This window comes from Lithobates pipiens, unplaced genomic scaffold, assembly GCF_037356315.1.
Source record: "Lithobates pipiens isolate NorthernLeopardFrog02 unplaced genomic scaffold, aLitPip1_a1.2 Scaffold_18, whole genome shotgun sequence".
NCBI lineage: Eukaryota > Metazoa > Chordata > Amphibia > Anura > Ranidae > Lithobates > Lithobates pipiens.
Window position 1 is genome coordinate 200,328,482 of NW_027507758.1, and position 288,358 is coordinate 200,616,839.

General features: G+C 44.5%; 1 protein-coding gene and 1 non-coding gene across 3 annotated transcripts; both read left to right on the forward strand.

The window, feature by feature from the left end:
• Positions 1-9,915: 9,915 nt before the first annotated feature.
• GGPS1 (geranylgeranyl diphosphate synthase 1) lies at positions 9,916-204,667 on the forward strand. 2 transcript variants are annotated; one of them, XM_077486528.1, is made up of 4 exons: positions 9,916-10,089; positions 68,860-68,967; positions 112,130-112,200; positions 203,824-204,667. In XM_077486528.1, the coding sequence occupies exons 2-4, from the start codon at positions 68,898-68,900 to the stop codon at positions 204,577-204,579; spliced, it is 897 nt and encodes a 298-aa protein (XP_077342654.1). In that variant the 5' UTR covers positions 9,916-10,089; positions 68,860-68,897; the 3' UTR covers positions 204,580-204,667. The 2 variants fall into 2 exon arrangements, with proteins under 2 accessions (XP_077342654.1, XP_077342655.1); XM_077486529.1 differs by lacking the exons at positions 9,916-10,089; positions 112,130-112,200 and having other exon boundaries at positions 68,864-68,967.
• A 79,188-nt stretch (positions 204,668-283,855) lies between these two features.
• On the forward strand, positions 283,856-283,937 carry TRNAS-GGA (transfer RNA serine (anticodon GGA)). The gene has a single exon. It is a non-coding gene; the product is annotated as a tRNA-Ser (tRNA).
• The last annotated feature ends 4,421 nt before the right edge of the window (positions 283,938-288,358 follow it).

Consider the following 288,358-nt stretch of genomic DNA (forward strand, 5'->3'; position numbering starts at 1 on the left):
ACAAGTTGCAGGAATATTACAATTTTTCTTTTTTTTTGCACAAAGTTGTCACTAAATGATATATTGCTCACACATGCTATGGGCATAAGTCAAATTACACCCCAAAATAAATTCTGCTGCTTCTCCCGAGTACGGGGATACCACATGTGGGGGACTTTTTGGGAGCCTAGCCACGTACGGGATCCCGAAAACCAAGCACTGCCTTCTGGATTTAAATAAAAAAAGCTACCAAAAAAAACTGTTAGCAATCACAGGGATCAGGCCTGACTCTGCGAATGCTGCAGTTATGTGTTTAGTGTTTTGTAAGTGACAGTGATCGATCGATACTGCACTTGGGTGGGCTAGGCGGAGGGGCAAAACGCTGGTGCTAGCAGGTATCTGGGCTGATCCTGCTAACAATGCGTTTTTTTGGAACCCTAAACTGCTGGGGACGCTAGTATAGATCTGGTCAGATCAGATATTGTTCTGTTCAGATTCTATACCACTACGGGAGGTTTATGCTGTGCGCGTGGGTGTTAGCGGTACTGGCACTAACCTAGCGCTGCCTGGGGCGACGCAGACCCTGACCCTAAAACCTAATTGATATCACCCGCCGGGTGATCAGGGGGTTAAACCTATATTGGGTAATAAATGGCGGGTGCCCTGATGCTATAAAAAGCAAACTAACTAACCAGAGTCACCTGTAACACTTATACAGTGATCACTGGTGAAAGGGTTAACTAGGGGCAATCAGGGGGTTCAAATTTTTATTAGGTAGTATATGGGGGTCCCTGACGCTATATAAAAACCTGACGGGGAACCTAAAAAATTAACTAGCTACCTAGCGACACTAGTGACACTAATGCAGCGATCAGAAAAATGATCGCTTAGTGACACTGGCAAAAGGGAGTGAAAGGGTTAACTAGGGGCAATCAGGGGGTTAAAATCATCATTGGGTAGTATATCGGGGTACCTAGCGCTATAAAAACCTGGCGGTGAACCTAAAAAAATAACTAGCGGCATCAGTGACACTAATGCAGTGATCAGAAAAACGATCGCTTAGTGATACTGGCAAAAGGGGGTGAAAGGGTTAACTAGGGGCAAAAGGGAGTGAAAGGGTTAACTAGGGGCAATCAGGGGGTTAAAACCGTTATTGGGTAGTATATGGGGGTACCTAGCGCTATAAAAACCTGGCGGTGAACCTAAAAAAATAACTAGCTACTTAGCGGCACCAGTGACACTAATGCAGCGATCAGAAAAATGATCGCTTAGTGACACTGGCAAAAGGGGGTGAAAGGGTTAACTAGGGGCAATCAGGGGGTTAAAACCATTATTGGGTAGTATATCGGGGTACCTAGCGCTATAAAAACCTGGCGGTGAACCTAAAAAAATAACTAGCTACCTAGCGACACTAATGCAGCGTTCAGAAAAACGATTGCTTAGTGACACTGGCAAAAGGGGGTGAAAGGGTTAACTCTAGGGGCAATCAGGGGGTTAAACCTTTATTGGGGGGTAGGGGGCTACCCTGGATCTAACACTAACTGCCCTGACAGTAAATGATCACTGCAATCAGTGACACTGTGACTGGGGGGGGGGGCGGGGGGCGATCGGGGGGGGGGTTGTGTGCCTATGTGTTAGTGTAGTGTTGGTGCACACTTACTGTGTCCTCTCCTCGTAGTCCGGTCAATAAGACCGCCCCGAGGAGAATGACATCACTTCCTCCCTGCCTGTGTTTACTATGCACAGTGGGAGGAAGCTTCTCATTCGCCAGGAGCTATCGAGAGGGGATGGCCAGAAACCAACGGCCATCCCCTCATCCCGGATCGCTCCTGCAGCGAAACGGACCGCCGCATCCAGCGGGAGGGGGTCCGATCGGACCCCCAACCCGCTGGAAGGCGAGCACGTAAATGTACGTGCTTGTGCCTGTCGGTGCCATTGCACCGACGTACATTGCCATGCGGCGGTCCTTAAGTGGATAATGTATGGGACACTGAATACAAGATAACCAAAAACATATGCAGTAAATGTATTTAGAAAGAGACACTTTATTTTGTCTGCTTGTGCTGTAAACATTTACATAAAACAATGTATTGAGATGTGACCTATAAAGAAAAAACATTAGTCAAAGATATTGTGAGTTTTAACCACTACAGACCCGTTCTATAGCCGAAAGACGGCTACAGTGCGGACCTTAACTGCTGGGAGAGCATCCCAGGACGTCCTCGCGCGCTCAAGCGGGCCTGCGCACCCCCTGCAGGGCGCACTCTGTGATCAGTGAGTCAATGCTCTTCTGTGCCACCTGCCATTTCACAACAGTGCTGCCTACCAGTGACCACCAGCACCATCCATCAGTGCCCACAGTGCCACCCATCAGAGCCCACAGTGCCACCTATCGGTGTCACCTACCAGTGCCGCCCATCAGTGTCCACTAACAGTGCTTATACGTGTCACCTACCAGTGCCCATCAGATCCACCTTATCTGTGCCCATCAGTGCCTCCTTATCTGTGCCTATCAGTACCCACTAGTGTCGTCTCATAAGCGCATATCAATGAAGGAGAAAAATTACCTGTTTGCAAAATTTTATAACTATGAATTTTAAAACTATGAAACAATATTTCTTTATTTTTTTCAAAATTTTCCATTTTTTTTGTTTGTTTAGCAAAAAACAAAACAAAACCCCAGCTGTGATTAAATACCACAAAAAGAAAGCTCTATTTGTGTGAAAAAATTGATAAAAATTTCATTTGAGTACAGTGTTGTATGACCACGCAATTGTCATTCAAAGTGCGTCAGCGCTGAAAGCTAAAAATTGGTCTGGGCAGGAGGGGGGTTTAAGTGCCCAGTAAGGAAGTGGTTAAAAAAGGATAAAGATAGAAAAGAGAAAGATAATAAAAAAATTAACACTTGTGCTGTAAACGTTTTAATTAGGGATGCACCGAATGGGTCTTTTGGTGCTGAAACCGATACCGAAAATAAATCTTCCTTGATTCCGAAAACCAAAATTGACTGTTTTTAACCACTTCCCGACCAGCGCACGACGATGTACGTCGACAGAATGGCACGGGCAGGCATATTGGCGTACAGGTAGGTCCAATATTCAATGCCGCCCTGCCATCGGGAGCGCGGCGCGCTCCCGCGCTGGTCGGGACCCCCGTGAGTCCGGTCGCGGGACCCGCGGACTCGATCGCCGCGGGCATCCCCGCGATCGTCTCACGGAGCGACCGAATAGAGGAAATGCCGAGTAAACAGCATTTCTCCATTCTGCCTAGCAACTAGTGACGCTGATCTCTGCTCCATGTGATTGGAGCAGAGATCAGTGTTCACTAAATGAAAGCCCAACCCCCCCACAGTTAGTAACACACCCCTAGGAACACTTAACCCCTACACTGCCACCCACTGGTTAACCCCTTCACTGCCAGTGTCATTTACACAGGAATCACTGCATTTATATAGCAGTGATTACTGTATAAATGACAATGGTCCCAAAAATGTGTCAAAAATGTCCGATGGGTCCCCCACAATGTCGCAGTCACAATAAAAAATCGCTGATCGCCGCCATTACTAGTAAAAAAATAAATAATAAAAAATTATTAATAAAAATGCTATAAAACTATCCCTATTTTGTAAACGCTATAACTTTTGCGCAAACCAATCAAAAATATGTAGAAGAATACGTATCGGCCTAAACTGAGGGGAAAATATGTTTTTTTATATATTTTTGGGGGATATTTATTATTTTTTTCAAAATTGTCGCTCTATTTTTGTTTATAGCGCAAAAAATAAAAACCGCAGGGGTGATCAAATACCACCAAAAGAAAGCTGTATTTGTGGGAAAAAAAGGACGTCAATTTTGTTTGGGAGCCCCGTCGCACGACCGCGCAATTGTCAGTTAAAGCGACGCAGTGCCGAATTGCAAAAAGTGGTCTGGTCTTTGACCAGCAAATTGGTCCGGTCTGAAAGTGGTTAAAAAATATTTTCATACAGGAGATGGTCAGAGACCGGGGACATGGTACAGGAGATGGTCAGAGACTGGGGACATGGTACAGGAGATGGTCAGAGACTGGGGACAAGGTACAGGAGATGTCCAGAGACTGGGGTCAAGGTACAGGAGATGGTAAGAGACTGGGGACGTGGTACAGGAGATGGTCAGAGACTGGGAACGTGGTACAGGAGATGGTCAGAGACTGGGAACGTGGTACAGGAGATGGTCAGAGACTGGGGACGTGGTACAGGAGATGGTCAGAGACTGGGGACGTGGTACAGGAGATGGTCAGAGACTGGGGACGTGGTACAGGAGATGGTCAGAGAGTGCAGACACGATACAGGAGATCAATGCAGCCTCACCAGTGCCCATCATATGCAGCCTCACTGTGCCCAGCAGCTTACCAGTGCCCGTCATGTAGCCTGCCTGTGCCTCACCAGTGCATATAAACATACACATATAAAAACACACACACACACATATAATACACATAAACATACATATAAACATGCACACATATAACACATACACACATATATAACACACACATGCACACACAGAGGCATACAAACATATATATAGACAGTCTTTTTAAAAATTGGCAGCTGCAGCTCCTGTACCTTATAGCGGAGGTCCAGCCTAAAGTGGACCTTCCGCTCATCGGAACCCTCCCCCCCTCCGGCGCCACAATTAGCACCTTTCAGAGGGGAGGGGGGTGCAAATACCTGTACAGTACAGGTATTCTGCACCCACTTCCGGGATAGCTCTCTGCGGAAAGGGGCGTAGATTACGCCCCTTTCTGCAAGTGCCCGCCCCTTTCCGCAAGTGCCCCGCTGCCTGCTGGGAAACACACAGATCCCAGAGGCAGCGGGGACCGTCCTTATTGCACAGCGCGACTCGCGCATGCGCAGTAGGGAACTGGGAAATGCTCCATTTCCTGATTCCCATACCCAAGATGGTGGCGGCAGCACTCGAGACGATCTAGAGATCGGCTTCGGGTGCCGACATCGCGGGTGCGCTGGACAGGTAAGTGTCACTATTTTAAAAGTCAGCAGCTGCAGTATTTGTAGCTGCTGGCTTTAAAAAAAAAAAAAAAAACGCGGAGTCCCGGTGGACTCCCGCTTTATTCTCCATGCTGGGTACTGCACTCTAGGGGGAGGCAGAGAGCACAGCACACACTGCTAGACGCCTCTCCCTTGCTTTCACTTTCATAGTAAACAGCGTGCACGAGCTCCTGCACAACAGATTTACACATCGGCTGAGGGGCCATATGCAGCCCCCGCTGGGGATAGGGGGACTTTATAGCGAGACCCCACGGGCGCCTGCAGCATGGGTGAGGAAGGAGGGGAGGAGGACAGACTAAAGATGGAATGACACCCCCGTGATGGCGGGGCCAATCCCAGCAGACCCCGTCCCATTTTCTATGCCAGTATCTGTGATAATTTTCTTTCGGCTTTTTGCCAAAAAAAATATGTTAGATATGTTTCGGCGGCCGACATTTCGGTGCATCCCTAGTTTTCAGAAAACAATGAAAAAGAGAGAAATAAAGATTGAAAGAGAGAGAGTGAGAGAGTGAAAGAGAAAAAAGAAAGAAAGAGAGAAAGAAAAAATAAAGAATGAAAGCAAGAGAGCGGGAAAGAAATAATAAGAATAATTAAGAATTCAAGAGAAAGAGAGAGCGAGAGAGAAATAAAGAAAGTCAAATATATGGGCAACTCAAGCACCCTGAAAGTGAGTTCTCTCTCTGCTGTTACTGAAATTACCGCAGGGGCGTACCTAGAGCATTTGGCACCCGGGGCGGATCCTATATCTGACACCCCCCACCTTGAAATGTAAAAACATCACATTGTGCCCCCTGCATCCTTCAATATCTTTTTGTCACTACTGTGTACGCCCTTTCTACAACTGCACCTTTGGACCCCTTTACATTATATGGCACCCTGCACCTCTGGACCCCTTCACATTACACCGCACTCTGGACCCCTTCACATTACACAGCACCCTGCACCTCTGGACCCCTTTACATTACACAGCCCTTGTACCTCTGGACCCCTTTGTATTACACTGCACCCTGCACCTCTTGACCCCTTTACATTACATAGCCCTTGTACCTCTGGACCCCTTTACATTATATGGCACCCTGCACCTCTGGACCCCTTCACATAACACAGCACCCTGCACCTCTTGACCCCTTTACATTACACAGCCCTTTTCCCTTTGGATCCCTTTACATTATATGGCACCCTGCACCTCTTCACATAACACAGCACCCTGCACCTCTTGACCCCTTTACATTACACAGCCTTTGTACCTCTGGACCCCTTTACATTATATGGCACCCTGCACCTCTGGGCCCCTTCACATTACACAGCACCCTACACTTCTGGACCCCTTTACATTACACAGCCCTTGTACCTCTGGACCCCTTTACATTATATGGCACCCTGCACCTCTGGACCCCTTTACATTACACAGCCCTTGTACCTCTGGACCCCTCTGCATTACACTGCACCTCTTGACCCCTTTACATTATATGGCACCCTGCACCTCTGGACCCCTTCACATTACACAGCACCCTGCACCTCTGGACCACTTTACATTACACAGCCCTTGTACCTCTGGACCCCTTTACATTATATGGGACCCTGCACCTCTGGACCCCTTTACATTACACAGCCCTTGTACCTCTGGACCCCTCTGCATTACACTGCACCTCTTGACCCCTTTAAATTACACAGCCCTTGTACCTCTGGACCCCTTTACATTATACGGCACCCTGCACGTTACACAGCACCCTACACCTCTGAACCCCTTTACATTACACAGCCCTTGTACCTCTGGACCCCTTTGCATTACACTGCACCTCTTGACCCCTTTACATTACACAGAATCCTGCACCTCTGAACCCCTTTACGTTACACAGCCCCCTGCTGAACCTCTGAACCCCCCTTACAGACACCCCCCTAACAGTTCTGGCAGACCCTCTCCTTATAGTAAAAAACCCCCCTAAAGTGCAGACCCCCCGCTACAGTGTAGACCTCCCGCTACAGTATAAACCCCCGCCACAGTACAGACCCCCGCTACAGTGCAGAGCCCCCACTACAGTACAGACCCCGCTACAGTGCAGATCCCCCACTTACATTATACGGCACCCTGCACCCCTTCACGTTACACAGCACCCTACACCTCTGAACCCCTTTACATTACACAGCCCTTGTACCTCTGGACCCCTTTGCATTACACTGCACCCTGCACCTCTTGACCCCTTTACATTACACAGAATCCTGCACCTCTGAACCTCTTTACGTTACACAGCCCCCTGCTGAACCTCTGAACCCCCCTTACAGTTCTGGCAGACCCTCTCCCTATAGTAAAACCCCCCCCTAAAGTGCAGACCCCCGCTACAGTGCAGACCCCCCGCTACAGTGTAGACCTCCCGCTACAGTACAGACCCCCGCTACAGTACAGAGCCCCCACTACAGTACAGACCCCCGCTACAGTGCAGACCCCCCACTACAGTGCAGACCCCCCTAACACAATACAGCCCCCGTTCAGAACACACACGGAGAGCCCAGGTAATGGCTTCGCATTCAAGCCAGTTGGCACACCCGGGACCCGGTGTCCTATCATATTGTGTCCCCCATCGGATAGTGTCCTCTGTGTACTGCGCATGCGCAGTACACAGCACACACAGATTCTGAAAATAGCCGAAGATGAGTCCAGGTTCTAGCCCCACCATCCAAGTGGACATAGAGTTAGAATATAAAAGAGCCGAGCACAGCGAGGCCGTGCCCGAAGTGTGGCAAGGGAAGCGAACCCGCGAGGGGCACTCTAATCGGCAGCCCTATGTCCACTTGGATGGTGGGGCTAGCATCTCCACTCACGGAGCAGGTGGCGTTCATCTTCAGAGATTTTCCGAAGATCCTTCTGCTCCATACTGTGCAAGCGCTGTGCCTGCGCAGTATCCGATGGCCGGTGTCCTATCATCAGGGGCGTAACTATAGGGGGTGCAGCAGTCGCGACCGCAACCGGGCCCTGTGATGCAGGGGGCCCATGCAGCCCCCTCTACATATGGCCGGCAGCAGCATAGGCAGCTAGGGGTACCAGTGCACCATGCACACGGGTGGCTGGAGGTGGAGGGTGACTAGCAGAGCTCCATGCTCGACTATCGCACTGGCTGCTCTTTAGTTGTGCATTCCCCGCATGACCTCTGTCCTCGGCTGGCTCCTCAGAGTACCCCTCTCCAGCTCCATGCATTGCTGCTCAGTCCAATGTCTGTTCTCCCGGGTAAACAAACTTTAAGCACACAGATGCAGTGCAGCCCTATGAGAGCCGGCTCGCGGAGGACACTGCAGGCTTGTCTGCCAGCCCTCCTCCTCCCCCATCATACACAGATGATGAAAGGTCTTTCTGGGAGATATGCTGCTCGCCCGTCCAGCACACTGGATGGAGCCCAGGCCAACATGGATGAGTGAGCGGCCTACAGCTTGGTCATGGTGAGTGAGAGGACCCCATCCCCCACACACCATTACATACCCCCTCCATCTCCCCCTGGAGACAGGAACCCCTTCTCACGTGGGGACAAGGACCCCCACCTCCCCTGGGGACAGGGACTCCTTCTCACCTGCGGGCAGTAACTTCATCTGTCCTGGAGAAAAGGACCTCATCTCTTCTGGGGACGGGGACCCCATCCTGCCTAGGGACAGTCCCCCAATGGGGCACCTAAAAATAAAAAATAATAATAATAAAAAAAAATATTGATGCCAGTGGTGGAACTACAGGGCTCACAAAGGTCATACCTGTGACCACGCCCTGGAGTTCCACCGCTGGACTCGGAGGGAAGGGCACTGGCTGGGGTTCAGGGGGGCCCTTCATGGTTCCTTGCATCGGGGCCCTGAAGGTTCTAGTTACGCCACTGCCTATCATATATGGTCCCCTATCGGATAGTGTCCGCTGTGTGCTGCGCATGCACAGTACGGGGCAGAAGAAACTTCTGAAAATCTCTGAAGATGAACGGCGCCTGCGCTGTGAGTGGAGGTGGTAGCCCCACCATTCAAGCGGACATAGAGTTAGAATAAAAAGAGCCGAGCGCAGCGAGGCCGAGCCCGAAGCTTGACAAGCGAAGCTTGGCGAGCAAAGCTCGCCCGCGAGGGGCCCTCTAATTTGCATACACCGTACACAGCGGACACTATACGATGGGGGACCATATATGATAGGACACTGGCACAACGATCCTGCATGCAGGAGGGGCGGCTTCACTCTGCTTGGCTGTGACAGCTAAGGGGTTGTGCGAGACTGATCAGAGCCGCGAAGGGGTTGTGCCGACTGGCCTCTCAGCCCCACCCCCCAAACTCGGGCGGGCTGTGTGTGTGTGTGTATTTTGTCACTACCGTACTCATCGTAATGGGCGCACACACCTTTTTTTCGGTGGCTGTCTAGACCGTGCATTTGCAAACCACGGCTGGCTTGACCGCAGTGCTCCCATGTAATGGTATCACGACACACTCACACGGTCACTTTAATCTGTCGTTGTGCCAGGATGTTAACAGCTGCCGTCTCCTTTTAGTTCTAGCACCGTAACACCTGTCAGGGATGCTACTAGTTCCATAGCTCCAAACAAGTCCTCCATCTAATTTCACCGGCAACCTTCCACTTGTTTTTCTCTATGAATTCTGCCTGAGCCCGGCCCAGAACGTAGGGTCAGCAAAGTCTACAGACAGACCCGGCTATTCCTTCTCAGTCTAAATCCTACTCTCCTACCACAGACCGAAACATACCATCATTCACAACCGCTTAGTTACACGCGCTGTGTGCTGTAACTGTCAGCCTTAGGGTCCACCTCCCAGTCTCCTCATTGGTTAGGAACTATCGCCTCCCCTTCTTTTTGGCCAATCATCAGTGGATTGCACGTGTTCCACGGGGTTGACGGGAAATGTAGTTAGTAATGGCCACAAAGTAACAGAGTCTCTGCTCTACAGTGTCTCTTTAAACTACAGGTTCCAGATATAGACAAACGCTGTTTTTTTTTTTTTTTTTTAATACACGTATCCTTCGCCTTACGGATGTGAGAGGATTTGGGGGAAGAATTGGTTCTTTAGAGGAGTCGTAGTTTGATGTTCTGTGGGAGGTAAGGCTAAAACCATACAGTGAGGATTTATTCATTACTTTCCAAAGAACTTTCTAGATGTCTCTTGAGACATGCTACTGCTGAAGTATTTGCATTGTAAAGATTGAATTTACTTGCAATGGGAACGGATAGTGAAAGGTGAAAAGCTGTTTGGAATTGATGTTTTTAACCTCAAACTAAAGTATAAGTAAATTCTGAAAATATATTTATTTTATTTGTGACGTTAAAATGGTGTTGTACCCAAAAACAAAAATGTTATATATCGTGTGTATATTCTAAAGCAGCCTTTCCCAACCTTGTTAGCACAGGGGGAACCCTTGAAAAAGATGTTGTGGTATCGAAACACCTTAGTCAATCAGGGGTCATTTTGACAAAGGGGCCTTATGTTGGTAGTAGTGAGAGCGAAGAATGCCATCCTTAAAATCATGCTGCTGGCTCTGCCAAATGGCATTGGTTCCAGAACTATGCAGGCACTGACAGATGGGAGGTAAGTAAATCACAGCTCAAGCAACACAAGAGTTTCATGGAACCCTGGTTGAGAATGGCTGTTCTATAGGCAATTACATAGTAACATAGTTAGTATGGTTGAATAAAGACACCAGTCCAACCTGAGTGAGTGTCTACAATTGTTCCTATCCCTGTACACTGCACATTCACATGGGTCCCTACCCTTAAGGAGCCCACAACCCAAGGTCCCCATTCATATATGAAGGCCAATTTTGGACAGAAGCCAATTAACCTACCTGCAGGTCTTTGGAGTGTTGGAGGAAACCGGAGTACCCAGAGGAAACCCACACAGGCACAGGGAGAACATGCAAACTCCAGGCAGGTAGTGTCATGGTTGGGATTTGGAACCAGCGACCTTTCTTGCTGCTAGGCAAGAGTGATCACCACTACACGACTGTGCTGCCAATGATACCTTGCTTCCAGCATAAGTGATTCCTGTATAGGTTCTGTATCCTGAAACGCCACATTTCAGAAAGCAGGCTCTGTGAATTCTGTGATACAGTAGTGTTTACCCACAGGGAGTAGTGAACAGGTTTCAGAGATATCAAGGAAATAAACTCTTTAAAAAGTAAGTTTACTTGCAACTTTCAGCATCGTTCAAAACGATTTGAATAGGTTAGACATATTTGAAATGCAACGTGCAAAAGAATAATGATTTTATATTTTGACCATAGGTACACGTTAAAGCGGAGTTCCACTCGTTTGTAAATCTATTAAAAGTCAGCAGCTACAAAAAGTGTAGCTGCTGATGCTTACTAAACAGACGCTCACCTGTCCTATGGTCCAGCGATGCAGGTCCGAAGCCTCGCTCCCCTCCCCCGCCTCTCCGTGGTGCTGGCATTGTAAGTGTGGGCACCAGGCTGTGACAGGTTGGCATCTCTCTTAGTGGCCAGGGAATCTTCTGGGGCCTGTGACGTGTCCCAGAAGATTGCAGAGAGGGAGGGGGAGAGGAGGAGTCACCTAGGCAGCAATGTGACAAGAGCAGGAAGTGGGAGCTGGGTACCTGTAAAAACTAGGTACCCACCCCAAAAAAAAAATGACGTGCCAAATGTGGCATGTCAGGAGGCGAGAGTGCTTTACCACTCGCCGGCCGCATATATACGTCGGCAGAATGGCATGGCTGGGCAAAGTAATGTACCTGTATGTGACAGGTTACGCTGGGATACCTGCAATCGTGTCACGGAGCTGAAGAATGGGGAGATGACAGTGTAAACAGCATCTCCCCGTTCTGCCTAGTGACAGGACACTGATCGTCTGCTCCCTGTCATTGGGAGCAGCGATCAGTGTTGTGTCACTGCTAGCCCATCCCCCAGACAGTTAGAAACACTCCCCCAGGACACACTTAACCCCTCCCTGCCCCCTAGTGGTTAACCCCTTCACTACTAGTGGCATTTTTACAGTAATCAATGCAATTTTATAGCATTGATCGCTGTATTAAAGCGAGATTCCACTGTCTGCAAGTATTTATTTTTGTTGGCAATATGACAATCAATAATAGTATTAAATATAGCACTCACTTCTTTTGTATTCGACTTGATTATCTGTCCGTTTTGTCCGATTTGGATAACTTATAAAATTTCATCACGATCGTTTCCATTTTGCCTGTGGGCATGTGAAGCCCACAGGCATCCTCTTCCGGGATACGGGCATGCTGATGGACCAGCATGCACCACCCGTTAGAGCGCCGATCTCGCGCATGTGCAGTATCGCCGCCATCAATTGCACAGGTTGTCATCACAACAGGCGGCGTCGTAGGAAGTCCCGCCCCGTTGTGATGGCAACAAAGATAACTCTCATATAACCGGCGTCCTCCTTCCGAAATCTCACGAGATTTCGCAATTACTATGTCCCCCATGGATTCTTGGGAAATAGCTTAGAAATTTCCCAGGGACCATTGCGAGGCTGATAACCACGCCTACTCCCACGGGAGGACAGCCCGGAAGTCAGCACAAACATCTGAAATATAAGGTAAGTACTGAATAATATTTTTTTTTCAGGGTTCATTACTGTAAGTATGTTATCGTGCTTTAAATAACGAGAAGAAATTTTTTTAGGTACAAAACAGCTTTAATGCCAATGGTCCCAAAAATGTGTCAAAATTGTCCGATGTGCCCACAGTAATGTCGCAGTCACGATAAAAATCGCTGATCGTCGCCATTACTAGTAAATAGGGATGAGCTTCGTGTTCGAGTCGAATGACGGAGTGATCACTTGTAAACTTGTATCACTTGTAAACAAACCGGCGTCATGTTATGACGCCGGTTCCTCCCTCCCCTCTCTGTACCGATCGGTACAGCGGAGGGGAAAGAGATCGGTGTCAGCAGCGATGTGGGCTGCATCTGCAGTGCCCACATTGCTGCTCACCGAATTTAACCCCTCAATTCCCTGCCAATACTCTGCAATACCAGTGCATACTCTGCAGTACCCTGCCATTACTCTGCAGTACCCCGCCATTACTCTGCAGTACCCCGCCATTACTCTGCAGTACCCCGCCATTACTCTGCAGTACCCTGCCATTACTCTGCAGTACCCTGCCATTACTCTGCAGTACCCTGCCATTACTCTGCAGTACCCTGCCATTACTCTGCAGTACCCTGCCATTACTCTGCAGTACCCTGCCATTACTCTGCAGTACCCCGCCATTACTCTGCAGTACCCCGCCATTACTCTGCAGTACCCCGCCATTACTCTGCAGTACCCCGCCATTACTCTGCAGTGCAGTACCCTGCCATTACTCTGGAGTACCCTGCCATTACTCTGCAGTACCCCCCAATACTCTGCAGTACCCCCCAATACTCTGCAGTACCCCCCAATACTCTGCAGTACCCCGCCATTACTCTGCAGTGCAGTACCCTGCCATTACTCTGGAGTACCCTGCCATTACTCTGCAGTAACCCCCATTACTCTGGAGTACCCCCCAATACTCTGCAGTACCCTGCTATTACTCTGTAGTACCCCGCCAATACTCTGCAATACCCTGCCATAAATTGCCATACCCAGCCATACTCGGTGATACCCTGAAATACCCAGCCATAGACGCCCCCCACCCCTCACCGCCCTCCGGTGCTTCTACCAACTCGCCAGTACGATCAAAGCCAGAATCTTTTTTTTATTTTTTATTTCAGGCTTCCCAGCCTAGAGGTGAGATGTGGGGTCATATTGACCCCCAGATTTCACTGTAAAGAGGACCTGTCACCCCATATTCCTATTACAAGGGATGTTTACATTCCTTGTAATAGGAATAAAAGTGATCAAAAATATATTTTTGGGGAAAAAAATGTCAAACTAAAATAAAGTAAAATGAACAATAAAAAATAAAATTTTTTTTTTAAAGCGCCCATGTCCCCATGTGCTCGCATGCAGAAGCGAATGCATGCGTAAGCCCCGCCCACATATGAAAACGGTGTTCAAACCACACATGTGAGGTATCGCCGAGAACGTTAGAGCGAGAGCAATAATTCTAGTCCTAGACCTCCTCTGCAACTCAAAACATGTAACCAGTAAAAAAAATTGTAAGCGTCGCCTATGGGGATTTTTTAAGTAGCGACGTTTGGCGCCATTCCACGGGCATGTGCAATTTTGAAGAGTGACATGTTTGATATCTATTTACTCAGCATAACTTCATCTTTCACTTTATGCAAACATTGGGCTAACTTTACTGTTTTTTTTGTTTGTTTTTTAAGCACAAAACATTTTTTTTCCCCCCAAAAAACGCGTTTGAAAAATTGCTGTGCAAATACCGAGATAAAAATTTGCAACGACCACCATTGTATTCTCCAGGGTCTTTTGGTATGCATATGCTGTGTGTGTGAAATAACCTGATAATATGACAATTTTGTGGAAAAAAAAAAAAAAAAAAGGAAATAGGCCGTCAGTACTTCAGGTGTGATCAATTTTCAGATATTGGCACCATAGCTTGTGGACTCTATAACTTTCACAAAGACCAAATAATATCCACCAATTTGTACTTATTTTTACCAAAGATATGTAGTAGTATGAATTTTGCCCAAAATTTATGAAGAAAAAATTACTAATCTGCTAAATTTTATAACAGAAACGAAGAAAAATTCATTTTTTTGCAGAATTTTCGGTCTTTTTTCTTTTATAGCACAAAAAATAAAAAACTGAGAGGTGATTAAATACCACCAAAAGAAAGCTCTATTTGTGTGAAAAAAAGGACAAACATTTCCTTTAGGTCCAGTGTTGCATGACTGAGTAATTGTCATTCAAAATGTGAGGGCACCGAAAGCTGAAAATTGGTCTGGTTATTAAGGGTGTTTAAGTGCCCAGTGGTCAAGTGGTTAATAATAGAGCTTGCAGTCAGTAGTGTTAGGAGATAGTGCGTGCTGTCTGCGTGCTCTGTACCCAGTACATACCGCTATAATATAGGGCAGGCCCCAACTTACAAACATCTCCTACTTGCAAACGCAAGGAGATAGCAGCAAGTGAGATGAAAAAAGATGGACGACAAAACAAATTATCCAGGGGTGATAACCCTTCCCTATGTTTTCCAAAAAGCTTAAAAATAGTTTGTTTGACTGGAGCTACACTTTAAAAATGTACCGGTTGAAAATTACAAACAGATTCAACTTAACACAACAAACCTACACAGTCCCTGTCTTGTTTGCACCGCCTGTATACTGCTGTTCTGAGTATATAGGGCCTGGGGGCCACACGCATTTCCTTTTTTTAATATGGGAACGGGGTTCCCCTTAATATGCGTACAAGACCCAAATAGGCTGGTAATGGGCAGGGAGGGCTACCCATGCCATTTTTCTGAATGATTTTCAACCATATTGCAGGAACCAGATATAACATTAAAACCGCAAGCAGTTTTAAATGGTGTTATTTCCGTTTAATGTCATTTTTGTGCAGGGACTGTTCCAAACACGGGAAACACGTGGCACTTCACAGGCATACTACAGACACCCCCCAGGCACCATATTTAAAGGAATATTTCACCTTTTTTTTTCACTTTAATCGTCATTAAAATCAGTGCTCCCGCCAAAACGGCAGTTTTTAAAACTTTTTTTTTGCAGTGACCCATGTCCCCTGAGGCAGGAGGCAGGTCCCCAAACCCTTTTTAGGACACTATCTTGCATATTAGCCGTTAAAATTAGCACTTTCCATTTCGAACGTTCGAGTCCCATAGACTTCAATGGGGTTCTAACGTTCGTTTCGAACGCGGGGGTCGTTCGCACGTTCTGGTGCGAACCGAACCGGGGGGTGTTCGGCTCATCCCTACTAGTAAACAAAAAAATATATAAAAATGCCATAAAACTAGCCCCTATTTTGTAGACGCTATAACTTTTGCACAAACCAATCAACGCTTATTGCAATTTTTTTTTTTTTTACCAAAAATATGTAGAATACGTATCGGCCTAAACTGAGAAAAAAATGTTTTTATATGTTTTTGGGGGGTATTTATTATAGCAAAAAGTAAAAAATAATGCCTGTGTTTTTTTTTTTTTAAATTGTCGCTTTTTTTATTTAGAGCACAAAAAATAAAAACCGCAGAGGTGATCAAATACCACCAAAAGAAAGCTCTACTTATGGGAAAAAAAGGACATCAATTTTGTTTGGGAGCCACGTCACACGACCGCGCAATTGTCAGTTAAAGCGACGCAGTGGCGAATTGCCAAAAGTGCTCTGGTCAGGAAGGGGGTAAATCCTTACAGGGCTGAAGTGGTTAAAGCGGAAGCTCCACTTGTGGGTGGAACTCCGCTTTAACTGTTGTTGACTTGGCTTCCAAATTTACTAGATCTCAGGCCCCACCTCATAATTTACAGTATTTAAAGGATCTGCTACTGACTGCATGGTCATCGTTAGTTGTCATGACATTATAGTTGAGCAATGTATGTTTACATGAAACTATCTAAGATGGGAATTTTCTCCCAATTTCTGCTGTCTCGAAGACAAATGGCAATCTCCCCAGAAAACATAGACAAAAAAAAAAGCTTTTGTCCTTCCCTACTCTATCCAGACTTGAAAAAGTAATTTATCTATACAGTACTGTGCAAAAGTTTTTGGGGCAGGTTTAACCGAATGCCAACCAGCCGCCACAGTTGTACTTCAGCAGCATGGCTCGGCTGCACAAATCGCCGCTATGCTACGTCGGTAGCATAAACGGCCACTAGGGGGTGCACGCTCATGCCCCCTGCTTGCTCCCCGAGCTGCTGCGAGTACCCGGCGGTCTCGCGCGTTTGCTTGGGGGATAGGAGATGGGAGCTATGTGTGTAAACCAGGGGTTGACAAATTTGCTTGGAATCTAGGAGCCAGCTAAAAAAGTTAGGAGCCAGGTCCGTGACGGCGATCTGGACCTGTCCCTGGCCTGACATGGAGACGAGTGAGGGGAAGATAGCCCCCAGCCCCCCACCTGTCTCCAAGTCATTGCCCATAGCTCTTAGAGGGACATTTTTAAATTGCATTTTAGTGTAAATATGAAATGTGAGGTCTCTCTGACCCCAGATCTCATATATAAAAGAGGACCTGTCATGCTTTTTTCTATCACAAGGGATTTTTACATTCCTTGTAATAGGAATAAAAGTGACACACATTTTTTTTTTTTTAAAAGAACAGTGAAAAAAATAAAAATAAAAGTTAAAATAAGAAAAAAAAATAGTTTTAAATGTGCCCTGTCTTGCCAAGCTTGCGTGCAGAAGCGAACGCATATATGAAAGCGGTGTTCAAACCACACATGTGAGGTATCGCTAAGTAGAGTAGAGTAAGAGTAATAATTCTAGCCTCAGACCTCCTCTGTAACTCAAAACGTGCAACCTGAAGAATTTTTTAAACGTCGCCTATGGAGATTTTAAAGGGTAAAAGTTTGTCGCCATTCCATGAGCGGGCGCAATTTTGAAGCGTGACATGTTGGGTATCGATTTACTCGGCGTAACATTATCTTTCACAATATAAAAAAAAAAAAAAATTGGGCTAACTTTACTGTTGTCTTTTTTTTTTTTTATTAAATAAAAAAATTTTCCCCAAAAAAAGTGCGTTTGTAAGTCCGCTGTGCAAATATGGTGTGACAGACAGTATTGCAACGACCACCATTTTACTCTCTAGGGTGTTAGAATAAATAATAATAAAAAAAAAAATATATATATATAATATAATATAATATATATATATATATATTTGTTTTGTTTTGTTTTGTTTAGGGGTTCTAAGTAAAGGGATGGAGAAAGACTGGCCCATTAGCATTGTTGGTTGTAATTCCAACGGCCACCACAAGAGGGCGCCAGATTCCAGAAGGGACCATAGGATCACAGAAGGCCTCAAAGCCGGGGGCTCAATTACCGGCCGCCTGCGGCGCGGCCCGACGCAATCGCGCGGGGGGGGGTCCACGGAGACGGGATACCCCCAGCTATGCTGCCCCAGGCGCAAGGTCGCTGATTTTAGTCGCCAATGCGACCTGGCGACCGGGTTTTGTCGAGCACTGGTTTAAACACAGTTTCCAGTTCTCTGAGCAGTGAACTGACAGATCGTCTGTTCATACAGAGTATGAACAGCGATCTGTTAGTTTGCCTGCACAGTCCCACCCCCCCTTCAGTTAGAACACTCTATAGGATACATATTAACCCCTTCACTGCTCCCTAGTGTTAACCTCTTCACTGTCAATGACATTTTACAGCAATCAATGCAATTTGATCGCACTGATTGCTATATTAATGCCAATGGTCCCAAAAATGTGTCAAAATTGTCTGACGTGTCCGCCATAATGTTGCAGTCACGATAAAAATCGCTGATTGCCACCATTACTAGTAAAAAAATTTTTATAAAAATGCCATAAATCTATCCCCTATTTTGTAGACTATAACTTTTGCAAAAAAACTTTTGCAATTTATTTTTTTAACAAAAATATGTAGGAGAATACGTATCGGCCTAAACTGAGGAAAAAATATTTTTTTTTAGATATTTTTTGGGGATATTTATTAAAATGCTTTTTTTTTTTTTTTTTTAATTATAGTGCAAAAATAAAAATCGCAGAGGTGGTCAAATACCACCAAAAGAAAACTCTATTTGAGGGACAAAAAGGACTTTAATTTTGTTGGGGAGCCATGTCGCACGACCCCACAATTGTCAGTTAACCACTTAAGGACCAGGCCTCTTTTTCAGATTTTGGTGTTTACATGTTTAAAACATTTTTTTGCTAGAAAATTACTTAGACCCCTTTCACACCACACCGCCTATTGCGTCAGCGGTAAAACCGCCGGATTTGCGGCACATTTTGGGCGCTAGCGAGGCGCTTTTACGTCCCGCTGGTGGCCGCGAAAGGGTTAAAACCGCCGGCAATACGCCGCAATAGCGGCGTTTTGCCGGCGGTATTACAGCGCTGCCCCATTGATTTCAATGGGGAGCAGCGGTGGAGGAGCGGTAAACACACCGCTCCAAAGAAGCTGCTGGCAGGACTTTTTTCTGACGACCTGCCAGCGCATCGCTGTAGTGTGAAAGCCCTCGGGCATTCACACTACATACAATGGTGCAGCTTCTTTAGATTGCAGATGCTATTTCTAACGCTATAGTGCCTGCAAAACGCCCTGGTGTGAAAGTGGTCTTAGAACCCCCAAACATTATTATATATATTGTTTTTTTTCTAACACCCTAGAGAATAAAATGGCGGTCATTGAAATACTTTTTTTCACACGGTATTTGCGCAGCGGTCTTACAAGCGCACTTTTTTTGGCAAAAATATATATATATTGTGAAAGATAATGGTACGCCGAGTAAATTGATACCCAACATGTCATGCTTCAAAATTGCACCCGCTCGTGGAATGGCGTCAAACTTTTAGCCTCAAAAATCTCCATAAGCGACATTTAAATAATTTTACAGGTTGCATTTTTTGCGTTACAGAGGAGGTCTAGGGCTAGAATTATTGCTCTCGCTCTACCAATCGCGGCAATACCTCACATGTGTGGTTTGACCACCGTTTACATATGCGGGCGCTACTCACTTATGCGCTCGCTTCTGTGCGCAAGCTCGTCGTGACGGGATGTTTTTAAAAACCTTTATTTTTTTTATTTTTTTTTACACTGTTTAAAAAAAAAATGGATCACTTTTATTCCTATTACAAGGGATGTAAACATCCCTTGTAATAGAAAAAAGCATGACGGGTCCTCTTAAATATGAGATCTGGGGTCAAAAAGTCCTCAGATCTCATATTTGACCTAAAATGCAAAAAAAAAAAAAAATATTAAAAAAAAAATATACCTTTATAAGAGGTATGGGCGGAAGTGACTTTTTTACGTCGCTTCCGCCCTCCTATGGTATAGAGACAAGTGGGGGCCATCTTAGTCTCACTCGTCTCCATACCCAGCTAGGAAAAGGACCCGATCGCCTCTGCCGCTACCGATGGCTCCGGTAATCGGCGGGAGGGGGGGTGGCACCTCTCCCGCCGCCGATAGCCGTGATCTCGCGGCGAATCTGCCGCGGAGACTACTGTTATTGTACAGACGACCGGCGCCTGAAGAGATGGATATCTCGGTTGTGGCAGCAGCTGCTGCCGTTACCGAGATATCCCACTTGAAAAATAGGACGTACATCGGCGTGCGCTGGTCGTTAAGTGGTTAAAGCGACGCAGTGCCGAATCGCAAACAGCGGTCTGGTCTTTGGCCAGCCAAATGGTCCGGGGCTTAAAGTGGTTGTAAACCCTCCCCCACAACTTTGTCCCATGTAAATCAGCATAAAGAACACTGCTTGTAGATATCGCCTTACTTGCTTAGTATTGTTGTAATCCTTTTTGTTCTTTAGAATGAGGTCACTGAGCATGCCCAGATCTCCCCTGATTTACGGCACACTCTCTATGTCTTCTCTATCTGTTATCAGGACTTCCTACGGCACAACACTGAACTCCCAGGAGACTGCAGAATCATTCAGAGCTTCCTCCTACACATCATGTGACCATGTGACATGACATACAATGTAAACCTGGCCATTACTGCAGTCTTATCAGCTGAAGCTGATAAGACTGACAAAGGGAAACATTAGACATCTGCAGAAGTAAATACTATGAAATAAAACAAGTCAGCTATGAACAGGGAAGCAGGGTTGTCATAGAAATGTTGGATTGAGAAGGGGGCTTGGTTAACAGTACAGGAAGTGCTCAATGTAAGGGTGGAAATACACTCCACTGTGGACTCAGAAAACAATACTTAAGATGGTGCTGCCTAACCCCTGGAAACAAGATTTTTAAAGTTTCTTTAAACAGTAAGTAATAATATGCGATTTGGGCTGGATTACAATGGCTATAGTCTGATAATTACTTATTATAATTGACTAAATGAGGAGAAGCATCAGAGTGGGAGAGTTTACTTCCTCTTTAAGTGGTTAAAAAAAATGCTATAAATTAAGAATGCTTTCAGAAAGAGAGTGAAAAATTGTTGATGTATTTTTTTCAATTAACAAAATGGAGCGCAAATGTAGAGAAGAGTAAGCCAAAACGGAAAATTGTATACTCGCCTTTCTGTAATTTTCCTTTCATGGTGCATCTCCATGGCGGCACACACTGGGTTGTGACTCCGCCTCCACAAACTGACAGGATTGATCAGCTATAAATTTGAAGGAGAGGCACCCCACTTCTTTCTCTGTAACTATCATCCTAAAGAAGGGGTGGGATGCTGTGTGCTGCCATGGAGATGCGTCAGGAAAAAAAAATTACGGAAAGTTGAGTGTATCATTTTCAGTTTTTGTGACGCATCATGGCAGCTCACACTGGGAAATAACTCGCCAGTTGGGTGGGTGCAAGTTAAAGTAATAGTATTTATTATATAGCTGAAGAATTGTCTCGAACAACGGCTCTTTCAAAATCTACCGTTGTTAACTGAGCCAAGTCCACTCTATAGTGGGACATGAAAGTATGCCTGGAGGACCAGGTTGCCGCCCTGAAAATTATCTCGGGAGACACTCTGCAATACGCTGCCCTAGAAGTTGCCACTGCTCTTGTTGAATGAGCCCTAATGCCTCCAGGTACTAGCAGATTCTGAATATCGTAAGCTTTCTTGATTTGTCTTAACCAGCAAAGATGCGCTGGTGCGGGATGATGCCATGTGGCCTTTTCTCCCTCCATGGGGAATTGCTAATAGATTTTCGGTCTTCCTGAAAGAGACTGTGGCTGATAGATCATTTCTAATAGTAGTTTTAACATCCAAAGCGTGTGGTTGATCTTGATAATCTGTAAATGATGGAAGATTGATTGTAATGAAAGGATGATGACACCTTCGAAGTGAATTTGTCTGAGGGTTTCAGAACCACCCTGTCTGGTTAAAAGACCATGTAGGGCTCTGAAATCATTAACGCCTGTATTTCCAAAACTCTTTTAGCAGAAGTGATAACTTTAAAATTAATCTTCCTTATAGCTAAGTTCTATAGTGTAATTGAATCAGCTGGGGGGAAAGGAGAATCTGATAGGATTTTCAAGACTATCGATAAATCCCATACTGGAAAAGTCAGTCTTCTTGGAGGCCTATTCTGTGACTTTGAAGCCAGTCAGAAGGAATCGGTCTGGACTTTCCACCTGTTACTTTGGAGATTGCCGAATCCAACTTCGATCCAAAGAGGTTAACTCCATCATAAGGGATCTTGCACCAATTGGACTTTGATGCTGCATCCGCCACCCATGGCTTGAGCCATAGAGCTCTTCTGGCTGTAACTGATGTCAGCATAGCCCTGACAGAGGAACAAATTACATCTACTGCAGCAGGGCTCGACAAACCCCAGGCGCCAGGTTGCCATGGCGACCAGAAATTGCACCCTGGCACCTAGGCTGCCACCAGCCCACTATGGGATGCCCCAGACATGCAGTGCATTACCACTGACCACCGTCGTCCTCCCTCCTCCACACTCAGTGCGGCGCTTGATGCTTGCCAGAGCCGCTGAGTGTGTGAAACTGACAAGCAACTGAGAGAGGAGGATCTGTCAGATTTGAGCTTGATGTCGGGGGTAGGCGGGACTCGGCTGGGGTGGGTGGGACCCAGCAGCTATCAAACACCAGCCAGTGGGATCTGGGAGGGCCGCTACGTGCATTTGGCCCGCCCCTTTTCTTAAGCAGCCCAATCATTGGCTGGTGCTTGATAGCTGCTGGGTCCCACCCACCCTGACATCGAGCTCAAATCTGACAGATCCCCCCTCTCTGTTACTTGTCAGTTTCACACCCCAGCCGCCGGCCAGGTCCCACCCACCCCCGACATTAAGCTCAATTCTGACAGCTCCTCTCTCCTTTGTTACTTGTACTTGTCAGTTTCACACAGTCACTGAGTGCTCAGTGTGAAACCTGCCAGTGCCACCGCCAACCAGTGCCATCCAGTGCCACCACCAGCCGGTGCTACAGTCAATTGGTGCCACCGCCAATCTGTGCCACCACAAACCAGTGCCACCTGTCCGTGACAACCAGTGCCTCCGCCAATTAGTGCCACCAGTGCCAATTAGTGCCACCTGCCAGTGCCACCGCTAATCAGTGCCACATGCCACAGCCAATCAGTGCTACGTGCCATCACCAACCATTGCCACCTGCCAGTGCCTGCCAGTGTCACCTGCCAGTGGTAATCAATGCAACCTGCCAGTGCCATCTGTCAGTGCCACCCAGTACTAGAGGTCGACCGATATATCGGCCGATATTTGGCGTTTTTTAATTGGCATCGGCCGATTGTGCTGTTATAAAAGGCCAATGATATATTCAGCACGACTTACAAATGACTCGGTTCACACAGGGGCGACTTGTCCAGGCGACTTAGCCGCCTGACAAGTCGCGCTCCGTTCCGTACTATGGAACCGTTCTAATAGGAGCGACTCAAGTCGCTCCGACTTAGAAAAAAGGTTCCTGTACTACTTTTGGGGCGACTTCAGGCGACTTGCATTGACTTCAATACAGAAGTCGTTTTGCAAGTCACCGCTGAAGTCGTTTGCAGGTCGCGTCTGTGAGTCGCGCTGCGAGTCGTGCCGCCCCTGTGTGAACCGAGCCTAATAGAAGTCTGTGCAAGTTGCCTGGAGACTTGAGTGAAGCGACTTCTCTCCTCTCTGGGCAGTCTGCCAAGAAAAGAGCAAAAAGATACAATGTTTAAACTTGAATGAATGAATTCAACTCAGTGTGTAGAAGTTCTCAGTTTAACCATTTAAAGACTAAATCTTTTTTGACACTTGATGCTTACAAATAAAAATCCTGTATTTTCTGCTAGAAATTCACTTAGAACCCCCAAAACTTATATATATATTTTTAGCAGAGATCCTAGGGAATAAAATAGCGGTTGTTGCAATATTTTATGTCACACGGTATTTGCGCAGCCGTCTTTCAAACTCAAATTTTTTTGGAAAAAATACACAGATTAAAAAAAACAAACAAACAGTAAAGTTAGCACATTTTTTTCATCCAAAAGTTTTGATTACCTGTTTTTGTGTAATATATATAAAAATAAAAAAATTATATTCTAAATTATACATACAAGTGAACTGTTTGGATGTTTGTTTTGTTTAACCACTTACAGACCGGACCATTTTGCTGGTCAAAGACCAGACCACTTTTTGCGATTCGGCACTGCGTCGCTTTAACTGACAATTGCGCGGTCGTGCGATGTGGCTCCCAAACAAAATTGACGTCCTTTTTTTTCCCACAAATAGAGCTTTCTTTTGGTGGTATTTGATCACCCCTGCGGTTTTTATTTTTTGTGCTATAAACAAAAATAGAGCGACAATTTTGAAAAAAACGCATTATTTTTTACTTTTTGTTATAATAAATATCCCCCAAAAATATATATAAAAAAAACATTTTTTTCCCTCAGTTTAGGCCGATACGTATTCTTCTACATATTTTTGGTAAAAAAAATCGCAATAAGCGATTATTGATTGGTTTGCGCAAAAGTTATAGCGTTTACAAAATAGGGATAGTTTTATAGCATTTTTATTAATAATTTTTTATTATTTATTTTTTTACTAGTTATGGCGGCGATCCGCGATTTTTATTGTGACTGCGACATTGTGGGGGACCCATCGTACATTTTTGACACATTTTTGGGACCATTGTCATTTATACAGTAATCACTGCTATATAAATGCAGTGATTCCTGTGTAAATGACACTGGCAGTGAAGGGGTTAACCAGTGGGTGGCATTGTAGGGGTTAAGTGTTCCTAGGGGTGTGTTACTAACTGTGGGGGGTTGGGCTTTCATTTAGTGAACACTGATCTCTGCTCCAATCACATGGAGCAGAGATCAGCGTCACTAGTTGCTAGGCAGAATGGAGAAATGCTGTTTACACGGCATTTCCTCCATTCAGCCGTCCCGTGAGACGATCGCGGGTATGCCCGCGGCGATCGAGTCCGCGGGTCCCGTGACCGGACTCACGGGGGTGCCGGCGGCACGCTCCCAATGGCAGGGTGGCATTGAATATTGGACGTACCTGTACGCCAATATGCCTGCCCGTGCCATTCTGTCGACGTACATCGTCGTGCGCTGGTCAGGAACCGGTTAATAAATGTAAGAAATTTTCTGTATCACTTAAGGCTGCTTTCATCCAAAAGTTTTGGGTACCTGTTTTTGTGTATTTAATATTTAGGTTGTTTTTATCTAAATTATACATACAATGAACTGATTGGAGGTTTGTTTTGTTTAATAAATGTTTAAATGTAAGAAATTTTCTGTATTACTGAAGGCTGGTTTCACACTGGAGCGAGCAGGCGTTGACGGTAAAACGCTGCCAGTTTTAGCGGCGCTTTACCGTCATTTTAGCGGGTGATAATTACTGCCCTTACCCCGAGAGCTGACAATCCATACCACTCTAAAAAAAAAACTGTCTCCTAACTTTTTTAACTGGCTCCTAGATTCAAAGCAAATTTGTCAACTCCTGCACTGCAGCCTCTGCCATGAAATTGCCTGCCAGTTTCAATTCCTGAAAATAACTGATTATCTTCCCCTGGTCAGCCCCCTCACAAACGGATTTCTCTATATTGGCAGACCAACCAGAAATCACTTTTCCTACTGCGGCTGATGCTATTGCAGGTTTACATGCTTCACCTGCTGTGCAGTATGCTTTCTTCATGTCTTGATACATTTTTCAATCCAACACGTCCCGGAAAGTTACTGCATCCTCTATGGGTAAAGTAACGTGTCTTGTAAGTCGCATCAAGGAAGCATCAACCACCGGAGGGTGGGATAGCGAATTCACCTTCTGTCCTTTTCAAAGTATACAGGTTTTAGTAAATCTATTATTCAGATTAGATCTCTTAGGCCGCGTACACACGGGCGGACTGTTCGCCCAACCTTGTCCGCTGAACAGTGTTTGGGCGGACAGTCCGCCCGTGTGTGGGCTTTCAGCGGACAGTTTCAGCGGACAGTTGGACGGACAAAGTCTTTCGGAAATTCCGAAAAACTGTCCGCTGAAACTGTGTTTGAGCGAACAGTCCGCCCGTGTGTAGGCTACTTTCGAAATGAGCAAACTGTTCCCGCTCGGAAAGTCCGCCCATTTCGAGCGCGTGTACAGGTAGGCGGGGCCCGCGACGGAGACGTCGCGGGCTCCGCCGCCTGGAATGGGCTTAAAGGGGAACCCCAACGCCGAAAAAAATCGGCGTGGGGGCTCCCCCAAAGTCCACACCAGACCCTTGTCCGAGCACGCTACCCGGCCGGCCAGGAAAGGGGGGCGAGCGAGCGCGCCCCCCCTCCTGAGCCTTACCAGGCCGCGTGCCCTCAACATGGGGGGTGCCTTGGGGAAGGGGGGGCCGCGCGGCCCCCCCACCCCAAAGCACCTTGTCCCCATGTTGATGAGGACAAGGGCCTCTTCCCGACAACCCTAGCCATTGGTTGTCGGGGTCTGCGGGCGGGGGGCTTATCGGAATCCGGGAGCCCCCTTTAAGAAGGGGGCCCCCGGATACCGGCCCCCCACCCTATGTGAATGAGTATGGGGTACAATGTACCCCTACCCATTCACCTGTGAAATAAAGTACCAAAAAAAACACAACACAGGGAAAAAATATTTTATTGCACAGCTCCGGGGGTCTTCCGTCTTCGGGGGTCTTCTCGCCGGACTCCTCCGCTATCTGTGTGTAGCTCTTTTGCTAGCGGAGGAGTCCGGCTTTCTTCCTCCCCGCCGCCGGCCTCTTCTCCTGACTTCGGGGGTCTTGTCCCCCTCTTCGGTTCTTCTGCCGGGCCACCGCGCCTTCTTGTAGCTCTTTTGCAGGCGGTGGCCCGGTCTTCTGTCGCCGCTGCCTTCCGTTCTTCTGTCGCCGCCTTCGGTTCTTCTGCCGGGCCACCGCGCCTTCTTGTAGCTCTTTTACAGGCGGTGGCCCGGTCTTCTGTCGCCGCTGCCTTCCGTTCTTCTGTCGCCGCCTTCGGTTCTTCTGCCGGGCCACCGCGCCTTCTTGTAGCTCTTTTACAGGCGGTGGCCCGGTCTTCTGTCGCCGCTGTCGTCGCCGCCGCCGCCGCCTTCCGTTCTTGTTCTTCTTCTTGTTGTTCTTCTTCTTCTCCTGGAGATGTTGACTCGACGAGCTCTCCGGCCGGAATGCCAGGGACACGCTCCGCTGCCACTTATATAGTGACAATGGGGCGGTGTCACATGGTATATGTCACATGGGTTGGTCACATGGGTTGATGTCACATGGGGACTATGACATCGTAAGGGGGCGGGGTCACCATGTGACCAACCCATGTGACATATACCATGTGACACCGCCCCATTGTCACTATATAAGTGGCAGCGGAGCGTGTCCCTGGCATTCCGGCCGGAGAGCTCGTCAAGTCAACATCTCCAGGAGAAGAAGAAGAAGAACAAGAACGGAAGGCGGCGGCGGCGGCGGCGGCGGCGGCGGCGACGACAGCGGCGACAGAAGACCGGGCCACCGCCTGTAAAAGAGCTACAAGAAGGCGCGGTGGCCCGGCAGAAGAACCGAAGGCGGCGACAGAAGAACGGAAGGCAGCGGCGACAGAAGACCGGGCCACCGCCTGCAAAAGAGCTACAAGAAGGCGCGGTGGCCCGGCAGAAGAACCGAAGAGGGGGACAAGACCCCCGAAGTCGGGAGAAGAGGCCGGCGGCGGGGAGGAAGAAAGCCGGATTCCTCCGCTAGCAAAAGAGCTACACACAGATAGCGGAGGAGTCCGGCGAGAAGACCCCCGAAGACGGAAGACCCCCGGAGCTGTGCAATAAAATATTTTTTCCCTGTGTTGTGTTTTTTTTGGTACTTTATTTCACAGGTGAATGGGTAGGGGTACATTGTACCCCATACTCATTCACATAGGGTGGGGGGCCGGTATCCGGGGGCCCCCTTCTTAAAGGGGGCTCCCGGATTCCGATAAGCCCCCCGCCCGCAGACCCCGACAACCAACGGCCAGGGTTGTCGGGAAGAGGCCCTTGTCCTCATCAACATGGGGACAAGGTGCTTTGGGGTGGGGGGGCCGCGCGGCCCCCCCTTCCCCAAGGCACCCCCCATGTTGAGGGCACGCGGCCTGGTACGGCTCAGGAGGGGGGGCGCGCTCGCTCGCCCCCCCTTTCCTGGCCGGCCGGGTAGCGTGCTCGGACAAGGGTCTGGTGTGGACTTTGGGGGAACCCCCACGCCGATTTTTTTCGGCGTTGGGGTTCCCCTTTAAGCCCATTCCAGGCGGCGGAGCCCGCGACGTCTCCTTCGCGGGCCCCGCCTACCTGTACACGCGCTCGAAATGGGCGGATTTGCCTCCTCCTTACGTGGGCGAGTCCGTTCATTTCAAAAGTTGAGCGAACTGTTTGGCAAACAGTTCGCTGAAACAGTCCGCTCGTGTGTGGGCAAGTCCGCTCATGCAAATTTTGAGCGGACTGTTTGCCGAAACTGTTTGACGAACAAGGTTGGGCAAACAGTCCGCGCGTGTGTACGCGGCCTTATCCGTTCTCTCCCACTCATCCTTGATGAGATCTTCCAGTTGCTCGATAAAGGGGAAGGATTCTGGTTCCCTTTTTAGATTAGGGAAGTACTTCTGGTTTCTTTCACCGTCTCCCATCCTATGGCTTCCTTCACTGACCTTATGAAGGGCTCCAATAGAGTGAAGTCAAATCCAGCAGCAGTCTCTGAATCAACATTATCGGAATCTGGATCCGAATCTATAGGTGGATTCTGAGCTACGCACAGACTCTGAGGGCAGTCACCTCTATTACATCGGACTCCTTTTCTTTGGTTGCTTCATTGAAGCATGCCTGGCAGGCCAATTTGTCTGGCAAAGGTGGAGCTCCGCACACCCAGAAAGCATTTGCTGCAGAGCCGGTGTGATGGCTCCTTTTGTGACGGGGAAAAGGTGACCTTCTATATGAGCGACTCCGGTGTGAGCGACTATAATGCGAGTGGCTGTGACTAGAGTGATGAATGGTGGCGAGATGAAGATCTTGAGCAACTAGATCTCCCGTAGCTCAGAGTATGACTGGAGTGTCCGTGATGCTTGGAGTTGGCAGATTTAGACCTGCAAGGGCTACCAGAAATCGCATTATTAGCGAATATGCACTCTTTTTTTTTTTTTTTTATTCTCCTTCATACCTACCATATATCCTGGCACTTCTTGCCTCATATGATGAGTATGGTCTGCTTTGGCAGTGGCTTCCATGAAGACAGTGCAACAGGAAAATCATATCTAAAAAGGCATACAATATAGGATTGCATAAATAGTCACACAAATAAAAAGATCACATATTAACACAAGAAAAAGAGATGTGAACTTACCTGAGACTGAGGGCAGCAAAAACACCAAGGAAAATCCTTTTGTAATATTCCTATATAACCATCAGCAAAAACTGACAGGTTACAAGGCTTTTTAAATTCAAATGACGCCACCACGCATGCACAGTAACGATGTGTAGTCCTGGGCGCCATCTTGGAGAAGGGCAAAAGGGCAGAATGTTACCTCGCTTCTCCTATCGCCTGCGCAGAGTGCGGAGGAGGACATGGCCGCCATATTAGAAAATACCCTGTCTGTGGCACTATGGAGCCTAGCAGACCTTGATGGAAGGAATGAAATACAAAAAAGAAATGGAGACAGGTAGGAAGCCACTGCGGTTTTTTTTTTTTTTTTTTTGTTTGGTTTTTTTTCTTCCTTTTTAAAGCTTGTATTTGCCAGAAATACTTGCCCCGGAGACCCCCAGAGTGGGGCTCTCTCCATAAAGACTCCTTTAGAGGCTGAACAGGAGAGACTTCCAGCCAGGAGAGGCTAACCTGGTGGGGCGAATATGGTAAGGGTGCGGAATCCTGTTCCAATGTTGTCAGATGAGATAAAAAAAAGAGAATGAAGTGGGGTGTCTCTCCTTCAAATTTATAGCTAACTAATCCTGTCAGGTTGTGGGGGCGGAGTCGCAACCCAGTCTGTGCTGCCATGATGCGTCAGAAAATCAATATGTGGTGTAACCATTCTTTGCATCAACTCTTCTAGGTCGTTGTAAACAGCATCTCCCCGCTCTGCCTAGCAACAAGTGACGCTGATCTCTGCTCCATATGATTGGAGCAGAGATCAGTGTTCACTAACACAAAGCCCAGCCCCCCACAGTTAGTAACACGCCCCTAGGAACACTTAACCTCTACACTGCCACCCCCTGGTTAACCCCTTCACTGCCAGTGTCATTTACACAGGAATCGCTGCATTTGTATAGCACTGATTGCTGTATAAATGGTCCCAAAAATGTCCGATGTGTCCGCCATAATGTCGTAGTCACGATAAAAATCGCTGATCGCCGCCATTACTAGTAAAAAAAAAAAAAAAAAAATTATTAATAAAAATGCCATAAAACTATACCCTATTTTGTAAACGCTATAACTTTTGCACAAACCAATCACTTATTGCGATTTTTTATTTTATTTATTTATTTTTACCAAAAATATGTAGAAGAATGCGTATCGGCCTAAACTGAGGTGAAAATTATATTTTTGGGGGAATATTATAACAAAAAGTAAAAATGTGTTGTTGTTTTTTTCCAAATTGTCGCTCCAGTTTTGTTTATAGCGCAAAAAATAAAAACCGCAGGGGTGATCAAAAGCCACCAAAATAAGGCTCCAGGACGTCAATTTTGTTTGGGAGCCAAGTCGCACGACTGCCCAATTGTCAGTTAAAGCGACGCAGTGCCGAATCGCAAAATGTCCGGTCTGAAAGTGGATAATATAACACTCAAAGGTTAGAGTGTACATAAAAATTGCATCAAAAGAAAAACAAGTGAGTGTATAAATAAAAAGCGACTATATAAGCAATATAAAATCGCATATAGTCATATAAACCTATATGTAATATAACACTCAAGGCTAGAGTGTATATATAGAAATTGCAGCAATAAAGAGAACAAGTGAGTGTGCAAATCAAAAAGCGACTATATAAGTGATAACATTTGCATATAATCACATAAACCTGTATGTAATTAAAGGAATATGGTACAATGCATCACAGAAGTATATATGAAAATTCCAAACCACTCTTTCATGTCTTATATACAGTACTACACTTTTATATATATCGCAATACAGTTAGTTTGTTGTGTTTGGCTGCTTGCATTTGAGGTTGGCGCAGTATTTCTACCACTTTACAGATTGCTGGTTTCGTTGTCCCTTTATAACCAAACTGACGTTTGCTACAGCCCAATATTTCTAATTTTGACTCATCAGTCCAGAGCACCTGCTGCCATTTTCCTGCACCAGAATTTCCTATGTTTTTGTGCATAGGACATTGGAACAAAGCTAAGTGGCTCACCTATGCACAAAAACATAGAAACTGGGGTGCATAAAAGTGGCAGCAGCTGTTCTGGACCGATGAGTCAAAATCTGAAATATTTGGGTGTAGAATGAGGCAGTTTGTGACGGGCTGGAGGCAGTACAATAATGAGTGTTTTCAGGCAACATTGAAGCATGGTGGAGGTTCCTTGCACATTTTGGGGCAGCATTTCTGCAAATGGAAATGGTTGTAGATTTGGTCAGGAGCAACAGTGTCCTTAAATTAAAGTGGAAGTAAACCCTTCTATCGTTTTCAGTCAAGGAAGCCGCCATCTTGGCCTCTAATAATTCTTCAACTGCCATAATGCTGCACATGTGATCAGTTATGACACCAGCCATTGGATGGTTTTGAAAGTTTGGTTGAGAGCACAACCAATGTGAACGTTGGCATTTCCGGCATGCCGGGAATGTAAGTGTTTTTTGAAACTCCCGGTTTAATGCTGAGAAATTCAGGCAGATACTTCTCCATCATGTTATACAATCAGGGAGGCGTGTGACTTGCAACTAATGTCATCTTCAGTGTAAAGTAAAACAAGTCCTGGAAGTGATTGGCTTCCACAGAGTCATGATCTCAACACCATAGAGTTATTACATGAAGAGACATAAGGATTTGAGGTAGCTTACATCCACAGAAGATCTGTGGTTAGTAAACCAAGATGTTTGGAACAATCTACCTGCTGAGTTCCTTCAAAATCCATTTGCAAGTGTACCTAGAATTGTTGCTGTTTTGAAGGCAAAGGATGATCATACCGTATATTGATTGATATATAAACTATTAACTCTTACTGCCAGGTCCAAGAACTGCCTGCAGGTGGCCAGGTCTGTATGGCGTACAGACTTAATTTCACCCTCTCCATAAGCTCATGGTCACTTCAATTGCCATACACTTATAACAGAATTGTTCAGCAGACTCTGTAGGTATAATTGTGCAAGAGGAGGATACAACCACTTTAATGCTTTTAGTGTATTTTATTGAAAATGGTGATATGAAGAACATTTGCATAATTATTAAGGGGCCCCAAAAATCAGCACTTTTATTTATTTTTATTCTACAGGTTGTGTGCTTTCAGAAAATGTCTAGTTTGAGGGGTCTTTTCAAATTCTGAAAGCTGTAAGTGAAAAATGGTAACCTGGATTTTTAGAGTTAATTGTATTACTGTTTTGCGTACCTTCAGTTTTCACCATTTCACAAAAAGGTGCAATTTAACCGCTTCATAACCGCCTCACGCAGATATACTGTGGCAGAAGGGCACATACAGGCAGATTAAAATACCTGTACGTTGCCCTTTAAGAGGAGGTGTGCAGGCGTGTGCCCGCCAGGAGCTCCGTGATCATGGTTCCCGCGGACCCGATGTCCATGGGGATACCCGTGATTGTCTCGGTGAGTTCTGCCTAGTGACACTGTCACTGATCAGCGTGTCACACACAGCCCCCCCCCCAACAGTTAGAATCACTCCCTAGGACACAACCCCTACAGCGCCACCTAGTGCTTAACCGTTTCACTGCCAGTGATATTTTTACAGTAATCCAATGCAATTTTTTAGCATTGACTGCTGTATTAATGCCAGTGGTCCCAAAAAATGTATCAACATTGTCTAATGTGTCCGCCATAATGTCACAGTCACGATAAAAATCGCTGATCACTGTCATTACTAGTAAAATAAAAATTATCGCTAAAAATGCCATAAAACTATATCCTATTTTGTAGACACTATAACTTTTTTTTTTAACCAAAAATATGTAGAAGAATACGTATCGGCCTAAACTGAGGAAAAAAATGTTTGTTTATATATTTTTGGCAGATATTTATTATAGCAAAAAGTAAAAAAAAAAAAAACCACAGAGGTGATCAAATGCCACCAAAAGAAAGCTGTGTTTGTGGGGGGAAAAAAAAGGATGTAAATTTTGTTTGGAAATCGTGTCGCACAACCGCGCAATTGTCAATTAAAGCGACGCAGTGCCGAATCACAAAAAGTGTTCTGGTCAGGAAGGGGGTAAATTCTGCTGGGGTTGAAGGGGTTAGAATGTACAAATGTTTGTTATTTATTAACTCATTAGTTTGAATTGAGCAGTAATTTTGTAAAATGTGCTGTATTTATATGTTGTGCTAAAAATGATTTTAGAGCACTTTTAGTGAATATATTGATTTGATAAACATTTGCGCAAATATCGTGGGGCCTTAAAAATCAGTAGCACCTTCTTTTTATTCTGCTGGTCCTATGCTCTCAGTAAATATATGGTTTGGTGTGTCTTTAACAAACTCTGAAAGCTGTAATAGAACAATGAAAACCTGTAGATTTTTAGAAAAATGTGTGTGACGGAACCGATCCCACATTCCGTCAGTATATCCCGCTTCCTCCAATCAGGTATTCCAACCGCTTACAAGCCCAAAACAAGACAACACTTGCTTAGCTGCTCAACATGGACTGATGTATTAGAACCAAAATGCCAAGTATTTATAATACAGTAGAAGACTAAAACGTAACCTAATTAGCATGAGCTAATTTTCTAAATCAACACTAGTTGACTGAGGGATAAGACTTTTCGGCTCCTAGCTCACTAACAATTCAATTGCAGGTTAATTAGCACAAACAACAATAGGTGAAATACTCTTTAGAATCTGTGTCAATCCAGACTAGACCCATTTACATTATACAAGACACAGACCGGTGGCTGGAGGTTCTGATATTGGCATCTAAGAGTTTGTGTCCCAATAGTGTGATTCAGTATATTGCTAACGTGGCATTTACATATGTAACAGAGTCTGTGTGTCTTGGGGGTGGGGGGGGGGCACGGACCTGAATCCAAGTAATACCACCTCAGAGTTAAGCTTTTATATCTAGTAAGAATTTTGTAAAATGTGCTGTGTTTTTATCTGCTAATAACGAATACAGATGTTTTGTTATTAACTCAATAGTTTGAATTGAGCAGTAATTTTGTAAAATGTGCTGTATTTATATGTTGTGCTAAAAATGATTTTAGTGTATCTTTAACGAAAATATTGTTTTCATTAGGGATACACTGAAATTTCGGCCGCCGAAAAACTTATCGGCCAAAAATGGCCCTTTCGGCAAAAAGCCGAAAGAGAATTTTCGCCGATACTTGTGCTCGAAAATGGGGCAGGGCCTGCTGGGCTTGGCCCCGCCCCCGGTGCCGCCCATCACGGGGGTGTCATTCCATTTTTACTCTCTCCTCCTCCTCCCCTCCCTTCCCTTCTCACCCATGCTGTAGTCAGCCCATGGGGTCTTGCTGTAAAGTTCCCCTCTCTACAGCAGTGGCTGCATATGGCTCCTCAGCCGATGTGTAAATCGGCTGTTCAGGCCCTCGGGCACTCTGTTTACTGTGAAAGTGAAAGCAAAGGAGAGAGATGTCTAACAGTGCATGCCCACAGTCTCTGACCAGCTCCTGTAGCATGCCCGCAGTCTCTGACCAGCTCCTGTAGCATGCCCGCAGTCTCTGACCAGCTCCTGTAGCATGCCCGCAGTCTCTGGCCAGCTCCTGTATAAAAATATTTTTTAAAAATAGTCAATTTCGGTATCGGTTTTGGTTTTCGGGGTCAAGCAAGATTTATTTTCGGTATCGGTTTCGGCACCAAAAAACCCATTCGGTGCATCCCTAATTTTAATAAACATTTGCACAAATATCATTGTGCCCTAAAAATCAGTAGCACCTTTATTTGTACTCTACTGGTCATGTGCTATGGTTTGGGTTGGGGAGTCTTTAACCACTTCAATACCGGGCCATAGTCAAATGACGGCCACAGATGGGATCTCCCATCCCCGGGGGCCCGCAGCGCCGCGATCGTGGATGAGGTGTGTCCCTCGGACACAGCCCATCCCCGATCTGTGGGATTTTCCTCCCCATCGACCCCCCTCCCCGATACATGTGACCGGCCGTGTCCAATCACAGCCGGTCACATGTACTGCACCGTTACAGTGCTCGTGCACGCGCCTAAGGTGCATGCAGAGCGGCGATCGGGGATGCTGCTTGTCACCCTGACACAGCCCAACTCCGATCGCAGTAAAGAGCCAATGAAATTGGCTCTTTACCACGTGACCGGCTGTGTCCAATCACAGCCGGTCACAGAATGTAAACAAACCGCGGTAACGAGATGTTACTGGGTTCTCCTTCTCACACACTGATCGTGTGTGAGGAGGAGATTGCGGTAACATGTCGTTACCGCTCAGTGTACACACCCACCACACTGATTACCCCCCCCCCCCCCCCCAACAAAGAGGACCTGTCATCACCCATCACAGCCCGTCTGAGTACCCGAGTACCTGTCACCAGCCCGTTGGAGTATCCGAGTACCTATTTTCAGCCCATGCCTCATAGAATACACATTGGGGTGTTTGCTTTCCAAAATGAGGTCATTTTGTGGCTAAATCTATTGTCCTGGTGCTCCAGGACCTTCAAAATTGTGATAGGTAGGAACGAAATGAGATGTGTAATTTATGCTCCTAGAACGCCTGAAGGTACCACTTCCATGTTGGAAATCTGTATGTGGCCAGGCTGTGTAAAAGTCTCACACGTGGTATCGCAATACTCAGGAGGAGTAGCAGAATGTGTTTTTGGGTGTAATTTTTGCTATGTACATGCTTTGAGTTAGAAATATCTTATAAACTGACCATTTTGTGTAAAAAAAATAAAAATAAAAAAATAAAAAAAATTATAAAATAAAAATAAGTTTTCATTTTCTTTCCACGTTTTCCGAAGACTTGTGGAAAAAAATTAACTGTTCAAAAGACTCATTATGCCTCATAGAATATATGTTGGGGTGTTTTACCCACAAAATGACCCCATTTTGGAAAGCATTCTACTATCCTGGTGCTCCAGGGCCTTCACAAATGTAATAGGTCATTAGGAAATTAGAGGTGTCATTTATGCTCCTAGAACCCCTTACGGTGCTCCCTGCATTTTGGACTTCTCTGTGTGGCCAGCCTGTGTAAAAGTCCCACACATGTGGTATCGCCATACTCTGGAAGAGTTGCAGAATGTATTTTGGGGTGTAATTGGAAGTATGCATATGCTGTGTATGAGAAATAACTTATTTTGACAATTTTGTAAAAAAAACAAACAAAAGAAAACATTCTTCTTTTTCCCAAGAATTGTGGGAAAAAATTACAACTTCAAAAAACTCACCATGCCTCTTACTAAATACCTTGGACTGTCTACTTTTCAAAAAGGGGTCATTTGGGGGGCCATCAGGTGTGATCAGATGTGATCAATTTTCAATGATTTGCACCATAGAGACTAAATAATATCCACTAATTTGGTTTATTTCTACCAAAGAGATGTAGCCGTATAAATTTTGGCCCAAATTTATGAACAAAAATGACTTATTTGCAAAATGTTATCATAGAAACTAAAAAAAAGTGTGTTTTTTTTTTTTTTTTTTTTTTCAAAAATTTTCGCTCTTTTTTTCACTTATGCTGCAAAAAATAAAAAACCGCTGTGGTGATTAAATACCACCAAAAGAAAGCTCTATTTGTATGAAAAAAATTATAAAAATTTTGTTTGGGTACAGTGTTGCATGACTGAGTAACTGGCATTCAAAGTGTGAGAGTGCTGAAAGCTAAAAATTGGTCTGGTAAGGAAGCTGTATAAATGCCCTGTATTGAAGTGGTTAACAAACTATAACTTTAATAAATTATAAGCCCACGTACACACGGTCAGAGATTTTGCCAACCAAATCCGTCGGATTTTGCCCGTCGGATTTAGTCCGACGGATCGTGTCCGAAACTGTTGCATACACACGGTCAGGCCAAGTTGGCGAAAAATACGATCTTTCAGAACGTGATGACGTAATTTCGTTACGATGGGACTACATTCAGGCTAGTAGCCAATAGCTTTGATGTAGGAATTTGATCTGAGCATGCGTGGCACTTGGTCTGATGAAAATGCTCTACATGTGATCGGATTAGGTCCGTCCGGCCCAGTTGGTCGGGAAATATTTCCAACATGTTGGAAAATTGGGTCGGACGGAGATTCGGACGGAATCAGTCCGATGCATACCACACACAGTCGGATTATCTGACGACACGGTCCGATAAGACTCATTCCGACAGATTCTCCGACCGTGTGTACAAGGGCTAAAAGCTGTGGGGGAAAAAAAAGAAATGGGAAAAATTGTAAAAATGGAACACAGGGCCTGGCAGCGAAAGGGTTAACGCTTCTATTTCTGAAAGCATGCTTGGTTTACTTAATTTTTTCACACCTGCCTAAGGTACATACAGTTTAAAGTATATCTAAAAAACAATATGTTTTATGTTAATTTTGAATAAAGTAGGAGAGGGTTAAAAAAAATAAGAGTAATACCCTCCTGGACCGTTGTCCCCATTGGAATATACATACATTTGCTCTCTGTTCCTGTTCTGGGAACAATTTAACTACTTCAGCCCCGGACCATTTTGCTGGTCAAAGACCAGGCCACTTTTTACGATTCGGCACTGCGTCGCTTTAACTGACAATTGCGTGGTCGTGCGACGTGGCTCCCAAACAAAATTGACGTCCTTTTTTTTTTTTTCCACGAATAGAGCTCTCTTTTTGGTGGTATTTGATCACCCCTGCGGTTTTTATTTTTTGCGCTATAAACAAAAATAGAGCGACAATTTTGAAAAAAACGCATTATTTTTTACTTTTTGTTATAATATCCCCCAAAAATATATAAAAATTTAATTTTTTTTCCCCTCAGTTTAGGCCGATACGTATTCTTCTACATATTTTTGGTAAAAAAAATCGCAAAAAGCGATTGGTTTGCGCAAAAGTTATAGCGTTTACAAAATAGGGGATAGTTTTATGGCATTTTTATGAATAATTTTTTTTTTTTTAATGGCGGCGAGCAGCTTTTTTATTTATTTATTTTTTTTTTTATTGTGACTGCGACATTATGGCGGACACATCGGACATTTTTGACACATTTTTGGGACCATTATCATTTATACAGCAATCACTGCTATATAAATGCAGCGATTCCTGTGTAAATGACACTGGCAGTGAAGGGGTTAACCAGTGGGTGGCAGTGTAGGGGTTAAGAGTTCCTAGGGGTGTGTTACTAACTGTTGGGGGCTTGACTTTAATTTAGTGAACACTGATCTCTGCTCCAATCACATGGAGCATAGATCAGTGTCACTAGTTGCTAGGCAGAACGGGGAAATGCTGTTTACAACGGCATTTCCTCGTTCAGTTGCCCCGTGAGACAATCGCGAGTATACCCGCGGCAATCGAGTCCGCGGGACCCACGACCGGACTCACGAGGGTCCTGACCAGCATGCGAGCGCGCCGCTGACAGGGTGCCAAATTTAAAGGGACATACAGATGCGCCCATTTGCCTGCCCGTGCCATTCTGCCGACGTACATCGGCGTGCGCTGGTCGGGAACCGGTTAAAGTGTTTTTTTTTTTACCTTCATGCATTCTATGCATGAAGGTAAAAAAAAACTTCTGTGTGCAGCAGCCTTCCCTAATGCTCTCTTTTAATCCAGCAATGTGCATGAGAGCATTGGCTCTTTGGGGACTCTCCCTCCTCATTGGCTGAAACAGCAACGGGAGCAGATGGCTCCTGCTGCTGTCAAATAAAACCAGTGAGCTTATGAATAAAGAGAGGGGGCAGAGCTAAACCATGGCTCAGTGTCTAAATTAAGCAGAGCAGCAGCTCAAGGGCGTGCCTGCTGGGTGCCCCCATTACAAGTTGCTTGCTCTGGGGACACGCAACAGGAGGGAGGAGCACCAGCGAGGGACCTGAGAAGAGGATGCTCTGTGCAAAACTGCTGCACAGAGCAGGTAAGTATATGTTTTTATTTTTCTTTAATTTTACCTTTTTAATATAACTTAAACTTTTTGGATTTGCCCATACTTTCTCTAGTTGCCTCAATTACAAATGTCACCTGGATTGAAAGTAAATCTCCCAAACAGGCACATGGACCGCAATAAAAAATCCAACAAAAAAAGTTTACTTTTTTAGTTATCCTTTAACCACCTCAATACAGGGCACTTACACCCCCTTCCTGCCCATGCCATTTTTCAGTTTTCAACACTGTCGCACTTTGATAATTGCACAGTCATGCTACACTGTAACCATTTGAATTTTGTATCATTTTCTTCACGCTTTTTTTTTTTTTTCCTGGAACAAACCCCCGAAAAATGTTGGGAAAAAAAAAATTTCTTAGTTTGTCAGTAATTTTGTAAATAAGTAACTTTTCTCCTACACTGATGGGCGCTGATGAGGAGGCACTGATGGGCTGCACTTATGAGGAGGCACGAATATGCCACACTTATGGGAACTGATGGGTGGCACAGGTTGCACAGGCGGCACTGAAGGGCATTGATGGGTGGCATTGGGCAGCAGTGATGGGCATTGATGGGGATCAGTGATAGCTAGCACTGACTGCCATCACTAATGGCCACTGGCAATTGTGGGCACTGATTGCTGGTAGTGGTGATCACTCATTGCTGGCACTGGTGTCACTTAATTGTAATCAGGGCACTGATAATACCTATATATCCCCCTGTGAGAAGATGCCGTTGATCGGCTCTCCTCTACTCACACTGTCGGTGTGAGGCGAAGAGCGCCGATTACCGTAATCTCTGTGTTTTACATGTGACATCCGATCACATGGTTAAAGAGCCACGGCTGTGGCTCTTTACAGAGATTGGGGTCGCACTGTGTCCCAGCAACATGGCGTGGCCGAGATCGCCAAACTGCCCATGGGCACGCAATAATGGTTGTTCTGGGAAGGCGACATATGACATCCACCCAGAATGAAAGCCTCACAGCCCAGCCCTCATTTGACAGCGGACGTGTGGCAAGTGGTTAAAAGAGAGGAATTTTCCCCCTAATCTTCTTCCAGGACAGCCACTTGAGAAACCTTGGCTCCTCCCCTCTGTAGGAAACCACGGCAGTTCTCTTTAAATTTCCTCCTTCCCCGCTGGCTCCTCAGTTATTTTTGTTTTCTCCAGAGGGGAGAACCCACAGGGTCCAGCAATCTCATTCCCCCAGATCTCTGAGGGTGGGAGAAAAGCAGGGGGGGGCCCGTTTTTTCAGCAGTGTAAGGAGGTGCAGGCCCCGCACAAGCAATCTCAGAGCCCGCAGGCATCTGGCATGGAGAAAGTAGAGATAGCCGCACCAGGCTTGGCGGGGGACGTAATTTCCGAAGGAGGGGGTGGGCGGCTCCGACTGATCCACAGCTTCCGATTCCGGCCACGGGACATTGAAGGGGGGCCAGGCGCAGGCTGACTCAGACACAGCACAGGCTCCAGTAGCAGCAACTGAGAAGGTTGGAAGCAGAGGGAAACCAGGCTGCTCCATCAGAAGCCAGCTCCAGCCACTCCAAGGTAAGGGGGACCTAGGGTAGGGGTGGGGGTGGGGAGCAAGAAAGGAGTACCTATTTGGTGCCAGAGTAGAGGAACATGGGACCCCTGGGGAGGAAAGACCACATCTTAAGGCTGCTCCCCTGCAGTTAACTGGCAGGGAGGTGGTTTGCTGGGAAATTGCATTTTATGTCTTTCAGAGCAAAATAACAGACAAACCCAGACCCCCTCATAGTTCAAAGAGGAGGTGCCCCTTGTGTAAATCTACACTTGGGGACTCCTGGGGGAAAACTGTATGCAAGGAATGAATTGACAAATTGGTACAGGAGCATTCGACTGAACAGGGTAGTGAGTTAGCAGATTAAGTTTAACCACTTCAGCCCCGGAAGAATTTACCCCCAGAGCACTTTTTACAATTTGGCAATGCGTTGCTTTAACTGGCAATTGTGCGGTCATGCAATTCTGTATCCAAACGAAATTTGCGTGTTTTTTTCCCCCCTACAAACAGAGCTTTCTTTTGATGGTATTTGATTGCCTCTGCCATTTTTATTTTTTGCGATAAATGGAAAAAAGTCCAAAAATGTTGAAGAAAAAATTCATACTTTCTACTTTTTATTATCGGAAGAATCCAATAAACTAAATTTTAGTCATACATTTAGGCCAAAATGTATTCAGTCACATGTCTTTGGTAAAAAAAAAAAAGTCAATAAACGTATATTTATTGGTTTGCGCAAAAGTTATAGCGTCTACAAACTGGGGTACATTTTCTGGAATTTGCACAGCTTTTAGTTTAATTTCTTGATGTGCTAAAATGCACTAGGCCCCCCTCTGTCACCCAGGACCCTCGGAGTGAGGAACTCTGGGATAAAGGAGGATCAGGATCAGAGGATCGGGAGTAAACTGATTCCACTTCTGAGGAATCTAGTTGAGAAGGGCCCTCTTCAGCTTCTCAGGATGAGAAAATGTTCAAATTCCTCTTCACACACACAAGTCAGGTGTTGGTCTACTCCCTTACTTAACCCTTTTGTTGCCTGCCACAGGCTCTTGAGGTATCACCTGGGAGTCCATTCAACATGGTGTCCTATGGAACAAGTTCTGTAGTCCAAATCTGCAAGATGCAAAAAGCACTAAAAGTGCATAGCTATGTATTCTGAATGGGAACATTTTTCTGAAAGAAATGGGGGGGCGGCTTCCAGCTATTAATGCTGCAATCACCTCAGTGAGCGGAGTCTCACATGTCCAGTGGATAACGCACTGATGGTAAAGGATCCAGCAAGTTAAGGTTGGATTTTCCTTTTAAAGACAAGATGTCTTTTGCAGTTCTGGCTGCAATTGAAGTAGTTCAGTCCATTAACCCCTTAATGTCTGCTCCACTATTGTGGTGGAGCACATTTTGAGTCAAGCCAATGCATTGGAATGTGGACTCCAAGGGGTTAAGGAAAAGGTGTGAGGTACCTGAAAGTTCTGCCTTATCAGCAGACCTGGCATGGGGCTGGTGTATTTGATGCACAGTGTCTCACAGATGCTATGAAGAGCTCGATCATTTAAGCCCTATGGCTTATACTTGGACTAGTGCATTTTTGCAGAGGTCCATAGCTGAGATATTGGTCAGCCGAAGCACCAGGTCAAAACGCTTAGCTAGTCTGTGTCCCTTAATCATGCAATCTCGGCGGTCTCAATCGTCAGGTTCAGGAGAAAGTTCCCAGGGGCAGCACTAGGATCTTGGGGGCAGAAAGCCCATCAAGCAGAATGCTAAGGCCTTCTCATGAAGAAGCACCCCCATTTGTTTGAGTGAGGGGAAAGGTCCTGCTATTCTCAGTCTGGCAGGAACAATGTTAAGAGCAGAGTGATTTCTGTGATTTATTTTTTATTTTTTCTTCTTTAGGTTACATCTAGAGTTTCAAGAGCCCGGGTGACTCAGTCGGCTTTCGATCCGAGGGTTTGGGTCCTGTTTGGATGCTGCCTGTGGGGTCCTTGGGGCTGCTGATGTGGCAGTCTTATGCAAGAGTGTCCATCTCCTCAAAGAATGCTCTTAAGGTTCCAGAGAAAAGAAAAAAAAGAGAAAGAACAGAAGTGTCTCTGGTTTCTGGATCAGCTGTTATCCCAGTCAGTGATATCAGAGTTTGCCTTAGTGGAACTGGGGTTTTTGGCTCAAACCTTTTAAGGTCCCAGAGCCAAGCAGAGAGGTAAGACCCATTCTAGATCTGGGAGATCTGAACTTGCACTTAAACATCTGATCCTTTCATAAGTTGATCGGCTGTGTTCACCCTGCAAGGAGGAGAGTTTCATATCTCCATGTGCCAAAGTTTCCCGCTTACCAGAAATCTCTGCTATATAAAGTGTGTGTGTGTATATCTCTAATTATTTTTATCAATCGTGGCACTGCCATTCGGCTTAGCCACAGCACTGAGTGTTCTGAAGGATTCTGGCACCTCCTTTAGCCAGGTTAAAGGCTCAAGGCATAGCAGTCCTAGTCTAGTAGAAGATCTACTTTGAATAGATCATTCAGACTCAGGTCTAAAACCAGAGTCTGATTTCAGCTGTGAAAGGTTGGATTCTTAGCCTAGGAAGATTCTCCTTAAAATCAAGGAGGTTACTTGGGGGCTGGTTATAAAGACCATACAGAAGAAGGTATTCTTACCCCAGACGTGAATCGGTTCCATAGTAGGACTAATTCAACTTATCAGGAAGAAAAATTCCTTCATTTTGGCTGCAGGAGATTTTTAGGGGAAATGGTGGCCTCCTTCAAGGCCATCCCTTACGCGCAGTTTTATTCAAAGACTGCCTTAAGACACCATCCTGTTTGTCTGGAATAAAGAGGATTCAGACCTTGTGTGTTTCCAATACGCTTCCTCACTTATTGTGTTTCCTCCGGCCCGGAGGGAACATCTTTTTGGGAGGGAGTCAAGGCCTCTTGGGTGCTCCTGCGGAACGAGGCTTCCTTCCCTTTTTTTTCCTCCTGACCTACCCAAGCCTCGGCAGTGGTAGCAAGCGGGCTCCTCTTCCCCTCCCTAGTGCTCGGAGAGAGCCGAAGATTTGGTGGCCCGCACGTGCATCGGCGCTGCCATGTTCTTTCGGCGGTCGCGCAGGAGACGACAAAGCGGGTCACTGAGTCGATGAAAACGTTGTTTATGCCGTGGACGCAGGGGGGAGGAGGGAGGACAGGAGCTGGTGCCTATTTCTGCTTCCGGTCCGGTGCAGATGCATTATGGGATTTTGGAGGCGGCATGTGAAGCCACAAGTGGAATACTGCACACCTGCTATGGAGGAGTCAGTGTCTGCAGCAGTGGGGACAGGCACCAGCAAAGTCCAGGTAGGAGGCAGCGGTTAAAGTCTGCGCCTTCTCCTATTTCTGGCTTTTGGTCTCTCTTTTTTTTCCTTCCCCTCTGGTGGCAAGGGGCCTGTCTGGGCACTAGAGGCTGACTGGTTTCTTCTTAGTGAACCTGTGTGGTGCTCTTCATCAAAGCGGAGACTAGGTCTCACTAAGGGTTCCCTGTGTGTGTTTTTTTATTTTTATTTTTTTTTGTCTATTTCTTTTTTTTTTTTTTGTCTATTTCTTTATTTTTTTTTTATAGGCTAAAAGCTCTGACCCAAAGAAGGAGAAAGTTGGAAGAAAACCCTATGCAGTGCCTGCATTACTTCTTTAGTTAAAGAGGAATCGGCCTCTGTATGTGAGGATCTGGTTGCCTCTGTAAAGGAGCTATACGCCACGATTCAGACTTTTCGTGACTCACTAGTGAACCCAGCTGCTAGTCAGCCTTCCACTTCAGAGTCCTCCCAGGGTTCGTTCTCTATCCCAGTGTCGGAATCTCTGCCTGAAGACCCTTCAGATCGGGAAAAGCAGTCCCCTGCTCTCCGATAAAGATTCGGAAGAGGAGATTGAAGAGACTGAGGTAGTCCCCTCTAAATTCAAACTGTCCCTTGAAGAGGTAGATGGGCTCCTTAAGGCTATTCATGCTACGCTTGACTTAAGTGAGGAAAGAAAGGAATTATCACTCCATGACCGCATATATGCTGGATTGGACGAGCCAAAGGGGCGAACGTTCCCAGTTCATCCGGTCATCTCTGAGGCCATTAAGAAAGAATGACAAGATCCAGAGAGAGAGCCCTTTTTTTCCAAAGCCCACAAGAGGCGTTTTCCTTTCGTGGAGGACCCTGCTGCGGTGTGGAACAAGGTGCCCAAGCTGGATGCCGCCTTCTCTCAGGTCTCAAGGTCCACGGACCTGTCTTTTGAAGACATGGGAGTTTTGAAGGATCCAATGGACAAACGCATGGATCTTTTGCTCAAGTGATTATGGCAATCAGTTATGAGCAATTTAAAGCCAGCAATGGCCACAACGTGTAGCCACGAATTTGGAATACTGGGTTAACCAGCTAAAGTCGCATATAGCGGCAGATTCCCCTAAACAGGAAATCTTAGATTCTTTTCCTACCCTGATTGCTGCAGTTGCTTTATATTGCAGACGCCTCAGCTGAGGCAATTAAGATGTCAGCCAGGTCAGCAGCTTTAACTAATGCTGCAAGAAGAGCCTTATGGCTTAAAACCTGGCCAGGTGATTCAGCATCAAAGAGCAAGCTGTGTGGGATTCCCTTTTCTGGTGACCTTCTTTTCGGCCCTGACCTCAATAATATTCTTGATAGGACAGCCGATAAAGAGATCCTTCCTGGTCAAAAATAAAAAGCAAGTGCCAAAACGTCTTTTTCGACCTCAAAAAACTTAGGATCAAGACATCAAATTTCAGGGGAGAAGGAAAAATTGGTCAGCCCTGAAACCAAAAGATAGAGGGGGAATTCTCTTCTGTCCTCCTACACAGGCCGAGAAATCTCAATGACTCGTCCCTGTGGGTGGGCGGAAGACTGCAAGAATTTCTTCCACAGTGGTCAAAGATAACCTCAAATCAGTTTATTCTGACCATTCTCTCGCAGCGTTACACACTTGAGTTTACCAAAAACCCCCCAAAAAGGTTGTTAATTACAAACACCCCACGGGACTTGTTAAGGGCCCTGGCCATGAAATCCTCTCTCGAGGAACTGATGCAGCAGGGTGTAGTAGTCCAAGTACCGCTACAAGAACAGCAGGAGGGGTTTTATTTGCATTTCTTCCTAGTAAAAAAGCCGACAGGAAAATTTCGGTTGATTCTCAACCTAAAGCCTTTAAACGAGTCCAAGTACAGAAGGTTCAAGATGGACTAGATTTTCTCAGTCAGGAATCTTCTGACGCCAGGTTGTTTCATGGCGTCAGTGGATTTAAAGGATGCATACCTGCATATCCTGATCTCGCCCCAGTCTGAGGTTCCTCAGGCTGGTGGTGAGGTTGGGGGGGCGTGGTTCATCATCTCCAGTTCAGAGCCTTACCCTTCGGGCTGTCATCGTCACCCCGAATTTTTACCAAAGTGTTGGCAGAAGCGGTAGCTCCACTGCGTCTTCAGGGAATCGCAGTTATTCCTTATATAGAGGATCTGCTATTTTTCGCCCCATCCAGTGAAGAATTGCAGATCAATTTAGGCAAAGCACGCAACCATTTGGAGGCTCTGGGGTGGATTTTGAACCTCCAAAAGTCTTCCCTAAACCCATCCCAGGAGATTCGGTTTTTGGGGTATCTAATCAATTCTGTGGATCAAAGGATCTTTCTTCCCTTAGACAAGAAGGACAGGATTCACGGTGCAGTGTCTATGCTGCAGACCAGTCAATGTCTGACGGTAAGACAGGTTATGTCAGCTTTGGGGGTTCTAACCTCAACAATGCCGGCTGTCCAGTGGGCAAGGCTGCATTTCAGGTGTCTGCAAGCTTTTCTTCTGAAATCTTGGGATCACACAGTGGCATCCCTAGAGACAGAGGTAAGAGTGCCAACCCAGGTGAAAAGGTCTCTATGGTGGTGGAAGAGACAGGATGTCCTATCGGAGGGGTTAGTCTGGGCTTTTCCAGTTGAGCAAAGACTAACAACCGACGCCAGTTCCTGGGGGTGGGGAGCCCACCTAGGAACGTTCTTTTTACTCGGGGAACCTGGTCCAAAGAAGAGGCAGTAAGGTCCTCCAACTGGAGGGAGCTCAAGGCGATTGCCTTAGCTATGGTGTCGTTTGCTCAGGATCTTCAGTCCCAGCATGTTCAGGTCCTAACAGACAATGCCACGGTGGTAGCCTATTTAAACAGGCAGGGGGGTACAAGGAGCAGGTTGCTCCAAGTACTGGCCCTGGAAATCCTTCGGTGGGCAGAAAGGCATTTGTTGTCGCTATCATGATTGCCGGGAAATGGGGGCTACCAGAGGTAGACTTGTACGCCTCAAAAGAGAACACCCAGGTTCCCCAGTTCTTCTCCCTGAACAGTCGCGACTGGTCGCTGGGGACAGATGCGCTAGCATATCCATGGGAATTCCATCTTTGCTACGCTTTCCCCCCATTTCAGTTAATTCCGTTAATTTTAAGGAATATTCAGAAGGCAAATGTACCAGTCATACTAATTGCGCCCTTTTGGCCAAAAAGGACCTGGTTTTCGACCGTTATAGGACTGACAATCGAGCCTTGTTGGCATTTGCCCCTCAGGCAAGATCTGTTACAGGGCCCAGTAAATAATCTAGGAGTGGCCAGCTTGGCACTCACAGCCTAGTTTCTGAGAAGTAGCTCCTTAGGAGCAAGGGTTTTTCCAGCCGTTTTGATCTCAACTCTTTTGTCAAGTAGAAAAAGGGTTACAAGGGTCATTTCCTATAAGGTTTGGAAGGTTTATAATACATGGTGTATTTCATCCACCCAGGTCCCAGGGAGCCTTGTTTCCATCCTGGAGTTTGCAGGTGGCAGGTGGCGGCGCTAACTGTGTTTTTAGAAAGATCTGTGGCCTCAGATCCGCTGGTGATCAGATTCTTTAAAGCTCTCAAGAGGTCTAGACCAGCACCTCTTAAGGTTTTTCCTAGATGGGATCTGTCGGTAGTCCTGCATTCTCTAACAAAGGGTCCTTTTGAGCCTCTGGATGAGGCGCCCCTTAGGTTTCTCACGTTAAAGACCATTTTTCTGATTGCCATTGTCTCTGCACACAGGATCAGTGAGCTTGATGCTCTATCTATTAAAGAACCGTATCTGTCTATTTTTCCTGATGGAGTCATTCTTGGAACAGATGCAAAATTCTTACCGAAGGTAGCTTCAGTTCAGAACCGTACTCAGGACATAGTACTTCCAACCTTCTGCATCAACCCAGAAGGAGAGAAGGAGACCCTTTTCCACGTTGGATGTCAGGAGGACTCTGTTGTGTTACTTAGAAAGGACAAAGCCTTTCAGACGTTCAGATTTACTGTTTGTACTCTTTTCAGGTAATAAAAAGGGTTTCCAGGCTTCTAAAGTTTCTTTAGCAAGATGGCTGAAGTTATCTATCTCAGAGGCATATTCCCAGGCAGGGTTATCCCTGCCAGCAGGGATTTGTGCACACTCAACCAGGGCTCTGGTGTGTACATGGGCAGAGAGAGCTGGTGCCACCCCTGAACAGATCTGCAAGGCGGCGACATGGTCAAGTTTTCACAACACGTTTGTGAAACATAGGCTGGACCTCACATCTGCCAGCGATCAAGCGTTTGGCAGGAAGGTCCTGCAAGCTGTTGTCCCGCCCTAAGGGGTAAGTCTCAGTTATCCTATCAGGTGCTGTCCTGAAAGACGCTTTGGGAAAAACCAAGTTAGACTTACCGGTAACTTGTTTTCCAGAAGTGTTTCAGGACAGCAACATCCCGCCCTATTGTATTTTATTATGCAACGCTGTGACTAACGTATATGTTTGTGTTCCAGCCGGGGCCAGAGGTTCTCTTCTACAACTGAGGTTTGATAGGGAGGTGCCTCGCTTTAAAGTTTGGAGGAAGAAGGCCTTTCCTAAGGAAGAGGCAGGAGTCACTATCTCTCAGGTGCTGTCCTGAAAGACTTCTGGAAAACAAGTTACCGGTAAGTCTCATTTTTTTTATTTTTTTTTTGACCATCGGACAACATACAGATCACTCTCCCTGGCATTCCCCACGTACTATGCCTGCACATCGTAATGACTCCACGTGCAGTTGCGTCACTGCCGGTCCCCCTCATGTTTACATCCAGAGACCAGCGGGCGCCATGGAGACCTGACGTGGGAAGTGGCACCTCCCCCTGGACTGTTCCCAGAGAAAAGAAGCATACAACACAGCTGCGCATTCTCACAAGAGGGGCTGTAACGTAAAGGCCCCAGTGGAGATCGCATATGAGGCCTTTCCCTGTTGGGTGTTGCCATGGTGATTCAGGGCTATGTGACAATGCACAAAAGAGGAAAACACTTTGGCCATCACATTTATAATACATTTAGTTAATTTGCACATATAAAGAATTTTGAAATACTAAAAAAAAAAATTATATATCAAAAAACACAATACCATAGTACAGGAACTGTTAACCCAACAAGTTTTTAATCCTACCTTTTAAGGTAGTATTTTCAAGGGTGCTCTTGCAGAAAAAAAAAAAAGATATGTATGGGAGCAAACTCCTAGCACTCAGGACCTGCGGATTACTCAAGTCCGTGTGTGACATTGGTCTAAATTTTCTTGCCTAAGCTAAGGCCGTCAAAGGGCCTAAAACTCTCCTGCCTCTTATAGTCCTGGTGTAGACGTGGCATGAAGACACCTAATCCAGTGCATCTCGCGCTGGAGTAGGGTCTTATTCCAGTCTGCACCCCTAACTGGAATATGTATTCTGTCCAGGACAGTGACGTTGACCCTGGGCATCTTGTATTTGAGTTTTGGCTACATGCCTACCCAGAGCTAAGTTAAGGTTTCCTATTCTCATACTATACATATGTTTTTTCCAAGTCATCTTCCAGGATGGATTACAGAGAGAGAGACTCCTCCCACCTAACGCAGGAAACACATGATCCACATTATAAAAAAGGCTACTCACCAGCAGTACCTCAGTATATGTGTTTCCTCCGGCCAGACAAACTCTGAAGAAGTGTTTTTTTATTTTTATCTGGCCTTCGTGCTAGGTGGCATCCCACAACAGGGCCAGTAGACCTGGGGGCCATGTAGCTCGGGCTGCCCTGGAAGGGAGTCTGGAATTCTTTTACTTCAGTGGATCCCCTCTCCCTCGAAAGGCACGGTGCTGATCGGACTCTTGTTTATGGTCAGGTACCTTGCAAAATTATTCACCCCCTTGGCATTTTTCGTGTTTTGTTGCCTCACAACCTGGAATTAACATGGATTGTTTGAGGATTTGCATCATTTAATTTACAGAACTTTTCCACAACTTTGAAGAGGTGTGTGTTTGTTTGTTTTCTTCTTTTAATTTTTTTTATTTTATTTTTTTTGTGAAGCAAATAGGACAAAGTAACAGAAAAAGTCAATGTGCAGAACTATTCACCCCCCCCCCCCCCAAAGTCAGTACTTTGTAGAGCCACCTTTTGCGGATATCACAGCTCCAAGTCACTTTGGATAAGTCTCTATGAGCTTGCCGTATCTCACCACTGGGATTTTTGCCCATTCCTCCTTCAAGTTGGATGGTTTGCACTTGTGAACAGCAATCTTTAAAGTGGTTGTATACTCTTTTTTTTTTTTTAACTTTTACCTACAGGAAAGCCTATAATAAGGCTTACCTGTAGGTAAAAAAAATATCTCCTAAACCTGTACGGTTTAGGAGATATTCCCCTCGGTATGCGCCGCTGACTGCAGCGGCGCATGCGCACAAGGGGATTCTCGGCCTGAAAATCCGGCAGTGTCCGGCCGGCCGGAATGAAATCTCCCGCGCGGCTCCGGCCACTCACAGCGCCGGAGCCGCGATACCCGGAAGAAACGCAGAGGGAGCATGTCAGCTCCCTCGGCGTGGATCGTGCCAGATGTCGGGGCCTCGTTCTAAGGTAAGTATTTCATAATGAGCTAGTATGCGGTGCATACTAGCTCATTATGCCTTTTGCTTTGCAGGTGTTAAAAAAAAATAAAAATAGCGGGTTTACTACCGCTTTAAGTCTGACCACAGATTTTCTATTGGATTGAGGCCTGGGCTTTGACTAGGCCATTCCAATGCATTTACATATTTCCCCTTAACACTCAAGTGTTGCTTTAGCAGTGTGTTTGGGTTCATTGTTCTGCTGGAAGGTGAACCTCCATCCTAGCCTTAAATCACACACAGAGTGGTACAGGTTTTTCTCAAGAATATCTCTGTATTTAGCACCATCCATCTTTCCTTCAACTCTGACCAGTTTTCCAGTCCGACTGCTGAAAAACATGGTGTTATTTGGGTAATGTGATGTGTTGGGTTTGTGCTAGACATAGCATATTCTTTCATGGCCAAAAGGTTCAATTTTAGTCTCTTCCGACCAGAGCACCTTTCTCAATACAACACATGCCTTTTCACAAACTCAAAATGTGCCATTTCATTTTTTGCTAAAAGTAATGGCTTTCTTCTGGCCACTCTGCCATAAAGTCCAACTCTATGGAGCATACGGCTTATTGACGTCCTATGTACAGATACTCCAGTCTCTGCTTTGAAACGCTGCAGCTCCTCCAGGGTTACCTTAGGTCTCTGTGCTGCCTCTGATTAATGCCCTTCTTGCCCGGTCCATGAGTTTTGGTGTGCGCCCATCTCTTGGCAGGTTTATTGTTGTGCCATATTCTTTCCATTTGGTTATGATAGATTTGATGGTGCTCCTAGGGATCATCAACGATTTGGGTATTTTTTTATAACTTAATCCTGACAACATTGTCCCTTACTTTCTTTTGGGGGTATTCCTTGGATCTTTGTTGCAGTATTTGGTTATGGTGATGCCTCTTGCTTAGCTGTTGCAGCTTCCGGGGCCTTTCAAAAAGGTGTGTGTATATGTAATAACAGAGCATGTGACACTTAGATTGCACACAGGTGGACATCATTTCACTAATTATCTGACTTTTGAAGGTAATTGGTTGCACCAGAGCTTTTTATGGGCTTCATAACAAAGGAGATGAACACATATGCACATGCCAATTATCAGTTTTTTTATTTCTGAAAAATTTGTTTTATGTATATATGTTTCTAATTTTACTTGACCAACTTAGACTATTGTATTCTGATCCATCACATATAATTTAGATAAAAAACAAGGCTACACTGTAATGTAACAAAATAGGTAAAAATCCGTGGGGGGGGGGGGGGGGGATACTTTTGCAAGACACTGTGCACTGGCAGTGTGGGATTTAGACTAACTTGAGACTTGCGTGGGACAGTGCAGACTTGTGGTGTCCTGATGCTTGCACAGCAGCCATTCCATGCGGCCCAGTGTCCTGGCGTCTCGAGCACTGCGGACGTGGGTCAATGACGTCACTCCCGGTTGGTAGAAAATGGCTCAGCGGCCATGTTTCTGGTAGCAAGTACCGACCTAGTGATCGGGGCTGCAAGCTCCATGGCACTGTTCCAGGGGTGGTGTCCGAACCACAGCGCCAGCCCAGGATCCTCACTGCCCGGCTTTTCAGGGCTACAGAGAAGATGTTGGAAGCCATTTTGTCCCTTCCCTGTGCTGGTAAGTCACCAGGGAGGAGACTGTAAGCAGGTCTGGGGCACCTGCAGACTCTGGCCCTGAGGTAAGAAAGAGGCAAATGGGGGGTCCTCTTTTCTTACTCCCTGGTGAAGGGGGCACCAGGGAGTTTTGGTTTGATTCTCTGTACTATCCATAGATCAGCAGGGCTGGTCTGGGGAGTCTGGCTGTTTGTGTATCCATTTTACCCACTGGTGGTGGGGCTTCATTTGGGTCTTCCTAGGTGGCTGAGTGCTGGTCATAGAGTGATTGTCTGCACCCTGTTTCTCCTTGTAAAAGGCTCAAATCACCTTGTGTCCTCTCCCTAGGACAAAAGACGGGTGCAAAAGGGGAACCGCCTATGGGAGAGATGCACAGCCTACAAGTACAGGTTATCTACTACCTGGACACCAGCTCCAGTGCTGCAACACTCTTTAAAAGGAGAGAGAGCATGGAAGAAGAAATTACAAACTTTTTTTTTTTTTTTTGGTTTTCACAAAGGTTCCCTCGCCGGGGGAGAAGCGGCTATCCTCACGGGCGCCAAGGCTCTAGGGGAGCCCTCCGTTACTAACCTCTGGTCAAGCACCATATCCTTAGTTGCTGACTTAGTTTCTGATGTTGGCTGCTGATTAATATGGATAGATCACGTCTGCTGGCTTCCCCAAATCTTTAAGAGGGAGTACTGCGTGGCTGGAGCGGAGACATCCAGAGTCCCCGACTGCTTCATTCAATGCTGCAGGTCCCCCTGAATGGACAGCTATATGGTGGTTTGGGGAGTATTCCCTGGTACCATCATCCACAGACATCAGGGAGGGAGCACAGACAGGTGGAGGATAAAGCAGTAGGTGGACCTTTTTATCTTCCCAAGAGTATTACAGCAGACTTCATCTGGTCAGCAAAGCTAAACCACGTAGTCTGCTTCCACCATGACACCTGCTATAATTTTGCCAGATGGCCACAAGATGGTTACCCTTAGAAGGATGTCCTCTGTGAGTATTGGTTGCTGTGGATGCTTGCATGCCTCCTACAAACACAGGGTTAATGTGCTTTGTGTTCCTGTCGACCATTAGCCTTGTAATTTGGAGGCAGATGCCCTAATACCTGCAGTCTGCAGAGCTGGTGATGGCAAACTCTGAGATGAGCAGAAGCTGCAACCTGTTAGCTACTTCCTACACTTAGGTTACACTTGTGCATGTGCAGGGCTCCTGGGGTCTGCTTACTCCATGTCTACCATCAGTTACTCTCTCCTTGTTTCCAGCAAGGGGAGATGATGGCCCAGTGGGGTCTGCTGTGGTTTAATCGGGACTTTCTGTACTTGGATTTGGGCAATAACCCACCCCTTGATTGAACTAGAAACATAAAATGTGGATCCTGTAACATTTAAATGACAGGCTCCTGGGCGTAACCTCCAGGCAATGGTTGCATGGACAAACCCTTGTTTAACCGTTTCCCAACCGCCTCACGCAGATATACTGCGGCAGAAGGGCACGTACAGGCAGATTAACGTACCTGTACGTTGCTCTGTGACTGTGGATCCTGCAGACTCGATGTCCTCGGGGTTACCTGTGATCGTCTCACGGTGAGGAAGAACGGGAGATGCTAATGTAAACAAGCATCTCCCCGTTGTGCCTAGTAACACTGTCACTCATCAGCTCTCCCTGTAATCGGGAGCGCTGATCAGTGACGGGTCACACACAGCCCCTCCCCTCCCACAGTTAGATTCACTCCCTAGGACACACTTGACCCCTACAGCGCCACCTAGTGGTTAACTCCTTCCCTGCCAGTGACATTTCTCTTTCGTTGATGAACACGGCACTCTTAGTCTTGACCTTAAGATTATATCGCTACCTTTTATGAGTAGGACTAGGCAGAACATTCAAAAAAAGCACAGCACCGCCCAGGGGTGGTTTTTACTGGCAGTAACCCCCCACTCTACTCCCAGCAGCTCCAGGTTTTTTCTGCCTAATCTAGGAGAAGGACCTGGCTTCCTTCTGGGACCAGTGGTTCTCTGAATTTTTTTTTCTTTAATAACCTGTGATCTGCAGTTAACAGCCGGGCTGGGTGACAGGCTGGAAAATATAGATCCTGGTAATCTCCCCAGCCTGGCCGCTGAGTGCGAGCAGACCTTAGCTCCGCGCTTGGTCAGCCGCGGCGGGCCCCATTCTGGACCGGGGCGGCCAACGAGGTACAGTCTCGCAGGGACACATATGACCGGGCTACTGCTGTCCGAGTCAGTGTTGCCATGGCGGACAGCCACTCCGTCTAGGCGGGAGATGGTTCTGTCTGGAGTGTGTACAGCAGTCCCTGCAGGAGGGGTAAGTATGGGCTCCATGTGTTTAGGCATGGTGGTGAAGCTGGGCACTCCCCTGGGGGGGGTCGATTAGGGGAACCATCCTCTCCCTTTCCTCCCTCTCTTCCTTTTTTCCCTCCTCCCCCTCCCGAGGGTCGCCGCTGTTTGTTGGGCGCAGGAGGTGTGTGGCACCTACCTGGCCCAAGGGTCTCCTCCAGGTGGGCTCTGTGTGCCTTGGCATGGGGTAGCTTGCATTCTGTCTGCATGTTTGGCCGCCATTGAAGGGGGAATGGTTGCTGCGAGAGCCACGGACATTTTCTGGGAGCCGCGGCCATGTTCTCTGAGCACGGCGGCCGTTTTCCCGGTGTTTTCAGGCACTTTGTCTGAGGCGGCTGGTGGCCATTTTCTTGTAGCCGCAGGGGAGATATTCTGTTGGGCCTCTAGGGTTGGACGGCAGTTACAGCCAGGAACAGTGCAAAAGACACAAGGAATGCCTTGTGGCTAGGCGCTCCTGCAGCGGGAAGAATGGCACAGCACAACTCCTTGGTCAGGGTGGTGAGTCCTTTGGGGGTGCCCTTCAGTCTGTGGCAGCGGTGGTCTTTTTTTTTTTTTCTGTCTCTTGCCTTGAGGTCCCGGGTAGTGACAGACGAGAGTGGGTCAGGCATGGCGTCTGAAGCTAGTGCCTCTCCCCCAGACACCCCTGTGATGGCAGCCGGTTGGGTGCTCTGTCGACGGTCCTGGAATTATTTGTTTCCAGGGTGGAGGTGGCACGCGGGCGTAAGCTGGGTAAAAAAATGCCCCTGCCCCCTCCATTTTCAGGGGAAGGCTCGGATTCAGACTCCGGCCCCGCTGTGGCAGGCATCCCCTGTTCTGACTGTTCAGATGTTGTGGGCCATGACCTTTTCGGACAGTGAGGAGGAATCTTCCGCGTCCGTTTCAGCGCAGGAAAAAAAATGCTAGTAGGGGCGCTTATCACGTTGGGATACCTTAAAGTTAGGGGCATCAGCAGACCCCTTTTGGGTCCCACAAGCTAGTCCGCACCTGACTTCTTCTTTTGGTTTATTTACAAAGATTGGGAATGCCGCAGCATTCCTTTTCAGTCCTGAGGTGTTTTGCGGTGCGTTACCCCTTTTGAGGAGAGTTTCTTGAAGAAATGGACATCTCCTTTGGTTGTTCCAGGTTCCCCTCTTTCAAGGATCATGCCAACAGAAGGGCCGAGGCGGTTGCTTGGTCTATGTTTACAGTGGTGGGGTCTGCGCTTCGTCCAGTGTTAGCCACAGTTCTGGTATCACAAACACTTCCTGAATGGGCTAAGTTGTTACACCGTGAGTTGGGGAATGAGCAGATTTCCCAAGTCTGTGTGGAACTGGCAGACCAATTGGTGCACGGGCTTAAGTACAGCCCCGTTGCTTTTAAGGTCCTCTGTGTCAGCTGTGGTTCTGTGATGGCTGGTTTGGCTCAAGTGTTGATCAGCTGACCAGACCTCTAAGAAGGCCCTGGCGACGTTGCCCTTCCAAGGTGGGGGGCTATTTGGTACCTCAATGGATGGCATTATTAAGGACATTACTGGGGGGGGGGAGAGTACTTCTATCCCACAGTCCAGAAAGGTTAAGGAGCCCCATCATAGGCAGGGGCCCTATTTTTACACTCAAATGCTTTTTTCATTCGGCAGGTAAGCATTCCCAGGCCAACAAGGTTCCTGCAGAGGGATGAAGGCGTCCCTGGCATCGCAAGCCTGTGGTCAAATCCGCCGCCACATGAAGGTTCACCTTCAGGAATTTGCAAACCGGTGGACTTCGCTTCTTTCCAACTAGTGGATCTGCGAACTGGTTTCGTCAGACTACAAGATAGGGTTTTTTTTTTTTTGTCCACCAGACAGGTTTTTTTCCCTCCTAATCTTCATCTTCACCTGTCTCGTTGGGATGCCCTGTTTGGGGCGGTACAAGACTTGCTACTGCGGGGGGTGATGGTGCCTGTGCCGACTTCGGAAGGTTTTGGGAATTCTACTCAAATCTCTTGGTATTGGTAGAAAGAAGCAAGAAATTGTTTTGTGAGGGTTCAGGATGGAATTCGTTCCCTGGTGGCATTCGTTTTCTGGTGGCTGCGCTTCATCGGGGGGTTTCCTGTCATCCTTGGACATCAAGGACACATACTTGCATGTCCCCATATGTGTCAGGCACCAGAGGTTTCTACTTCCGGTCGGGTCTGGCGTTGGCACCCAGATTCTAGCATTGCTGAGATGAGGGATCACGATCGTGGGTTACTGGACGATCTCCTCCTGCGAGCAGCTTCAGCCTCAGAACTGAGGGAGGATGTGGTGATCACCATACAGACCCTACAGGAGTTTGGCTGGTTGTTGAATCTTCAGAAGTCTGTGCTCCCGACCCAGTACCTGGAGTACTTGGGTTTGATTCTGGACTTCTCAAGAGTCTTTCTTCCATCAAGCAAGCTACAGACTCTCCACTCTGCGGCGCGTTTACTGTTGTCCCAAAAGTGGTCATCGCTGCATTTTTGCATGCGAGTTCTGGGCCTCAGGGTAGCCACTTTCGAGGCGGTACCGTATCAATTCCACACTCTGGCCTTGCAGTGGGAGATCCTGTCCAAGTGGGACAAATCTGACATCCCTGGATTGTCGAATCTGAGTGAGCCATCTAGCCAGGGCTTCGCTTCTCTGGTGGCGGAGGTCCCTGGCCCTTTGGTCCGGGAAGTCGTTTCTTCTTCTCCATTGGGCAGTAATCACGACAGGTGCCAGCCTGACTGGCTGGGGAGTAATTTTGGGCATCCAGGCGGCCCAGGGCCGCTGGACGTCGGAGGAATCCTGCCTGTCGATCAAAGGTCTGGAGCTGCGGTAGATCAGGGTGTGCCTTTCCACATGGTCGCAGCGACTGCAGGGTCGTCCGGTCAGGATCCAGTCGGACAATGCCACGGCGAGGGCTTATGCCAGGGAGGGACAAGGAGCTCAGCAGCGGCGCTGTAGGTCTCTTGCATCCTGCAGTGGGCACAGTGGTGCGTGCCGGCTCTGTCAGCCATGTACATTCTGGGCATAGTAAACTGGCAGGCAGATTACCTCAGCCGTCAGTTGCTGGACCGGGGGAGTGGACGCTGCATCCGGAAGTGTTTTGACTCATTTGCCTGTGGTGCGGCACGCTGGATGTGGACCTTCTGGCCTCTTGTCTCAATCAGAAAGTGCAGAGGTTTGTGGCCAGGTCAAGGGATCCCTGGGTGGACATTTCGGATGCGCTGGTGGCTCCATGATGGTGTTATCAGCTCGTTTATGCCTTTCCTCCTCTGACTCCTCCCTCGTCTGCTGCGCAGGGTAGAGGCCGAGGGGATTCCACTAATTCTGATTGCTTGAGACTGGCCTCAGCGTCCTTGGTACGCTGACATAGTACGAATGGTGGTGGATGTTCCTTGGCGACTTCAGTTGCAGGAGGACCTTCTATCTCAAGGCCCGATATTCCACCCTGCTTTACCGTCTCTGGGTTTAACGGCATGGCTGTTGAAAGCCAGGTGCTGAGGGACCGAGGGCTGTCGACTTCTGTGATTTCCACAATGTTAAGGGTGCGCAAGTCCGCTTCCCGGAAGATTTATCATCACACCTGGGCGGCCTACATATATCCTTGTGTGAGGATGTGGGGTGGTATCCGTGTTCATATTCGGTTTCTAGGATCCTTCTATTTCTGCAGCGGGGAGTTGATCAGAAGCTTGCGCTAAGCACCATCAAGTGGCAGATATCAGCTCTGGCTATCTTTTTTTCCTCTGCCCCTGGCGGGGCACTCATTGGTGCATACGTTTTTGTTCAGGAGGTTCGGCGCGTGGCTCCTCCAGTACACCCGCCACTGCCCCTGTGGGATCTGAATCTGGTGCTCTCGGTGCTCCAGAAACCACGGTTCGAGAACATTAGGGAGATCCCCTTACTTGCGCTCTCTGTTGTCTTTCTTGCAGCTATTACGTCCGCGAGGTGGGTTTCTGAGTTGGCGACCTTGTCATGCAAGTCTCCCTATTTGATTCTCCACAAGGATAAGGCGGTGCTGCGTCTGCAGCCCTCTTTTCTTCCTAAGGTATTATCTGCCTTTCCTCTAAATGAGGACATTGTGCTACCGTCCTTGTGTTCTCGAACATTGCATCCCAAGGAGATCGTCTTACATTCTTTGTCTGTGATGATGGACTGGCCAAGCATGTCTCCAGACCTAAACCCTATTAAGCATCTGTTGGGCATCCTCAAATGGAAGGTGGAGGAGCACAAGGTCTCTTACATCCACCAGCTCCAGGGAGGAGTGGAGGAGGACTCCAGTGGCAACCTGTGTAGCGCTGGTGAACTCCATACGTAAGAGGGTTAAGACAGTGCTGGAAAATAATGGTGACCACACAAAATATTGACACTTAAGCCCTAATTTGGACATTTACACTTTTTTGTTGCCTGTGGTTTTCACGTTAATGGCTGTGTGTAGAGTTATTTTGAAGGGACAGCAAATTTACAGTGTTATGCAAGCTGTACACTCTCGATCGCTCCTGGCGAATGAGAAGCTTCCCCCGCCTGTGTAGTGTAAACACAGGCAGGGAGGGAGTGATGTCATTCTCCTCGGGGCGGTCTTTTTGACCGGACTGCGAGGAGAACACAATAGTAAGTGCACCAACACTACACTGACATGTAGGCACACAAATCCTCCCAGTCACAGTGTCACTGATTGCAGTGATCATTTGTTTACTGATCACTGCATTTAGTGTCAGTTGTGACAGTAAAAACTGTCAGGGCAGTTAGTGTTAGGTCCAGGGTAGCCCCCCTACCCCCCCCAATAAAGGTTTAACCCCCTGATTGCCCCTAGAGTTAACCCTTTCACCCCCTTTTGCCAGTGTCACTAAGCGATTGTTTTTCAGATCGCTGCATTAGTGTCACTGTTGCCGCTAGGTAGCTAGTTATTTTTTTAGGTTCACCGCCAGGTTTTTATAGCGCTAGGTACCCCCATATACTACCCAATAATGGTTTTAACCCCCTGATTGCCCCTAGTTAACCCTTTCACCAGCGATCACCGTATAAGTGCCACTGATGACACTGGTTAGCCAGTTAGTTATTTAGGTTTCTCGTCAGCTTTTTATATAGCGTCAGGGACCCCCATATACTACCTAATAAAGATTTTAACCCCCTGATTGCCCCTAGTTAACCCTGTCACCAGTGATCACCGTATAAGTGTTACGGGTGACTCTGGTTAGTTTTTTTGCTTTTTATAGCATCAGGGCACCCACCATTTATTACCGAATAAAGGTTTAACCCCCTGATCACCCGGCGGGTGATATCAATTAGGTTTTAGGGTCAGGGTCTGCATCACCCCAGGCAGCGCTAGGTTAGTGCCAGTACCGCTAACACCCACGCACAAAGCATACACCTCCCGTAGTGGTATAGTAGCGTCTCCAGCAGTTTAGGGTTCCAAAAAAACGCATTTTTTTTAGGGGGATCAGCCCAGATACCTGCTAGCACCTGCGTTTTGCCCCTCCGTCCAGCCCACCCAAGTGCAGTATCGATCGATCGATCACTGTCACTTACAAAACACTAAACGCATAATTGCAGCGTTCGCAGAGTCAGGCCTGATCCCTGCGATTGCTAACAGTTTTTTTTTTTTTTGGTAGCGTTTTATATTTAAATCCTGAAGGTAGTGCTTGGTTTTCGGGGTCCCGTACGTGGCTAGGCTCCCAAAAAGTCCCCCACGTGTGGTATCCCCGTACTCGGGAGAAGCAGCAGAATTTATTTTGGGGTGTAATTTGACTTATGCCCATAGCATGTGTGAGCAATATATAATTTAGTGACAACTTTGTGCAAAAAAAATTTTTTTTTTAATATTCCTGCAACTTGTGGCAAAATATAAAATATTTCATGGACTCAACATGCCTCTCAGCAAATAGCTTGGGGTGTTTACTTTCCAAAATGGGGTCATGGGGGGGGGGGGGGGGTTGTGCTATTTTGGCATTTTATGTCCTTCAAACTGTGATAGGTAGTGAGGAGTGAAATCAAAAATTTGCACCCTTAGAAATCCTGAAGGCAGTGATTGGTTTTCGGGGTGCCGTACATGGCTAGACTCCCAAAAAGTCCCACATATGTGGTATCCCCGTACTCAGGAGAAGCAGCAGAATATATTTTGGGGTGCAATTCCACATATAACTATGGCATGTGTGAGCAATATATCATTTAGTGACAACTTTTTGTAAACTTTTTTTTTTTTTTTGTGTGTCACTATTCAATCACTTGGGACAAAAAAAAATATTCAATGGGCTCAACATTCCCCTCAGCAATTTCCTTGGGGTGTCTACTTTCCAAAATGGGGTCATTTGGGGGGGGGGGGGTTGTACTGCCCTGCCATTTTAGCACCTCAAGAAATGAGATAGGTGAGTCATAAATTAAAAGCTGTGTAAATTCCAGAAAATGTACGCTAGTTTGTAGACGCTATAACTTTTGCGCAAACCAATAAATATACGCTTATTGACATTTTTTTTACTAAAGACATGTGGCTGAATAAATTTTGGCCTAAATGTATGACTAAAATTCATTCGATTTTTCTTCTAACAGAAAGTAGAAAATATAATTTTTTTTTTTTTTTTAATTTTCAGTCTTTTTCCTTTTATATCGTAAAAAGTAAATATTGCAGAGGCAATCAAATACCATCAAAAGAAAGCTCTATTTGTGGGAAGAAAAGGACGCAAATTTTGTTTGGGTACAACATTGCATGACCGCGCAATTACCAGTTAAAGCAGTGCAGTGCGAAATTGTAAAAAGACCTCTGGTCCTTAGGATGACAATTAGTCCGGGGCTGAAGTGGTTCAAAGAAATACATTTTATAAATACGCCTGGAGCATTTTACCGGGAGGGGCGGGGCATGTTGGGATGACGCCACCCACAAATCGATTTTCCGTCTCTTATGCATCGATGCCACATTGGGGACACCCCAATCGCGATGCAACGATTAATTTCAGTACCCCTACTATCCACCTTGTTTTTGCCCTGGCAATAGAGTCTCTAGTGTAGCATATAAGGGATCAAGGTGGACTGCAAGTTTGCCACTAAATGTTTGTATCCTGTATTGTACTGCAAGATAAATTACAGGTAAGTCAAAATTCCTATTTTTCTTATTGTACATCATGGGACACAGAGCCATAGTAGTTACTAAACTGGCCTCCAGGGTCATATACTATAGAGTCTGGAAGGCATATGTCCAGGAAATATGTCATAGGTAGGATCCTTGAATTCCTATAGATGGGACTAGAAATGAAGCTGGCCCTGATTACTATCAAAGGCCAGGTATCGGCCTTATCGGTGTTTTTTCAATGACCACTTGCTTCTCACTCTCTGGTTCATAACTTTATTCAGGGGTAACATAAATTAATCCTCCAGATACATTAGAAGGCATTACAGAAACAACCTTTTGAGCGTATACGGACTATTCCCTACGAGGAAAATTATTTTTTTGTTTGCCAAATCCTCTGCTAGAAGATTATCGGCGTTGGCAGCCCTTTCTTACAGATATTTGATTATTCATAAGGATAAGGTGGTATTGCGGCCTCATCCTAAATTTCATCTGAAGGTAGTGACAGGTTTTCATTTAAAGTGGTTGTAAACCCTTACAACACACTTTGACTTGCAGGTAAGCCTGGATTAAGGCTTACCTGTAGGTCCAAGAAATATCTCCTAAACCTACACGGTTTAGGAGATATTTGCCAAAAGACAGGCACTGCTGTCTACAGCGCAGGCGCACTGAGCGTGGCACCGTCAACGGCGAAGATGCTGCGCATGGTGGCTCCCGCGCGCATGCGCGGGAGTGACGTCATTGCGGCTTCGCTGAATGACAGTGGCGGAGCAGCGAGACCCACCGAGAAGATGGATGCGCCGGACTAGAGGGGACAGCGGTGACATCGCTGGCTCCTGTGTCAGGTAAGTGACACATAATGGACTACTATGCGATGCATAGTAATCCATTATGCTTTGCCTTTGCAGGGAATGAAAGAGGAAGTAAACTCATCAGGATTTACTTCCTCTTTAAACTAGGATATGTTCTGCCTTCATTTTTAACATAACCTCGATCTGTGGAAGAGAGACCACTACATTCTCTTGATGTAGTGAGTGCGGTCAGGGTCTATTTAAAGATGACCGCTCAGATTCGCAAAACAGATGTTTTATTTGTATTGCCAGGAGGAGGTCTTAAAAGGGGACAGGCAGCATCAAAATCTACCATTTCCAAATGGATTCATCAAGTGATTGTTCAGGTTTATGGTTTAAAGAGGAAAATTCCTCCTTTTCATGTTAAAGCACACTCCAACAGGGCCGTTGGCGCTTCTTGGGCAGTGCATCAACAGGCCTCCAGATCTGCAAGGCCGCAACTTGGTCTTCAGTCCATACATTTACCAGATTCTACCAAATTGATGTAAATGGTCATGAGGATATCGCCTTCGGGCGCAGTGTACTGCAGGCTGCAGTATGACTCCTCTTGTCTCTTGGTGTCCTACTTTTGTTGTGTCTCCCTCCCTTCAGTTGCCATTGCTATGGGACAGAAAAAAGGGGGGTAAACTGCGCTATTGGAAAAACCCTCCCTCTAAGCAGCAACTCAAATCGTAATACTCTGATAATATGCACACTAAAAAAGAAAAAGCTGCGCTCAAAACCAAAAAAAAAAAATTTTTGTGCTAAATACAAACTATATGCAATTAAATAACGTGAGTAATTAAATGTATATAAAACGTGAATATCAGATAATAAATAATTTGCTTAAACACATAAACCATATGATAAAAAGTTATTATCTTACAAGAATAATCCCCTATACCATAAAAATCTCGTGCGGTCAAACTAATCGAAAATCTGCAAATGCAGAAAAGTGAAGGACACCAAAATTGATATGTGTGCCCTCATATAATTACACTTCTGAAATCATAATCTCCAAAAAAACTAAAATTGAAGGTGAATGCAATATAAAGTGAAACAAAAAAGGAAGGAAAAAAATAGTCCCATTAAATCCCAAAGATTGATGTTAATCAGCAAGTGATATAAGTTCATGTAGAAAAAATGACATCCACATCCCTTCGTGTAAAAGATAATCCAAAGAAAACACCTCCACCGATAGGAAGAGAAGGGGGGGGGCGCTTACCGGAACTTAGGATCTCAGTGTTACCTGAGATCAAAAGAGCACATGGATCAGAGATCTGACTGAACCATCACAGGAGCCGCAGCGGGATGTCCTCAATGCAGATACCAGTTGGTAAAACGAAGATGCCAAAATTCATATGAATAAAACAGAGAGAGCTCCCATAGCGCAAAAACCCTTATTTATTTAAATAAAAGCTAAATCGATACACTCACATGCATGCAGAGAATAAAACGTTTTTCAATACCGTTTTATTCTCTTCATGCATGTTGAGTGTATTGATTTAGCTTTTATTTAACCACTTCAGCCCCGGACCAATAAACACCTTAAGGACCAGAGGTCTTTTTCCAATTTCGCACTGCGCTGCTTTAACTGGTAATTGCGCGGTCATGCAATATTGCACCCAAACAAAATTTGCGTCCTTTTCTTCCCACAAATAGAGCTTTCTTTTGATGGTATTTGATTGCCTCTGCGATTTTTATTTTTTGCGATATAAATGGAAAAAGAGCGAAAATTTAGAAAAAAAAAAAAGATATTTTCTTCTTTTTGTTATAAGAAAAATCGAATAAACTAAATTTTAGTCATACATTGAGGGCAAAATTTATTTAGCCACATGTCTTTAGTAAAAAAAATGTCAATAAGCGTATATTTTTTGGTTTGCGCAAAAGTTATAGCGTCTACAAACTAGAGTACATTTTCTGGAATTTACACAGCTTTTAATTTATGACTGCCTATCTCATTTCTTGAGGTGCTAAAATGGCAGGGCAGTACAAACCCCCCCCAAATGACCCCATTTTGGAAAGTAGACACCCCAAGGAAATTGCTGATGGGTATGTTGAGCCCATTGAATATTTTTATTTTTTTGTCCCAAGGGATTGAATAATGACAAAAAAAAAAAAAGACCATAAAATGCCAAAATAGCACAAAACCCCCCAAAATGACCCCATTTTGGAAAGTAGACACCCCATGCTATTTACTGAGAGGCATGTTGAGTCCATGGAATATTTTATATTTTGCCACAAGTTGCGGGAATATTACAAACTTTTTTTTTTTTTTGGGGGGGCGGCACAGTGGTGTAGTGGTTAGCACTCTCACCTAGCAGTAAGAAGGGTCGCTGGTTCGAATCCCAACCACGACACTGCCTGCCTGGAGTTTGCATGTTCTCCCCGTGCCTGCGTGGGTTTCCTCCTACAAACCAAAGACATGCAGGTAGGTTAATTGGCGTCTGTCCAAAATTGGCCCTAGTATATGAATGGGGATCTTGGATTGTGGGTAGGGACCAATGTGAGTGTGTAAAGTACAGGGATAGGGACAATTGTAGACACTCAGGTTGAACTAGATGGACTGGTGTCTTTATTCAACCTTACTAACTATGAAAAAGTTGTCACTAAATGATATATTGCTCACACATGCCATGGGCATATGTGAAATGACACCCCAAAATACATTCTGCTGCTTCTCCTGAGTACAGGGATACCACATGTGTGGGACTTTTTGGGAGCCTAGCCACGTACGGGACCCCGAAATCCAAGCACCGCCTTCAGGATTTCTAAGGGCATACATTTTTTTAGTTTACTCCTCACTACCTATCACAGTTTTGAAGGCCATAAAATGCCAAGATGGCACAAAACCCCCCCAAATGACCCCATTTTGGAAAGTAGACACCCCAAGCTATTTGCTGAGGGCCATGTTGAGACCATTGAATATTTATTTTTTTGTCCCAAGGGATTGAATAATGACAAAAAATAAAAATTTTTTTTTTTTACAAAAAGTTGTCACTAAATGATATATTGCTCACACATGCCATGGTTATATGTGGAATTGCACCCCAAAATATATTTCGCTACTTCTCCCGAGTATGGGGATACCACATGTGTGGGACTTTTTGGGAGTCTAGTCGCGCACGGCACCCCGAAAACCAATTACCACCTTCAGGATTTCTAAGGGTGTAAATTTTTGATTTTACTCCTCACTACCTATCACAGTTTCGAAGACCATAAAATGCCAAAATAGCACAAAACCCCCCCAAATGACCCCATTTTGGAAAGTAGACACCCCAAGCTATTTACTGAGAGGCATGTTGAGTCCATGGAATATTTTATATTTTGCCACAAGTTGCGGGAATATTACAAAGTTTTTTTTTTTTTGCACAAAGTTGTCACTAAATGATATATTGCTCACACATGCTATGGGCATAAGTCAAATTACACAACAAAATAAATTCTGCTGCTTCTCCCGAGTACGGGGATACCACATGTGGGGGACTTTTTGGGAGCCTAGCCACGTACGGGCCCCTGATAACCAAGCACTGCCTTCCGGATTTAAATATAAAATGCTACCAAAAAACCTGTTAGCGATGGCAGGGATCAGGCCTGACTCTGCGATCGCTGCAGTTATGTGTTTAGTGTTTTGTAAGTGACAGTGATCGATCGATACTGCACTTGGGTGGGCTGGGCAGAGGGGCAAAACGCAGGTGCTAGCAGGTATCTGGGCTGATTCCGCTAACAATGCGTTTTTTTGGAACCCTAAACTGCTGGGGACGCTAGTATAGATCTGATCAGATCAGATATTGATCTGTTCAGATTCTATACCACTACGGGAGGTTTATGCTTTGCGCGTGGGTGTTAGCGGTACTGGCACTAACCTAGCGCTGCCTGGGGCGACGCAGACCCTGACCCTAAAACCTAATTGATATCACCCGCCGGGTGATCAGGGGGTTAAACCTTTATTGGGTAATAAATGGTGGGTGCCCTGATGCTATAAAAAACAAACTAACCAGAGTCACCCGTAACACTTATACGGTGATCAGTGGTGAAAGGGTTAACTAGGGGCAATCAGGGGGTTCAAATTTTTATTGGGTAGTATATGGGGGTCCCTGGCGCTATATAAAAACCTGACGGGGAACCTAAATAACTAACTGGCTAACCAGCGTCACCAGTGACACTTATACTGTGATCGCTGGTGAAAGGGTTAACTAGGGGCAATTGGGTAGTATATGGGGGTACCTGGCGGTGAACCTAAAAAAATAACTAGCTACCTAGCGACACTGATGCAGCGATCAGAAAAATGATCGCTTCGTGACACTGGCAAAAGGGGGTGAAAGGGTTAACTAGCAGCAATCAGGGGGTTAAAACCATTATTGGGTAGTATATCGGTGGGTACCTAGTGCTATAAAAACCTGGCGGTGAACCTAAAAAAATAACTAGCTACCTAGCGACAGTAGCGACACTGATGCAGCGATCAGATAAATGATCGCTTAGTGACACTGGCAAAAGGGGGTGAAAGGGTTAACTCTAGGGGCAATCAGGGGGTTAAATCTTTATTGGGGGGTGATAGGGGGCTACCCTGGACCTAACACTAACTGTCCTGACAGTTTTTACTGTCACAACTGACACTGAATGCAGTGATCAGTAAAGAAATGATCAATGCAATCAGTGACACTGTGACTGGGGGGGCGGGGGGGATCGGGGGCGGGATCGGGGGGGGGGGGGGGGTTGTGTGCCTGTGTGTACCTACATGTCAGTGTAGTGTTGGTGCACACTTACTTTGTGTCTTCTCCTCGTAGTCCGGTCAAAAAGACCGCCCCGAGGAGAATGACATCACTTCCTCCTTCCTGTGTAAACAATACACAGTGGGAGGAAGCTTCTCATTGGCCAGGAGCGATCCAGAGGGGGTGGCCGAAAACCAACGGCCATCCCCTCATCACGGAACGCTCCTGGAGCGAACCGGACCGTCGTATCCAGCGGGAGGGGGTCCGATCGGACCCCCCACCCGCTGGAAGGCAGGCACGTACATGTACGTGCTTGTGCCTGCCTGTGCCATTGTGTTGACGTACATTGGCAATACGGCGGTCCTTAAGTGGTTAAAAAAATAAGGGTTTTTGCGCTATGGGAGCTCTCTCTGTTTTATTCATATGAATTTTGGCACCTTAGTTTTACCAACTGGTATCTGCATTGAGGACATCCCGCTGCGGCTCCTGTGATGGTTCAGTCAGATCTCTGATCTATGTGCTCTTTTGATCTCAGGTAACACTGAGATCCTAAGTTCCGGTAAGCGGCCCCCATTCTCTTCCTATCAGTGGAGGTGTTTTCTTTGGATTATCTTTTACACGAAGGGATGTGGATGTCATTTTTTCTACATGAACTTATATCACTTGCTGATTAATATCAATCTTTGGGATTTAATGGGACACATTTTTTCTTTCCTTTTTTGTTTCACTTTATATTGCATTCACCTTCAATTTTAGTTTTTTTTGGAGATTATGATTTCAGAAGTGTAATTATATGAGGGCACACATATCAATTTTGGTGTCCTTCACTTTTCTGCATTTGCAGATTTTCGATTAGTTTGACCGCACAAGATTTTTATGGTATAGGGCAGTGATGGCGAACCTTGACACCCCAGATGTTTTGGAACTACATTTCCCATGATGCTCTGGCACTCTGCGGTGTAGTGGAGCATCATGGGAAATGTAGTTCCAAAACATCTGGGGTGCCAAGGTTCGCCATCACTGGTACAGGGGATTATTCTTGTAAGATATTTGCTTAAACACATAAACCATATGATAAAAAGTTATTATCTTACAAGAATAATCCCCTATACCAGTGATGGCGAACCTTGGCACCCCAGATGTTTTGGAACTACATTTCCCATGATGCTCCACTACACCGCAGAGTGCCAGAGCAGCATGGGAAATGTAGTTCCAAAACATCTGGGGTGTCAAGGTTCGCCATCACTGGTATAGGGGATTATTCTTGTAAGATAATAACTTTTTATCATATGGTTTATGTGTTTAAGCAAATGATTTATTATCTGATATTCGCGTTTTATATATATTTAATTACTCACGTTATTAATTGCATATAGTTTGTATTTAGCACAAAAAAATTTTTTGGGGGGTTTTGAGCGCAGCTTTTTCTTTTTTAGATTGCTATGGGACAACCCACATAACTACTATGGCTCTGTGTCCCGTGATGTACGATAAGAAAACAGGATTTTTACAGCCTACCTTTAAAATCTTTTTCTTTGAAATCTATCACGGGACACAGGCCCTTCTTTGGTATTCACGTGTATTGCTTTGCTACAAAACTGAGGTACTCCCTGTAGTGGGAGGGGTTATGGGTGTTCCAGTGTCCATCCCCTGAAGGTGGCCTATAAACCACATAGTAACTACTAGTGTGTCCTGTGATGTACTTCAAAGAAAAGTATTTTACAGGTAAGCTATTAAGAAAAAATAAATAAAAAAAACAGGATTTTTATATGTTCTAATATCTAACACATGTCTATGAACCATATTGCTTTCCTTTTGCAGAAATGTATACCTGCTTGCATGTTAAATGTTACTTTGTGGCTTCAGGTTAAGTAATTGTTTTATTCATTATAATTCTAGCACATTTTTAAATTGACAGAAGATTTACAAAATTGGAAATGGCCACCTCCAGGGAGACATCAGAGAGGATATTACTGGAACCGTATAAGTATTTACTTCAACTTCCAGGTACAGTTTTTATTATTATTTCAGAATTTATATGCACCAACAGTATTACAATTAAATCCAAAAAGCCTTTTAGAGTCAAATATGTTTTTTTTATGTTTAACAAATTAGAAGGACATAGATAGTGACCAAATATTCATTACAGAAAATAGTACAATGTAAATCAAGTAATCAGTGTGTGTTAAAATATAATACTTAGTGAAATACCATCATGCAGATATCTTTTGAATCAAAAGGCTAAAACCTTTACGTATTGAAGTGAGACTTATTAGAGTTGGGGGAATAAAACATTCGGGTGTGGGGTGAGGAGACACACAAGTAGAAGAAAAAAGAAAGAGGAGGCGAAAGGGGGAGAAGAAAGAAAGGAGGAAGAGGGGAAAGTTTAGGTATAGTGTAGGAGGGGAGAGGGTCAGAAGGAATCGGGAGTGTTTCCGACTCGGCCATGGGGTGTCGGCATAGTTTTCATAGAGTCGGAGGTAGAAAAGTCACTGCAAAGGAGCCATAGGGCCTTACATTTTTAATAGGTGTCATTGTCTAGGACTAGCATCTCTTCCATACGCATGATGTCATTGACCATTGAGAATAACCCAACGAAGACAAAGAGGGGGATGGTAGTTTTCAAAAATAGGGGATAAGCTGTCTGACGGTTGACAAGAACAAGCGCAGGAAAGTGCGTTTTTGGGAGGCTATGGAGCCTGGAAGGATAGATAACAAAACTATCTCTGGGGTGGGTGGCAGTGGCTGATCATATAGGCTGCTATATATGGTAAAAACCTGTGACCAGAGAGGTTGTATTCCTGTACAGTTCTATCATATGTATAACTAGCTTCCCTCTGCCGAGCCGCATCTCCAACACGTGGGAGGTACCAATGGAAATATTTTATGTAAAGATTGGGAGTCCCTGTACCATCCGGAGAGGAGTTTAACGTTTTTTTTCCCTGGGTATAGCATGATATAGAAGATTTGTGCGTGAATTGGAATGACTTTTGCCAGTCAATTAAAGAGAGCTCCCTTCCCAGTTCCGTGGACCGCTTCCTGGTGTAAGAGGGGGGATGATCGTGCAACAGTGGAGGGGAGAGGGAACCATTCCAGTATCCTAGACAATAGTTCTGCCCTATGCTATGTTTCAAAATCTGGAAGGCCCACCCCCCCTTGGATTTTGGGGTATGTGAGCAATGTGTGACGGATGCAGCATAGACCTTGGTACCAAATGAAACATACTGACATAAAGCGCAGGGAACTGAAGAAGCATTTGGGGACAGTAATAGGTACCGTCAGGAATAATTAAAGTAGCATAGGGAGGGTGTGCATTAGAGGTTGACCGATATGGGTTTTTCTCTTGCCGATAGCGATATTTAGAAATTGGGCCACCCTATATAAGATGCCGATTTTTACGGCCAATATTTTAAGCCGACTTTTCTTTTTTGGGCAGGTGCCACTGGTTGCCACTGATTGGCACTGGCAGTTGACATTGGTTGGCACTGACAGGTTTCACACTGAGCCGATTTGTCAGTTTCAGTTACACTATATGTAACTGAATGCAGAGACCAGCTGTCAGAATTCAGCTTGATGTCGGGGGTGGGCAGCTCTCAAACATCAGCCAATGATTGGGCTGCTTAAGAAAGTGGGCAGGCCACATACACATAGCAGCCCACTCAGATTCCATCCCATTGGCTGGTGTTTGATATCTGGGTCCTGCCCACCCCCGACATCACACTGAATTCTGACAGCTCCTCTCTCTGCATTAATTTGTAAATCAGTTTCACACACTGAGCACAGAGCCACTCAGTGTGTGGGGAAGGGAGGTAAATGGCAGGTTTTTGCACAAAAATCAGTCGATGCCAATTTCTTAAAGGCCAAATATCGGCCGACCTCTAGTTTCCATTTTTATGTGTATTGATGCGACCAAACCAGGGTTGTAAAGATGAGTTCCAAGTATCTAATTCTTTCCTAAGACGGGTCAGTAAGGGGAGATAATTAAGGGTATAGACTTCTGATAAGTTGGAGGAAATCATTATCCCTAAATAAGAGATGCCTCTGGAACCCCATTGGAATGAAATGTTAGTCCGTACTTGAGCGAGAGTATTGGGCGGTAAAGAGATATTAAGGGCTTCTGTCTTAGACGTGTTTAATTTGAAGTTAGTAAATTCCCCGAACCTGCGGAATTCATGCATCAATGAGGGTAGGGACTTGTGTGGTTGCTGGATGTAGATCGGGAGGTAATCCGCATAAAGCAAAAGTTTGTGGTCGGTGTCTGGATCCCCACTATGGAATTGTTTTGCCTATTGGCCCTAGCTATGTGAACCTTGACACCCCAGATGTTTTGGAAGTACATTTCCCATGATCTCATGCACTCAGCAGTGTAGCTTGGGAAATGTAGTTCCAAAACATCTGGGATGCCAAGGTTCGCCATACTTGTTATAGGGTCTGGGTCCCGTTTATGTGCGCGTTTGAGTGTAGCTATAGCGGACAGAAGTCAGGTTATGCCATCGGATCTGGTCTTCTTTAGGTGGGAGCCGTGTTGTATGAATGTCTCCCAAAGCACACATTTTAAGGCTTCCCATTTAATAAGGGGGCTGGTTCTGTCAAACCAAACCAATGATCCTGAATAAAGTCACGGATTGTCTGTTCAATCGCTGCTACACATTGGGTGTGTTTCAATAAATTGTTGTTCAGGCGCCATGAAAATATTTTACGGGACTTAGGGGCGTGAGTTGGGCTTAAGTGCATGGGGGCATGGTGAGACCACAATATGTTGCCAATGCATGCCTTAAATGGGATATCTAACGAGGATTGGGAGACAAGGAAATGGTCAATATGACTATAGGAGTTGTGGGCTACAGAGTAACAGCTGTAATCTCTCTCAAATGGGTGCAGCACTCAACAGACATCCACCAGTTGAGCAGAATGCAGGAGTTATTTGATGTGTGTGAGAGTGGAGTGGGGGATGGAAGACTTACCCATGGAAGTGTCCATAGCCGGAGAAAGGGTCACATTGAGGTCTCTACCTAGAATGAAACAGGGACCGCCAAAGGATAGTAATTTGTTCAGGACCATGGACAGGAGGCTCCCCTGGTCTTGGTTAGGTCCATATACATTAGCCACTGTGAAAATAGAGGAGTTTGATTTTTAATTTAATAAAAAGGAAACGACCTAAAGGATCAACAAGGGAGTCTATAACCTCCGGGTGGAAAGATTTATGGAAGGCTATAGACGCCCTTTTTTGATTTTTGCTTGTAGGTTTCCAAAAAGCCTGTTAAATGTTGCTCAAACTGTATAGATCACATGACATGAGCTAAAGAAATTAAATGTACCTTTTAAGATTTGTTAACATGTTTAAGGGTGCATTTATCAATGATATAACCCAAAATGTGCTCCAACATTCGCTTATATCATGCCAATTAGTAGAACTTTTTTTTTTTTTTTTTTTTTTTTTTTTTTACTACATTTGCCTGATTTGAGTTGTCAATTCAGTGTTTAATACAGATTCAGAACTTCCATCTTCTTTTTTTTTTTTACTTTTACCTACAGGAAAGCCTATAATAAGGCTTACCTGTAGGTAAAAAAATATCTCCTAAACCTGTACGGTTTAGGAGATATTCCCCTCGGTATGCGCCGCTGACTGCATGCGCACAAGGGGATTCTTGGCTGAAAATCCGGCAATGGCCGACCGCGATACCCGGAAGAAACGCGATACCCGGAAGAAACGCCGAGGGAGCATGTCAGCTCCCTCGGCGTGGATCGGGCCAGATGTCGGGGCCTCGTTCTAAGGTAAGTATTTCATAATGAGCTAGTATGCGGTGCATACTAGCTCATTATGTCTTTTGCTTTGCAGGTGGTAAAAAAAATAAAAACTTTAGCGGGTTTACTACCGCTTTAACAAAGCCTTTATTTTTCAAAAGAAAAACAACAAAAACAAACATAATAAATATTGCAGAAACATTTACAAGTCAAACGTACAAGGTGACGGACATTGAAAAGTTATGTTGCCCAGCTGTCAGACATGTATAATTGAATTGCATTGTTACAATATTTAAATATAAAGTAAGCACTTGCTAGGTTTTTGTAATACTGCCCAAAGCACATTGCGGCGTTATGGATAGAGTACTGTCGTGGTTAATAATATCGGATCTTATGGCAGATGACAGGGATGGGCTACAGCTTTCCTTTGACACCACGTCCTGTACGAGTTGGAAAGACAACTGGAATGCCTGAGACTGCCTAATGCTCTTCTACAGGTACGACACAGTGCTTGCCTACATGTGAAACACAGGATTAACTGTCATAACACAGACTTGTGCTTCAAATAACGAAGCCATTAATGGAAAGAATGATTGCATTCAACAAGCAAGAGTCAGCAAGATATGTACTAGCTGAATTTGTTCCTGTTTATATGACCAGACCTACCAGCTACTGCTCCCCAAACTTAAAATATTCATGCCACCATATTTTCAACTACATTCTCACAAAAAGATTTAGATCTCTATTCACCCCCACCCCCCACCCGATCTAAGGTCTGGGTGACCCACGATTTTCTTTTGGTGCCGCCAGTTCCACGTAACCAGTGTGGCACGCAAATGGCGGATATCGGAACTGATGTCTGTCATTGGAGCGTGTGATGCGGAGTGCCGCTGCCTGGGCGGGTACAGTGGCCGGGAAACAGCAGTGAGTGCGCACTACTATACACAGTAGCAGTAAAAAATGACAGGCAAGATCACAGATCAAGTATTCCCGTGAAGGTAATGTAGATGGGACAAGGCTCCAGAGGGTTTGCAACTGGTTAGAACTTCACATGCTGAATATTCCGAGCTGTACAACATTAAAGCCAAGATATCTTTAAAAGATGAAAGCTCGTTAATGGACGCCATTATTGAGTCATCAGGACATGTTTACACATACGGATTAAATAAAAACCCTCCGACAGACACATTCAGGAAAGTGGAAGTGTTTATCAAAACAGATTGGTACTGTCTAATTGACGTCTGGTCCTGCATAAATCAGCAGCCAGTGTAACCATGCCACGGCGCTGCCAAAAAAAAGAACTGTTTGGATAAAATGTGCAGATCTGTACCGAGGAAAATTCATTACTATATCTGCAAACATCAATGGACAACATTCAACTAACAAAGCTTAAAGCAGAAAGTACTGAAGCCATGCAATCGGAGTGACAGCTACAAAATTTGCATTCACCCTCGCAATATTTATCTACTGCACATCTGTGGCCATGCAAGGGATGAATACGCATGCACACTGCTGGTTTCTGGAACCTTTTCAAATAAAACAGTTTTTTGAGACTCTTGAGAGAATCGTGATCTTCATTCTAAGCAAAAGAATCGTGATTCTCTTTTTTTTTCCCAGAATCGTGCAGCTCTAACATTCTGCATAGAAAAAAATAAAAAGGGGGCTATCAAAACTTTGGCTTTGTAGTAAACTTAATGAATTAAAGAGGGGGGAAAACCCATTTTACATTATGAAGTTTACAGCGTATATTATAAAATAAAAAAGTGGGTGTATGCAAGGATTAAAGCCTGGCCCACACCTACATCCGCATGCTAGCGGATCCCTTGTTCTCGAAATAAAGTTGTTGACTTTGTTGTTGAATCTGGATGCGAACACCTCCACATCCGGGATACCCCATTTCTGACATATCGCTAGGAAGATGTTGGGGTGAAGAGAACATTCCCCCGGAAATAATTGTTGGCAACTCAAGTAGTCTGCCTGCCGATTTTCAGTTCCTGGAATGAAAATCGCCAATAGGCAAGGAATGTTGTGTTCTGCCCAAGCTAGAACATGATTCACCTATTTTTGGGCTGCATGACTTTTTGTGCCCCCCTGGTGATTGATGTAAGCCACAGCCGTGGCATTGTCAGATTGAATCCTGACAGGACAATCCCGTAGTCTGACCGTCCAAGGTTCTAGGGCCAGACGTACAGCCAGAATCTCCAAAATGTTGATAGGCAAGGTCCTTTCTGACTTGGACCATCTCCCCTGGACAGAATCTTCTTCTAGGACTGCTCCCCAGCCTAGAAGGCTGGCATCTGTTGTCACTACTTTCCAGGATACTGGCAGAAAAGTTTTCCCCTTTTTGGAGGTTGCTGGATATCAACCACTAATTTAGGCTCTGACGTACGTCGTGAGCCAAGCGTATTGGCCCACCTGCTGCCTCATCAGTGCACATCCGTGCAATAAATCTGCACATCTGTGCAATAAATCAGTGCCCATCTGTGCCGACCCATCAGTGCCCATCTGTGCCGACTCAGCAGTGCCCATCTGTGCCGACTCAGCAGTGCCCATCTGTGCCGACTCAGCAGTGCCCATCTGTGCCGACTCAGCAGTGCCCATCTGCCGCCTCAGCAGTGCCCATCTGCCGCCTCATCAGTGCACATCCGTGCAATAAATCTGCACATCTGTGCCGACCCATCAGTGCCGACCCATCAGTGCCCATTTGTGCCACTTAAAAAGCGCCCATCTGTGCCACCTCAAAAGTGCCCATCTGTATAATCAGTGCACATCAGTGCTACCATGGCTTGTGTCTTTTCCGCTGAGGAGGCGTACCAAATTATTTCCACGGCCGACGAGAGCAACGGGGAGCTCTCCTCTTCAGATTCCTTTTCAGATTCGGATTCTGAAGCCGACGTAAATTATGAGCCAGTCCTCAGCAGTGAAACACTGACTGAATCCGAGGAGGAAGATATCCGGCCCATCAAACGAAGGCGTTCTAGTGAGGCAGTGCCGTCCACCAGCACCGCAGTGCCGTCCACCAGCACCGCAGTGCCGTCCACCAGCACCGCAGTGCCCCAGCAAGAAAGGCCAAGTACCAGTGGGGTGTCATCTCAGCCCCAAAGGGTTAGGAGCCATGCTGGCCTTCCCTATGCCCTTCAGAACCCCTTGTGGCTTCCTCCTAATTCAGGAGAGGCCAATGTTCCCCCTTTCACCACCCAGCCAGGAGTCCAGGTGGACACGGAGAATTTTACCCCAATAGATTTTTTTAATTTAATTTTTACGGAGGATATGTTGTCGTCCATTGTGGCCCAGTGCAACCTGTATGCACAACAATTTATTTTTCAAAATCCGACCTCTTATTATGCCCGTCCCTACGAATGGAGAGACCTAACGGTGGAGGAGCTCAAGGTTTTTTTAGGCCTCACATTTAATATGGCACTCAACAAAAAAAATCTATTACGTACCTACTGGTCAACCCACCCCCTCCACCACTCACCGCTCTTCTCCGCGGTAATGCCCAGAAGCAGGTATCAGATGATCCTGAGGTTGTTACATTTCAGTGACAATTCCCAGTGCCTTCCACGAAATGATCCAAATTATGACCGGCTTTACAAAATTAGACCAATACTGAATTATTTTTCAGAAATATTCCCCAAATTGTTTACCCCGGACCAACACATATGTGTGGATGAGTCCCTTATTAAATTTAGCGGCAGGCTTAGAATGAAGCAATTTATGCCCAGCAAAAGGGCCCGCTATGCGGTGAAGGTCTACATATTATGCGACCGAGCCACAGGGTACACATATTCATTCATGGTGTACGAAGGGAAGGACACCCAGCTGCAGCCCCCTAATTATCCGGACTACTTGGGATCCAGCGGAAAAATTGTTTGGGACCTCATATACCCCCTACTGGATAAAGGCTACCACCTGTATGTAGATAACTTCTACACATCTCTGCCCCTGTTCCACAACCTTCACCAGAAGAAGACGCCAGCATGTGGCACCGTAAAAAAGAATCGGAAGGGCTTTCCTCAAAGTCTTGTGAACAAGAAGCTGCGAAAAGGAGAAACCACAAGTCTGAGAAACAAGGAGGTTCTGGCAGTGAAGTGGAGGGACAGAAGGGATGTGTATATGTTATCTTCTATCCACAACGATACCTTCGTGGAAATCCCCAGAAGGAATGGCCCCGTAAAGAAACCCAAATGCATTTCCGAATACAATTTGTTCATGGGAGGAGTCGACTTCAACGACCAAATGATGGAACCATATCTTGTCACAAGACGGACATACCATTGGTACAAAAAAGTAGCAATTTTTTTTTTTAATTGGCCATTTTATAATTCCTATGTCATTTACCACAACGCCACCCAAAACCCCAAACGTTTCTTTGGCTACCAGGAGGAAGTTTTCACTGCCCTTATTTTCCCAAACGGCCCACCAGAAAATATCCGATCAGACGTTGTTAGTCGACTCTCCGAGCGCCACTTTCCCGATAAAATCCCCCCCCCAAACCAACAGGCCAAAGACGTCAAAAAAGATGTAAGGTGTGTACCAGAGCAGGAGTCAGAAGAGACACATCTTATTATTGTGCACAATGTCCTTCCCAACTAGGCCTCTGCATAGGCGACTTTTTTCGGCGTTACCATACTTCAATACATTTTTAGTGAAGTATGGTAAACATAATCCTCAGTTCCTGCCTTCATACACCTTCACACCCCTTATGCCACTGCCTGCTCTGTAACTTACCCTGGCTTGTTATTCGACCATGCTTCTGCCTAACGATTCTGTACATACCTCTGCCTGATCTGGAACTGACCTTGGACTGTTTGACCACGATATTTGCCTGCCTCTTGGACTGATCTTGTATTCTGCAACTGGACTAGTGTGATTCAACACGGGGTCTCACATATGTGAGGGGCTCCAGTATAGTTTTTCTGGAAGAAGAAAACAATTTTCTTTGTTTTCTTATTCCTAGATTAGGGTCTGGAGACTCGGAGGCTTCAAAGAGATTTGGGAGGGAGAAGCCTCTACCCCTATCCCCATTCTGTCCTGAACAAGGCTCTACTTCTGTCTGCTGCCTGTAGGACTTACTGCCATCATGCCGCACTGACCACACCACAAGGACCTGCCTACTACCAGGACCAATATTTTTGGCACTGCTGACATCTCTGCACTGACCCTGGACTGTAATATGGACAGTATCCCTGCCTGCTGCCTGAAAAACTGTGTTCGCTGTTGCTGACCAAGTCCCTGCCTGCTGCCTGGACCAGTGATATCCTCCTGTGGACAACTGCGCTTCTAAAACCACAGGTAATCTTTTCTTTACCCTTTGCTCAGCATAATGTATTTGGGGGTGTAATTCTTGGTATGTGCAGGCTATGTGTCCCTGGAACGCCGACGGTGTTTCTTGCATGTTGCGCCTCTGTATGTGGCCAGGCTGTGTAAACGTCTCACACATGTGGTATTGCCATACTCAGGAGGAATAGTAGAATGTATTTTGGGGTGTTATTTTTGCTATGTAAATGCTATGCGTTGGAAATATCTTATAAACGGACAACTTTGTGTAAAAAAAAAAATGCGTTTTCATTTTTTTCCACATTTTCCAAAAACTTCTGGTAAAAAATGAACCATTGAAAAGACTCATTATGCCTCATAGATTATACGTTGGGGTGTTAGCTTTCCAAAATGGGGTCATTTTATGGACGTTTCCATTGCCCTGGTGTTCCAGGGCCTTCAAAACTGTAATAGGTGGTTGAGAAATGAAATGTGTAATTTATGCTCCTAGAATGCCTGAAGGTGCTACTTCAAAATTAGGCCTCTGTATGTGGTCAGGCTGTGTAAAAGTCTCACACATGTGGTATCGTTATACTCAGGAGGAGTAGGAGAATGTATTTTGGGGTGTTATTTGTGGTATGCACATTCCGTGTGGGAGAAATAAGCTATTACAATGAAAATTTTGTGGAAAAAAAAAATCGTAATTTTGCAAAGAATTGTGGGAAAAAATGACAATGTAAAATAACTCACCATGCCTCTTACTAAATACATTGGAATGTCTACTTTCCAAAAAGGGGTCATTTGGGGGGCATTTGTACTTTCCTGGCTTGTTAGGGTCTCAAGAATGGAGATAGGCCTTAGTACATCAGATATGATCTTTTTTTGCAAATCTTTATGATTTGCACCATAGCTTGTAGACTCTATAAATTTCACACAGATCATATAATATGCAAAAATTTGGGTTATTTTTACCAAAGATGTGTAGTAGTATAAATTGTGGCCAAAATGTATGAAGAAAAATTGCTAATTTGCTAAATTTTGTCACAGAAACGAAGAAAGATTCATTTTTTTTCAAAATTTTCGGTCTTTTTTCATTTATAGCGCAGAAAATAAAAAACCGAGAGGTGATCAAATACCACCAAAAGAAAGCTCTATTGGTATGAAGAAAAGGACAAAAAAATCATTTGGTTACAGTGTTGCATGACTGAGTAATTGTCATTCAAAATGTGAGAGCACTGAAAGCTGAAAATTGGTCTGGGACTGAGGGGGGTTTAAGTGCCCAGTAAGCAAGTGGTTAAAAGTAGATCGTCTAAATAGGCTAGGACCATTATTCCTTGAGCCCTTAATCTGGCTAAAGGAGGTGCCAGAATTTTTAAAAACACCCGTGGTGCTGTGGCTAGACCGAATGGCAGGACCACAAACTGAAAATTATGATTTTCTATTTCAAAGCACAGAAATTTCTGGTGAGCTAGAAATATTGGCACGTGGAGATGTGCATCTTTGATATCAATTGAAGACAAACTCCCCTCCTTGCAGGATGGAAACAACTGATTGGATTGACTCCATGTGAAAGGATCGGATATTTAACCACTTGACCACTGGGCACTTAAACACCCTTAATAACCAGACCAATTTTCAGCTTTCGGTGCTCTCACATTTTGAATGACAATTACTCAGTCATGCAACACTGTACCCATATGAAATTTTTGTCCTTTTTTCACACAAATAGAGCTTTCTTTTGGTGGTATTTAATCACCGCTAAGTTTTTTTATTTTTTGTGCTATAAAAGGAAAAAGAAAATTCTGTAAAAAAATAAAAAAAAGTTTTTCTTCGTTTCTGTTATAACATTTAGCAGATTAGTAATTTTTCTAAATACATTTTGGCCAAAATTTATACCACTACATATCTTTGGTAAAAATAAGTACAAATTGGTGGATATTATTTGGTCTTTGTGAAAGTTATAGAGTCCACAAGCTATGGTGCCAATATCTGAAAATGTATCACACCTGAAGTACTGACGGCCTATTTCAATTCTTGAGACCCTAACATGCCAGAAAAGTACAAATACCCCCCAAATGACCCCTTTTTGGAAAGAAGACATTCCAAGGTATTTAGTAAGAGGCATGATGAGGTTTTTGAAGTTGTCATTTTCTCCCACAATTCTTTGCAAAATCAAGATTTTTTTTTTTTTTTCACAAAGTTGTCATATTATCAGTTTATTTCTCACACACAGCATATGCATACCACAAATTACACCCCAAAACACATTTTGCTATTACTCCCGAGTATGGCAATACTACATGTGTCAGACTTTTACACAGCGTGGCCACATACAGAGGCCCAACATGCAGGGAGCGCCATCAGGCGTTCTGGAGCACCCAGGACAATTCTGACATTTCTCTCCTACATGTAAAAATCATCATTTATTTTCTTGAAAATTACATAGAACCCCAAAACATTATATATGTTTTTTTAGCAAAGACCCTAGAGAATACAATGGTGGTCGTTGCAACTTTTTATCACTCATGGTATTTGCGCGAAAAAAAACAGTAAAGTTAGCCCAATTTTTGCATAATGTGAAAGATGAAGTTATGCTGAGTAAACAGATACCTAACCTGTCACTCTTCAAAATTGCACATGCCCGTGGAATGGCGCCAAACATCGCTACTTAAAAATCCCCATAGGCGACGCTTTCAATTTTTTTTTACTGGTTACATGTTTTGAGTTACAGAGGAGGTCTAGGGCTAGAATTATTGCTCTCGCTCTAACGTTCACAGTGATACCTCACATGTGTGGTTTGAACACAGTTTTCATATGTGGGCGGGACTTATGTATGCGTTCGCTTCTGCATGCAAGCACATGGGGACAGGGGCGCTTTAAAAAAAAAAGAAACATTTTATTGTTCATTTTACTTTATTTATTTTAGTTTGACAATTTTTTTTCCCCCCAAATTTTTTTTTTGAGCACTTTTATTCCTATTACAAGGAATGTAAACATCCCTTGTAATAGGAATGTGGCATGACAGGTTCTCTTTACAGTGAGATATGGGGTCAATAAGACCCCACATCTCACCACTAGGCTGGGAAGCCTGAAATAAAAAAAATAAAAAAAGATTCTGGCTTTGATCATATTGGCGAGTCGGTAGAAGCACCGGAGGGAGGGGGGACGTCTATGGCTGGGTATTGCAGAGTATCTCCAAGTATGTCTGGGTATCTCCGAGTATGGCTGGGTATGGCAATTTATGGCAGAGTATTGACGGGGCATTGCAGAGTATTGGCTGGGAATTGAGGGGTTAAATTTCAGTGAGCAGCGATGTGGGCACTGCAGATGCAGCCCACAGCGCTGCTGACACCGATCTCTCCCCTCTCCGCTGTACAGAGAGGGGAGGGAGGAACCGGCGACATAACATTTTTGTTTACAAAAATTTGTTTACAAGTGATCACTCCGTCATTTGACGGAGCGATCACGTGGTAAACGGCCGTGATGAGCGGGCGTTTACCCTGATCCGTGATGCGGACCCGGCGGTCACGGATGCTCTCGAGTGCGCGCCCCAGGGGGCGCACGAGAGCGGAATTCTGGGAGGACGTCATATGACGGCCTCCCAGAGTTAAGAAACCGCCCTGTAGCCGCCATTCGGCTATAGGGCGGTTGTTAAGTGGTTAAGTGCTGATTTCAGATCTGGTAGGTTTTCTCTTCTACCAAATGAAGGCTTCTGACACAGCGCGGTTTCCAGCATCAGGCGGTGAGTTCTTAATGCAACCCCAAGTGGTGACACATATGCATGACAGCATTATAACTTAAAAGGAGAAATTTATGAGAAAATCTCCACTTACCTTCCCGCTGCAGGGTTATCTGAGAAAAACCCAAACTTCATCCTTCACGGTGGGCTCAGAAACCTTCAGGAACAGTGGAACCTAGAGGTTAACCACAATCCTGGACCTGCAACAGTGCCCTGCCAGTAAAAACTTTATGGCCTTAGTACCAAAAAGTACTGGCTCCCAGGGTCCAGCTCTCTAAAAAGAGAAGCATTCGCAAGCAAAACCTTGTTTCTTCGGACACGAGGCCCGGGTACCATTCCTTAGGCCCATGAAAGGACACTGAACGGATCCGGTCAGCATGGCTAGCCCCAGCAAGGATTGCTTCCAGTGGAGCACACCACATACTCATGAACCATACCTTAGACAGTGCCGAAAAAACCGAGGACTCCCAATAGTGGGAGGGGTTATATAGGGAGTACACTTCTTGCCTTATGGTGTGCCAGTGTCCATCACCTATTAGTGGCCCTATAACCCACATAGTAACTATAGCTCTGTGTCCCCTGATGTATGAAAAGAAAAAAAAATTATATATTTTTTGGGGATATTTATCATAGCAAAAAATATTAATATAGCAAAAAAAAATAAAAACACACACCACTCCCTTTTTGCTACTTTGGTAACTCCTTTTGACCATAGCAGGCAAAAAAAAAAAATTTTTTTTTCATTTTCCTGGCCTAATGGCGTAACTGCCAAATGTTTCTATTACAATACAAACGTGAATATTTTTGAATACATATTTGTGAATTATTAGTTAAGCTTTCTGTTAATAAGGAAGCCTCATCATTTTGGTTATGGTGGTTATTGGTGGCTAAGGCGTAAATGTAAACTCCATCCAAATCCGTTTGCATGACCACATAGCAGAACAGGGACTGACCTTTTAAACACACTAAAACCTTCATAAATATGGGGTGGGAGTGAAAAAAAAAAAAAAAAAGAACACACAACAGCATAGTGTCTGTCCTCCCTTTGCCTCCTACTTTGAAGCATTATCACTACTAAAACGATAGGTCCTCCACCCTTTTTAAGCAGAATGGTCACATCATGGCCAACAAGAAATTAAGGTTGTCATACAATTGTGTTAGATGAAGACGTTTAAGCAAGAGACGTTTGACTTAACCATTTTAAAAATGTACTTAATGAAGCCAGGGAGATCCAGTGCAATTAAAACCAGACTCCAGCCCACATTTTTTTTTCCCCTGACTTTGGGGACAAGTGTGGGAATGGTTTAAAACTTTGTAACTCTTGCAAACTCAAGTTTCGGTTGGAGTTGGACTTTAAATGCCTACTCATTTTCCAGAGACCCTGGAGGTAAGGACATGACTGATGAATGTGTAGCACCTTCTTAGTTTTAAGTGTCATAAAATGAACTGACTGCCTATTACATCACATGTAAACTATCACATTAAAAATCTAGGTCATAAAACAAAATAAGAAAAAGTACCATGTACTGTCTAGCCTACGCAGCTGTGCAAGAATGTTATACAAATGGCAAAACCAAGAGAACTTCCCAAAAATGTCCTTTTTAGAAGATCCCAATGGACCACCATGGTCACGTTTAGAAGAGTCAAAGGATCACATTCCAGAGTGCAAACAGCATCACTAGAGTCAGCATGGTACTCTTATTTTGGCCAGGAATGCAAAGGGAAATAGGTGAAATTCAAAATCGATTGATAATTTTCAAGAGATGTTTTACCCCATCCATCTATACATTCCAATCATTTCTGGGGGTTGGTTTGGTGTGGCTTCCTTCCAAACAGCATCTGGGGAAATAGCCCAACTTTCAGCTCTAACACTGCATCCTTGAATCACAATGGTAAAGAAAATCCTTTTAAACTTGACTTTACCCAAAATCAAATTCCTCCTGAGAGCTCTAGTGGATTCTTCACTAAATCTTCATAGAAACCTCAGCCAAAATGCCTCACGTTATGCTGCAGCTTTTAGCTTTGTTCTTTCTTACTACATTTGCCTGATTTGATATATATATATATATATATATATATATATATATATAATGATTGTCAATGGCATATGCTATACCTATGTTTAATACATATTTTGTTTTGAATATAATTTTTTATATTCACCTTTTCATAAATCGCCTTTCAGGACAACCTTGGCAAGAGTGTAGCTTTTTTTCTTGGCTCCTAGAGATGGCTCTGGTGGCCGGGCAGGGGTCACTGCCGGTCAACGGTGTGTCCCACATCTTGGTTCTGGATCCTGGCTGGCAACTGCGTCATTTCCGGTGGTGCAGCTTCCTGAGGGGGCATGGCGGTGCTGGAACGCAGAGGCCAGGAGGGTGGTCAGTAGACCAGCGCTTCAGTTTTGGCCCTCGCTTATGACACGGGGACCAGGAAAATTTAAAAAAAAACAGTGGTTTTACTTCATTGCTGCTGATTATTTTTTTTTCTACGAGATGGATGAGGGCAAAACGGCCACGACAGTTGCAGGCACCCCTAGCACCTGTCAAGTTCAGGTAAGAGAGGTACAGTGGTGCCTTTGTGCTTTGTTGGTTTGTTTCCTCCCTGAGGGGAGCCTGTAGCTGTAGGGTCAGAGGTTACTTCACTCGGACCCTGCAGCGTGGACTGGGTGCCTCACCGTTAACACTGCTTGGGTTTTTTCTGTCTCCTCTTTGGCTTGGTGGTGGGTTTGCTATACACTAGTGTTTTTATGTTTAGGGACACTAGGTTTAGTTAAAATTGTTTTTCGTTACAGGAAAAAGCATTGGGGAAAACTAAACACGTAAAGCTACCAAGCCAAAGGAATTGTCCTTGCAAGGAGAGTCATTCGAGATTCATGGCAGAAGGCGAAGTGCAGATTCTGTATTAACCGCTTGCGGACCAGCTGCCGCAGTTTTACTTGTTGTACTACGTGATCTTGCGGGGTTTGCATAGCAGGTGCGCGCCCGCCGCGAGCTCCACGTGTTGGATCGCGGGTTGTCCGTGGGGATACCCGCAATCTTCACATGGAGAGGAAGAACTGGGAGATGCTAATGTAAACAAGCAATCTCCCTGTTCTGCCTAGTGACACTGTCACTGATCTAGGACACAATTAACCCCTACAGCACCACATAGTGTTAACCCCATTCACTGCCAGTATATACATATAATGTGTGTGTGTGTGTGTATATATATATATATATATATATATATATATATATATATATATATATATATATATATATATATATATAAAATGTAAAAAACGGGTATATGGCGCTACCTCTTATTTAAAAAACTAACATATCATAATTCCAAAATCCCAAAAAGAGAGTGTATTTTGGTGGGAAACCCTAATAATGCCAACAAGTCCAATAATACATCAACTTATTCTATGACCTATCCTGTCTTTCAAATAATAATCCTAGAAGTCCAGTTACCAGACTAAGGAGATAATGTCTCCTTCTCAAAAGAGATGCAATACAATAATTTCAAAACCACTACCTCTAGTTCTATAAAAATTAGATGAAATAATAATCTCTGCTGTTCACAAAATTGCAACTAAGGAGACATTATCTCCTTAGTCTGGTAACTGGACTTCTAGGATTATTATTTGAAAGACAGGATAGGTCATAGAATAAGTTGATGTATTATTGGACTTGTTGGCATTATTAGGGTTTCCCACCAAAATACACTCTCTTTTTGGAATTATGTTATGTTAGTTTTTTAAATAAGAGGTAGCGCCATATACCCCAGTTTTTTACATTTTATTTACTGCTGTGGGAACCCCTTGTGGGGAATTCCTTTGTTTTTTGGGGGCTGCAACCTAAAAAAATATATATATATATTTTTTTTTTTAGTTTTTTTCTGGTTCTGTCTATCCTATACCTAGAACACATTGGCGCGGTTTCTTTAATATTTATATATACAGTGGTGTGAAAAAGTGTTTGCCCCCTTCCTCATTTCCTGTTCCTTTGCATGTTTGTCACACTTAAGTGTTTCAGAACATCAAACCAATTTAAACAATAGTCAAGGACAACACAAGTAAACACAAAATGCAATTTGTAAATGAAGGTGTTTATTATTAAAGGTGAAAAAAATCCAAACCATCATGGCCCTGTGTGATAAAGTGATTGCCCCCTAAACCTAATAACTGGTTGGGCCACCCTTAGCAGCAACAACTGCAACCAAGCGTTTGCGATAACGTGCAATGAGGCTTTTACAGCGTCCTGGAGGAATTTTGGCCCACTCATCTTTGCAGAATTGTCCTAATTCAGTTACATTAGAGGGTTTTCGAGCATGAACGGCCTTTTTAAGGTCATACCACAACATCTCAATAGGATTCAGGTCAGGACTTTGGCTAGGCCACTCCAAAGTCTTCATTTTGTTTTTCTTCAGCCATTCGGTGGTGGACTTGCTGGTGTGTTTAGGATCATTGTCCTGCTGCAGAACCCAAGTTCGTTTCAGCTTGAGTACACGAACAGATGGTCGGACATTCTCCTTCAGGATCTCTTGGTAGACAGCAGAATTCATAGTTCCTTTTATCACGGCAAGTCTTCCAGGTCCAGAAGCAGCAAAACAGCCCCAGACCATCACACTACCACCACCATATTTTACTGTTGGTATAATGTTCTTTTTATGAAATGCAGTGTTCCTTCTACGCCAGATATACTTGGACACACACCTTCCAAAGAGTTCCACTTTTGTCTCATGGGTCCACAGAATGTTGTCCCAAAAGTCTTGGGGATCATCAAGATGTGTTGTGGAGAAATTGAGATGAGCTTTGATGTTGTTTTTGCTCAGCAGTGGTTTTCTCCTTGGAACTCTGCCATGCAGGCCATTTTTGTCCAGTCTTTTCCTGATGGTGGAGGCATGAACGCTGACCTTAACTGAGGCAAGTGAGGCCTGCAGTTCCTTGGACGTTGTTGTGGGGTCTTTTATGACCTCTTGGATGAGTCGTCGCTGCGCTCTTTGGGTAATTTTGGGCGGCCGGCCACTCCTGGGAAGGTTCACCACTGTTCCATGTCTTCGCCATTTGTGGATAATGGCTCTCACTGTGGTTCGCTGGATTCCCAAAGCTTTGGAAATGGCTTTATAACCCTTTCCAGACTGATAGATCTCAATTACTTTCTTTCTCAATTGTTCCTGAATTTCTTTGGGTCTCGGCATGATGTGTAGCTTTTAAGGATCTTCTGGTGGACCTTACTGTGTCAAGCAGCTCCTATTTAAGTGATGCCTTGATTGTGAACAGGTGTGGCAATAATCAGGCCTGGGTGTGGCTAGAGAAATTGATCTCAGGTGTGGACAACCACAGTTGTAGTATGTTTTAACAAGGGGGGCAATCACTTTTTCACACAGGGCCATGATGGTTTGGATTTTTTTTCACCTTTAATAATAAACACCTTCATTTACAAATTGCATTTTGTGTTTACTTGTGTTGTCCTTGACTATTGTTTAAATTGGTTTGATGTTCCGAAACACTTAAGTGTGACAAACATGCAAAGGAACAGGAAATGAGGAAGGGGGCAAACACTTTTTCACACCACTGTATGTGTATGTATGAGTGTATGAGTAAAAAATATAGCTTTTTATTTTATTTTTTTATTTTTTTTTACAAAATTGTCATTTTTGTTTATAGCGCAAAAAATAACCGCAGAGGTGATCAAATGCCACCAAAAGAAAGCAATATTTGTGGGGAAAAGAGAACGTCAATTTTGTTTGGGAGCCACGTAGCACAACCGCGCAATTGTCAGTTAAATCGACGCAGTGCTGAATCACAAAAAGTGCTCTGGTCTTTGGCCAGCCAAATCCTCTGGGGCTGAAGTGGTTAAAGACCTGGTGGAGGAAGAAACGTCCAAACAGTACAAGGACTTATTTTCCCTTACGGATGAGCTTACGAACTCACTGAGTTCCGTCGGGTCTATATTGGTACAGAGCCTAGCAGCTCAGGTTGAGCCCCATAATCCACCACCTAGTCAAAGAGCATCCTCATCCAGACCAGTGGAGACTGAGGACTCAGGTGATGAGGGGGGAAGTACTCTTCTCTCACTCAGGGACTCCGATGAGGAGGAAGAGGAAGACGATAGCAGAACCTCTTGATACAAGCTATCCTTGGAGGAAGTGGATGACCCCTTAAGAGCAATCTACACTACTTTTGAAATTCGGGAGTAACAGGTACAACTGTCAGTGCACGACAAAATTTACCAGGGTCTGGATGAAACTCTACACAGAGTGTTTCCAGTTCATAGGGTCCTATCCGAGTCAGTCAAAAAAGAATGGAAGGACCCCGAGAGAGGCCCTTTTTTTTTTTTTTTCTTTCTCCAAGACCCTTAGGAGAAGGTTTCCCTTTGAAGATGAGGAGTCTGAGGTTTGAAATGAGAAACCACAGGTAGATGCCGTGTTTGAGGATATGGGGGTGCTAAAGGATGCGATGGATAAGAAGGGAGACTCACTCCTTAAAGCTTGGGATTCAACATCAGTCAGCCTCAAACCTGCTATGGCTTCCACGGTTGTGGCAAGGAATCTGGAATGCTGTGTTGAAAAACTGAAAAGCCACGTTGAAGCGGGCACACCACGGAAAGATCTGTTATCTTTTCCTTTTAATATTAAAAGCAGTTAACCACTTAAGCCCTGGGCCATTTGGCTGGCCAAAGACAGACCACTTTTTGCGATTCGGCACTGCGTCGCTTTAACTGACAGTTGCACGGTCGTGCGGCGTGGCTCCCAACCAAAATTGACGGGTTTTTTTCCCCACAAATATAGCTTTCTTTTGGTGGTATTTGATCACCTCTGTGTTTTTTTTTTTTTTTTTTTTTTGCTCTATAAACAAAAAAAGCAACAATTTTGAAAAAAACACATTATTTTTAACTTTTTGCTATAATGAATATCCCCCAAAAAATATGTAAAAAAAAAAAAATATTTTTTCCTCAGTTTAGGCCGATACGTATTCTTCTACATATTTTTGGTAAAAAAAAATTGCAATAGGAGTATATTGATTGCTTTGCCTAAAAGTTATAGCGTCTACAATATAGGGGATAGTTTTAAGGCATTTTTATTAATATTTTTTTTTTTTACTAGTAATGGTGATAATTTTTTTTTTTTTAATTTTTTTATTGTGACTGCGACATTGCGAACACGTTGGACAATTTTGACACATTTTTGGGACCATTGGCATTAAGGCAGCGATCATTGCGATTAAAATTGCATTGATTACTGTAAAAATGTCACTGGTAGTGAAGGGGTTAACACTAGGGGGCAGGGGAGGGGTTAATATGTATCCTGTTTTGTGTTCTAACTGAAGGGGGGGGGGGGTGGCACTGTGCAGGGAAACTAACAGATCACTGTCCATACTCTGTATGGACAGACGATCTGTCCGTTCCCTGCTCAGAGAACCAAAGACTGTGTTTACACACACAGCTGGCGGTTCTCCGTGTGCCCCGATCGATCGCGGGAGTCGGCGGTGATCAAGATCGCCGGGCACTCGCATCGGCTCGGAGGGCGAGCGGACGGTACGCACGCGCCCCCTAGTGACCATTTATGCTACTGACGTAGTATAACAGCGATTTGCGCAGCCGAACAATGCTGCCCCGGGCAGATTTTATGTTACAGCCCTACCAAGCGATCGGGACAAAGCTTCTGCATGATGAGCCTATTTCAGGATCTGATTCAGCAAGAAGTAATCATCCAGGTCCCAAATGACTAGGAGGGAAGAGCTTCTACTCTCATAATTCCTAGTAAAGAAGCTTTCAGGAAAGTACAGATTGATTCTGAACCTAAAGATCTTGAACAAATCAATTTGGTACAAGCATTTCAGGGTGGACACAATCTTTTCAATTACAAAGTTGCTAACTCCAGGCTGTTTCATTGCATCCCTGGATCTAAGAGACGCTTAGCTTCATTTTCTGATAAATTAGGCTTCTCAATGCTTTCTACGCCTGGCCCTGGATCTGGGGACCTCAGTCTGACAAATCCAATTCAGAGCTCTGCCGTTCTGGCTTTCATCCTCCCCCAGGATCTTCACACAAATAATGGCAGACACTCTGGAACCTCTGAAGTTGAGGGATTTCAGTTATCCTTTATCTGGATGACCTGTTTTTCTTTGCAGACTCCAAAGTACAAGTCTTATCAAATCTCCAGCCATCTCAGGCTCACCTCAAGAACTTAGGGTGGCTCCTAAACTTGGGAAAAGTCAAATCTGGAACCCTCACATGAGATGCAGTTTCTGGGTTATACCATAAACTCAGTACTTCAAAAAGTCATTCTACCACAGGAAAAAAGGAAGAAGATCCAGCCAGCTGTGAAACAGGTTCTCAACAACCTGTCAGTGTCAGTCAGGGCAGCTATGGCTGTATTAGGTTGTCTTGCGGCAACGATTCCTGCCATTCAATGGGCCGGATTACATTGCAGACCCCTCCAGTTGAACATACTACGCAGTTGGTCCTACCAGGAACCACTAGAAAAACAGATAAAACTTTCCTTAAAAGAAAAGAGGGCTCTCTGATGGTGGAGAAATCCATCAAACCTGACAATAGGCCTTTCTTGGGTCTTTCCCCTGGACAAGCTTCTAATGACGGATGCGAGTTGCTGGGGCTGGGGAGCCCACTTGGACGGTCAGACTTCTCAGGGGTCTGGTCCAAGTCAGAAGCCCAAAATTCCTCAAACTGGTGGGAACTAAAAGCAATTTTCCTGGGTCTCTTAGCCTTTCAACATGTAGTAAAGGGTCATCATGTTCAGGTTCTGTCAGACAATACAACTGTAGTATCGTACATAATGAAACGAGGAGGAACCAGGAGCAAAAGGCTCCTAGAATTGGCCAGGCAATTACTGGTCTGGGAGGAACAGAATGTCCACCTGAAAGGTTCTCGGAATCTGCTAGCAAATCTTCTAAACAGACGGAAGCTGGTGGAAGCGGAATGGAGCCTAAATTAAGAATTCTTCCTGATGATCTCCAAAGCTTGGGGGCAACCTCAAATAGATCTGTTTGCCAACCAACACAACTCAAAAGTACGGAAATTCTTCTCCCTCCACCAAGATCAAGCAGCAGGTATAGATGCCTTCACCCATCCGTGGCATTACCAGTTGTGCTATGCTTCTCCCCCCCCCCCTTTTCCCTCTGATACCACTGATCCTAAGGAAGTCCAGAGAAGAAAAAAATCTATCTGATCCTGGTCTTGCTCCCTTCTGGCCAAAAAGGCCTTGGTTTGTAGCTCTGTTAAATCTAGCCACTGAGCATCCATGGAAGATACCGTCCAGAAAAGATCAATCGCAGGGATCAGTGAACCATCCGGAAGTGGACGATCTTCAATTAACAGCTTGGTTTCTGAATAAGACCTCCTTGAAGGCAAAAGGATTTTCTGATAAAGCAGTAAAGACCCTTCATTCAAGTAGAAAAGAAGTCACTTGGGCCATATACATGAATGTCTGGAAAAAATGTAACTCCTGTGTGCTTCTAAAGGCCTCCAAGTTAAGAGTTCAGTATTGCTGCGTACACATGATCGGACTATCCGGCGGACTTGGTCCGTCGAACTTTCCAGTGGAGGTCCACCGTATTTTCCAAACGAGTGGGCTTGCCCACACACACACGAACTGACCCTTCTGGTGGACTAGGTCCAGCGGACAATCCAAACGAACGGACTAGCCCACACACGGACTAAAGTCCATTTATTTTGAAGGTGACTTTAGGTACGACGGGACTAGCGAAGGAAGTCAGTGTCGCAGACACCATCAGCGAGATTGACACCTCGCGAGCCCCTTGCCTGGTATGGGTTTTAAGGGTAACCCCTACGCCAAAAAAACAGCATGGGGGTCCCCCCAAAGTCCCCATACCAGACCCTTATCTGAGCACACAGCCTGGACGGTCAGGAAAGGGGGTGGGGAGGAGACCAGGCAGCGTGCCCTCAACATGGGGGGTTGGTGCTGTGGCCCCGTCACCCCAAAGCACCTTGTTCCCATGTTGATGAGGACAAGGGCCTCTTCCCGACAACCCTGGCCGTTGGTTGTCAGGGTCTGTGGGCCTTATCGGAATCTGGGAGCCCCCTTTAATAGGGTGGGGGCTGGGATCTGGGGCCCCCCTTATGTGAATGGTTATGGGGTACATCATAGCCCTACCCACTCACCTGCGGGGAAAAATTGTCAATAAAAAAAACACACATCACAGGTTTTTAAAGTAGTTTATTTGACAGCTCCGGGGGTCTTCTTCCAACTTCGGTGGTCTTCTCGCCGGGCTCCTCCACTATCTTCTGCTCTTTAGCCACTCTTTTGCTTTCTCCGTCGCCGTCGAGGGGTCTTCTTCCGACTTCGGGGGTCTTCTGACTTCTCTGCGTTTTTTCTGGCCTCTTCTCCCGCTCTTCGGGTTCTTCTGCTGGGCTCCTCCGCTATCTTCTTCCAGCTATTGTACTAGTATTGGCCTGGTCGTCTTGTTCGTCGCCATCACCACCTTTTTCTTCTTCCTTCCTTCTCTTCTTCCGATGTAGACACGATGCTCTCTCCCTCAGTAATGCCGGGGACACGTTGCAGGGCGACTAGGCATAAGGGGTGGGGTCACCGTATGATGTCATATGGTGACCCCCGCCCCTTATGATGTCACAGTTTCAGCACCCCTAGGACTGTGACATCATAAGGGGTGGGGTCGCCATGTGACCTCACTCGGTGACCTCGCCCCTTATGCCTATATAAGTCACTGCGCAACGTGTCCCCGGCATTACTGCAGGAAAGAGCATCGTGTCAACATCGGAAAAAGAGAAGAAAGAAGAAAAAGAAGGCTACGGCGGCGAACGAGAAGACCGGGCCAATGCTAGTAAAAGAGCTGGAAGAAGATAGCGGAGGAGCCCAGCAGAAGAACCAAAGAGTGGGAGAAGAGGCCGGAAAGCACAAGGAAGTCGGAAGAAGACCCCCGGATGACGACAATTGAGAAAGCTGGGCTCCTCCGCTACCAAAAGAGCAGAAGATGGCTGAGGAGCCAGGCGAGAAGACCGCCGAAGTCTGAAGAAGACCCCCGGAGCTGCCTAATAAACTACTTTTCTTTTGTTGTGTGTTTTTTTTATTGACACTTTTAACCCCCAGGTGAATGGGTAGGGGTACAATATACCCCATACTCATTCACATAGGGTGGAGGCCCCCTTATTAAAGGGGGCTCCCGAATTACAATAAGCCCCCTGCCCGCAGACCCCGACAACCAACGGCCAGGGTTGTTTTGAAGAGGCCCTTGTCCTCATCAACATGGGGACAAGGTGCTTTGGGGTAGGCGCCGCAGGGCACCCACCCCCCCATGTTGAGTGCACACGGCCTGGTTCGGGAGGGGTCACTTGCTTGTCCCCATCCCCTTTCCTGACCGGCCGGGCTGCGCGCTCGGATAAGGATCTGGTATAGACTTTGGGGGGACCCCCACGCCATTTTTTATCTTAGGGGTTACCCTTAGAATGCCATACCAGGCAACAGGGCTCGCGAGGTGTCAATCTCACCGATGGAGTCGGCGACTTTGACTTTCTTTGCTAGTCCCGTCGTACCTGAAGTTACGTTCAAAATGAACGGACTTTAGTCCGTGTGTGGGCTAGTCTATTCATTTGGAAAGTCCGGTGGACTAGCACACAGATGAGCGCATTGTCCGCTGGAAAGTCAGATCCGGCGGACAATTTTGAGCCAAGTCTTCTTTCAAAGTCCGCTGGACTTTTGGGAAGAAAAAGTCCGCCAAAGCCCACACACGGGGGAATTGTCCGCGGATAGTCCGATCGTGTGTACGCGGCATATCTGTTGTTGAATTTCTCCATGAGGGAATGGAGAAGGGACTGGCAGCCAGTACCCTGAAGACTCAGGTGCCAGCTTTATCTGTTTATTTTGAAAGAACTTTATCCAAAGAATTTTTAATTTCAAGATTTTTCAGGGCACTTGCACGAAATAGGCCAGTAGCCCTTAACGATTTTTCCAGTTGGGAGTTGTCTATTGTTTTGAAGGGGTCTCTCGGGAGCTCCGTTTGAACCCTTACAAGAAGCATCCTTGCAGAATTTGGTTCTCAAAACTATTTTTCTGGTGGCCATAAACTCTGCAAGACCAATCTGTGAGCTGCAAGCTCTGGCAGCTACAGAACCTTTCCTGAAAGTTTTTGCAGACAGAGTGGTCCTTCAAACAGACCCAGCGTTCCTTCCTAAGGTTTCTTCAGCCTTTGACCGTTAACAAGGAATCATCCTGCCCACTTTCTCCTCAACTCCGACCAATCCAGGAGAAGAAGCTTTTCACACTCTGGACATGAGGAGGCGTTTGTTACATTTTCTTACAATAACCAAAGAATTCAGACGATCGAATGCTCTTTGTGATTTTCTCACACAAGGGAGAAAAGGCTTCCAAAGGTACACTGGGCCTATGGCTTAGGTTGGCAATCACAGAGGCCTATAAAGCCAAAGGAGAAATACCACCTTCAGGTATTCCTGCTGATTCTACAAGATCTACAGCAGTTTCCTGGGCTGAAAGGACCGGTGCTATGCCTGAACAAATCTATAAGGCTGCTACTTAGTCCAATTATTCAACATTTCTCCAACGTTATTGGTTGGATTTACTGTCCGCTGTAGATCAAGCCTTTGGCAGGAAGGTACCGTATTTTCCGGACTATAAGACGCAATTTTTCCCCCCAGAAATATGTGCCTGCGTCTTATGGTGCGAATATATCATTGGCACCGCCCACCACCGTGATCCAGAGCGCTCCTCGACCTTAAAGGCCACGGCTTCGGCCTAGCTTCGGAGCGGCGGCCATCTTGGTGCACCCTTCGGCCGTTTTACAATGTGATCGCTCTGTCAAATGATGACGCCGGTTCCTCTCTCCCCTCTGTGTACAGATCTGTACAGTGGAGGGGAGAGATCGGATGGCAGCAATGCTCTGCAATAAGCAAAAAGAAAAAAAGACTGCGCTATACTTCAAAATAGTGCAGACAAAAAGCTGCCTACATACAAACTAACAAAGTCCTAAATCGTATACAAACAAAAAATTCGGAACTAAAATCTGTGCACATTAAAATAAAAGCATATACATGCCAAAACTCACAAGTGCATACAAATCAACAGTAAATAAAACATTGCAACAAAAACTGACTAAATGTTGTAAATAAATAAGAGGGGTAATTATTCAACCTTGGGAGTAGTTGTACATTGATGCAAAGTGTCCCATAAGTGCCAAATATTCAATGGGTGTCTATAGGAGTCTCTGTGTAGTCAAACGCTGACACCGGGACAGACTTGCCAGAAGTAATCTCAAGGTAGACTTTACAGATGGTGTCACAGTAGAAAAATTAAGGTACTTTTACGAAAACTGTTAGACACATCCACCCTTCAGCGGTGTGTCATACAGGTTTCAGCACGCAACCTCCTACGCTAAGGTGAGACTAACTCCAGGACCGGAACCAGACGGGAAGGATGATGACAACCCCCATGTAGATCAATGGACATCAGGACTGGTGACTCACAGTACCATAACTCGATAGAATTCAATGTATAAGGAAAAGAGATGCAGAAAAAAAACGGAAAAAAACTCAAATGGTGCAGGTCAAACTTAAAAATTGTTTATTCACATCAAGCACAAGATGTGACAATAAAAAGATCTCAATATATATATATATAAAAAGGCAATGTGAAAAGCACAAGATAGGCTGCCCCAATGCGTTTCGACTCTAGATATGCCCGAGTTGAAGACCCATAGAGTCGAAACGCGTTGAGCCAGCCTAAAGCTCTCGGAGCCCACTGTGAAAGGTGAAAAATTGGGTCCATATCTCTGATAAAACCCTGCTGCGACGATAAGGTAAGGGAGATTTTCTCAGGAATTTCTCCTATGTATAATGTTGTCATGCCCATGTGTCACCACTGGGGGGGCTGCATTGAGCACTTACCGTTCTGACACTGGAAACGGCAAGAAAGCCTTCACTCTCCTCTCTTCCAGCCACAACAGATACTCCGGTAAGAAGGGGGGGGTCTGGCCTCCTCCTGTGCCTCAGATATTTGTTTTTCCCCTTCAGGGGACAGGATGCAAAGCAGCAGATCCAAAGAGACAAAAAAAAGGTACAGACCGCAGAATGTTCCTAAGGATCCAGAGAAAAAAAGTCTCTTTATGGCCTCTGAATCAGCTGTTATCCCAGTCGGTGATATCAGAGGTTCCCTTAGTGGAACAGGGTTTTGGCTCAAACGTTTTAAGGTTCCAGAACCGAACAAGTAAGACTTATTCTAGATCTCAAGGATCTGAATCGGCACTTAAACATCCGATCTTTTCATAATTCGATCGGCTGTGTTCATCCTGCAAGGAGGGGAGTTGCATATCTCCATGAGCCAAATTTTCCGGCTCACCAGAAATTTCTGCGTTTTGAAATATGAAATTATCTTTTCAGTTGTGGCCCTGTCATTCAGCTTAGCCACAGCACCACGAATGTTCTGAAAGATTCTGGCACCTCCTTTAGCCAGATTAAAGGCTTAAGGCATAGCGGTCCTAGCCTATTTAGAAGATCTACTTTTAATAGATCATTCAGTCTCAGGTCTAAAACCAGAGTCTGATCTCAGCCGTAACTATCTGAAATCTCTAGGTTGGATACTCAGCCGAGGAAGATTCTCCTTAAAACTATCAAGGAGATTACAGTACTTGTGGGCTGGTTAGAAGAAAGTATTCTTACCCCAGACAAGAATCATTTCCATTGTAGGACTAATTCAACTCCTTCATTCGGCTGTGCAGGAAATTTTTAGGGGAAATGATGGCCTCCTTCAAGGCCGTCCCTTATGCGCAGTTTTACTCAAAAGCTGCTTCAAGACACCACCCTGTCAGTCTGGAATAAAATAAATTCGGGCCTTGTTTTGTTTCCAATACGCTTGGCTCCCGACATAAGTCAGAGCGTAAATTGGTGGCGGTTATCCAGCAAAAGGGAAAATCTTTATCCTGGAAGGTGTTAACAATAGATGCAAGCCTGGAAGAAGTTTCTGTCCAGGGGAGATGGTCCAGGACAGAGGACCTTGCCTATCATCTTTTTTGGAAGTTTCGGCCAGTATGTCTGGCCCTAGAATCTTGGACGGTCAGACTCATGAACAAGGTCGATAACTTTGTGTCAAGAACAAGGGGTCCGCTAGCAGGCAGAACAGACGCATTAGTCTTCCCATGGGATCCGTTTTCACTGATCTATGCATTTCCTCCAGTTCTGCTACGTCCGCTCCTTCTCCGCAGGATTAAGCGGGAACAAAAGGAGGTGAGTCTGGCGGCCCCTGCGGGTCCCATAAGATCTTGATTTATCGAGATCATAAAGATGGCAGTAGGAGTCCTTCAGACTCTGCCATTATAGCCAGACCGTCTCGCACAAGGTCTGGTATTTCATCCTACCTTACGGATGAAAAATGTAACAAATTTGACTGTTGAATCCCACTCTATAAAAGATCGTGGGTTATCTCCTTCGGGAGTGTCTGCTTTGATTAATGCCATGAAGTCGGCTTCCAGAATCACTTACTATAGAGTCTGGAAGGCATATGTTTCTTGGTGTGGATCCATAGGTTGGCACCCCAGGAAGTACGTCCTAGGCAGGATCCCTGATTTCCTGCATATGGGATCTGAAATGAAGCTGTCCTTGACTTCTATCAAAAGCCAGATCCCGGCCTTGTAGTGTTTTCAAGGTACCTCTAAATCCTTAGGATTTAAATTTGGTCTTATCGGCTTTGCTGAATCAGCCGCTTGAACCTTTTACGAGAAATTTCTTTGGTTCTTTTGACAAGAAAGATCGTCTTTCTGGTTGCCATTTCTTCTGCTAGAAGAGTATCGGAACTAGCGGCTCTGTCTTGTAAAGAGTCATATTTCATCATGCATAAGGATGAGGTGGTTTTATGTCCTCGTCCTGAATTCCTACCAAAAGTGGTAACAGGTTTTCATTTAAACCAAGATATTCTTCCTCCTTTCTCCCCAGAGCCTTAATCTAGGGAAGAGAAGGCACTACATTCTCTTGATGTAGTAAGAGAGATCAGAGTCTATTTAAAGGCAACAGCGCAGGTTCGCAAAACACATGTTTTGTTTGTACTGCCAGAGGGTCCAAAATGTGAACAGGCAGTGTCTAAATCTACTATTTTCCAAATGGATTTGTCAAGTGATTGTTCAAGCTTCAGCTTAAAGGAGAAAATTCTTCCTTCTCATGTTAGAGCACTCTCATCCAGGGCGATTAGTGCCTCTTGAGTGGTGCATCATCGGGCCACTATGGCTCAGATCTGTAAGGCCGCGACTTGGTCTTCGGTTCACGCTTTTATCAGATTTTAGCAAATCAATTAAAGGTCATGAGGATATTGCCTTTGGGTGCAGTATACTGCAGGCTGCAGTATGAGTCCTCTGGCCTCCTATTTTTGTTGTCTGCCCCCCTTCAGTTGCCATTGCTATGAGACATTCCACATTTGTAGGGTGGCACAGTGGTGTAGTGGTTAGCACTCTCGCCTAGCAGTAAAAAGGGTCACTGGTTCGAATCCCAACCACGACACTACCTGCCTGGAGTTTGCATGTTCTCCCTGTGCCTGCATGGGTTTCTTCCAGGTACTCTGGTTTCCTCCCACACTCCAAAGACATGCAGGTAGGTTAATTGGTTTCTGTCCAAAATTGGCCCTAGTATATGTATGGGGACCTTGGATTGTGGGCTCCTTGAGGGTAGGGCCCAATGTGAGTGTGCAATGTATAGGGATAGGGACAATTGTAGACACTCATTTAGGTTGAACTGGATGGACTGGTGTCTTTATTTAACCTTACTATGTAACTATATAGTAACTACTATGTCTCTGTGTCCCCTGATGAAAGAAAACAGGATTTTTATAACAGTTTACCTGATGTACATCAGGGGATACAGAGGTCCCTCCCTTCTTTGGTATACACTTGTATTGCTTGGCTACAAAACTGAGGACTCTCAGTAATGGAAGGGGTTATATAGGGGAGTACACACGTTAGGGGCGTGCCAGTGTCTATCACCTGTCGGTCCGATATAACCCACATAGTAACTATGGCTCTGTGTCCCCCGATGTACATCAGAGAAAAGGATTTTACAGGTAAGCTGTTATAAAAATCCTGTATTTTTTTTTAATCCATTTTTGTTATCTCAGGGAATGTAAAGTAAAGTAAGTTTTTTATTTTTTTCTTGAAAAAATCTATTAGACCCTAGATCTCTCTCCTGCCCTCAAAGCATCTAACCACACCAAGATTGGTGTGATAAAATGCTTTCCCAATTTCCCAATGGCTCTGTTTATATCCTGCGAAATCCAAGTCATGAAATGCTCGTAGCTTCAGGTTTCTTAGGCCATAGAGATGATTGGAGCCATTCTGGTCTCTGATCAGCTCTATGGTCAGCTGGCGGAGCCACCGGCTGCATACTCAGGTTCCTTGTTGGAAAAGGAGAGCCAGAGAAAACCATGGTAGACGGTGGGGGGGGGTCATTCCCTGCCACTGCTTGTAAAAACAATCTAGAGGCTAATTGGCCGCTAGGATTGCTTTAACATGAAAGCCGACCACTGCCTGAAAAGAATGATGCCTAAACCCGCAGGCATCATTCTGATATAACCAGCACGTTGCTGGTCCTTGTTGGGCATATATTGTAATTTTTTTTTTTTTTTTTTCATGCAGCCTGTGGTCTGAGCGAAATAGATTGATCGGTGGGTAAGCCCACCATTAGAATACCTCCCTTCATCCACCCACTTCTAATGATGGGCATACATGCACCATTTATATATGCCGAAGCATGGGGGCATCCACCCCAAAAGGTAGAATCAAATCGCTCCTCCATCCCTGCTGCCCCCATGCTTCAGCATATATGCTCTTTCATTTTTAACTGTGGTGGTGAAATCGCCTCCGACAGCGCTGGAGTGGCTTTATGTATCGTGGGAGCAAACACTGTTGCTGTCAAGATAAATAAATCCTTGCTGCAGTTGAATTACGTACCTGCTAAGCAAATGATGGTTAACAATAAAACAAAGCAACATTACAGTATAACAGTAAGACTTACCATACCTGCAAATCGAATACAAAAAAAAATATATAAAAAAAAGTTTTTAACGCAACCTGTGCCTAAAATATATATATACCGAAGCATGGGGGCATCCTCCTGCAAAAGTTAGGAGCAAATCGCTCCTCCACCTCTGCTGCCCCCATGCTTCAGCATATATGCTTTTTTTTTTAATTGTGGTGGTGATATCACCTCCGACAGCGATGGAGTCACGGCTTTATGTATCGTGGGAGCAAACTCTGTTGCTGTCAAGATAAATAAATCCGCGCTGCAGCTGAATGGCAAACCTGAAAAAAGGTTAACAATAAAACGCAATAAAACACTGCAGAATAGAATACAGTAAAAAAAAAAAAAAAAAAAGCAGAACAATAGAGAGAACAATAACACAACAACTTTTTTTTCTTATTATTTATTTTTATATATATATATATATATATATATATATATATATATATATATATATATATATATATATATATATATATAATACATAAATTTGTTGTAACGGTTCCAGCGGTTTGGGTCTCTCAAAGTGCGATGGCATCTTGGGAGACACTGTGAAAGTGTGCCTAGTCTGTGCAATGCTGTACCTTATGCTAATACTCAACTAGTGTATGGTAGCGTTCAAAACATTCATCAATGCAAAGACCAGGGTTGGCAGGACAGCCTGGACAATAATAACGGGTGTCACGCCTATGTCCACGCTTTCTGCAGACACGTTTTCTTTGGGGGGCTCATTGGGTAGGGGTACTCGGGAGGAAATAAGGAATATGCCTCTCATGCAGCCGGCTTACTGTATTTGGTTAGGGATGGTGAGGTGGAGCACCGTCTGGATACAGAAGGGCTCTGACCATCTCTTCCTGGAATCTAAGGAAGGATCCAGTCCATCCTGAAGCTCTGTATAACACATGAGCGTTCAGCAAAGTCAATTGAAATAAACAGACACTTTTTTTTTTTTTTTTTTTTTTGTACCAGCGTCTGGCTTACAGGCAACTAAGTATGCCAACAACTGGTCGTTGAGGTCCACCCCTCCCATATTAAGGTTATATTCGTGGACACAGAGGGGTTTCTCCACAACACCAGTCTCTGTAGTAATTTGGGCCATCGTGTCTGCATGAAGGGAGGTAAGAAAAGAAACATTCTTATTATCCCTCCACTTCATAGCAAGCAAGTTATTACACTTGAAGCAGCCTCTCTCCTCCAGCCTAAGATGGGAATCTACAAGCCGCTTGGGAAAGCCCCCAGCAATTAGGTTGCACGGTGCCACCTGCTCCAATCTGCTGATCAAACAAGTGACTAAAAAGTGGCATTGTCGTGTAATAATTGTCCACGTACAAGTGGTACCCCTTTCTGTATAAGGGTGACACCAAGTCCCACACAATCTTGCCAGCGCTTCCTATGTAGTCAGGACAGTTTGTCGGCTCTATGTGACTATCTTTGCCCTCATAAACCATAAAACTACATGTATAGCCTGTGGTCCTGTCACAGCGTATACATCTTGACCCCGTATCTGGCACGCTTGCTGGGAAGGTACTGTTTGAATGACAAGTGGCCAGAAAACTTTAATCAGGGACTCAACGCAGACAACTCGATGGGAAGTAAACAAGTCTGTAAAATGTTGGTTGAAGTGGTTTACGAGGGGCCAAATTTTGTAGAGCTGATCTTATTCAGGGTCTCCACGAAGATGACGGAGTTCATTGTCATTGAAGTGCATGAACCGCAAAATCTGCTAATTTCTTTCCCTGGCCATGGAAGCAGAGAACACGGGCATATGGTACATTGGGTCAGTGGACCAATATGACCACAACATACTCATTTTAACTATGCCCATGTTGAGGGAAAGTCCCATAAAGATCTTAAATTCGGAGACCATAATTGGTCTCCAATCTCTGGCAAGGGAGGACTGGGGATTAGCGTCGATGTATTGACCAGCGTACAAATTGCTTTGGTCCACAATAGATCTATAGAGCTAAAAATCAAGTAACGTAAAATCAACTTTTTCCACCTGAATGCCAGGCTGGTCAGTGAATGGGGGAAGTACAGGTGCTGCAGAAGTGGTAAGTTCCAAATTAGGATTGTCGAATGCAGCTGGAAGGGCACTATGGGCATGACGGGCCTGTCTTTGTCTTCTTGATGGCAGCGGGACACTACTTGTGCTTGCCACCTCGCCAGCTTGAACTGCACTTATAGGACTCATCGTGTCACCAAGTTTTACTGCAGTGCTGGATATACGATCAGGGTGTACTAGGTCGCTGGTGCTTGCCAGTTCACCGGAAGGAATAGCGGCGCTAGAACTGCTCTGCTCCATACTAGGGACCTGTGGTTCTTGCACCTCAACAGAAGAAGATGATCGGGGTCTGGTATGCCTGGCCTTGGCAGGGACCACAGCTCTGTCATCAGAGCTATTTGTCATGGAGCCGCTGTCGTCTACAGGATTGTATTCTGAGCCTGAATCTGACAGATGAGTGACTTCCTCTTCACTATCTGTCATGCTCAGAAACGTGTAGGCCTCTTCACTAGTGTACCTTCGATTTGCCATTTTGGGCTCTAAATTTAGTGGTACACTAGTGGAGTTTTACAGGTAAAAAGGTTCCTAGGCTGTTAGCGAGTGTATCAAAACGCTACCAAAAAACTGTTAGCGATCATAGGGATCAGGCCTGACTCCGTGAACGCTGAAGTTATGTGTGTTTTGTATGTGACAGTGATCGATACGGCACTTGGGTGGGCTGGGCTGGGCTCAGTGGAGGGGCAAAACGCAGGTGCTAGCAGGTATTTCGGCTGATCCCACTAACACTACGTTTTTGGGAACACTAAACTGCTGGGGACACTAGTATAGATCTGATCAGATATCCATCCTTTCAGATACTATCCCACTAAGGGAGGCATATGGTGCATGGGTGTTAGTGGTACTGGCACTAACCTGACGCTGCCTGGGGCGACACAGACCCTATCTGACCCTAAAACCTAACTGTTATCACCCGCCGGGCGATCAGGGGGTTAAAGTGGTTGTAAACCCTTACAAACCACTTTGACCTACAGGTAAGCCTAGATTAAGGCTTACCTGTAGGTCCAAGAAATATCTCCCAAACCTATACGGTTTAGGAGATATTTGCCCGAAGATGGGCACCGCTATCTACGGCGCATGCGCCGTAGACAGCGCCACGCAGGCACACTGAGCGGGGCATCGTCGATGACGGCAATGCCGCGAGTCTCGGCTCCCGTGCGCATGCGCAGGAGTGACGTCATCGCTGCTCCAGCGAATCGCAGCGCCGGAGCAGCGAGACCCACGGAGACCCACCAAGAAGATGGACGCTCGGAACTACAGGGGACAGCGGTGACTTCGCTGGCTCCTGTGTCAGGTAAGTGACACATAATGGACTACTATGCGATGCATAGTAGTCCATTATGCTTTGCCTTTACAGGGAATGAAAGAGGAAGTGAATTCATCAGGGTTTACTTCCTCTTTAAACCTTTATTAAGTAGTAATAAACGGCGCGTGCCCTGACACTATAAGAAACTAACCAACATAACCCGTAACAGTTATAAGGTGATCACTGGTGAAAGGGTTAACTAGGGGGCAATCACTGATGCTATAAAAAGCTGACGGCGAAGCTAAATACTTACCTGCCTAGCTAGCATCACCTGTGACACTAATATCATGATGAGAAAAAGAATCGCTTAGTGGCACTGGCGATGGGGTGAGGGGGGGGGGGGGGGGTGATCATGTGGTTAAACCTTTATTAGGGGGTACCCTAGACCAGGGCTCGACAAAACCCGGTCGCCAGGTCGCATTGGCGACTAGAAATAGCGACCTCGCGCCTGGGGCAGCACAGCTGGGGGTATCCTGTCTCTGTGGACCCCCCCAGCGTGATCGCGTCGGGCCGTTCCGCCGGCGGCCGAAAATTTAGGCCGCGGCTTTGAGGCCTTCTGCGGTCCTATGATTCCTTATGGAATCTGGCGCCCTCTTGTGGTCGTTGTTGGTATGACAAACCAGCAATGCTAATTTCGTCTGCAAAGTTTCCTCTGCCTGTTTTATATTACCTGCAACTTCTTCCCTTTATTTAGAACCCCCTAAACATTATATATATTTTTTATTCTAACACCCTAGAGAATAAAATGGTGGTTGTTGCAATACTGTCTGTCACACCGTATTTGTGCAGCGGACTTACAAGCGCACTTTTGTTGGGAAAAATAATTTAGTTAATAAAAAAATAAGACAACAGTAAAGTTAGCCCAATTTTTTTTTATATTGTGAAAGATAGTGTTACGCCAAGTAAATTGATACCCAACATGTCACGCTTCAAAATTGCACCCGCTCATGGAATGGCGACAAACTTTTACCCTTTAAAATCTCCATAGGCGACGTTTAAAAAAATTCTACAGGTTGCACGTTTTGAGTTACAGAGGAGGTCTGGGGCTAGAATTATTGCCCTCGCTCTACCGATCACGGCGCTACCTCCTATGTGTGGTTCGAACACCGATTTTATATGCGGGCAGGACAGGGCGCGTTTAAAAATTATTATTTTTTCTGCTTATTTTAACTTTTTTTTTTTCCACTGTTCTTTTAAAAAAAAATGTTGTCACTTTTATTCTTATTACAAGGAATGTAAAAATCCCTTGTAATAGAAAAAGCATGACAGGTCCTCTTAAATATGAGATCTGGGGTCAGAGAGACCTCACATCTCATATTTACACTAAAATGCAATTGAAAGAAAAAATTGTCATTTGAAAAAAATAAATAAAATGTCCCTCTAAGAGCTATGGGCAATGACTTGGAGACGGGGGGGGGCGGCGACGGCGCTGCTATCTTCCCCTCACTCGTCTCCATGTCAGGCCAGGGACAGGTCCGGATCGCCGTCACGGACCTGGCTCCTAACTTTTTAAGCTGGCTCCTAGATTCCAAGCAAATTTGTCAACCCCTGCCCTAGACCTAAAGGGGGCTAACCCTAACTGCCCTAACACTTATTGCACTTACAAATGACACCAATGCAATCAATAAAAAAAAAAAAACTGCTATTGGTGTCACTGTGACGGGGTGATCGGGGGGTGAAAAGTGTGCCTGCGTATTCTACTGTATGTGTAGCGTTTGGTGCAACCTTGGATTGTGGCTCCTTGAGGGCAGGGACAGATGAGAGTGTGCAATGTACAGGGATAGGGACAATTGTAGGCACTCACTCAGGTTGAACTGGATGGACTGGTGTCTTTATTCAACCTTACTAACTATGAAACTTGCATAGGTCATCTCTCCTCCACGCCGGTTCAGCCCACGAGGGGGTGGCCATGAATTGGTGGCCTCCCGCTCATCACCGATCGTTCCTAAAGATAATCCAACCGCCGCAGGCACAGGTAGGGACTTACAGGTACGCTCATATGCCTGCCCGTGCCATTCTGCGGCGTACATCTGCGTGCGGCAGTTGGCAACTGGTTAAGAGGTCCTGTCATGCTTTATTCTATTACAAGGTATGTTTACATTCCTTGCAACAGGAATAAAAGTGAACATTTTTTTTTTAAACAGTGTAAAAAAATAAAAGGTAAAATAATATTTTTTTTTTCTTTTTTAAATGCGCCCGTCCCGTGAGTAGCGCCCGCATATGAAAGCGGTGTTAAAACCACACATGTGAGATATCGCCGCAATCGGTTTAGTGAGAGCAATAATTCTCGCCCTAGACCTCCTCTGTAGCTTAAAACATGCTACCTGTAGAATTTTTTTTTTAACATCGCCTATGGAGATTTTTAAGGGTAAAAGTTTGTCATCGTTCCACGTGGGGGGCGCAATTTTGAAGCGTGAGATGTTTGGTATCAGTTTACTCGGCGTAAGATTCTTTCACAATATAAAAAAAAATTGGACTAATTTTACTGTTGTCTTATTTTTTTATTTAAAAAAATTTCCAAAAAAAAGTGTGCTTGTAAGACCGCTGCGCAAATACGGTGTGATAAAAAAGTATTGCAATGACTCTAGGGTATTAGAAAAAAAACAATATATAATGTTTGGGGGTTCTAAGTAATTTTCTAGCAAAAAAAAAACTGTTTTAAATATGTAAACGCCAAAATCTCAAAACGAGGCTGGGCTTTAAGTGGTTAAGGGAATTATCAATGTCTCCTTTATTGAGGCCAATATTAAAATTCTTTTGCACTTGTACCATGTGCCTACACATCTAGCCTGACTCTTCCCCTCTTTATTTTCGAGGCTGTGGCCACAGAGGCACCTTTTTTCACACATGGTGGTCCAAGGATTCTTTAACACATTTTACGCATGGTCACAGGCTGTGCTATTCTTCAGACTCCTCAAATTGCTTTACTAAATAGAAGGGTGGATAACACCCCCAAATATATCCAGTCTCTTCTCTTCTACATGCTATTATGAGCTAATATTACAATAGCCAGAGCCTGGAAACAGCCCTTGGTTTCCTTAGTAGCAGCTAAACAGAAGATCTGAATAAAAAACTTGTCAACGTCTTACAGGACAAGGCCAGAAAATTGTAACTTATCTTGGGAACCTTGGGCTTTCTTTCTCAATACCACCTTATGATCGCCCAATCTTTTGCTATATTAAAGCAGAACTCCAGGATTGGCAGAAAATCCCCTATCAGTATTGTACTGAGGAGGAGCTGTTAGAACAGTGATTGCATCATAACCTCCCTCTCCCTCTAACTACATTTCCCATGAATCCTTGGGATTGGAGTGAATGTGGGAGGTCTGTACATGTTAAATGTGAACAAGCCCACTTCAACATAAATCATGCCCCTCATTCTGCAGCCAGCCACACTACCCGGTAACACACAGGTTAGTTACGGTCTTATAAATGCAAAGCATGTTTGTGCTCTCTGCAGTTTTTATCTATTGCGCTATAAACAAAATAAGATTAATTTTGAATTGAAAATAATATTTTTTTACTTTCTGCTTTAAAACATAATAATCCCAATAAATCCCAATAAAATGTAAAAAATCAAATTTCTTCATCAGTTTAGGCCAATATGTATTCTGCTACATATTCTTGTTAAAAAAAAAAAAATCTCAAGCGTATATTGATTGGTTTGCAGAAAAGTTATCGCGTGTACAAACTATGGGATAGATTTATGGCATTTTTATTTATTTTACTGGTGATGACTGTGATCAGCGATTTTTAGTGGGACTGCGACATTGCGGCAGACAAATTGGACACTAAGTAACACTTTTTGGGGACCAGTGACACCAATGCAGTGATCAGTGCTAAAAAAGCACGCTGATCACTGTATAAATGACACTGACAGGGAAGGGGTTTAACACCAGGGGAGATCAAAGGGTTAAGGTGTGTCCCTGGGAAGTGCTTACTAACTGTATGGGGGATGGATACATTGGGGGGGAAAAAAGATTGTGTTTCAGCTTAGCTCCTATCTCCCTGACAGATCAGCGGTTTGCCTTGTTTACATACATTTTGCCGGTTTGCCTTGTTTACATATGGTTTGCTACTCCATCTCTCCACAGAACGATCGGTGGGTTGTGGCAGACGCTGGACCCGCTGTGCGAACCGCAGATCGTTCTGTGGAGAGATGGAGCGACAAACCAAGGCAAACCGCTGAGCTGAAACACAATCACTCTTTTTTCCAATGTATCCATCTCCCATACGGAGTGGCGTTCTGGTAGCGTATGTGTGCCCCCTACACCGCATGCAGTATACAGTATATGCGGTGGGCGGTCCGGAAGCCATTAGGCAGCTACCAAACTTTTCTTGTTTTCCTGTTTTCTGTCAACTCCAAAATAGGTTTTCAGTAGATGAATTACATTTTCTTAACTTATAAAGGTCAAATAGAATTATGTGGACTTTAACATCCCCCTTATGTTATTTATGATAAGTGTGTGTGTATGTGTATGTGTGTGTATATATATATATATATATATATATATAATATTTTGTTTTGTTACATATTCTTTACAAACTAATATATGGGATGCTCTGTTTGCAGGAGACCCACCTAGATCGAGATACAATTAGTGTGTTAAGGCTACAATATCATTCCACATACACTTCTTATTCAAGGGGAGTAAGTGTCCTGATAGATCCTGGGTCGGGACTAACCTGCAGGCAGAGCACCATAGATGATAAAGGGAGATATGTTTTCCTCTTTTGTGGGATAGAAGATAAAGTATGTGTGATTGCTAGTGTGTATATTCCACCGCCATTTAATGCAGAAATATTAAACTAACTGTTGAAGTTTATAATAGACAAGCCTGGAATCCCGGTTATAATAGCAGGGGACTTTAATATGACAATGGACCAAAAAATAGATCGGTTTCCACAGAAGGCAGGTGGTAGGGAGGGACCCAATGGGTTGCTATTCCAATTTTGTGAAGAAACAGGTTTTATGGACATATGGAGGAGGTGGAATCCTTTAAGGAAGCAGTATTCTTGCTGCTCCAGGACATACTCCACCTTGTCCAGGATCGACATGGTGCTATGTAATGTAGAAGCGCTGGGGATGGTGGAGGAGGTGGAGTATGAACCAAGGGGAATTTCAGACCATTTACCTGTGACGCTTGTAATGAGAATAGGTAGAGGTTGCAGTAGAAGGGAATGGAAAATAAATCCATTCTGGTTGGAATTAATGGATAATATGGAGGGGGTAATAGCGAATTTAAAAGAATTTTTGAGTATAAATGTAGGATCCACGTCCTTGGGAATAATGTGGGATACCCTGAAAGCCTTTCTAAGGGGGGAATTAATAAAAAAAGATATCTCAGATTAAGAAAAAGGGGACAGTTAAGGAAATAGAAGCAAAAGAGAAGGTAAGGAGGTCAGAGGAAAGGTATGTTAGGGCCCCTTCAGAAGAGAGCTATAGGGAGTGGGAGGAGAATCAGGTAGATTATAAAAGACTTATATGGGAGAAAGAGGAGAAGAAAAGGCAGTTCCAGAAGCAGGCCCTCTTTGGAGAAGGGGAGGGAACAAGTGGGGAAGGTTTTATCGTTAATTGCTAAATCAAATAGTTCCTCTCCAATAATACCAGCGATTTGGGATAAGGGCGGTATAAGGAAGTCAACCGCTGAGATAGTGGAAGAGTTTAAAAAATATTACGAGGAACTATATAAAGTTTCAAATCCCAATGTAGAAGGGGAGATGCAGGAATTTTTTGGGAAAATAACATTACCCAGATTATCGGAGGAAGATAGGGAGGGCTTGGAAGCTCCATTGACCTTGGAGGAGTTGCAAAAAGTAACAGCAGAAATGACAAACCAGAAAGCCCCAGGTCCGGATGGACTGCCAATAGAGATTTATAAAAAATTTGGGGATACCCTTTTACCTGCCCTCCTGCAGGTGTTCAATGGAGCCTTTGAAGTGGGGCAGTTGCTGCTATCAATGAGGGAGGCCACAGTGGTGGTGTTGGCAAAAGAAGGGAAAAACCAATTGGAGACCGCATCATATAGGCCTATATCGTTATTGTGTTCAGACGTAAAGATTCTGGCAAAAGCACTTGCAACAAGAGTAAAAAATATAATTACTAAATTAGTACATCAGGACCAAACTGGGTTTATCCCAGGGCGGTCCACAAATATGAATGTGAGAGGTGCCTATTTAAATATACAGATTCCTTCAGTAAATGAGGGGAATGGAGCAGTTATGTCCTTAAAGAGGAGGGCCAGTTTAAAAAAAAAAAAAAAAAAAAGTCAGCAGCTGCAAACACTGCAGCTGCTGACCTAATAAAATCACTTACCTGTCCAGGGCGCCCGCGATGTCGGCCGCCCGAGGCCGAGCCGTCCCTCGGCTCTCGGGTCCCGGCGCCGCCATTCCCTGTAAGGGAAACAGGCAGCGGAGCCTTACGGCTTCACTGCCCGTTTCCTACTGCGCATGCGCGAGTCCCGGAACTACTGCGCATGCGCGAGTCCCGCAGCGCTTTCTAAATGGGACGCGCTGTGTTCTGGAACACACAGTTCCCAGAACACAGCGCGACCCATTACCCAGAAGACGCCGCGACGAAGACATAAGACAGAAGATCTCCGCGGAGGAGGAAGAGGAAGATTAAGATAAAGTGCCTAGCAACAGGCATTTCTGGTAAGTAAAAAAAAAAAAATTTTTCTCATTTTATTTTTTTTAGATTTTTTTGTCATTTTTAACATTTTTTGGTTTTCAGGGTGGCCCTCCACTTTAAATGCGAAGAAAGCCTTTGATAGCCTGGAATGGCATTATTTGAGGAAGGTGTTAGCGGAATTTCAATTTGGGCCGAGGTTCATGCAATGAATAAGAGTGCTGTATACAGGACCGAGGGCGAAAGTGAGGATAAATGGGGAATGCTCAGAGGGGTTCGATCTGGAGAGGGGGAAAAGACAGGGGTGCCCTCTGTCGCCCCTGCTTTTCGCCCTCTCGGTGGAACCACTGGCCATAGCCTTGAGAGAGGCGCAGGATATCCAGGGTTTTAAAAGGGGGAATGAAGAGGAAAAGGTCGCTATGTATGCGGACGATGTGCTGCTGTTTCTGGGGGACACGGGGCCCTCATTGGTAGCGGCAATGACATTGATAAAAGAATTTGGATATTTCTCCGGACTTGAAATTAATTGGGAAAAATCTGTTCTCCTCCCAGTGGACCCTTTAGATATTCCATTGCCAGGACAGGTATCTCAAATCAAAATAGTTAAGCAAATTAAGTATTTGGGAGTGAATCTGACACCAGATCCGAGGCAGTATATAACAGGGAATTTAGTCCCACTTATGTCAAAATTAAAGCGGAAAATTAGAGTATGGAAAAACCTCCCCTTGTCAGTAGCCGGTAGGTGTAATTTAATTAAGATGGTGTGGATGCCTCAAATATTGTATGTAATTCAAAATTCACCAGTTTGGATTCCAAAATATTGGTTTAAGAAAATGGAAAGCTTGTTTAGAGAAGTAATATGGAAGAATGGAGTGGCAAGAATTAGTTTACAAGTATTACAGAGACCAAGGGAACTGGGAGGGTTGGCACTACCCAATATAAGATATTATTTTTTGGCTGCCCAACTACAGAATATGAAAGGTGGTAATCTAGCAGTAGCAGAGGAGAAGAGAGGCTGCCCCCTAGCGAGTGATACCCCGCATGATACGGTTGTGGAAGCAGTAGAGGCTGACTCATTTAGGTCCAGATGCCCTACAGTTCAACTGATGGTAAAATGTTGGGAGGAGGTAAAAGCAATGTTGGGATATAATGGATACATGGAATTTTCTCCAATATGGGAAAATAAAAATTTAGTGGAAATTAAAAAAATGGGGAGACTAGTAGAATGGGACCAGAGGGGCATCCACTTATTAGCGCAACTGTATAAGGACGGGAGGTTGAAAACATTCCAGGAACTAAGGGATGAATATGGGCTACCTGCCCACACCTTCTTTAATTATATACAAATTAAACTTGCGTTGGAGGTACAATTCAGAGGAAGGATTTTGGAGTGGAGTAAGATGCCTGTACTAAGGAGAATTATAAATAGTAATACATCGAAAGGAGTCATCTCATATTTATGGGCACTTAAAGAGAACAGAACAAGAGGGAGAGATAGAGAATATAAAAAGAGCAAAGTGGGAGAGAGATGTGGGCCCAATATCAGTTGAGCAGTGGGAGAGGGTTTTGGCGCTGGGAGCGAAAGTTTCATTATCTCCATCACATATTATATCCCAATTGTATTTAATACATAGGGTATATTATACTCCTCTTAAGCTGTTTAGGTTTGGGAGTAGGCGGGATGCAGAATGCCCAAGATGTGGAGACCGGAGAGGGGATTTAATACATATGATTTGGCGATGCCCAAGATTATACAGATATTGGAAAGGAGTAATAGGAAAAATAAACCAAGTGTTTGGGTTATTACTAGAAGTTGAAGCTAAAATTTGTATAATGGGATTGATAGAAAAGGAGGAGGTTCTGGGGGATATCCATATAGCTGTAATCAGATGCCTTTTTCAAGGGAGAAAATGAATTGCGTATAAATGGCAGAGGAAAGAAGCACCCACAGTAAAAGAATGGATGGAAATAGTTAAAGATACGATAAAAAAAGAGCAATACATATATAGGAAAAGAAGCAAATATGGGAAGTTTGTTAAAATATGGGGAAGGTGGTGTGAGAGGTGAGCAAGAGTGAAAGGGATGTAAGATTTATGGATGAAGGAGAGAATGAACATGGGGTGGGGAGGTGGGAGGGAGAAAGGAAAGAGTAGATTGTTTAATTATTTAATTACTTATATTTTTTTGATATGTTGTTGATATAGACGTGTATTTAATATCATTGGATGGGGGAAGTGGAGGTGGAGAGGGTCGATAAGAGGGGGATGGGTGGGGGAGGGTAGGGATATTTGTATGTATGAGATATTATTGTATATTTTTGTCTTTTGTTTGTATTTGTTAACGTGAATCTAAATAAAATAAAAAAGATTTGAATTAAAAAAATATATATTTCATGATCTTTGTACAACTTTTTTATTTTTTATTTTTTGTGCCAATTCTAGGTAAACAAATTAGAACAAAGTTGTCTCAAGCCTTTAACCATTGGCTTAACGTGCCAGAAGATAAAACACAGGTATTTTTTATTTTTCACCAATTATGTAATGTTCTGATTCATATGTTTCGCTTTTATACAAAGGAAAATAAAACCGTCATTAACAGTGTGGAGGTTTTATTTAATTTAATAATTGTCTGTAAAACGTTCAGAGAAGGGCCGAAACAACTAATCGATTAATCAACAGCTAATCGATAGTGAAAATAGTTGTCAACTATTTTCATAATCGATTAATCGGCCAGCAGATTAGTTGGTCTGCATACGGAATGCATTATTTGTTTACATATCAGGAAATGCAGTGCAGCTGTACATACAGCTCAGTACATCATCCATACATGTCAGTAAGTGCATGAGAACTTGTGAATGTGTGAGGAGCAATGCCTCATGGGACATGTAGTCCTGGGCAGGAAGTGAGGTGGTTCTAAAGGCAGATTTTTTTTTCTACCTTGCTATAGGGGGCACTCTATACTATAATTTGCAGCTAGTTATTGGGACACTCTAGTGCCAGGAAGAGGACCCCAGAAAAGGAGAATCAGGGCTGCTCTGTGCAAACCACTGCACGAAGTAGGTAAGTATAATATGTTTGTTGTTTAAAAAAAAAAATCACTTTAACCACTACAATACAGGGCACTTTCGCCCCCTTCCTTTCCAGCCCAATTTTCAGCTTTCAGGGCTCTCGCACTTTCAGTGCTTGACAATGATTGCGCTGTCATGCTACGCTGTACCCAAATTTTTATTTTTTGCAATATAAGTGACAAAATAGCGGAAATTTGGAAAAAACACTTTTTTCTTCTTTCTATTTTAACCGCTTTGCACCCGCCCTATAGCCGAAATACGGCTGCAGAGCGGACGCTAACTGCCGGGAGGCCGTTCCTGAATGGCCTCCTGTTTACTTCCGCAATACGCGCTTCCGCAAGCGCGCATCGGGGAAGTTCTGTGCTGGCCGTGTCCCTCAGACACAGCCAGTCACAGATCGCTGTAAACGGCCAATCACAGCGGCCGTTTACAGCGCGATTGGCGTGTCCAATGTGAGATGATCTCATATGAAAAACATATGAGATCATCTCTCAGCGCCGCTCTCCCTCCTCACACAGACAGCGTGTGAGAAGGGAGAGATCAAAGGCTGCAGCGGCCGTAAGTAAAAAAAAAAAAGTGCCATCCTCCACCCAGTGCCATCCTCCCCAGAGCCACCTGCCCCCAGTGCCACCTGTGAGCACTAACAGGTGGCACTGGGAACAGATGGCACTATCTGTCCCCAGTGCCACCTGTTGTCAGTGCCATTTGTCCCCAGTGCCACCTGTTGTCAGTGCCATCTGTCATCAGTGCCACATAGTGCCATCTCTCATCAGTGCCACATATTAGTGCCATCTGTCATCAGTGCCACGTATCAGTACCATTTGTCATCAGTGCCACCTGCCAGTGTCACGTGTCATCAATGCCACTTATCAGTGTCACGCATCATCAGTGCCACGTAGTAGTGCCATCTGTCATCGGTGCCACGTAGTAGTGCCATCTGTCATCGGTGCCACGTATCAGTGCCATCTGTCATCAGTGCCACGTGTCATTGTCCTGGTGCTCCAGGGCCTTCAAAAGTGTAATAGGTAGTCAACAAGTTAGATGTGTAATTTATGCTCCTAGAACATGTGACGGCGCTCCCTGCATGTTGGGCCTCTCTTTGTGGCCAGGTTGTGAAAAAGTCCCACACATGTGGTATTGTAATACTCAGGAGGAGTAGCAGAATTTTTTTGGGGGTGTCATTTGTGGTATACACATGCCACATGAGAGAAATAACCTATTACAATGACAATTTTGGGAAAAAAAAAAAATCTTAATTTTGCAAAGAATTGTGGGAAAAAATGACAGCATCAAAAAGCTCACCATGACTCTTGCTAAATACCTTGGAATGTCTACTTTCCAAAAAGGGGTCATTTGGGGGGTATTTGTACTTTCCTGACTTGTTCGGGTCGCAAGAAGTGAGCTAGTCCACCAGTACATCAGATGTGATCAATTTTGTGCGTTTCGCACCACAGCTTGTAGACTCTAACTTTATCAAAGACCAAATAATATACACTAATTTGGGTTATTTTTACCAAAGATATGTAGCAGTATAAATAGTGGCCAAAGTGTATGACTAAAAATTAATAATTTGCATAATTTTGTCACAGAAACAAAGAAATATGTGTTTTTTTTCAAAATTTTCGGTCTTTTTTCATTTATAGCGCAAAAAATAAAAACCCCAGAGGTGATAAAATACCACTAAAAGAAAGCTCTATTTGTGGGGAAAAAAAGGACAAAAATTCATTTGGGTACAGTGTTGCATGACTGAGTTATTGTCATTCAAAGTGTGAGAGCACCAAAAGCTGAAAATTGGTCTGGGCAGGAAGGGTGTTTAAGTGCCCAGTAGGCAAGTGGTTAAAAGAAATCCAATAAAATCAAATTTTTTCATAAATGTAAGCCAAAATGCATTCTGCTACATGTTTTTGGTAAAAAAAATTCCGTTAAGTGTATAATAATTGGTTTGCGTGATCACAGACATATGTACGCAAATGATCATGTACAGATGTGTGCAGATAATCATTGGGACATGTGATTTTAGTGGGACATATGTGGGGGACATGTGTTTTTATTATCGGGGACATGTGTTTTTATTATTTGGGGACATGTGTGTTTACACTGTGTTTTACATTAGGTTGGTGATCAGTGAGTAAAAAGCTGTAAAAAGCAGCTCATACTCACTGATCACCAGCAGCTGCAGCGATCCGCTCTCCTTTCCTCAGGTACGACTTCTGTGTGAGGAGAGCCGTTTGCCTAGCAAGGGGCTGTTTGTTTACAACACATGATGGCTGTGATTGGACACGGCCGTCATGTGATCAGAAGGGCCAATCACAGAGCCCTCCTGCCAATCCGAGATGCACCGTGTCCGGGTGACAGAAGCACATCAGGATCACGTGCCCGATATTTTCTACTTCTGGGTGTATTTATTATAATATAAGTAATGTATATTATTAATTTCACAGTATAAATGAGCCCCTTAAGGCGCATGCACACGGTCGGAATTTCCGACAGAAAAAGTCAGATTGGAGCTTTTCATCATATATTCCGACCGTGTGTATGCCACCATCGGATTTTTACGACGAAAATTCAGATGGACGTAGAGAACACGTTCTATATTTTTCTGATGGAAAAACCTTCAGAGCTTATTCCGATGGGAAAACCGGTCGTGTGTACAGGGCATTAGTGGTGATTATCTGCTCTTTTTGTGCTATAAAGGGCTAATTATTATTTTTTTAACCCTATTATGACAGGTGATACAAACCTAAAAAGCATGCTGCTGCTACTAAACGTCTTAGGCCTGGTTCACACCTGTGCGTTTTTTGGTGCTTTTTGCAGAAACGCACTAAAGTTCATTTTACATGGTTTCCTATGGGAGGCGTTTCCATGTTATCCAGTTAATCTAAACAATAATCAGCCAACTAATCAATTATGAAAATAATCATTGGTTGCAGCCCTAGTTCAGATTTATCTAGATGTATTCTATTTAAAAATACTAAATGGATTTTCTAAACGTAAATGACATTGGGTAGATAACCTCAGGCCCTTGTATCATACTGCATGTAGATGTCCTTATAAATACCCCTATTTCATGCTCCTCTATATACAATTCAGTTAATCCTCAATGTACAAAATATACTAATAGTTATATCTATAAATAGATTTATAAATAAGTAGCTGCTGATGAGGGAGGTGTTATGTAGTCCTAACATCCCTGTACTAAGGTGACAAGTACGGTTGTCACCATGTCTCAGGAAGTAAGTTAATGGCAGGAAAACCATGTTAAAATTGAAGGACAGGCAAAGCTTGTTTGGCCTGCACTCCTGTGATCCATATGAGAAGTACAGCCATTCTCCACTCTTGTGATCCGTTTTCAGCAGACAGAGAGCTGAAGCCATCACAGAGCTGGTCCAGGCTTAGGAAAGATCATGACCTGGACCAGCACCCGGCTCAGCCTCTCAGCGAGAGATCCTGAGCCGACAGCTCCCGCAGTGTAAAGAAGACAACTGATGCAGCCACTACATCTAAGAGCATGTACACTGCAATCCTTAAATTTTTGGGGGTTTAGATATGCTTTAAAAGTAAACCCTCCATATTTTATTTATTTTTTATGAAAATACCAAGCATGTCTATACTTACCTGTGCTCTGGGGTGCCCCACCAGCACTCCAGGCAGGGGCCTCTTCATCGGGCGCTCCCGAGCCACGCTGCTGTGTCCATTGACACAGACAACAGGACTCAGCCCCCCCCCCCATGTCACTGCATTTGATTGACAGCAGCGAGAGCAAACAGCGGCTGGAGCTGCATCACTTGTGCACATCGCTGGATCAGATCGGGCTCAGGGAAAAAGATGGGATCTTGGGGGAGCTGCAGCATAGGTTGTTCACCTTAAATCATAGAACGCATTAAGATGATAAAACTTTGAGGCTTTACAACCACTTTAACTAAGCAAAAATAGACTTACATTATCTCACAAAAGTGAGTACACCCCTCACATTTTTGTGAATATTTTATTATATCTTTTCATGTGACAGAACTAAAGAGGTGACACTTTTCTACAATGGCAAATAGTGAGGGTACAGCTTGTATAGCAGTGTAAATTTACTGTTCCCTCAAAACAACTCGACATACAGCCATTAATGTTTAAACCGCTGGCAACAAAAGGGAGTACACCTCTAAGTGAAAAGGTCCAAATTGGGCCCAATTAGCCATTTTCCCTCCCCGGTGTCATGTGTCTCGTTAGTGTTAGAAGGTCTCAGGTGTGTTCAATTTGATTTTATAGCTCTCACACTTACTGGTTACTGAAGGTTCAACATGGCACCTCATGGCAAAGAACTCTCTGAGGATCTGAAACAAAGAATTGTTGCTCTACATAAAGATGGCCTAGGCTATAAGAAGATTGCCAAGACCCTGAAACTGAGCTGCAGCTCCGCTTCTGCTGCCAAGTTTTTCATGTCCATCGAACAGAGTGCAAGAACTGTTGCCGACTACGCCATTGAAATCCGTACTCTGGCAGGAGAGGTTGTGTGGAACAATGAGGCCCTCATGGCTGCTTTTTCTCATGGTCTCCCGGATACTATCAAGGATGAGATAGCAGGCAAGATATACCCACTGAGCTGGAGGAGTTAATCAGGTTTGTCAAACTCATTGACTCCAGACTCAGAGAGAGACTCTCTTTTAAAGCGGGAGTCCGACATTTTTTTTTTTAAAGCCAGCAGCTACAAATACTGCAGCTGCTGACCTTTAAAATAATGACACTTACCCGCCCAGCGCGCCCGCGATGTCGGCACCCGAAGCCGATCTCTCGATCGTCTCTCGGGTGCTGCCGCCGCCATCTTGGGTATGGGAATCAGGAAGTGGAGCCTTTCGGCTTCATTTCCCGGTTCCCTACTGCGCATGCGCGAGTCGCGCTGCGCAATAAGGATGGTCCCCGCTGTCTCTGGGATCCGTGTGTTTCCCAGCAGGCAGCGGAGGACCTTCGGAAAGGGGCGTACCTTCTGCAGAATGTACGCCGGAAGTGGGTGCAGATACCTGTACTGTACAGGTACCTGCACCCCCCTCCCCCCTGAAAGGTGCCAATTGTGGCGCCGGAGGGGGGGAGGGTTACAATGAGCGGAAGGTCCACTTTAGGGTGGACCTCCGCTTTAAGGAGCGCTTGCGGAAGCCTCCTGTACATTTGCCTCCGAGCTTTGCAGTCCCAACGGTGCCTCCCTCACCTCTCATGCCTCCTGGTACCAAGTCGGTCAGCGTAGGTGGACCCATGCACTTGGGTTTCATGCATTCCTCTGCGGATGAGAGAACCTTTAGAAGGAGGGAGAGATTGTGCCTTTATTGTGGCCAGGCAGGTAACTTTTTGAAGAGATGACACTTTTCTACAATGGAAAATAGTGAGGGTACAGCTTGTATAACAGTGTCCTGTCACGGACAGACCTTAGGTGGCATTGTTACCCCTGTTTTGTTTGGATCCATGCTGAGGTTCTCTCCTGGTCACCACAATGCAGTGAGACATACTTTCAGAAGGTAGCCAAGGTCCTGTGCACCTCTTCACTGTCCTCCCTGCTGGAGGAGTGCCACGATTTTAGCGATGTCTTTCACAAAGGTCAAGCCGGTAGTTTACCTCCACACCAGCTGCACGATTGCACAATTGACCTTCAACCTGGTGCCTTACCTCCTCGTGGCCGAGTTTACCCTTTTTCGGACTTGTAGGATAAGGCCATGGAGGAGTATGTTGAAGACGCATTTTCTCGAGGTTTCATCTGCAAATCCTAGTCTCCTGCTGGTGTCTTCTTCGTGAAGAAGAGTGGTGAATAAGGATGAGGTCAGGTGTGTTCGCATGCTCCACGTGTAGAGCCCGCCAGGAAGTCGGCGCAGCGTTGAGCTAATCACAGGCAGTGAGACATTGTCCCGATGCGCGGCTGCAGAGATCGGGCAATGTCTCACTGCCTGTGATTAGCGCAGCGCTGCGCCGAATTCCTGGTGGGCTCTGCACGTGGAGCATGCAAACACACCTAAGCTTATCCCTAGTGGTGAACTAAGACTTTGTATTGATTATAGGGGTTTCAAACGTTTCACGGTTAAGAATGCCTATCCGATTCCATTGATTATGGAGTTATTTGACCGCCTCAAGGGAGCAACTGTTTTCACAAAGCTTGATTTGAGAGGGGCATACAGTCTTGTGAGGATTAAGGAGGGCGATAAGTGGAAAACTGCATTTAATACCAGAACAGGCATTATGAGTACCTCAAAATGCATTTTGCCCATTGTAACACCCCAGCAGTTTTACAGGAATTTATTAATGATGTCCTCCGAGATTTGTTGCAGTTGTGTGGTGGTTTATCTCGATATCCTCATGTTTTCCAAGTCCCTGGAGAGCCACCACACAGATGTCTGTCGTGTGCTTCAGAAACTGAGAGAACGATCTCTATTGTAAACTGAAGAAGTGCAAGTTCCATCATAAACAGGTTAAATTCCTGAGTTATGTCATTTCCAATGCTGGTTTTTTCATGGGCCCAGAGAAACTTTCAGTGGCCCCGACCCGTGGGTTTACGTCCTCTGCAGCGATTCCTGGGCTTTGCCAACTATTATCTGAAGTTTATTCGTAACTTCTCGTCTCTGGTCAAGCCCCTGACTGATATAACCATAAAGGAGTTAGTCTCCGAAGTCCGTTAAGGCCTTTTGAGATTCTCAAGGCTGCCTTTGTTTCTGCTCCTGTGTTGGCACATCCTGATTCTACGTTCCCTTTAATGCTTGAGGTTGATGCTTCTGAGATTGGCATTGGCGCGCTTCTGTCTCGATGTCCTACTTCTGAGAGCGCTATGCATCATTGTGGCTACTTTTCCAAGAAATTTTCACCTGTGGAGTGCAATTAGGATGTTGGTGACAGAGAGCTGTTGGCGATCAATTTTGCCCTGAAAGAATGGAGACATCTTCTCGAGGTACCTCTGTGCCAGTTCTTATTCTTACTGATCATAAAAATCTCACATTCTTGTCTGAGGCTTAACGCCCCTCTCCCAGAAGGGCGCGATGGGCTCTATTCTTTTCAAGTTTCAATTGCATTGTCTCATTCTTACCCGGTACAAATGTAAGGCCGCGTACACACGCGCGGACTGTTCGCCCAACCTTGTCCGCTGAACAGTGTTTGGGCGGACAGTCCGCTCGTGTGTGGGGCTTCAGCGGACAGTTTCAGCGGACAGTTGGCCGAACAAGGTCTTACGGAAATTCCGAAAAACTGTCCGCTGAAACCTTGTTTCAGCGGACTGTTCGCTCGTGTGTAGGCTTGTTCGGCCAACTAAGTCTCGCGCATGCTCAGAAAGGATTTCCACGTCGGAAGGTTGCATTGCAGTGTATAGGACGTCGTATTTTTCGTCCCGTCGTACGTGCCGTTCACGTCATCGCGCACGGTTTCAGCAAACTGTTCGTCCGTCGTGTGTGGCCATGTCCGTCCATGCTAAGTTTGAGCGGACTGTTCGCTCAAACTGTTGGACGGACAAAGTTGGGCCAACAGTCCGCGCGTGTGTACGCGGCCTAAGGGCTGATGCTTTGTCATGACCATTTTCCTCCTCTTCCAAGATTGAGTTGGTTCTGGATCCTCTGATTCTTCCTTATCCTTATGGTGGTTGACCAGTTTTCAATGTCTCATTGTATTCCACTTAAGAAGTTGCCCACTTCTAAGGGACTGGCTTCCATTTTTGCTCTGGATATCTTTCACTTACATGGGCAATCCAAGGTGATTGTCTCGGAAAGGGGTAGTCAGTTTGTGTCCCGGTTCTGGTGAGTCTTTTGTGCACAGTTGGGAATTCAGCTTGCCTTTTCCTCTGCATATCACCTGCAGTCTAATGGGGCCACAGAACGAGCCAATCAGTCCTTGGAGCAATTCCTGCGTTGCTATATTTCTGACCATCAAAACAACTAGTCAGACCTATTACTGTGGGCAGCGTTTGCTCACAAAAGTCCCTTGAATTCTGCTTCCCAATTGTCCCCGTTTATGGCAAACTATGGTTAACCACTTGACCACTGGGCACTTAAACACCCTTAATAACCAGACCAGTTTAAGTGACCACTGGGCACTTAAACACCCTTAATAACCAGACCCAAAACATTATATATGTTTTTTTAGCAAACACCCTGGAGAATACAATGGTGGTCGTTGCAACTTTTTATCTCGCACGGTATTTGCGCAGCAATTTTTCTAATACTTTTTTTTGGAAAAAAAAAACAGTTTTGTGCTTAAAAAAAAAAAAAAAAAAAAAAAAAAAAAACACAGTAAAGTTAGCCCAATTTTTGCATAATGTGAAAGATGAAGTCATGCTGAGTAAATAGATACCTAACATGTCACTCTTCAAAATTGCACACGCTCGTGGAATGGCGCCAAACGTCGCTACTTAAAAATCCCCAAAGGCGACGATTTAATTTTTTTTTACTGGTTATATGTTTTGAGTTACAGAGGAGGTCTAGGGCTAGAATTATTGCTCCCACTCTAACGTTCGCAGCGATACCTCAAATGTGTGGTTTGAACACCGTTTTCATATGTGGGCGGGACTTAAGTATGCGTTCGCTTCTGCATGCGAGCACATGGGGAAAGGGGCGCTTTAAAAAATGTTTATTTTTTTTATTGTTCATTTTACTTTATTTATTTTAGTTTGACATTTTTTTCCCCAAAAATAAATTTTTTGATCACTTTTATTCCTATTACAAGGAATGTAAACATCCCTTGTAATAGGAATATGGCATGACAGGTCCTCTTTACAGTGAGATATGGGGTCAATAAGACCCCACATCTCACCTCTAAGCTGGGAAGCCTGAAAAAAAAAAAGATTCTGGTTTGATCGTATTGGCGAGTCGGTAGAAGCACCGGAGGGGGGGGGGGGGGATGTCTATGGCTGGGTATTGCAGGGTATCACCGACTATGGCTGGGTATCTCGGCGTATGGCTGGGTATCTCAGAGTATGGCGTTGCAGAGTATTGCAGGGTATTGGCAGTTGTTGCAGAGCATTGCAGTGTGTTGCAGGGCGTTGCAGGGCGTTGCAGTGTGTTGCAGGGCGTTGCAGTGTGTTGCAGGGCGTTGCAGTGTGTTGCAGGGCGTTGCAGTGTGTTGCAGGGCGTTGCAGTGTGTTGCAGGGCGTTGCAGAGTGTTGCAGGGCGTTGCAGAGTGTTGCAGGGTAATGGCAGGGCGTTGCAGAGTATGGCAGGGTATTGCAGAGTAATGGCAGGGTATTGCGGGCATAATTTTCGGTGAGCAGCGATGTGGGCACTGCAGATGCAGCCCACATCGCTGCTGACACCAATCTCTTCCCCCTCCGCTGTAGCGATCGGTACAGAGAGGGGGAGGGAGGAATCGGCGTCATAACATCATTTGACGGAGCGATCATGTGGTAAACGGCCGCGATGAGCGGCCGTTTACCGTGATCCGTGATGCGCCGGGTCCTGTGGACTCGGCGGTCACGGATGCTCTCAAATTCTGGGAGGACGTCATATGACGGCCTCCCAGAGTTAAACAACCGCCCTGTAGCCGTCATTCGGCTATGGGCCGGTTGTTAAGTGGTTAAGTGTTTTTTTATCTTTTATAAAATGTCACATGATTTCAAGTAGATAGAAACTATATTATGAGAAATAAAACTAGATTAGCAATACTAAAGCATATCTATTTGTGAGGTGGATGTTAGAGACACAAAATGGAAACTGATTATTATAAAATGGAAGCAGTTAAGCTAAATATTCCTTCAATCCCCTCTTAGATCATATAAGTTGATCTCTACATTCTATGTTGTGTTTTAATACTTCTTTGGGATTGTGGCATAGATGGGATGTAGTTTGCTACATATCCAACATTTTTCATACCCTGATTTTTGAGCATAAGCATACTTAGTTTTACTGATAAGATGCTTTTCCTAAAATTTATCTCCAATCTCTCTTGGTTGTAGCTTGTGTCACTGTAATGTTCTTGTGTGTGTGTGTGTGTGTGTGTGTGTGTGTGTGTGTGTGTGTGTATAAAGTTTGTGATGATCCAGGTGGGTAGAAACACAGTCCGATAGATCAGGATCAGTAGGCAGAATGCCTTGCCAGAAGTCTGGTGAAATAAGCAAGGTCATCTTCTCTGGCCGGACCTGCTTTCCCAGGAACTCCTTCTCTATCTGCTTGGACTTCTGCTTGAGGGCCTTCTGTATCCAAGATCTCTTTCCTGCTCTTGGGGCTTTGGGCAACCTTTTTCACTTGGTTGGCGTGGATCCAGGACTGGCAATTTTCCACTAGGGTGGCTGTTCTGGTCACTGCAACCACTGTGGTAGGAGGTCCAAAGGGTTACTCTTGCTTCTTACTTCTGTTCAGCTGTTGGACCACCACGGTGTCTCCCACCCAGAAGCGGTGAGTAGCTTCCTGTGAAGAAAAAGGAGAGTTACGAGCAACATTTCTCTCAACTGTATGCAACGTTTCAACCAGTTTCCTTACATATTCTTTCTGTATTAAGTCTAAATCTCCTTTTTCTTTCTTTTTTTTTTCATTTTCTTTTTTTATTTTTTATTATTTATAACTGGAAAAAGGGACCGTCTAGGCCACAACAGGTACATAACCAAATCGACAGCAATGCAGATACAGATAGTAACAATAATGCAAGGAAAAGAAATTAAACATCCGCATAGGTACTTTCTTGTACCAACATTTGACAAACAATTGCTATGGCTCAGCGGGGCCTCTCTCTCCATTTATTAGGATAAGCAAAGAACAATTAGAGTATGGGCAGAGCCCTGAAATGCTAAGAGAAGCAAGAATGGAAATAGAAAGCGGGGAGGGGAATGGAGTAGATGTGGGGCAGGCAGGAGGGAGAGGGGATGGGAAGGGGAAACTCACGAACATGGGTGTCCAGTTCCCGTACGGGTGATCTAGTTCATCTCTACGGCTTACAAGGCGTCATTTGGCTTATAGCGGGAGACTATGAGGCTGGGTCTCCTAGAGGCCCTCTAAGAGCTTGCCCCTCTTGCGAATATTTAAACATATTCCAAAGTTGCCATGTTTTGGGGTATAGCTCCTGTCTATGGTGACTTGTCAGGATGAGGTCTTCCATCTTATTAATATCCTCTACTTTCCTGATCCAAGCGTCTATAGTCGGTGGAAGCGGTGACTTCCAAGCAAGGGGGATACATGCTTTAGCTGCATCCACTAAATGACGTATCACTGATGTTTTTATAAGTACGTGTAGGGATGTCGGGTTGCATGCAGGAGGAAGAATGCCAGGTCATTTGGGATTATAGGATCTGTGAATTTCTGTAGTATACGACGGATCTCCCCCCCCCCCCCCCCCCCAAAATGTTGAAGTCGGGGACAGGACCAAATCTTCCTTTTATATCATTAAAGGTGCTCTGGCCCATTGGGTTGGGAAAGGTGGACCCATCAAGACTTCAAAAGGTGAATACTCTGTTGTCTTGGAAGGGGTCATTCTTATTTCTGCCAGGTTCCTCCTGTGGCCTTTCTTATTTTGTCTTTATTGTTCTGTTCATTCTTTCTACTGTCCCTGAGCTCTTGGTGGTAGAGAATAGAGGTCGACCGATATGGGGTTTTCTCTGGCTGATACCGATCTTTAGAAATCACGGCGGCCAATGGCCGATATATGATGCCGATTGTTTTTTTGGGCCAATTTATTTTTATTTTTTTCCCTTCATCTCATAAAATCTAAGTTAGACACCTTTCACACTGGGCGTTTTTCAGGCGCTTTTGGGCTAAAAATAGTGCCTGTAAATTGCCTTCAAAACGTCTCTCCTGCAGTCTGTGTGAAAGACTAAGTGCTTTCACACTGAGGAGATGCGCTGGCAGGACGTTAAAAAAAGCAAGCAGCATCTTTGGAGCGGTCTAAACCGTTCCTCCACTACTCCTGCCCATTGAAATGAATGGGCACCACTGCTGAAGCGCATGCAATGCGATTTGGCAGCAGCGCTTCACAAATGCATTTAACCCCTTCATCGGCCATAGCTAGGTTATAAGTGCCCCGCTAGCATCCGAATAGCGCCACTAAAATGACGGTAAAGCGCCGCTAAAACTAGCAGCGTTTTACCGTCAACGCCTGCCCGCTCAAGTGTGGAAGCAGCCTTAAAGCGGTTGTATAGTCATTTTTGGGACTATTATAAGGCTTACCTGTAGGTATAAAAAAAAAAAAAATCTCCTAAACATATACGGTTTAGGAGATATTCCCCTCGCAATGCGCCGCTGACTGCAGCGGCACATGCGCACGGGGGATTCTTGGCTGAAAGCCCGGCAGACGCTGGACCCTGCCGGGAAGAAATCTCCCGCGCGCATGCGGGGGAGTGACGATATCGCGGCTCCAGCGCCATGAGTGGCCGGAGCCGCGATACCCGGAAGAAATGCAGAGGGAACAGGTCAGCTCCCTCTGCGTGGATCGGGCCAGATGTCGAGGCCTCGTTCTAAGGTAAGTATTTCATAATGAGCTAGTATGCGGTGCATGCTAGTTCATTATGCCTCTTCCTTTGCAGGTGGGGAAAAAAAAAAACACATCAGAGGGTTTACAACTGCTTTAAGTAATAAGTGATACAGAATTTTTTTTACATTTAAACAATTATTAAACAAAACAAACCTCCAATCAGTTCACTTGTATGTATAATTTAGATTAAAAAAAGCCAACTATATATTAAATACACCAAAAATGGTAATCAAAACTTTTGGATGAAAAAAAGGGGCTAACTTTACTGATTTAGTCTTTAAATGGTTAAACTGAGAACTCTACACAGGGAGCTCAGTCCATTGAAGAAGAAACATTGTATCTCTTTGATCTTTTCTTGGCAGACTGCCCAGAGAGGAGGAAAGTCACTTCACTGATAACTTCAGGCAACTTACATTGACTTCTATTACAGAAGTCTTTTGCAAGTCCTGCTGAACATATAATTGGCATTTTTATCAGCACAGTCGGCCGATGCCGATTAATTAAAAGCCAAATGTCAGCCGACCTCTAGTAGGGAATGTGAAACTTCCATTCTATCTTGAGAGTTTTTTCCAGGTCCTGGCAGACCTTTGATATAAATGCAGGCCCATTGTCTGAGTTTATTTGAAGTGGGCATCCCCATCGAGGAATGATTTCCTGAACGAGGATCCTCACCACTGTTTGTGCATCTTCTTTTGTGGTTACAAAAAGTTCAACCCATCTTCGGAACATGTCCGCAATTACCAAAAGATATTTCTGTCTTTTACCTAGTTTGGGCATGTGTGTGAAGTCAATCTGCAGATGTGTAAAAGGAGTTGTTGAAGATATCAAGTGTTCATGTTTGGCCTTGTGTGGGTTGTTTGGCTTGTTCCTGATACATGTGATGCATCTTAATACATCATCTTTAACCCTCCAGGAAAGTTCTGTAATGTAAAAGTCTTTCTGCAATAGTTCACAAGTGGCTTTCCATCCTCTGTGACCTATTCCATGGTATTGGGAAAAAAAAAGTGATGCACTAGCTACTGGTATACATGGCTTCCCCTCTTTTCAGAGAAGTCCAGTCTTTGGATCTTTCTGCACACCTATTTTGTCCCAATCTCTGAGATCAGCTTGTTCTGCACATCCCTGCAAATCTGAAAGAACCTGATCAAAAAAGTGGCAATTCTGGTGCTAGCATGGGCATTTGGATCTGGGCATTTTGTGAAGTAGCAGCTTGTTTAGCAGCTAAATCAGCCAGAGCATTTCCCCTGGCTATCTGTTTGTTGACCTGTGTGTGCGCTGCAGTGTTGTGGAAGATAAGTCAGACCATGGTTATGTGTCTTGGTGAATGAGGTTTATGCAATCATGATGTGGCACAACCTCATCCTGCTCTCCTTTTAATCCTAAAATGGCATTTAAAATTGGTGCTGGTCCTGCAGTGGGAGAAGCATATTTGATATGCAATTTTGGATTAGACAGCAAAATCACCTCATAGCCGCTCAACCTTTGAGCACACTTGCTGTGTATGTACATTTTTCAACAGGATTGATACATTGTGGGTGGTGTGAAGTGTAGTGTCGGGCCACAGAGTAAAATAAGTGGCTATCTCAACCACCATTGCACAGGATGTTAAAGCTCTTAGACACGCAGGCATGCCTTGAACCTGCATCGGAACCATCTTTGAAAAAAAAACAATAAGGTGCAACTTGCTCTTGAACGAGGACACCTGAGGACAAAGTTTTACCATTTTCCATTTCAAACAAATTAAACATCTTTCCATAGTTAGGGAGGCCGAGCCCTGGAGCCGTTACCTTAGCATTTTTCTAATACACAAAAGCATTGCACATTTCATCTGAACATTTTATACAGTCTGGCATGTCTGAACATGTGGCTTGTCTCAGGAGATTGTCATAGTAGGAACAGTCAGGTGTCCATTGGCGGAAGTAACCAATCATAGCAAGAAACGTAAACATGCCCTTAAATGGGCAGGGCAGACCCACAAGACCCATAGCTCTTTTGTGACTGACTTTCCTTTCTCTTTTTGAGAGTACAAAACCAAGATATTCAACCGTTTCCTGACACCATTGAATTTTTTTTCTTTGACACTTTGTGACCACTTTTAAAAAGACATTTCAAAAGATCCCTCCCAGGCCGGTCACCCGATTAAAACTGCAGATGAGGAGATCATCCACATACTGCAGCAGGGATGAACAGTGTCTTGGTATCTAAGCTCTGAGAGTAGTTTGGAGGACAATGACATAAACTACAGGAGTCTATATAGCCCTGGGGTATGCTACACCATGTTGGAAGCAAAGATTGGCTGTGTCTACTCATCCGCAGGGATGGAAAAAAATGTGTTTGATAAGTCAATCGCAGTAAAATATTCTGCATCGGATGGTATGGTGGTAAATATTGATGGTACATCAGGCACTATTGGGGCAATCGGTACCGCTAGGCTATTGATGGCCCTTAGGTCTTGTACAAACCTATAGTCGCCATTTGCCTCTTTTTAATGGGAGTATTGTAGGGCGAGACAATTTCCCTTTCCTTAAGAAATCCTCGACTATTGGTTGTAAGCCATCCTCTTGGTTGTCTCTGTGTGTAACCACCTCTATCCCCCCTCCTCTCTTTTTATGAAAGTTTCAACTTTGATTTCCTGAGAAATCATTTTGATAATGTCTGCACTGGTGTTTGCTTAGGAATGTCAAAACATCCTGCAGCATCCTTCTCTGTCGGCGTCTTGCAAAAATCAGTTATTGTGCTTGTAGCCCACTCTGATATTTGCTATCTTACTGTAAGTGCAGGTTTAGGGTCAAGATTGCTGAGGTATATATGTATTAAGAGACTGTTCATATTATCCTGAACACTAAGTCCTGCCTCTTGTGTCCAAACTTCTAGAAATATTTTCAAAAATTCTAACACAGATTCTGCTGGCTGTTTGCAAGCTACGGCCGTGGGCAGGGAAGATTTGTTTGTGAAAGCTCTCTTCAGTTCAGCCTCTAACTCCGTCCACATATTGGCCCATCCATCTTTGGTATTTAATTTGTAGTCTGTGGCTTTTGTGGCAGGAGCCTCTATTGTGTTAATAGTGGGCACCTTTATCCAGTCCCAGGGGGAGGTGGTCCCTACCAAGTTGTCTATAATGAGCCTTATGTCTTCTTGTGTGTAATTTCTGCCAGTGCAAGCTTTCTTTAGATAGCTTATAGCACCTGTAGCTGATGTGGTGGGTTTGGGACAGTGTTTGATAATGCTATTAATGCCCTCAATGTCAATTGGCTTCATTACCAAAACATCACCCACAGTCATAAATGGGTATTATTGGGCAACTTGTTGCATGCTTTGTTTTCCTTCAAAGTTGTCTTTCCCTGGTTCCTCTACCTCTTTTTGCTGTGAGTCCTCAAGTGATGAGGTCTTTCGTGCAGCTCTTGATCTGGTTGTGGAATGTAAGGGGCACATGGTGCAGGCATAGAGAAGGTTGATTTAACCCTTAAATCCACCATCCCATGACTCTGTTAGGCTTGATGCACACCTATGCATTTTTAGTCCTTTTTGCATTTTGCAGATTTGCACTACAGCCCATTTAACATGGTTTCCTATGGAACACGTTCTGTAGTGAAAATCTGCAAAATGCAAAAAACACAAAAAATGCATAGGTGTGAATCAAGCCTTAAACCCATCGTGGACAATGTTTGGGCTAGGATGATATAGGGAGCCTCGGTCCAGCCAGGGATCTCCACAGCATTTTTATTTTCATCTTTTTTTTTCTTTATAAACATTCTGATTAGGTTCTTGTAGATGATGAGTTTTTTTTATTTCTTGGCAAAATGCCAATAAACACTCCTTATGGCCAGAGGTTCCCCTGATCATAAACAAGCTTTGTACGTGATTACTTTTCTTATTTTTATAACCAAATCATTTTTGTTTATATTTCCAATTTTTTGCAGAGTGCCAACCAGTTCATACAGTCAATTGCTGTAGTACTAATGCCGCAAACAATTCCCCACTATCTTTTACGGTTGGTGAGATATTAGCAATTGAACCCTGTTGCCAAAAAGCCAAATGTCCAAATTTTGCAACTGACCCCCCCTTGCGCAAAAGATGTCAGTAGCAAAAATAATTATTCAAATAGCATGTTTTGATTCCTTGAAAGATCACCAAGAGCTTTTTCACTGTTCACCCAGAACAAATGCTGCTTCTTAAAGCAGTCTTATTCTATGGACTTCTCAGAGCCCTTTAAAAGCTCCCCCAGAGCTTTTGAAGCCCTCCCAGGACTTATCTCACTGCTACTTAGAACAGTTAAGTTATTATCAAGGTCTGAAAACGACTTCTACATAAATTACAGGTCCCTTTTTAAAGGAAACTATTTCTAAATGTGGGTCACGATGAGAGAAGGTAAATATATCAGTTCTACTCACCAGACAGACATAATATAATCGATCCCGGACCGATTATGATTGCTTATAGCTGTGCATTACCCTGCTATTAGCAAGCATTTTACTGAATGAAACTGATTTATTGTTCTGTTTTGATAAGCTGTGACTGGCCCTGCTTGTACCATGTGATCACACAGACCAATCATAGCTAGCAACACAATTGTACACAATAGATGGCATGAAAGGAACCCATCCATTGTTTACAACTGTCATGTGACCTGCTATGATTTTTCACAGCAGTCACATGGCGAGCCAGTACACTAATCAGTTATCAGCTGTGTTGTATGACATCCACCTGAATTGACAAAAAGGCCCACCCAGCCTATAACAAAATGACGGCTGGGAAGGCCACTCTTGGTAGATGAAGCGCCTATCACAAATCCATAAATCAGTGCAGTTAGATTTGAGGCTCGTGTGTCCACAGAATTGTTTCGCCCATCCACCAGCCTCCACTCTGACGTCACTTCTTATCACTGTATAGCCAGATCCCTGACGTTTCTTCTTTTCAACTTCTGAGTGAGTGACTCTTTTTATATGCTCACATTGCTACAAGCTAACACTTAAACCTTCGTGTAATGAAAGGAAAATCTGGGGGGCTGCAAACCAAACTGAAATCCAAATGCCTTTATTTGCATAAAACCATGAAGAGCACTACATGTACAAGCAAACCGGATCCACCGGGACCAACGGAGGCAATCGGATCTTCACCCCGGCTGGGCATTGAGAAGAGTGAGGGAAAGATGGCCCCCACCCGTCTCCGTAACGATGCAGGACGGAAGTGACGTCACAACGTCACTTCCGCCCACAGCTCTTAAAGGAGCATTTTTTTAAATGATTTTTTTTGTTTAAATGACAATTAAAAAAAAAAAAAATGTATTATTGCATTTTCGCGTAAATAAGAGATCTAGAGTATAGAGGTCTTTTTGACCCCCCATCTCATATTTAGAGGTCCTGTCATGCTTTTTTCTATTACAAGGGATGTTTACAAAAATGTTTTAAACGTGCCCCGTCCCATTGAGCTTGCGTGCAGAAGCAGAAGAAATGGTGTTGAAATCACACATGTGAGGTATCACTGCGATCAGTAGACAGAGAGCAATAATTCTAGCACTAGACCTCCTCTGTAAGTTAAAACATGCAACCTGTAGATTTTTTTTTTTCTTAAACGTCGCCTATGGAGATTTTTAAGGAAAAAGTTTGTTGCCAATTCCACGTGCACGTGCACTTTTGTAGCGTGACATGTTTGGTATCAATTTACTCGGCGTAACATTATCTTTCACAAAAATTGGGCTTTTTTAATTTAAAAAAACAATTTTTTTCCCCCAAAAAAAGTGTGCTTGTAAGACCGCTGCACAAATACGGTGTGACAAAGTATTGCAACGACTGCCATTTTATTCTCTAGGGTGTTAGAAAAAAATGTAGAATGTTTGGGGGTTCAAAGTAATTTTTTAACTTGTAAATAACACATCTCAAAAAGAGGCTCGGTCCTTAAGTGGTTAAAAATCCATGTGTGATCCTCTGCACAGCGCCCAGATCACCTTCTATTACGGAACCGGCATCTAGAGGTCACAAATATAATTTTTGTCACACAGAGCAAAATCCAAAACCATTATACCCCTTAAAATAAACGTTAAAATAAAAATTGTAACATAAACTAAAACTGATGGCCTGAAGACTAAGGGTCACTAACCCAAAATAACTGGGCAGCACCCCCTCATCTGCCGTCGCTAGTTAACATTCAATAACCTTCATATTGTAATTGGATACATCAAATGCATTTAAAAAAAAAAAAATGATCTGAGCACCTTTTTAAAAATACATTACAAAATGTAAAATGTCTAATAAACAAGATACTACAAATCTTTAATCATCACTAATAAACCAATGTCCACTTCTATATTTAACCATTTAGGGACCTAATTTTCTGTCAATTATATCCATTTGGTATCCTTTTTTATAGTTCCCTCACGCTATTGGATCCCCGTCATTAAGGTAGAATTCTATCTACTCCCCAAAATTTTACCTTATGGGTCCCTTCTGTGATATTGTCTGAAGTGAAAGAAACTAATATATATATATATATATATATATATATAATTAGTTTCTATTAGTTTCTATTAATATTATGTGTGTGTATGTTCAGCTATGCCCTCCCCCCCCCCCCCCCCAAATCCAGGCAATTGCAACTGGTTTGCCGGCAGACTGTGCAGTACCTCTGGATGCTTTGTCGTGGTCCTCAATTCCTTAGTTGCCAAGATGGAGGCGGTGCATGGGCGAAAAGGTGGTAGAAAATGGCCCCTGCCCCCTGTCCTCTGGGGAGAGCTCTGACGCAGACTCGGGCCCTGCTGAGGCTGGTGACCCCTGCACAGTAGTTTCAGATGACCCTGACCAGGACCAATCAGACAGTGAGGATGAGTCCCCGCCCGGGTCCGTGCGTGATGAAGTGCTTGTTGGAGCAAGCTGTGCGTGATACCCTGAAGATTCAGGAGCCAGCAGATCCCTCTGCTGATGTAGCGGTCCCTTTTGGGTCCCGTAAGCCAGCCCGTTAACCTAAGGTGTTCCTGTATCTGACTTATTTTGATAAGTTCATTTACAAGGAATGGGGTTGAGGTAGATGAGACTCCTGCATTTAAGGATCCCACAGACAGGAAGGCCGAGGCAGTGGCTCGGTCCTTGTTTACTGTTGTGGGGTCAACAATCCGACCAGTACTGGCATCCTCACTTGTCAGACACTGACCGAGTGGGCAAAACTTTTGCACCGCAAATTGGGAGAGCAACAGGCTTCTCCTGTCTGCGTGGAACTAGCAGACCAACTAGTGCAAGGCCTGAAGTAGATTTGTGATGTAGCCCTGAATACCCTTCCTCTGTTATCCAGGGCTTCAGTGTCGGCAGTGGTGCTGAGGCGCCTGATTTGGCTGAAATGCTGGTCTGCTGACCAGGCATCCAAAAAAGCCCTGACGGATCTTCCCTTCCTTGGAGCCTCGTTGGATGACATTATTAAAAATGCCACAGGTGGTAAGAGTACACTGCCCCCACAGGCCAGGAAGGCTAAGGAGCCACGCTGCAGGCAAGGGCCCTCTCTTTCCGCTCACAATTGGCTTTTTCGTCCACCCGCTGCTTTGACAAAATGTCCCCAGCCCGTCAGGACGCCCACGGATGGTCAAAAGCGTTCCTGGAACCGCAAGCATAACAAGCCTGCGAACAAAAGTGCTACCCCATGAAAGTTAGCCCCCATCCACATCTCGGGATCTCATTGGAAGACATTATTAAAAAGGCCACAGGTGGTAAGAGTACACTACTTCCACAGGCCAGGAAGGCTAAGGAGTCACGCCATAGGCAAGGGCCCTCATTCGCCGCTCACAAACTGCTTTTTTGTCCACCTGGGGCTTCGACCAAGCGTCCCCAGCCTGACAGGACGACCTCTGAAGGACCAGAGCGTCCCTGGAACCGCAAGCCTAACAAAAGAGCAAAAGTGTTCCTGCATGAAGGTTTGCCCCCGTCCGCAACACATTTGCAGCTCCGTGGGCCTCTCGGCTGTCTGACCAATGGGTCTGTGATCTGATTTCCTCAGGCTACAAGATAGAGTTCCTCTCTTGGCCGCAAAACAGATTCTTCCCCTCCACCATACCCGTACTCCCAGCCCGCCGGGAGACCCTAAGGGGGGCGGTGAGGGACCTTCTGAGTCGCGGGTTGATAGTACCTGTTCCGGAGTCGGAACGTTTCCAACTCAAACCTGTTTGTAGTCCCCAAAAAGGAAGGGGTACATCTGATCTTGGACCTAAAAGCCCTCAATTACTTTGTAAAAGTACAGAGGTTCAGAATGGAATCGGTTCGCTCGGTTGTCGCTGCACCCCATCAAGGGGACTCCCTGGCATCCTTGGATATCCAGGATGCGTACCTGCACATACCCATATGCCTTCGGCGTCAGAGGTTTCTGCGATTGAAGTCGAGGAAGCCCACTACCAGTTTGTGGTTCTCCCTTTTGGTTTGGCATCAGCCACCCCCCGAGTCTTTACCAAGATATTGGCTCCTGTTTTGGCGTTGCTGCGGCAACGCGGGATCACGATCGTGGGATACCTAGACCATCTCCTCCTGAGAGCATCTTCCCGCTTCAGAGTTAGAGGAGGATATGGCGATCACCATGCAGACCCTGCAGGAATTTTGGTGGCTGTTGAACCTAAAAGTCGGTGATCATACTGACTCACCGTATGGAAGCGAGAGTGTTTCTCCCTTCAGACAAGCTGCAGACTCCCAGAGCCACGGTAAACTGTTGAACCACAGGTGGTCGTCGCTACGCTTTTGAATGCGAGTTCTGGGACTCATGGTGGCCTCCTTTTGAGGCAGTACCATATGCCCAGTTTCACACCAGAGTCCCGCAGAAGGAGATTTTGACAAAATGGAACAGATCTCTGTGGATCGGCAGATTCAGGTGAGCCAGTCAGGGATTCCCTGCTCTGGTGGCTGAGGTCCCCGGCACTTCGGTCCGGGAAGTCGTTCCTACCTCTGAAATGGACAGTGATCACAACGGACACCAGCCTGACCGGCTGGGGTGGAGTAATGGGAGTTCAGTCGACCCAGGGCCTCTGGTTGGTGGAGGAATCCAAGTTGCCGATCAATCTGCTCGTGCTGAGAGCGATCAGGCTATGCCTCTCCACATGGTCGATAAGACTTCAAGGGCGTCCGATCAGGATCCAGTCAGACAACACCACGGCGGTGGCATACATCAATCACCAAGGAGGAACAAGAAGCTTGGCCGCCGCATGGAAGGTTGCTCACATCCTTTAGTGGGCAGAGCGGCATGTCGGCCATTTACATCCCGGGAGTGGAGAACTGGCAGGCGGTCTATTTAAGTCACCAGATACTGGACCCAGGAGAATGGGCGTTGCATCTAGAGGGGTTATGACTACTGTGCCTGTGATGGGGCACACCAGATGTGGATCTTCTGGCCTCCCGCCTCAATCAGAAGGTGCCGAGATTCGTGTTCAGGAGAAGAGATCCTTGGGCAGACGAGTCAGACGTGCTTGTTGCTCCGTGGGATCAGTACCAGCTGATCTATGCCTTTCCTCCGCTGAAACTGTTGCCACATTGCTCCCAGTAATACTGATCCCCCCCCCCCCCCATTGGCATCAGCCTCCTTGGTATGCAGACCTAGTACGCCTGGTGGAGGACGTCCCTTGGTCGACTGCCGTTACGAGAGGACCTTCTGTCTCAAGGTCTGATTCTCCATCCTGCTTTACCATTGCTGGTTTTAATGGCATGGCTATTGAGAGCCAGGTATTGAGGAACCAGGGTCATCATCGTACCTGGAATGCCTACATCTCCATGAGGAGAAAGAATGGTGATTGCGCTTCTTTTCTATATCAAGGATCCTGCTGTTTCTACAGCAAGGAGTCGACCAGAAATTGGCTTTAAGCACCATTTAAAGGACAAATATCAGCTTTGGATATCTTTTTTTCAGCAACCCCCCCCTGGGGTCTCGCTCTCTAGTGAGCACTTTTGTTCAAGGGGCCCGACATGTAGTCTCTCTGGTGCGTCCACCATTAACCCCGTGGGATCGGAACCTGGTGTTATCGGCGCTTCAAAAACCACCATTTGAAAATATCAGAGAGATCCCTCTATTGACTCTATTGGCCTTGTCTTGCAAGTCACTCTATCTGGTCATCCACAAAGATAAGGTGGTGTTGCGTCCGCAACCTTTTCTGCCGAAGGTGGTTTTGGCGTTCCACATCAATGAAGACATTGTGTTACCATCTCTGTGTCCTAAGCCGACACAGCCTAAGGAGGTGGCCCTTCATGCCCTGGATGTGGTTCGAGCTCTGAGGGTGTATTTGTCTGTCTGCTACAGCTCCCTTTCGGAATTCAGACTCCTTGTTTGTTTCGGTGGCTGGTCTGAAAAAAGGCATGGCGCTCTCGTTGGCCACCATTTCTAGGCGGATCAGACAGATTGTAGTACAGGCCTACGCCTTGAAGGGGCAGGTGCCCCCAGTTCTGGTCACGGCCCACTCCACAAGTGCAATCGGAACATCTTGGGCCTTTCGACATCAAGTATCTGTCGCTCAAGTGTGTAAAGCGGCGACTTGGTTGTCTATTCACACTTTTACAAAATTCTACAAGGTAGATGTCAGTGCATCGGCTGATGCCTGTTTTGGCCGCAAAGTTTTGCAGGCGGCTGTATAATTGCAATTGCACTTAAAAATGTTTCCTGTTTTTTGATAAATGCGCAGTAATTTTAAGTAAATGCACTGTTGCATTTGTTACCGCAGTTCTGGTGCGGTTTGAAGGTAGTGCTCTCAGTTGAGGAGCACCCTGATTTTTTTTTTTTGTGGGTAAAAAAGTTTGTTATTCTCACACACTGTCGTTTTTGTGTGTAGAGTTTATACTAGTTCCCACATGCCATGGTGGGTGAAGTTTTTTTTATGCTGTTTTCCCACCTCTCGTTTTGGCACTGCTTGGGGACATCCCAATGGTCTTAGAGAGGAGCTGTGTCAGTCGGTGAATGTAAGAGAAAATTTGTATTTTTTGTACTCACCGTAAAAAATCCTTTTCTCTGTAATTCACCGACTGACACAGCACCCGCCCCTCCTATTTTTCTCTGTTATACTGCTTGTTGACGTACTGAAGCTGCAAGGCAGGCTGTGGGGTTGTTGCCTAAGGGACCGTCTCTTGGGCGGAACTAGAAAGTTCTAGTTTTTATATTACATGTTAACATGTCATGCCTAGTCCTCTCCTGAAGGTGGCATAACAACACAATTGTCTAAGAGAAGAGCTGTGTCAGTCAGTGAATTACAGAGAAAAGGATTTTACGGTGAGTACAAAAAATCCTATTATTTTGAACCTTGGTTTCAAATGTGCAATAAAATGACCAACTAGTAAATGTAATGTCTATATAGACACACAAATTAAGTCTTTTTTTTTCATTCCCCCAAATTCAGGTAACCAAAATGTGGATGTATTTAAAAATTTTGTGTTCAGGGATTTAGAACAAATTGTTCCAAAAAAGAAGGTATTACTAAGTTCATACAAGAAGGTATTGAACTATTAGAGAAAAGGAAAGAGATTTTGGTCTTTTCAGCAGACAAAGGAGGTGGTGTGATGGTCCTTGATAACATCCTGGTCAGTTGTGTATAATAAAAAAGATTTATCAGATCAAGAATTGTAGAGGGGCCCTACCTATAGATATAAAGAATTAAATGAGTGTTAACTAAAAAATAAAATTAGAGCAACTATATACACACTACCTAAGATTCATAAGGATCTGCAAAGTCCGCCAGTCTGACTGATGGCCAATAGTATTGGGTTAGTATCAGCAAGATTGGTACAGTACGTGGATACCTTTTTATAGGCCCTTGTCCAAATTAGAGCGTGTCTAAAAGATACAAGGAATTTAATACAACTCTTAGCAGAGGTTGATTTAAAAGATAAAACAGAGGTATATTTGGTTACAGTTGACGTATCGTCCCTGTACACTATTATCCAACTCGATGATGCCTTGTTGGCCCTGAATTGGGCTTTGTGTAGAAGAAAAGATATTACCTATGTGCAGAATTTTTTTAACCACTTGCTTACTGGGCACTTAAACACCCTTCCTGCCCAGACCAATTTTCAGCTTTTGGTGCTCTCACACTTTGAATGACAATTACTCAGTCATGCAACACTGTACCCAAATGAATTTTGTGTCCTTTTTTTCCCACAAATAGAGCTTTCTTTTGGTGGTATTTGATCACCTCTGGGGTTTTTATTTTTTGCGCTATAAATGAAAATTTTTTTTTTAAAAAAACGCATATTTCTTTGTTTCTGTGATAACATTTTGCAAATTATAATTTTTTTTTCATAAATTTTGGCCACAATTTATACTGCTACATATCTTTGGTAAAAATAACCCAAATTAGTGGATATTATTTGGTCTTTGTGAAAGTTAGAGAGTCTACAAGCTGTGGTGCGAATCATAAAAAATTGATCACACCTGATGTACTGGTGGCCTATCTCATTTCTTGCGACCAGAACAAGCCAGGAAAGTACAAATACCCCCCAAATGACCCCTTTTTTGAAAGTAGACATTCCAAGGTATTTACTAAGATGCATGGTGAGGTTTTTGATGTTGTCATCTTTTCCCCACAATTCTTTGCAAAAGGAAGATTTTTTTTTTTTCTCACAAAATTTTCAATGTAATAGGTTATTTCTCCCACATGGCATGTGTATACCACAAATGACACCCCAAAATACGTTCTGCTACTCCTTCTGAGTATTACGATACCAAATGTGTGAGACTTTTACACAGCCTGGCCACATACAGAGGCCCAATATTGAAATAGCACCATTAGGCTTTCTAGGAGCATAAATTACACATTTCATTTCTCAACCACCTATTACACTTTTGAAGGCCCTGGAGCACCAGGACAATGGAAATGCCCAGAAAGTGACCCCATTTTGGAAAGCTAACACCCCAACGTATAATCTATGAGGCATAATGAGTCGTTTGAATGGTTCATTTTTTTTCCAGAAGTTTTGGGAAAATGTGGAAAAAAAATGAAAACGCATTTTTTTTACACAAAGTTGTCCATTTATAAGATATTTCCAACACATAGCATGTACATAGCAAAAATGACACCCCAAAATACATTCTACTACTCCTCCTGAGTATAACGATACCAAATGTGTGAGACTTTTACACAGCTTGGCCACATACAGAGGCCCAACATGCAAGGAACACCATCAGGTGTTCCAGGGACACATAGCATGCACATACCAAGAATTACACCCCAAAATACATTCTACTGAGAAAAGAGTAAACAAAAGATTACCTGTGGTTTTAGCAGCGCAGTTGTCCACAGGATGATAGCACTGGTCCAGGCAGCAGGCAGGGACTTGGTCAACAAAAGTGAACACAATTTTCCAGGCAACAGGCAGGTATACTGTCCATAGTCAATATTGGCAGCAGGCAGGGATACTGTCCATATACAGTCCAAGGTCAGTGCAGGCAGAGATCGTCAGCATTGCCAAAATATTGGTCCTGGTAGTAGGCAGGAACATGGTCCATCCATGTGGTGTGGTCAGTTCATGCGACAGGCAGAGGCATGATGGTATAGGTCCTACAGGCAGCAGGCAGAAGTAGGGCCTTGTTCAGGACAGAATGGGGATAGGGGTAGAGGCTTCTCCCACCCAAATCTCTTTGAAGCCTCCGAGTCTCCAGACCCTAATCTAGGAATGAGAAAACAAAGGAAATTGTCTTCATCCAAAACAATTATTCTGGAGCCCCTCACATATGTGAGACCCCTGTTATGAATCCCACTAGTCCACTGAGAGGGTACAAGATCAGTCCAAGAGGCAGGCAAAAGGCATGGTCAAACAGTCCAGGGTCAGTTCCAGATCAGGCAGAGGTATGTACAGAATCAGTAGGCAGAAGCGTGGTCGAATAACAGTCCAGGGTCAGGTCCAGATCAGGCAGAGGCATAAACAGAATCAGTAGGCAGAAACGTGGTCGAATAACAAGCCAGGGTCAGTTACAGAGCAAGCAGAGGCATAAGGGGTTTGAAGGTAAATGGCAGGAAGTGAGGGTTATGGTTACCATAATTCACTGAAGTATGGTAACTGCGGAAACAGTCACCTATGCAGAGGCCTGGTTGGGAAGGGCATTGGGCACAATGATAAGTGGTGTCTCTTCTCAATCCTCGTTTGCTGCACACCCGACATTTTTTCTGATGTCTTCGGCCTGTTGGTCTGGGAGGGATTTTATCAGGAAAGTGGCGTCCAGAGAGTCTAATTACATCGGATCGAATGTTTTGTGGTGGACCGTTGGGGTATAGAAGGGCAGTGACGATTTCCTCCTGGTAGCCAAGGAAGGGTATTGGTCTTTCTGTGGATTTACGATAGATTACATACGTGTTGTATATGGCCAAATTAAAGAAATAAATTGAAATTTTTTTATACCACTTGTATGTTCTTCTCGTGGCAAGGTAGGGTTGGAGCATCTGGTCATTCAAGTCGACACCCCCCATGAACATGTTGTACTCATGGATACAAGTGGGTTTTTGTATTGGGCCATCCCTTCTGGTGATCTCAACAAAAGTGTTGTTGTGGATCGAAGAAAGCATCCCTTCTGTCCCTCCACTTCACAGCCAAATTTTCCTCGTTCCGTAAACTCGCCGCTTCGCCTTTTCTTAACCTTTTGTTGACAAGGCTTTGAGGAAAGCCCTTCCGGTTCGTTCTTACGGTGCCACATGCTGGAGTTTGCTTTCTATGGAGGTTGCGGAACAGGGGTAAACTTGTATAAAAATTATCCACATAAAGATGGTAGCCTTTCTCCAGGAGTGGGTTTATGAGTTCCCAAACAACTTTCCCACTGGTTCCGATGTATTCGGGGCAATTAGGGGGATGTAGCTGGGTGTCCTTCCCTTCGTATACCATGAAGGAATATGTATACCCTGTGGCTCGGTCACACAATTTATACATCTTCACCCCATAGCGGACCCTTTTGGAGGGAATAAATTGCTTTAGGCCCAGCCTGCCAGAAAATTTGATCAGGGATTCATCCACACATATGTGTTGGTCTGGGGTAAACAACTGGGGGAAGATCTCAGAAAAATAATTTATTAGCGGCCGAATTTTGTAAAGTTTATCAAAATTTGGGTCATTCCGGGGAAGGCACTGGGTATTTATTTGGTCGTTAAAGTGTAGGAATCTCATTATCATTAGATATCTGGTCCGGGGCATTATTGAGGAAAAGATGGGCATGTGATGGATGGGGCGGGATGACCAATATGCACGTATTTCATTTTTATTGTTTAGTCCCATACAAAATGTGAGGCCCAAAAATTTTTTAAACTCCTCCACTGTTAGGGCTCTCCACTCGTAGGGACGGGCATAAGAGGACGTTGGGTTGCTTTCAATAAATTGTTGGGCATATAGGTTGGACTGGACCACAATGGATTCAAGCATGTCCTCTGTAAAAATTAGGTGGAAAAAGTCCATCAGGGAAAAATTGTGTGTGTGTCCACCTGGACTCCTGGGTTGGCAGTGAAAGGGGGAACGTTAGCTTCTCCTGAGTTAGGAGTAAGCCACAAGGGGTTCTGGAGGGAATAAGGAAGGCTGGCATGGGACCTAACCCTTTGGGGCCGAGTTGACACACTGGTACTTGGCCTTTGCTGAGGTACTGTGGTGCCGGTGGATGGCACTGGGTTGCCGGTGGATGGCTCTGCGGTGCTGGTGGATGGTACCGCCTCCTCACCAGTGCGCCTTCGTCTGACGGGCGGACTATCATCTTCCTCCTCTGAGGCTGTCATGGTACCGCTGCTGAGGACAGGCTCGTAGTCCACGTCAGACTCAGAATCTGAATATGAGGAGGAATCCGAAGCGGAAACCTCCCCGTTGCTCTCGTCGGCTGCAAGAATATTATATGCCTCCTCAGCTGAATATAATCTTTGTGACATTTTTATTGATCACAAATGGCACTGACAGGTGACGCTGATCTGGCAGATGACACTGACAGGTGACGCTGATGTGGCAGGTGACACTGACAGCACTGATCACAGGTGACACTGACGTGGCAGGTGGCCCTGACGACATGTGGCACTGACGACATGTGGCACTGACAAATGGCACTGGAGGCAGATGGCACTGGAGGCAGATGGTGCTGACAGATGGGGCTGACAGATGGCGCTGGCTATTTGCTCTGGCTAATTGCTCTGGCAAATGGCACTGGCAGGTGGCACTGGCGCTGACGGATGGCACTGGCGCTGGCAGTTGGCGCTGGCAGGTGGCACTGGCAGGTGGCACTGGCGGCACTGGGGCTGACGGCACTGGGGCTGACGGATGGCACTGGCGCTGGCAGGTGGCACTGGCGGCCCTGGGGCTGACGGATGGCACTGGCGCTGGCAGGTGGCACTGGCGCTGGCAGGTGGCACTGGTGCTGGCAGGTGGCACTGGTGCTGGCAGGTGGCACTGGGCTGACAGATGGCACTGGGCTGACAGATGGCAATGGGACAGACAGATTTTAGTCACAGTAAAAAAAATTCACTCACAGATCCTCTCTCTCCTCACACGCTGTCTCTGTGTGAGGAGGGAGAGACACGGCAATTGGAGATGATCTCATATGTTTACATTTGAGATCATCTCCCATTGGCAGCTGCGATCGCGCTGTGAACGGCCGCTTTGATTGGGCGTTCACGGCGATCTATGTTTGCCTGTCTCCGGGAGACACGGCGAGCACAAAACTTCCGCGATGCGCGCCCGCTGCGGCGCGCATTGCGGAAGTAAACACAAGGACGTCCAGGGACGGCCACCCGGATGAAACCGCCCGCTCTATGGCCGTCATTCGGCTATAGGGCAGGCGGGAGGTGGTTAAGGAAAGCTTTTTCTACCTCTCATAATTATTTTTGGTAAAAAAAAAATAAAAATTCTCCAAGAGATGAGGTGTAGCAATCGGTGTGAAGTTTGTACCAAATTTAGAAAATCTCTTCATGGGAGAATAGGACAGATAAGTTTTTTGTAAAAAATAGGTAGGGGTTGTTTTTTCAGCAATTTTATTGCTCCTTATTTAATGACATGCTCCTTATTTGGGCTGGATCAGAGGAGTCTGAGACAATTTGTTTGAGCTTAATAATAATACAAAAAGGTAATACAAATAAAGTATTTTTCGCTTGCTGTAAATGTAATGCCTGTAAACAGGTGAATAAAATATAAAGGGGGTTAACAGATATTCGATCTAAACCTAATAACAAAAAGTTTAGGGTATCTGCATTTATCATGTGTAATACCGCTCATGTGGTATCTGCTTTAGAGTTCCCATGTGGTTAATGTATATAGGGCGAACCAAGAGACCAATAAAAAGAGGATAGATGAACATAAATATAATATCACAATTGGTTATGGTTATAAACAATAAAGTGTTTCTTTGTACTTAACCACTTAAGGACCGCCGCATGTAAATGTACGTCTGCACAATGGCACCGACAGGCACAAGCACGCACGATCGAACCCCCTTCCGCTGGCTGCGGTGGTCCGTTTCACTTCAGGAGTGATCCGGGATGAGGGAATGGCCGTTGGTTTCTGGCCATCCCCTCTCGAGCGCTCCTGGCGAATGAGAAGCTTTCCCCGCCTGTGTAATGTAAACACAGGCAGGGAGGATGTGATGTCATTCTCCTCGGGGAGGTCTTTTTGACCGGATTGCGAGGAGAACACAGTGCACCAATCACTACACTGACACGTAGGTACACATAGGCACACAAATCACCCCCCCAATCGCCCCCCGATGCCCCCCCCCCAGTCAGTGTCACTGATTGCAGTGATCATTTATTTACTGATCACTGCATTTAGTGTCAGTTGTGACAGTAAAAAGTGTCAGGGCAGTTAGTGTTAGGTCCAGGGTAGCCCCCTACCCCCCCAAATAAAGGTTTAACCCCCGATTGCCCCTAGAGTTAACCCTTTCACCCCCTTTTGCCAGTGTCACTAAGCGATTGTTTTTCTGATCGCTGCATTAGTGTCACTGGTGCCGCTAGGTAGATAGTTATTTTTTTAGGTTCACCGCCAGGTTTTTATAGCATTAGGTTCCCCCATATACTACCCAATAAAGGTTTTAACCCCCTGATTGCCCCTAGAGTTAACCCTTTCACCAGCGATCACCGTATAAGTGTCACTGGTGACGCTGCTTAGCCAGTTAGTTATTTAGGTTCCCCGTCAGGTTTTTATATAGCGTCAGGGACCCCCATATACTACCTAATAAAGATTTTAACCCCCTGATTGTCCCTAGTTAACCCTTTCACCAGTGATCACCGTATAAGTGTTACAGGTGACTCTGGTTAGTTTGCTTTTTATAGCATCAGGGCACCCACCATTTATTACCCAATAAAGGTTTAACCCCCTGATCACCCGGCGGGTGAGATCAATTAGGTTTTAGGGTCAGGGTCTGCATCGCCCCAGGCAGCGCTAGGTTAGTGCCAATACTGCTAACACCCACACGCAAAGCATACACCTTCCGTAGTGGTATAGAATCTGAACAGATAAATATCTGATCTGATCATATCTATACTAGCGTCCTCAGCATTTTAGGGTTCCAAAAAAAAGCATAGTTAGCGGAATCAGCCCAGATACCTGCTAGCACCTGCGTTTTGCCCCTCCGCCCAGCCCACCCAAGTGCAGTATCGATCGATCACTGTCACTTACAAAACACTAAACACATAACTGCAGCAATCGCAGAGTCAGGCCTGATCCCTGCAATCGCTAACAGTTTTTTTTTGGTAGCATTTTATATTTAAATCCTGAAGGCAGTGCTTGGTTTTCGGGGTCCTGGACGCGGCTAGGCTCCCAAAAAGTCCCCCACGTGTGGTATCCCTGTACTCGGGAGAAGTAGCAGAATTTATTTTGGGGTGTAATTTCACTTATGCCCATAGCATGTGTGAGCAATATATCATTTAGTGACAACTTTGTACAAAAAAAAATCTATTTTTTTAATATTCCTGCAACTTGTGGCAAAATTATAAAATATTTCATGGACTCAACATGCCTCTCAGTAACCAGCTTGGGGTGTCTACTTTCCAAAATGTGGGTCATTTGGGGGGGGTTTTATGCTATTTTGGCATTTTATGGCCTTCAAAACTGTGATAGGTAGTGAGGAGTGAAATCAAAAATTTGCACCCTTAGAAATCCTGAAGGCAGTGATTGGTTTTGGGGGTGCTGTACGCGGCTAGGCTCCCAAAAATTCCAGCATATGTGGTATCCCCGTACTCAGGAGAAGCAGCAGAATATATTTTGGGGTGCAATTCTACATATAACTATGGCATGTGTGAGCAATATATCATTTAGTGACAACTTTTTTTTTTTTTTTGTGTCACTATTCAATCACTTGGGACAAAAAAAATATATTCAATGGGCTCAACATACCCCTCAGCAATTTCCTTGGGGTGTCTACTTTACAAAATGGGGTCATTTGGGGGGGGGGGTTGTACTGCCCTGCCATTTTAGCACCTCAAGAAATGAGATAGGCAGTCCTATATTAAAAGCTGTGTAAATTCCAGAAAATGTACTCTAGTTTGTAGACGCTATAACTTTTGCGCGAACCAATAAATATACGCTTATTGACATTTTTTCTACTAAAGACGTGGCTGAATACATTTTGGCCTAAATGTATGACTAAAATTTAGTTTATTCGATTTTTCTTATAACAAAAAGTAGATAATATATATATATTTTTTTTAATTTCAGTCTTTTTCCTTTTATATCGTAAAAAATAAATATTGCAGAGGCAATCAAATACCATCAAAAGAAAGCTCTATTTGTGGGAAGAAAAGGACGCAAATTTCGTTTGTGTACAACATTGCATGATCACGCAATTACCATTTAAAGCAGTGCAGTGCGAAATTGTAAAAAGACCTCTGGTCCTTAGGCTGACAATTGGTCCGGGGCTTAAGTGGTTAAGATAATATCATAGTAGGGACCCATTAGGTTTGAAATTTTGGGGCATGAAAAGAATTCTACTTTCATGGTGTAGGTCCAATAGCATGAGGGAACTATCAAAAAGGGAAACCAAATGGATATTATTGACAGACACTTTGGCCCCTAGGGTTTAAATATAGAAGTGGACATATTAATAGTTTTATTAAGGGGCAGCACTGTGGTGTAGTGGTTAGCACTCTCACCTAGCAGTAAGCAGGGTCACTGGTTCAAATCCCAACCACGGCCCTACCTGCCTGGAGTTTGCATGTTCTCCCTGTGCCTGCGTGGGTTTCCTCCGGGTACTCCGGTTTCCTCCCACAATCCAAAGACATGCAGGTAGGTTAATTGGCTTCTGTCAAAATTGGCCCTGGTATATGAATGGGGACCTTGGATTGTGGGCTCTTTGAGGGTAGGGACTGATGTGAGTGTGCAAGGGTTAGGGACAATTGTAGATACTCACTCAGGTTGAACTGGATGGACTGGTGTCTTTATTCAACCTTACTAACTATGAAACTATGAAACTATGAAACTATTAATGACGATTAAAACATTTTTGTTTATTAGACCTTTTTTTTATTTTTAAGGTGCTCAGATCAGTTTTTTTTATTTTCTTTTTTATTTGGTGAATCTGATTGTATGAGGGTTATTTGAAAACAAAGAAGGAAAGAGTTGGGACTTTATATGAGGCCATGAAAATTAAATTCATATGCCTGGTACATATTAAAAGAAAGGGAGGAGTTTGTGAGACTTTATATGAAGCTCAAATGAACAACCCAATGAGTATATGATAATGTGTTACATATGAGCATACATACACATAAAAACAGTAGAATAATAATTATATAATAGGTCTCAATAAATATCATCTAAATTTATAGGTATGTACACAAATATTCCAACACGATAAACATTGTAATGAGCCTAAAGTATGTATACCCAGAGTAAACAAAGATAACATGTAAACATGATCATAGTAATGGGAAAAATGAATTACAGTAAATTGATGATATTCAAATATTGCACATGGTTACTGTGACGTAGCATCGTAGGAAAGCTCTAAGCATTTTTTGGACATGTTGCCACTCATCAGGAGCAGATTGGACATATCTATAATAGAATAATATTGCCAAATTAGTGTGATGGTAGATAAAAAAAAGGGGGGGGGGGTGGAACAACTATGGATCCCAAATGCTCTTACCCAACCATAGAATGTGGGTAAAAAATGTATTGATGACAACTCCTACAGTGCTTCGAGCCATTGCTATCAATACATTTTTTACCCACCTACTATGGTTAGGTAAGGGTGTTTGGAATCCATTGTTGTTCCCCCTCTTATTTCCTCCCCCCCTTTTTTTAATCTACCTTCATACTATACTATACTATATCTTATTCTATTATAGATGCATCCAATCTGCATCTGCTCCTGATAAGTGGCAACACATCGTGTTTTCTAATGATGCTACGTCACAGTAACCATGTGCAATATTTGAATTTCATCAGTTTGCTATAATGAATTATTCCTATTACTGTTATCATGTTTGTTTACTCTTGGTATACATACTTTAGGCTCTTTACAATGTTTATCATGTTGGAATAATTGTGTACATGCCTATGAATTATTTAGATGATATTTATTGAGACATTATATATTTTTAAAAGATAGATATATATATATATATATATATATATATAATAAAAAAAAATTATTATTTTTTTTTTTTTTTGAGAGAGAGAGAGATCTACTGTTTTATGTGTATTTATGCTCATATGTAATAAACAATCATTATCCTATATTCATTGGGTTGTTCATTTCATTTTTACAGTTCATTTTAGCTGTGTGCTTCATATAAAGTTCCACAAACCCCTCCCATATAGTTTCAAAAGTTTTATTGACTTTTCTCATAATGAACAAGCAAAAGGACAGCATCTGTCATACATTCGCACATTGTTGAAGAAAATCACGTGTATATGATATTTTATGTCACAACTATGTAACAATCGGGAAAGAACTAAATCAACACTATGTAATCCTAAGGGCCGGTTCACACAGCGATGCGCGGCGAGGCGTCTCCGACTTGCCTCGCCACGACCTGCACGGACCTCAGCGGCGACTTGCAGAGGACTTCTGCATAGAAGTCAATGCAAGTCGCCCCCGAAGTCGCCCCGAAGTAGTACAGGAACCTTTTTTCTGAGTCGGAGCGACTCGAGTCGCTCCTCTCAGAACGGTTCCATAGCACTGAATGGGGGCGACTTGCGGGAGCGAGGCGAGCCGTGTCGCCTCGCCTCGCGTCGCAGTGTGAACCGGCCCTAAGCATCAAGCAAAGGATGTTGCTTACACTCCTCTTCACCCCATGTGGGAGCAAACTGACAGAGGCAGGATAACATCGCCCAGCTTCAGGTACAATTGTTTAACGTTAGAAGTTTTTTCCTAGTTTACATTGTTGAGAGTTTCATGACAGTGGTTCAGTCAGGCAAGTACTAAAACCAGTAAGAATGGAACTAACAAAGGGGTGATATCATAGGGACAGAACTTGCTAACTCTTTAGAGAATCTAAGTGTAGTGAATAGCAGAACCAGGAAGGTGGATTTCTCTTGTCAATCTTAACTTGGTTAAAGCTATCTATCACCTACTATATAATACAACCAGGGCCGCTGATAAGCCAGTACAACTGGCCCTGTAGTACCGCCCTAGTCAGCAGGGGGGCCCAGCAATATACTGTAAAAAGGGAATGAAAGAATGCAAAGTAAAAAAGTGTTTCCCTCCCCTTTTCCAGCCCGCTCACATTTCACTCTAAACAGTGCTGGAGTGGGGCTGAATGTGAGAGCGAGGAGGGAGACATACAAGGTATGACAACCGCAATACAAGTTCTGCAAGGACATGCAGCTGTGGCTGAATGGAAACAGGATAGTCGGGACCACAGTAACATGAAGCTAGTTGGCTGCAGTGTCTTCCAGATATCTGTGTCAGTGAACAGGATGATCAGCCTCCCCTCCCTCTTGTCTTGCTGGTTACTTTTTTTTCTTTTATCTGCCTAACCTGACCTGCACATTGTCTGATCACACTGATATGATCTCTGGAAGACTCTGCAGCAGCTGTTAACCATTTCAGTTTATAATTAGCTATTTAGCCAGAGCTCTGTGTGTGCTGCACAGAATGTTTTGTTTTTTTGAGGATTTACTGCTGGTTTAGGCTAGAAGCTTCACAGCACCATTAACTGGTTACTGCCCTCCACTAATCCTGACCATTTCACTGTTTGTAAGAAAATTTGTATTTTGGAAATTGGATGTGATGCTGTCTTCTGTCACTTGGTTGTACTTTCAAAGGAAAATCACTGACTTGATTTTGCAGAGGTGGTTTAAAAAGAGTGGATCAGCCCTGTGATACTATATACTTGTACACTGGGTTCAGCCATAAACGCAGTCTCTGACCATCTCCCGAATCAATCATGTCTGCAATCCCTAACCGTCTCCTGTACTATGTCTGCAGTCTCTGATCATCTCCTGTAGTATGTCTGCAGTTTCTGATCATCTCCTGTAGTATGTCTGCAGTCTCTGATCATCTCCTGTAGTATGACTGCAGTCTCTAACCATCTCCTGTACTATGTCTGCAGTCTCTAACCATCTCCTGTACTATGTCTGCAGCCTCTAACCATCTCCTGTACTATGTCTGCAGCAGCGGCGGATCGGGGGGGGGGCAACGGGGCAATTGCCCCCTCCGAGAATATGGCCAGCGGGTACAATCGCGGCCGGTTCCGCGGGTACAATTGTGGCCGGTTCCGCGGGTACAATCACGGCCGGTTCCATGGGTACAATCGCAACTGGTTCCGCGGGTACCCGCGGCCGGTTCCGCGGGTGACTGCGCTGAGTGGATGGGTGAGGGGGGGCAGCTGGGTGGCTTAGGAGGGCTGCTGGCCAATCAGGAAGCCAGCGGGCAGGGGAGCAGGGAGATGACATCATCTCTCACTGCCCTGCATCCCTCCAGGTCCATTCTCTCTGCTGCCTATCTTCACTCTGAACTCAACAAAAGAACACCTTAGCAGAAAAGTGACACAGTAGGTGACAATCCGCAATGTGTGGCAGGCTACGTGGCAAGTGACAATCAGCAATGTGTGGCAGGTGACGTGGCAAGTGACAATCCGCAATGTGTGGCAGACTACGTGGCAAGTGGCAATCCGCAATATGAGGCAGGCGACGTGGCAATCCGCAATGTGTGGCAGGTGAAGTGGCAATCTGCAATGTGTGGCAGGCAACGTGGCAAGTGACAATCCGCAATGTGTGGCAGGCAACGTGGCAAGTGACAATCCGCAATGTGTGGTAGGCTACGTGGCAAGTGACAATACGCAATGTGTGGCAGGCTACGTGGCAAGTGACAATCAGTAATGTGTGGCAGGTGATGTGGCAAGTGACAATCCGCAATGTGTGGCAGACTGCGTGGCAAGTGGCAATCCGCAATGTGTGGCAGGTTATATGGCAATCCGCATCTGGTGGTAGGTGACGTGGCAATCCGCAATGTGTGGCAGGCGACGTGGCAAGTGACAATCCGCAATGTGTGGCAGGCTACGTGGCAAGTGACAATCCGCAATGTGTGGCAAGTGACAATCTACAATCTGTGGCAGACTACGTGGCAAGTGGCAATCCGCAATGTGTGGCAGGTTATATGGCAATCCGCATCTGGTGGCAGGTGACGTGGCAAGTGGCAATCCGCAGTGTGTGGCAGGCGACGTGGCAAGTGACAATCCGCAATGTGTGGCAGGTGACGTGGCAAGTGACAATCCGCAATGTGTGGCAGGCTACGTGGCAAGTGACAATCCGCAATGTGTGGCAGGTGACGTGGCAAGTGACAATCCGCAATGTGTGGCAGGCTACGTGGCAAGTAGCAATCCGCATTTGGTGACAAGTGACGTGGCAAGTGGCAATCCGCAATGTGTGGCAGACTGCGTGGCAAGTGGCAATCCGCAATGTGTGGCAGGTTATATGGCAATCCGCATCTGGTGGTAGGTGACGTGGCAATCCGCAATGTGTGGCAGGCGACGTGGCAAGTGACAATCCGCAATGTGTGGCAGGCTACGTGGCAAGTGACAATCCGCAATGTGTGGCAAGTGACAATCTACAATCTGTGGCAGACTACGTGGCAAGTGGCAATCCGCAATGTGTGGCAGGTTATATGGCAATCCGCATCTGGTGGCAGGTGACGTGGCAAGTGGCAATCCGCAGTGTGTGGCAGGCGACGTGGCAAGTGACAATCCGCAATGTGTGGCAGGTGACGTGGCAAGTGACAATCCGCAATGTGTGGCAGGCTACGTGGCAAGTGACAATCCGCAATGTGTGGCAGGTGACGTGGCAAGTGACAATCCGCAATGTGTGGCAGGCTACGTGGCAAGTAGCAATCCGCATTTGGTGACAAGTGACGTGGCAAGTGGCAATCCGCAATGTGTGGCAGGGGACGTGGCAAGTAACAATCCGCATTTGGTGGCAGGCGACATGGCGAAAGACACCCTCAGGGCTCCCATTGATTCTGCATTATGGTGAGTTGAACCATTTAATTTTATATTACAATGTATTAAAAGAAATAATGTGCTTCAATCATCCTAACACCATAACAACCATGGTGCCGTAATGATTGAAGTGCCAATACCAGCCATTTCCCATATAAATTGCCCCCAAAAAAACATATTTTATAGAAGTGCCCCTCCCGAGACTAGACTCTGGATCCGCCCCTGGTCTGCAGTCTCTAACCATCTCCTGTACTATGTCTGCAGTCTCTGACCTTCTCCTGTACTATGTCTGCAGTCTCTGACCTTCTCCTGTACTATGTCTGCAGTCTCTAACCATCTCCTGTTCTGTGTCTGCAGTCTCTAACCATCTCCTGTTCTGTGTCTGCAGTCTCTAACCATCTCCTGTTCTATGTCTGCAGTCTCTAATCATCTCCTGTAGTATGTCTGCAGTCTCTGATCATCTCCTGTAGTATGTCTGCAGTCTCTGACCTTCTCCTGTACTATGTCTGCAGCCTGTGATCATCTTTTGTACTATTTCTGCATTCTCTGACTATCTCCTGTACTATGTCTGCAGTCTCTGGTCATCTCCTGTACTATGTCTGCAGTCTCTGATCATCTCCTGTACTATGTCTGCAGTCTCTGACCTTCTCCTGTACCATGTCTGCAGTCTCTGACCTTCTCCTGTACTATGTCTGCAGCCTGTGATCATCTCCTGTACTATGTCTGCAGTCTCTGATCATCTCCTGTACTATGTCTGCAGTCTCTGACCTTCTCCTGTACTATGTCTGCAGCCTGTGATCATCTGTTGTACTATGTCTGCAGTCTCTGACCATGTCCTGTATTATATCTGCAGTCCTCTGATCATCTCCTGCTGTACTATGTCTGCAGTCTCTGACCATCTGGGGCAGTTCCCACGTTCGTTCAAACAAACCACTTCAGTCATTGATAATACTAGCAATTTTTTCACTTATAATATCTTGTGTTTACATTGACTGTAAGATACTAAGGGTGCCTTCCATGCCCCCGCAATAGTGATCTTAATTGCCAGCAGTATAAAGTAAATCAGCAGTTTCAATGGACGTGGCCACTCCTTAGATAAAACATTAAGCAAGGCCAAGCTTGCTTGGTGCTCAATAGAGAGCCCTGTCACCTTGCAGAGCATTGAGAACACCCTAATCCAGAATACCCTAATTTTATGGCATTCCCACCAAACAGCATCGAACCCTGCAATAAACAGCCCCTGAAACATTCCGAAATTGCCGTAGCATACATCCTCGCCAGGCAACTCAGGACCAAGTACCATCTAGTGAGTACTTTAAGTCTGGCCTCCACCAGGGATGCATCGATTATTCCCTTATAGGCGGCCTGAAGTCTGACCAACCAGGAATCCACGTCCTCATCACAGTTGAGATCCCTCTCCCAGGCCAGCATATATGGCTGTTTCTGAGGTGGGGTGAGCAGCGATTCATACGTTGTGGTGATGCCCCCTCTTGTGCCCTGATCCCTAGTGCACCATTGTTCATATGTAGTCAGTGAAGAAGGTTCTCCTACCGGCAAAATTGAATGTAGAAAGTGAGAAATTTGGAGATAACTTAATTTTTCTGAAATTAGCATTTTTAGGACCGAGGAACAATGAGTAAGGTTGAAGGGGCCTCTATGAATGAAGAAATAACCAAAGTGATACAAGCCCTTGTCTCTCCATCACTTGAATGCCCCTATGCCCATAGGGGGGTGAACGCAGGATAATGAAATGTGTGCCAATGGGGTGAATGCAGAAGTCAGTAATGGGTTAGGTCACAAACGATCCCATAAAGCAAAAGAATGAGATAAGGTAAGTGCTCTCATTAAGGGACAATCTTTTAAACTGCGCCATAGTAAATAATCGATTGTGAAAGAGGGGACGGCCTGACGTTCCATCTGAACTCATTCTGGTCTCTCGTGGCGAGAGTACCCAACTGACATCAGTTGGGCTGCCTTATAATACACGTGAAAGTTGGGTACACCAAGACCTCCCTTTGCTCTAGGAGCGAGCAAAGTTGACCAAGCTGATCTATGACCATTTGTGCCCCAAATAAACTTTAAAAATCTGGAGTATATCTGCCCTAGAGATCGACATTGGTAAGGATCTAAATATATAAAGTTTAGGCAGGAGAGCCATTTTGACTGAGTGTATCCTACCAAGCCACAAAAGACCAAGCAGGATAAATTACTGCATACAATGCCCAGTATGTGGGAGGGAGGTTAATTCCCAAATATGGGACAGCTGTATCCATCCACTGAAATGGAAAGGTGTCCCGTAAATTATAAAACGTTGACTCAGGGATGTTGATGTTCAGAACGTCTTAGAAGAAGCTACGCTACTGAAGCCAGCGAATCGCATTGACGTCAACACAGCTCAGTCCGGACATGATGCTGTGTATGGAGTGAAGTGAGAGGTAGAGCTCGGAGTGGAGAGGCAGTGGTTGTCCCTGGGACTTCTCTATCAACTGATGCAGTGCCAGTGTGAGAATATCGGCATATACTAGCGGACACATGACTGGAGATAACCCCCTCTTCCTAATATTTTGGACAAAAGCTGAAAGGCAGCCAAGTGATCCACAAGACGGATTTGGTAGTGGATGCCGACACCGGGACTTTCGGTTGAATGCAGTAATGTACTGTCTGATATATATGCTAATATCCACTGATCAGCATCTAACCTGAGCTGCTGTCTCAAATAACAGCTCCTAATAGCTGCTGCTTGTCTACATCAAGGATTAGTAATGTCATGTTGCCTTGCTACTCTATTTGCCTAAATAGAACAACTAAGTTAATTTGTTGCCAGTTGTTGAATAATTACAAGTCGGCTGGCCCCTTTGGAAATATGCACTGGATGAATGCTGACATGATTAATTAGAAGGTTGCTACAACTAAATGTCACAGATTGAATGGGATTTCCCACTGTGTATCGGCTTCTCTATATTTTTTTATTACAGCACATTGTCTGACTTTCCAAACCCTAAGGCTGCTTTCACACTGGGGCGGTATTCAGGCGTTACAGCGCTAAAAATCGCGCCTGTGTAATGCCTGAAAAAAAACCGGCCCCTTTAACTCCAGTGTGAAGGGCTTTCACACTGGAGCGATGCGCTGGCAGGACGGTGAAAAAAGTCCTGCTAGCCGCATCTTTGCAGCGGTGAAGGAGCGGTGTATTCACCGCTCCTATACCGCTCCTACCCATTGAAATCAATGGGTCACCGCGGCAATACCGCCGGCAAAGCGCCGCTGCAGCGGCGCTTTGCGGGCGGGTTTAACCCCTTTTTGGCCGCTAGCGGGGGTTAAAACCACCCCGCTAGCGCCCGCACACCGCCGCTAAAACGACAGTAAAGCGCCGCTAAAAATAGCGGCGCTTTGCCGCCGACGCTGCTCCCGCCCCAGTGTGAAAGCAGCCTAAGGGATTGGGAGGAAAATTACCACTATAGCAGCACTATTAGTGTTAATTGTAGATGGGATTTGTCCGAACTGAATTTTGAATTTTTTCAGCTAGTTACCTCATCCCCTTCTCCCTTACTCCTGCTCAATATTGATTTGGTCCACTGATTAACTGTTTCAGTAATTGGAATAAATTGGGAATCCTGTGATCCCGCAATAACTAACAGGCAATTTAACCTATGGGATGCAATGTGTCCGGACTTGAGCTGTGTTCTGTGTTGTTTTATGTATGTCTTGTTCGTCTAATTGTCTATGGGTATATAATTAATTAAAATTGATAATCACTATATTTATGAACTGCAAAGGTTTTTTTCAATTTTTTTTTCTATTTTTGATACCTTAATAAAATTGGTTAAGTTATTTAAACTGGAATCAATTAACTCAGATCTATTTATTGTAGCCAATAGTAACCCCTTGTTGGCCTGTCTTTAGTGGGCTAACTCTTCCTTTTCTTCATTCCATATAGGACCAGATAGAAAATAGTAGTTCTAAACGTCGAAAGCAAGCAGGATAAATTACCGCATACCATGCCAATTATGTGGGAGGGAGGCTAATTCCCAAATATGGGAGAGTTTTATCCATCCACTGAAATGGAAAGGTGTCCCGTAAATGATAAAAGGTTGATTCAGGGAGGTTGATGTTCATGGATGTTGATGTTCATGGCTGACCAAACTCATGTAGGATTCCAATTATAGTCAGAAGGGAGATAATAGGGGAGGCGACGAACAAAATGTCGTCCACACATAATGTGCACTAGAAGAATTACATTGCACACCCTGTATGTTTGTAACTTCTTGGATGGCTATAGCCACTGTCTCAATTGCAATGGCAAAGAGCAACAGGGACAGTGGGCACCCTTGCCTTGTGCCCTTTTCAGTTGAGAAGGGGGCAGTATAATAGCATGTCAATTTCACCCTAGCTTGTGGGTGAGAATAAAGTGTTCCCAGGATTCGTATAAAAAAAAAGCGGCCAAAACCTCATGTTTCCAAAACCTGAAACGGATAATTCCTGGACACCAATTCGAAGGCCTTCTGCCAGTCTATTGACAGGACAAGTCGCTCTTGGGCGAGGTCCCCTGACCAACTAGACTGTAGCAATGAGATAACCTCCACTGCTCTGTAAATCTGATCTGGTCCTTGACGCCCCGGGATGAAGCCCACCTGATCCTAGGGGATGTCTGTATTTATGAAGGAGGACAGTCTGTTAGCTAACACTTTTTCATGAACAGTTTAAGGTTTAAGTTAAACTGTTCACATTTAAGTTGAGTAAAGTTTAAAGTCATTATCGATAAGTGAGATGGAATGATAGTTCCCAACTTCCCCAGGGTCCTTATTAGTCTTTGGTACCACTGAAATATAGGCCATTTGGGAGAGAGGATCCAGAGGGGCCCCATCCCGAAGAGCATTAAAGTATCGGACAAAATGCGGAACCAGGCAATCTTGAAATTTGCGATAATGCGGGAAATCTGTTCCAGGGGTAGAACCTGACCTAGTAGTCTTAATAGCCTCTAATATCTCTTGTGCTGTGAAAGGGGCTTCCATATGTGACCTATGTAGTGCTGAAATTTTGGGTAACTAGACGCACTGCAGGTATTGGGTACATAATTGCGAGTCCTCCCCATGAGGACAAGAAATAAGTAAAAGTTTCTGAATGTCTCCATTACCTTATGGGCATTCTGGGAATGTGAACCATCAGGACATCGTACCCTTGGAACCGCAAAAGTTCTTGCACGTGGGTTAAGCTTATGAGCCAGTAAGGACCCTATCTTATTCTTATGCATTTAAAATTTAGTGGAGGCCCAACCGACACTCTTCTCCGCTCTAGTCGTCAATGCTAAATTTAGCTCTACCCTGAGCTCATCAATTCGCTAAAACAGTGAACCGTGAGGGGAACGCTTATGACGTTGAGCATAGACTGCAGCTCAGTGTTTAATGCTTGGAACTGAGCCTTCCGTGTTTGGATTTGGTGGATTTTAGATGATGGCTGGATTAGTTTTCTGCGTACTACTGCCTTGTGGCCTGCCCATAGAGTAACAGTGGATATACCCTTCGTTGTATTCTCACTAAAGTACTGCTTTAAGCTGATCTGTATGTCCTCACACCAAGATGGATCCGATAGGAGAGATTCATTGAGCCTCCACTGGTTAGAACGAGGAGTACCTGATAACACTGACAGAGACAGAGACCATTGAGTGATCGGACCATGCTGTTTCTCAGATAGTGGCTTTACAAATACTAGATACCAGAGTGCACAAGACAAATGGTCAATTCGGAGCATGTTGCGCAGGGTGCAGAGAAAAATATGTAATCTCTCATTACAGGGTGGGACTCACACCATGCATTAACTAGGTTAAGAGAATGTAACATATTTGCCACCCGTAAACCCGCCTTTGAGGCTCACTTAAGGCATGCACAAGTGGGGTTGGATTTATCTAAGGATGGATCTAAACAAGGTTAGTGTCTAACCCACATATAACCTGTCCCTTTAAATAAGGGTTTAAATCATCTAGCATCTTGGTAACAAAGGGGGCCCGACTGATGTTAGGAGCGTAATATGTGACAAAAGAGCAAAGTTTCTCTCCTACCATACCCTTTACCAAAAGGAACCTACCATCAGGGTCTCTAATTTCCTGTTTAAGCGTGAAAGAGACACGTTTTGAGAAGTGTATAGCTACTCCTTTAGTTTTATCTGTGGCATTAGCCATAAAGAATAGTAGGTATTGTTTGTTGCGAAAGGACAGTCTGTAAGACTTATGAAAGTGGGTTTCTTGTAGGAGAAGAATATCAGCCTTCCAAGAATGATGTTATTGAAATGCCTTCTGGCATTTAATAGGAGAATTCAGGCCTTGAGTGTTGAGATATCACCCTGCAGGTGGGTCTCTGGTGACTAAGGGTACTCATGGTGTGCAAGATGATTTCCAGATGATTCCCATCCTCAGTAGAAGGGTGTCTCCCTCTGCAAACGATACAAAGGAGTGCTGCCTGTTAGAGTAGGTGAAGGACAAGTGGAATGGGAATGCCCATCTGTATTTGATTGCTTTGCATGTGAGAGCCTCTAGGAGGGGTTTTAGGGTCCTATGCTTCTGGGCTGTAAAAGGAGAAACGTCCCCAAACACTTGGATGTTATGACCCAGGAGGGACAAAGAAGAAGCCGCTCTAGCTTTCTGAATTGCCACTTTCTTAGTCGCATAGTAATGAGGCTTGACCAGTGGCGGTGTGTCCATAAGGGCCCCCTCTCTCCTGCCACCCCCTCTAGCATCAATAGATATTCATGCATTGCAAAAAAAGGGAGGACAGACCATGTTGGCCCCATAAATCGGGAATTGGGGGGGGGGGGGGGGCTTCAGTAACCAAAACTGCAGTGTTTAGCCTCATGACACATCACAGGAAGCACCTCCATGGTTAACGGAGACAATTAAAATTAGACTTGGAAACTTTAACATTAATAAATCACCGGGACCATATGGCTTGCACCCAAGAGTACTTGGGAAACTCAGTCAAGTAATTGCCAGACCATTGTTCCTAATTTTTACTGACAGTTTACTGACTGGAATGGTACCAGCTGGTTGGAGAAAAGCCAATGTAGCACCAATATTTAATAAGGGCCAAAATACATCCCTGGAAATTACAGACCAGTTAGCCTAACATCAGTAGTATGTAAACCCTTGGAGGGGATAAGGGACTATTTACAAAATTTTAGTAATTAGAACCGTATCATTAGCAGTAATCGGCATGGATTCATGAAGAATTGTTCTTGTCAAGCCAATCTATTAACTTTCTATGAGGAAGTGAGTTGCCATCTAGATAAAGGTAGGCCCGTAGATGTGGTGTATCTGGATTTTGCAAAAGCATTTGACACAGTTCCCCATAAACGTTTACTGTACAAACTAAGGTCCTTTGGCATAGAACATAGGGTGAGTACATGGATTGAAAACTGGCTACAAGGGTGAGTTCAGAGGGTGGTGATAAATGACAAGCATTCAGAATGATCAGGGGTGGGTAGTGGGGTCCCCCAGGGTTCTGTGCTGGGACCAATCCTGTTTAATTTGTTCAATGACCTGGAGGAAGGGTTAAACAGTTAAATCTCTATTTGAGGACGATACTAAGGCCCCATTCACACCTGAGCATATCATTTTTAGGCAGAAAATTGTGCGATTTTTGCAGCATTTTTGGTGCGATTTTGTGCAGGGCAAAAGGGTCACCAATGTAAAAAGAAGAAAATGCCCAAATCTGCCCAATTCGAGTGACAAAAAAGGGTCCAGAACTTGTTTGAGCTTCAGGCGACTTGGAGTGGAGATGTGGACCATCTCCATTGAGAATATTCGATTTTTTCCCCTCCAGCGTTTTTGTAGCTTCAGGCTTCAATCTACAAAACGCTCAGGCCGCGTACACACGGGCGGACTGTTCGCCCAACTTTGTCCGCTGAACAGTGTTTGGGCGGACAGTCCGCTCGTGTGTGGGCTTTCAGCGGACAGTTGGACGGACAAGGTTTTTCGGAATTTCCGAAAAACTGTCCGCTGAAACCTTGTTTCAGCGAACAGTCCGCCCGTGTGTAGGCTTGTTCGTCAAACAAAGTTGCGCGCATGCTCAGAAAGGATTTTCACGCCGAAAGCTATAATGCAGTGTATAGGACATCGTATTTTTCGTCCCGTCGTACGTGCCGTTCACATCATCGCGCACGGTTTCAGCAAACTGTTCGTCCGTCGTGTGTGGCCATGTCCGTCCATGCTAAGTTTGAGCGGACTGTTTGCCGAAACTGTTGGACGGACAAAGTTGGGCGAACAGTCCGCGCGTGTGTACGCGGCCTCAGGTGTGAATGGGGCCTAAGCTAAGCAGGGTAATAACTTCTCCACAGGATGTGGAAACCTTTCAAAAAGATCTGAACAAATTAATGGGGTGGGCAACTACGTGGCAAATGAGGTTCAATGTAGAAAAATTTAAAATAATGCATTTGGGTGGCAAAAATATGAATGCAGTCTATACACTGGGGGGAGAACCTCTGGGGGAATCTAGGATGGAAAAGGACCTGGGGGTTCTAGTAGATGATATTCTCAGCAATGGCATGCAATGCCAAGCTGCTGCTAACAAAGCAAACAGAATATTGTCATGCATTTAAAAGGGGATTCATTCCAGAGATAAAACGATAATTCTCCTGCGCTACAAGACTCTGGTCGAGCTGCACCTGGAGTATGCTGTCCAGTTCTGGGCACCAGGAGTATGCTGTCCAGTTCTGGGCACCAGTCCTCAGGAAGGATGTACTGGAAATGGAGCGAGTACAAAGAAGGGCAACAAAGCTAATAAAGGGTCTGGAGGATATTAGTTATGAGGAAAGGTTGCAACCACTGAACTTTATCTCTCTAGAGAAGAGACGCTTGAGAGGGGATATGACTTAAATTTTACAAATACCGTACTGGTGACCCCAAAATAGGGTTAAAACTTTTTTTGCGGAAGGGATTTTAACAAGACTCGTGACCACTCATTAAAATTAGAAGAAAAGAGGTTTAACCTTAAACTACGTAGAGGGCTTTTTACTGTAAGAGTGGCAAGGATGTGCAATTCCCTTCCACAGGTGGTGGTCTCAGCTGGGACCATCGATAGTTTCAAGAAACTATTAGATAAGCACCTGAACGACCACAACGTGCGGGATATAAAAGGTAATACTGACATATAATCACACACATAGGTTGGAATTGATCAACCTTACCTACTATGAAACTATCTATGGCCGCTGCTGCCACCCCCTATTCAGGTGCTTGGCCGCTAGGGCATAGGCTCTAATAGACGTCCAAAAAAGGTGACCTGCGAGCGCCATGCTGGGCACTCTCAGGTCACTCAGCTTTGTTGAAATGAAAATTTGCTTTCCTAACACTAAACCACCTTTCCATCAATCAGGTGCTGCCATCTAGTCACTCAGAAGTCGTAAAAATGAAAGATCAGGGAGGTGACTATACGGCCATAACAAGTCACCTCGGAGCGGAGGCTGGAAGTGACATTGGTCTCTGTGGATGGGTCAGACTCTGCTGAGAACATACAAGCCTTAAAGTGGTTGTAAACCCTTACAACACACTTTGACCTACAGGTAAGCCTAGATTAAGGCTTACCTGTAGGTCCAAGAAATATCTCCTAAACCTATACGGTTTAGGAGATATTTACCGAAAGACAGGTACCGCTGTCTACGGCACGCAGACGCACTGAGCGCGGCACCGTCAATGGCGAATATGCCGCGTGTGGCAGCTCCTGTGCGCATGCGCAGGAGTGACGTCATTGCAGCTTCGCCGAAGGACAGCGGCGGAGCAGCGAGACCCTCCAAGAAGATGGATGCACCGGACTACAGGGGACAGCGGTGACATCGCTGGCTCCTGTGTCAGGTAAGTGACACATAATGGACTACTATGCAATGCATAGTAGTCCATTATGGTTTACCTTTGCAGGGAATGAAAGAGGAAGTAAACTCATCAGGGTTTACTTCCTCTTTAAGCCTAACTATACTCATTTATTGATTTATGATATGTGCTTTATCTAGTATTCTTGTGAGTGTTTTTAAATGGGAATGAAGAAATGTTATGTGTGAACGTGATTATGCTATGTGGATTATTTTGTTCCCTCTCTTAAATTTGTAGCAATTCAAGTTGTCCATAAACTGAAGCATCGCTTGGGATTTATGGTGGAAAACTGTTGCTTTTTTTTTTTCTTCCCTTTTCTCTGTTTGGTTGTGGTTTTATGCTGTATAGCGCTGCTAGAGTGATTTGTATTTACTTCTTGACACTTTAGAGTGGTATATGATATACAGTAGCTGGCAGATGGCAAGTTTGATTCATTAATCCTCCTAGAGGGTGTAGTATAGTATTTTATACTTATTTTCTGTAGTATATTAATAAACTTTAATGATTAAAAAAGTGGCAGTGCACAAAAAAAACAGCGCAGGGCTGATAGGAAATGAAGGATTAAAAAACTATCCAAAAGGCATAACCATGCCCCTGCACTTGTCTCATTTGACTTCGGCTGCAACTAACAATCATTTTCACAATCGATTCATTGACCGAATATTGTTTAGATTAATCGGACAATAACCTTAAAGTGTGGTGTATAATTTAGTTAATATGTAAATAAAAAATAAATAAAAAATGGAAAATTCCTATCAAATACTTACCGTAATTTTCCTTTTCTGATGGACTCCATGGCAGCGATGTGTGGGTTTATTCCCACCTCCACTGCTACCCTATAGGACTCTACTCCCATAAATCTTTGCTCCCAGCCAGCGGCCGTGTTCAATAACTAGCCTACTCCAGCCATTGTGAAGGAACTCCTGCTGCCATGGAGTCCATCAGGAAAGGAAAATTATGTTAAGTATTTGATAGGAATCTTCCATTTTCCTGACAGACTCAATGGCAGCAACGGATCGGGAAATAACTCGCAGTACACACCCGTGTGGGCCAAATGCTGAACAAAGATTTAATTAACAGTCAACTGACCGTATTTTCAAACCAAAATTAACAGAAGACAGAGCAACTAGTTCAACACAATCATGAGACATAAATGTATGGATTGATGACCAGAAAGCCACCCTGCAGATCACTTCAGGTGCGATGTGATGTGAGGCTGCCCATAAAGTTGAGCCAAGCCCTTCTCTTTATAGGCTCATTGGATAGTTTGGACGATCCATGCAGCAATGGATCTGATGGAGCCCCGGAGACCCCTGTTTTTTCCATGAAACGCGACAAAGAGATAGTCGGACTGTCGAAAGCCTCCAGGTATCGTTTCAAGGAGACTCCCACATCAAGGGCATGCAATTCTAGACTTCTGGCTGATTTAAAGGTGGAAAGCGTGTTTTCCTGATTCTCATGAAAAATTGAGGTGACCTTGGGGTTTGCCCCTAGCATTGGAATTAGAACCACTCTGTCTGGGAAGGTTAGAAAGGGCTCTTTTGACCCTAAAGTCTGGATTTTGGAAATCCTCTTCGCCGAAGTGATGGCTACCAGGAAGGCAGTTTTGAGAGCAAGTTCTCTGAGAGTGGTTTGTCGAGATGCAAGAAAAAGGACTAGTGGGAGGTGCTATTTGGGGACCTAGGCTTCTTTTGCGGTCTGAGCCTATTAGCTCCCTTTGAAAAATTGCTGAACCATGATGCCCCAGTGAAGGCCGAGATCGCTGACATCTGTACACGGAGTGAATTGACAGGCAAGAAGATATCTAGTCCTGTAGAAAAAAGAGGGAGGAGTAGGATTGGGACTTTAATTGAGGCATGTGGGTGTATAAAAAACAAATTGGTATGGAATGTAGGTAAATTGAATGTCACAATCCCCTAGGGGGTAGTACATGATAAAAAAGTTAGTAAGCATAATCCAATAATTTAATAAAACGTTTATGATGTAAAGATACAATCATAAAAAATCAACATAAGTTGATATAATATTAATTTATTAATACAAGATAGGTTACTCAGCATGATTTGTGACAAACATTACATTTCATAGCAAAAAACAAATACGAATAAAAATGGAATATACATAGTATAAACATGATTCACACAATGAATACAGATAGATAAAATGATTAGTTAGTTATTAGAGCAAGCGTGGCTTGACGTCCCTAGGTGAACACTCAACGCGTTTCATGGCCTTTTTCCAATTGTCAGTTGGATGCATAAATTGAACTATAAAATTTTAAGATAACTAATGAATTTAATAGTTAGCGATGTATTGTATCCTAAAGATGTAAAATGGGAACAGGTCTATTACTACTTACAAAGTAGCCCATAGATTGAAAACCGCTCCAAGGGTGGGGTTAAACGGTGGTCTAGTGTAAGCAATTTTCCCCGGCAGTATGCAGTATTGGTGAGAATGTTAAGAGGTGAAGGGAGTGAAAAACATGACTGAATATAAATGAAAATTAAATAAGATGCAAAAATATGCAAATGTGTTTGGGTGGAAGACGCCCGCTTTTTCCTTCTCCTTTTTTGACCTGCCCCACACCATATATTTAAATTTAAAATGTTTTAATTAAGTGGCCTTAACCCACAAATGATTCATTTATATATAAGACAAGAAATTCATATTACCAGTATTTTCATCTAGATACACCGTTTATCCGTTTATCATTCCAAACAATTGCTATTTAACCACTTTCAGACCGGACCATTTTGCTGGTAAATGACCAGAGGTCTTTTTACACTTTGGCACTGCGCTGCTTTAACTGGTAATTGCGCGGTCATGCAATGTTGTACCCAAACGAAATTTGCGTCCTTTTCTTCCCACAAATAGAGCTTTCTTTTAAAGGTATTTGACTGACTCTGCGATTTTTATTTTTTGCGATATAAACGTAAAAAGACCGCAAATTTTGAAAAAAAATGATATTTTCTACTTTTTGTTATTAGAAAAATCCAATAAACTCAATTTTAGTCATACATTTAGGCCAAAATGTATTCAGCCACATGTCTTTGGTAAAAAAAAAGTCAATAATTGTATATTTATTGGTTTGTGCAAAAGTTGTCACATCTACAAACTAAGGTACATTTTCTGGAATTTGCGCAGCTTTTAGTTTATGACTGCCTATCTCATTTCTTGAGGTGCTAAAATGGCAGGGCAGTACAAAACCCCCCCAAATGACCCCATTTTGGAAAGTAGACACCCTAAGGAAATTGATAAGAGGCATGTTGAGCCCATTGAATATTTTATTTTTTTGCCGCAATTGAATAATGACAAAAAAAAAATATTTTTTTTTTTTTTACACAAAGTTGTCACTAAATGATATATTGCTCACACATGCCATGGTTATATGTGGAATTTTACCCCAAAATACATTCTGCTGCTTCTCCTGAGTACGGGGATACCACATGTGGTCGACTTTTTGGAAGCCTAGCTGCATACGGGGCCCCGAAAGCCAAGCACCGCCTTCAGGATTTCTAAGGGCATACATATGTCATTTTACTCCTCACTACCTATCACAGTTTTGAAGGCCATAAAATGCCAAGATGGCACAAAACCCCCACAAATGACCCCATTTTAGAAAGTAGACACCCCAAGCTATTTACTTAGAGGCATGTTGAGTCCATGGAATAATTTATATTTTGCCACAAGTTGCGGGAAAATGACAAACTTTATAAATTTTTCACAAAGTTGTCACTAAATGATATATTGCTCACACATGCCATGGGCATATGTGAAATGACACCCCAAAATAAATTCTGCTGCTTTTCCTGAGTACGGGGATACCACATGTGTGGGATTTTTTGGGAGCCTTGCCGCGTACGGGGCCCCGAAAACCAAGCACCGCCTTCAGGCTTTCTAAGGGCGTAAATTTTTAATTTCACGCCTCACTACCTATTACAGTTTTGAAGGCCATAAAATGCCAAGATGGCACAAAACCCCCACAAATGACCCCATTTTAGAAAGTAGACACCCCAAGCTATTTGGTGAGAGGCATGTTGAGTCCATGGAATATTTTATATTTTGCCGCAAGTTGCGGGAAAATTACAAACTTTTTTTATTTTATTTTATTTTTCACAAAGTTGTCACTAAATGATATATTGCTCACGCATGCCATGGGCATATGTAAAATGACACCCCAAAATAAATTCTGCTGCTTCTCCTGAGTATGGGGATACCACATGTGTGGGATTTTTTGGGAGCCTAGCTGCATACGGGGCCCCAAAAGCCAAGAACCGCCTTCAGGCTTTCTAAGGGCGTACATTTTTGATTTCACGCCTCACTACCTATTACAGTTTTGAAGGCCATAAAATGCCAAGATGGCACAAAACCCCCACAAATGACCCCATTTTAGAAAGTAGACACCCCAAGCTATTTGCTGAGAGGCATGTTGAGTCCATGGAATATTTTATATTTTGCCACAAGTTGCGGGAAAATTACAAACTTTTATTTTTTTTTATTTTTTTTTCACAAAGTTGTCACTAAATGATATATTGCTCACACATGCCAGGGACATATGTGAAATGACACCCCAAAATAAATTCTGCTGCTTCTCCTGAGTACGGGGATACCACATGTGTGGGACTTTTTGGGAGCCTAGTCGCGTACGGGGCCCCGAAAACCAAGAACCGCCTTCAGGATTTCTAAGGGTGTAAATTTTTGATTTTACACCTCACTACCTATCACAGTTTTGAAGGCCATAAAATGCCAAAATAGCACAAAACCCCCCAAAATGACCCCATTTTGGAAAGTAGACACCCCAAGCTATTTGCCGAGAGGCATGGTGAGTATTTTGCAGCTCTATATTTTTTTTTTTTCTTTTTTTCAATTTTCAAAACTTTGTGACAAAAATGAAGGTCTGCAAAATACTAACCATACCTCTCGGCAAATAGCTTGGGGTGTCTCCTTTCCAAAATGGGGTCACTTGGGGGGATTTTGTGCTATCTGGGCATTCCATGGCCTCCGAAACTGTGATAGGCAGTGAGGAATGAAATCTAAAATTTACACCCTTAGAAATCCTGAAGGTGGTGCTTGGATTTTGGGGTACCGTACGCGGCTAGGCTCCCAAAAGGTCTCACACTTGTGGTATCCCCGTACTCAGGAGAAGCAACAGAATGTATTTTGGGGTGTAATTTTACATATAACCATGGCATGTTTGAGCAATATATCATTTAATGACAACTTTGTGCAAAAAAAAAAAAAAAAAAAAATAATGTATTTTTTCCACAACTTTTGTCAAAATATAAAATATTCCATGGACTCGACCTGCCTCTCAGCAAATAGCTTGGGGTGTCTACTTTCTAAAATGGGGTCATTTGGGGAGGTTTTGAACTGTCCTGGCATTTTATGCACAACATTTAGAAGCTTATGTCACACATCACCCACTCTTCTAACCACTTGAAGAAAAAGCCCTTTCTGACACTTTTTGTTTACATGAAAAAATATTTTTTTTTGCAAGAAAATTACTTTGAACCCCCAAACATGAAGTGTTTTTTTAAAGCAAAAGCCCTACCGATTAAAATGGTGGGTGTTTCATTTTTTTTTTTCACACGGTATTTGCGCAGCGATTTTTCAAACGCATTTTTTGGGGAAAAAACACACTTTTTTTTATTTTAATGCACTAAAAATCACTATATTGCCCAAATGTTTGATGAAATAAAAAATATGATCTTAGGCCGAGTACATGGATACCAAACATGACATGCTTTAAAATTGCGCAGAAACGTGCAGCAGCGACAAACTACGTACATTTTTAAAAGCCTTTAAATGCCTTTACAGGTGACCACTTTAGATTTACGGAGGAGGTCTACTGCTAAAATTAGTACCCTCGATCTGACCTTCGTGGTGATACCTCACATGCATGGTGCAATTGCTGTTTACATATGCCACCAGACCAACGCTTGCGTTCCGCGTTGCGCCTTAGCAGGGGGGGACAGGGGTGTTTTTTTTATTTATTTTTTTTTATTATTTATTTTGCTTTTTTTATTTTTTTTTAAACTGTTCCTTTCATTTATATATATTTTTTTATGATTTTTATTGTTATCTCAGGGAATGTAAATATCCCCTATGATTGCAATAGGTAGTGACAGGTACTCTTTTTTTTTAAAAAATTAGGGTCTATCAGACCCTAGATCTCTCCTCTGTCCTCAAAGCATCTGACCACACCAAGATCGGTGTGATAAAATGCTTTCCCAATTTCGCAATGGCGCTGTTTACATCCCGCAAAATCTAAGTCATGAAATGTTCGTAGCTTCCGGTGTCTTAGGCCATAGAGATGATTGGAGCCATTCTGATCTCTGATCAGCTCTATGGTCAGCTGGCGGAACCACCGGCTGCATTCTCAGGTTCCCTGTTGGGACAGGAGAGCCTGAGAAAACCATGGAAGATGGTGCGGGGGGGGGACATTCCCTCCCACTGCTTGTAAAAGTAGTCTAGAGGCTAATTAGCCGCTAGGATTGCTTTTACATAAAAGCCGACCGCTGGCTGAAAAGAATGATACCAAGATGATACCTAAACCTGCAGGCATCATTCTGGTATAAGCACTCAAAGTCCCGCAACATACCAGTATGTTGCTGGAACTGGTTGGGCATATATTGTAATTTTTTTTTCATGCAGCCTGTGGGCTGAACGAAAAAAAAATATGATCCTTCATCCACCCACTTTCTAATGGTGGGCATACATGCACCATTTATATATGCCGAAGCATGGGGGCATCCTCCCGCAAAAGGTAGGAGCAGATCGCTCCTCCACCCCTTATGCCCCCATGCTTCGGCATATATGCTCTTTTTTTAACTGTGGTGGTGAAATCACCTCCGACAGTGCTGGAATCGCGGCTTTATGTATCATGGGAGCAAACGCTGTTGCTGTCAAGATAAATAAATCCGCTCTGCAGCAGAATGGCGTACCTGCTAAGCAAATGATGGTTAACAATAAAACAAAGTAACATTACAGTATAACAGTAGGACTTACCATACCTGCAAAGCAAATACAAAAAAAATCGCAAAAAATAACACATTTAACACAATCTGTGCCTAAAATATATATATGCCGAAGCATGGGGGCATCCTCCCGCAAAAAAGTTATGCCGCGTACATACATTCAAACTTTTCCACGGGCAAGCCCTCCGTCGGAATTTTGACTGTATGTACGCGGCATTAGGAGAAAAATCGCTCCTCCACCCCTTATGCCCCCATGCTTCGGCATATATGCTCTTTTTTAACTGTGGTGGTGAAATCACCTCCGACAGCGCTGGAGTCGTGGCTTTACATATCGTGGGAGCAAACGCTGTTGCTGTCAAGATAAATAAATCCACGCTACAGCTGAATGGCGTACCTGAAAACAAAAAATGGTTAACAATAAAACATTGCAGAATAGAATACAGTACAAAGGAGCAGAACAATAGAGAGAGAATAGAGAGAGAGAGAACAATAAAACGACAACTATTTTTGGTTTTTTTATTTTATATTTTTTTGGGTTTTTTTTTTTTTTTACTTTTTTTTTTTTTTTTTTTTTTAACACTTTTTCTGTTGTAACGGTTCCAGCGGTTTGGGTCTCTCAAAATGCGATGGCATCTTGGGAGACCCTGTGAACGTGTGCCTAGCCTGTGCAATGCTGTACCCTACGCTAATACTCAACTAGTGAATGGTAGCGTTCAAAACACTCACCCTGACAAAGACCAGGCTGGTCAGGACAGCGGGGACAATAAGAACGGGTGTCACGCCTAAATCCGCGCTTTCTGCAGACACGACATTTTCTTTGGGGGGCTCGTTGGGTAGGGGTACTCGGGATGACATAAGAATAATGCCTCTCATGCAGCCGGCTTACTGCATCTGGTAGGGGAAGGTGAGGTGGAGCACCGCCTGGATACAGAAGGGCTCTGACGATATCCTCCTGGAATTTGAGGAAGGATCCAGTCCGTCCTGAAGCTTTGTGTAGTACATAAGCATTCAGTATAGCCAATTGGAATAAATAAACAGACACTTTTTTGTACCAGCGTCTGGACTTACGGGCAACTAGATACGGTGCCAACAACTGGTCATTGAGGTCCACCCCTCCCATGTTAAGGTTATATTTGTGGACACAGAGGGGTTTCTCCACAATACCAGTCGCCGTAGGAATTTGGACCGTCGTGTCTGCATGAAGGGAGGTAAGAACGAAAACATTCTTATTATCCCTCCACTTCATAGCGAGCAAATTATTACTGCGCAAGCAGGCTCTCTCCCCCAGCCTAAGACGGGACTCTACAAGCCGCTGGGGAAAGCCCTGGCGATTAGGTCGCACGGTGCCACATGCTCCAATCTGCTGATCAAACAAGTGACTAAACAGTGGCACGCTTGTGTAATAATTGTCCACGTACAAGTGGTACCCCTTTCCGAATAAGGGTGACACCATGTCCCACACTATCTTGCCAGCGCTTCCTATGTAGTCAGGGCAGTTCTCCGGCTCTACGTGACTATCTCTTCCCTCATAAACCATGAAACTACGTGTATAGCCTGTGGCCCTGTCACAGAGCTTATACATCTTGACCCCGTATCTGGAACGCTTGTTGGGGACGTATTGTTTGAATGACAAGCGACCAGAAAACTTAATCAGGGACTCATCAACGCAGACAACTTGATCGGGAGTAAACAAGTCTGCAAAACGTTGGTTGAAGTGGTTTATGAGGGGCCGAATTTTGTAGAGCCGATCGTATTCAGGGTCTCCACGAGGACGACAGAGTTCATTGTCGCTGAAGTGCATGAACCGCAAAATCATCTCGTATCGTGCCCTGGACATGGAAGCAGAGAACACGCGCATATGGTGAATTGGGTCAGTGGACCAATATGACCGCAACTCACTCTTTTTGGTTATGCCCATGTTGAGGGAGAGGCCCAGAAAGATTTTAAATTCGGAAACCGTAACTGGTTTCCATTGTCTGGCAAGGGCGGACTGGGGAATAGTGGCGATGTGTTGAGCAGCGTACAAATTGGTTTGGTCCACAATAGATCTAAAGAGATCTTCGGTGAAAAACAGTGAGTAAAAGTCAAGTGTCGTAAAATCAACTGTTTCCACGTTAATGCCAGGTTGGCCAGTGAATGGGGGAAGTACGGGTTCTGCAGAAGTGGTGGGCACCCAAATAGGATTGGCGAATTCTGCAGGAAGGGCACTATGGGTACGACGGGCCTGTCTTTGTCTTCTTGGTGGCAGCGGGACACTACTTGTGCTTGCCACCTCGCCAGCTTGAACTGCACTTATGGGACTCGCCACGTCACCACGTGTTACTGCAGTGCTGGATGTAGGTCCAGGGTGTACTAGGCCGCTGGTGCTTGCCAGTTCACCAGAAGGATGAGCGGCTCTAGTACGTCTCTGCTCCATACGAGTGGCCTGCGGTTTATGCACCTCAACAACAGAATACATTCGGGATCGGGCACACCTGTCCCTAACAGAGGCCTCATCTCCGTCGTCAGAGCTATCTGTCATGGAGCCGCTGTCCTCTACAGGATTGTATTCTGAGCCTGAATCTGACAGATGAGTGACGTCCTCTTCACTATCTGTCATGCTCAGAAACGTGTAGGCCTCTTCACTAGTGTACCTTCGCTTTGCCATTTTGGGCTCTAAATTTAGGGGTACACTAGTGAGACTCACAGGTAAAAAAGCACCTAGCCTGTCAGCGACTGTTTCAAAACGCTACAAAAAAAACTGTTAGCGATCGCAGGGATCAAGCCTGACTCTGCGAACGCTGCAGTTATGTGTGTTGTGTTTTGTAAGTGACAGTGATCGATCGATACTGCACTTGGGTGGGCTGGGCTGGGCTTGGCGGAGGGGCTAAACGCAGGTGCTAGCGGGTATCTGGGCTGATCCCGCTAACAATGCGTTTTGGGAAACCTAAAATGCAGGCAATGCTAATATAGATCTGATCAGATACTATATTACTAAGGGAGGTGTATGCTTTGCGCGTGGGTGTTAGCGGTACTGGCACTAACCTGACGCTGGGGCGACGCAGGCCTTATCTGACCCTCAAACTTATATCACCCGCCGGGTGATCAGGGGGTTAAACCTTTATTAGGTAATAAATGGCGGGTGCCCTGAAACAAAAAAAAAATAACTAACCAACCAGCGTCACCTGTAACAGTTATATGGTGATCACTGGTGAAAGGGTTAACTGGGGGGCAATCAGGGGGCTATGCGGTAGTATATGGGGGTCCCTGACGCTATAAAAAGCTGCGGCGAACCCAAATACTTACCTGCCTAACTAGCGTCACCTGTGACACTAATACAGCGATCAGAAAAAAATCGCTTATTAGTGACACTGGCGACGGGGGGTGATCACGGGGTTAAACCTTTATTGGGGGGGTTAGGGGGGCACCCTAGAGCTAAAGGGGGCTAACCCTAACTGCCCTAACAGTTATTACAGTCACAAATGACACCAATGCAAAAAAAAAAAAAAAAATGCACCTGGTGTCACTGTGACTGGGGGGGGCAGGGGTGATTGGGGGGTGATCAGGGGGGTGAAAAGTGTGCCTGGCGTGTTCTACTGTTAGTGTAGTGTGTTGGTGCAACTCACCGATCCTCTCTCCTCCGTGCCGGAACGAAAAAGACCGACACGAGGAGAGATTACATCATTTCCTCTCCTGTGTTTACATTACAGGAGAGGAAGTGATGTCACGAAGACTTTCTATTCGTCGGGAGCGATCGCGAGGGGGTGGCCATGAATGAATGGCCGCCCCCTCATCCCGGATCGGTCCCGAACGAATACCGACCGCCGCAGGCACCGGGCCCGATCGGGCCCCCGACCCGGGGGAAGGCAGGGACGTACATGTACGCCAATATGCCTGCCCGTGCCATGCTGTCGACGTACATCGTCGTGCGGCGGTCGGGAACTGGTTAATTAGCTGCCTTTTTAAAAATCTCTGCATATAGTCAAAGTGTGTGTGTGTGTGTGTGTGTGTGTATATGTGTGTATATATATATATATATATATATATATATATATATATATATATATATATATATATATATATATAGTGGTGTGAAAAAGTGTTTGCCCCCTTCCTCATTTCCTGTTCCTTTGCATGTTTGTCACACTTAAGTGTTTCGGAACATCAAACCAATTTAAACAATAGTCAAGGACAACACAAGTAAACACAAAATGCAATTTGTAAATGAAGGTGTTTATTATTAAAGGTGAAAAAAAATCCAAACCATCGTGGCCCTGTGTGAAAAAGTGATTGCCCCCCTTGTTAAAACATACTATAACTGTGGTTGTCCACACCTGAGTTAAATTTCTCTAGCCACACCCAGGCCTGATTATTGCCACACCTGTTCACAATCAAGGCATCACTTAAATAGGAGCTGCTTGACACAGTAAGGTCCACCAGAAGATCCTTAAAAGCTACACATCATGCCGAGACCCAAAGAAATTCAGGAACAATTGAGAAAGAAAGTAATTGAGATCTATCAGTCTGGAAAGGGTTATAAAGCCATTTCCAAAGCTTTGGGAATCCAGCGAACCACAGTGAGAGCCATTATCCACAAATGGCGAAGACATGGAACAGTGGTGAACCTTCCCAGGAGTGGCCGGCCGCCCAAAATTACCCCAAGCGCGCAGCGACGACTCATCCAAGAGGTCACAAAAGACCCCACAACAACGTCCAAGGAACTGCAGGCCTCACTTGCCTCAGTTAAGGTCAGCGTTCATGCCTCCACCATCAGGAAAAGACTGGGCAAAAATGGCCTGCATGGCAGAGTTCCAAGGAGAAAACCACTGCTGAGCAAAAAGAACATCAAAGCTCGTCTCAATTTCTCCACAACACATCTTGATGATCCCCAAGACTTTTGGGACAACATTCTGTGGACCGATGAGACAAAAGTGGAGCTTTTTGGAAGGTGTGTGTCCAAGTATATCTGGCGTAGAAGGAACACTGCATTTCATAAAAAGAACATTATACCAACAGTAAAATATGGTGGTGGTAGTGTGATGGTCTGGGGCTGTTTTGCTGCTTCAGGACCTGGAAGACTTGCCGTGATAAAAGGAACTATGAATTCTGCTGTCTACCAAGAGATCCTGAAGGAGAATGTCCGACCATCTGTTCGTGTACTCAAGCTGAAACGAACTTGGGTTCTGCAGCAGGGCAATGATCCTAAACACACCAGCAAGTCCACCACCGAATGGCTGAAGAAAAACAAAATGAAGACTTTGGAGTGGCCTAGCCAAAGTCCTGACCTGAATCCTATTGAGATGTTGTGGTATGACCTTAAAAAGGCCGTTCATGCTCGAAAACCCTCTAATGTAACTGAATTAGGACAATTCTGCAAAGATGAGTGGGCCAAAATTCCTCCAGGACGCTGTAAAAGCCTCATTGCACGTTATCGCAAACGCTTGGTTGCAGTTGTTGCTGCTAAGGGTGGCCCAACCAGTTATTAGGTTTAGGGGGCAATCACTTTTTCACACAGGGCCATGATGGTTTGGATTTTTTTTCACCTTTAATAATAAACACCTTCATTTACAAATTGCATTTTGTGTTTACTTGTGTTGTCCTTGACTATTGTTTAAATTGGTTTGATGTTCCGAAACGCTTAAGTGTGACAAACATGCAAAGGAACAGGAAATGAGGAAGGGGGCAAACACTTTTTCACACCACTGTATATATTATTATCCTTATATCCATCCAGCCTGTGGCAGGTGGCTCTGGTACATTATGGTATTACTCTCCCAGGGCTGCGACGTGCTCGGCTCTTCCTCCCCCTGCCCAAAACCTGATGGGTGGGCAGAGCCTGACCTCGGCACATCAGCGTCATGTGAGCAGGTCCCGCCTCCGGCGTTTTTGGAAGCTCTGAGATGGGAACGTGCTTTTGTACATCCCACTCTTTGGCGGAGGTAAGGGGGCGTCCCCCGCTGCTGATCACATCACCTGTGGAGCCTTGCTGTCCCTCCACCTCACCTTTGCGAGGTATATATGACGCTGGCGGGGGCATGCAGCCAAAACTAGGGGCGCATCAGCCTGAAGTGGACCAACATTTCACCCCACCATTATCTCTCACGGGGATTAGATCTCCTTTGCCCAACCTCACTTCAATCCAGGTAATTTAGGATTGTTTCACTTTTCTTTTTCCTCCCTTTCCTCTTCCCTGACACACTGGCATTCATATACACACACACACACACACTCTCTACACATTGATATCCACACACACATTTAGCCACGCTACACGCACAATTTTATTAATTTGCATATTTTTGCATCTTGTTTGATTTATACTCACACAGTCATGTTTTTCACTCCCTTCACCTCTTAACACCCTCACTAATACTGCATACATATGTATTTCACCCCTTTCTTCATTTATTCAATTTGTCTTCCTGCTTCCTTTTCATTACACAGTACCCAGCAGACGCCAGTTACGTGCAAAATATGCATCACATATCTTTGCATTGTGATCGTCGGCCTAGCCCCATGGCTGTTTCTCAACCTGGGTCCCTATCTGGCTGCTCCCTGTCTCAGTCCCAGGAAGATTACTCACACCAGACCACCGTTTAACCCCACCCTTGGAGCGGTTTTCAATCTATTTGCTACTTTGTAAGTAGTAATAGACCTGTTCCCATTTTCCATCTTTAGGATACAACGCACAGCTAGCTACTAAATTCATTATCTTCTTATTTTATAGTTCATTTTATGCATCCAACTCCTGGCGATTGGCAAAAGGCCATGAAACGCGTTGAGTGTTCATCTAGGGACGTCAAGCTATGCTTGCTCTAATAACTGTAACTAATCATGTTCTCTATCTGAATTCATTGTGTGAATCATGTTTATAATATGTATCTTTAATTTTTATAAGTATTTATTTGTTTTTTGCTATGAAATTTAATGTTTGTCACAAATCATGGTAAGTAGCCTATCTTGTATTAATTATTATTATATCAGCCTATGTTGATTTTTTTTTGATTGTATCTTTACATCAGAAACATATTTTCTCTTATATTCACCGATCGACACAGCTCCTCTCTGTAACAAATGGGTTGTTAGCCTTATCACTAGGAGAATACTAGGCAAAGTAGTAACACAACACTCAGAACTCTTATTTCCGCCCAGAGGGGCGGTCCCTCAGGCTACAACTTTCCACCCTGCAAAGCAGCATCAGTTTTATTTTGCTTAGCAAAAGAAAAGAACCTAGGAACCCTGCAGGCCCATAGGGTGGTCAGGTGGTCGCTGAGCTTTTAGGCTCCAGGGCGTACATATGACCGGGCTACTGATGTCTGCCAGATGTCTACTGATGTCTGCGTCACAGTATGCCGAGGCCAGTAGCTACCCTGTACCGATCAGGTACAGATCTACAATGGAATGTCTCCCAGCTCTTCAGGACTGGTAATTACAGCTCTCCCTGCCCCGGTGGGGTTGAGCAGCTGGGCATTCCCTGGGAGGTCGAATCGGGGGTCCCTCCCCTCCCTCTCTTCTCTCCCCTGTCCCCATCTTCCCTCTCCCCCCCTCACGGGGGGATTCTGCATGTGATACTGAGCAGTGTGTGTGTGCAAGATCCCCGAGGGCTCTCACCTGGGATAGGGGACTGGCAGCATGTCTTCTGGGCTTCAAGCGGCCATTTTCCCAGTGCTTTCCTATGCAGGACACTGGTGGCCATTTTCTAGAAGCCTGAGCACATTTCAGTGTTTTCCAGCAGCAGCTACATGTGCACTCAGCTTCCTGTCTGTCTTTACTGGACGCTGGGTGGCTGTTTTATGTAGTCTGAGCACGTTTTTTCAGTTTGTTTTAACAATCATTCTGAAGGACTGCCACCGACACAGTTTTGGTTTCCTCTGCACCTGGGAGCACTAGGTCTACAGGCACTGCTGTGAACAGTGTGGAACTCCTCAGGGTGATGAGTCCGGCGGGTTAGAGCCCCTCAGTCGGCGGCAGCAAGGAGGGTGGGACTGTCACTGTCCTAAGTCTCCTTCGGGTGGCAGACAGGGTAGGGTCAGCATGGCTTCAGAAACTAGTGTTTCTTCCCCCAAAATCCAGGCAATTGCAACCGGACTGCACAGTTCCCATGGACACCCTGACGGCGGTCCTCAATTCGTTCGTTGCCAAGATGGAGGCGGTACGTGGGAAGAAAGGTGCTGAAAAGCGGCCCCTATCCCCCCCCCTCGGTCCTCTGGGGAGAGCTCTGATGCAGACTCGGGTCCTGCTGAGGTTGGTGACCCCTGCTATGTCTTGTCAGACGACGCTGACCAGGACCGTTTGGATAGTGAGGATGAGTCCCCGCCTGGGTCCGGGCGTGACAAAGCGCTTGTTGGAGCACTTATCACAGCTATGCGTGATACCCTGAAGATTCAGGAGCCAGCGGATCTCTCTGCTGATGTACCGGTCCCTTTTGGGTCCCGCAAGCCAGCACGTTCACCTAAGGTGTTCCTGTATCTGACTTATTTTGACAAATTCATTTACAAGGAATAGGGTCGCCCGCAACGGACCTTTTCGGTCCCCAAATACATGGCGGTGCGTTACCCCTTTGAGGAAAGCCTTCTCAAAAAATGGTCGGCTCCTCCGGTCCTGGACTCCGCAGTATCCAGGTTAAATAAAGTAACCACGATCCCGGTTGAAGGGACTCCTGCATTCAAGGCTCCCATGGACAGGAAGGCCGAGGCAGTGTCTCGTTCGTTGTTTACAGTTGTGGGGTCAGCCGTGCGACCTGTACTGGCATCCGTACTTGTTTCACAGACACTGACAGAGTGGGCAAAACTTTTGCACCATGAATTGGGAAAGCAACAGGCTTCCCCTGTCTGCATGGAACTAGCAGACCAACTAGTGCAAGGCCTTAAGTACGTCTGTGACGCGGCCCTGGATACTCTCCCTCTGTTATCCAGCTGTGGTGCTGAGGAGCTAATTTGGCTAAAATGCTGGTCTGCTGACCAGGCATCCAAAAAAGCCCTGACTGATCTTCCCTTCCTTGGCGACCAGCTCTTTGGGGCCTCATTAGATGACATTATTAAAAATGCCACCGGTGGTAAGAGTACCCTACTCCCACAGGCCAGGAAGGCTAAGGAGCCACGCCGTAGGCAAGGGCCCTCTTTTTCCGCTCAAATGGCTTTTTCGTCCGCCCGGAGCTTTGACAAAACGTCCCCAGCCCGACAGGACGCCCAAGGATCGTCAAAAACGTCCCTGGAACCGCAAGCCTAACAAGCCTGTGAATAAAAGGGCTACCGCATGAAGGTTTGCCCCCACCCACCTTCGAGAGTTTCCAGCACGGTGGTCTTCCCGGTTATCCGACCAATGGATCTGTGATCTGATTTCCACAGGAAAGGGAGGGAGGCCCTGTTGGGGGCGGTAAGGGATTTGCTGAATCGCATCGATTGTACCAGTTCCAGACTCGGAACGCTTCCAGGGACTCTACTCAAATCTGTTTGTGGTTCCCAAGAATGAAGGGGTATGTCCTATCTTGGACCTAAAAGCCCTCAATAACTTTGTGAAAGTGCAGAGTTTCAGAATGGATTCAGTTCGCTCAGTAGTTGCTGCACTCCATCAAGGGGACTCCCTGGCGTCCTTAGACATCCAGGATGCGTACCTGCACATACCGATATGCCTTCGGCATCAAAAGTTTCTGCTATTTGCAGTCAGGGAAGCCCACTACCAGTTTGTGGCTCTTCCTTTTGGTCTGGCATCAGCCCCCCGAGTCTTTACCAAGGTACTGGCTCCAGTTTTGGCGTTTGCTGCGACAACGTGGGATCGCGATCGTGGGATACCTAGACAATCTCCTCCTGAGAGCATCTTTTGCCTCAGAATTAGAGGAGGATGTGGCGATCACCATGCAGACCCTGCAAGAATTTGGGTGGCTGTTGAACCTCAAAGTCGGTGATTGTGCCGACCCAGTGTCTGGAGTACCTAGGTTTGCTGTTGGACTCCAGGGAAACAAGAGTTTTTCTCCCTTCAGACAAATTGCAGACTGTCAGATCCGCAGTAAAACTGCTGATGAACCGCAAGTGATCGTCGCTCCGCTTTTACGTGAGTACTGGGCTCATGGTAGCCTCCATCGAGGCAGTACCTTATGCCCAGTTCCACACCAGAGTCCTGCAGAAGGAGATTTTGACAAAATGGGACAAATCTCAGTTGTCCCTGGATCGACAGATCCAGGTGAGCCAATCAGTCAGAGACTCACTGATCTGGTGGTTGAGGTCCCCAGTGATTCAGTCCGGAAAATTGTTCCTACCTCTGAAATGGACGGTGATCACAACGGATGCCAGTCTATCCGGCTGGGGTGGAGTGATGGGGGTTCAGTCGGCTCAGGGCCTCTGGTCGACGGAAAAATCTGAGTTGCCGATCAATCTGCTCGAATTGAGAGCGATCAAGCTGTGCCTCTACACATGGTCGATGAGACTTCAAGGGTGTCCAATGAGGGTACAGTCAGACAACGCCACGGCTGTGGCATACGTCAATCACCAAGGGGGAACAGGAAGCTCAGCCATTGCACGGGAGGTCGATCACATACTTCGGTGGGCATTTACACCCGGGAGTGGAGAACTGGAAGGCGGACTATCTGAGTCGACTGATGCTGGACCCAGGAGAATGGGCTTTGCATCCGGAGATATTCAGGTTGCTGTGCCTGAAGTGGGGCACACCAGACGTGGATCTACTGGCCTCCCGTCTCAATTGGAAGGTGCGAGATTCGTATCCAGAACAAGAGATCCGTGGGCCGATACGTCAGACACGCTGGTGGCTCCGTGGGATCAGTACCCACTGATCTACGCCTTTCCTCCACTGAAACTGTTGCCACGTCTGCTTCGCAGAGTGGAAGCCAAGGGGATCCCAGTAATACTGGTTGCCCCAGATTGGCCTCGGCGTCCTTGGTACGCAGACCTGGTGTGTCTGGTGGCAGACGCTCGCTGGCGACTGCCGTTGCGAGAGGACCTCCTGTCTCAAGGTCTGATTCTCCATCCTGCTTTACCATCGCTGGCTTTAACGGCATGGCTATTGAGAGCCAGGTGTTGAGGAACCGGGGTCTGTCGGACTCGGTGATTCCAACTTGTTGAGAGCTCGGAAATCTTCTCAGAAGATATACCATTGTACCTGGAAGGCTTACATCTCCATGTGTGAGGAGAAAGGATGGCGTCCGCGCTCCTTTTCCATATCCAGGATCCTGCTGTTTCTCCAGCAAGGAGTAGACTAGAGATTGGCATTAAGCACCATCAAAGGGCAAATTTCAGCCTTAGCTGTCTTTTTTTTCAACGACCCCTGGCATCGCACTCCTTAGTGAGTACCTTTTGTTCAGGGGGTACGACATGTAGTCCCTCTGGTGCGTCCACCGTCACCCCCTTGGGATTTGTACCTGGTATTGTCTGCGCTTCAAAAACCGCTGTTTGAAAATATCAGGGAGATTCCCCTGTTGACTCTTGCCCAGAAAGTGGTCTTTCTAGTTCCCAACACATTGGCCAGGAGGGTTTCGGAACTGGCGGACTTGTCCTGCAAGTTGCCCTTTCTGGTTATCCACAGGGATAAGGTGGTGTTGCGTCTGCAACCGTCTTTTCTACTGAAAGTGGTCTCGGAGGTGGCCCTTCACACTCTGGACGTGGTTAGGGCTCTGAAGGTGTATTTGTCTGCCACGGCTCCCTTTCGGAAGTCAGACTCACTGTTTTTCGGTGGCTGGTCCAAAGAAAGGCATGGCGGTCTCGTTGGCCACCATTTCCAGGTGGATCAGACAGATTTTAGTATAAGCCTACGCATGAAGGGGCAGGTGCCCCCCTTTCCGGTCACGGCCCACTCCACAAGGGCAATCGGAACATCTTGGGCTTTCCGACACCAAGTGCTGGTCGCTCAGGTATGTAAGGCGGCGACCTGGTCATCTGTCCATACATTTACCAAGTTCTACAAGGTAGACGTCAGTGCATCGGCCGATGTCTGTTTTGGCCGCAAAGTTTTGCAGGCGGCCGTGTAGTTGCAATTGAATATGCAATAGATATTTTTTCCTGGATTTTCAATAAAAACGCAGTACTGTTATGTTAATGCACTGTTGCATTACTTCCGCAGTTTGGTGCGGTCTGGGGATCACTCCTTTTGAGGATGCCCTGTTGTTTTGTGGTTTTTTTCCACGTACTGTTTTTTTTTTTTTGTGTGTATCGTTTTACTAGTTCCCACTTGCCATGGTGGATGAAGTTTTTATGCGGTTTTTCCCACCCCTCATTTTGGCACTGCTTGGTGACGTCCCATTTGTTACAGAGAGGAGCTGTGTCAGTTTGTGAATATAAGAAAAAATAGGATTTTTTGTACTCGCCGTAAAATCCTTTTCTCTGTAATTCACCGACCGACACAGGACCCGCCCCTCCTCTTATCTTTGTTATACTGCTTGTTGACGTGCTGATGCTGCTTTGCAGAGTGGGGGGTTGTATTACAGAGAAAAGGATTTTACGGTGAGTACAAAAAATTCTATTATATTATTGGATTATGCTTATTAACTTTTTTTTTTTTTTTTTTTTATCATGTACTACCCTTAGGGGATTGTGACATTGTTTCCCTACATTCCATACCAAATTTTTTTTTATACACCCACATGTCTGAATTAAAGTCTCAATCCTACCCCTCCCTCTTTTTTCTACATATATATGCAGGGATAGAGGCATGTTGGAGTTTAATTCCAGGTTGAGGTCATATCCCCCTTGTTTGATATCTAGTCCTGACTGCAGGAAGCTTAAGATGTCCTGAACTGCCGGGGCACTACATGAGTTAGATCTGGAGGACATGTGGCTTGTGAAATTAGCCCATATTCTTTCGTACACCCGGTTAGTGCTTCTTCTTGCGCTGAGGAGAGTGGCAAGGGGACCGGTTCCTGAATACTGAGAAACGTTAAGAGGGGAAACCAAGACATGTTAGCCATAATCCCTTACTGGCCCTTCACCTCCACTACTTCCAACTTGAGTCTCCGCAGGAGATAATGGGGATTGGCGGAAAGGCATAAGCTATGAGGAACCACCATCGATCTGTCAGGGCATCTATCCCGTAGGCCTGAGGGTCCCGGAACCTCGAATAGTACCTCTCCAGTTTTTTGTTGCAAGGGGAGGCAAAGAGATTGACTTCTAGGGAGATCCTCAAGGTTAGGATCCATCTGAACACCTCCACGATGAGAGACCAATCGTTGTCTAAAAGGACTCGATAGAGGAAGTCTGCCTGGACATTCTGGATCCTGGTTACATATGTTGACCAGTTTCCTCTGAGCCCAGATCATAATTGGTTCCACCTCTTGAAGCAGGGACAGACTTTGGGTACCCCCTTGTCTCCTTATGTAGGCTACTGCCGTTGTGTTGTCTAGTCTAATACAGAAGCCCCTGTTATCAGAAGGCGAAACGCTAGAAGTGCCTGGAATGCTGCCCGTAGCTCTAGGATGTTCGACACTGTTCCTTGGGAAGGAAAGTCCCATGAGCCCTGAGCCACCTCTGCCAGATAATGAGCGCCCCAGCCACTGTTGCTGGCATCTGTTGTTATTGTGATCTATGTGATGGAAAGAATGGATTGACAGTTGCATAGGTTTTTCCGCTGGAGCCACCAAGGAAGGGAATCCTTTATGGCCGATGTAATGTGAATACCCTGGGCTTTGTTGCCTGACCATTGATGAAGAAAGCCTTTTTGGAAGGGTAGCATCCTCCACTGTGCTAACTTCACCATCGGTATCATGGCCACCATAGTGCCGATGATCTTCAAACACTTCAGAGTATGTATATGAGAAGAAGAGGGAGCCGGACGAATCCTGTCTCAAACTATCGCAACCTTCTCCTCGGGTAAGAAGATGGTGCCTCTCACTGTGTTGAAGTGAACTCCAAGGAACACAAGAGACTGACAGTTCCAACTGTCTCTTTTCTAGGTTCAGGAGCCACCCGAATTTCTGGAGAGTGGAGATGACCTGACCCCTGTGTTCTAGGAGTCTATCCTTTTCTTGAGCCAGCAGGAGGAGTTTGTTCAAGTAATGATGAAGACGGATCCCTTTGGTTCTCAACAGAGACACAAAAGCCAACAAGACCGTTTGAAAAGACACGTAGAGATGTCGACAGCCCAAAGGGAAGACACGTGAACTGTAAATAAAGCCGGCCTATGGAGAAGCAGAGAAACTGTTGGAAATCCGCTGCCACCGGAACATAAAAATAAGCGTCCTTGAGATCTATGGAGACCAGCCACTCTCCTGATTGGACTGACTGCTGGATTGTGGACAGCATCTCCGCTTTGAACCTTTCTTTTTTTGATAAAACTTTTCAGGTGGGTCAGATCTATAACTGGCCTCCATGCACCGTTCTTCTTTTGAACCATAAAGAGAGTAGAGTAAATTCCCATGCCTCGCTGTCTGAGATAGGGATAGCAACGCCTTGTTCCTATAAAGATTCTATGTAGGCTAATAGAATCGGCCTTTTTTATTCTGATGCCGGTTGGGAACACACCTGAGTCTAGGAGCGCTGCTGAAGGCCCAGGCATGGTCCAGACATCTTGGATTGAGGCCTCCCGGACGTGCCAAAGGGGAGAAGTCGAGCCCCCACTTGGCCTGTCTGAGCGGGCCCAAACTCAAAAGGACTTGGTTGGTTCCCTCTCTCCCGTCAAACTGCTCTTTTGGCGGATTTCTTGAAGGATGACTGCCTTGACTTCCAAGATTTGGAGAATTCATGGCCCGGCCTGTAACTATGTGCTGCTTCCCTGGTACGTTCTTGGTTCTGTTTCCTTGGGAATGCTGTACTCTGGCCTTGCAAACGCCCATCCTGAGGAAGGAACTTACCTCCAGTGGCTGGGTTAAGCTGGGTTAAGGTGTTATGCAATTTGTTGCCAAATGGATTTCCATGGCTTTTGACATTGCAGCCAGAGCTAAAGCTGGCTTTCAGGCTATACCTGCTGTGAGATAAACCCTTTTTGAGGTCAGATTCGATCAGTCTGTCCAAGGCGTCCCTAAAAAAGACCGCATATTTAACCACTTGACCACTGGGTACTTAAACACCCTTAATAACCAGACCAATTTTCAGCTTTCGGTGCTCTCAAATTTTGAATGACAATTACTCAGTGATGCAACACTGTACCCATATGAAATTTTTGTCCTTTTTTTTTCTCACAAAAATAGAGCTTTCTTTTGGTGGTATTTAATCACCGCTCGGTTTATTATTTTTTGTGCTATAAAAGAAAAAAGACCAAAAATTCTGTAAAAAAATAAAATAAAAAATAAAATTTATTTTTTCTTCGTTTGTTATAAAATTTAACAGATTAGTAATTTTTCTTCATAAATTTTTGCCAAAATTTATACTACTACATATCTTTGGTAAAAAATAAGTACAAATTGGTGGATATTTTTTTAAGGTTTTTGTGAAAGTTCTAGAGTCCACAAGCTATGGTGCCAATATCTGAAAATTGATCACACCTGAAGTACTGATGCCCTATTTCAATTCTTGAGGCCCTAACATGCCAGAAAAGTACAAATATCCCCCAAATGACCCCTTTTTGGAAAGAAGACATTCCAAGGTATTTAGTAAGAGGCATGATGAGTTTTTTTTTAAGCTGTAATTTTTTCCCACAATTCTTTGCAAAATCAAGATTTTTTACTTTTTTTTTTTTTTTCACAAAATTGTCATATTATCAGTTTATTTCTCACACACAGCATATGCATACCACAAATTACACCCCAAAACACATTCTGCTATTACTCCCTAGTATGGCGATACCACATGTGAGACTTTTACACAGCCTGGCCACATCCAGAGGCCCAACATGCAGGGAGCATCATCAGGCGTTCTGGAGCACCCAGGCCAATTCTGACATTTCTCTCCTACATGTAAAAATCTTAATTTATTTGCTAGAAAATTACATAGAACCCCAAAACATTATATATGTTTTTTTAGCAAACACCCTAGAGAATACAATGGTGGTCGTTGCAACTTTTTATCTCGCACGGTATTTTTTTGGCGAAATTTTTTCATAATGTGAAAGATGAAGTTACGCCGAGTAAATAGATACCTAACATGTCACTCTTCAAAATTGATTCAAAACTCTTCAAAAACACGCTCGTGGAATGGCGCCAAACGTCGCTACTTAAAAATCCCTATAGGCGACGCTTTAATTTTTTTTACTGGTTACATGTTTTGAGTTACAGAGGAGGTCTATGGCTAGAATTATTGCTCTCGCTATAATGTTCGCAGCGATACCTCACATGTGTGGTTTGAACACCGTTTTCATATGTGGGAGGGACTTGCGTATGCGTTCGCTTCTGCATGCGAGGACATGGGGACAGGGGTGCTTTAAAAAAAATTTATTTTTTTATTGTTCATTTTACTTTATTTTAGTTTGACATTTTTTTTTCCCCCCAAAAATTAAATTTTTTGATCACTTTTATTCCTATTACAAGGAATGTAAACATCCCTTGTAATAGGAATATGGCATGACAGGTCCTCTTTACAGTGAGATATGGGGTCAATAAGACCCCACAGCTCGCCTATAAGCTGGGAAGCCTGAAATAAAAAAAAAAAAATCTGGCTTTGATCGTATTGGCGAGTCGGTAGAAGCACCGGAGGGCAGCGGGAGGGGGATGTCTATAGCTGGGTATTACAAGGTATCTCCGGGTATGGCAGAGTATTGGCAGGGTACTGCAGAGTATTGGCAGGGACTTGAGGGGTTACATTTCGGTGAGCAGCGATGTGGGCACTGCAGATGCAGCCCACAGCGCTGCTGACACGGATCTCTTCCCCCTCCGCTGTACCGATTGGTACAGAGAGGGGGAGGGAGGAACCGGCATCATAACATGACGCCGGTTTGTTTACAAGTTATCACTCCATCATTTGACGGAGCGATCATGTGGTAAACGGCCGCGATGGACCCGGCGGTCACGGATGTTCTCGAGTGCGTGTCCCAGGGGGCGCGCGAGAGCGGAATTCTGGGAGGACGTCATATGACGGCCTCTCAGAGTTAAACAACCGCCCTGTAGCCATCATTCGGCTATGGGCCGGTTGTTAAGTGGTTAAAGAAAAAAAAAATCAGACGGTTTTCCCGATTTTCAGACAGAAATGTAATCTATTATATGCTGGCCATACAAAAAAACAATGCCTTTCTTAAAAAAAAAAAATATTTGAAGAACATTCGTTTGAGTTATTTAATTGTTAGTGGGGTCAAATCAATGTTCGTTTTTGACCACAGTGATGGGAAAATTTGAAGAAGCAGAATGAATATTCCTTTGACCAAGAAACTTTCTAGACCGTGTATGTGGTTTTTCGTTCAGAAGTTATATTTTAAAACTGAATGTTAAAAGCAAGTCAAATTTTCAAACGACATTCTTGCATTCGGCGAATGTACAAAGATTTTTTTGTATGAATATTCTTGTCTGAACATCTGTGTATGGCCAGCATAAGGCTCGGTTCACACCTATGCAGTTTGCTTTTGATTCGTTTCTGCAGTGCTTTCTGCTGTGTTTTGCATTTCTGCACATGTGATTTTATGCTTTTTTTTTTTTTTTTTTTTCTCTAGCCTATTTGTTGGGCAGATTAAAAAAGATAAAAAAACTCATATTTCTGCAAAAACACACTACAGGCTTTTCTGCATCTTTTCCATTGAAGTTTGTTGAACCAAAAAAAAAAAAGCAGTTTTCCATTTGAAAAAAGTCCTTTTCCAAATACACAGCAGCTGAAATAAGCAGATGTGAACGTGTTCCATAGGAAACCATGTTGAATGAACTATGTGTTTCTGCAAAAAAAAGCACCAAAAAATGAATAGGTGTGAACCAGGCCTAAATATTAGCAGCAGCATGCTTTTTTGGTATCACCTGTCATAATGGGGTTAAATCTAAAATGAGCCCTTTATAGTACAAAAAGAGCAGATAATTGCTATTAAAATTGGTTAATTTATACTGTGAAACAGTGAAAGGAATAAAATATATTACTTATATCATATATAATAATAATAAATACATCAAGAGGTAGGATATATGGGCATTATAACTTCAGACCGGAAGCTATTAGAAGGGTGGAAGGGAGATATAAATCTTTTATATTAAAGCAGTACTTAATGCTGGGACTTTTTTTTTCATAGATATGATCATTTTAAATAGAATGCATATACTGGTAAAAGTTTACTTTAAATAAATTTTAATGCCTTAAATTACCTCCAGACTATCAGCCTCCACCTTCTCTGGGTTTAGATGCTGATCTTCCCTGCAGTCTTTAACCACTTCCCACCCAGCCTTTAACAGAATAACGGCCCAGTAGTGGTTCTGTTGTTCTGACGTCTTTCAGGATAACATGCCGCCGATCTGTGGTGCTGTGTGTCCCTCTGACACACCGCATCTTCGATCATGGCGAGAAACCTCTGACTGAAGCGCCTTACCATGTGATCAGCTGTGACCAATCACAGCTGATCACAGCCTGAACCAGGAATTGCTGGTTAATGGCTTTCCTCTGTTCGCGCTAACAGGGAGAGCCAATCAGGGGGTCTGCGCTGATAATCGGCACATTAATTATCAGCGCAGCCCCCATGAGAGGTGCCCATCAGCTGCCAGTCTGTGCCCCATCAGTAATGCTTTTCAGTGCCCTTCAAATGCCAATCAGTAATGCCTGTCAGTGTCACCTATCAGTGCCCATCAGGTGGGCAGGCAGGGGGGAAAAGTGCCCAGTATTGAAGTGGTTAACCGGTTCCCGACCAGCGCACGCCGATGTACGTCGGCAGAATGGCATGGGCAGGCAAATGGGTGTACCTGTACGTCCCTTTAAATTTGCCGCCCTGCCATCTTGCCGCCGGCGGCACGCTCGCGTGCTGGTCGGGACCCCCGTGAGTCCGGTCGCGGGTCCCGTGGACTCTATCCTCGTGGGCATACCCGCGATTGTTTCACAGGGTGGCTGAACGGAGAGATGCCGTTGTAAACCGCATCTCCCCGTTCTGCCTAGCAACTAGTGACGCTGATCTCTGCTCCATGTGATTGGAGCAGAGATCAGTGTTCACTAAATTAAAGCCCAGCCCCCAACAGTTAGGAACACTTAACCCCTACACTGCCACCCACTGGTTAACCCCTTCATTGCCAGTGTCATTTACACAGGAATCACTGCATTTATATAGCAGTGATTGCTGTATAAATGACAATGGTCCCAAAAATGTCCGATGTATCTGCCATAATGTCGCAGTCACAATAAAAATCGCTGATCGCTGCCATTACTAGTATAAAAAAAATATATTAATAACAATGCCATAAAACTATCCCCTATTTTGTAAACGCTATAACTTTTGCGCAAACCAATCAATCGCTTATTGCAATTTAATTTTTTTACCAAAAATATGTAGAAGAATACGTATTGCACAAAACTGAGGGGAAAAACGTTTTTTTTAAATATATTTTTGAGGGATATTTATTATTTTTTTTTCAAAATTATCACTCTATTTTTGTTTATAGCGCAAAAAATAAAAAACGCAGAGATGATCAAATACCAACAAAAGAAAGCTATTTGTGGGGGAAAATTTTGTTTGGGAGCCACGTCGCATGACCGCGCAATTGTCAGTTAAAGCGACGCAGTGCCGAATCACAAAAAGTGGTCTGGTCTTTGACCAGCAAAATGGTCCGGGGGTGAAGTGGTTAAAGTGTGTTTGTTTTTTGTTTTTTTGTTTCGTTTTTAACAAACGTTATATTTACCTACTCTGTAATGATTTTGCACAGAGCGCCCTGATTCTCCTCTTCTAGGGTCCCCCACCGACACATCTGGCTCCTCCTGTCTTCAGAGTGCCCCTATAGAAAGCTGCAAAGTATAGTATAGGGTGCCCCCTATAGCAAGGTAAAAAAATAAAGTCTGACTTTAGAACCACTCACTTCCTGCCCAGGACTATATGTCCCATGAGACATTGCGCCTTACAAATTCACAAGTTCTCAGGCACTTACTGACATTTATGGATGGTGTACTGAGCTGTATGTGTGCTGCTCTGTGTCTTCTGACATGTATGAATTGTGTGCTGCACTGTATTTCCTGATACGTAAACAAATAATGCATTCTGTATGCAGGCCAACTAATTGGTTGGCCGATGAATTTATTATGAAAATAGTTGACAACTATTTTCATAATCGATTTGTTGTCGATTCATTGATTAGTTGTGTGGGCCCTACATCTGACATAATTTTCTGTTGGTCCTGCATTCCACAGATCATCTCTGCTTCCTCGTAGCTGGTTACCTCACTTGACTCTGCCCACGGTGGGGTGGCAGACATCAAGATTTGATGCGTTTTCCACAGAGAAGCTTTCCAGCCGATGGCTGGATGATGAGCATGGTTTCATCTGTTATTGTGCAAGGTTCCACTTGCCCTTTTACAGGGGAATGCAATCAGTATATAAAGCGAAACTCCAGATAAGAGGCACAAATAATGCAGCTCTGTATCCCTTTAAATATTTATTATGGGTACGTTTTTTTTGTTTTTAACCACTTGCCAACCGTGTCATGCAGATATCCTGCGCGCAATGACTCTCCTGGGCGAAATCCCGTACAAGTACGTCCTACCTGTTTTCGGCCACAAGAGGCGGGTGTCCCGATGTGCGTGGCCAGCGGGCATGATCGCAGACAGCCAATCGTGATCACTTGCATGAGCGCCAGCACGGGGATTTGTTTGTGTAAACGCACAAATCCCTGTGCTGTCAGAAGAGAGGAGCCATATAGCTTCTCCCTAGAACATGCTGAGGGAACACACATTTAACCCCTAGATTGCCCCCTAGTGTTAACCACTTAGATGCCAGTGATATTTCAACAGTAATCAGTGCATTTTTATAGCACTGATCACTGTATAAATGCCAATGGTCCAAAAAAAATTCAAAAGTCTCAAATCTGTCCGTCGCAATGTCGCAGTACCACTAAAATCACAGATCACCGCCATTACTAGTAAATAAAAAAATGAATAATGCCATAAATCTTTCCCATAGTTTGCAGACGCTATAATGTTTGTACAAACCAATCAAACGCTTATTGCATTTTTTTGGGGCTTTTATTTTACCAAAATGTAGAATATATATTGGTCTAAACTGATGACGAAGTTTGCTTTTTAAAAAAAAACTTTTGGGGATATTTATGATAGCAAAAAGTAAAAGTTTTTTTTTTTTCAAAATTGTCACTCTTTTTTTTGGTTTATAGCACAAAAAAAAAACGCAGAGATGATCAAATACCACCACAAGAAAGCTCTATCGGTAGGAAAAAAGGACGCAAATTTTGTTTGGGTACAGCTCGAATGACCGTGCAATTGTCAGTTAAATCGACACAGTGCTAAATTGTAAAAAGTGCTCTTGTCAGGAAGGGGGTAAAAGCTTCCAGGGCTGAAGCCGTTAAATATAATGGGTGTCGGTACATGAATTTGATTTGGCATCAATTTCTTGCAATCCCCTATACAGCAGCACACAGGTGTAATAAGGGAGTGACAGGACAGGAGAACAGGGAGCCAGGCAGGTGTGCTGCATGCAAATGTGTTGACAAGAAACATGCTGATAGGTGAGCAGAGTCATCCGAGGGGTGATCTAATCAGCCTGCTGACACTGTCTATTCTGGAGACTGAGAATACATAGAGGATACCATTGTACTCTTTCACTGTAATGCCGCGTACACGTTAACGGAATTTCGGCCACCAAAAGACCGATGAGAGCTTTTCATCGGAAAATGCGACAGTGTGTATGCTCCGTCAGAATTCCCGTCAGCAAAAATTAGATGGCATGTTCTCAATTTTCCCGATGTAAAAACTTTCCATTGGAAATTCCGATCATGTGTATGTAATTCCGATGCTCAAAAACTCACGCATGTTCAGATTCAACTACGAGATGGAAGCTATTTGCTTCTAGGTATTGAACTTCCTTTTTCTAGTCCCGTCGTAGATGTTGTACGTCACCGCGTTCTTGGCGGTAGAAATTTGGTGTGACCGTGTGTAGGCAAGACAGTTTGAGCGGAATTCCGTCGGGAAAACCATCAGAGCTTTTTCCGACAAGAATTCCAATCGTGTGTATGCGGCATAAGTTGTATTTTACTGGTTATGCTGTATGACTGGGCTGTGTAAATCTCAAAAATAGATGGACAGAAATACAAACCCTTTGGTAGGCATACACAACAATGATGTCTTTCATCTGTATATTTAGCTTTTTCCTGGATTTCAGCTTTAATACCATACAGTGGATGGCACAGTGGTGTAGTGCGGCCTACCAGTAAAAAAGGGTTGCTGGTTCAAATCCCAGCCATGATACTTCCTGCCTGGAGTTTGCATGTTCTCCCTGTGCCTGCGTATGTTTCCTCCGGGTACTCCGGTTTCCTCCCACACTCCAAAGAGATGCTGGTAGGTTAATTGGCTTAAACTGGTTAACTGGCTTATGTCCAAAAATAAAAAAAAATGGCCTATGTGTATGGGTGTGGGTTGGGGACCTTGGATTGTGGGCTCCTTGGGGGCGGGACCGATGTATGTGTGTGTGTATAGAGCACTGCGTAAAAATTGACGGCGCTTTATGCGTACCTTAAATAATAATGGATGGCCATCTTGATGGGACACAATGTATAGGGGTTGTGGACATGCACCCACACTCACTCAGGTTTAACTGGATGCACTGGTGTCTTTATTCAACCTTACTAACTATGTAATACACACTACAACAGTACAACTGAATTACAAAGATATCTATCTAGGTTGGTCCACTGTAATTACCAAAGCTTCCCTGGGTGCTACTTCTGCTTGTTTCCACTGACATATACATTGAAATACTGATGATGGCACAAACCAGTTTTTACTATGACTTTTATTGTAATCCAACAAATTACATCAGTGACTCATAGGAAAGTCTGAAAGTAACAATATACCTGATCCTACCAGAAATACAGTGTCCTTGTTACTTTCTGTGAGTTGAACCACTAATCTTCCATTCCCTGAGTATTGGAGATGAACAAAGGCAGATGTATTTGTAGTCCAGCCTGGCTGAAAACCTCATGCGAGTCCCATATTGTAAGCACCAGCTGGCATTAAAGGATAAGTTCACCTTTGTAAAAAAATAAAAATAAATGCACATCTTTTTGGCAGGTAAAAAAATGTGTATTTATAATTGTTTGCAAAGCATTGCTCAGCAGATAGGTACAATGCAGGGTCCCTGCAGACTGTCAGTGTAAGCTGTCTGCTCGTATGGGTAGGCAGTTACAACAATGACAGGAAGCATCAATGAACTTCCTAGAGTGCTCCACAGCGCCCTGGTAGTTCAGTAGTATTTGTAGTTCTCCCATCCACAGAACTCTGCGCCCTACGCGGCCATGTTTTTTCAGAATTGTGACAGTGGGTGCGGGGAGAAGATCCCCTGCTCGCTGTCACAATGGGGTACCGGGGGGGGCTGCTGCAACAGTTGCATGCTTCAACCGGAATACGAATGTCACATGTTGCAAAAGGTGAACCTTATCCTTTAGGAGACCAAGAGATTGGATTGGAGAACCAAATCCCGGGCTACAGAATTTTCATCCAGTGTTCCAGTGTCAAAAAGAATAGTAAAATGCTGTTGCCTTACAAAAGTACAAGATCCTGCTAGATCAGGTCTGTTAAATCCCCCATGTTCACAAACCTGACTTAATGTCTTGTTGGTTGCAATACATATGTGAGGTCTCCCTGCCATCGTTAGAGCAAGAGCAATTCTAAAGCAGAGGTAGGCAACCTGAGGCCCTCCAGCAGTCGTGGAACTACATTTCCCATGAGACATTGCAAGGCTAGCAGTTATAATTAATCCCAGAGGCGTGATGGGACTTGTAGTTCTGCAACAGCTGGAGGGCCCCAGGTTGCCTACACCTGTTCTAGAGTTAGACCTCCTCTGTAACTCTAAACAGGTATCCTGTAAAGGCATTTATAGATTGGAGATTTTTAACCACTTCAGCCCCGGACCATTTTGCTGGCCAAAGACCAGACCACTTTTTGCGATTCGGCACTGCATAGCTTTAACTGACAATTGCGCGGTCATGTGACGTGGCTCCTAAACAAAAATTGACGTCCTTTTTTTTCCCCACAAATAGAGCTTTCTTTTGGTGGTATTTGATCACCCCTGCGGTTTTTATTTTTTGCTCTATAAACAAAAATAGAGCGACAATTTTGAAAAAAAACGCATTATTTTTTACTTTTTGTTATAATAAATATCCCCCAAAAATATATAAAAAAAAAAATTTCCCTCAGTTTAGGCCGATACCTATTCTTCTACATATTTTTGGTAAAAAAAAATCACAATAAGCGATTATTGATTGGTTTGCGCAAAAGTTATAGAGTTTACAAAATAGGGGATAGTTTTATGGCATTTTTATAAATTTTTTTTTTTACTAATAATGACAATACAAATGCAGTGATAAATGACACTGGCAGTGAAGGGGTTAACCAGTGGGTGGCAGTGTAGGGGTTAAGTGTTCCTAGGGGTGTGTTACTAACTGTTGGGGGCTGGGCTTTCTTTTAGTGAACACTGATCTCTGCTCTAATCATATTGAGCAGAGATCAGCATCACTTGTTGCTAGGCAGAACAGGGAGATGCTGTTTACAACAGCATCTCCCATTTCAGCCGCCCCATGAGACGATCGTGGGTATGCCCGCGGCGATCGGGTCCGCAGGACCTGCGACCGGACTCACGGGGGTCCCGACCAGCACGCGAGCAGGGGCGGCATTTAAGATTGGACATGGTTGTATGCCAATATGCCTGCCCATGCCATTCTGCCAACGTACATCGGCGTGCGCTGGTTGGGTAGTGGTTAACCGGTACCCGACCGGCGCACGCCGGTGTACGTCGGCAGAATGGCACGGGCAGGCATATTGGCATACGGGTACGTCCAATCTTCAATGCTGCCCTGCCATCACGAGCGCGCCGGTCGGGACCCCCGTGAGTCTGGTCGCGGGTCCCGCGGACTCGATCGCAGCGGGCATACCCGCGATCGTCTCACGGGGCGGCTGAATGGAGGAAATGCTGTGTAAACAGCATTTCCCCATTCTGCCTAGCAACTAGTGACGCTGATCTCTGCTCCATGTGATTGGAGCAGAGATCAGTGTTCACTAAAAGAAAGCCCAGCCCCCACAGTTAGTAACACACCCCTAGGAACACTTAACCCCTACACTGCCACCCACTGGTTAACCCCTTCACTGCCAGCGTCATTTACACAGGAATCACTGCATTACTATAGCAGTGATTACTGTATAAATGACTGGTCTCAAAAATGTGTCAAAAATGTCCGATGTGTCCACCGCAATGTCGCAATCACAATAAAAATCGCTGATCGCCGCCATTACTAGTAAAAAAAAAAAAAATTATTAATAAAAATGCCATAAAACTATCCCTATTTTGTAAACGCTTTAACTTTTGCGCAAACCAATCAATAATCGCTTATTGCGATTTTCTTTTACCAAAAATATGTAGAAGAATACGTATCGGCCTAAACTGAGGGAAAAAAATGTTTTTTTTATATATATATTTTTGGGGGATATTTATTATAACAAAAAGTAAAAAATAATGCGTTTTTTTCAAAATTGTCGCTCTATTTTTGTTTATAGCACAAAAAATAAAAACCGCAGGGGTGATCAAATACCACCAAAAGAAACTCTATTTGTGGGAAAAAAAAGGACGTCAATTTTGTTTGGGAGCCACGTCGCACGACCGTGCAATTGTCAGTTAAAGCGACCCAGTGCCAAATCGCAAAAAGTGGTCTGCTCTTTAACCACATACAGACCGGACCATTTTGCTGGTCAAAGTGTATTTTTTGCAAAACCGCTGTGACGTGACAAAAAATTACAACAATTGCCATTTTATTCCCCCTTGGATCTCTGCTAAAAAAAAAAAAAGTAAGTAATTTTCTAGCAGAAAATACTGATTTAAACTTGCAAAAACTGTAAAAAAAAAAAAAAAAAAAATGGGTTGTATAAGCCTGGTCGGCAAGTGGTTAGTATAATTTTGCACTAACAATTTACAGATTACTTTTTTCTTTGTGGCATGGCAATAAAAAAATGTTACATCCTTTTTGCTAGAATGTCTTTTCTTTATTTTATTTTGGTTTAAATTATTTGAGCTTCACAAGTTGTGTAAAAGATGTACAGCCGTGGCCAAAAGTTTTGAGAATGTCAAATTAATTTTCACAAAGTCTGCAAATATAAACAATGGTGTATACACAAGCAGTACAAAATCCGCAATAAAGTGCAAAGTTAATAATGTCACTATGACGAAAAAAATAATAATAATCATTATTATATATACATTACACCAAGGAGATGTACAGATAGTGATACCATGCAAGAAAAAACACAAAACTAATGTGTTCTGTGAAACTAGCCTGTGCAAAGCAATGCATAAAATGTGTAAAAATAAATATGTAAATTTACATCACACAATAAATAATAGATTAGATCCATGCAAATCCATCAATATAGAAACAAAATTGAGTGATTACAGATAAATTAGTCTATTTATTCAGAGTCCTCAATGTATGAATCGGCATATAGATGTACTAATATTCCAAAGTGCGGGTGCTTCACTGTGCAAATATTAAAATGTGCAACTGTTCCAAAAAGTGCAAACATCCAGGTGTTTCTCCGCTTTGTGCGAACACAAACTAAGTAGTAATGACCCCTTACCTTGCGGTAAAGAGGTAACCGCATTTATTTATCATACCTCATAGGACACAGTCTCAAGTAATTACTTGGTGGGTTATAGGCCTACCATCAGGTGTTGACATTGGTATAACCAATACAGGAAGTTGACTCCCCTATATAACCCCTCCTCCTTCCAGGAGCACACAGTTTTTTCGCCAGTGTCGAAGGTGTTGGTCACGAGCGAAGATGTGCTCTAAAGGAGCTCCAGGAGGGATCCATGCTGGATTTAAAGAAACCTCCACAATCCGATCCATCCTCGCCACTGAGGCCATAGGATGGTACCTGGACCTCGATGCAAGAACAAGGTTTTACCTGTAATGCTTCTCTTTGAGAGCTGGACCCTAGAAACCAGGACGCTTTTTGGTCTTGCTACATTTCCTAAAGTTGTCCTGAGGGGTGCTATACAAGGCCCAAAGGAGCGGGACCCCTTTCTAAAAAGGGCCCCAGTCTTTGAGCGTGTTTAAACGAAGCCCGCCGTGATGGGTGAAAGTTCGATCTGTCTGTTAAATCAGCAGTATCCTGCAGCGAGGACAAGGTAAGGGAAGAAGCTTTGCTTTTTCCTTCAATAAGGAGTAACTTGCACTACCTATGATGTGTCTTAGTGCAGCTCTGTCTCAGAACATGTGTGGTCCCAGTGGCAGAGGGGGTTCTTACTATAGATCTTGTGGGATTTGGTAAAAAATACAGCAGTTACTAATACAGAGATGTGTATAAACTTCTATATGGGCGGTGGCTGATTGGTTGACGCAGCTTCTTTAGCTGCATGGTTTAATTACAACCCAGCACTTCCACCTAATAGCATTGGGAAACGCCCTATGCTTCTGTGGTTTAAAAAAAAAATAACTATAAATCTGCTGACAGAACCCCCTCTCCTTCCCCCCTTCCCTTCTCCAACCCCCCCCCCCCCCCCCCCATGTAGAGGTGTATAGTACGTTCACCTTACTTTGTGTTGGCCATCCGGGTCCCTAGCAGGGCCTGAGAACGCAGAGGGGCATGTCCGCATGGTAACGTGGCGCCATGTATGGATGGAACGTCCACACACAGCACTCGCCGCATAGTTGAGGGGAAGCGCTGAGGATGCCAATCAGGTTCCACCTGAGGCTTTATATCACAGACACACATTTCAGAAAGACTTTTTAACTGAAGAGAGGCAGTCTGCCACACTAAGAGAACCCAGAGCGCTGGACACGTAAGGGTGTAAACAGGCATTTCCAGACAGATTGTTACTTAGTAGCAAAAGAACTGTTATTTTGTGTGTACCTCTGCCTGTGCTTTGCACGATGTCTTCCAGACCTACCGTAAAGGTACCTAAGGTGTCACCCCCCCAGGCACTGGGAATCCCAGTTATGCCTCCATACTGTCTTCCTCTTCAGAGAGATCAGACATCGCAAGCCAGGGTGAGTTATTGGAAGCCAGCGGTGGTGCAACTACTTCACACACTTCAGCCCCTGTAGAGGTGACTGAAGATGCATTTTCCTCTGCCTTGCAAGGCTTAGAAGGAAGATTAGTGGCTTTTAATCGCATCCTCCATCCAGTGTATAGGAAGCGTCTTAGATTCTTTACAGTCAGTGGAGGGTCCACGAGAATTATGGGGACAGGATGGGGTATTGCCCTCAGATGATCGGGAGGAAAGACATGCGATTATTTCTCTGTGGAGGAAACCATACTTGAAATTCCCAAGGACCCCTACTTCACAATCTGAAGTACAGAGGCTTGCAAAGATGGTTTGCTCTACTTGCATGCTACCTCTAAGCCTTTGTACACACGGTCGGAGAATCCGTCGGAATGTGTCCTATCGGACCGTGTCGTCGGATAATCCGACTTTGTGTGGTATGCATCGGACTGATTCAGTCGGACCCAATTTTCCAACATGTTGGAAATATTTCCCGACCAACTGGGCCGATCGGACATAATCCGATCATGTGTAGAGAATTTTGATCGGGCCAAGTGCCACGCAAGCTTTAATCAAATTCCTACATCAAAGCTATTGGCTACTAGCCTGAATATAGTGCCATCGTAACGAAATTACGTCATCACGTTCTGAAAGATCGGATTTTTCGCCAACTTTGTCCGACCGTGTGTATGCAACAGTTTCGGACAAAATCCGACGGTTTTGGTTGTGGAAATCTCCGACCGTGTGTACAGGGGCTAACAGAGTTAGCTGAAGGGCCGGTCTCTTCCTTGGGTTCTTTGAAGCCTTAACAGCCTTTGCGTACGTTTCCCATCCACGCATTACTAAAAAAGCTTATTTATACCGAATGGGATCATCCGGATAAGCATTTTTTCCCTTCCAAAGAGACTCGCAAAGCTCTACCCTGTGGAAGAAAGATTCACTAAAAGATGGAAAGTTCCAGCAGTTGACGCTGCGATTTCCAATGTGAAAAAACTTACCCAAGGGACAATGCGCTTATGCTTAAAGATCAAACAGATAAGAAGTTGGAAGTCTGTTAATCCTTTTTTTCTTAGCAGGTACTGTTGCTCAGCCTGCAATTGCCGCTTTAGGCATCTGTCAGTCCTTAAAGGACCAGTTCACAGATGAGTTCCCTGCACAACAAGCACAGGAACTGGCCGAGCTACCTAAAGCATTATGCTTTGCTGAGACGCTACGAAGGATTCTATTCACCACGCATCACGCCTTGCGTTTTGTACATGTACATATGCAAAGGACCCTTTGGTTAAAGGGTTGGTCAGCTGAGATGCCTTGTAAGAACCTTCTAACTAGTTTCCCCTTTAAGGGAGAACGATTATTTGACAATAGTTTGGATAAATAAATTCAAACAATTTCCAGCGGAAATAGTACTCTTTTGCCAGTCAAAAGAAAATATAAGCGTCTTTCATTTAAACTGTTTGGCCTCTGCCATCAGACCAGGCATAAAGGAAGACCTGGGGCTACAAGTATGCAAAGCAGAATACAAGCCCTCCTTATGAATAGGCATCTCCCCTCACCAAGGTGGGGGGGGGAAGACTTCTGATGTGCTCAGAAGTCTGGCAAAGGGAGATTCAGGACAAATGGACTCTCTCCACAGTGTCTCTAGGATACAAGCTAGAGCTTTGAGGGTTTCCACCATCTCGTGTTCTGAGATCAAACATTCCCAAGGATCCAGGGAAAAGGCAATCCCTGTTGCAAGCATTAGACCGATTATTGGCTCAAGGGGTGATCAGACAGATTCCCAAACAAGAGCAAGGTTTGAGGTTTTACTCAAACCTAATTACGGTGCCAAAGCCAAATGGGGATATCAGACCAAGTCTAGATCTACGTAATCTAAATCGGTTCCTGAAAATCCACTCAATTTGCATGGAGTCAATCAAGTCAGTCGTTTCCATCCTGCAAGGAGAAAAACTTCTGGCATCCATCGACATCAGAGATGCATAGCTGCTTGTCCATATATTTCCTCCTCTTTAGAGGTTTCTGCGGTTCAAAGTAGAGCAGAAGCATTTTCAGTTAATAGCCTTGCCCTTCGGGCTTGCTACAGCATCTCGGGTATTCACTAAGGTATTAGCCTCACCTCTAGTCAGGTTAAGGGCACAGGGAATAACTGTCTTGGCTTACTTAGACGATCTATTGTTAATAGACCAGTCAGTGACTTAAAGCCACTAAGAAGGCTGGAGTATCTGGGCCTGATCATAGACACAGCCCAGAAAAGGGGTGTTCTTGCCTCCCGCAAGGATCAGCTCCATACAGGTCGAAGCGAAATCCTTCAATTCGCCTTTGCATTAGGTTGTTAGTGAAGATGGTAGCTTCATTCAAAGTAGTTCCCTATGCTCAATTCCATTCGAAACTGAAAGTATTCTGTCTGCTTGGAACAAAACAATTCAAGCTATGGACTTGCCAGTGTGGCTGTCCCCATGAGTGTCCCAAAGCCTCAGTTGGTGGTTACTATCTTGGAACCTGCTGAAGGGAAAGTCCTTCAGATCAATTATGCTGGAAGGTAGTAACAACAGATGCCAGCCTTTCAGGCTGGGGAGTAGGAGCCTTGCCCATCGACATCCTAGAGATTTCGGCAGTGTATCTGGCTCTAGAAACCTGGACCTCCAGGTTAAAGAATTGTCCTGCCAGGATCCAGTCCGACAATGCCACGGCTGTGGCATACATCAATCACAAGGGGTCTCCAAGAGTCTCTCAACTCAGAGAGAGGTGAACCAGATTCTAACTTAGGCATGGGACATTCTCTTCTGTCCATCGGCAGTTTTCATTCCCAGGAGTAGAGAATTGGCAGGTGGACTATCTAAGTCACCGGCAGTTATTCCCAGGAGAATGGTCTCTTCACCCCAAGGTGTTTCAGGCTGTTTGCCAAAGATGGGGGACTCCAGACGTAGACCTTCTAGCATCTAGATTCAACACTAAGTTAGTCAACCTTGCATCCAGGACAGGGGACCCACTCGCATACGGAACAGATGCATTGGCGACCCCGTGGAATCAGTTTTTACTGATCTATGCACTTTTCCCTGATTCAGTTGCTACCTCAAGTTTTTTGCTGGATCAAGCTGGAAAGAAAATCGGTAATACTGGTAGCACCAGCATGGCCCTGAAGGTCATGATACGCAGAGATCGTAAGGATGGCAGTGGAGAGTCCAGGGCTCTTCCCACTAAGGCCAGACCTGCTGTCTCAGGGGCTGATATTCCATCCTACTTTACGAACGCTAAACTTAACGGCTTGGCTATTGAGACCCACATTCTGAATAAACGTGGGCTTTCCAGGTCAGTTATCTCTACTTTGATTAATGCTAGGAAGCCAGCTTCTAGAGCTATATATTATAGCCTGGAAAGCTTATGTTTCCTGGTGTGAGTCCAAGGGTTGGTACCCTCGGAGATATATCATAGGCAGAACTCTTACCTTTCTACAATTAAGCGTAGAGATGAAGTTGGCCCTGAGTACTATTAAGGGCCAAGTCTCAGCCTTATCAATTTATTATTTCAAAGACTGCTTGCTATGCATTCTTCAGTCCAGGGTTTCATGCAAGCAGTGCTGCGGATTAATCCAACGGTTAAATCACTCTTAAGCCCTTGGGACTTAAATTTAGTTTTGTCAGTGTTACAAAAACAGCCATTCGAACCGTTGCAGCATGTTCCCTTAATCCTTCTGACTAGAAAGCTGATATTTTCGTTTGCTATATCCTCAGCAAGGAGGATTTCAGGATTTGCTTATCTTTCTTGTAAGGAGTCATATTTGATTATTCATGAGGACAGAGTGGTGTTACGCCCTCGTCCAGGTTTTTTGCCAAAAGTGGTTTCAGGCTTTCATCTGAATGAAGATATTGTCCTGCCAGGGTTCTTTCCCAAGACCTTGTTCCAGGGAAGAAAGGTCACTACATTTGTCTTGATGTAGTGAGAGCAGGGAAAATGTATTTAAGAAAACTGCTCCGATTCGTAAGACTGATGTCTTATTTCTTCTGCCAGAGAGTCCTAAGAAGGGACAGGCAGCATCAAAATCCACTGTCGCTAAGCGCATTTGCCAAGTTATAATTCAAACTTATGATTTAAAGGGAAAGATTCCCCCTTTTCAAGTTAAGGCGCACTCTACTAGAGCGGTTGGTGCTTCTTGGGCAGTGCATCACCAGGCCTCCAGGTCTCAAATCTGCAAGGCCGCGACTTGGCCTTCAGTACATACATTTGCAAAATGTCATCAAGTGCATGTAAGATGGAATGAGGATATCGCCTTCGGGCGCGGTGTGCTGCAGGCAGCAGTATAAGGTCTGGAGGTTACCCTATGGGTTGTGTCTCCCTCCCCTCAAGTAGCATTGCTATGGGACATCCCACCAAGTAATTACTTGAGACTCTGTGTCCTATGATGTACGATAAAGAAAATAGGATTTATAAAACGGCTTACCTGTAAAAATCCTTTTCTTGAAGTACATCATAGGACACAGAGCTCCCGCCCCTCTGTTTTATGGGGTAAGAGTATATTACTTATATTGCTTGGCTACAAAAACAGTGCTCCTGGAAGGAGGAGGGGTTATATAGGGGAGTCAACTTCCTGTATTGGTTATACCAGTGTCAACACCTGAAGGTAGGCCTATAACCCACCAAGTAATTACTTGAGACTCTGTGTCCTATGATGTACTCCAAGAAAAGGATTTTTACAGGTAAGCTGTTTTAAAAATCTATTATACAGAAACACTGGGTGTATTAAATTCTTCTCCCCATATCCCTGGATCTGAGTGGATAGTTAGCCCAATAGGTTCTCCTTTTTTTCTTACGTCATTGTCTCTCAGTGGGAGCAAGAGCAAATCAAGAGGGGGAGTACCATAGTGTAGTCATTTTAAAATTTGGGATGGCAAAGGCGCTTCATATTGATGTAGGCAAACGAGCTCACTGCTCGTAGGAGATAAATGTTGTTTGCATTTGTTTATGTGAGTACCCTGTATAACATTTTAATAAATATGCTGTTTGCTTAAAATTACTACGCTATGTTAAACCCCTCCCCCCCCTTTTGATTTGCTCTTGCTCCCACTGAGAGACAAAGAAAAGCAAAAAATATAAAGAGATAATAGTTATTGGGATAACTATCCACTCAGATCCAGGGATATGAGGAGAAGCTAATACACCCAGTGTTTCTGTATATGCGGTTACCTCACGGTTTCCGCACGGTAAGGGGCTATTACTTAGTGTGTGTTTGCACAAAGCAGAGAAACACCTGGATGTTTGCACTTTTTGGAACTGTTGCACATTTTAATATTTGCACAGTGAAGCACCCGCACTTTGTAATATTTGCACCGTATGCATGGCTGAATACTTGTACCTACTAGTATAATACTACAATAATATAATATAGTATAATACTAGTATAGCAATATATTCAATGTATGAATATGCCGATTCATACATTGAGGACTCTGAATAAATAGACTAATTTATCTGTAATCACTCAATTTTGTTTATATAGTGATCGATTTTCATGGATCTAATCTATTATTTATTGTGTGATATAAATTTACATATTTTTAAAAAAAATTTGCATTGCTTTGCACAGGCTAGTTTCACAGAACACATACGTTTTGTGTTTTTTCTTGCATGGTATCATTATCTGTACACCTCCTTGGTGTACTGTATATATAATATTGATTATAATTTTTTTTGTCATAGTGACATTATTCACTTTGCAATTTATTGCGGCTTCTGCACTGATTGTGTATACACCATTGTTTATATTTGCATTGCTTGCACGGATACTATTTTTCACTTCTGCACTTTTTGATACGATCTGATGTTACATTACACCTTAATTGAAAAGTATTTCTTGCCCTTCTTTTGCACAGTATTTTACTATGAGTTTCTGTTGCACTATAATTTTATGCCTTTTTTTTGGGGGGAGGAGCAGGTACCCTGTTTTTACAGGCACTCAGCTCCCACTGGCTCTGCGGCCCCGGAAGGAAGATCCTCTCCCTCCTCCCTCTCTACAATCTTTTGGGACATGTCAGAGGTTCCAGAAGATTTCCCAGCCATTCGCAGCGCGGCTCGTGCATGCACAGTGCGAGCCTGGCTGTGAACTACAGCCGGGCGCCCACAGTTAGAGCCCGTTCGCACAGGGGCAACTCGGGATCCGATTTCAGGTCGCCCCTAGTCGCCTCAAGTCACGCTACATGTAAAAAGCAATGTAAGTGAATGAGAGCCGTCTTAATGCACATTACTGAAGTCGCTCCAACTTCAGAAAAGGTTCCTGTACTACTTCTATCCGACTTCTGGGCGACTGGTACCCATTGATTTCAATGGAAGTCGCCTCCAAGTCGGATCTCCATCTATATTGAGGCGAAAGTGTTGCCTCTCAAAAACTGGCATGGGTTCACCCCCCTCGGGAGCATACCAGGCCCTTAGGTCTGGTATGGGTTTTAAGGGGAACCCCCCACGCTGAAAAAACGGCATGGGGGTCCCCCAAAGTCCATACCAGACCCTTATCCGAGCATGCAGCCTGGCCGGTCAGGAAGGGGGTGGGAATGAGCGAGTGCCCCCTCCCAGACAGTACCAGGCCGCGTGCCCTCAACATGGGGTGTTTGGTGCTTTGGGGAAGGGGGCGCCCTCCGGCACCCCCCCCACACCCCAAAGCACCTTGTCCCCATGTTGATGAGGACAAAGGCCTCTTCCCGACAACGCTGGTCATTGGTTTCGGGGTCTGCGGGTGGGGGCTTATCGGAATCCGTGAGCCCCCTTTAAGAAGGGGGCCCCATATCCCAGCCCCCCCACCTTATGTACCCCTAACCATTCACCTGGGGAAAAAGCGTCAATAAAAAACACAACACTAGTTTTAAAAGTAATTTATTAATCAGCTCCGGGGGTCTTCTTCCGACATCGGGGGGTCTTCTTCCGACTTCTCTGCTCTGTTCGGCCTCTTCTCCTAGTGTCCGGCCTCTTCTCCCGCTCTCCGGCGTCTTCTCCCGGGCTCCTCCGCTGTCTTCTTGGAGCTCTTTTACTAGTGGAGGAGCCCGGTCTCCTCTGTCCTTCTTCCCTCTTCTCTCTTCTTTCTTCTTCCGATGTTGACACGGCGCTGTCTTCCGCTGTACTGGTTTGTGCGACGTGCGCGGCGACTTATATAGGTATAGGGGGTGTGGTCAACGGGTTATGTCACACGGTGACCCCGCCCCTTTATGACGTCACAGTCGCAGCATGCCCCGGGACTTGAATTCCCCCCCCCCCCTTTCCCAAAGCACCAACCCCCCATGTTGAGGGCACGCGGCCTAGTATGGTCCAGGGGGGGCGCTCGCTCGTCCCCACCCCCTTCCTGACTGGCCAGGCTGCATGCTCGGATAAGGGTCTGGTATGGACTTTGGGGGGACCCCCACGCCGTTTTTTTTCTGCGTAGGGGGGTTTCCCTTAAAATCCATACCAGAACTAAGGGCCTGGTATGCTCCCGGAGGGGGAACCCATGCCGTTTTTTTTTTTTTATTACTTGCCGTGGAGTTCCCCCTTGAGAGCTCATTATTCTCTGATTGGCCACGGCCAAAGTCGCCTGGCCTGGGGCGACTTAAAGTTGTGTTGTAAGTCTCCCCAAGTCGTGTCCAAGTTGCATTCTATGCAAGATAAAAAGCCTTCTGTGTGCAGCAGCTGCCCCAGCACCCCCTATTACTTACCTGATGTCCCTCTCTGTCCAGTGATGTCCATGAATGTCTCAGCCAACCTGATTGTCTGAGGCACAGCAGCAGCGCCATTGTCTCCCGCTGCTGTCTATCAGTCAGCTGGCCCATCAGGGGAGAGGGGGAGCCTGACCAGGTCAGGGCTTTGTGTCTGAATGGACACACAACTGTGACTCAGCTTGGGTGCCCCCATAGTAAGCTGCACTGAACAGGAGGGAGGGGCCAGGAGCAGTTTAGAGGCACTACTGCAACAGAGCAGGCAAGTATAACATGCTTGTTATTTTTATAGGAAAAAAATACACTTTAATCCCATTTGAGGTCAATCCTCAAAAGGTGGGTGAACAAAAAACCCACAAATTCTGACAAACTCCAAGCATTGATTATGCAGGAATGGCTGCCATTAGTAAGGATGTGGCCCAGAAGTTCATTGACAGCATGCCAAGGTGAATTGTAGCACTCTTGAAAAAGAATGGTCAACACTGCAAATATTGACTCTCTCTGCATAAACTTGTAATGGTCAATAAAAGGCTTTGACACTTATAAAATGCTTGTTATTATACTTTAGTATACCATAGTAAAATCTGAAAAAAAGATCTAAAAACACTGAAGCAGCAGACTTTATAAAAATGAATATTTGTATCATTCTCAATTTTTGGCCATGCCTATATTATCTTGCATCTGAAAATCAAGCAATAAACCTAGTTTGAGAAGCATATAACGTGTGGCTGGATTACAGTTTATCACAAAAAGGAAGCTTTTTGTAATATGTATGTATGTATGTATGTATGTATATATATAATATATACATATACTGTATAATTGTATATTTTTTCTTCTATTATAACAGGTAATAATTGAAGTGACCGAAATGCTTCACAATGCCAGTCTACTTATTGATGACATTGAAGACAATTCCAAACTTCGCAGAGGTTTTCCTGTAGCCCATAGCATTTATGGGGTTCCATCTGTTATAAATTCTGCAAATTATGTCTATTTTTTAGGATTGGAGAAAGTTTTAACTCTTAATCATCCAGATGCTGTCAATGTTTTCACCCAGCAGTTGCTTGAACTGCACCGTGGACAAGGATTAGACATACACTGGAGAGATACTTATACTTGTCCTACTGAAACTGAATATAAGAGTATGGTTTTGCAGAAAACTGGAGGTTTGTTTGGACTAGCTGTAGGCCTAATGCAGCTGTTTTCATCTTCTAAAAAAGATCTGAAACCTCTGCTAAACACTCTTGGACTTTTCTTTCAAATCAGAGATGATTATGCCAATTTAAATTCTAAAGAGTATAGTGAGAACAAAAGCTTCTGTGAAGACTTGACAGAGGGAAAGTTTTCATTTCCTACAATACATGCAATTTGGTCAAGGCCTGAAAGTACTCAGGTACAAAATATTCTGCGGCAGAGGACAGAGAACGTAGACATCAAGAAATACTGTGTGCATTATCTAGACAAAGTAGGCTCCTTTGAATACACAAGACAAACTTTAAGAGAGTTGGAAAAGGAGGCATGTGGACAAATTGAATTACTAGGAGGAAATCCTGAGTTGGTTTCAATAATTGAACAGCTGAGCCAAACGTACAAAAACCCTTAACCTTACCAATTGCTGAGTGTAACAAAAGTGTAACTTATTACAAAGATTTGTTTATTGTTAAAATATTAAATCCAACAACAAATGTGAATGATTTTTCTTTTTTTCTATATTTTTCTATACTCTGTGCACTTTATTCTTCTTTTATACACAAGTGTATTACAACAGCCCTATAATGTAAAATCAGTCAAAACAAAAGCAGTCCTGTAAACTCATTAAAGTGGTTGTAAACCCCATTCATGAAATCTGACCTGGGCACATCTATCTGTAGTGTACTTATCGCTCTCCAAAGCTCTAAGTCCCATGTCTTTCTGCTGCTCCATTCTTCTGTGATAACTTCTGACAGGTTCTCTGACACAGAAGATAAAAGCAGCTGGAAATTTGTGTCGGGAAGGGTGCTTAGAGATAAATAAGCAGAGAGCTTGTATATTCAGAGTACAGCTATGCTTGTTTCTTCGTTTCTCTGCCTATGTGGAGGGGGGGTGCCTTTCCTCCAGACAGCTGTCACACAGTGAATGCCTAGACTCCACACCCACTGCTGAAACTGGAAGAAAGATTTCTAACACAATGTGCACTTTCTAAAGAGTATAGAAAGCCAAAGACCGCAGATATACGTGTAAAACTTATGTAGAGAGATTTGTTTAATCTCTGTGTGTATCTAAGGCAATTCACTTCAACATTTCATATAAAATACTAGCACAACATTTTTTCCCCTTCCTCAACTGATATGCCAGAGATCTAATAACCTTTCCTTATTGGAATAGTTGTACAGTGATTTTTCCAGTATCATATTTTAGAAGGTGAGCATTTTCTTAGCCATTTTTGGTAGAGAAGGGAAAGTTTGGAACCTATGTGACAATTTTTTTAATTGCTATTTGAACAGGAAGTTAGTGGAATCTATGTGGACAGTTAACTAATTGCGGACCACCCGCCATCATTGTACGCCGGCTGTTTGAAGTGGAATACGTTGTTATGGCAGCAGATATCTGCCATAACCCCAGTATCCTCTTCAAGGGTGGATGGTCCTCTTTCAAATAAAAGTGGTCTCTGTGGCGGATTCGCCACAACATCACTTTTATCAAGGAGAGTCCTCCTGCCGCAATACTGTGGTCCTCTCCACCACTTACTGGAACCAGTTCGGGTCGGACCTTTTGTCATGTTCAAGAGTTCTAGCACAAACCGAACCGGGGGTGTTCTGCCCAACTCTGAGGAGCAGCAGGCATTCATTAGTAGCACTGTAAATCCTGGGGCAGTGGCGAGTACAAGCATTGCAGCACTCCTCGATATTAGGCCTGGTAGGTAAGTACTGGTAGCGCAGTGTCTTGTCCACAACAAGAAGGTTGGGCCCATACTAGCCTCCCAGGCATACTTTTATATCCCACGTGGCTGTCCGCTTATTCGGAAGAACTTGCAGTACCCCCTTTTACAGCTCACCCAGGCCCTCAGAAATGGAAAATGTTACCCCAGTTGATTTTTTTTTTTTTTACATTTTTTCTGATTTGTTAAATTTCATTGTGGCGCATTGTAATCTTTATGCCTACCAATATATTGACAACACTCCTGATTGGTCTTATGCCTACCCATTTGTGTGGAAACCTGTCACCGTGGAGGAATTTCATGTTTTTTTGCACTTACATTGAACATGGGATTGGCATAAAAAATATAAACTTTTTTTAATTAAGTACATGCCTACTGGTCTACCCAACCCATACATCACATGCCAGTCTATTCTTCTAGTGCACCTGGAACATGCTACGAGATAATGAGGTTTTTACACTTCAACAATAATACCCAGTGCACTCCTTGTAATCATGCTGATTACAATAAACTATTCAAAATTCAGCCACTAATCAAATTTTTTTGCAGTAAGTTGAAGGAAATGTTAACTCCTAACACACATTTGTGTAGACATATCTCACGTTCACTTCACGGGCTTGGCATTAACCACTTCAGCCCCGGACCATCTTGCTGGCCAAAGACCAGACCACTTTTTGCGATTCGGCACTGCGTCGCTTTAACTGAAAATTGCGTGGTCATGCAACGTGGCTCCCAAACAAAATTTACGTCCTTTTTTTTCCCCACAAATAGAGCTTTCTTTTGGTGGTACTTGATCACCCCTGTGTTTTTAATTTTTTACGCTATAAACAAAAATTTTGAAAAAAACACATTATTTTTTACTTTTTGTTATAATATCCCCCAAAAATATATAAAAAAAACATTTTTTTCCCTCAGTTTAGGCCGACACGTATACTTCTACATATTTTTGGTAAAAAAAAAATCACAATAAGCGATTATTGATTGGTTTGCGCAAAAGTTATAGCGTTTACAAAATAGGGGATAGTTTTATGGCATTTTTCTTAATTTTTTTTACTAGTAATGGCAGCGATCAGCGATTTTTATTGTAACTGCGACATTATGGCGGACACATCGGACATTTTGACAAATTTTTGGGACCATTGTCCTTTATACAGCAATCACTGCTATACAAATGCAGTGATTCCTGTGTAAATGACACTGGCAGTTAAGGGGTTAACCAGTGGGTGGCAGTGTAGGGGTTAAGTGTTCCTAGGGGTGTATTACTAACTGTTGGGGGCTGGGCTTTTTTAGTGAACACTGATCTCTGCTCCAATCACATGGAGCAGAGATCAGCGTCACTAGTTGTTAGGCAGAATGGGGAGATGCTGTTTACAACGGCATCTCTCCGTTCAGCTGCCCCATGAGACGATCGCGGGTATACCCGCGGCGATCGAGTCCACGGGACCCGCGACCGGACTCACGGGGGTCCCGACCAGCACGCGAGCGCGCCACCGGCAGCACAGCAAATTTAAAGGACCGTACAGGTACGCCCATTTGCCTGCCTGTGCCATTCTGCCGACGTACATCGGCATGCACTGGTCGGGAACCGGTTAACCTTTTCAATACTGGGCACTTCCCCCCTGCCTTCCCACCTGATGGGCACTGATAGTTGACACTGACAGGCATTACTGATTGGCATTTGAAGGGCACTGAAAAGCATTACTGATGGGGCACAGACTGGCAGCTGATGGGCCCCTCTCATGGGGGCTGCCCTGATAATTAATGTGCCGATTATCTCTTATCTCTGGGTTTTGTTATATCTAGGATTAGGGTCTGCTGGCCCGTAGGAGTTTGGGTGGGAAGAAGCCTCTATTCCTGTCCAGGTCTTAGCTGACTGAGCCCCTAAGCCTGCTGCCATCTGACCCTAGCCAACCTGCCACCTGATCTGATCACCCTGCTGCCTGAACCCTGCACTGTTTATGGACCATATGTCTGCCTGCTTTCTGCATGTCAGCCTGCTGCCTGTACTGTATGGACCATGTTCTTGTTTACTTCCTTGATGAGTCCTTTGTACTGCAAGGCACCAGTCCCAGCAGTGATCGATAGACCTGGAGACGCTGGGGACTGACCAGGTGGAGGTGAGAGCAAGCCCTGTGTGGTCTCCCTGGTGGCCTGGAGGATTGTCCGGACCCGGGGCTTGAGTTTCCCCCCCCCCCCCTTCTCCTCTCCTCCACTGGAGTAACCAGTCCCTGCATGCCTTCTACAGGATCAAGTCTCTTACAGTGAAATAAAGTGCTTGGAGGAAGCAAAAAAGAACTGGCAGCCTAGAACCTCGATAAGTGGGATTTTCAGTATGGGATTGACTAAAGATTATGTCGATAGTTAACTGTTTGACTTATAATGTTAGAGGCTTAAACATATCAACAAAACGGTTTAAAGTCCTGAAAGGGGTTGAACAGTACGATGCAGGGGTTGTGTTCTTATCCAATGAAAGCAAAGCTAGAATATATTCCTCAAGGTACCTGGTGTGGTTTTATGGCGATTCAATGTCAAGTAAATCAAAGGGGGTGGCTATTGGTATAGGACGGGAAGTACGCTTTACCTTGGAAGATAGGTCAGGGTATTTGGAGGGAGGATTTCTCTTTTTATAGGGGAAATTATGGGGAGTAAAATATACTTATTTATATACTGTCCCAATAGAGGCCCAACGATTTTTCTGAAAGAAACACTAGAAAAACTATGAGCGTTTAAGAGTGGGATGGTGCTTATAGCTGGAGATTTAAATTTCTGCATGAACCCGGAACTAGATAGTATGTCCTGTGCACAGGGGATAGGGAACGCACAGTTGAGAGTAATAAAGCACCGGCTTTACCAGTTACAGCTGATTGATGGGTGGAGAGAACAGCACCCGAGGATACGGGACTTTTAATTCTATTCCCCTGTGCATGGGACATACACTAGGATTGATTATTGGTTAGTGGAACATCGGGTACTAGATGATGTGATATCTACAAATATAGAAATTAGGACTCTCTCAGATCATGCTCCAATGAGTATGAAAATTAAAATCCCTGGGTTGCAAAAACCTCCATTCTCTTGGAAACTCAACAAGGAATTATTAGATGAAGGAGAGGAAATAATACGAAAGGAGTTGGAGTTCCTCTTTGCCTCTAATTAAACTGGCGAGAATGCGGAGAATACCATATGGGAGGGCCACAAGGCCTATATAAGAGGGATATATATCTCCTTAGGGGCAAAGAGAAAGCGAGAAAGTAATAACGAGTAGAGGGTTAAGGGAGGAAATCTATAGATTAGAACAAACCCATAAAAAAAGAGAAGGAACGAGGACAGGACCGGGATCTACAGCGTAATTTAGTTGTCAAAAGAGAGGAGCTAACGGAATTAATGGAACAAGAAATGAGGAAGACATATAATAGGATCGCAAAAGAGATATCAATGGGGGAATAAAAATATCTTAGCTAGGATATTGAGGAAAAAATGATCTATAAACTATATTGAGAAAATATTAAATAAGAACAGAGAGCCGTTATATAATACTAAGGATATAGCGGAAGTTTTTAGGGAGCACTATGAGCAACTATATTCGGTAAAGAGGAGAGAGATGGGACAAGAAGAGACTATCAGAAGGGAAAAAATCAAAGAATATGTACTCCAAGCAAATGTCCCTAGATCAGGGGTGTCCAAACTTTTTTCAAAGAGGGCCAGATTTGATGAAGTGAACATGCTCGAGGGCCGACCATTTTGTCTGACATTCTTTAAACCATTAAAATTCGGTCTAAGTGTGTTCATCCGAGCACTAATACACGGCCCAACAAGAATTATCTTGCCTTTGTGCTGTGTGTGGTGAACAGATGAGCTTGGGTGTGTTATTTGGATATACTGTATTTAATCGGCTTATACCACGCACCTTAACTTTAAAAAGGAAGTCTCAGGAAAAAAATAAAAATAAAAAAAATCTTACATTTTAAATAAAGACATGTGAAGCAAAATAAGGGTCAGTGCCCATCTGCAGCCCCCAGCGTATTGCCATGAATGCAGCCCCCAGAGTATTGCCATGAATGCAGCCCCCAGCGTATTGCCATGAATGCAGCCCCCAGCGTATTGCCATGAATGCAGCCCCCAGCGTATTGCCATGAATGCATCCCCCAGCGTATTGCCATGAATGCAGCCCCCAGCGTATTGCCATGAATGCAGCCCCCAATGAATGCAGCCCCCAATGAATGCAGCCCCCACATTGCCAGGAATGCAGCCCCCACATTGCCAGGAATGCAGCCCCCACATTGCCAGGAATGCAGCCCCCACATTGCCATGAATGCAGCCCCCATATTGCCATGAATGCAGCCCCCATATTTCCATGAATGCAGCCCCCATATTGCCACACATTGCCATGAATGCAGCCCCCATATTGCCATGAATGCAGCCCACACATTTTCATGAATGCAGACTCACCATTACCATCAGTGCAGCCTGATTCATGTCCTCTGCAGCCTTGGAGGAGACCGGGAGGGGGGCGGGATGAGCGCCGACAGACATACAGGAGAAACTCCTGTTTCTATCGACGGCCTCTTTAATTGAAAGTCCCGCCTCCTGTGATGGACAAAACGGTTGTCCAATGGCAGCGCAGGACGGGACTTCCTTTTACACAGGACGCTGTCCTGTATCCAAGGCACTCGTCCCGCCCCCTCCATGGCAGCCAGCACATCTATCTTTTGTGGCCCCCGGCGATCGGGGATTCGTTGGGGGCCACAAAAGATATATATGGGAACATGACCAGACGGGCCGTCCGAAACCGGAATGCGGGCCGCGATTGGCCCGCGGGCCGGACTTTGGACATGCCTGCCCTAGATCATCAGAGGAACTAGCGCAGGAACTTGAGAACCCACTATCTGTACAAGAAATAAACCAGGTAAAAAGAGACCATGGGAGGCAAAAGCCCTGGTCCCGATGGCTTTATAATAGAATATCTAAAGAAATTTGGGCAAATACTAGCGCCAAAACTATGCGCATATAACGGATTAGGTATTAAATATGGACTGAGTAAAGAAGCCTCTACAGCCATAATCACCACTGTATTGAAAGAGGGGAAAGAGAATGCAATATGTTCAAACTATAGACCGATCTCATTACTGAACACAGACATAAAATTGTTTGTGTACGTTTTAGCCTCCAGGTTAAAAAAGTTGATGCCAAGTTTAGTCCATCCAGATCAGGTGGGTTTTGTGGTGGGGCGGGAAGGAAAAGATGATGGTCTGAGGACACTACTGCTGCTCCAGAAAATGCGGGAGAGCAGAATCCCCAGTCTACTCTTATCGATTGATGCTGAAAAGGCTTTCGATCGAGTAGACTGGGGATTCATGATGGGTACCCTGGAGGGAATGGGGTTTGGCCCTAGAATTCTGAGTTGGATAGAAGTACTCAATAATAGCCCAATGGCAGCTGTAAGAGTTAATGGAATATTATCCGCCCCTTTTAGGATGTATAACGGGACTAGACAGGGGTGCCCGTTGTCACCCTTATTTGTGTTTGCATTGGAACCATTCCTGGAGACAGTGAGGGGAAACCCCGATATAGGAGGGGTAGAGATCGGGTAAGAGGTGCATAAGGTAGCCGTGTTTGCGGACGATGTTCTGTTTTATGTGTCGAATCCCCGAATTTCCATGCCAAACCTGGTAAAGGTTATTAAGGAGTACGGGGAGCTGTCCAATTTTAAAATCAATTCAAGGAAATCAGAAGTGTTAAATGTAAACGTTAACCATAGAGAAGAGCAGAGTATCCAGAAGGAATTTACCTTTCGATGGAAGAAGAAAATTAAATATTTAGGGATAAAACTGACAGCATCGATGGAGAAAATTCACCAAGCCAATTATATCCCCCTTCTGGATGAATTAAGAGAAGAAACAAGGAGAATAGCAATAAAACCCCTGTCCTGGATGGGAAGGTTAAATGCCCTAAAAATGATTATACAGCCCAAAATATTGTACAAATTCCAGATGCTCCTGATTTATATCCCTCCGGTGTACTTTAGAATCAAGTACTTAACCACCAAGCTCATTTGGCAAAATAAGAAACCCAGAATATCATTAAAGACCTTGCAATTGGAAAAAGATCAGGGAGGATTAAACGTACCGGATTTAAAAAAATACTATGAAGCAGTAGTATTAACATGGGCAGCAGAATAGACAAAATTAGATGGTAAAAAAAGATGGGTAGCGATAGAGCACAGTTTAGCAGGAACCCATTTAGGGAAGGAAATTTGGACACCACCAAAATACAGATCACTTGAGGGAACAACACTTACAAAAAATGTGTTTAGAGTTTGGGAGGGAGTACACAAACACAACAAATGAAAATATAACTCCCCACTAATGTATTTAAAAGATAATGATTTTTTTCCACCAGGTAAAAGCACTCTGGGAGTGAAGTGGATAAAAAAAGAAAATATTCAATTGAGACACATAAGAGGGGAAAATAAATACATTAGAAAAACTACAGAAAGACAAAGATTGGATAGATTGAAATAGAGGGCGGTACCTCCAGCTCAGACATTTCGTCTCAGCGTTGCCACAACCGCTGAGAGATGGAGAAAAACGAACAGCCTTCGAATGGATGTGTGTAGATGAAATATATAAAATGGAAGGACTTGAAGTAGATGAGGCGAGTGGAAACAGTGTCTCAGAAGAAATGGGAGTGATGGAAACTATTCAAGTTAACGAAGAAATATAGCGAGGTAATTGGGCTGTAGGAGGGCGGGGGGGGGCTCCCTGCCCTCCCACCCACAAAATAGAGAGTGTGGATGGGAGGTCCGGGAGGGGTATGGGCTGAGTGGGGGAGAAGGGGGGAAAAGGGATAATTGCGAAAGGTATGAAAATATTAGGAGGGGGCTTTCCGTCTTTGTAATTTGATAGAAGAACAGTAGGAAATGGAAAGAAGGCTTCTAAAATATTGGTTGTTTTTTTTTATATTTAATATTTTTGGAATTGTTCCCCATTTCTTGTTTGTATTAAAAATTCTTGGAAAATGAAATAATATATAAAAAAATATATCTTTTAAATTTACAACTTTTTTTTTTTTTTAATACGTTTTCATTTTCTTTCCACGTTTTCCAAAATCGTGTGGGAAAAAAATGTGCATGTTGAAGACTCATAATGCCATATAGAATATACATTGAGGTGTTAGCTTTCCAAAATTGTGTCATTTTGTGAGTAATTCCATTGTCCTGATGCTCCACTGCCTTCAAAAATGTGATAGGTAGTCAGAAAATCTGATTTATAATGTATGACCCTAGAACGCCTGAAGGTGCTATTTGGATGTTGGGCCCGGCTGTGGAATAGCCTAACAAATGTGGTTTCCCCATACTCAAGAGGAGTAGCAGAATGTATTTTGGGGTATAATTGCAAGTATGCCTATGCCATCTGTGAAAAATCATTTTTATAAAAAATAAAAAGCCCAGCGGTGATTAAATAACACCAAAAGAAAGCTGTGTGGAAAAAAATGTATACAAATTTTTATTTTGGTACATTGTAGCATGACTGAGTAATTGTCATTCAAAGTGCTAAAAGCTGAAAATTAGTCTGGGCAGGAAGGGGATAAAAGTTCCTAGTATTGAGATAAGGAATGCTCTTGCCCACTTTCAGTGCACACTGGTCTTAAGCTTTTCCTGTGTTCTGAGTGTATCCTCTATCTGACTTTCATTGATTACCCGACTTGCTACTGACCTGATCCTGGATGCAGTTTTTACCTCTGCCCACCTGTTCCTGACTTTGGCTTTGTTCTTGAGTTGGCTTCCATCTACGTTTCTATACCTTGTTGTCTGCCTGCTACTGACCTTGGCTACCTCTGTGACCTCGCTTCTGCTTCCAACTTGGCTTGATACTACTTCTGAGTGTCTTTTTCGGTTGTCCTTCTGTCAGAAACAATGGATCTGACCGAGACAGAAGTGCAGTTAAAATCACGCTTCTTTAATAATAGTAAAAGGTAAACGGAGCAACATAGTCAAATTATATCCAGAGTTCGGTAACCAGAAGGGATAATCAGACAAGCCAGGACGTCAGGGAGCCAGAGATCAGCGTACTTCAGGACAGGCCAGGAAATCAGAAAACCAAAGAATCAGCATAGTGGAACAGCAAGCAGAATCAGGAACCAGAACGGACGTTAGCCAAGCAAGAGAATCTCTGGATGTGTTGACCAAGGCGAAGGCAGAGATGAACTGAACAGCTTAACCCGCAGGACTGACAAACAGGATATAATCATCAGGTGAGTCACTGTGAAAAAGATTGGAGCAGGCAATTAACCGACAGCTGAGCGTTCATAACTTTTCCAGTCATTGCAGTGCGTTCCTGCCTAAAGCCTGCGAGGTTCGACAGGCCATGCTTCCAGAACCGGCAGTGCATATGGAGTGCACCTTTAGCCTCGGCTGCTCCAGCATGCATACGCCTCATGGTTATCAACCTAAGCCAGATGAGGCCGTGGTACCGAGGTGGTATATTGGTTGCACACCAAAGGTTTTAATAAGGAAATGTAAAATAAATTGGAAATGTGCATGTTGGTAGGAAGATCTAATCGTAAGCCGAACCAAGTGGCCTACGCGAGTATGCGGAAAGGCTCAATATACAGAGGTACCAGGTTTAGTGAGGGAAAACTGAGTCAGAGGTTACGGGAAGACAGCCAGACCCTCTCCACAATTTGGTATAAGGGTGCATGTAGGCAAGGGATGTCAGCATGGAGTCTCTGCCTATTACTCGAGCGTTGCATGGATTCTTGAACCTGCCCCTAAATAGAACAGCGTTCCCATAAATGGAAAAAAATTGTGAGGAGGCTGTCGTGTACCTGGTCAGTGAGCTCAACGTCTAAAGGAAGGACTTTCATGCAGCTGCGGCTCGGGGCCACTGGCAGTTAGACAGCGGCTACAGGAGCACGGCAAGGTATGAGTGACTGTAATCAGTCCAGTGGCCAGTAGGCTGGTAGTAGATAAGCTGGCACAGAGCTTGGCTGGTGACACTGTGGTACGCAGTTGGAAGTAGGGACCAGATGAGAGCTTGCTGGACTGGGAGCTGTAGCAGACTGGATTAGCAAGATGCAGGGTCATACAAGCCAGGTAAGTAATCGTCTGGAAGATCAGGCATAGACACCAGACAGCAGGAAGGTCAGGTAACAAGCCAAGTCGTCAATGGGAGACCAATCAAGTGAGAACAGCAGAGTCCAAAGACAAGCTGAGGTCGGGGTAGGTAGCAGACAAATGCAGGTCAGACGTAAGCTGGATCAGAGGTCACACGGAATCAGAAACTATACACAGAAGCTGCAGACCAAACGGCAACAAGCAAATACAGAAGCGTGTTTAAATAGCCTGCCTGGCACCAGCTTTAGTGACTGCACACATTGATCCACGAGTGCGCATGCGCCTATGCACATCTGCCTGGCTTTGGACATAGACAACGTTTTTAGTGGATTGTGATATTTTCAAAAACTGGTCAACCACCATAAGAATAAGTGTGTTTCCCTGACAGTTGGGTAAATCCACAATAAAATCAATAGACCAGTGGGCCCAAGGCCTCTCCCCACTGGGTATGGGTTGTAGGAGGCCCACTTGAAGGTTTTCTGGCATTTTGTTCAGAGGACACACAGGGCAAGCGACTAAGAAGACTGTTACTTCAGTGCAGAGACTAGGCCACCAGAATTGTTGAGACATGAACCATGAGTTGATTTTTCCCTGGGTGCCGAGCTGCTTTAGGAGAATGGTGGTAGGTCTGGAGCAAAGCAGTGCGGAGATTCTCTAGGCCAAAGCGGCAGTCTTGAGGTTTTTCAGGAGCAGAATGCACCTACTTCAGTGGAGTAGACTATGCGAGGTGTTGAAATCCCATGGAGGGATCAACTTAACAATAGGCCAAATAGTTATCCAGGAAATGGTACGTGTTCCAATATAGCCAGTGTGTGTTTATTTTCCTGTCTTATCCCTAAGGGCATCTGTCAGGGCTTCCATGTGTTGAATGTCATTCACCCTGGCAAACTATTGTAGCACCCCAGGTGGAGATTGCTGTTTTTACATGCTGGGGATGCATGCCCTAGCTGCATTCAGTACAGTGCCTTGCAAAAGTATTCGGCCCCCTTGAACTTTTTAACCTTTTGCCACATTTCAGGCTTCAAGCATAAAGATATAACATTTTTATTTTTTGTGAAGAATCACCAACAAGTGGGACACAATTGTGAAGTGGAACGAAATCTATTGGATTTTTTAAACTTTAACTAATAAAAAAATGAAAAGTGGGGCGTGCAAAATTATTCGGCCCCCTTGCGTTAATACTTTGTAGAGCCACCTTTTCCTGCGATTACAGCTGCAAGTCGCTTGGGGTATGTCTCTATCAGTTTTGCACATCGAGAGACTGAAATTCTTGCCCATTCTTCCTTGCAAAACAGAAAAAAAAAGGGGGGAAAAAACTGCGCTAAGGTAAAACGTACAGTCCAAACGAATAAAAATAAATTAAAAGTCTCTATGTGAGGAGTTGATCCAGTCCAAACGTGAAATACAGGTCACCATCCACCTTCTTAAATGAGACTAGCATGCAGGCACCCTGTGATGTTCCCGTCACCTTTAGAATTAAAGGCTTACCGGATAGTATGGATCCAAACGAATCTATATTCGAAGGATCATACAAGCTTATGACTTAGAAGCCAAAATTTGCAGGTGTAGATTTTCAAGGAAGTATCAACTCAGACTCCTCATAAAGTTGTCCCAACTAGTTGTTAAATCCACATCAGTATACTCCAGCTCAAAATGTTGAACTCATACAAAGGAAAAATAAGGAGCCACAATAGTGTAAATCCGTTTAAGAGAAAAAAAATTTAATAAAAAAGTAATGAACTCACATGTAACCAAAGAAATCAAGCGCTTAATCCATAAAAACAGTGCTACAGCAGTAGTCCCGACGCGTTTCGTCCTCTACAGACGTCATCTGGGGTAGCACTACACTGTAGCATCATCACTTATATAGCAAACAGTCAATTTGGGCGAGAATTCCATCTGCCTGTGTCACCGCGTGTCATTTCCGGTTTAAGATGGCGCCCGGCGTGCGTTCCACGCCTCATTACAATGTTACAGCATGTATCAGCCGACAGACCACGCCCAAACATGTGTAAAATAAACCAATAAATGAAAACTAGGTTGGCCCAAACATTAGAAACATACCCAACGTAAAAATTAGCCAGACGTTGTGATTTATTCCACTCTGTAATACCGTTAGTAGTGTTTCCGGGTCATGATTAAACGCATAAGGGGCATGGGTACGGATCCAATCATTATCATACCCAGCCACCTATGCCGACAAAGCCACACCCACCACAGGGAGGCACCAACACAGTGGGCGTGTCGTACATAGAGAGCACTGATGCCTCCGTCAAGCGGCGATGGAACGCACCGCGTACCGGAAGCACCAGCACCACACGCACGTCCGATGCAAGGGGCGGCGTAAGAGGAAATACGTCACAACCCATCGGAGAGCGTCGAACATCGGAAGTGACGTGAACGGAAGGTACATCACATCCAGCCAGGATGTATCCGACAACAGGAAGTGATGTAATGAAAATACATCATCTCCGGTGTCAGGTGGGACATATGTAAACATACGCCGGACCATACATCCTAGAGGGGATGTACATTTAAGTACACCCATACTAATAAGTATGGGATGGGAACGATTATGTATATGTAATGAAAAGATGTTTTTAAAACAATCTTTATACAAAATATATATCAGCACCGACACAACACATGTCCGGACATGCACTGTGACAAGTACTGATAGCACCTAAGGCAGATAGAATTCTGTCCCAAGACCAATATTATTAGTATAACATAAACAGCAATAATAGAAAGGCTGCCACTTACATAAAAATCAAAAAATCAAAAAATGTTAAAACAGATAAACAAATTAAAATAAAGCACTAAAATAAAATATTATCAATGTGCATATTAACCATTATTAATGAAGGCATTAATATCCCATTCTATGTTCAAACCAAATGGCGAGTAAGAACGAATCAAATATATCCAGTAGGTTTCTAATCTGGAAACACCCCGAGTCATAGCACCCCCCCTCCACGGAGGTGTATATTTGTCAATAGCTAAAAATTGGGTACCTGTTGGGTCACTGTTATGATGTTCCCTATAGTGTCTCGGGACAGTGTGTTTAGAGACCTTACTCTTTATTAAGGCTATGTGTTCCCCCACTCTAATCGCAAACGTCCTTGTCGTCCTCCCCACATATTGTTTACCACACGGGCAAGTGATCAGATATACTACATACCGGGTACTACAGGTACAAAATGATTTTATAGTATGTGTTCTATTAGTTGTTGTTGATACAAACTCAGTTGTTTTATGTCTCCCAGCTATATTAAACTGACATACCACACATTTTTTGCAAGGATAAAAACCTGTTAGATTGTGAAAAAATGATGGGCGACAGGGAGGGTTAATGACATTGGGAGCAATGAAGTTCCGTAGAGAGGGTGCTCCCCTAAAAAGTACTTTCGCCCGTTCAGGTAACTTTAAATTGAGGACTGGATCACTTCTTAATACGTCCCAATGTTTATTAATGATGGTCTTGATTTGTTTATGCTGTACCGAAAAGGATGTAAGCATAGACCACCTATAAGTGTCCACAGGATCGTGACGGGCTTTCTCAATCACTAGGCTCTCCCTGTTAGTGTTAATAACCTTCTGTATCTCTACATCAAGAACCATAGCATCATATCCCTTGTCTTCAAATTTTTGTTTTAGGATTCCTGCCTGTGTCCTAAACGTATCAAGGTCCGTGCAATTCCTACGCAATCGTAGAAACTGACTGCGTGGTATCGAACTCAACCATGATCTATGGTGGCAGCTGTCAAGGGGAATAAAACTATTCCTATCAGTCGGTTTGAAATGCGTTTTGAACACAAATTTATTGTCTACTAATTCGATCTCTAAATCAAGAAAATTTATCCTAGAAAGGCTCATTTCAAATGACAGAGAAATCCCCCTATCGTTATTGTTCAAATTCTTAAAGAATTCAGTCCCTTGTCTTCAAATTTTTGTTTTAGGATTCCTGCCTGTGTCCTAAACGTATCAAGGTCCGTGCAATTCCTACGCAATCGTAGAAACTGACTGCGTGGTATCGAACTCAACCATGATCTATGGTGGCAGCTGTCAAGGGGAATAAAACTATTCCTATCAGTCGGTTTGAAATGCGTTTTGAACACAAATTTATTGTCTACTAATTCGATCTCTAAATCAAGAAAATTTATCCTAGAAAGGCTCATTTCAAATGACAGAGAAATCCCCCTATCGTTATTGTTCAAATTCTTAAAGAATTCAGTCAATGAATCAAATGAGCCATTCCATAGGAGGAGGATGTCGTCTATATACCTGGCCCACAGGACCAAAGAGGGGTTCCCCTGGGCATAGACGACATCCTCCTCCCACTTAGCCATGAATAAATTAGCAAGACTGGGGGCAAATTTGTTTCTTGCTAATTTATTCATGGCTAAGTGGGAGGAGGATGTCGTCTATGCCCAGGGGAACCCCTCTTTGGTCCTGTGGGCCAGGTATATAGACGACATCCTCCTCCTATGGAATGGCTCATTTGATTCATTGACTGAATTCTTTAAGAATTTGAACAATAACGATAGGGGGATTTCTCTGTCATTTGAAATGAGCCTTTCTAGGATAAATTTTCTTGATTTAGAGATCGAATTAGTAGACAATAAATTTGTGTTCAAAACGCATTTCAAACCGACTGATAGGAATAGTTTTATTCCCCTTGACAGCTGCCACCATAGATCATGGTTGAGTTCGATACCACGCAGTCAGTTTCTACGATTGCGTAGGAATTGCACGGACCTTGATACGTTTAGGACACAGGCAGGAATCCTAAAACAAAAATTTGAAGACAAGGGATATGATGCTATGGTTCTTGATGTAGAGATACAGAAGGTTATTAACACTAACAGGGAGAGCCTAGTGATTGAGAAAGCCCGTCACGATCCTGTGGACACTTATAGGTGGTCTATGCTTACATCCTTTTCGGTACAGCATAAACAAATCAAGACCATCATTAATAAACATTGGGACGTATTAAGAAGTGATCCAGTCCTCAATTTAAAGTTACCTGAACGGGCGAAAGTACTTTTTAGGGGAGCACCCTCTCTACGGAACTTCATTGCTCCCAATGTCATTAACCCTCCCTGTCGCCCATCATTTTTTCACAATCTAACAGGTTTTTATCCTTGCAAAAAATGTGTGGTATGTCAGTTTAATATAGCTGGGAGACATAAAACAACTGAGTTTGTATCAACAACAACTAATAGAACACATACTATAAAATCATTTTGTACCTGTAGTACCCGGTATGTAGTATATCTGATCACTTGCCCGTGTGGTAAACAATATGTGGGGAGGACGACAAGGACGTTTGCGATTAGAGTGGGGGAACACATAGCCTTAATAAAGAGTAAGGTCTCTAAACACACTGTCCCGAGACACTATAGGGAACATCATAACAGTGACCCAACAGGTACCCAATTTTTAGCTATTGACAAATATACACCTCCGTGGAGGGGGGGTGCTATGACTCGGGGTGTTTCCAGATTAGAAACCTACTGGATATATTTGATTCGTTCTTACTCGCCATTTGGTTTGAACATAGAATGGGATATTAATGCCTTCATTAATAATGGTTAATATGCACATTGATAATATTTTATTTTAGTGCTTTATTTTAATTTGTTTATCTGTTTTAACATTTTTTGATTTTTTGATTTTTATGTAAGTGGCAGCCTTTCTATTATTGCTGTTTATGTTATACTAATAATATTGGTCTTGGGACAGAATTCTATCTGCCTTAGGTGCTATCAGTACTTGTCACAGTGCATGTCCGGACATGTGTTGTGTCGGTGCTGATATATATTTTGTATAAAGATTGTTTTAAAAACATCTTTTCATTACATATACATAATCGTTCCCATCCCATACTTATTAGTATGGGTGTACTTAAATGTACATCCCCTCTAGGATGTATGGTCCGGCGTATGTTTACATATGTCCCACTTGACACCGGAGATGATGTATTTTCATTACATCACTTCCTGTTGTCGGATACATCCTGGCTGGATGTGATGTACCTTCCGTTCACGTCACTTCCGATGTTCGACGCTCTCCGATGGGTTGTGACGTATTTCCTCTTACGCCGCCCCTTGCATCGGACGTGCGTGTGGTGCTGGTGCTTCCGGTACGCGGTGCGTTCCATCGCCGCTTGACGGAGGCATCAGTGCTCTCTATGTACGACACGCCCACTGTGTTGGTGCCTCCCTGTGGTGGGTGTGGCTTTGTCGGCATAGGTGGCTGGGTATGATAATGATTGGATCCGTACCCATGCCCCTTATGCGTTTAATCATGACCCGGAAACACTACTAACGGTATTACAGAGTGGAATAAATCACAACGTCTGGCTAATTTTTACGTTGGGTATGTTTCTAATGTTTGGGCCAACCTAGTTTTCATTTATTGGTTTATTTTACACATGTTTGGGCGTGGTCTGTCGGCTGATACATGCTGTAACATTGTAATGAGGCGTGGAACGCACGCCGGGCGCCATCTTAAACCGGAAATGACACGCGGTGACACAGGCAGATGGAATTCTCGCCCAAATTGACTGTTTGCTATATAAGTGATGATGCTACAGTGTAGTGCTACCCCAGATGACGTCTGTAGAGGACGAAACGCGTCGGGACTACTGCTGTAGCACTGTTTTTATGGATTAAGCGCTTGATTTCTTTGGTTACATGTGAGTTCATTACTTTTTTATTAAATTTTTTTTCTCTTAAACGGATTTACACTATTGTGGCTCCTTATTTTTCCTTTGTATGAGTTCAACATTTTGAGCTGGAGTATACTGATGTGGATTTAACAACTAGTTGGGACAACTTTATGAGGAGTCTGAGTTGATACTTCCTTGAAAATCTACACCTGCAAATTTTGGCTTCTAAGTCATAAGCTTGTATGATCCTTCGAATATAGATTCGTTTGGATCCATACTATCCGGTAAGCCTTTAATTCTAAAGGTGACGGGAACATCACAGGGTGCCTGCATGCTAGTCTCATTTAAGAAGGTGGATGGTGACCTGTATTTCACGTTTGGACTGGATCAACTCCTCACATAGAGACTTTTAATTTATTTTTATTCGTTTGGACTGTACTTTTTATTTCTATGCAAGTTTTCAAGAATTGTCACACTTAAGGTGTTTTGGTTAAACTGTATGATGATGCACTAACTAGACTATTCATAACTTTGTTAAGCGCTACACTTTGGTTTGGTATTTGTTTTATTATTCACTGTTTTATCCTTGTGATTGTGTTAGCAGCTTTCTTTCTTTTTTGGATAGCGCAGTGTCACAGGGAAAGTTTTAAGGTAAAACGTAAAAATAATCATATATGAAGCTCTTAAATGAGAGAAGTTTTGCTGCAGCTTAACTGTGTCACATAACTACAGGAAAAACAAAACAAAAAATATACTAAGCCGCGCTAACTTATATAAACATCAAATAGTGCAACAATTGAAAAATCGTGAACAGTTAATATCCTCTACACATAAAATAGTGTACCCTTGTGTATTAGATAGCAAAAACATATATAGGTTATAAATACAAAACACTCATTCCTTGCGGTATAGAATCACATAACATATACCTATATGAAAAAAACTCTGCACAAAACACACACCCAGTGTATGAACAGTGAGTCCAAGTGTACAATTCACAGTAGACTACTTTTTATAGAAAACTGTGAACAAAAGTCCTCCACAAATGAAACATAAAGATTCAGAAAAGATCCATTACTGGGTCCATTGCAATAGTGCTTGAGCCACCACCGAAACACAATTAAGTTTGCCGCTTACCAGAAGGGCATGACCCCCCACTACAGAGGGTCACAGAACGCCTTTAGATATGAGCACGTCTTCCAGCCTGGCGGGGTCCTTAATGCTCTCCCTGCATCACCACTCCAAATAAGGGTTGTAAAGTAAATACTCCTAGGGGTCTTTCTTAAGGCTCGTACACACGATCTGACTTTTTGACAACAAACATGCAAATTAGCTGTTTTGGAGCAACATCCGACTGTGTGTACGCTCCATCGGACAAACTTTTTCTGTTTTCATCGGACTTTTGTTGGCTGTGCGAACGGACAAACTTTCTGGCAACAAAAGTCCGATAGAGCAAAGTCCGACCGTGTGTACGCAAAAGCATCGGACTTTTGTACAAGGTACAAACACGCATGCTCAGAACCAATGCAAAAGATCAGACTACAATACAGAAGTTCACCAAAGGTGGCGCTGGAGTCATTGAACGTCCTCTTTTGAAGCGGCGTCAGTACGTTGACGTCATTACGTTCGCGTTGTCAAAAAGTCCGACCGTGTGTATGCAATACAAACTTGTGGACCACGCCCTTTGTACAAAGTCCGACCGTGTGTATGAGGCTTTACAGATCCAAAAGGACTCAGGATGGAGACATCAAAGCCATAAAAGAGAGATAGAACTCCAAATAGTGTAAACCCCTTTATTACCAGAGATAAAAAAAGTAAAATTGCACTTAGTGTATAAAAAAATCAGAAAGCCTTAAGTCCGTTGCGCCGGCCGGACGCACACAGACAGACCCGTTCTCCTGGAACCGTACAAACACGAATTGCGTCATCCAGGGGCACGAGCGGCACGCTGCGTCGCCTCCATTTATATTGTCTCTAGCCCTCCAAGCCTCACTGGGCACCTGGCTGTTCCCGCCAAAACCATGCCTCATTCCCATGTCCGAATCTGATTTGTTGGGACCTCCCACCGGCCCTGATCTCACCAATAAAAACGGTGGGCCAATCGGGGACTTGTTAAAGCCAGGATATAGTTCAACCCCCCTGAAGGAATAACCAATAGCCCGGTGTTCTCAACACCAGAGACACCTGCCATTGGATGGGTGATCCGATACAAAGACCACCCACATCATATGCTCCACTAGAATTCGGAACAGGACTCCCTACCTGAGACGGAACGCCCCCACATCGACCCCAACACAGGAAGAGATCAAGAACCAATAGCTTAGGACCTTCTCCGCCCCACTTCCGGTCTTCCACTTCCGGTCTACGGCCACATCCGGTACAGCCAAGCCTCCCTCTCAGGCTCAGATGGCTTCCGGTTCGTCATATCCGGTATATGGCTGTATCCGGATTAGCCAAGCCTCACTTTCATCAGCGAATGGCTTCCAAACGATCATATCCATTACCCAGTCTCCTCCTCCTAAAGCGTGTGGCATTTAACTGTAAGGATGCTCGTTCCGCTACCCCACAGGCCCGGTCTCCACAGAAGCACCATATCGCGCGCATTGCGGAGCAGCCCATTGTCACAAATAGGCTGCATCCGCATCGCCAGCCCAGCGGCGGCAGGTCAACCCCCACCTATACCGCACAAAATGACTGACGCAAACAAACCCAGAGCCAGCCCAAATCTCCCTAGGGCCGAAAAAACGGAATATAGCCCCGTCCAGAAAATAGGGGAGGGGGGGGGGGAGAGGAAAAAACCAAAATACATTTTTCAAATTAAGAAATCCCCTTTAAAATAAATATAAAAAATGAATAAAAATAATAAAAATGAAAATAAAAATAAATGACAACCAAAAATTATGAAAAATACTAAACAGGGGCTCAACCCGCACCCGCATACAATGAAAACGGGTCCAGTGTCACACTACTGTCACATTGGAACCCTGAGTATTCAAACATGTCAAAAGAATTATTCTATCCCTCCCCAGGAAAGAAAAATCTTTGTATTACCCCTCCCATATGAAACGTATAAAGCCACCGGCCCAGAGTGTAAGCCTAGTGAGAAGAGCTTACAATGTCATATAATGATTACAATAATAAAAAATGAATTTTTGCAATATATATAATAATATGGAACCAGATCCACCATTTTTTTATATCAGAAAAGAAACACAGAGAAATGGTACTCAACATCCTACACAAAAAATTTAATTCTAAAGGACGTTGGTTGCAACCAGATTCGAGAGCCCTACATAGAGGGAAATCCCAAATAACTCGTAAGATGCTCAAACAGTGCAGACAGGATGTGCACACCCTCATGAGTTATTAATGAAGGCGTTCACATCTGTGTCAACATTCAGGCCGAACGAAACATAGGTCCTCAACCTGTATATCCAGGCCATTTCTTGTCTGGAGATCTCCCTAACAAGTGACCCACCCCTCCAATGGGGTCTATACTTATCAATGCCCACATATAACGTATTGGAGGGGTCCCTGTTATGTACTTGATCAAAATGGCGTGACACTGGGTGTTTGTCGAAACCCCTCCTAATGTTACCAATGTGTTCATTGAGTCTAGTTTTTAGTGCCCTTTTGGTCCTCCCTACATATTGGAGGCCGCAAGGGCACTGTATCAAATACACCACTCCTTCAGATGAACAAGTAATGAATGATTCGATATCATACGATCTTAGTGTACTTGTAGACGGGAAGTTATTGATCCTCCTGTCCCTGCAACTATTTAAAGTGCAGATCTGGCAATTTCTGCATTTGTAGTATCCCTTCATGTCATGAAAAAAGGATCTATTGACCTCTGGGGGGGTCATGTACACTTGGTGCCACGCGGCTCCCCAAAGAGGATGCCCCCTTAAATACCACCTGTGGTTTAGTTGGTAAAATCGCACCGAGGACTGGATCGCTTGTTAGCAAATGCCAGTGCCTCTGTATTAGTTGTTTAATGCTCCGGTGCTGTGCTGAAAAAGTAGTAATGAATGGGATCCTATTCTGTACCTCCGCGTCCACAGGTCTCCTATCATCTAGCAGAATCACCCTTTCTTTCTCTCGAACCGTTTGGAGTGCTTTTGATAAGAAATCATTACTGTATCCCCTTTCTAGAAACCTATTTTAAAGGAGGGTTGCTTGATCCTCAAAAGTGCTGATTTCGGTGCAATTGCGTCTTAGGCGCGTAAACTGTCCCTGAGGTGCAGCCCTTAACCAGGGTTCATAATGACAACTATCCAAAGGGATGTAGGAATTGCGGTCCGTTGTTTTAAAAAAAGTAGATGTTACAAAACGGTTGTCATCTATCCTAATTTTCAAATCCAGGAAGCAAATTTCTTCCTGGCTGGCCTCAAAATTAAACTTGATGCCCCTATCGTTCATATTAAGAGGGCTATGAAATTGTTTAATTCAGTTTCAGCTCCATCCCATAGGAGGAGGACGTCATCGATTATAGCGTGCCCATAGGACCACTTCCGACCTCCTGGGGGCATCAATGACGTCCTCCTTCCATTTGGCCATAAATAGATTGGCCAGACTTGGGGCATATTTGGCCCCCATGGCCACTCCCCTATCTTGGCGATAAAATTGGTTATCAAACCAGAAATAGTTGTAACCAGCTGCGTATTCTAAGAGTTCCATGATGAACTCAATCTGTGTGGGTACAAGGCCTGACCCCCTCTCAAGATATAATTTCACCGCTTCCAGACCCAAACAATGTGGGATGATATTATATAATGACGTCACATCTGCCGTTACTAACCATAAGCCCCTCTTGGGGGTTAGTTTGGACAGAATATTGATAACATGTTTAGTGTCCTTGATGTAGGACGGCATAGTTTGGACCAATGGCTGCAAAAAATGGTCTATATATTTGCCCACCCGGGACGTGACAGAATCTATGCCACTCACTATCGGACGTCCCGGGGGGCAAATTAGACTCTTATGTACTTTAGGTAGGTAGTAGATCACCGGCGTGCGAGGAGCACGTGGTACCAGAAATAACCTCTCTTTCTCGTTAAGAATCCCCTTACGAAGACCCCGATCAACAATACTCTCAAGGGTCTTTTTGTAATTCGGAAGGGGGTTCCTATTTAAGATGGTATAAGTATCACTATCGTCTAAGATACAAAACATTTCTTTCAAATAATCCTCACGATCCAACACAATCCCCCCCCCCCCCCTTTATCCGCTGGCCTAATAACCAAGGATTTATTGGTACAAAGCGAGTCTTAAGCCCCATACACACTATCAGTTTTTCTGCTGAGTTTTTCCATCAGGTTTACCAAAACCATGTAGTGCAAGGGCCTGCCTGATTGCATACACATTGAACCTCCTAAGGTTTGACCTCATATTATATGGTCTTGGTAAGTCTGAAGGAAAAACTCAGCAGAAAAACTGATAGTGTGTATGGGGCTTAAGCCAACCTCAAGGTCCTTCTGCATTCTGACTTTCCTCACTTTAAGTGAATCAAGGTCACGCAATACTACATCTCTAAAAACCTTGATATTGGGTGGTATGGGACCTGGGGGATTGAAGAGGGATGCATTAGAGAGGTTGGAGTGTTGGAACACTGACCTACTCCTTCCTCCATCCAGAGTGGTATTACCCAACATGTATCTTTTAATATTTAGCTTACGGACATATTTGTGTATATCCGTATATGTTTGGAACTTGCTCAAGTTTCTTGGTGGGGCGAATTTTAAACCCTTATCCAAAAGATTTTTTTTCCTGGTCCGTCAAATCCTGTTTGCTCAAATTAAAGATACCCGACCCTATGGTCTCCTTTTTAGCTGACTGGATTCTCCTCCCCCCTCTGCTTCCTCTCTTCGTTCTACGGGCCTTTTTATACCCCTGTTGTCCTTGTGAAAATCCGAATTGTGGCCATCCATCCTTCTAGGAGAGTCTATATACTGTGAGGGCCTACGGTTGTCCTGTCTCCCGCTATGGTCTTCCCTCCCACCAGGGGAATCTGAATAATGGGGGTGTCCCTGGTTGTCTCGGACCTGCACATAACCGGAATGATGATAAGTTCCGGGGCCATCATCATGTCCCCCTCTATTCCTTGAGCCAGTATCCTGTCTGGTATAGTCAGATGACTCCAGGTCGGACAGAGGAAAGAACCGATTTTGGGTATTGACCCCTGGGTTGTAATTATCACCATCCCTATTATAGTAGACCGAGTCAATCCTGTTATATCCATACACATGGTTGCGAGGAGGCCGCCTAGTCTTGGGGCCCACCACAGCCTGGATATACAGGTTGAGGACCTATGTTCCGTTCGGCCTGAATGTTGACACAGATGTGAACGATAAAGGGGGGGGGATTGTAGTGTTGGATCGTGAGGATTATTTGAAAGAAATGTATCGTATCTTAGACGATAGTGATACTTATACCATCTTAAATAGGAACCCCCTTCCGAATTACAAAAAGACCCTTGAGAGTATTGTTGATCGGGGTCTTCGTAAGGGGATTCTTAACGAGAAAGAGAGGTTATTTCTGGTACCACGTGCTCCTCACACGCCGGTGATCTACTACCTCCCTAAAGTACATAAGAGTCTAATTTGCCCCCCAGATTGAGTTCATCATGGAACTCTTAGAATACGCAGCTGGTCACAACTATTTCTGGTTTGATAACCAATTTTATCGCCAAGATAGGGGAGTGGCCATGGGGGCCAAATATGCCCCAAGTCTGGCCAATCTATTTATGGCCAAATGGGAGGAGGACGTCATTGATGCCCCCAGGAGGTCGGAAGTGGTCCTATGGGCACGCTATATCGATGACGTCGTCCTCCTATGGGATGGAGCTGAAACTGAATTAAACAATTTCATGGCCCTCTTAATATGAACGATAGGGGCATCAAGTTTAATTTTGAGGCCAGCCAGGAAGAAATTTGCTTCCTGGATTTGAAAATTAGGATAGATGACAACCGTTTTGTAACATCTACTTTTTTTTAAAACAACGGACCGCAATTCCTACATCCCTTTGGATAGTTGTCATTATGAACCCTGGTTAAGGGCTGTACCTCAGGGGCAGTTTACGCGCCTAAGACGCAATTGCACCGAAATCAGCACTTTTGAGGATCAAGCAACCCTCCTTTCAAATAGGTTTCTAGAAAAGGGATACAGTAATGATTTCTTATCAAAAGCACTCCAAACGGTTCGAGAGAAAGAAAGGGCGATTCTGCTAGATGATAGGAGACCTGTGGACGCAGAGGCACAGAATAGGATCCCATTCATTACTACTTTTTCAGCACAGCACCGGAGCATTAAACAACTAATACAGAGGCACTGGCATTTGCTAACAAGCGATCCAGTCCTCGATGCGATTTTACCAACTAAACCACAGGTGGTATTTAAGGGGGCATCCTCTTTGGGGAGCCGCGTGGCACCAAGTGTGCATGACCCCCCAGAGGTCAATAGATCCTTTTTTCATGACATGAAGGGATACTACAAATGCAGAAATTGCCAGATCTGCACTTTAAATAGTTACAGGGACAGGAGGATCAATAACTTCACGTCTACAAGTACACTAAGATCGTATGATATCGAATCATTCATTACTTGTTCATCTGAAGGAGTGGTGTATTTGATACAGTGCCCTTGTGGCCTCCAATATGTAGGGAGGACCAAAAGGGCACTAAAAACTAGACTCAATGAACACATTGGTAACATTAGGAGGGGTTTCGACAAACACCCGGTGTCACGCCATTTTGATCAAGTACATAACAGGGACCCCTCCAATACGTTATATGTGGGCATTGATAAGTATAGACCCCATTGGAGGGGTGGGTCACTTGTTAGGGAGATCTCCAGACAAGAAATGGCCTGGATATACAGGTTGAGGACCTATGTTCCGTTCGGCCTGAATGTTGACACAGATGTGAACGCCTTCATTAATAACTCATGAGGGCGTGCACATCCTGTCTGCACTGTTTGAGCATCTTACGAGTTATTTGGGATTTCCCTCTATGTAGGGCTCTCGAATCTGGTTGCAACCAACGTCCTTTTTTCTTTTCTTTTTTGTGTAGGATGTTGAGCACTATTTCTCTGTGTTTCTTTTCTGATATAAAAAAATGGTGGATCTGGTTCCATATTATTATATATATTGTAAAATTCATTTTTTATTATTGTAATCATTATATGACATTGTAAGCTCTTCTCACTAGGCTTACACTCTGGGCCGGTGGCTTTATACGTTTCATATGGGAGGGGTAATACAAAGATTTTTCTTTCCTGGGGAGAGATAGAATAATTCTTTTGACATGTTTGAATACTCAGGGTTCCAATGTGACAGTAGTGTGACACTGGACCCGTTTTCATTGTATGCGGGTGCGGGTTGAGCCCCTGTTTAGTATTTTTCATAATTTTTGGTTGTCATTTATTTTTATTTTTATTTTTATTATTTTTATACATTTTTTATATTTATTTTAAAGGGGATTTCTTAATTTGAAAAATGTATTTTGTTTTTTTCCTCTCCCCCCCCCCCCCCTATTTTCTGGACGGGGCTATATTCAGTTTTTTCGGCCCTGGGGAGATTTGGGCTGGCTCTGGGTTCATTCGCGTCAGTCATTTTGTGCGGTATAGGTGGGGGTTGACCTGCCGCCGCTGGGCTGGCGATGCGGATGTAGCCTATTTGTGACAATGGGCTGCTCCGCAATGCGCGCGATATGGTGCTTCTGTGGAGACCGGACCTGTGGGGTAGCGGAACGAGCATCCTTACAGTTAAATGCCACACGCTTTAGGAGGAGGAGACTGGGTAATGGATATGATCGTTCGGAAGCCATTCGCTGACGAAAGTGAGGCTTGGCTAATCCGGATACAGCCATATACCGGATATGACGAACCGGAAGCCATCTAAAAGGGAGGCTTGGCTGTACCGGATGTGGCCGTAGACCGGAAGTGGAAGACCGAAAGTGGGGCGGAGAAGGTCCCAAGCTATTGGTTCTTGATCTCTTCCTGTGTTGGGGTCGATGTGGGGGTGTTCCGTCTCAGGTAGGGAGTCCTGTTCCGAATTCTAGTGGAGCATATGATGTGGGTGGTCTTTGTATCGGATCACCCATCCAATGGCAGGTGTCTCTGGTGTTGAGAACACCGGGCTATTGGTTATTCCTTCAGGGGGGTTGAACTATATCCTGGCTTTAACAAGTCCCCGATTGGCCCACCGTTTTTATTGGTGAGATCAGGGCCGGTGGGAGGTCCCAACAAATCAGATTCGGACATGGGAATGAGGCATGGTTTTGGCGGGAACAGCCAGGTGCCCAGAGTGAGGCTAGAGACAATATAAATGGAGGTGACGCAGCGTGCCGCTGGATGACGCAATTTTGTTGCGAAACGCGTAGGGCTGAGCGATATGCTAAACGTCACCTCGTGTTTGTACGGTTCCAGGAGAACGGGTCTGTCTGTGTGCGTCCGGCCGGCGCAACGGACTTGAGGCTTTCTGATCTTTTATACACTGTAAGTGCAATTTTACTTTCTCTGGTAATAAAGGGTTTTACACTATTTGGAGTTCTATCTCTCTTTTATGGCTTTGATGTCTCCACCCTGAGTCCTTTTGGATCTGTAAGAAAGACCCCTGGGAGTATTTACTTTACAACCCTTATTTGGAGTGGTGATACAGGGAGAGCATTAAGGACCCCGCCTGGCTGGAAGACGTATCATATCTAAAGGCCTTCTGTGACCCTCTGTAGTGGGGGGTCATGCTCTTCTGGTAAGCGGCAAATTTAATTGTGTTTCGGTGGTGGCTCAAGCACTATTGCAAAGGACCCAGTAATGGATCTTTTCTGAATCTTTATGTTTCATTTGTGGAGGACTTTTGTTCACAGTTTTCTATAAAAAGTAGTCTACTGTGACTTATGCCCCGTACACACGAGAGGGATTAAGTCTGACAGACCTCCAAAGGAGTTCCGCCGGAGTTCCGCCGGAGTTCTGGCGGACTTTTCGACCGAACGGACTTGACCACACACCATCACACCAAACTCCGACGGAGTCGAACGTGATGACGTACGACTGGATTCGACGTAGGAAGTTCCTAGACAGTAGCCAATAGCTGCCCTAGCGTCGGTTTTAGTCCGTCGGAGTAGCACACACACGAGCGGATTTTTCAAAGGGGACCGGGTCCGGCGGAGTTCCGTCGGGAAAATTTAAAGCATGCTTCATTTCTAAAGTCCGTCAGACTTTAGCTTCGCTAAAGTCCGTTGCAGCCCACACACGATCGGATAGTCCGCCGGACTCAGTCCGTCGGAGTTTGGATGTCGAAAAGTCCGCTCGTGTGTACGGGGCATTATACACTTGGACTCACTGTTCATACACTGGGTGTGTGTTTTTTTCATATAGGTATATGTTATGTGATTCTATACTGCAAGGAATGAGTGTTTTGTATTTATAACCTATATATGTTTTTGCTATCTAATACACAAGGGTACACTATTTTATGTGTAGAGGATATTAACTGTTCACGATTTTTCAATTGTTGCACTATTTGATGTTTATATAAGTTAGCGCTGCTTAGTATATTTTTTTGTTTTGTTTTTCCTTGCAAAACAGCTCGAGCTCAGTGAGGTTGGATGGAGAGCGTTTGTGAACAGCAGTTTTCAGCTCTTTCCACAGATTCTCAATTGGATTCAGGTCTGGACTTTGACTTGGCCATTCTAATACCTGGATACGTTTATTTGTGAACCATTCCTTTGTAGATTTTGCTGTATGTTTGGGATCATTGTCTTCTTGGAAGACAAATCTCTGTCCCAGTTTCAGGTCTTTTGCAGACTCCAACATGTTTTCATCCAGAATGGTTCTGTATTTGGCTGCATCCATCTTCCCCTCAATTTTAACCATCTTCCCTGTCCCTGCTGAAGAAAAGCAGGCCCAAACCATGATGCTGCCACCACCATGTTTGACAGTGGGGATGGTGTGTTGAGGGTGATGAGCTGTGTTGCTTTTACGCCAAACATATCGTTTTTGCAAAGTTGGATTTTGGTTTCATCTGACCAGAGCACCTTCTTCCACATGTTTGGTGTGTCTCCCAGGTGGCTTGTGGCAAACTTTAGACGAGACTTTTTATGGATATCTTTTGAGAAATGGCTTTATTCTTGCCACTCTTCCATAAAGGCCAGATTTGTGCAGTGTACGACTGATTGTTGTCCTATGGACAGACTCTCTCACCTCAGCTGTAGTTCTCTGCAGTTCATCCAGAGTGATCATGGGCCTCTTGGCTGCATCTCTGATCAGTCTTCTTGTCTGAGCTGAAAGTTTAGAGGGACGGCCAGGTCTTGGTAGATTTGCAGTGGTCTGATACTCCCATTTCAAAATGATCACTTGCACAGTGCTCCTTGGGATGTTTAAAGCTTGGGAAATCTTTTTGTATCCAAATCCGGCTTTAAACTTCTCCACAACAGTATTACGGACCTTCCTGCTGTGTTCCTTGGTCTTCTTGATGCTCTCTGCACTTTCAACAGAACCCTGAGACTATCACAGAGCAGGTGCATTTATACAGAGACTTGATTACACACAGGTGGATTCTATTTATCACCATCAGTCATTTAGGACAACATTGGATCATTCAGAGATCCTTGCTGAACTTCTGGAGTGAGTTTGCTGCACTGAAAGTAAAGGGGCAGAATAATTTTGCACGCACCACTTTTCAGTTTTTTATTTGCTAAAAAAGTTTAAAATATCCAATAGATTTCGTTCCACTTCACAATTGTGTCCCACTTGTTGGTGATTCTTCACAATAAATAAAAATTTTATATCTTTATGTTTGAAGCCTGAAATGTGGCAAAAGGTTGAAAAGTTCAAGGGGGCCGAATACTTTCGCAAGGCATTGTAGATGCTTCAGCAGGGATTTACGGTATCTTTTACTGGACATTTGGGTCAGGTTTAGGAGCGCTGCCGTCAGGTTATCAAAGAGGGAAAAGTCTAAGGCCGCGTACACACGGGCGGACTGTCTGCCCAACTAAGTCCGTCAGACAATCCGACAGACAGTCCGTCCTACTTTCGAATGAACGGACTTGACCACACACGATGAACAGACAGTCCGCCGAAAGCTTGCGCGATGACGTGTACAGCACGTACGACGGGACTAGAAATACGACGTCCAATACACTGCAATGCAACCTTTCGCCGTGTAAATCCTTTCTGAGCATGCGCCATACTTAGTCCGTCGAACTAGCCTACTCACGAGCGGACTGTCCGCTGAAACCAAGTTTAGACGGACAATATTACGGAAATTCCGAAAGACTTAGTCCGCCAGACTGTCCGCCGAAAAAGTCAGCTGAAGCCCACACACGAGCGGATTGTCCGCTGAAACACGTTTCAGCGGACCAAGTCCGTCAGACAGTCCGCCCGTGTGTACGCGGCCTAAGTTTGTAAACAATCTACAGGACCTGTTGCCAGAATTGGACAAGCCACGGACAATTCCCAGAAGATGTGGAGTAGTGTGCCAGTCTGGGAACCACATCAAAGATATTACGCTGAGTAAATGGATACCTTGCATGTCATGCTTTGAAATTGCGCACATTGGAATGGTGACAAACTATAGTACCTATTTAGGGAAACCTAGGAGATTGGTCCCTAACTGGCTACCCAAAACAATAGAGACCGACTCTCGGTACCAGCTTGTACAGCACAAATTTAAATTGGTTTAAATCGATAAATGATTTTAATAATGTACAATTGAATTGCAAAATTAAAAACACATTGTTGGGTACAATATAAAAATGCATAATGGCAATCCATGTGTATCACCAGCATTATGGTCCGCTGGAAGGGAGGATTACATTGGGATTATCTTTCACGGATTTCTCAACTGGTTTCACAGTCTGAACATATAGCTTTGTTAGGAGAATATCTGCAATTTAATTGATAAACAATAAATCTCATATAGAAAATATATTTAATCAAAAATGTTTAACATAAAGGGGGAAAAATAGAGCAGAGTTACTTACCCACAGCTCAGGTCCAACCAGAACAAGAGCGCTCCAAGGGTTCCCCCACGGCGGCCAAGGAGGACGTGCAAGTAGTAGACATGTATTTAAATTAGATAAGGAAACAAAAAGGGGGAAAAAAGGAGGGAGAGAAAAAGGGGAGAGGGGGTTAAGGGTGGTGGGGAAAAAAAGGGAAGGCAGATGGAAACGGGAAAGGAGGGAGAGGTGGTGTTTGAATACAGGAGAGGGGGAGAAAGAGAAGGGGTGGAGGGAAAGGAGAGGAAGGATCTAAAGCAGTGATGGCAAACCTTGGCACCTCAGATGTTTTGGAACTACATTTCCAATGATGCTTACACTCTGCAGTGTAGTTGTGCATTATGGGAAATGTAGTTACAAAACATCTGAGGTGCCAAGGTTCGCAATCACTGATCCAGTACAGTTGCAAAAAAAAGTATGTGAACCCGTTTGGAATGATATGGATTTCTGCACAAATTGGTCATAAAATATGATCTGGTCTTCATCTAAGTCACAATAGACAATCACAGTCTGCTTAAACTAATAACACACAAATAATTAAATGTTACCATGTTTTTATTGAACACATCATGTAAACATTCACAGTACAGATGGCAAAAATATGTCAACCCCTAGACTAATGAGTTCTCCAAGAGCAAATTGGAGTGAGGTGTCAGTCAACTGCAGTCCAATCAATGAGATGAGATTGGAGGTGTTGGTTACAGCTGCCCTGCCCTATAAAAAAACACACCAGTTCTGGGTTTGCTTTTCACAATACGCATTGTCTGATGTGAATGATGCCTCGCACAAATGAGCTCTCAGAAGACCTACAATTAAGAATTGTTGACTTGCATAAAGCTGGAAAGGGTTATAAAGTATCTCCAAAAGCCTTGCTTTTCATCAGTCCACGGTAAGACAAATTGTCTATAAATGGAGAAAGTTCAGCACTGCTGCTACTCTCCCTAGGCATGGGCGTCCTGTAAAGATGACTGAAAGAGCACAGCGCAGACTGCTCAATGAGGTGAAGAAGAATCGTAGAGTGTTAGCTAAAGACTTACAAAAATCTCTGGCATATGCTAACATCCCTGTTAGTGAATCTACAATACGTAAAACACTAAACAAGAATGGATTTCATGGGAGGATACCACAGAGGAAGCCACTGCTGTCCGAAAAACTTTGTTGTACGTTTACAGTTTGCACAAGAGCACCTGGATGTTCCACAGCAATACTGGCAAAAGAAACACACAGTATGTGTGGAGAAAAAGAGGCACAGCACACCAACATCAAAACCTCATCCCAACTGTGAAGTATAGTGGTGGGGGCATTATCGTTTGGGGCTGCGTCAGGGCCTGGGCGGATTGGTATCATCGAAGGAAAAATTAATTCCCAAGTTTATCAAGACATATTGCAGGAGAACTTAGGGCCATCTGTCCACCAGCTGAAGCTCAACAGAAGTTGGGTGTTGCAATAGGACAATGACCCAAAGCATAGAAGTAAATCAACAACAGAATGGCTTAAACAGAAGACCATACACCTTCTGGAGTGGCCCAGAGTCCTGACATCAACCTGATTGAGATGCTGTGGCATGACTTCAAGTAAGCGATTCAGTTCAGCAATATTCTTGGGATGTCTAGTGTGAAACAGTTCTGTAAAGAGGAATGGGCAATAATTACTCCTGACTGTTGTGCACGTCTGATTTGCAACTACAGGAAACGTTTGGTTGAAGTTATTTCTGCCAAAGGAGGTTCAACCAGTTATTATATCCAAGGGTTCATATACTTTTTCCACCTGCACTGGAAATGTTTATATGGTGTGTTCAATAAAAACATGCTAACTTTTAATTATTTGTGTGTTATTAGTTTAAGCAGTCTGTGATGTCTATTGTTGTGACGTAGATGAAGATCAGATCACATTTTATGACCAATTTGTGCAGAAATCCTTATTCTAAAAGGGTTCACACACTTTTTTTTTGCAACTGTAACTAACCTTGAATAAACTAAGTATAATGATTGGGACCGGGGAGGAAGAGATGGCCTCAGCTCATGAGAACCACAGCCCAGCAGAGGTATCTTAATGCTGCATGAGGTTAGCAAGGAGGGTGGTGAAAAAAAGCAGAACCACACTATAACCCCAGCCGATGTATCCTGTAATGCCAAGACGTTGGTCAGCGCAACCAACCAAGCTTCACATTGTGGAGCATAATGACAAACCAGGCAAATACTAAACGACGGTACCTAAAACTCTACATTGGCGATGTTTTAAAAAAAAATACCAGTTTCCAGGTTAGAGTTAGAGGCGGTCTTTTGCTAGAATTATTGCTCTTGCTCTAACGATCCTGGTGATACCTCAACTGTGTGATTTGAACACAGTTTACCTATGCTGGCGCGACTTGCGCCTGTAGTTTCTTTGATGTGCAAGCTTGCAGGAACAATGGTGCTTTAAACTTCTTTTTTCTTTTTTTTTTACATTGTCACTTAAAAAAAAATATCTGATCACTTTTATTGCTGTCACTGTAAACATCCCTTGTGACAGTAATAGGTGGTGACGGGTATGGCGATTCTGAATATTGTAATTTTTTTTTAATCAGCGCCATTGGCAGCCGAGTAACCCAGAACTGATGTTGTGACGTTGCTTTGTTCCAATCTCAGCCTAGCCGGAATTTCTGGATTGTAGATCAGGTCTACCGGGGGGACGGAGGGCCCGAGAAGAGCGGCGGGAGGGGATGTCCCCTCCTGCTCCTTTGGGATAACAGCTGAGCGGCTTTTAGCCTCATCGGTTGTTATCCCTAAAGAGCCGACCGCCGCTCTAAAAAAAACGGTACCGGGGTGATGCATGCAGGTACCAGGGGTGATGCCTGCAGTCTCGGCTTAAAGCTGAGGCCGCATATGTGCGTATGGTCGGCGTTAAGGGGTTAAAATCTCTTTCCCACTTACCCAAATGTGGTGGATCGTGTTGGAAGGTGGCTGCAAGTAAAATGCCATAGGAGTAGGGCTCATCTCCCAGATAGAGGTCTTCAAATTAAGTGGGTTGTCTGCAGAAACCAGCATGATCTTGGAGGGACCGAAGAAAGTGGGCCAGTTCTAAAACCTTTGACTTGCCTAATGCCAAATAATTAAGGGCGATATAAGACTGACCCACTCAGAGGGGCCAAGGAAGGTAGACACAAAGTCTGGGTGGCCAATAGGTGACAACAGAGAGGGGAAGCTGGACATCTCCGCTATCCAGTAGTACTTGCTATCCAGTAATGTGGGTTAGATGAAAGAGTGTGGAAAGGAAAATCGGGAGTAGCGAATTTTAGCCCACAGAAGGCTGGTTAACGAAACTGGTACTGATTCCTGTTCCAGGGATACCCATAATTTATAAAGGGGGTGTCTACACCAGTCGACCACTCTGTTCATGTGGACCACCGTGCAATATAAGGCCAGGTCAGGAAGGGCCACCCCACCTCTAACCTTTGGTAACTGCAAGGTTTACCTTGCCAAACACCTAAAGAAATGTGTCTAAATCTTACGAAAGAAACCCTGAGGAATCTTAACTGGGATAGCTTGAAAAAGATACAGAAGACACAGCATAACATTCATTTTTAAAACATGTTATAAGAACCAAGAAGCAGCCAGAGTTTTCCATTGGTTCAGGTCGGCAAAAATATGTTCAATAAAAGCTGGAAGTTGTATTGGAAAATGAGGTGGAGATTCGAAGGAATCTTGGTTCCCTGGTACTGAATGGTTTGAGAGGCCCAATGGAAAGGCAGGATGCCACTGAGGCGAGGAAGGGAACAAGGAGTAAGAGGGTGACCTTAAAATCAAACAGGTCACCATAAACACTTACTTTGGATAAAAGGACCAGATTATCCACATAAACAGCAATTTTATGATGCTATGAACTAGTCTCTAGTCCTCTGATATCAGGATTCAGCCTAATATGTTGCAAAAGTTCCAAAGAAAGTATGAAAAGGAGTAGAGAAAGTGGGCACCCCTGTCTCATTCTGTTACCAATGGCATAGGAATTTGAAGCAACTCCATTCAACCTCACTGTAGCAGTAGGGGTTGAGTAAAGAACAGAAATCCAAGATAAGGTAGGAACTGGCATCCTAATATGTCACAATGTGGCCAACAGTTTACCCTGTTGAATGCTTTTTCAGCTTCTGTTGTCAAAAAGATAAATGTAGTGTTAAGATGCCTGACCCTTGCTTTAACATCGATAGTCCTTATCGTATTATCTCAGGACTCTCTTACGGGTGAACCCAACCTGATGGAGGGGGATGAAATGCTAGAGAACTTGCTCTGTCTGTCAGCCAGAATTCTAGTCAGCAAATTTATGTCGCAAATAAGCAACTGAGACACCTGCTTGTAGGAGGTCAAGAGGCATGGCATGGTTGTCTAATATTGCATTAAAGGTGGTAACAAAATGAGTTGCTAGTTGTGAATACAAGATTTTGTAATATGAGGCTGTAAAGCCATCTGGGCCAGGAGCTTTCCCCACTGGGGATCTAGCCAAGGCGCTTGAGAGTTCATCTGTAGTGATAGAGCTGCTTTCTCAACCTATTTCTTCCTCATTAAGAGAGAGTAGATTTGCATTTCTAAGGTAAGCATTTATAGCCTCCAATCTATCGGGGGCCTGGGCCAAAGGAGAGGAGGGGTGCAAAGTGTGAAGTGAAGCATAGAAATTGCGGAATGCCTCAGCGATTTCTAGAGCTGTATGGATTTTGGTGCCCATAGAAGTGGACAAAGCAGGGATGCATGACAAATTACCGTTGGCTCTTATGGCATTCACCAAATTCGTTAAAAAAAAACTGCATTCAGAAGCTTAGTTTTAGCCTGAAATAATGAGCGATCTCTAATCTCCTGTCATGGGAATACCTCTGCTTCCGCAAGTTGGTCTGAGTGATTCTTATGAAACTTTTCAGTCATGTAGTTTGGATAACAGCCCAGACAGCATTTTTGTTCTGCACTAGTGCAGCTGCTGTTTTTATATAGGCCATTTGGCGTCAGCATTAATACTAACGCGCGCGTGTGTTTTCGCGCATGCACGTAAGTGTTCACCTGTTAGCACTAATGTTACTGCGCATAGGTGGTAGCCTATGCCCAGCAAGACGGGCACCTGAAAATGCAGCTCTACGCATGCCATGTCCCTTGCATTGCCCCCTACTGACGGGCAGCCTCATGATGCCCAGCTGGCTTTCCTTCTCTGGATGGGCACAGAAGAAAGTGCAAATTAGCCCTTTTTTTTTATTTTATTGGAAAAACAACTTTATTGAAAAAATATATGTATGGTACATAAAATGATATAGGCCAACATGGCCAGAACAGTAGTACATATATAAGCACATTAAATTGTCTGCATGGTGTAAGGTGAAATACCCACCGGAAATTGAGCCAGTACACAATAAAAAAGAAAGAAGAGGGAGAGGAGGAGGGGAAATGAGGGATGAACATAGCATACATGTTTCACCATCCTCCAACCATGCGTTCCAGACTTGCTCATACTTAAGCAGACATCCTCTATGTACATAAATCAGCTTCTTATATGGGAGAGTGTCATTAATCCTCTTTTTCCAGCACTGGATTGTAGGGGTCAAGGCCTGCATCCAATTACAGGCTATCACTTTTCTCGCTAATAATAACATCTCGTAGAAAGGTGCGAAGGGGTTTGTCACGCTATCCTCTGAGGAGTCAGAAATTTCCTACAGTGGTGTGAAAAAGTGTTTGCCCCCTTCCTCATTTCCTGTTCCTTTGCATGTTTGTCACACTTAAGTGTTTCGGAACATCAAACCAATTTAAACAATAGTCAAGGACAACACAAGTAAACACAAAATGCAATTTGTAAATGAAGGTGTTTATTATTAAAGGTGAAAAAAAATCCAAACCATCATGGCCCTGTGTGAAAAAGTGATTGCCCCCCTTGTTAAAACATACTATAACTGTGGTTGTCCACACCTGAGTTCAATTTCTCTAGCCACACCCAGGCCTGATTATTGCCACACCTGTTCACAATCAAGGCATCACTTAAATAGGAGCTGCTTGACACAGTAAGGTCCACCAGAAGATCCTTAAAAGCTACACATCATGCCGAGACCCAAAGAAATTCAGGAACAATTGAGAAAGAAAGTAATTGAGATCTATCAGTCTGGAAAGGGTTATAAAGCCATTTCCAAAGCTTTGGGAATCCAGCGAACCACAATGAGAGCCATTATCCACAAATGGCAAAGACATGGAACAGTGGTGAACCTTCCCAGGAGTGGCCGGCTGCCCAAAATTACCCCAAGACCGCAGCGACGACTCATCCAAGAGGTCACAAAAGACCCCACAACAACGTCCAAGGAACTGCAGGCCTCACTTGCCTCAGTTAAGGTCAGCGTTCATGCCTCCACCATCAGGAAAAGACTGGGCAAAAATGGCCTGCATGGCAGAGTTCCAAGGAGAAAACCACTGCTGAGCAAAAAGAACATCAAAGCTCGTCTCAATTTCTCCACAACACATCTTGATGATCCCCAAGACTTTTGGGACAACATTCTGTGGACCGATGAGACAAAAGTGGAACTCTTTGGAAGGTGTGTGTCCAAGTATATCTGGCGTAGAAGGAACACTGCATTTCATAAAAAGAACATTATACCAACAGTAAAATATGGTGGTGGTAGTGTGATGGTCTGGGGCTGTTTTGCTGCTTCAGGACCTGGAAGACTTGCCGTGATAAAAGGAACTATGAATTCTGCTGTCTACCAAGAGATCCTGAAGGAGAATGTCCGACCATCTGTTCGTGTACTCAAGCTGAAACGAACTTGGGTTCTGCAGCAGGACAATGATCCTAAACACACCAGCAAGTCCACCACCGAATGGCTGAAGAAAAACAAAATGAAGACTTTGGAGTGGCCTAGCCAAAGTCCTGACCTGAATCCTATTGAGATGTTGTGGTATGACCTTAAAAAGGCCGTTCATGCTCGAAAACCCTCTAATGTAACTGAATTAGGACAATTCTGCAAAGATGAGTGGGCAAAAATTCCTCCAGGACGCTGTAAAAGCCTCATTGCACGTTATCGCAAACGCTTGGTTGCAGTTGTTGCTGCTAAGGGTGGCCCAACCAGTTATTAGGTTTAGGGGGCAATCACTTTTTCACACAGGGCCATGATGGTTTGGATTTTTTTTCACCTTTAATAATAAACACCTTCATTTACAAATTGCATTTTGTGTTTACTTGTGTTGTCCTTGACTATTGTTTAAATTGGTTTGATGTTCCGAAACACTTAAGTGTGACAAACATGCAAAGGAACAGGAAATGAGGAAGGGGGCAAACACTTTTTCACACCACTGTATGTACAATATACAACTGCATGAGGCGGTCTGACATTGTGTGGGAGACTCTTTTCACATCCCCAAGATTTCATCCCAATCCTCCTCGATCACTCCAACATCCACCTCCCATCCAGTCTTAGCAGTATAGGCCAAGGCTATGGTACTAGGGAGATGGATGGCAGAGTAAAGGGTGGAGATTAGTTTGGCTGGTTCAGCACCTGTGATTGTGTCTACTATAGAGGGGACTTCAGGGATGGGTTGGAGCCAGCAAACTGAGTTTGTATAGAATGACGGAGCTGTAAGTACCTGAAAAGGAGGTGATTGGGAAGTGAGAATTCATCTTTTAGTGTTTGGAATGTTTTAAGTCCCATAGTGTTCATGATTTGGTGTATGTACAAGATTCTATGATATATATATATTGGAATGGATAATAATTCAGGCGAGTGTGTACTGAACCAGAGAGGGGTATGAGAGTGAACCTGTGGGGTCCTGAGTTTTTGTAGTGCCGTCCGCCCGTACCCTCCAGTGATGTGTCAACATGTCTGCTTTGTGTTGGGCGGGACCTCTTGTCAATGGGGCCCTGAGGACTGACTGAAGTGGGGTATGGGCTGGGTCATCAGGGTGCTCACAGAGTAATAGCTGGTATCTAGGTAGCTAGTTTTTGTCAAAATGATAGAAGTGGGACATTTGGGAGGCAAGATAATAGTCCTGAAAAGCGTCTCCTCCCAATGACACTGGGTTCTTCAGAATTCTCCAAGATAATTTGTGTCTGCTGTGACCCCGTATACATGAATTGAGAATTGATTCAATTGTTTTAAAAGAAAATTGTGGTATATACAGGTGACATGCCAAACACCAGATAGAGTATCTTTGGGAGGAGTATCATTTTGAATAGACTGACACGTCCCATAACACCCAGGGGTAGTCTGGCTCACGTTTGTGTCGTGGACTTGATTGGGCTATACAGAGGTTCAATATTGAACAGTATGTAATCTGTAAGCAATCTAGTAATTGCACTCCAAGGTACTTGATCAAGGAGACCCTGGGGAGAGTCGGGGGGGAGGGCGTGAATGAGGGGGGGAAATGGTTAATCGGAAGGATCTGGGATTTAGACCAATTAATACTCAGACCCGAGTGGCTACCAATAAGTTCTATGGAGTGGAGGGCTGTAACAAGCGAGGGACCCAAGTCTGCCAAGTATAGGAGCGTATCATCGGCATACATCCCTATCTTTTTTTTCCATATCTTAAGGCCTCAGATGCTGGTGTCTGCACAAACCATTATGGCCAATGGCTCCACAGCCAATGTGCACAGCATGGGGGAAAGGGGGCAGCCTTGTCGGGTCCCTCTCTCTAGTGATGGCCGAACGGTTCGCCTGGCGGTCGTTTCGCGGCGAATTTCGGCCGTTCGCGGTCCGCTCGTTCGCTCAACTATTGGCGTCATTCGCCCCGGCGGACTTACGTGTTTAATGTGTAAAAGAACTTTGACCTATGATGACACATCCATCATGGGGTACAGGACAGCCAATTGAGACATGACAGCACATGGACACTTGGACATTCCCCCTAACCTATAAATACACCCGATGCGGTGGCCATTTTACATTCTTTCTTCTGTCACTATAGGGAAAGGTTGCTGTGTGGAGTAGGGAGAGATAAATCGCTAGCTATTTGGTACACAAAAGTTATTTTCAGGACTGGTATAGGTGTTAGGTGTATATAGGTTTGCTGTGCTACTGATTGTTGCAGCAGCCTGAGTGTCTTTTGTCAGTTTAGAGAAAGGGACAGGACGGTGTGTGCTGCAGGGAGAGTCAGTTTAGTCATCATCATCATCATTAGCTGTTACTATCAGGTCCACAAAAGAGCTATTCCAGTAACCACAAATCGTTCCAGTCTCCTCTTTTTTGCCACTTTGTATAGGGACAGGAAGGAAGCAGTGTGTCAGGCAGTGAGGGTCAGTTTAAAGAGTTGCTGTTACTATTAGTTCCACAAAGGTTCTTTTCAGGACTGGTATCAGTGGTATGGTAATAGGCTTGTACACGTATAATATTCTTTCTTCCAAATATAGAAAGAATATTATACTTGACTGCTGTCCTTCTGCTGCAGTCTGCTAATCATTCACAACTCACTTGTTCCACAAAGCTCTTTATCAGGACTGGTAACTTGGTCTGTGTAGGGTGCTACAGTACATAGGGTTGAGTGAGGTACAGTCTGCTGTTCTGTAAGGACCGCTATCGGTCCACAATAGATAGGGTTGAGGTGCACCACTGCTGACCGCTGCCCTATACTGCAGCAGTCCTTCATTGGTATAGGGACTGAAGTACAGTCTGCTAATCACTAACACACAACCTGCTTGGTCCACAAAAGTTCTTATAAGGACTGGTAACTTGGTCTAGGGTGCTACAGTACATAGGGTTGAGTGCGGTACAGTCTGCTGTTCTGTAAGGACCACTATCGGTCCACAATAGATAGGGTTGAGGTGCACCACTGCTGACCATTGCCCTATACTGCAGCAGTTCTTCATTGGTATAGGGACTGACGTACAGTCTGCTAATCACTAACACACAACCTGCTTGGTCCACAAAAGTTCTTATAGGGACTGGTAACTTGGTCTAGGGTGCTACAGTACATAGGGATGAGTGAGGTACAGTCTGCTGTTCTGTAAGGACCGCTATCGGTCCACAATAGATAGGGTTGAGGTGCACCACTGCTAACCGCTGCCCTATACTGCAGCAGTCCTTCATTGGTATAGGGACTGAAGTACAGTCTGCTAATCACTAACACACAACCTGCTTGGTCCACAAAAGTTCCTATAAGGACTGGTAACTTGGTCTAGGGTGCTACAGTACATAGGGTTGAGTGCGGTACAGTCTGCTGTTCTGTAAGGACCGCTATCGGTCCACAATAGATAGGGTTGAGGTGCACCACTGCTGACCGCTGCCCTATACTGCAGCAGTCCTTCATTGGTATAGGGACTGACGTACAGTCTGCTAATCACTAACACACAACCTGCTTGGTCCACAAAAGTTCTTATAAGGACTGTTAACTTGGTCTAGGGTGCTACAGTGCATAGGGTTGAGTGAGGTACAGTCTGCTATTCTATAAGGACTGTTATCGGTCCACAATACATAGGGTTGAGGTGCACTACCTTCTTTCTTCATTTGGCTCACTTCCTTGTCCCAAAAAAGCACACTGTACTATATGCCCCTACCCTCCTCTTTGAAGAGGTTGAGCGGTGTCATATTTCTACTGGGGCTGCTTATGATATTCCTGTGCTGTGCTGACTTCCTCCTGGGGGTTCTTATTATGAGGGGATCACACCATCCCTGTGCTGTGCTGACTTCCTCCTGGGGGTTCTTATTATGAGGGGATCACACCATCCCTGTGCTGTGCTGAGTTTCTCCTGGGCCTGCTTATTATGAGGGGATCACACCATCCCTGTGCTGTGCTGACTTCCTCCTGGGGGTTCTTATTATGAGGGGATCACACCATCCCTGTGCTGTGCTGACTTACTCCTGGGGGTTCTTATTATGAGGGGATCACACCATCCCTGTGCTGTGCTGAGTTTCTCCTGGGCCTGCTTATTATGAGGGGATCACACCATCCCTGTGCTGTGCTGACTTCCTCCTGGGGGTTCTTATTATGAGGGGATCACACCATCCCTGTGCTGTGCTGACTTCCTCCTGGGGGTTCTTATTATGAGGGGATCACACCATCCCTGTGCTGTGCTGACTTCCTCCTGGGGGTTCTTATTATGAGGGGATCACACCATCCCTGTGCTGTGCTGAGTTTCTCCTGGGCCTGCTTATTATGAGGGGATCACACCATCCCTGTGCTGTGCTGACTTCCTCCTGGGGGTTCTTATTATGAGGGGATCACACCATCCTTGTGCTGTGCTGAGTTTCTCCTGGGCCTGCTTATTATGAGGGGATCACACCATCCCTGTGCTGTGCTGACTTCCTCCTGGGGGTTCTTATTATGAGGGGATCACACCATCCCTGTGCTGTGCTGAGTTTCTCCTGGGCCTGCTTATTATGAGGGGATCACACCATCCCTGTGCTGTGCTGACTTACTCCTGGGGCTGCTTACGGTGCTGCTGTCAGTGCTGTATATCACGGTGCTGGTGTGAGTGCTTAATGTCACGGTGCTGCTGTCAGTACTCTCTATCACGGTGCTGCTGTCAGTGCTGTATATCACTGTGCTGATGTCAGTGCTGTATGTCACGCTTCTGATGTCAGTGCTCTCTATCACGGTGCTGCTGTCAGTGCTGTATATCACGGTGATGATGTCAGTGCTGTATGTTACGCTTCTGATGTCAGTGCTCTCTATCACGGTGCTGCTGTCAGTGCTGTATATCACGGTGCTGATGTCAGTGCTGTATGTCACGCTGCTGATGTCAGTGCTCTCTATCACGGTGCTGCTGTCAGTGCTGTATATCACGGTGCTGATGTCAGTGCTTAATGTCACGCTTCTGATGTCAGTGCTCTCTATCACGGTGTTGCTGTCAATGCTGTATGTCACGGTGCTGGTGTTAATGCTTTATGTCACGCTGCTGATGTCAGTGCCCTCTATCACGGTGCTGTTGTCAGATGCCTCTATCACGGTGCATGTGTCATTGCTGTATGTCACGCTGCTGGTGATCATCTCCTGCACCCTCTTGTTTGCCTACCCTGGTCCCTGACCTTCCCTCTCCTCCATTGCCTTCATGCGCTCCACAGTCCTGAATTGTCAGAACAATTTCCCATATAAAAAAAGAATGCTTGTAGTTATCGATCCCAAATTCACCTCATACATGTGTTATGTCATTGGCCATGTGGTGGGACTATGTTTGCCCAGCTAATAATTATCTTGTGGCTGCAAATTTGACCTAAAGGTTTGCGAAGTTCGCCTCCCATTGAAGTCAATGGGGCCCGCCGCGAACGTTCGGTTTCGCGAACGGTCGGCCTCGTTCGCGGTCCGCGTTCGTGAAACGTCCCATCGGAAGTTCGTCCATCACTACCTCTCTCCAGTGGGAATTTGGACGGAGAGCCAGACATTCACAAACACCTTGGCCTTCTAGGATTGATATAGGAGCTGAACCCAGTGAATAAAGTTGGGGCCAATTCCAAATCTCAAGAGGGACTCCCACAGGTAGTTCCACTCCATGGTATAAAGGCCTTGGCGGAATCTAGAGCCACCAGGACCCTCGAGCTGACTTCATTATGGGACCCCTGAATGTTCATGAATAGGCGGCGTATATTGGTAAGGGTGGATCAGTGGCAGAATGACCTGGTTAAGGTGCAAGGCTAGAACCTTAGCCAGTATTTTAATGTCGACCAGTAGCAAGGGAATCGGTCTATACAATTTCCGGGTATTTGGTGTCCTTACCGGGCTTGGGGATTACTACAATTTGGGCTTCTCTCATAGAGGGGGGTAGGACCCCCAAGTCGAATATGGACTTGTATAAGGCATGGAGTTTAGGGGTTAAAATCTTAGAGTAGTTGGCATAAAATTCAAGTGGTAAGCCGTCTGATCCTGGGGCCTTGAATGTGGCCAGACTGGAGCTAGCCTCCTAAATATCCTCCACTTGCTGCAGATCAGTGGTGTCATTCCCCTAGGGGTCAATCGGCGACATCACCACTGGGGGACGTGAGTCTAAATGGGTGAGATACGCAAGTAGTTTGCTCAATCTTTCTCCATACTCAAATACCCCTTTCCTACAGAAAAAGATATGTTGCTTGGCCTTCTCAGTATGCAATTGGGAGACCTGTCGCGTCTGAATCGTAAGGTTGTTGGCAGTGCTGGGTGAGGGGTCTCAATGGAACACCTCCTCCACCACCTGTAGGTGTTCTGTAAAAAAAAAAAAAAAAAAAAAGCAAAGGAAGGGGCGCCTCTGGGTGTAGAGCTAACATACACTTTAATTTAAAAAAATGCATTTAATACAGGCAACTCACATTTTGGATGTGGTCTATGAGCATTCAGTCACTTTAAAAGCTGAGCATGGATGTGGTCATCTAGTAGTCCGTCAAGCTGAGGCACTGTAGCCGCTAGTGGCCAGGAAGTGGCACAGACGCGGAGAGAGATGACATCATGAGGTGGGTGCAACCGGTTTCGTGAGCGTACAGGCTGAGGTTGTTTGACAGCCGCGCTCCTTCATCAAGCAAGTGGGACAACAAAAAAGACTGATATATATAGGCCATGCACAGGAGGAAGGGGAGGAGGCACTTAAAATGCAGGTGCAGAGGATTACAAATCTTAGTTGCAAACCTTTGTGCTGCAGACAGTGTCTCCCTCTTTTTCTGAACAGTGTTTCACATATGTTTTTTATATACAAATAATTTGTTCCACTCCCCCCTCCCTTTCTTTTTTTTTTTTTCTTTTTTGTGTGTCTCCTTTTTCTGAACAGTGTTTTGAATTTATTTATTTATTTTATTTAATTTTTTTTTACAAATAATTTGGTTTTTTAATTTTATTCTATTTATTTATTTTTTATCATGGATATTATCTCTCTTATTGATAGCAATAGATGTGTGATTTTAGATAAAATTTATCTTTTATTATCTCCAGTTAATTTTTCTAATGATGCCAAACTCAGAGGTAAAACACGCCAGAACCTCTGTGGTAAATTCAAACAATTGGAAAGGATGATCCAAACCACGAATAAACAGTGGTGGGATAAATTATTTTTGACCCAGTATATTAACACCAAAATCTCTCCGAGAGGTCTGCGTGTAATGAAAAATTGCCCCATGTTCTTGGATGACACAAACTCCAAGGAATGGGCCAATATTGCAGAATTTTCTACAGCCAAATGGATAGGAGTTTTAATATCACATAGAACTAATAGATTTGATGAACTATATTTGCAATTAACTCGTATCATAGAGGAAATTTCCAGCTATTCAGTCCCCATCCCTTCCTTTTGGCTGGAAGTCCTAAAAAAACATACCAAAAGGGATGAGGACAATCTGATCAGTATGAAAATGGGTAAATTCATACGAGATTTGGATGATTATAACTCCAACCGCACTTTCACATGGAACAAAAAGATTGATCACATTCCTAGTAGTTCACATTGTGTACCTGTAGTCCCTATGATGTTAGATAAAAGAGCAACAGAACATGTTATCCCTTGCTCCAAACCCCTCCCATTGATGAGCCTACGGCTCCCAAGCCGTTATGTTCCCAACAATTCCATACACCCCCAGACCAGGTTATCCTCCCTCAATTCCCGAATTAACATAACACACAGCAGGGACAATAATAAAAAGAAAAAACCTGATGCAAAATATAAAAATAAGGAGCTTCTCTTTGCCCTAAATAAATTTTACAATAGACCATCAGGTGCCTGTCAGGCCCCCAATCCTTCTGCATCATCTACCACCACTGTGTGCGATGGCCCAGCTCCAATTCATCCTACCCAAATCATCATTGTTTCCCCCATGACTTTTCAGATAGAGGCTGGCTCTCCCCCTGTGGACAATGCATCTGGACCTAATGAAAATAGAGAACAGAACATTGTGATTTCTGATATTGTTGCTAATTCACCTTCCTCAGATGACAATGTTGCATCTTTTTTAGTGTCACATCCTCCTCTGCTCCAAGCCTCAAGAAAAAGAAAGCTCATAGGAGAGGCTGCAGAGGAGGACGAAACAAGTCATACAAATGCAGTGAAATACCAAAAACTGTAAAAATATTTAATCTGTCTTCCCATACATTATCTTCAAGTGAAATCTCTCTCCTCAGCCATGGACTGAATTTTGCTCCAGTTAACAAACCCAATCCCTTTCTTCTCTTTAAGGATCTAAATGGGTATATTCGCAACCTCACTTTGAAAAGGCACTACCACATCAAACATGATAAAGAACAGAATGTGGTTTCTGTTAATGCCTCTGGTAAATCTTCAGGTGATACCCCTTCTGCTTCATTGGTATCTACGTCTGAACTTTCGGACATAGAAACTGATTGTCTAGATGAAGATGAGATGCTCAGAACATTGACTCAACATCTAGCGACTTTTTCCCCCATAGTTCATTCATCCCTCAAGCCAAAATCCGTTTTCTTTCCCACACAGTCAAAAGGGCCTTACTTGGAAACGTTCTATTTAGTAGTTTATGTAGTTCTATGAGTAGTTTATGCTGACCTAATCAATATGTGTAACTCCACCACCACATCCAAACAAAACAACCTTGCACCCTCTGAAATCACAGCACTTGAAACCCTCATACATGCTGATGACTTAGTGATAAAATCCGCAGACAAAGGGGGAGGCATCGTAATTTTAGACAGGACTGACTACATGAAGGAAGCTCAGCGACTCCTCTCCAATAAAGCTACCTATAAAAAACTTAGAAAGGACCCCACCCCAGATTTTTCCAAAGAAGCAGACATTTTGATTGACCATGCACTCTGAGATGGTATTATCACAAAAACTGAAGGTTCATTTCTACGAAAACCTTTCTATTCCATACCATATTTCTATTTCTTGCCTAAGATCCACAAAAGCTTACAAAATCCTCCAGGGCGGCCTATTGTAGCGGCTATGGACAGTGTTAGCACTGGATTCAGCCTCTACATAGACCAATTTTTGCAACCCTTAGTCCGCCAATTACAATCGTACATTCGTGATGGCACACATTTACTTGAACTCTTGCAGCCTTACAGTTGGGAACCAACTTATGTCTGGCTCTCGCTGGACGTTTGCTCATTGTACACTTCAATTCCACATACTTTTGGATTAGGCATTGGAACAATTTTTGCTCCTAGACCCATTAATCAATCCACGTCAGGCGGACTTCATTGTAAAAGCTACAGAATTCTGCCTGACGCACAATTATTTTACATTTGATGATGATTTCTATCAGCAACTGCAAGGTACTGCGATGGGGGCCAACTTTGCCCCTTCATACGCAAACCTTGCAATGGGCTTTTGGGAAAATAATCATATCTATAAAGATAACCCTTTTGCAGCCAATATAGTTTTTTTTGGGAGGTATATTGATGATCTCATTGTCATCTGGGATGGTTCTCCAGACTTGATTCCTCAATTCGTCCAACATTGTAACAACAATACCTATGGATTGTCCTTTACGTTTGTAACCCACCCTTCTACCATGGCTTTTCTAGACTTAGAATTAAGTCACGATGGTCAACAGATTTTTGCCAAAAACGATACCAAACCTACTGCGGGAAATTCCTATCTGCACTTTAGAAGTTGCCACCATCCGAACTGGATAAAAAATATCCCAAAAGGTCAGTTTTTCCGGCTTAGGCAAAACTGTACCAAAGAGTCTGACTATATTGAATTAAGTACCCATCTCAAAAATAAATTTCTGGATAAACAATACCCTGAAGGCATAATTGATGAGGCTTATGAATCATACCTTCAGGGAAAACCAAAAAAACCTGCCCATGATCCCAAGGTCGGTGCTGTGAGATTTGTTACAACCTTTCACTCTAAACACAGAAAGATGGAAGGAATACTATCTAAACATTGGAATATCCTTCAGCAGGATCCCCATTTAAAAACTATTTTACCAGCCCACCCTACCGTTACCTACTGGAGAGCTCCCAACTTGAAAAACAAAATTGCACCCAGCAAATTAAAGAACAATACTATATCCCCAAATGTACCTGTCCTAATACCTATTACAGGCATGTATCAATGCAAAAAAACATTATGCAAAACTTGCCATTTTGTCTGTCATGGCCAAAAATCATTCACGACAAAAGGGAAATCCTACCAACTAAAGGACTTTTTTAATTGTTCATCAGACTATGTAGTTTATGCCCTTATCTGTCCTTGCGGCCTGCTTTATGTAGGCCGGACAATTCGGGCACTAAGAACAAGATTCGGTGAACACAGAAGGTTTATAGAGGGTGGCACAGACCCTCATAGTGTTCCCTGACACTTTGCTACAGTTCACCAAAAATCCACTGCAGGCCTTCAAGTTTGGGTGATTGAGCAAATCTCCAGCGCCCTTCCTGCAGCAGAGAGATTTAAAAAGCTCTGTGCACGTGAAACGTACTGGATATATACACTAGATGTACTTTCCCCTGGTGGCATCAATGAGAGTATAGAAATTTCTACCGTTATCTAATGTGCCCTCACCTCTTGGAGAATTTTGTATTATTTATTTATTCATTTTCTTATCTCTTCCCCCAGTTCTATTCTGCCCTCCCCCTCCTTTTTTTGACCCTGCAGTAACCTTCGACTATGCGCGTGTGCACGCATATGCGCGTGTATGTATGTGCGCGCGCATGTGTGTAACCAGTATATGTTTAGTACAATATGCGTTTCCCCTCTTATAAATAGATCTGAAAACATTGTCGTGCATGGTTGCCCTGTGGTACACGCGTGTGTGCGCATGTATATTCATGGGCATGTGAGCGCATATACTGCGCGCGCATGTGTATATGTGCTCACATGTGTTTTATGTGCGTTCCCTCTCCTTAAGATGTAAAATAGTAACTAAATCATTGGCACGCATCATTGACTAAGGGCGCACGCACATGTTTTTGTATATGTTTGTGCATATATGTGTATGTGTGTACGTGTGTATATATGTATATATATATATATATATATATAATATATATATATATATACACATGTAATATGTGTGCGCAAAGCTCTAGATGCATCCACCTCTGTGTAGCCATGCGCCTCGTACATACTTTATAGTTCCTATGTTTATGTGCATATGTACATATATGTTTATATGTGTACATTTTTTGACCTATATACATATTTATACTTTTGCATTAGCAGTAAGTTCTTAATACATGATTTTTATACAACTAGTTTTTATTCCTCATGCCAGTTATTTTTATATTGTTCCTTTTCCCTTCCTCCCTTTTCTCCATATCATGTCGGTTTAACTTTAATTTATTTATGATATAGTGTGTATATCATTTATCTATTGCTGTCTCTGTATTGACCCATGAGTCTTGTATTTTTTTTTTTTCAGTACCAATGACCATTGTTATATTTATTTTATTTTTAATTTTAATTTTACATTCATCATCTTTATTCTTTTATTTATTCATCTTCCATTTCCAATCCATTTATATCCTATTTCATGTTCTCGCTGACACCCCCTTTTTTTTTTTTTTGCAACTAAGATTTGTAATCCTCTGCACCTGCATTTTAAGTGCCTCCTCCCCTTCCTCCTGTGCATGGCCTATATATATCAGTCTTTTTTGTTGTCCCACTTGCTTGATGAAGGAGCGCGGCTGTCAAACAACCTCAGTCTGTACGCTCACGAAACCAGTCGCACCCACCTCATGATGTCATCTCTCTCCACGTCTGTGCCACTTCCTGGCCACTGGCGGCTACAGTGCCTCAGCTTGACTGACTACTAGATGACCACATCCATGCTCAGCTTTTAAAGTGACTGAATGCTCATAGACCACATCCAAAATGTGAGTTGCCTGTATTAAATGCGTTTTTTTAATTAAAGTGTATGTTATCTCTACACCCAGAGGCGCCTCTTCCTTTGCTTTTTTTCAGACTTTGGAACATGGTTTCTGTCCTTCACTGATGGCAGCCCTGGATATGGAGCTCCTGGTTTTAAATGCTTTCCTTTGTTCTACTGGACAGTAGTTTTTATATTTATAACCATACGGATCTTTACATAATATGGACTCTCATTCATTTAATTGGATTTTTGGTTTCAATTGGTGAGAGACTGGTGGACATTGGGAAAATCTTTGACCCTGTTTTTGCGCATTTACTTGTGTATTGTAGGTGTTCTGTAGCCTGTTGGACAATAAGTTTTGATGATCGCTTATGTCTGTTGATATGTGTGGAGAGGGGAGGGGGTGTTGAGCTTAAACGTCTCCCACACTGTCGTACGAGTCCCTGTTGTCTGTAAAATAGTATTGCAATTCCATGGTGATGTCATCCTGGTCCTGCAGAGCAGTCAGCCAAAATGGGTTCAGCCAAGGAGGAGCAGGGGAGGCCTTCAGCAGCTGGATCATAATCCAGTAGGGGGCGTGATCCAAGAGTATTCTCGGAGCAAAGCCCACATCTCCCAGTTTAGACGTTAGGGTGAATAGGATGAAATTGATTCATGACATCGTGTTATGGCTGTCTGTGAAGCATGAGAAGATTTTAGTGTGTGGATATTTGTGGCGCCAATGTCGACAAGAGAAAAGTCAGTATGAGGTGTAGTCTGGTATGGGCCAGCGGGTCGTGGGCGAGGTCCAGTGTGCCCATTTGGTCTAGAGTGGGAATGAGGATCATATTAAAGTCTCCCATCCACACTGCTGGTACAAAGGTGTATTGTGTCATAAAAGCAAGGCCCTCCTTAATTACAACTGAGTTGTATGGGGGGATGGGGACATAGCAGGTTAATATCAGGATAGGGGATCCATTAATAGTGACGTGTATAAACGCATATCTGCCCTGCTGGTCCGTCTGGAGCAGTACTAGGTCAAACGGAACCCCTTTAGCGATCAGGACCGATACTGCTCTGGAGTATGAGGTGTGGCTGACGTGGTATGCCCAACCTATCCAAGGCTTTTTAAGAGAAAAAAAACAAATAAAAAAGCGCCACTCAGTAAAAGGTGCTTTAATCCATGATAAAACATATATCTGTCACTTGCATCTGGCATGCAGAAGGTTGGGCACACACAGTAGTAAATACTGTAGTCATCGACGCATCCAGGAGTGACAATAGGGACCGTGAATATGACTGCGGGATGCTGGGGGAGAGCCCTGATGGGTCTTGCGTCTGGTGGACTTCAGGGTGGCTTGAGGAGACGGCGTGTGACGTCAGAGATGCAAGGGGAACACCACGCGTTTCTGAGCATGCCCTTGACTCGTACAGAGCCAGCGCACTCCTTTCTCAAGTGTAAACGATACGGGGAAAACAGACGGCCGGTTCTTAAATACCTGGATTCAATGGGAAAAGCTATGGTGTGCAATTTAGACCACAAAGGGTGAAAGCAAAGCTGACAATACAAAGAAGGATTTTCCTATTAACCCTATCAGCAAAACAGGTTACCTAAAATCGCAACCTGCTCATGACAGTACAACGTTTTTTACACAGCAGATTATATGCCGATAAATTACGATAAGCCGATTATAATATTAAATTATAAATACCAAGGGAAGTATAATAATAAAAAATATATATATAAAAAAATATAAATAAAAATAATAAAAAAACTAGAAAGAATAATAATAAATATTCTCGGGGGAAAAAAAAAGTATTAAAAATTTGACCTATAAAATACCAATAAAAATATATATCATTATTATCTACAAAGCAAGCTATCATCCCCAAATGGAAATAAAGGTGTATTATACACACTAAATCAAATCAAAGGATGGTATGTATCTCAATCTCTTCGTTGAGGCCATTAGGGGCAAGAGTATCCAAAGTAAACATCCAGAACGTTTCGCGTTCGCACAATTTCGAGAAAGGTTCTGCTTCAGAGATATCACTAGGTATGGATTCAATCACCCATACTTGAAGGCCCAGCGTAGACTGATCATGGAACTCTAAGCCCTTGTACACACGATCTGAGATTCCGACGGAATGTGTCTGATCGGAGCGTTTTGTCGGATATTCCGACTGTGTGTGGTCTGCATCGGACTGTTTCCGTCGGAATATCCGTCGGACCAAATTTTCCAACTTGCCGGAAATATTTTCAGACAAAATGCTCAGATCGGACATACTCCAATCATGTGCAGAGAATTCCGATTGGACAAAGTGCCACGCATGCTCAGATCAAATTCCTACATCAAAGCTATTGGCTACTAGCCTGAACGTAGTCCCATCGTAACGAAATAACGTCATCACGTTCTGAACGATCGGATTTTCCGACAACTTTGTCCGACCGTGTGTGTATACAACAGTTTCGGACAAAATCCGTCGGACAAAATCCGACGGATTTGGTTGTCGAAATCTCCGATCGTGTGTACAAGGGCTAAAAAGTGGTGTGGTACGCTATGTTTATCCGAGCCCACTTCTGTGAGCCGACGATGCTTGCCAAAGCGTTGCCTAAGGGGGCAAATGGTGTGGCCCACATATAACATTTTACATGGGCACATCAAACGGTAAACTACATAATTGCTGGAGCAATTATGAAATTGATTGAAATAATAAGTTATTCCTTTGTGAATAAAGTTTTTTTGGCCATGGTTGACTAATTGGCAGGTTTTGCACCGGAACTTATTGCACCTGTACATCCCTATGAGTGGAATAAGACACAGAGGGTTCATATCCCGCTTACATTTTAGTTTGCTAGGGGAAATCTTATTCTTGAGGGTGAATTTGGGGTTTGTCATCCAATATAGAGCTCAAATGAGGGTCCTGTTTCAAGATACTCCAGTGTTTTCCAAGAATATGTTCCATTCTTTTGTATTGTCTATGGAACTCTGTGATAAAGCGTACAACTGGTTTCTCTGGGGGTTTAACAACCTTAGGCTTCCTCCCCGAGAGAAAAGTGTTGTATGCATGTTCTACCAAATGTGAGGGGTAAACTTTCTCAATAAACTTTTCTTTAAGAAGAACACTCTGTGATATATAATCGCAGTCTCTGGTGCAGTTCTATCTTAGCCTACAGAACTGCCCTTTTGGGATGTTCTTTACCCACAAAGGGTGGTGGCAGCTGTCATAATGCAAATACGAGTTGCCAGCAGTTGGTTTGGTATAGTTTCGGGCAGAGATGTTATTGCCATCATGGTTCAAGGTCAAGGAAAGCTAAGCTATCCTTGTTCCAAACCGCAGAGAAAGAGAGGCCCATATTATTAGTGTTACAATATGAGAGAGACAAAATCGTCCACCTGGGATGAAGTACCATCTGTGAGGGGTTAGCTCGGCAGCGGGTGTGTGTGACCCCCTGGATGGGTTCACAACACAAAGTCAGGCACAGCAGACAGCGGTGTAGGTTCAAAAAAACAAAAGATCCGGTTTATTTATGCTCCATGCAGTGATACATATAACAGCCAAACAAAATAAAACAAGAAAATAAATCCTGGTCAGTTTGACCTCTAACTACACACATAGACTCCCTGTCTAACAACTGGGTACAGCCTTGTGCTGTACCAGTCCCTGCCTTTGTTGTAAAGGTTTTGCCACACAGGCGTTAACTCACCGCACAGTACAGGTGACACACTCCCCAGTCTATACAACACAAAACTGGTTCCAGGATGGAGCATCTCCCTATGCATGCTGGGGTTTTTTGTAGAGGTCTTAATGAGCCCACTTACTACAGCTGGGCTCATTAACTCTTCCCCTCTAATTGTAAAAGTCTGCATAAAGCCTGAATCTAGGACACACATATTTCCCATCCTGAATACAACCAGGTGATTTTACCTGCGTGCTGCCACATACCCCCCCCTCTTGTTTCAACCTTGGGGTTGTAACACAAGCAGCCAGACACGCATGTATCCGAGACAAAGCATCCACATTCCCCATTTTAACACCAGGGCGATGCTTAACTGTAAAGTTAAATTCCTGTAGGGCCAGGAACCACCTATTTACCCTTCTATTGGTCTCCTTGTTTTGAGCCATCCACTTTAAAGGAGCGTGATCAGTCACCAGGTCAAAGTGCCTACCTAGCAGATAGTACCGAAGGGAATCTAGAGCCCACTTCACTGCTAAACATTCCTTCTCAATCGTGGAGTAATTTACCTCATGGGACTTTAACTTCCTGCTGAGGTAAATGACTGGGTGCTCTTCCCCGTTCCAGACCTGGGATAACACTGCTCCTAACCCAACGTCTGATGCATCAGTTTGTACAACAAAGTCCTTAGAGAAGTCTGGTGAGTACAACACTGGCTGGCTACATAAGGCTGTTTTTAAGGACTGAAATGCTTCCTCAGCCTCTGGGGACCATTTAACCATAACCGACTCTTTCCCTTTTGTCAGGTTGGTGAGGGGCACAGCCTGAGAAGCAAAATGGGGAATGAATCGTCGATAATAGCCAGCGATTCCCAGAAAGGCTCGTACCTGTTTCTTGCTGTTGGGACGTGGCCAACTCTGTATGGCCTCGACTTTATTGACTTGGGGTTTTATCACCCCCCTCCCAATAGTGTACCCAAGATATTTGGCCTCCTCCTGTCCAATGGTACACTTCTTTGGATTGGCCGTAAACCCAGCTTCCCGGATAGAGTCTAGGACTGCTTGTACTTTTGGCAAATGTGAGACCCAGTCTGTGCTATGGATAATCACATCATCCAGGTAAGCTGCAGCATATTTATGATGGGGCCTCAGAATCTTATCCATTTTCCGCTGGAATGTTGCCGGTGCATTCTGTAACCCAAACGGCATTCTCTTATATTGGAATGCCCCATCTGGGGTTACAAACGCAGTTTTCTCCTTGGCCGACTCGGCCAGGGGAATTTGCCAATACCCTTTGGTGAGATCAAGAGTTGTCATATATCGGGCTGTTCCCAGCCGGTCAACCAACTCATCTATACGTGGCATGGGGTAGGTGTCAAATTTTGTAACTTTATTTAATTGTCTAAAATCGTTACAAAACCGCCAGCTCCCATCAGGTTTGGGCACTAGTACAATAGGACTGGACCAGTCACTCTGGGACTCCTCTATCACACCCAATTCCAGCATCCTTTGAACCTCCCCACGTATTGCCTCCCGTCGGGCCTCTGGTATTCTATAAGGTTTTAGTTTTACCCTTTCTCCTGGCGGGGTGATAATGTCATGCTCTACGCCAGATGTTTGTCCTGGAAGCTCAGAGAAAATCTCTTTGTTACGAAGTACAAACTCTTTAACCTCCTGTTGTTGGGGTTTCGATAAGGTGTCTGCTATTCCAACCTCAGGAACTAAGCAATCAGGCTGTACTTGTGACAAAGTCTCTGCGACTAGGGATTCCCTATCCCTCCAGGCTTTCAGCAGATTGACGTGATAGATCTGCTCCGGCTTTCGCCTTCCTGGCTGTCTAACCCTGTAGTTCACCTCACTAATTTTTTCAATTACTTCATATGGACCTTGCCATTTGGCCAGAAATTTGCTTTCAACCGTAGGGACTAGCACCAAGACCCTATCCCCCGGAGAAAAAGTACATGTTTTGGCCCCACGGTTGTACACTCTCTGCTGTGCTAACTGCGCTTGGGTTAAATGTTCCTTTACAATTGGCATTACCTGTGCAATTCTATCTTGCATCAGGGCGACATGCTCAATCACACTCCTGTGAGGAGAACTCTCATTTTCCCAAGTTTCCTTGGCGATATCCAGCAGCCCTCTTGGGTGTCTCCCATAGAGCAACTCGAAGGGTGAGAAACCCGTAGAGGATTGGGGTACCTCCCTAATGGCAAACATCAGATAGGGTATTAGACAATCCCAATTCTTTCCATCTCTATCCACCACCTTCTTTAACATTTGTTTTAGGGTTTTGTTGAATCTTTCAACCAACCCATCTGTTTGGGGGTGATACACAGATGTACGCAATTGCTTCACTTTGTACAACTTACATAATTCTTTCATAACCCGGGACATAAAGGGTGTACCTTGGTCCGTAAGCAGTTCCTTACAAATACCCACGCGGCTAAAAACAAGGGATAGCTCTTTGGCTATGGTTTTGGCCGAGGTATTTCGGAGAGGAATTGCTTCCGGATAACGGGTGGCATAGTCCAATATAACCAAAATGTACTGATGCCCCCTAGCAGACTTCATTATCGGACCTACCAAATCCATTGCGATCCTCTCAAAGGGGACCTCAATGATAGGAAGAGGTACCAGTGGGTTACGGAAATGTGGCATAGGTGCCGACTTCTGACACACAGGGCAGGAGGAACAATACTTTTCTATTTCCTTCATGACCCCAGGCCAATAGAATCTCTGCAATACCCTCTCTCTGGTTTTCTCTGTCCCCAGATGACCTCCCAGAATGTGTCCATGAGCCAATTCTAACACCAACTTCCTGTAAGGTTTGGGCACTACAAGTTGCTCAATGGTTTCTTCTGCCCTTTGAGCCACTCGATATAGCAGGTCCCTTTCCATAGTGAAGTAAGGATAAGGGCAAGTCTTATCTGGGTTCACTAACTCGCCATCTATTTTCACCACATTTTCCCGTGCCTTTATTAGGGTGGGGTCTTTTAACTGTTCTGTGGCAAAATTTTCCCTGTGAACCTCAAGATCCGAAAACTCCACAGACGGCATGTTTTCATCTGAGGATGTTGGCTCCTCCCCAGTTTCTCGAGTTTCCCCCGCCAATACCGACAAGGGAAATTTAGGAGAGTCCTCACCACTCCCAGAGGAATTCTGGTCATCTTCCTGGTTTATAGGGGCACCAATGGGGGCCTCAGGACAATCCCAGAGTTCCCAGAATTTTGGAAAATCCCTTCCCACAATAGCATCATGTGGTAACTGAGACACTAACCCCACCTGATGAGAGAGGTTACCTTTGGGGGTCTCAAAAAACACTGAAGTTACAGGATACTCTCGGGTGTCCCCATGCACACAAATAACAGCCACCCGGTTCTTCCCAGAGACCTCTGTAGTAACTAATTCAGCTTTTATCAATGTTACCAGGCTACCTGAATCTAGCAACACATCAACATGTCTACCATTAATACACATTTTACATAAATGTTTCTCAGGTCCCCGAATGGCAGTGCATGCAACTGTCGCAAACAGCGACTGACGTCTCTCCCTTATAAAGTCACATTGCATAGGCTCATCCACAACTGGGCAATTGGCTGCAATATGTCCCTCTTGCCGGCAGCGGTAGCAAATAATTTTTTTCGCTGCCTCTTGCAGCATGGGCTTCCTGGGCTGCTCCCGCCAGACCTTAGGTAGAACTCCCACCCTCTCACTCTCTCCACCCTCACCCCTTGGAGTCATCTTACCCGCCACTGGGGATGATCTGGTCTTAGGGGGGAAAGTCCGTGAGTCCCTGGAAGAGGTGGTCAAGTTCTCTGTAGCCAAGTACCTCTCAACCAGATCCACAAGTTTATCTGCATTTTCTGGGTCTCCATGGCTTACCCATTTTTGGATGGCAGTAGGAAGAGCTCTCAGGAAACGATCCATAACCACACGTTCCACAATGTTTGGTGCGGTCAAAATCTCTGGCTGCAGCCACTTCCTGCTCAGGTGAATGAGATCATACATTTGAGACCTGGGAGGTTTTCCAACCTGAAAAGTCCAGTTATGCACACGCTGAGCCCGGACTGCCAGGGTGACACCCAGCCGTGCCAATATTTCTGCTTTTAGCACCACATAGTCTTTTGCTTGGTCAGGCTCTAGGTCATAATAAGCTTTCTGCGATTCCCCAGTTAACAGAGGGGCCACCAGTCCAGCCCATTGCTCCTTAGGCCACTTTTCCCTTTCAGCAGTCCTTTCAAATGTGGTCAAAAACACCTCCGGATCATCCTCTCCAGTCATTTTTGTCAGTAAACGGCTCACACCAAAGGATGCGGTATTATTGTAACCACTTGCTTCATTGGTCTGCGGACGTTGCTGTATTAATGTCTCTATTTTCTGTTGAAAATTCTGCTCTTGCTTCTGCAACAGGTCTATGAAGCGGGCTTCAGATCGCTGCTGGGCTTGTTGCTGAGCTTCAAGGCTCTTTTGTAAACCCGCATTTGTTTGCTGCTGATTTGCATTTGCTTGTTGCTGGTTTGCATTTGCTAGAGCCAGCTGTCTCAGTATCTCCTCCATGCTGGCCTTAACAAAAAAAGTGCCCGCATTCTCCACCAACTGTGAGGGGTTAGCTCGGCAGCGGGTGTGTGTGACCCCCTGGATGGGTTCACAACACAAAGTCAGGCACAGCAGACAGCGGTGTAGGTTCAAAAAAACAAAAGATCTGGTTTATTTATGCTCCATGCAGTGATACATATAACAGCCAAACAAAATAAAACAAGAAAATAAATCCTGGTCAGCTTGACCTCTAACTACACACATAGACTCCCTGTCTAACAACTGGGTACAGCCTTGTGCTGTACCAGTCCCTGCCTTTGTTGTAAAGGTTTTGCCACACAGGCGTTAACTCACCGCACAGTACAGGTGACACACTCCCCAGTCTATACAACACAAAACTGGTTCCAGGATGGAGCATCTCCCTATGCATGCTGGGGTTTTTTGTAGAGGTCTTAATGAGCCCACTTACTACAGCTGGGCTCATTAACTCTTCCCCTCTAATTGTAAAAGTCTGCATAAAGCCTGAATCTAGGACACACATATTTCCCATCCTGAATACAACCAGGTGATTTTACCTGCGTGCTGCCACACATCCCAGATGATAATATCATCAATGTATTGGCCAAAAAACACCACATATTGAGCAAAAGGATTATTATACCATATATACTGGTTCTCCCTCAGACCCATGGTAAGATTGGTATAAGAGGGTGCAAAATAGCACCCATACCAAACAAGGTAGCCTCAAATAAATGAGGGTTGTCTGATGTTAAGTTGGAAGTCCATGTTTAAAAAATGCTATACTGCTGATAGGCCTACGTCGTGTGGAATTGACATATAAAGAGAGCTAACATCAAGGGACAACCAGGAGTAACTCTCATTCCAGGTTTACAGGGACAAAAGGTCCAAAAGATGTATAGAGTCTCGTATATATGATGTCAGGCCTTGGGCCAGGGGTTGTAGAAAAGAATCAATATATAATGAAAAGCCACTACTGACACTGTTCATTGATGCCACGATTGGTCTGCCCGGTGGATGTAGTACATCCTTGTGTACTTTAGGTAGATGGTAAAAATAAGGAGTACTATAGAATTCTTTACGCAAAAAGGCTGTCTCTTTTTTTGTCGATGACTTGGTTCATAACGGCTTTTGAAATTAAAGTCTCAGCCTCGAGGCGAAAAGAAGGGTCATTTAGTAATTTTTTTTCTATGTTTTAGTGTCCAAAAGCAACCTTGTTGCCTCAGCTACATAAGATTTGCGGTCTTGGATGACAAGCCCCCCTCCCTTATCAGCAGGTTTTATTACTAAGTCTGGGTTATCTAAAAAATGTTTAAGCAAAGTTTTTTTCACCAGACGTGAGATTTTGAGAGCAATATTTTTGTTTGCTCAAAGATTGTTGGCATCATTTCTGGACATCTATTGATCCCGTCTCCTCTTGCCCTAATCTGGTATCTTTGAATAGATCAAAAAACTATTTAAAGATACAAAAAAATTTGGATTTTCATGGTGCTTAACATAAACAGGAGTATTTTTAGAATAAAATTAATATTTTATTAACAAAAACAGGTTTAACCAGTTGTCGACCAGCGCACGGCGATGTACGTCGGCAGAATGGCACGGGCTGGCAAATGGGAGTACCTGTACGTCCCTTTAAATTTGCCGCCCTGCCATCAGGAGCGCGCCGCCGTGAGTCCGGTCGCGGGACCCGCGGACTCAATCGCCGTGGGCATACGTCTCACGGAGCAGCTGAATGAAGAAATGCCGTTGTAAACAGCATTTCTCCATTCTGCCTAGCAACTAGTGACGCTGATCTCTGCTCCATGTGATTGGAGCAGAGATCAGTGTTCACTAAATGAAAGCCCAACCCCCCACAGTTAGTAACACACCCCTAGGAACACGTAACCCCTACACTGCCACCCACTGGTTAACCCCTTCACTGCCAGTGTCATTTACACAGGAATCACTGCATTTATATAGCAGTGATTACTGTAGAAATTACAATGGTCCCAAAAATGTGTCAAAAATGTCCGATGTGTCCGCCATAATGTAGCAGTCACAATAAAAATCGCTGATCGCCGCCATTACTAGTAAAAATATTAATAAAAATGCCATAAAACTATCCCTTATTTTGTAAATGCTATAACTTTTGCGCAAACCAATCAATAATCGCTTATTGCGATTTTTTTTTTTACCAAAAATATGTAGAAGAATACGTATCGGCCTAAACTGAGGGAAAAAAATGTTTTTTTATATATTTTTGGGGGATATTTATTATAACATAAAGTAAAAAATAATGCGTTTTTTTTTTCAAAATTGTGGCTCTATTTTTGTTTATAGCGCAAAAAAAAAAAACTGCAGAGGTGATCAAATAGCACCAAAAGAAAGCTCTATTTGTGGGAAAAAAGGACGTCAATTTTGTTTGGGAGCCATGTCGCACGACCGCGCAATTGTCAGTTAAAGCGACGCAGTGCTGAATCGCAAAAAGTGGTCTGGTCTTTGACCAGCAAAATGGTCTGGTCTGTAAGTGGTTAAACAAACACATAACATTTTGAGGTAATTTACAAAATTGTTTAAAGCAGTTGGGGTCCGGAAAACCAATAACGAAGGTAGTCGCTGCACATTATCCCAACATGTTTCGCCGGTAGCTTCCTCAGGGGATGTGCAAGCTATTAACAAATATATCAAAAAAAGAAAACTGACAATATAATGAAAAAATGAACAAAATTAAACAAATATAATGTATATTATATATTCAAGCATTAAACAACCAGCTTAACAAAGAAGCGCTTACCCCCAGCGGAAACCCTACGGGGGAAAAAAAAATTCAAATGGATGTCAAATAACTGCCTCTCAAACCCCAAAGGGCCTGACCACCACAGGAGGGCATAGAGGGAGGAAAAGACCAAGCTAAAAGGAAAAATGGGATAAAACGTGGGTATAATAAAAAATAATAATGTTGTTGGGGCTGACTTGCAATCAAAAGTAGGTGTGAATAAATATTATATAATGTGACTGCGCATATATGTTATTAAATAATTAACCAAGCGGGGCATGAAGCCTCCATAAATTAATTAAATAGAATACCTACATTAGAACGCCGGATAAAATAAACCAAATAGTACCTAATCATTCACCCATTTGAATCAAGTAATAAGGTGGCTATGACAATATAAGGGGACATGAGGAAAATTCAGTTTTTGAAAAATATATATATATATATATATATATACTTACTTAATAAAAACAAATTGTGAACTTGATTGGGTCTAAAACACCCGTCAAGGTCACATATGAGAGACCAGTGGCGTACAACAAGTCTAAAAAAGGATATAAATCAAGCAAGATAGAGATCAGAGTCCAGCAATGAAAAGGGATATATATTATATGTTGCTGGCAGAAAAAACTCAGAAAGACCACTCAGATGCCATCCTGATCCTTTAACCACTTGACCACTGGGCACTTAAACACACTTAATAACCAGACCAATTTTCAGCTTTCGGTGCTCTCACATTTTGAATGACAATTACTCAGTCATGCAACACTGGACCCATATGAAATTTTTGTCCTTTTTTTCACACAAATGGAGCTTTCTTTTGGTGGTATTTAATCACCGCTCGTTTTTTTTTTTGTGCTATAAAAGAAAAAATAACAAATTCTGTAAAAAAAAATGAATTTATCTTTGTTTCTGTTATAAAATTTAGCAGATTAGTAATTTTATCTTCATAAATTTTGGCCAAAATTTATACTACTACATATCTTTGGTAAAAATAAGTACAAATTGGTGGATATTATTTGGTCTTTGTGAAAGTTCTAGAGTCCACAAGCTATGGTGCCAATATCTGAAAATTGATCACACCTGAAGTACTGACGGCCTATTTCAATTCTTGAGACCCTAACATGCCAGAAAAGTACAAATACCCCCCAAATGACCCCTTTTTGGAAAGAAGACATTCCAAGGTATTTAGTAAGAGGCATGATGAGTTTTTTGAAGTTGTAATTTTTCCCACAATTCTTTGCAAAATCAAGATTTTGTTTTTACTTTTTTTTTTTCACAAAATTGTCATATTATCAGTTTATTTCTCACACACAGCATATGCATACCACAAATTACACCCCAAAACACATTCTGCTATTACTCCCGAGTACGGCGATACCACATGTGTGAGACTTTTACACAGTGTGGCCACATATGGAGGCCCAACATGCAGGGAGCGCCATCAGGCGTTCTGGAGCACCCAGGACAATTTTGACATTTCTCGCCTACATGTAAAAATCATCATTTATTTGCTAGAAAATTACATAGAATCCCAAAACATTATATATGTTTTTTTAGCAAACACCCTGGAGAATACAATGGTGGTCATTGCAACTTTTTATCTCGCACGGTATTTGCGCAGCAATTTTTTGAATGCTTTTTTTTGGAAAAAAAACAGTTTTGTGCTTAAAAAAAAACACAGTAAAGTTAGCCCAATTTTTGCATAATGTGAAAGATGAAGTTACGCCGAGTAAATAGATACCTAACATGTCACTCTTCAAAATTGCACACGCTCGTGGAATGGCGCCAAACGTTGCTACTTAAAAATCCCCATAGGCAACGCTTTAATTTTTGTTACAGGTTATATGTTTTGAGTTACAGAGGAATTATTGCTCTCACTCTAACGTTCGCAGTGATACCTCACATGTGTGGTTTGAACACCGTTTTCATATGTGGGCGGGACTTACGTAAGCGTTCGCTTCTGCATGCGAGCACATGGGGACAGGTGCGCTTTAAAAAAAAAAAAAAATGTTATTGTTCATTTTACTTTATTTTAGTTTTATTACAAGGAATGTAAACATCCCTTGTAATAGGAATATGGCAATAAGACCCCGCATCTCACCTCTAAGCTGGGAAGCCTGAAATAAAAAATAAAAAAAGATTTTGGCTTTGATCGTATTGGCGAGTCGGTAGAAGCACCGGAGGGTGGCGGGAGGGGGGGATGTCTATGGCTGGGTATTGCAGGGTATCACCGACTATGGCTGGGTATTGCAGGGTATCTCCAAGTATGGCTGGGTATCTCCGGGTATGGCAATTTATGGCAGGGTATTGCAGAGTATTGGCAGGGTATTGCAGAGTATTGGCTGGAATTGTACTGCAGAGTATTGGCGGGTAGTGCAGACTATTGGCGGGTAGTGCAGAGTATTGGCGGGTAGTGCAGAGTATTGGCGGGTAGTGCAGAGTATTTGCTGGTACTGCAGAGTAATGGCAGGGTATTGCAGAGTAATGGCAGGGAATTGAGGGGTTAAATTTTGGTGAGCAGCGATGTGGGCACTGCAGATGCAGCCCACAGCGCTGCTGACACCAATCTCGTCCCCCTCCGCTGTACCGATCGGTACAGAGACGGGGAGGGAGGAACCGGCGTCATAACATGACACCGGTATGTTTACAAGTGATCACTCTGTCATTTGACGGAGCGATCACGTGGTAAACGGCCACGATGAGCGGCCGTTTACCGTGATGCGCCGGGTCCTGTAGACCTGGCGGTCATGGATGCTCTCGAGTGCGTGCAAGAGCGGAATTCTGGGAGGACGTCATATGACGGCCTCCCAGAGTTAAACAACCGCCCTGTAGCCGTCATTCGGCTATGGGCCGGTTGTTAAGTGGTTAAAATATACTGAGAGACTTACTGACAAAAAGCTAAAATAGGCTTATATAATGAAGTTGATATTAAGGTGTCAATTATATAAGCAGACTCACCAATGTTTTATAAGGAACAGCGCAAAGGTGCACACTCTCTGATCGTAGCCATAAACAAAAGCATGTGAAGGCTTGCCTAAATAGCCCCCCTCCATCAAGCTGGTGTCTGACGTCACCGGCTCGATGCAGACAACCCAGGTGACACTGCGCATACCCAGAGAGGAAAGGGAAGTTAACCGACTACGATACCCATAAGGCCATGTGTCAGGGGGAGGAGCCCGAATCCGGTCAGAGATAACAGATCGCAAAGCCAACTCAGAGAAACTTCCACTGAGACGGCTAAAGGGCAAAAACGTCTAGAATGGAAAAATAGACGGGATGGTTTATATTGTAAGAGGGTAAAGTCCTTAAGATGTAAAACACTCCGGGAAAGAAAAAAGGCGCCGTGACAGCCAAAACTGGCACTGGGGTAAAACAGTACTTAAACAGTGCCCCGGGTGTCCGTATGACCTCGTACATCAGGCAAGCAAGCCCCAAGGGAAAGAAGGAGAGACGGATGAGGCAAACCCAATGGGGATCAGATAAGGGGAAGCGCTCTACCAGTTCACCACTGAACGGCCAACCTTGGAACCCACAATAGCGACCCTATTAGAAGGTGCCCTGGTGTAATGCTTTACATAAACAACAATATTAACAATTATAATAACAAAATAAGATACACGTTACAATAAAGAAAGGAAAATTATTATGAAATATCAATGAATAATTGATTAAATCTAAAAAAATAAAATATGAAAATATGGGGGGGAAAAGATCAAACACCACCCCTTTTGTGGATAAATGGGAAAGTTCTGCCCCAAATACCTCCTTGTTTGATCTTCTTGTCGGTGATTTTAATAAGGGCGATATACCATCTTATACCACCTCCTTGTCTTTTTCTCCTTTTTTAGACAAGGGCCCACATCCAAAACATTGACTAAAAAGAAAATACGCAGACGAGGGTGTAGAGGGGGACAGGGAAAACATAAACGCCAGTGCCAAAGTATTGAAACAATAAAATTATTTCATTTATATTCCTATGAATTACAGTGCCTTGCGAAAGTATTCGGCCCCTTTGAACTTTTCAACCTTTTGCCACATTTCAGGCTTCAAACATAAAGATATAAAAATTTAATTTTTTGTGAAGAATCACCAACAAGTGGTACACAATTGTGAAGTGGAACGAAATCTATTGGATTTTTGAAACTTTTTTAACTAATAAAAAAATGAAAAGTGGGGCGTGCAAAATTATTCGGCCCCCTTGCGTTAATACTTTGTAGAGCCACCTTTTGCTGCGATTACAGCTGCAAGTCATTTGGGGTATGTCTCTATCAGTTTTGCACATCGAGAGACTGAAATTCTTGCCCATTCTTCCTTGCAAAACAGCTCGAGCTCAGTGAGATTGGATGGAGAGCGTTTGTGAACAGCAGTTTTCAGCTCTTTCCACAGATTCTCAATTGGATTCAGGTCTGGACTTTGACTTGGCCATTCTAACACCTGGATACGTTTATTTGTGAACCATTCCTTTGTAGATTTTGCTGTATGTTTGGGATCATTGTCTTGTTGGAAGATAAATCTCCGTCCCAGTTTCAGGTCTTTTGCGGACTCCAACAGGTTTTCATCCAGAATGGCCCTGTATTTGCCTGCATCCATCTTCCCCTCAATTTTAACCATCTTCCCTGTCCCTGCTGAAGAAAAACAGGCCCAAACCATGATGCTGCCACCACCATGTTTGACAGTGGGGATGGTGTGTTGAGGGTGATGAGCTGTGTTGCTTTTACACCAAACATATCGTTTTGCATTGTGGGCAAAAAGTTGGATTTTGGTTTCATCTGACCAGAGCACCTTCTTCCACATGTTTGGTGTGTCTCCCAGGTGGCTTGTGGAAAACTTTAGACAAGACTTTTTATGGATATCTTTGAGAAATGGCTTTCTTCTTGCCACTCTTCCATAAAGGCCAGATTTTTGCAGTGTACGACTGATTGTTGTCCTATGGACAGACTCTCCCACCTCCGCTGTAGTTCTCTGCAGTTCATCCAGAGTGATCATGGGCCTCTTGGCTGCATCTCTGATCAGTCTTCTCCTTGTCTGAGCTGAAAGTTTAGAGGGACGGCCAGGTCTTGGTAGATTTGCAGTGGTCTGATACTCCTTCCATTTCAAAATGATCGCTTGCACAGTGCTCCTTGGGATGTTTAAAGCTTGGGAAATCTTTTTGTATCCAAATCCGGCTTTAAACTTCTCCACAACAGTATTACGGACCTGCCTGGTGTGTTCCTTGGTCTTCATGATGCTCTCTACGCTTTCAACAGAACCCTGAGACTATCACAGAGCAGGTGCATTTATACAGAGACTTGATTACACACAGGTGGATTCTATTTCTCACCATCAGTCATTTAGGACAACATTGGATCATTCAGAGATCCTCGCTGAACTTCTGGAGTGAGTTTGCTGCACTGAAAGTAAAGGGGCCGAATAATTTTGCACGCACCACTTTTCAGTTTTTTCTTTGCTAAAAAAGTTTAAATTATCCAATAGATTTCATTCCACTTCACAATTGTGTCCCACTTGTTGGTGATTCTTCACAAAAAATTTAAATTTTATATCTTTATGTTTAAAGCCTGAAATGTGGCAAAAGGTTGAAAAGTTCAAGGGGGCCGAATACTTTCACAAGGCACTGTAACTAGTGAAGATATTTCTTTGTTGATTAGAGGTCTTTTTCTCCCACAATGGAACCGAATTATTTTTTAATGTTCAAAGGCTTGAACAAATTTCTAAGAAATATTACGCTGAAAAGGTATTTCCATATACAATTATTGAAAAAAGAGGCACTGGAGATGATTCCTCCTCCTTCGAATCCAGTTCTGGTTTTAACAGAATCGGATTTAGAGAATGATATGGATAGCACCATCAGTGTCCAGGATGGTCGCCCTGATTTGGAGGAATCGTTTATTGATTTAGATTGGGAATTATTTACCCAACACTTCCAAACATCCCCTCCAGTGACACATACTAATCTAAAACCAAAATCATCTTTTAACCCCACTAAATCTAAGGGTCCATATTTGGAAGCCTTTTATAGGGTTGTTATTGCGGACCTCCAGAAATGATGTCAACAATCTATGAGCAAACAAAAATATTGCTCTCAAAATCTCACGTCTGGAGAAAAAACTTTGAATAAACAAACAATTTTTTAGATAACCCAGACTTGGTAATAAAACCCGCAGATAAGGGAGGGGGGGATTGTCATCAATGACCGCAAATCTTATGTAGCCGAGGCAACAAGGTTGCTTTTGGACACTAAAACATACAAAAAATTACTAAATTACCCACTGCTTTCTTTCCGCCTCGAGGCTGAGACTTTAATTTCAAGAGCCATTATGGATCAAGTCATCGGCAAAAAAGAGGCAGCCTTTTTGCGTAAAGAATTCTATAGTACTCCTTATTTTTACCATCTACCTAAAGTGCACAAGGATGTACTACATCCACCGGGCAGACCAATCGTGGCATCAATGAACAGTGTCAGTAGTGGCTTTTCATTATATATCGATTCTTTTCTACAACCCATGGCCCACGGCCTGACATCATATATACGAGACTCTATACATCTTTTGGACCTTTTGTCCCCGTAAACCTGGAATGAGAGTTACTCCTGGTTGTCCCTCGATGTTAACTCTCTTTATACGTCAATTCCACACGACGTAGGCCTATCAGCAGTACAGCATTTTTTAAACATGGACTCCCAAAACTACCTTGTTTTGCCTTACTCATAACTATTTTCAATTTGAGGCCCAGTTCTACCTACAGACCCATGGTACAGCTATGGGTGCTAATTTTGCACCCTCTTATGCCAATCTTACCATGGGTCTGAGGGAGAACCAGTATATATGGAATAATAATCCTTTTGCTCAATATGTGATGTTTTTTGGCCGATACATTGATGATATCATCATCTGAGATGGTACTTCATGCCAGGTGGATGATTTTGTCTCATATTGTAACACTAATAATATGGGCCTCTCTTTCTCTGCGGTTTGGAACAAGGATAGCTTAGCTTTCTTTGACCTTGCATCTTTGCCCGAAACTATACTAAACCAACTGCTGGCAACTCGTATTTGCATTAGGACAGCTGCCACCACCCTTTGTGGGTAAAGAACATCCCAAAAGGGCAGTTCTGTAGGCTAAGACAGAACTGCACCAGAGACTGCGATTATATATCACAGAGTGTTCTTCTTAAAGAAAAGTTTATTGAGAAAGGTTACCCCCTCATATTTGGTAGAACATGCATACAACACTTTTCTCCCGGGGAGGAATCCTAAAGCCCCATACACACTATCAGATTTTCTGCTGATTTTTGTCTTCAGATTTACCAAAACCATGTAGTGCAAGGGCCTGCCTGACTGCATACAAATTGAAACTCCTAAGGTTCAACCTGATATTATATGGTTTTGGTAAATCTGAAGACAAAAATCATCAAAGTCTGATAGTGTGTATGGAGCTTTAGGTTGTGAAACCCCCAGAGAAACCAGTTGTATGCTTTATCACAGGGTTCCATAGACAATACAAAAGAATGGAACATATTCTTAGAAAACACTGGAGTATCTTGAAACAGGACCCTTATTTGAGCTCTATATTGGATGACAAACCCAATTCACTTATAGGAGGGCCCCCCACCCTCAGGAATAAGATTGCCCCTAGCAAACTAAAATGCAAGCAGGATATGAAACCTCTGTGTCTTATTCCACTCATGAGGATGTATAGGTGCAATAAGTCCCGGTGCAAAACCTGCCAATTTGTCAACCATAGCCAAAAAAACTTTACTCACAAAGGAATAACTTATTATTTCAATCAGTTTCATAATTGCTCCAGCAATTATGTAGTTTACTGTTTGATGTGCCCATGTAAAATGTTATATGTGGGCCGCACCATTTGACCCTTTAGGCAACGCTTTGGCAAGCATCGTCGGCTCACAGAAGTGGGCTCGGATAAACATAGCGTACCACAACACTTTTTAGAGTTCCATGATCAGTCTACGCTGGGCCTTCAAATATGGGTGATTGAATCCATACCTAGTGATATCTCTGAAGCAGAACGTTTTTCTAAATTGTGCGAACGTGAAATGTTCTGGATTTTTACTTTGGCTACTCTTGCCCCTAATGGCCTCAACAAGGAGATTGAGATACATACCATCCTTTTATTTGATTTAGTGTGTATAATACACCTTTATTTCCATTTGGGGATGATGGCTTGCTTTGTAGATAATAATGATATATATTTTTTATTGGTATTTTATAGGTCGAATTTTTAGTAATACCTTTTTTTTTCCGAGAATAATTATTATTCTTTATATTTTTTTATCATCATTTTTATTTCTATTTTTTATATATATATTTTATTATTATACTTCCCTTGGTATTTATAATTTAACATTATGATCGGCTCATCGTAATTTATCGGCATATAAATATAATCTGCTGTGTAAAAAACGTTGTACTGTCATGAGCAGGTTTGCGATTTTTAGGTAACCTGTTTTGCTGACAGGGTTAATAGGCAAATCCTTCTTTGTATTGTCAGCTTTGCTTTCAACCTTTGTGGTCTAAATTGCACACCGTAGCTTTGCCCATTGAATCCAGGTACTTAAGAACTGGCAGTCTGTTTTCCCTGTATCTTTTACACTTGAGAAAGGAGCGCTCAGGCTCTGTACAAGTCCCGCGCATGCTCAGAAACGCGTGTGTTCCCCTTGCATCTCTGTCACGCGCCGCCTCCTCGAGCCGCTCTGAAGTCCACCAGATGCAAGACCCAGCCGGACTCTCCCCCAGCGTCCCGCAGTCATATTCACGGGCTCTATTGGCACTTCTGGATACGCCGATGACTACAGTATTTACTCCTGTGTGTGCCCAACTTTCTGCATGTCAGATGTAAGTGATAGATATATGTTTTATTATGGATTAAAGCACCTTTTACTGAGTGGCGCTTTTCTGTTTTTTTTTTTTTTTTTCTTTATATGACTTGAGCTGGCTTCACTCCAGAGCAGCCTTCTGTGGATGTGCATACATTATCCCTTGTTCGTCCAGCAGGACCCAGCATTTTGGACTGATTGTATACCTGTGAGCACCTTGTATGTGACTATAAAACAATTTTTTGCTGGATAGTTGTCTTATGAAGACCTTTTACTGAGATTTATTATATCTTATTCAATATATTCAGTTTAAATAAGCATGCGATTCACATCGATTGACTGAGTGCCATTGTTCCTTTTTTCTTTTATAAGGCTTTTTAAAAGAGGATTGTAAGTGGCCCGTGATGTGGGTTTCAACGAGTGTGATGATGTCAGCACGCTGGGACTTAAGGAATGTCAGGGCAGCTGTGCGTTTAATCTTATTTCGCAAGCCTCTAACATTCCACGTGAGGAACTTTAGAGAACTGGGGGGTATAAGGAGTATAGGATAACCCACAGCTGAACCAGGACCAGCAGAGAAGACATAGCCACATCAGAGAGCATAAAACACAGTGGTAACCAATAAGGATAGTGAATGTATGACAATAACACAGTACCCTTAGCATATAAGTAAAGAGTTGCAAACATGGTGGGGTAAGAAAAATAATAACCACATTTCCCTTCCCTCCCAGTCCAGTGCAACCCCAACTCGGCATGGACAAAGTACCCCATAACCAAGTATCAACGGGGGACATCCAACATTTAGGACCCATTGGAGGCAAGGAACTTACTTTCAGAGGAGCATAGATACCCATGATAAAAAGAGAAAAAAACAAAGGTGAAAAGAAAACAGTCAAGAAAATGGGGGATGAAAAAGTTCACAAAGATCCTAGGAGGTGACTTCTTCTCTGAAAAGTGCATGGGGTGTAGGAGCTATTACAGCTCTGCAGGGGGGGGGGGCTCTGCCTGCCATCAGGGTGGTAGATAAAGTAAGGTACAGAAAGGAAAAAAAAAGTGATGTTCAATGTACTGTCTTCCACAGGCATCTCTCAGGTGTGAGAGGGACGGGGATCATGAGTCAGTAAAGTCACCCGGAGACCGTAGGTATGCTGCGAGGTCCAGTGTTGGGCAGAGAAGGATTTCCAGGTCTGCCCCCCTGCTTCGGCAGAGGACATGTACATGCAATGTACCCATCGAGGGTCTAAGCATCTGTATGGCAGCGGGCAGCATCACGGACACGGGGGAGGGGGCCAGGGGGAAGAAGAGAAAAATACTCACAGCTTGTAGGCAGGGTGATATGCTCAGTCTCAGCGATCCCTCTGATCAATCCAAGTGGATGCTAGCTCAGGGTCCTCAAAATAGTGGGTTCGGCCCTCGCACTCCACACAAAGCTTTGCAGGGTACAGCATAGCGTATTTAAGGTGTAGCACACAGAGGCACCGCTTAACATCCTGAAACTGGGACTGCTGTCGTACCTCATTGGAGAAGTCCAGGAATACGGCCACATGCACGTTGGTGTAGGGGATATTTCCCTTCTCTCTGGTCAGGCGGAGGATCTTGTCGTGGTCCTTGAAGTTGAGGAATTTCGCTATCAAGGTACGCGGTGGAGCCCCTTGGGGAGGAGGACAGGCAGGGATTCAATGAGCTCTTTCCACTACAAACATTACCAAGAATGCATCTCTGCCAAAGGTGGAGGTCAGAAGATTTTCAAGGAAACTCACCGGGTCATTGCCTTCAGCAGTCTCAGTGAGGCTGATAAAGTTACATCTCCAGAGGCGATTCTCCATGTTGTCCTGTTTCGCGCTAATCTGTTGTAGCCGGCGGCACACCTCATCAGTAGTATGTTGCAGGGGGTGCAGGATGTCTTCTGCTCTGCTAATGTGGGTCTCCGTCTCTGCCACATGGTCCCACAGGGTAGAGAGATCTTGCCGGGTGAGGGACACGTCGTTTTTGGCCGCCTCGATTTTTGTGGTGAGCGTGCTCTGGCACAGGGCAATAGCATCAAGTACTTTGTTAGTGGCCACCACAGAGTGTTTTGTGTCCGAGGAGGCACCGGCACCATCTTTGGCCTGTTGGTCTTCCTCAAAGCGGCATTATTTGGCAAGCTTATCGGCAACCTCGGAAGTCTTTTTTAGTGGATACATATTCCAGAGGTGGTCGGGGGGGTGGTCCGGGGTTCACCAATATGGCCGCTGCTTACTAGACCAAATCCTCAATATCCCCCTCCCACCATAGTTTTAGAGTTGCACAATAGGTGCTTTAAGTACTGGCCAACTGGCTGTGGAGGCCGGTGGTTGCCGCTGGAAAAAGCCAAGCTCAGGGTGGTCAGGGAGTCTTACAGTACCTGCACAGGCCCACGCTGGGTGAAGCAAGATGGCCACCATTCCAGGGACCAGGCCGGAGCCACGGACCGTCCCACCGGCTGCTGCAGGATGAAGAGGCCCTGTACCAGTGGTTACAGGTGATTCACTGGCCAGAAAAAGCAGAGATTAGTCTTGGGGCAGTCAGGCAGGCCAGGGAGACATTCAGGGGACGTGCAGAGTGGAGCAAGATGGCCACTGCTCCGGGATCTAGGCCGAAGCTGCAGTCTGTCCCACAGGCAGCCCTAGGGTGGGGAAGTCCTACTATGGCGGCCTTGGGCAACACTCCAATCAGCCGGAAGGCTCCAAGGGCCGTGCAGGGAGAAAGGCAGGCTTACTGGGATGCAGAGGCTGGGTAGGATCGGCAGGATTAAGGCAGGATGGCTGTTACAGAAGTATGGACAAGCGGAACACTCACTACATACGTCATACGCCATTGCACTCCAGGCCACACCCCGCAAATTAGCCCTTTTGCATGGACATTACATTCCAGTTCACAAGAATTGTCCTCTGGACCATAACCTTTCCATTTAATTAAATACTGCAATTGAATTCTCCTTCTGCAGTCTACAATAGCCTCCACCTCATGCTCCTTATCTCCATCAACCAGCACCAGTTCAGGTGGACCAGCCCCTCTACCAGGAAATGGATCTGGTACTACAGGTTTTAGCAGTGACACATGGAATACAGGGTGAATTTTAAACGAGTCAAGTAAAGATTGTTCATATGATACCTCGTTTAGTTTTCTTCTCACAGGGAATGGTCCTAAGAACTTGGGTGCCAGCTTTTTTTATGGACATGCCAACATGAGGTTTGCCATAGAAAACCACACTCAATCACCCAGTTGAAGATTCAGTTCCCCTCTTCTCTTGTCAAAAGCTTTCTTTTTGTCAGGCCTCCCAACGAGGACAATAATGGAGCCCTGAGATTAAATGGCGCAGACTTCATCAGCTTAGAGCGCAGAGCAGACATAAAGGGTTCAACATCTAGACCTAACCCATCTCACATAACCTGGAAATACCCTCTCCTATTGATCTCCAGGAGTAGCTATTTTCCAGGTCAGTAGGATTAGCATATACTCAGACTATTCCATCTCTCATGAGGTCTAACAGTGGAAAATTCACACTAAACTCTTGGGCTTTTCGCATTGCCTGACCCAATTGTGGATCATGGGTTAACGCCCCCATAGTCACTGCTTCATTACCTGAAAAAACAAGACTGTCTGTCCCTTCATACCATAAGCGTAGGAGCCAACTCAATAGGGGTTCCCCAGACCTTTGTATTGTTTTGCCAGCTCATGGAGTTCAGTTAGTGTAAACTCGCGTACTTCTTCAAATTTAACATCTCTGGGGTTGCGATAATGCACCTCCCCATCTGCCATATCCTCTCTATCATGTTGCCGTTTCCTGTGCTTAGTAATGAGAGGTCTGGCATACTTTTTCTTTCCCACGCACACATCATCATGCTTTAAGATCAGAAGCCACTCATGATACAAGAAAATGTGCCTGGTCTCGAGGAGAATCATTGCCAATGGAGATCACGAACATACAGTTACAGAAGATAAGTAACTTTTACGTGTATTTGTAGTTATAGACCATAGGCTGTTCATTTGCTAGGCATTCTGCTTGTTATAGATATCTGTCAGTCTTGTATTATATTCCTAAGATTGTAATAGTTTTGTATGTACAGCATCCTTGTATAGTAAAAGCACATATACACACTGCAGAAGTCTCAAATTCCTTGCTTTATACCACAAAGTAACCTTGCTAGATAAACGCAATGAAAACATCCGTGTAACCTAACAATTTCATTAATGAACACTCGGCCATCTCCATAGCAAGTGGAGTGTTCTTTAAAGGCAGGAAGTGGGCCATCTTGGATAGTCAATCTAATATGCATCCTTCAGAAGGTGGAAGTTTCACTATGAAGTCCATAGAAATCATTCACCAAGGCCTATCAGGTAAGGCTTGAGTAAACCCCAAGCCCTGCTCATGGATGATCATGAAGGAGCCTTAGAACATTCACCCAGCACACCCTCTGGAACAAATATTTACTCTCCCTGCCATAGTAAGCCATCCTTGAGCATCAAGATGGCTCCAGAAGGCCCAGGAATGCCCATGGAAGCTAGTTTAACCACGTAAGGAAAGGAAGAATTTGCCCCCTGAACCGCTAGCCACCCGCCAGCTGTCATATGACGGCCAGGCAGTGCCACTCTTGTTCTGGGAGGGCATCATATGACGTCCCTCCATTTAAACAGGGAATGTACACGGTTGTTCCATGCGCGGTCGCATATCTGTTCCTTCGGTGGCGGCATGTCACTGAGAGCCACCGAGGGGGGTGAACAGCTATTGGGCATGGCTGTTTACCACCTGATCGGCAGTGGTGAAGTCACGGCTGATCACAGGTGGTGCTGCCCCACTTTGAATGGCGCATGCACATGATCTAAAGCGCTCTGCGCTTGCACATTAGTGGTGGTGTGGTCCCGGGATCACTGCTTGTCACCGACACTGGTAAACAGCCATTGGCCTTGGGCTGTTTACCAAGTGATCGGCTGTGATCCTTTCACAGCCAATCACTAAATGTCAACAAACCACAACAACAAGATGTTACCGGGCTCTCCTCCTCACATACCGATCATATGTGAGGAGGAGATTGCGGTAACATCTCGTTACTGCCTACAGTGTACACCAATCACACTGATTGCGCCCCCCATTAAAGAAGACCTGTCACCACCCATCAAAATACCTGTCACAGTCCATCTGAGTACCCAAGTACCTGTTACAGTCCATCTGAGTACCCGAGTACCTGTCACAGTCCATATGAGAACCTGTCACAGTCTATATGAGTACCGAGTACCTGTCACCACTCTTCATAGTACCTGAATACCAGTCACCAGCCCATCAGAGTACCCGAGCACCTGTCACCAGCCCATCAGAGTACCCGAGTACCTGTCACCAGCCCATCAGAGTAACAAAGTACCTGTCACCAGCCCATTAGAGTACCTGAGTACCTGTCTGCAGCTCATCAAGTTACCCAAGTACCTATCTGCAGCCCATGCCTCATAGAATATATAATTTGCGGTGTTTGCTTTCCAAAATGGGGTAATTTTGTGCGTAATTCCACTGAGCTGGTGCTCAAGGACCTTTGAAAATGTGATAGGTAGGAATGAAATGAGATGTGTAATTTATGCGCCTAGACAACCTGAAGGTACTACTTAAATGTTGGGCCTCTGTATGTGGACAGGCTGTGTAAAAGTCTCACACAATTGGTATCGCCATACTGTGGAAGAGTAGCAGAATGTATTTTGGGGTGTCACTTTTGCTATATACATGCTATGTGTCAGAAATATCTTCTAAATTGACAATTTTGTGTATATAAAAAAAAAACGTGTTTTTTTTCCACGTTTTCCAAAAACTTCTGCAAAAAAAAAAAAAATTTCAAAAGACTCATTATGCCTCATAGATTATAAATTGTGGTGCTAGCTTTCCAAAATGGGGTCATTTTGTGGGCAATTCCATTGTCCTCATGCTTCAGGGCCTTCAAAATTGTAATAGGTGGTTGAGAAATGAGATGTAATTTATGCTCAAAGAACGCCTGAAGGTGCCACTTCAATTTTGGGCCTTTGTATGTAGCCAGGCTGTGTAAAAGTCTCATGTGGTATCACGATACTCGGGAAGAGTAGCAGAATGTATTTTGGGGTGTCATTTGTTGTATGCATATGCTGTGTGTGAGAAATAACCTGATATGTCAATTTTGTAAAAAATAAATAAAACATTTTAATTTTGCAAAGGATTGTGGGAAAAAATTACAACTTAACCACTTGCTGACCGCTGTCAGCACATATACGTCGGCAAAATGGCACACCTGGGCAAAGTAAAATACCTGTACGTTACTTTGAATTTCCCGCTGTGTGCGCACGCACCTGCCGTGAGCTCCGTGACCATGCCCGCAGGACCCCCTGATTTGATTGCCGCTGATATACCCACGATCGTGTCACGGAGCTGAAGAACGGAGAGATGCCGATGTAAACTAGATCTCGAAGATCTGAATCGGCACTTAAACATCCGATCCTTTCATAATTCGATCGTCTGTGTCCATCCTGCAAGTATCTCCATGTGCCAAATTTTCCCAAGTTCGTCTTTCAGGACAGCCACCTTAGAGAGACACTGGCTCCTCCCTTCTTAGGAAACACCGCCTTCAATTTCACAATTTAAGCCTCCTCCTCTCTCCGTCCCTCAGTTATGGTGTTTCCTCCGGTGGGGAGACACAGCTAAGGAACCTTAGCTAAATCAGTTGGCAAGACTGAAGCTATCCGAGCGGAGCTCCAGCCCCACTCGGCAGTCCGATCGTCTATCGGTCTACTTTCGGCAGTCCGGTCAGCCGGGGAGCTGAATTTTCGTACTGACCGTTTTACATGTGCTCTAAACTTCGCTTGGGGAAAGCAGGAAGTTTGTGAGGTCCATCCGTTTGTTCGCCCAGTCGGGTGTTACAACGGGATCGGCAGTCCGGTCGGCTGGGGAGCTGGACTTTCGTACTGACCATTTTACATGTGCTCTAAACTTCGCTTGGGGAAAGCAGGAAGTTTGAGAGGTCCATCCGTTCGTTCGCCTAGTCGGGTGTTACAACGGAATCGGCAGTCCGGTCGGCTGGGGAGCTGGACTTTCGTACTGACCATCTTACACGCACTCTAAACTTCGCTTGGGGAAAGCAGGAAGTTTGGGGAGGTCCATCCTTTCGTTTTGCCCAGTGGGGCGCTGCAACAGGACGTCCTAGGTCCCCCTGTGTTTGCAGTCGGCTTGGAGCTGGAGGCCGGACCAGATGACGGGCGACGTCAGTTCTGGTGGGGGCGGACATCTTCGTTGGACCCGTGTCTTCCGGTTCCGGATGCGGTAGTAAAGGGGGACCAAGCGTTCGGCTGGTGCAGCCTCTCTTCTAAGTTGTACAGGCAGCTGTTGGAGGCACGTTCGTACCACTCTTCCTCAACAGGAGAATGTCCGAAGCAGTGGCTTCAAGTGCTCCTGGAGTTAACGGCACCAGCCACTCAAAGGTAAGGAAAACCCTGGAGAGGTGTTCCCTTACTTTATAACCAGTAGCTCCACTGGTGTTTTTTCCCCCTAGGTGGTCGGGGGGAAGGGCAGTGCGTCTGGGATCCAGGTGGAGATTGATCCTAGGGGGGGGCACTCCCGGTGGTCCTCTTAAGTAGTGCTGGTGTTTCTTTTTAAATGTTATGCTGCCCTCTCTTTTATTTCTGTGTCTCAGAAAGACTTGAGCATGTCCCCCCTTGGTTCTAGGAGGGAGTGTCCTTCATGTTAGAGCATCTTTGGGGAATTCCTGGTTCAAGGCACTTTGTAAGGAGTGTATTGAAGGCCCGGATAGCTCAGTCGGTAGAGCATCAGACCTTTAATCTGAGGGTCCAGGGTTCAGGTCCCTGTTTGTGCGCCATTAGGGAGCAGGCAGCAGAACAGGGTGCAGATCTGGCAGCTTCTGTGAAGGTTCCAGTGGCCTCAGCTCCAGAGCACTCTTTCACCAGCGCAGCAGAGTGTTCCACCTAACCCAATGGATGTTCCTCCCGCACGATAGGGAGAATCCAGGGGGTTCCAGAGAGGAAATTGAGGAAGAAGTTGACAGTGCCGTCTCAGACTCCCAAGGGGAATCTGATGGTGAGGGCTTGGATGGGGAACCCAAAAGAACCTCACGGTATAAACTTCCCCTGGATGAAGTGGATAAGCTCTTGGGAGCTATTCATACCACTGTAGGCATACAAGAGAAAAAGAAGGCACTGTCACCCCACGATCAGATGTACTAGGGCCTAGGGGAAGCGGGTGTTCCCGGTTCATGACGTCTTGATCAATGCCATCAGGAATGGCAGGATCCCGAAAGAAAACCTTTCTTTTCTGGTGCATTAAAACAAAGGTTTCCTGGGGCGGAAGAGGAGGCTCTTGTCTGGAATAAAATCTCCCAGGTTAGATGCTGCCTTTTTTCAGATGTCCAGGTGTACTGACCTGTCCTTGGGGACATGGGGGTACTTTCAGACCCTATGGTTTGAAGGATGGATTCACTTCTGAAGGATGCCTGGGATTTATCATAAGAAAATCTTTAAGCCTGTCATAGCAGCCACAGTGGTGGCTCGTAATATGAAGTATTGGCTTATCCAGATTAATGCATGAAGCAATGATGGCAGAGGAGACTTTTCTATCCTCCTTTCCCATGCTGCTTAAGGAGTCAGCATACACTGCGGATGCTTCGGCCCAATCCATGCGAATGTATGCAAAGTCCTCGGCTCTGACCAACTCAGCCGGGAGGGCCTTAAGGCTGAAGACATGGCAGGGGGACAAGGCGTCCAAAGCAAAGCTCTGTGGAATCCTTTTTACAGGAGACCTGCTGTTTGGGCCAGGTCTTGAAGCAGTGCTAGATCGCACGGCTGATAAGAAAAAGGCCTTTCCCCTTAAGAAGAAATATGGGGAGCAGTAAAAAAGGGGCCTTCCTCCCCTAGTGGGAGATGATCACCTCCAATCAGTTTGTGTTGGGGATCATCATAAGAGGTTACCGTTTGGAGTTTTCAGAGCTCTCCTCTTTTGAGACTCCTTGTCACTGAGCTGCCAAAATGTGCCCTTCTTTCCTCTTCAGGAGTTAGAGGAACAGGAAGTGGTAATACAGGTCCCAGCAGGATAGACAGGCAAGGCTTCTATTCTCACATTTTTGTGGTTCACAAGCCTTCGGAATAGTTCAGGCTCATCCTGAACCTGAAGCGTCTGTGTCACCAAAGTAATGGTAGAGGTTTTGGCATTCCTGCGTCTCAGGGAAGTCTCGGTGATCATGTATCTTGACGATCTTCTCCTGTTTGTCCCTTCTCCGGCGCAGTTGATTTGGGATCCACAGGTAACAAAAGACCTGTTTGTGAGCCTGGGTTGGCCTCTAAACCTAGAGAAACCCAACTTAAATTCCTTCCCAAGGGGTCACCTTCCTGGGGTAGGTGCTGGGCTCAACAGAACAAAAGGGTCTTCCCTCCTTGGGAAAAATCCAGAAGGTAGACAAAGCACTGTTGTTTCTCCAGGGCAACCGTCAGAACTCAGTGAGGAAGGTCAGGTTGCGCCTACTGACATCCACGCTCCCAGCAGTTCAGTGGACGGGGTTACGTTACCGTCCTCTGCAAACTATTCATCTTGAAGGTTGGGACCACAGTCAGGGATCTTGGGACTCTTTGCTTTCGGTTCCAACCCAGGTAAAGAGGTCCCCTTGGTGGGAAAGGGAGCAGATCTGTCACAAGGCCTAGAATGGATTTTGCCAATATCCAGGGTGGTTACAACCGATACGAACGGCTCAGGTTGGGGTGCACACCTAGACTCCCGTTTGGTACAGGGTACCTGGGAGAGGAAGGAATCAAAGAGATCCTCAAATTGGAGGGAGTTGAGAGCAGTAGATCTGGTTCTCAGGACCTTTCAGAGAGTGCTCTGGGGACATCATGTAAGAGTCAGGTCAGACAATCCCTTGGCAGTGGCTTACGTCAACAAGACGGGGGCTCCTGGAGCAGATCCTTATGGGCCCTAGCAAAGCCATCCTCAGATGGGCCGAATGTTAAATTCCTGTCCTTCCAGTGATCCGATTGAAAGGAGAGCAAATTCAGGTATTCGATTTCCTCAGCAGGAGAACACGGGGAGAAAGCAACCAGGTTCTCAAGCAGGACGTTTTCGAAATAATCACCCAGAGGTGGGAGATTCCTTCGATAGACCTCTTTTGCTTCAAGGGAAAATGCGAAAGAAGCCATCTCCTGTTCCATGAACAGGGGAGATGGGATGTCGGGAGCGGACGCACTAGCCACAGAGTTAGGGTTTCTCTAGGTGCTATGCTTTCCCCCCTCCCGTTCTGATTCCTGCAGGGTTAAAGAAGTTTCAGGTGGAGATTACTACCTTTTTCTAATCGCACCTCATTGGCCCAGGAGGCCGTGGTTCCCCATTCTGAAGGGCCTGTCTGTGGGACCCCCCGTGGGTTTTCCCGGTCTAGGAGTGTCTCCTTTCCCAGGGTCCAATCTGCTGTCCCCAGGTGGAACCTTGCAGCTTGGCTACTGAGGAGGAATTGCTGAAGGGCAAAGGGGTCTCAGATCGTTTAGTAGCCACTTTTCTGAATTGCAGGTGAATGGAAACTCAGACCATTTTCTTGAAGGTTTGGAGGCGGTTCAATAGCTGGTGCTCAGAGAACTCCTTCAATGTGCACAGCTCGGTGGCCGTTCTAGAGTTCCTGCAGTCAGGGGCAGATAGAGTTTTAGCCCCTGAAACATTGAAGAGTCAGGTATCCGCTTCAAGCGTATTTCTGGAGTAGTCGTGGCCGAGTGGTTAAGGCTATGGGCTGGAAATCCATTGGGGTCTCCCCGCGCAGGTTCAGATCCTTCCGACTACGCCAAAGGCATCTAATATCAGACCTTGGGATAGTAAGGTTCTTTAGAGCCTTAAGTAGGCAAAGACCAAGCCTTTGGTCGCTCCCTTCCCAGTCGGGATCTTTCATTAGTTTTACAGGTTCTTACAAAGGAACCTTTTTGAGCCAGTGGAATCTTGCTCGTTATGTTTGATCACTCTCAAAACTATGTTTTTTGTGGCAGTCACTACGGCAAGGAGAGTGAGTAAACTCAAAGCCCTTTTTGTTAGGGCACTCCTTTTCCGGACCATTCCGTTTTTAAGACAGATCCGGCCTTTTTACCTAAGGTAGCCTCTAGTCTTCAGAGAGTCCAAGAGATTGTGCTGCCTGTTTTTCGTTCAAAGCCAGTGAGAGAACAGGAACACATCTTAATAAATTGGACGTTAGAAGATGTGCCCTTCATTATTTAGATTGCACAAGTCAAGCTCAGGAAGTCTGATTCACTTATAGTGTTATTTTCAGGGGCTAGGAAGGGTTCCAAAGCCGTTACACGTATGATAGCCAGATGGTTAAGGTCAGCCATTGGGCAGACTTACGTGGTTGGGGTGTTAGAGCCTCCAGTTGGAATTAGAGCACACTCAACCAGGGCAGTGACAACTTCGCAGGCAAAGTGGGCTGGTGCGTCTCCTGAACAGTTCTGTAGAGCTGCAACGTGGTTCAGTATTTCTACGTTCGTGAAGCACTATAGATTGGATCTTCTGTCAGCCAAAGACCAAGCCTTTGGTCGTAAAGTGCTGCAAGCAGTAGGTCCCACCCTAAGACAAGGTACTCGATTATCCTCTCTAAGGTGGCTGTCCTGAAAGACGAACTTGGGAAAAATGGAGTTACGTACCGGTAACATCCTTTTCCGGGAGTCTTTCAGGACAGCACCGGTTCCCACCCAGGTTTTTGGAGATCTTCTGGAACTCATCACATGAGACCGTCAGGTAAGACTAAAAGTTTGGTTGTTGGTTTTGACGTGTTCTTGTGTCTCCCCAGTTGGCCGGAGGTACTCTGGAAGAACTGAGGGACGGAGAGAGGAGGAGGCTTAAATTGTGAAATTGAAGGCGGTGTTTCCTAAGAAGGGAGGAGCCAGTGTCTCTCTAAGGTGGCTGTCCTGAAAGACTCCCGGAAAAGGATGTTACCGGTACGTAACTCAATTTTTCCAGTTCACCAGAAATTTCTGCGTTTTGAAATATAAAATTATCTTTTCAGTTGTGGCCCTGCCGTTCGGCTTAGCCACAGCACCACAAGTGTTCCGAAATATTCTGGCACCTCCTTTAGTCAGATTAAGGGCTTAAGACATAGCAGTCCTAGCCTATTAGAATATCTACTTTTAATAGATCATTCAGTCACAGGTCTAAAACCAGACTCTGATCTCAGCTGTAACTATCTGAAATCTCTAGGTTGGATACTCAACCTAGGAAGATTCTACTTAAAACCATCAAGGAGATTACAGTACTTGGGGGCTGGCTATAGATATCATACAGAAGAAGGTATTCTTACCCCAAACAAGAATCCGTTCCATTGTAGGACTAATTCAACTTATCAAAACAAAGGAAAATCCTTCATTCGGCTGTGCAGGAGATTTTTAGGGGAAATGGTGACCTCCTTCAAGGCCGTCCCTTACGCGCAGTTTACTTAAAAACTGCTTCAAGACACCATCCTGTCGGTTGAAGTAGAATAGTAAAGTATCGAACCAGGCATTACTTCAGCAATGCAGGTTTATTAACAGCTGATAACATACAGGTTTATGTTCAAAGTATTACAACATACAGGTCTAATTTATACGGTTTCTTACAATGCAAACATATTAGATATATATAAAAGGAGTTATTCCTGCGCCTTATCAGGAAAAAGTCTAATTTATGTACCGCTGCACACACTGAAATGGGGTACTTGAACCCCAATTATAGAGTAAAGAGGGCAAAAAGTAGTGATGCGCAGTACTATACTGGGAAGTCTAGCCTAAAAAGGCTAATAAATTCTATAGGCACTAAGATTGTTGGGTGATAAATATACTACCGTCCAGACTAAAAAGATGGTATAAAAAGCTGATATGCGTGTAAGGGAATGGTGAGGAGCCCTCACTGCTATAACGTAGTAGTATTTAGAGTAAGGATCAAGTGGATATATAAGCATAAAAAAATTAAAATTTCAATAGTTAGAGATGGTGATTCCCAATGCGATTTGTTGAGATTAACAGAGTCGCATAAAGTGACAGTGCTGGACATAAATGGGTCCGTGAAGATATCTACTACATCGTAAAGTGAATAATATACATAAAACAGTTGACAAAATATATAGTGATTCCAAATCCGATTTGTTAAAGCTGACAGAGTCGCATAAAAGTGCCAGTGCTAGACAATAAATAGGTCCGTGAAAATATCTACTACACCATAAAATAAAAAACAGTATACATAAAAACAGTCACTAACTCGATGAATCAATAGTGCAAAGAGTGGTTGGTTGTGACTGAAAAAAATCGCATAAAGCGTCAGTGCCAGGAAAGGGTTATAGAGAGTAAATACGTGCGGGTGTCATCTACCATACAAAAAATTATATCAATACAGTGAACAACTCAATAATACAATTGTGCAAAAAATGGCAGAAAATCAAAAAAATCAAAAAAGCGCATAAACAGTCTTGGTGTTGAAGGAAGGGAGAAAATCCCTCTGGAAATAATCCAAAAACAGACTGTGCACAATATTTGAAAACTATGTAAAAAGAACAATGGCATTTAGCAAAAAATGTCCATTCAACTTGTGCGACAACCGGTGGCGATTATATCGAAAATCGCATATATCAAGGAAATCGCATACAGTGCTGGTGTTTGAATATATGTGCACTATAAAGTAGCAAAATAATCGGTGGTGGTAGTGGTGATGGTGAATATATCCCACGTGGTCCTGTGTAATCAAAATATGGGTGTCCCCTTACCTTACAGCTGTAAGGTAACAGCATATATGTATCCTCAGGGTTCCTGGTGATCGTTATCCCTCGAGGTCCCGTTCCTGTGTCCCCAGATCCTGACGTCTCCTGCCTATTGTGCCGTACTGGTCTCTTTATATAGTCGCTCAGCAGTACTTCAGCATGGGGGGGGGGGGTACCTCGGCAGGTTGGTGTTTATGTAAGGGGTTAAACAGATGAGGAGGAAGGAAGCCCCATAGTGTAGTAATATTTTAAACAAAGTTGAAGTTTATTCAAGAAAGCAGATCAAATACTCACAAAACAAACAATTCTCTTGTGTGGGGTATAAACGAGCCTCGAGCTGGATTGCGTCACTTCCGGTAGCGTCCCGACGCGTGTTCGTCGCGGTCACGTGACTTCATCAGGGGATATTAGATATAGGTATTCTTATTCCCTAACCAAATTGAAACAATTGTGAATTGTTCTCACCTTGAACCAGAATGGGTCTTTTCTGACAATTCTTGTGTACCCATCACCTGATGGGGACCAGTCGATTGACCAGTGGTCCGGTCCTCTCACAGAGTTCTGGGTTCCAGCTCGACCAAGTTTGTGAAGGAAGTTCACCTGAGACCACACTCTGGAACAAGTTAAGAAGTCTTCTCTGACTTGTACGAGGAGACAAGTTACGGACAGATATTTTGCCATTGGTTCTGACCTCTATGACCCTTGCAATAGGGCAGCATACACAGAGTTCAGCCTTATGAGCTCATATCTGACATGTCTGACTAACAATTGTAGAGCTTGCATTTATATACCCTTCTACAAGCCTATCTCAGCCATCTGTCCTAGATATGATTGGTCGCTAAGATCTACGTCAATGTAACCAACCATAAATCTGACACCTGTTCTACAACCAGATAAATGTAATTACTCCCAGAATTCCTATATGTTCATTAAAAATTATTTATAACTGCTTTTGACCAATTAAAGACCCCTGTGTAGAGATAGTCTGGCACCCAGCTGTGTTATCAAACCCTCCTTAACTTTATAAGATTTAACTAAGTTCAAGAATTACAGATTTACGACCTTGACAGAATGAACTTTCAATAACCCCACCAGATGTGTTATATGTGTTACTGTATAATCCTATTTGTAAAAGTACTGTTTCACCTACAATATGTATACACACATATATATATATATATATATATATATATATATATATATATATATATATATATATATATGCAGTACAGGCCAAAAGTTTTGACACGCCTTCTCATTCAAAGAGTTTTCTTTATTTTCATGACTATGAAAATTGTAGATTCACACTGAAGGCATCAAAACTATGAATTAACACATGTGGAATTATATACTTAACAAAAAAGTGTGAAACAACTGAAAATATGTCTTATATTCTAGGGTCTTCAAAGTAGCTACCTTTTGCTTTGATTACTGCTTCACAAACTCTTGGCATTCTGTTGATGAGCTTCAAGAGGTAGTCACCTGAAATGGTT

Bases quoted from the DNA above. Each gene is read 5' to 3' on its own strand.
- GGPS1 (XM_077486528.1), top strand. From the start codon at position 68,898: ATGGCCACCTCCAGGGAGACATCAGAGAGGATATTACTGGAACCGTAT. The intron at 68,968-112,129 runs GTACAGTTTTTA...TGCCAATTCTAG, and splicing joins GTATTTACTTCAACTTCCAG to GTAAACAAATTAGAACAAAG. The intron at 112,201-203,823 runs GTATTTTTTATT...CTATTATAACAG, and splicing joins TGCCAGAAGATAAAACACAG to GTAATAATTGAAGTGACCGA.